The sequence below is a fragment of the Gobius niger genome (genome assembly GCF_951799975.1).
Source record: "Gobius niger genome assembly, chromosome: 12".
NCBI classification, from domain to species: domain Eukaryota; kingdom Metazoa; phylum Chordata; class Actinopteri; order Gobiiformes; family Gobiidae; genus Gobius; species Gobius niger.
This window is the reverse complement of record NC_136863.1, coordinates 21,864,743-22,122,924: the sequence shown is the minus strand read 5'-3', so window position 1 is coordinate 22,122,924 and position 258,182 is coordinate 21,864,743. Positions and strand designations below refer to the sequence as shown.

The 258,182-nt window shown below is 41.7% G+C and overlaps 7 protein-coding genes and 1 long non-coding RNA gene across 11 annotated transcripts; 1 reads left to right on the top strand and 7 right to left on the bottom strand.

The window, feature by feature from the left end:
• Positions 1-4,995: 4,995 nt before the first annotated feature.
• lmo2 (LIM domain only 2 (rhombotin-like 1)) lies at positions 4,996-8,002 on the top strand. The gene is made up of 3 exons (XM_079567217.1): positions 4,996-5,209; positions 6,080-6,295; positions 6,607-8,002. Exons 1-3 carry the CDS (start codon positions 5,169-5,171, stop codon positions 6,830-6,832), a joined length of 483 nt encoding a protein of 160 aa, XP_079423343.1. The 5' UTR covers positions 4,996-5,168; the 3' UTR covers positions 6,833-8,002.
• A 13,343-nt stretch (positions 8,003-21,345) lies between these two features.
• On the bottom strand, positions 21,346-34,088 carry LOC306971761 (homeobox protein aristaless-like 4; the record flags this gene model as incomplete). Of its 2 annotated transcripts, XM_079568133.1 has the most annotated exons (4): positions 21,346-21,694; positions 22,186-22,314; positions 26,150-26,460; positions 33,743-34,088. In XM_079568133.1, the coding sequence occupies 4 exons, from the start codon at positions 34,080-34,082 to the stop codon at positions 21,374-21,376; spliced, it is 1,101 nt and encodes a 366-aa protein (XP_079424259.1). In that variant the 3' UTR covers positions 21,346-21,373. The 2 variants fall into 2 exon arrangements, with proteins under 2 accessions (XP_079424259.1, XP_079424258.1); XM_079568132.1 differs by lacking the exon at positions 26,150-26,460 and having other exon boundaries at positions 22,186-22,292; positions 33,722-34,082.
• A 23,709-nt stretch (positions 34,089-57,797) lies between these two features.
• On the bottom strand, positions 57,798-217,339 carry LOC306971619. 2 transcript variants are annotated; one of them, XR_013793465.1, is made up of 2 exons: positions 217,311-217,339; positions 57,798-58,060 (listed from the first exon to the last, which is right to left on the bottom strand). It is a non-coding gene; the product is annotated as an uncharacterized lncRNA (long non-coding RNA). The 2 variants fall into 2 exon arrangements; XR_013793466.1 differs by having other exon boundaries at positions 217,303-217,338.
• Positions 58,420-103,223, bottom strand: tspan18b (tetraspanin 18b). Its single transcript, XM_079567949.1, has 9 exons — positions 102,944-103,223; positions 79,595-79,678; positions 68,158-68,253; positions 65,957-66,151; positions 65,474-65,548; positions 64,226-64,324; positions 62,595-62,771; positions 61,150-61,233; positions 58,420-58,609 (listed from the first exon to the last, which is right to left on the bottom strand). Exons 2-9 carry the CDS (start codon positions 79,595-79,597, stop codon positions 58,562-58,564), a joined length of 777 nt encoding a protein of 258 aa, XP_079424075.1. The 5' UTR covers positions 79,598-79,678; positions 102,944-103,223; the 3' UTR covers positions 58,420-58,561.
• cd82b (CD82 molecule b) lies at positions 152,735-175,250 on the bottom strand. The gene is made up of 9 exons (XM_079567952.1): positions 175,132-175,250; positions 169,193-169,265; positions 167,121-167,193; positions 160,655-160,779; positions 159,650-159,724; positions 156,625-156,723; positions 155,876-156,049; positions 155,023-155,106; positions 152,735-153,918 (listed from the first exon to the last, which is right to left on the bottom strand). The coding sequence occupies exons 2-9, from the start codon at positions 169,253-169,255 to the stop codon at positions 153,841-153,843; spliced, it is 771 nt and encodes a 256-aa protein (XP_079424078.1). The 5' UTR covers positions 169,256-169,265; positions 175,132-175,250; the 3' UTR covers positions 152,735-153,840.
• On the bottom strand, positions 179,713-208,593 carry tp53i11b (tumor protein p53 inducible protein 11b). Of its 2 annotated transcripts, XM_079567950.1 has the most exons (8): positions 208,473-208,593; positions 208,159-208,268; positions 191,871-192,010; positions 187,016-187,074; positions 186,788-186,836; positions 185,297-185,393; positions 181,748-181,849; positions 179,713-180,316 (listed from the first exon to the last, which is right to left on the bottom strand). In XM_079567950.1, the coding sequence occupies exons 2-8, from the start codon at positions 208,175-208,177 to the stop codon at positions 180,183-180,185; spliced, it is 600 nt and encodes a 199-aa protein (XP_079424076.1). In that variant the 5' UTR covers positions 208,178-208,268; positions 208,473-208,593; the 3' UTR covers positions 179,713-180,182. The 2 variants fall into 2 exon arrangements, with proteins under 2 accessions (XP_079424076.1, XP_079424077.1); XM_079567951.1 differs by lacking the exon at positions 208,159-208,268 and having other exon boundaries at positions 179,715-180,316.
• Positions 217,340-230,331: 12,992 nt separating the features above from the next.
• Positions 230,332-236,932, bottom strand: LOC306971475 (tripartite motif-containing protein 14). Its single transcript, XM_079567759.1, has 7 exons — positions 236,439-236,932; positions 234,078-234,976; positions 233,894-233,989; positions 233,061-233,309; positions 232,956-232,978; positions 231,766-231,920; positions 230,332-231,187 (listed from the first exon to the last, which is right to left on the bottom strand). The coding sequence occupies exons 1-7, from the start codon at positions 236,689-236,691 to the stop codon at positions 230,652-230,654; spliced, it is 2,211 nt and encodes a 736-aa protein (XP_079423885.1). The 5' UTR covers positions 236,692-236,932; the 3' UTR covers positions 230,332-230,651.
• A 2,144-nt stretch (positions 236,933-239,076) lies between these two features.
• On the bottom strand, positions 239,077-256,396 carry LOC306971830 (LHFPL tetraspan subfamily member 3 protein-like). Its single transcript, XM_079568228.1, has 4 exons — positions 255,314-256,396; positions 240,179-240,415; positions 239,649-239,678; positions 239,077-239,469 (listed from the first exon to the last, which is right to left on the bottom strand). The coding sequence occupies exons 1-3, from the start codon at positions 255,714-255,716 to the stop codon at positions 239,662-239,664; spliced, it is 657 nt and encodes a 218-aa protein (XP_079424354.1). The 5' UTR covers positions 255,717-256,396; the 3' UTR covers positions 239,077-239,469; positions 239,649-239,661.
• Positions 256,397-258,182: the final 1,786 nt, after the last annotated feature.

Genomic DNA, 258,182 nt, shown 5'->3' with positions numbered 1-258,182 from the left:
TGGTAATGGGCAATATTTTTGTGGTAGCTGTATTGGCTTGTAGTTTACAGGGTGTAAATAAATTGTCCTTTACAATTCTACATTGTATTCAGTAGATGGCAGTATTGAGTAGGCCTAACAATCTACTACTCAATATAGAAACTTACCATGATATTAGAGATGCAATGACTTTGCAAATAGGTGTTGTATTTTGCTTTATTCTATTACTATCAAATGTATTCATTCGCTTATTTCAACTACCGGTTACGAATACATTACATTAAGTCAGTAAGCTATAGTAGGTCTCCTTATATGCTTAGTGTGCAATAAGCTATTCCATTTTCTTTTATTTTTTTGTGTGCATTACCAGATGGCCTATCTAAAATCGCAAACTGAAGTGAAACAAAAGCTAGAGAATGTGAAACTCCTTTTCCCAAAACAGGAAGCAGTTAACATGGTTGCACAGTGTTTTGATTGCACTGTGCCCTGAAAGTGTTTCTTTCAGGGATAATACTGATTATGGGAGGGTCCCAGGGGCCAGTGAAGAACCCTTTTAACGAGTGACTAATTTCCGTGCTGTGGTTTGTTTTATCAAATCAGTGTCCATTTATAAAATGTTTCCAGGGTGGGTCCCTAAATCACGGTCAGTCTTTAAAACCCTGATAGTGTGCTGAAGAGGAAACCATATAGGCTTGTGCATGGTTCTCAACTCAGTCATCAACAGGGGAGCCACTGCCCAGAAGTGGTCCCGACAACTGACAGCCTTGATAACTGATAAATTGGTTTGATAGTTTTGATTGTCTTGATCGATGCCAGTATTCATTGTATATAAGACACCTATAGTTACTACTTGATTGGCCATTTTCCTTGTCGTCTTGAGAGCTGATGTAACAAGTGCATTTATCCATTGTGAGATCAATAAAGTCTCATCTTATCTTAGCCTGGATTAGACAATCTTGACATTCTGGAGTAGGCTACAAGTATAACAGAGTCAAAGTGTTACAATTAACATTCTTGACATGATAGATTGAGGGTCCTGAAACGACACTTAGTTGAGAACCACTGGGCTGGCAGACATTATTGTTGACCATTAGAAAGGTATTACTTTGATCAACCATATCCAGAGGCTTGCTTCAAGAAAAGGCTATCAGAGTCAAATCAGGCCTTTTTTTTGACAGAAAACTGATCATACAGTTGACAGCATTACGGCAAAGCCATTTCAATATTAACCTGATCGGTTCAAGCTATTCCCTTTAACTCTTCACTAGCTCTCATAACTAAAATGGCAAAACAAGGTCCAGAACATTCCCAAAGGCTCTTCTGGGTGCTTAACTATTTGTTTTCTGAACAGTAGTTAATGTGTTTACAGCAACTCAATCTAAACTTAATCTAAGTATCATGTGCCATGCAATTGCACAAGCTGAAAACATACATGTGACAAACAACCAGTGATGGGCAAGTAAAATTTATATATTCTATAACTATAGTTACAGTTTTAAAAATGTAATATGTGTGTTACTTAGCTACTTTCAGCTAAATATAAAGTGAAATTAGTAATAATGTCACCGAACAATGTGCAGTCAAAGATTTCCTTTTCCCTTGCTATCCCTATTCTCTTGTGTTTTGTTTTGACAACATTAACTATACGCAACTGCAAATCTTACACCAACTTCCAACTTTATTTGGCATGCTTCATTTTATTTGGGGGGAGTTTGGCATTTTTTCTTTCATACAATTGCACTTGTGACTCGAGTTACTTGAATTGTAATGACTAATATATTACTGTGTTGTGTGTAATAATAATAATAATAATGTTTTATTCCTTAGCTACAGTATAGTATAGTACTTAGCTATAGTAATATATTTTTGTGACTCGCTACTTTTGTAACACGTTGCCCCAACACTGCAAACAACAATGACTTTGTCGAACCTTTACATAATTTGTTTGATTGTGCTACATGATGATAAAGGCCGAAGATGGCACTTTGTTGGGATTAGCTGACCTCAGTGTCGTCGGTTTCAACAATATACTGAATGTTTCTCTCCATCCTCTTTCACACTGAATTGGCAAGTCATTCAGAATCACTGGTCATAAAAAAAAAATGTTACATCTGCATGTTGTTCATGATAAACCTATGTGTTCTAAGAAAAAGACAAATGGTGCGTGGTATTGCAGTTAAGCCATTGTCAGTAAAAAGTCCATAACGCAACACTGGTGACTCAATTTCACTCTTTCATTCATATTTTCCCTCACTTCTGCTCCTGCAGCAATGATACAACGGTGTTTAACAACTTCAACCACAGTTAGGAACCCTGACACGGAAACATGGAGATTTTGTCGCCTAATAACAACAGCCTGGGAGTTTATTGCTCTTTAACTGCTATCATTCTCAACCATCTGGAGGGGTCTAGTCTATCTGAGAAGCCCAGTGTCTTCTTCAGGGGATGAAGGAAGTTAATGCAATATTCACACTAGCTCTAACCCCCCAAAGAGAGCTTTGTGACAGCTGCACACATCCTTTGGGCTTTCTTCACAGGAAGTTCATGTCATGGTTGTTAGTAGGCCTATATTATCCTGTATTTGAGTGGGGACTGGTGTGGCATAGAATAGAGCACCGCTTTCTCTGTATAAATTCTTCACTTAAATTATAATAACCCTCTCTAATATAAGCGGGGCATTTATCAGCAATACCCCTAATTTTTGTCAATAGGCGCCATCATTTTCTTTCTCTTGTTTGCAACTGTTTGTTTTTGATAATTTGTAATACCAAGTGATTTTGGTTTAACTTCACGTTTGTCCTTGTAAATCTGTTGCCGGCTCCCCCCTGCTCCTCTCTCACCTTGCTCCTGGGCGCCTAGCCTGGTCTACGTCCAGCCTACAACGCAGTCCAAGTCCTGCGGTGTGTAGCCCCGGGAGGTGCACATTTTGAATTTGGTTCCTGCATCTGTCGGAGAGGCTGACTGGAGTGGAGCTGAGGAGCTTTATCTCACAGAGCTCAGGCCAACTGCTGTGAGGTCCCTCCCTCCAGAAACTGGCTCCGGCTCTGGCAGCAGATAACAGCAGCTAAGCTCCGCCGCGAGGACTCTGACAACGTAGAAACAAAGTGTATTTCTTTGTACATGAAAAAAGGCTTTACAAAACAATACATTCATCTTTATACTTGTCAGGGAAAATTTAGGAAAGCCTTTATAATGAAGGGATTACAAGGCTGCAGTAGTTAAGTGATTTCAGGGCCTATTACAGGAAACCTTGGTTGTTTTGATGCAGTTTATGATATAATTTATGAACAAATGCATTTTGTCGTAACCTTTTTGCAGTTTGTGTGGCAGGAAACTTTCATGCAATACTTTTAATTTACAATAACAAGCCTGCTACTTCATGACAGCACACATGAAGCAAAATCTTAAATATAATTGTGTTAACCTCTTACCCCACCTAAACAGAGCGCATTTTGTCCTGTTAGGCAATACCTAAATCTAGAAGCTTCTTGATTGGATAGTTTACAGCCTCATTTGAAAGCTAAGACCTACAGAACTGATCTAAACGGATCTTTTTCCTTGCATTTTTGCTACGTCCCTTTTATGACGTTATTTTTCATTGCTTTTTTGTCATTTTTTTGGTCACATTTTTGTTGTATATTCCTAATTTCTTTCACCTTTTTGTCATTTTTTTGTCACATTTTTGTTGTATTTTCATCACATTTTTGTTGTATTTTCGTCACATTTTTGTTGCATTTTCATCCATTTTTTTTGCTTTTTTTGTCATTTTTTTGTCACATTTTTGTTGCATTTTCATCCATTTTTTTTTGCTTTTTTGTCATTTTTTTGTCACATTTTTGTTGTATTTTCATCATATTTTTGTTGCATTTTCATCAATTTTTGTTGCTTTTTTGTCATTTTTTTTGTCACGTTTTTGTTGTATTTTCGTCACATTTTTGTTGTATTTTCATCCTTTTTTTTTGCTTTTTTGTCATTTTTTCATCACATTCTCATCACATTTTTGTCACTTTTTTTAAAATCACATTTGCATCACTTTTTCATCACATTTTTGTTGCGCTTCGGTCCTTTGTTTTCTTCTAGCTTTTGTCACCATTTTGACTTTTTCATTTTCAAGAAGCTTTTAGATTCAGGTAAAGCAAAGTAAAGAAAATATGCTCCATTCAGGTGGGGTTAACAGGTTACCACAACCATATTTAAGATTTTACTAAAGATTGTAACCAGCTTTCTTTAGTTTGACCATTTTTGAGATGTTTACAGACAGGAAGTGACATAGATGAAGGCAAACAATTTCTAAACTGTTGCCTTGCCAACCATGTTAAGTCAAATAGTCAAACTTTTCTGCCTAAAATCTCTTCATTGAAATTGCTGCTTCACTGAAATAAAATGATAATGAAGCAACTGATGTCATCCTTGTAAATAAGCCATATTTTACCTTTACTTTTATTTAATTTTCTCCAAGAGAGGGACCCTGGCCAAGGAGCACGACAAAATAACCTAAAAACAAACATGTCTCTTGCTACCCAACCATATCACAGTCTTTATCTTAGGTGAGGTCTGCATCTCGTCTCGCGGAGCCCGTAATTGAAGTCGTTTAGTCTGTGTCACGAGTCACGACCCACTGCACGCATCACGGCGCAGACGCACGAGCAGACAGGGCCGTTTAGCTGTCGCTTTAAGACCCATTTCCCCCCATTGTCAAACAGTCGTGAACAGGAAGAGGGAAACGAGAGAGAGGGAGAGAGAGAGAGAGAGGGGGGGGGGAGTGTATTTATACCCACGATGCCTTTCAATAACACAGGCTTTACGTGGAGGGGAATGAGCACTGGCAACACTCTGCCAGGCGGACGATGTAGTTTAGCCCCGGGTCGTGCGTCTTCAGGCGGCTTCATGAGTGGGTGACTCGAGGGTGTCACTATTCGGTCTGCCGCCCCAGGAAACGATGACAGTGCCCTCCATCAGCACTGAGCTCTTACACATCTGGTCTCGCAGCCATTTCGATTGACTGGCCGGAGCCGGTGTTCTGAGTGCGCGTATCGCTGTGCGTCTGCGGCTGCAAGTGTACGAAAGAGAGAGAGAGAGAGAGAGCGGGGAACAGGTGCAATCCACTTCCAGACACCTCAACCGTCTTCGCGGGCTCATTAGGCTGCGATTTTATCTAGGCTGCATCTAGATCGACGTCAGGTGCACAGATGTCGTCCACCATAGAGAGGAAGACTCTGGAAGCCAATGAGTAAGTAGCCTTTATTGACCTTCTCCTTGTTTACTGCTGTGTTTGGTTCAATAAGGCATCCAAGGACACATGACTGTAGACAATGGCTGCTTCCAGTATGTTTAAATGCATGTATGGCTGCCCAGCTTTTAGATTTTGAATCAATGATGAAAGGGCATTTTGGGTTAAGTTGTTGCTTTCACATTAGTCTTGTGTTTCAAAGTAAATAAGATAAGATGGGACTCTACACAGCCGAGGTGTTGTTCCATGTGCTTGTACTGGAATAACATTACCCTGTGCTTTTGCAGCATATTTTGTCCTGCTCTTTGTAAAGTACAGTCACAGCTGAGCCATGAAAGGCGCCAGTCCCTCGTTACTTCTATAACACTCATGCCTCACTGTCCATTTCCCTTTCCTCTTTCCTGTGCACCAAGAGATGACCCTGCAGTGCTGATCCTTTAAGTACGCCTAACACTACAGGCTTGCTCTATAAAAAAAAAGCGAATTATTAGAGATTGTATGTAGAAAGATGTTTGTTTTTGTGTTTGAAAAAAAAAAAACACACACCAACTTATAATGGAAATTTTGCAGGGCCTGTTGTTCTGCCTTTAGTGCCAAATATTGTCTGAAAATGTACAGTTATCTTTGCTTTTCACGGTAGTCCTACATAAGGTGTTTTATGCTCACGCATGCCACTTTGGGCTTGAATTTTACACTTACAAGAAGATGAACCTTTGCGGTACTTCTATGTGTTCCTAATATATACAAAATAAAATACATTGAGGGAGGATCAGCAGTACACTGTATAGGACTTGATTTCTCGACGTAAACATAGTCAATGTTTCCTTTCAAACCATGGGCAGTATATTTACCTTGTGTTTTTCCATTTAGGGAGCCAGTGGACGAGGTCCTGCAGATGCCCCCCTCCCTGCTGACCTGTGGGGGGTGCCAGCAGAGCATTGGGGACCGGTTCTTCCTGAAGGCCATAGAGCAGTATTGGCACGAGGACTGCCTCAGCTGTGACCTTTGTGGCTGCCGGCTCGGGGAAGTGGGCCGACGACTTTACTACAAACTGGGAAGAAAACTCTGCCGGAGAGATTACCTCAGGTTTGTACAATGAATGGCCATTGCCAATGCTTATGAGTACAGTGAAACAGCATTCAGTAAGTTAAGTATGAGTTGTTGTGTAGCATATAGGTTTAGGATTACCTTTGGAAAGGTTATTGCCAAACCTTTATATGGAGATTTATAGGGTGTGCGTTCTACAATTGAAATTGAAAGCTGATACTAAAATCCCCCCCCTCCTGGAACCGCCACCTTAGCGTGGTGGAGGGGTTTGAGATGGATGGATGGATGGATGGATGGATGGATGCTGAAATCAGAATCACTAAAGTTGTCTCTTTAATTTTGTCCTGCAGACTCTTTGGTCAGGACGGCCTGTGTGCTTCCTGTGAAAAGAGGATCCGAGCGTTTGAGATGACCATGAGAGTGCGGGACAAAGTGTACCACCTGGAGTGTTTCAAATGCGCCGCCTGCCAAAAGCACTTCTGCGTGGGCGACCGATACCTGCTCATCAACTCGGACATTGTGTGTGAACAGGACATCTTTGAATGGACTAAACTCAACGGAAACGGCCTGGTATAGGACGTCCTGCCCACTGTCACCACAGCCCAGTCCCACAGGTTTTAAGTGGGACACAAAAACAGTTCAAATCTTATACAGGCGATTTGTGAAGGGGAACAAGGGCAGCCACAGCTCAACGCCGCTCTCTGCTGGAGACCCATAAGAAGTGCACCAGCGTTTCCAGTAGGATTTATAAGACTTATCCTAACTCCAATGCAAAAATAGATTAATGCAATAACATTTTATATGTGTTTTGAAAAAATTGTTATGGAAAAAGAAAAAAAAGTGAATATGCAAGAACTGTGTTGTAGATTTTGAACCAACGTGGATCAATGGCAATTTAATATGAATATATTAATGGAAAAGTATTTTTAAATCTTGACTGGAATGGACTTTTGTATCCAAAGTACTATCTTCCTGGTTGGACTGAGTGTGCCCTCTAGTGCCAAGAAAACAGCAGTAGCTTTGCTTGTTGCTACAGGATGTGTACAGTATAGGATAAGCTACATACGCACACACACAAATAAATGACAGTTTGTTTTAAACTGGTAAGTGCTTCCTTTTGGGTATAAAATAAAGATGTAAAGATGAATTGTTTTGTTCCGTGTTTTGGTAGCTTGAATACTACAGCTTAAGCTTACAAAATACATCTGATGAGTAGCATTTAATGTTGCCTATACCCTATTAAGATGTCAGTTAATTTCCCTTTTCATAGTCACATAATGTCTTACTCATTTATAACCACAAGAGGTCACAGAAAATCCTGACTACAAGCGAATCTTGTTGTCACAAAAGATTTGCTAAACCATACCAGACCTGTTGGCTGTAGTTAATGCCGTCATGATGGCGTGCTCTGTGGCTCACTGTGTTCAAAGCTGCTGTCTGTCTGTAAGCTCTCCTCGTGTGTATTTATCTGTCAGCTCTGTCTGAGATGGCCATAAGGCGTGCTCCTGCTGAGCTGACCACAGCCTCCTGCCATCCCCAGTTTTCTTTACCGCCATAACTGCACTAAGTGAATTTGTCTATCAGGGGGTCTGACGTGTGAGGGCAGGAATGAGAGTCTGACCACAGTGACCACATTGACTCATAATGTGTGAGACTCTTTAAAACACATAGACACAGGAGCCTGATGTGAGTTCATTCACTGGATAGTAAGATTAAATGATTGGTATAGGGTCAACTTTGTTCCGCATTTGATGCCACTGGAGGAGCACAGTGCACTGTAGGAGCCCCTTGTGCTTTCTGAGCCAATTCTGGTCAGAAGTACCTATAGTTTTTGAAGCGGGGTCAATATAATTTCTGTTTTTCGAGATGTGAGAAATCCATCGATCTCTTTTAGCTGTTCATTAAGATGAGAATATATTACAAATGGGCAAACTTGAGAGATTCTTTTGGAAAATTTAATGAGGAGTTATTAATGTGGAGGAGCCAAGGACACTTATAGTTGGGTCATCTATGCCAATTCCGTGACCGTGAAGAGCGGAGGTTCGTTTCACTGTGGATTTGTCATCTATGAAGGGTGAAAGAACAGATTAGCCCCCATGTCCCTCTCAAAAAGGCGGGCAAAGGTTTTTAGAGCCCTAAACCCAAAATGGCCACCATCAACAATTTTAGAAATGATCTTAACCATGGTTTTGCCTATAATGACATGCAATAAGTGCATTCTGCAACTTCTTGGATTGAAAAATCCATCTTTGATGTCAGATTTATGATTTGACCTATTTTTTGTCCTTTAAATCCAAAATGATCAATTACCAAAACTATTTAAGCAATCACAAAATGTTGTCTTTTACTAACACCTAGGGTTACTTACAGATACTTTATCAATATGCCCTTTATTTGACTGTTAAAGACAGCCAGGCATCCTTAAGTCGTTTACATTAAATGACATGAATAGTTTGGGGGTTTGGAATTTTTTTCCAAATAGTATTTAATGCTTGATCTAATATTCTTAAACCTATGTATAACAAAATATAACATTTTATTTACTGGTTGTTTTAAGAGATTTGATCACTGTGTGTATTTTTGTGGAGTATGTTTTTTTATTTATACATTTATTATATATTTATTATATATTTTTTGTTTGTAATTAAGTAATTAAATTAAAAATAAATAAATAAAATGAAGTAGCACTTTTTTTTAGCAACATTTCAACATTAAGTTATTCTTTGAAGTTTCTCATTGTTTAAATTAGCTTTTTGGAATATAGGCTTTATGTTTCTATGTTTCTTTTAAAATCTTTAAAACGTGTTCTACAAATTAACGGTGGCCTGATATCATAGATTGAACATGTGTTTCTTTGGCATGTCCTGCATATTATTACTCACTTAAAACTAAAATAAATCTGATTAAGACACTTTACACAGGATTATTTATTTTGTTACACTTGTTTTTAGTTTATAGCCTTTGGTTTGATATTCCATTCCATGTCTGACAGCTCCTTCTGCACCGACAGCATCAGACACTCACACTACAGTTAGCTAACAGTCTGAACAGAATCATAGTAGTCCATTTTTCTTAACCAATTAACAGTGTCCCACTTTACCCATATTCTCCCTACTCTTTGGTCCACTTTCTCATTATCTTCTATTAATATCAACAATTCATTCGGTTTCTATCCTTGACTCTTCATCAGCGCTCTTCTCCAATTACATCTGTCGTCTCTATTAGCAAACGTGCCAAAGAAAAACATGCTTCATTCACTCGTGCTAGTTTGGCATAACAATGATTGCAGTGGTTCAGCTGTCATTGTTAATCAGGGGAAGCATTTGTTATGGATGTGTAGTGATCCGTAAACTGTAACGTTTCATAAAAGTCCATGTTGAGTCCAAAGAGGAATCTATGTGTTCAGTTCAGTTATGCCATAGTAATGCATATATATTTCTCTGCTTTAGACATGGTTTACATCCAGTTTAGCCATAATTGAATCCAAATGAAATCAATTTTGGACCCGGTTTTGATCTTGATCCAGATCTGGTGGAATAATAATAATAATAATTTATGGGGTGGTACTTGGTGTGGAAAAAAAATGGACAGACCATTTCTCCACTGCATTTTTTTGTTTTTAGTTCTTTGTACTCTCATAAGCAGTCATGTTTATTTTTGTACTGGCTGACCCTGTGCTGCTGGACCTGTGTCCTGCTCATCTTGGTGACGTACGTCTGTGTCCGGGTTGGTCTTTCAGCTTTTATGAGTTTATCTAAAAGGACTTGTGTTCCCCTCTGGAGACACTTGTTTGTCTCCTGCAAGTTCACGATAATTTTCACGCTTTCATTAAGATTGTCCGACAGTTCCTTCACCTGTTCACAGAGAGCGTGCGTTTCCTCCCTACATTTTTCTGGCTCCTCTCCAGCTCTGTCACATGCCGCCTTTATTTCTACTTTCTAGGTTTCGGTTTAGGTATATTAAAACATTGACATAGCATGAAAGAACAAAATGTTTAACCTGTAATGTGTGCATTACAACAGAATAAAAACAGCAACAGCGTTAAAACAACGTTAATGCTCGTGGGATAAAAGACATTTCTTGTTTTCTCCTCTTGGAGCTGCTTTAAAATCATGTCAGTTTTTGTTTTTAGGTGGAGCTGCTCTTGAAGACTCTGTGGATTTCTCCAGCTCCGTCTGGGTTTCCATGACCTCTGCTTCCAAGCATGAGATGGTCCCTGATGTTTGCATTTTATATTTCAAGATCTCGTCAGTCTTAAGTGATTGGTTTGTGTCCTCCAAGACACTGAATTGTTTGTCTTTATCCTGGAGAGATAGAAGTATCCTCTCAAAAATAAGATTAAATGTTTCTACAGTGTGAAGTTTGTCCCTAATACTCTCCTGCGTGTTGTCATCACATTTTCTCACTTTATTTTGGAGCTGCGGTGTTTTGTCGTCCAGTTGTTTTTGAAGCAATTGCATTTTCTGTTCATGTCCCTGCTCCATCTGTTCTTTCTGGATGCGCTGCTTCTCCAATTGTCCTTCCAGGCCTTTAATCTTAATCAGAAGAAGAATCAGAAGATTAGTGTTTACCACTTTGAGCTGGCCATGGTTGAACTTTAGTGCATCGATAACCATCTCAGCGCTCTCTTTCTGATCATCCATCTTTTGCTGCAGATGAGGAATTTTGGCGTCCCGCTCACAAATGGAGACTTGAAGTCTCAGATTCTCCTCCTGTAGACTCTGGTTTTGGCCGTGGAGAGCTTCGATCTCTGCTCTGCTGGCCCTCAGGCTCTCGTTTTTTATGTCCATAGTCTTCTGCAGATGTTCTGAGCGCAGGGTTTTGTTGTGGAGAGCCATCTCCAATGAGATTTTTGGCTGTCGCTCCATCTGCCTCTGGTCTTGTCAAGTGAGATTCATATGTTTTGTTGAGTTCAGAGCTAGCCATAGCTTCTGAACTAGTGCTGCATCAGAAGAAGGCTTCTTCTTGAAGAGTTTCATGTTTAAAGTCGTAAACTGTGAGATAAATGCTGCTAACCATTCAAAGATCTGGTTAAGTGTGATGGAAATGTGTTATTGACTTTGACTCACAAAGTTCCTTGTGATGTGATGAGGAACTCTACGGACGTTGCCATGATAATCCAGTGGAACATCTACAAGGGGAGTGGCCCCGCAGAGGGGGAAGGAAACTCATGGGAATCAGTACATTGGTTTAGAAATATTCGATCAAGCATTCAATTCTATTAGGAAATAAGTTCCAAACCCTCAAACTATTCATGTGTAGAATTGAATGTAAATGATTTTAAGGATGCCTGGCTGTCTTTAACAGTCAAATAAAGGGCATAAAGTATCTGTAAGTAAAAGGTTCTTCAAACCAAAGGTGTTAGTCAAAGCCTACATTTTTTGATTGTTTGAATAGTGGTGGTAATTGATCATTTTTCAATATGACTGACAGCTGCCATTTTGGATTTGAGGATACAAAAAATAGGTCAAATCATGAATCTGACATCAAAAATGGATTTCTCAATGAACAAGTTGCAGAGTGAACATGGCCTACTGTATATCATTATAGGCAAAACCATGGTAAAGATCATTTCTACTATTGTTGATGGTGGCCATTTTGGATTTAGGGCTCCAGAAAAGGTTGCCTGCATTTTTGAGAGGAGCATGGGGGCTAATCTGTTCATTCGCCCTCCATGGATGACAAATCCATAGAGAAACGAACCTCCACGATCACGGAATTGGCATAGATGACCCAACTATTAGGTGGTCTCAACTTGGCTGAGGATTAGTTCACAATGTTTACACTCAATGAATTTTATAGCCTGCTGTATCTGCTATATTAAACAGACTTGCACATGAGAGTTGTCCCAGTCCATCTCTCAACAAACCCCCCCCGCAGAGCTTCCAGTCTTGCCAAGATGCCTGCCTGTCTTCCATTGGGCCGCTTTCCTTCTCCTGGTTTGCCCCGGAGGCTGAGCTTTACCAGAGCACCACAACGGCCCCAGCACGACTCAATAAAGCCCTGTGCGCCTTGTGTCATCCCGAGCAGCTGCGCACAAGGCCGGGAGTGTAGTGGAGCAGTGTGGTGTTTGTGTGCCGAAGGGAGGTCTGTTTCATCTCCAGTGTGCCCATGCCACTGCGATCCTGTCCGGGTAACGCTAAAAACAACCAGCTGCGCTCATGGAAACTGAGAGAACTTTCTGAAGGGAGAAAATGCGGTTTACAGCTTGTTTTTGTCAAGATGCCCATTGCCACTAAAACAACCCGGCTCACACGCATCTCCCCTCGCTGTGGTGTCGGGTATCACCAGCAGATGGCGCATGTGGTCCAGGGTATATGAGACTGGAAGTGCAATCCCATTCACAGTGGCCAATGTAAGTGGGGGAATTAGTTTCAGGGGAAGCAACACAGGTATTCATGGGTTCCTTTCAAAATAATCTCTGAAGCATAAAAGAAAAACAAAAGCTGAATCTTGTTGCCTATAACCAATATAGGCAAATCGCATTATATATCATTCATCATTATTCTCTTCTAGACTTTAATCTGCCTTTGTCCTTCTTGACAGTATCCTTTTCCATGCGGCTTTGGACTGGCACAGCCTAAACCTAATGTCCCCTATCTTCACTACATCAAAAAGGTGCACCTTAAAAAGTTGAAATAAAACCAAATTTAGCCTCCCACACAGATTCTTTCAGATGAGTTTGGTTCTTGTTCCTTGCTCAGTGGATGCTGTATCGTGTACCTCTCTCAGACCTGAAGGCTCTCGTCTGTTCTTTCCTCATAAAAATTCCTGCCTCTCAGATCGTGGACGTGAGAGACAGATCGGTGCGCTCCGTGTGTTCAGTTTGTTTTAGCCGCGGTTGCACAGGAAACTTTCATTGCCTGATGATTTACAAGGGCTGTGCTCCGTCTCCCGGGGGAATTAGAGAAGCCTTTTCCTGCATGTAATAAGCCTGCACCGAACATAAAACTTGCATTTGGTCTTTGTGCGGCGCTTATCCAGTGCGAAGGGTGTTACGTCCGGTGAGATGATGATCCAGGGGCGCACGGGTGGACCGTGAAAACACCATAGCCAGAATATCTCCGTTTGCTACAGCGAGAAGTTACTTAAAGGTTAGGTTCTTAAGAGTGTGGAATGACTGAAAGAAGGTTGTGCATCATTTGGGAAATTGAACCCAAAAGAGCAGGTTTCTCAAGTGAAAATCTCAAAAGAAGCCAATTAAAAGCCACACTGCGGAGCATTCCAGGTTCTCTGTTGCTCATATCCTACGATCATTACTAAACTGTCCTGAAACTCAGAACAAACATGTCTGTGACACCGAACATGCTCAGACACTGACAAAATTAAGGTCTGAGGAGAGGCCGGCCCGCTCACAGTAGAGACGCTTGGGTGAAATGTTGCACACTGCTGCTTTAAACTAATAATCCCATATCTCAGGGGTGATCCAGACTGTCACGCTGAATAAATAACAACATAACTCTCCCTGCAGTGTGTGAACCCATGGCCGTATATATATATACTCTTGACCGGGACGTCCAATGTCACATTCGGTATGGTGCCCGCGAAGGGCCAGACAGGAAATAGCCGGAGGAGGGCAGGAAATGAATCTCATGGGACATCTCCTCTCCTGGAGCATCACCGCTGTCCTGTGAGCCACCGCTGGGAGCATGTGTTTTCTGTCCACAACTCGCATTTTAGTTGATGAATACAAATAAATGGCCTCGGCTATCCCGTGTGAGGAGACCACAGGGCGCTCTATGGTTACATGGGGGATAGGGGAATTTAAAGGGGGGGTTGCTGACAGTGAAGGATTGTGGCTTTGGAGTTATTTCCTTATTGGTTTTCTCTTTGTTTGAGTGCGGCCACATTTGTCACAGATTTCCCACGTATTTTGTTTTGTTTTCGTTGACTCTGGATCATTATTTCCCTTTGAACGCTCTGATAATGTGCTCAAAATGTGCTTCGGCAAAATATTGTAAAGCCAGCTGTTTACTTTACTTCCACTATGCCACAGTTTGAAATCACCTACTCTTTGCATTCGTATAGTTATCAAGAAAACCTTTCACAAAATATACACTATATAATACATCGATATTGAGCATCCAGTATGCAAAAGGTACTTAAAGTCATGAAAATGCTGCCCAACTGCAATAAAAGCAAGACAGTCTGTTCCTAATCACAAATTGCTGGTCCAAAACTGCTTGTAGACATCTAAAATTACTTAAAGCAGTGCTAAGTAACTCATGCCCCTAGAGGCCATAAGCGCCACTGCAGGTGTCATAGCATGCAGCGTTTTTCTACTCATTAATTGTCTGTGAGAGTAAATACTAGGGAGCGGGGGATATTGTACATCCAATTACACAATGGAGATTTTTTTTTTTCACTTAAACTTGGCTGTAAATACTGTTTGAGTGGTGCTAGCCCACAGTTAGCTTTGCCCGTTACTTCCATTAGTGTGTATTGGGGCCTCCGACCCGGTGGCAGCAAAGTTGCAATTGTGGTTTTCTGGCCAGAGATACCAGGTGGAGATGAAAGACCCCCCGATCATCCGATTAACACTTGTATTACCCGCAGAGGGACTACGAAAAGGATTTATTAAGGTAAACAAGTTGCTTAGTACTGCTTTAACATTAGCTCTTCATATTCACTCCATTGTGGCCTTATAGGATTTATACCATCAATCTGCCATTCACGCAGGTCCGGAGTGACCCCACGCACTCGAGTCAAGTGGCGTGTGTTTTTGACCCTCGCCCCCTGCAGCAGGAGGCCTTCTTCTTGTGCAAAGGCGTTGAACACAGTAAGACTTAAGCGTGCCATAAATCACAGGGATGATTCACGGCATGCCCCATATTCACAAGATTCATAATTGGAAGCACATTGGCCAGGGGAGAGAGACAAACGCTAGAGCGAAGAGGTTGAGTGGGTTGGAAACACAAGAAGATAAGAAAGCTGAAAGGCTCTGGGGGAGCGAAGGAGGGCAGCCACTAATTTGTGTTGACTTGAGCAATTTGAAATGGTTTTCATTTCAGTGTGGAAACATGCCAAAGGAGGCTTTTTGAAAAATGGAACCGCTTTATTTTTAGCTCTCCGTGTCAAATTGTACATGATTAATCGTACTCATCATTACTCTCAGTTGTCTTCATTTAAATAGTACAAGAAGTTTCCAAAGTCGTCAACTGGACCGGGTTGCCTCCTCATCACGAAGGCTCCATCTGATCCCAACCTTCAGCGCTCGCGAAGCCTTTGAGGAGAGCGGAAATGTCTTCAACTCAAACAACCCAGTTCGTTTGACAGCTTTGGCAAATTGTATTACAAAAATAATATCAAAAGTACAACAGTTTTATGTAGCAACAGCAGTTTATACCGATCAGACATGAGCCATTGCCGCCATCAACGCGAAACAGAAGATTACTTTTATTTTGAGCTTTGACGGTCATAAACATCAGACGGATACAGAATCTCAGATCAATTGTGCATCTGCAAAGGGAAATGGTGCCAAGTCTGAATCCTCTTATGTCATCTGGCCTTTCTGGAAAATGCCCAGAGCACCTGGAAGTCTATTTTATAAGAACTTTAACAAATTCTGCAGTGGATGCAATTTTACAGTAACAATGCAGCAGATGTGCGCCACAGTATGGGCTTTAAGGATGAACTGTATGAAGATAAACTGTATGGTAGAGCTGAGTGATAAAATCTGAGATGGGAAGATCAGGAGTCAAGGGAAAAGGGCCGAGCAAGCAAGTTTGAAATCACAGTGTAAACATCTAATAATCGTTTTGTTCTTCGAGATTAAAACAGACTCATGATTTAAGTTTTTTCTGCACCATAATCACTTAGATGGTTGCCAGTAATATAGCCTTTATAAAATCTTTTCCACGTGCTTATAGCCAACCTACAGTGCAGTGGGCTCGCAAAAAAAATCCTTGAAAAGCTAAAGCGCATTTGTGCCCGGTAACGCACTATTTCACCGGACATTATGGAGCAAATGCACTTAACACTGCAGCACTATGCAAAGTTTATGGCCATTCCTCTGCCCCTGAGAGTTTTACTGTAGTACAAAGTGATGTATGCTGTATTCTTTCCACCTCCTCTTCCTGGTGCGGAGGGGCTTCAGTTTTAACTTATGGAGTGAGCCGGAGTCCTCCCTGCTTTAAAAGTCCCTTGAGATGAGATCAATGCATCAACTCTTTTTCTGGCACATTTGATTCACAATCCCATGTCATTTGGACGTCGCAAGGCAGAAATTTCCTGGAGAAATATATGTGTAAGAATGCAATTCTTTACTGTATTGAGTAACATATTGTTATACAGAAAGATTGTACGAATTTTAAAGGGGCTTTACCCATTTTTATACCAGTGAAATCCATTTGGCCCCATTGTGTATTGTGTGCACTGATATTTGTGGTAGAATGACTGGCTGCGTGGCATTTGTGGCGTATTATGAGTGATTGTAAACCCGGACGTAATGCTAAAAATAATTAGCCTCGCACAGACTAATATTGTAATAATCACTTTGTCATCTGAAACCTGGGAAACATGCTTATAAACTCATCTAGGACTGTGTAAGGTCTCAGAAAGTCCACAATCATGGGTGTATGACATTTCTGCATCTTCTGTAAAAAGGAACTACTACCAAAAAAGGTGAACTTTGAAGTGCCCTAATGGTCTTCATGGTCCCGTTGCCAGACCGACCTCTATTAGGGGTGTCAGTGGAGCCTGGCTGGAGCGGCGTGACCCATAAGGTTTAACGAGAGCCGTGGTTGAGGGCACTCCGGACTGCCGCTCTTCCTCTCTCTGTTTATTTATGTGACGGAGACGAGAGAGGCACGGGCACCACCGGGGGATGTGACTTTAACTACGTTTGGTCCTTGAAGTTTCAGATTTCTATCAGCTTTCAAGACGGCTCGACCCCTGGAGGGTATGGAGCAACTGAGCACTCTGTTGGCAAAAGAAAAAGTTGGGACACTAAACCGTTTTCAATGTAATTCTAGCAACAGATTTCAAAAGTGATGGAAAAAACTGCTATAAACATGCTGTAATAAACTTCCATTTTACAACTTAGTCTTTTTTCCAAATTCAGTGAAAATGCTGAGATACAGTGTATATGATGTCCCATAGTGCTATTGAACTAAAGGCTAAATTTAAACAAATCTCTCTACTTGCCATGACGACACTTTTTAAAATCCTTTCTGCTTTTACAACACTCTTTTTTCATTTTTTATTACACAAATTTTAGGGGTTGCAAGGTTGACTCAACATGAACTTGAGCCATTTGTGACTAAGACCAACCAATTGTCATGCGAGCACATTAAACTCTTGCACAACTGTTGAAGCACCAAAACATCTCATGAGAAAAAGTAGAATGGCTTAAAAAGAAAGGAAAAAAAAATCCCTTTCTCTCTTGTTGGCACTTTTGCAGAGTTCCCCCGAACTCGTGTGCCACCGCTGAGGATCACGTTGTCCCTGCTGACATTTTGTTGATCTAAAGAGGATTTGGGACGTCTTATGAAAATGTTTTGATGCAGACCATTGTGCGTTGCATGACTGAACTCCAAAACAAAGAACATGTGTCTGAAACAAAGTTGCGCGCTGTGTTGCATGACAGGTTTCTTTCAGCCCGACCATGGCCAAGCAGTTACAGAGACCACCTGGAGGTATTTAAGGCCCATTCAAACCATTAGGCTTAACTCCGGCCCTAATGGTCGACAGGAGCATCTCATCTGAAAGCTGAGATGTGGGACAAAGACAAGACAGTTTATCTCCCGCATTTATGCATGTGATTAAATGGATCTCAAAATCTTTGTTATATAATTCTTTTACCATTACATATGAACGTCATTTATTATCTTAAAATGCAGATTGTTTGGCTAAGTTTCAGTAGAGTCAAAATCTGAAATTGACCATAACATTTTGATGCCTTGGTGGAGGTCTACTTGTGTTCTAGGCATTTGAGTAGGAGCTTTCAACTGGCTCCAGAAGATGTGAAGATTAATTTGCTTTATACCATGGTCTGGATGAACACTCAATTCTGATTGGCCGTGCGTTAAACAGTGCTAACGCCAGTTTTATGGTGCATTTATGTGGACTGGGGAGCTCTTTGTCCCGAGATGTGACATCATTGTCCCCAGTTGGTTTGTGTTCATGTGTTTTTTGTGTGGGAAAGTGGGGATTCCGATGTCATAAAAACGGTATTTTATCATTGATTAGCACTTAGCTGAGCTAATCATTTAAATGCATTGTTAGCGTCTCAAACGTTAGTTTTAAAAAATATCACGTAAATTCACTTTTTCCAAGCATTGTTGTCAGGCAATTTTGTTACTACGAGGATGACGACGGCTCACATTAAACTAAAAAAAGTAGCAGTGTTTAACTAAAAAGCTCACATTGGACGATAAAAGAACAGATCAGCTGATTTCCGCAGTCAGGTGCGGAAGTCGGGAAGCTCATCTTGACCCGAGTTCCGCAGTCGTTTTCCCCAGTTGAGCAAGCGTTCACTTGCAATTCCCAACTGGGGAAGTCGTTCACCCGAGTTCCCGAGCACCACATGAACGCACCATTGTACCATGGTCTGGGTGAATACTCAATTCTGATTATGTTAGTCTGTTAGTCTGGCTGCAGCTGTTTCCATTGTACATTTGAGTTGGAACTAGTCTCAGGTAAAACCACTTAAAACATACAATAACTCCTGCCACGGAGTTTAAAAAATGAACAGTTTCCGTTTGTGTGACCATGGTGTAAGCGGATTAAACAACTTGGAGCTGTGCATTAGACAGTTTTAATGTACTTCACGGAGGGACACGTCATTCTTGCCCCCACGTTGTGCATTAAAACTGTATACCTTACCATTAATACATTACAATGGGCTATTCAAGCTTATTGTTGAATGACATAGTGACAATATAAAGAATCATCATCATTGTATTGATGGTAAGGCATCAGTGATATTTAAGTTTTCTCCGTCAGTCATTTAACATCTGATTGTTTGATATTGTAGTTCAAATGAACAAAACAAGACGTCACACAGGAATCCATTTATTTGATATTCATTTCAAAAGCCACCGTTTACAGAAACAGGAATTTACTTCTGTACAATGTCTTTCACCTTGAATGCATCATAGTTCATCGTAGAGTAAATATGGACGGTCTTACAGGAGAGTGCATTGTCCCACTGGGAGCTCGACTCTCAATAACTTACAGCAAAGGCACTTCATGGAAAGGCACATTCTGGTTTAGAAAAAGATTAGAAACGTTAGTCCACAAGAAAGCTGCATAGAGGTGTTAGAAAAGCAATGTAACACTGTCAAAGTCAACATCATAATACTTCATTGGCTTGTTTTCCAAAAGTCCATTATTTGACAAATTAGCAAAAAAAAAGAAACAAAAACTATGTACAAGCAATATCAGCTATGGTTCATATTCACACAATACAATATAATTACTGTTTAATTTCAGTAGTATCAACATGGACAGAGCTGCACAAGAGCAACAGGCAGCTCCCCCAGTAAGAAAAAGTCACACAGACATACATCGATTTAGGCCACATCCGGTTGGTGTCTTGCATTGGGATGGCTATCTTTCAGTTTATAGTTATTGCTGCGACATATTTCATGAAAATATCTTGATAAAACGTCTGTACAATCTCATGCCATGAACAACCACAGTATAAATTCAACAATAAAGGCGAGGACGGACATCCCTGTTGACAATCTGTTTGTCACTAAGGCAACAATTGGTCTCTTGAGATTTGAGGCATCACATCGTATCTGAGCAATAACAATCAACATCTTGAATAAAATGGTTCTTAATTTCCAAAACAATTCAGATGCTTTTGGACAATTTGTCATCTCTGTACAGCCATCTCGTTTTTATCAAAGCCAAAAGACTGATAAATCCTATATCTCTCAGGCTGAAGTCCAGTTCTGGTGACAGGCCGATTTCTCAAGTCTACCACAGGCACTCCTGCAATCACTGGATAGCCTCTCCAAATTCCTGCCTTACCCCTACAGTCACCTCATTACCTCATTGTAGGCACACTGATTTAGGCGGCAGTCTCCGGCATTTGACAGGCTAAAACCATCTCGAGGAAAGTTGATGACTGCAGTATGTTCTCACCGTGTCCCTCTTGTTCATGCGTTCACGGGGCACGCGGTTCACTTTGAACTTAATTAAGTGTGTCTATTCCCGTTGGTGGCTGATTATGGCGACTGAGGTGAGCTGGCGCTGAAGGCTGCTGCTGTGCTTCATCTATTGGGGAGGACAGGTATTTCCTGTAACCTGATGCTTGGTCTAAAATGGGGGGGCTTTAGAGGGTATGTAGAGGAGGAAGTGACACAGTGGGCTGAAATCACAGCAATTTTAGACTTTTTTTTTTCATTTTAATTAGTGATAAATTCTTCTTTGCTTCAGTAATGCACATGTGTTGTTTCTGGTCTTGGCGTACACACCCAGTTTAGACACAATGTAGTCCAATTTATGTCTATCTTAGACCTTTTTAGATCCAGTTTAGTCCTGATTTAACCAGGTGGTTCTTGGTGTGAAAAGCTCGAACACCACTTCACTAGATGACACATTTGCAAAGGAAGGAGCTGATCATAAAAGTAAATAGTTGCTTGTAAATATAACACATTTTTAACCATGTTTAAGGGCTTGCCTAAACACTTAACCAAAACCCCAGAGAGCGGAAGAAATATTGGGGGCGAGACAAGCCAGGTCATCTCTGCGGTGACTGCTGACTCGGAGAATGGGCTTTTATTTACAGCAAAACTCCATGAATGGGTAAGTGCAACACAAAGTTACTACAAAGAGGCATTGCGTTTGTAGCATCTTGTAAAGCTGATGACATTTGGTAAGGGAGCACCGTCTTTGTTTTGTAAACTGGCAATATTGCTTATTTGACTGCATGTAACACTGTTGTCTTTAATCAGTTATGTAGGCACAAAAGTTCATCGAGACCTGAGAGATGAAGAATCAGAGACTCATCTGCTGAATGTCTCCAGGACAGTTGTTATCAATGGACTTGAAGTGGCCTCTTTTATCTCCCCAGCCTGCTTGTTTGACCTGTGTTATCGTTAGTGCTCTCCCCACAATGAGAGAAGGTTTGGAGGGAGGTGCGCTGTAGAGGATAGACCCGGGACATCATGTGGCCCAGGAGATGGCGGCACTATGCTCCTTCGCCTTCATCCTCAGCGCAGCTATACTGGACGACTTCCTGTCTGGGTCGACGTTGAGATCGTAACCGTTGATGCCTCCACTCATGGCGGGACCGCCGAAGAGGCTGCCCATGTGCGTCTGTCCCATGTGACTGCTACCGGGGCTCGGGACGCCCAAGAAGTCGGACACACTGCTGGGCGCGTGTGGGTGCTGGGGCATGCAGGACGTGACGGTGTCACAGGGCACCACACAGCCCGGGACAGGGGAGGCTGCACTGGTAGTGCTGATCCATGAGGGGTTCTGGATCTGAAGAGAGAAGAGCAATAAGATGAATGGGAAGATAAGATACATTAAACAAGTCCAGCACATTTCTTATTTACTGGATTTGTACTCAAACTCTGCAAAGCACAGACAAAGATGAAGCTAGGAAGAACGAGTGCCATTCATTTAAGATAATGGTTGTAGTGAAAAGGAGATGATGCAGTGGTTGAGGAGGCTGGAGGTTCTGCTGCTTCAAAAGGGAGAGAGAGAAATTGCAGTTGAAGAGTTTAAGGATGATTGTTTAAGTCCCTATATTTGACTTATTTTACTAGTCCTGATCTAAAATGAGTTATATCGCTTAGTATATTGTTAAAGCAGATATTTGCTTGAGAAAAAAAACGTTGTGCGCTAATTCAAGCAGCCTTCAATGGGAAGAGGCAAAAGTGATTATATGATTGGCTGACAGTGGCAGACAGGTGACAGAAGTTGGAAAGAGGACATCATTCAGAAATAGTGTTGCAGTGGTATGCCAATACCTGTGCATAGTTCTCAGGCCGGGCGAGTAGGGGCAGTTCGTAGGCTGTGGTGAAGTGTGTGCGGACCTGCTGCATTTGACCAAACCTCTCCCTCTTCCTCCATTTGGCTCTGCGGTTCTGAAACCACACCTGCAGAAAATAAAACAAGCACCCACTTAACCGACAAGAATCAATATGACAGTTATTTCATGACAAAAGTCCAGTAAATCTATGGTCCCAGGTACAGACATTCTGTAGCCCATAAACTGAAGAACAGGAGAATAAATAGTGGCACAGATGAAAGTCCAGGTTTAGGACTTGACGTGCCTTTAAAGTGCAGTCTCCCTGTGCTCCTCCCTTTGATTCTCAGCGTCTGCCTCCCTTCAGGCTGCCAGCGCCGACAGATCCACATCTGGGGCTGTAGCCGTCCATAAATCACTGCAGAGAGGTGTGCACTCCCCCACATTTCAGCACAGTGGGATCCAGGGGGGAATCCCTTCAAATAATCGATGATGCCAAAATTCTAAAGTTCAACGTTTGACCAACAACATGTCTCTGGCTTATTTTGTCATTGCTCTTATTATGTATTGCACCATATGAATAATATCAAGTCTGGTTAGGTTAATTTTCTGTCTGCAAATCGCTTTGGACACACTACTTCACAGTAAACGGGTGCACTCCACACCTGCTGACAGACCAAGTGCAGGCTACTGTGCTCACTTCTCTCTGACCAGCAGTTTGCAGCAAAATGCTACAAGCCCCTTCTTTTTTCCAGCTATTACATTGTTGATGTTGTGATGTAAAGCTAAAGGGGTAATGCCAATAATCTAATACCAAAATTTGGCCAAGATTTTGCCTGGGAGTGTAACTGCTTATTTATACGTACTTTATTTACAGCTAATTTGTCATTTATTTTTTCTGTAGAGCTGCCGTTTGTTTACCATGAGTCACGACAAGTTTATGTGGATCTGCTATTGTTTGTCTGATTCGCTCTGTCCCCAGAGAGCGAGAGGGAGCGACAGAGGGAGGGCAAAGAGACAAAGATTCCTCTTCAAAGCAGACGGCGCAGCCCTCCTCAATCTCAGAGTCTGAACTTGGATCAAGGGTTGATTCCCAGCCCCAATCAGCCTGTGGTTTTCTCAGTCCCTCACATGCAATTTTCCCTCAGTCAACCTCTTCCAACCCCCCGAGAGACTACAACATAAGATCTTTAATGGCCACAATGTAAAAAGTCAAATAAAGCCTCACAATCATGTCATTCCCATTAGATATATATAACAAATATCTTAGTCGTGTGACATAATCTCAATTGATAAAGCACTCAACTTGTTTTTTAAGTGATGGTTTAGCCTGATATATTCTCATGGCACTGGGGTGCATCGTGTCGTATTATTGTGAATACTATAATCAAACAGATAAGTCCCCTCTGAAACACTTCAGTTCCGAAATCGAGTCCTTATAAGGTCTTTTCTTGCATCATGTTTTTGGAAAGGCTGACGTAAAGAGATGTCTCATGATCCCTCTTCCAGCGGCGACAGAAGGACAGCCCCGAGTGTAAACTGATCCCAGTTTGTGGCTCAACCTCAGTGTCAAGGTGAGGGGTCGCCGCCTTGTGAATTATATCACGTTTTAAAGGGGTCCGGCCTGTGTAGTGCAGCCCCAAAGGATTTGAGCCTATTATTGTTCTAGGTTTAGCATGTCTCCCATCTGATCTTTCTCTGGTCGTCTGAATCATCACCCGTTTACAGATAGAATCCAAGAGGCCCAATCACAGGCAAAAAGAAGCACATTTTGAGTAAGTTCTGTCCAATGTAGGTTAAAGACAATGCCTTCAATCACTTTAATTATGATGGATAACCCTGATCTTCTCATTTCAATGCGTCTCCCTCCCTCTCTGACCCCAGCGCCATGTCTCCTGCCGCCTCCTCCTTTTAAGTCACTCGGGGGAAGTGGGGATATTGGAAAGTGAGATGGGAGAATGTTCAAACCGGAGCTTGTTTTCATTTCATGTTTAATTTCCTGACGCCTAAGCCCTTGGCTTTCCGCGGCTCACCCTCCTGACCTCTCAAAGGCGTGCAGACGAAAGCGACCGACCAGCCTCATACACATACCATGCGCTCAGAACACTGACATGTATAACGTCATGGCCTAACTGTAAGTTACTCATTGGCAAAGGGTTCTTTTCGCTGTCAAACACTTACTGGAGGTAATAAACAAACAATTAACCAGCATTAGGGCCACGGCACAAGCGTCAGTGTGAGTGCAGTGCCATGTCTCATTTTGCACAGCAGAGACTAAGCTGAATACTTTGGCATGCAGATCATTCAGGACCGTTATGAAGTCAGATGTGTCCTTTGTTGCACCGGGTCCCCAATTCCCAACTCTATAAACTTCTCAGCTTTACAAGTGGAAGCTTTGACCTCACTTACACTCTTTCCAATTAACACGGATTAATAAAAGTGACCTCAAATAAAAGATTCTACCCCCATAAAATATCGTTCTTTTGAGACTGCTGCGGGGAAACTGCCCTGATTTTCAGCATTTTGCCGGCGTTACAGTAATTGCTAAAGACGTTGACAGCAGAAGGCAGCTTACAGACCATTAAAGAGCTTTATTTATGCTTCAGAGCCGGCTGGCCAGGAGAGGAAGAGGGAAGCGAGGCAAGTTCAGAGTGCACCGCTCCAAAAGCCGCTTTTGAAGTCCCGCCATCTCACCTCATCGCTGTCATCCGGGACCGGCCCGATTGATAGACTGGCTCACGAGTCACTCACACACCGCGCGGCGCTCCATAAAAAAAAAAAACCCGACAGGCTCCAGGTTCACGTCTGAGGCAGAGGGCTAATAGAACTTAATAAACTAGTCACAGCACAAGTGATTACACCAAACTGCAGCGACTTTATGAAGGCATTTATCATCAAACTCACAGTCAAACTACGGGACCTTGACGTTGGCATTTGGGGAGAAAACATCTGTACCACAGGATCCAGTTGTTTGTGAGATGAAAAGACTTTTTTTTTTTTTTTACAATCGCTTGCCAAGCTTAGAGTGCCCCATCTACAATTGCATATCCCTGGACTTTGTCGTGATGGACCTTCAGATGAAATTGGGGGGTTTTAGACTTGATTGCGTGCATATTTTGGGGGTATGATTTTGAAAACGACGGGTCAAACCGCACAGTGACTCAACATAGCGGGGCTGCAGTGTGGCTGTCATATGAAGAAGGTAATTATATTCATCTGGGAACAGGCCTGTGTGAAGGCAACATGAATGCACTTATTTTACTGTATACCACCACAAAGCGCAGGCCCAGGTTCGCTGTCCCTGACTATGTCTCCGACTCGCCCTGGAAATTGGAGCTGGCATCTCAAAGTGTTTTTTATATCCTCGCCAAATAGCACTGAAGGCTTGTCTTCCCCCCAATGTGTTTTCCCCCTACGCAGAGCAGTTTAAACATGGCGGCACTGTAGCGAAACCCTTGATCCTTGACCTTTACATATAGAGCCTGCAGCATGTACAAGCTAAGAGCGGAGTATTCCCAACTTTCCCACTCTCATCCACAACTGGCGAACAGAGGGGATGCAGAACAATGGGATCTGTTATGTGCCGTTCCCAGAGATTACTGACAGTGTTCCAGACCAGCTCTCCCTCTGCGTCCGGACCCCAAGAGCTTACAAACATGCAACCAGGCTGCGCTCACACTGCAGGCAAAAGAGTTTCAGTTCTGCCTATCATTGTATTCAATCTTATTTTTCCAAAATAAAGTGTATGACCCAAAGCTTACAAACAACATGAACGTGGAACACTCACACAAACTGCTTTTAGAGGTTTGCAATGAATGAATGAACCTCATAATTTGGTGTCTGACGTCCAGAACAATACTTTCTCTTCAAAAGTTGAGATGAGAGCCAAAAAAATGAGTTGTCTTACTAAGCCTAAACATCCCCGTCGACACAGCTCTTGTAATAGAAAAAGGTCTGTCTCTTACCTGCACACGGGCCTCTGTCAGGTCCGTCCTGAGAGCCAGCTGTTCGCGTGCGTACACATCCGGGTAGTGCGTCTTCTGGAAAACCTTCTCCAGCTCCTCCAGCTGATAGCTGGTGAAGGTGGTGCGGTTGCGTCGCTTCTTGCCCTTGTTGCTCTCTGCTTCGCTCTTATCCAAAGGGCTGGACAGGTCTGAGCCGGGCCTCTCGCTGGGGCCCTTCACCGAATCCTTCAGGGTCAAGTAGCTGCTCTCCATCCCAGACGTCTCCACACTGGGGGGCAGGTCAGACTCGCTCAGGCCACTGCTGTCTTTGCCTGGAGGTCAGAGACATTGGGGAGGGTTACAGGGCATGCTGCTCAATGCAGTTTCATTGGGCTTCTTGCACTTTGATTAAGCAATAATGGAAACTATTGGGATGACAAAGAATCATGCATTTTGCAGCCCTATTTCCATAGTACTCCCGGTACTCCCAAGAAATAAAGTAAATACAAGTTTCCTTGTAATTGACAGTATTTCTACTTAGTTAGAGCTAAGATTATTGTGAAATGTCCTCTTTCCATCTTATTACCATGTTATTATTGTGCTGTAATAAAGTGCGACCTTATTATTTTAATGTAGGCACTAAAACCTGTTAACTGCACACTTTCATACTTTTCAAACTACATTACATGCCACAAACGTCTCCACAGCAGTATTACTGTTGGCCACCTCAGCCTCTAATTCAAATAATTATATTGGTGACTTCTCTTCAGTGCTTGAGTTCAAAAATACAATAATCCTGCCATTCTCAAAGTCCAGCGACTTACACATCATTTTATGATTAACAGTGACTAATGGCTAAATACCTTTTATAACTGAACAAGTAAAGTTCATTCTCAACATGTGTTTTTAAGTGATGGATGTGTGGACAACATAATGTGGCTTGTTTGTCTAAGCCTGTTAACATCGATACCGGTTAATATTTGTCTATTATTATGTGAAATATGTTAAACCCCTGCTCACCATCAACCTCCTCTGGCCTGACAGTCACGAGAAGCCCACAGCACCTGAATGTTTTGCTCACAGGTTCAAAGCCCTTGTCTTGTGGCTCAACTCTGTCTGTTTGACAGACGTGTCACTCCACATCGGCGTGACCTGTGCCACAACCCTCACTCAGCTGCCACTCTCACAGCCGCCTGCCCCGCCCCCTGCCTCGCTTTCAATCACACCGTCTGTAACCCTATCTGTCAGACCCGTATGTGCGCCTGTGTGTGTGTCTCTGCTCTCACGTGTAAACAACACCGGGATTGTCACCTTTAATTTGGGGTCGTTCGTTTTGCGACAAACCTCACTCTGTTTCTGTCAGCGCAGAGCCGGCTTTAAGCGAGACGATGCGAGCTGTCCCGTCTGCTTAGATAAACAAACCGTGGTGTGTGTAAATAAGCGTCCAGGGCCTAGAGAACAGAGCAGGAACATGGCACACGGGGCGCCCTTTACAGCACATGCACTCAGTGTGGGACCATTGAAACTCAGCGTGACGTCAAGGCATTCTGGAGTAGATGGACTCAATAGAAAATACTAACAACCCACACTGTAGTTATAAACTAGATTCATTCATTTAAATTAATTATAGCTACATGGATTACTAGTGACTAGTTGTAACTGGATGATCAGATCTCAGTCAATGAATAATCTCACCAGAACAAGGATGTGTTGTAATACTGGTACGACTATGTGAATGCCTCATCAGATCTCGGAAGCTACCCTTAAGAAAAGGCTGGAAATATCAGGAAGCCTGGGTGAGGTGAAAGGGGTGTGAGTGAGTTGTTGGTGGTAGTCGAAGGGTCCATTGGCACAGATGTGTCCAGCCACATTTCAGCTGGTCTACCCCAAAAGCAGCTGTGGCGATATACATAGCTTACTATGGTGTTTGTAGTGAAAGAAGAATTGTCCCTTGTGCCTGTGAAAGGTGTTGTACAAATAAATTCCCTTTCCCTAACTCTACTCGGGTCCTGTCAGTTTGAAACATTTGTAATTCTCACAGACACAAAGTAATGTGGGAGCTGACTCATAATGATGTGGTTAGAAATAGTTTTACAGTGATTTACCTTTGCAAGCCCAACACTGCAAAAAAGGGGGGGAAAGTTCACTCACAAAATGCCTTGACAACATTAGACTTCATTTCAGAAGTTGGATGGAAACGTTTTGACCCGGTTCATGTTAAATATTTCTATCATTAGTAATAAATATCCAAACAAAAACTGACACAGTTTAGTGTCTACGCTGTCACTGAAAATTAAGAGGACTGTAAACAACAAACGTAATATGGTTGAAAGAAATGACCAAACCGATTTCATGTTTAAATTAGCCCAAATAAAACTGACACAACAACATCGAACTAAATGCCTTGAATACACCTAACTGAACTAAATCATACTGTTTAAGTCATTTCTACAAAGGGATCTACATCTAAGTTAGACATATGTAGATACTCCATTTGTGCAGTGCATTTCCCCTGCTGGCGCCTGTCCCAAACCGAGACACTAATGGACCCACACAGATCAGCAGCTGGAGGTCGTGACCCCGTACCGCGGCGGCCCACCTGTCAGAGCCCCTTACAGTCTACTGGGACAGATGTTCTGACATCAGCCGCCCCCTCGTTTGCCCCCTCCGTCCTCCACCTCTGCTCAATATGTTTGGCCCTGGGCATAAGCGGCGCTGCAATGCAAAGCAGCGAGATGGGTCACTGCATTTGCATCTGTAAGGGAAAAAAAAAAGCTCTGCCCTTGAGTAAGGCATATTTCCTGTGAAGAAACGGCCACAGCTGGTTACTGATGAGTGATGGGAATAATACAATTTCATCTACAAAACCATATCATGAGCATTTAAACTATGGTTGACACTGATTAGTTCTGGTTAACCTTGATGCCTGTTTTTCAAAATTCCCCTTTCCCTGCCACGCTAACCGCTAGCTCCTGCACCACAAACATCTCCTCACATTGCCGCATGCTGAGCTGTCTTTTCTGCAGTCTTTCTCATGGCAGCCAAGATTCCACTACACAGGGTCCAACTCCAGCTTTTTGGCACAAAGAGGAATGTGTTTTTTTTTTGCGTTTGCTATTCTCCAGCCCTGTTCATTAGAGATGTTAAAAAAAAAGTACAGGAATATCCAGGGCTGATCCCAGCAATTTGCCAGGGTTACTTTTTGACAAGACGCAGCCCTCTTCAGTTAGCCGGGGTCAGATGTTTACTAGGGTCAGCAATTTAATTACCACTGAAAACAGAGAGAAAACATCAAAGTGTAATTTTACTGGTTGTAAAGCAACAGGGCACCCTCTCGGTTTTTATGGAAAAGGACGGGGAGGGTCAAGTGAAGCCAAATAAAAGGAACACTATAAATTAGTAACCTGGGGAAGGGTTAATGACCAAACGCTAAATATAGGGGACGGGAACGGTTTTAAATAGAGTGCTTTAAAACCTGCATTTGAAAATTGTTCTCCCGCAGCGCCAGACAACAACCTTCCTGAGACACGAGGACCAAATAAGGATGCGTGTTACTTTTATACTACTTTTGAGGGGAACAATTAACAAACGGGCAGAACAACAAGACTGACATCATTTGGTTCATGTTCTGTATCACAATATAGCCAAGCTTCTCCCAAAACCAAGCCGGACACTCGAAAATGCTTTACAATAAGTTCATTCACTGCAAAGCTACGCACGGCCACAGCTGCCCTATAGGGTAGACTAGGCTGCCAATCTGTGCCACACACTGCACACTACACAATCATACATTCAGGCAAAGTGGATGAGGGGTCTTGCCAAGTATACTGCTGAAAATGCAACTGCAAAAAAACTCATTCTCTACAAACCACAGACTGGACTTCTATAATGAGCCTCCCGGACAGTTGCTTTAACCTCCCTGTCCGTCCCCTTTGCACTGATTGCTGTTTACACATGTTTAGGTCTTGGCCCGTGCTCTTCCTCCTTGCTCCTAGCCCTCGAACCCGGTCCGGCCCGTTGCTTCCTCGTGTCGAAGCAAGGGATGCGCGGGAGGGTCCCAGATGTTTCGGGGGAGAGATCTATGCCAGCGGCTCGCACAGGAATGCACATTCTCTGGGAAAGCACACTCTGCCTGTTGAGCCTCTGGTCCTGATAAATGACCTCACTGCTGTCAGATGCCTGTCTCCTGTCAGCGAGCAGCGGAGAAGGCACGTAGAGCAGGGCGCGATCGCTGAACAGTGAACACGGACCAGTATTTACAAATTACTGACGAGTATCTGGTGTCACTATTATCCTCAAAAATAATCAACGTTTCTGATATATTTGTGTTTGGCGTCATGTTCTTGCACTGCATCTTGGTACATATGTGTTTTGTTTTTTTTGACACTTCTTTTTAATTTATCATTTGATTATAGAGAGGCATTGTGCATAGAAAAAAATGCACTAAAACTAGGCGGATGTTTATCAATTAATTTATCTATTTGTTTATGTACTAACTGGCACTTGAAGAGTGGTGTCACATAATAAAGCACACATGGGATATTTTGTGTCTAAATGTTTCATATCAAACTAATCTGACCCAAAAGAAATCACTCATATTTACTCATTTGACTCTTTGCATATTTCGATGTAACTGTCAACAATTATCTTTATATTTATTGCGTAATAAATGATTGCATTATTTATCGCATAATATTATTTAGCACTTATCATTATTTATTTATTTTATTTCTCATCATTATTTCACATTATATTTCATCTATAAAGAAAGTGCAAATGTTTCCAAATCAAGTTGTGACTTGATTTGTAAAGAAAAATGAGTGAAAGTATATTATAAATGTTATATCCACTCTTATTCTTCTCCTTCATTGCTCACAATTCCAGGTGTCACTGCAGCTCAGGCTCTGGATGTTCCTGATCAGAGCGTTCATATACGACTTCACCTTCGATGTGTACTTAATGGCTCTCTTATTATGACAGGAAGCTTTTAAAGTCCTGCCAGAGCTCTCCGAGCTCTTGTTTTGGTTTTCGTGCCCTGAGAAAAATGTTTTTACATATCACAGGATGCTTGACGTGCCTGTCGAGGGAGGAGTGTCTGTTTGAGTTTGAATTTATGACAAGCGCTCAGCTGCGTTTCATAAACGTGCTGAAGCCCACAGCAATATTTAGAGCAACAATCATCCGGGGCCAATCGACAGAAATGTTTGTTCGAACTCCAGATTTGAACTTAGACAATATAAAGCATTATCGACATTATCAACCACCGACTTTAATCCAAACGAATGCTATTTGACATTACATCGTGTTCCTATTTTAATGCGTGTCCAAGACCTCTACAATATGCAGCAGTAAAAAGAAAACAACTAATGATACTATTAAAATGGATTTCAGTTTGTTATTTGCCAGGCTAATAAAAAGACCTTTAACAAAATGCCTCACATGCGCAATTTACACTTAAAACTTTTGTGTCAACCATTTCCCCCCATTTCTAACCCCCGTCAAGCAACAACATTTAACTGATACATGGTGCCCCCATTTTAAATGTTTTATAACTTCAATAAGAGGTGAATGAATCATGGATTTTAATTTCATCCCAACTTACAACATCTTTACTCATCAGGCTTCATTACTCAATAATGTTCAGTCATCATTATCACCAGTTTTTACCTTTAACATATTGAAAGTGTAAATCACATGGAGTAAGTCTAGTTATGTCCTTCTAAGAGTATTTCCATCACATCACTACCCAATCCCCGACGTGCCGCTTATTTGTTCAGAGCGTGGTGGAGCGGAGGTTAAGCAAACCAGTCCTGTGCGTCCGTGGTGGATATGAGGGGTTAGAGGATGAATAATACCTATCGGAGTATGATGCACATCTGTGTTACATTAATGTCTGGTCTCCTGCGGCGCTGACTTGAATTCCTCTGCACTCCATCAGACCTAGGGCTTCCATTTGAGTGAACGTAGTGCGCGCAGGTCTTGCGGCCCCATCCCGCTTCTCTCAACGGGACGCTACGCGAACAGAGCGGAGCTGTGCTGCGCTGACAGAGGCAATAATGAGGATGGAAGAAAATAAATCTATGTCATGTGTTCAAGCGTTATTACTGAAATACAAAGCCTGAGCAGTTTTTTTTTATTTTAGATTTGGGTGTATGTATTTGTGAGCAGAGGGTATTGGCTTTTGTCAGATTTTATGGACAAAAAGTGACACCAAAAACACTCATTCTATGGGACAATTTTCAGTTCTGTGCAATAGTTTTTGGAGTCAGGTGGAGCCAGTAGTTTCAAGACTTTCAGCGAGCACTAAAAGCCTGTCTGACCTGAATTATAATCATCAGTAATTGACAAAATCATAGTGATGGCAAAACTCTTACCCAAGCTTTAATTGCAACGCTAAAGCAAACCCCATCTTCTTCTGCAGAATAATGCTAGCACCAAAAGAGTCTGCCATGTAAACAGTGCAGCTGAAGTTGCCACAGTGCACACTCCCATTGACTTTTGCCATCATTTATGAGTCGTATATCTGCCACAACGGACCACACAAAACAACACAAGCCTGTTGACGCCTGAGGCTTTGGCATCAGCGTCCTCCCCGGAGCCACGGTGCCTTCATCTGGCTGCAACATTGTCAATTAAAAGCAGTCCGGCGGTCCTTTGGGGACGCATGTGTTTAAACGGCGCTCGTCAAAGCAGCACAGTCAGCTCAATCAGTTCATTTCCAAACCCAAACGTTTGAAGGATTCAAAACGAGAAGACAGAAATATGTCACAGCGAGAGGCATTGCAGACACTCCCATTCATTTGAGATGTAAGTTTTGCAGCATGTTTTTGACAAGCTCTGATGAACAGTTTGTTACAGTAAATGCCCCGATAACAAAATTCAAACCTCACTGAATAATCATTACTGTGTCAAACATTTTAAAATGGATGACGTCTAAAATGAAAAGTTAATATTTTATTTATTTATTTAGTGGGCCAATAGAAACCCCACATTTAGGTTGCTTCGTCAACATCAGTCCAATTAGTGTTAGGGGAGTATTTGATATGAAATTCCTTGCACAAAATTAGCCTAAATTTGACATTTACCAGTGCAGTCCGCTTGGTCAAACGCTTTTATTTTTTGATTTTATATTGTGCACGGTTTTGTATTTGGCACACTGAACTCTGCTTTATTTAAACTACTTTATTCATTCATTTAGCCTACCTATTCATTTATTTTGCAGTTATTCCATTGTTTGCTTTAGACTTAAACTAAAGGTGTGTACATGGAAAAAAAGATTTTGTTTTAAATCTACTTTGCTTTTTTTTTTTTTTTTTTTTATAAATCAATGCTGTCAGTATTAGAAAGATGCTTCACTTAAGGCAAAACAATTGCACACTAATTTTGTTTGTAAATGTATGTGTGTGTGTGGGAGCTTTTAGTAAATAAAAGAACATTGTAAAGCTCTGTTTTAACTAAAATACCAACTTTATGAACGTCGCTGTTTACACAATATTTACACAATATTTGCGCGTAAATATGTTTTAACATGGAAGTCGTGGCATCTGTTTTCAGAACTCCCATCTGAGATCCATATAATGCTTAGTTTTTTACCAGTCCCGTGCGCAGACTCACCGTAGCAGCTCATGAGCGCGCCGTTGTGCGCACCGTCCGCGTGCAGCTTGCCTCCTTCTGGTGGAGTTTTGCAGCCAGGTCTCTGCATGAAGAGCTGGTACTTGAACGTGCCGTCCTCCGAGCCATCCAGTGCCGTGCACTCGGTTTGGAAAGGGCTGCGGGACTTCTCTCCGTACGCCGGGCCCTTGGCGCCGGAGAGGAACGTGGGGCTGTACTTCGTCTCGGTGCTTTGAAAAGTCCTGAACGGGTTGGTCTGGTGGTCCCTCGCTGGCGCAGACGGACTATAATATGAATCCATCGATGTCATATCGCAGTATGAGACGCACGTATCTGCGTTCATACCTAAGAATGATTTTGGAGGAAAAAAATCCACTGGGCTCGCTTCCCTCCCCTCAGAGAGCAGACTTCAAATCCACAAACCCTGCCGTTCTGACAGGCGCTCACTGACGCACTCCTCACGCACGCACGCTCTCACGGTTCAGCATCTGGAGATGGTTAAGAATGAATCAGATGTTTTCCAGAGACAGAACAAATGCTAAAAGCCCCCTGAAGGTTTGCCGGAGTAAAGATAGTCTCTGAGCGGTGCCCTGCTCAACACTGTCGTGCGCTCTGGACACTGTGTGACATTGGCTCAGTGCGACCTGCAAGCTCAGCGCGCGCTCTGGTGTAGGCCCACTCCAGGCTCCGCTCGCGCTAATATGCAGCCTGTTGGAATGGGAGGTCGAGCTCACAAGGAGGACACAACACATGACATTAATGTAATTAGATCTGAATACTGCGCCTTTGATTCGAGCTCTGTCCAAAAGCTCTCTCTTTACAGCGTTAACATTTAGAGCGTATTTCTAAATGGATTTCCAAATTGTAAGTCCAAGCTGAATCATAAAAAAAAAGACCCATGGCACCTTTTAATTAGGGCAGAAACGTCACTATTAGTTCATACAGGGCCCTGGTTCTATTCCCGATTAGTTTATACAGGGCCCTGGTTCTATTCCCGATTAGTTTATACAGGGCCCTGGTTCTATTCCCAGGCAGACGTCTTTTACGCTCGATCTTTGCAGAACAACTCGACCATATTTCTCTAAACAAATGCAATTTGAGAAAATGCCCTTTCAGTAATATAACATTAGAGTATTACACAATTAGATCCACGTTAACACGCGTCTGTAAATGTTGGGAGAGCCACACCAATAATCCGACACAGTCCAAGCAACAAAAAAGACATAGGGCCTAATGGTTGATTCACAGTTGACAAGATGCGCCTTACATTCTGCTCCGTTCGACCTAAATAGCTCCTATTAAATTATGCCCTGAAGTCATAATGACATTTGGGAGCCCTGAATCTATCAACAAACAATAACAATGAAATGCCTATGCGACCTCTGTTTGCAGCCTATTTCGAATTTAGCCAATATTTAGACATTTGAATTGGATTCATTTATTTCAAGTGCATTAATGTGCATTTACACACGCAATTTAGCCATATGATCGTTTGAATTGTGAATGGCTTTTCTTCTTCGTATAGCTACGATACACATTTTTGAGAAATGGCTTAATTTTGCCCAAGTTAAAGCAATAAAGATCTAAGTTCCAAAAGACACAGAATTATGAAGTGTTATTTCAGTTCATTTTTGCTTCGTTAAAAAAAAAAAAAGACGAGCTACTGCGCCTTTTTTTTTTCACCAACCTTTTCCAAACCTCAGGCCTGATCTTTCGAGGCAGCGCGTATTAATCCCATGCTGCGTTTAACTCGCTGCCGTAAACACCTCTCGTGAAGCGTCATAGCAGGCTATAGTTCTATTAGGATGACAGTCATTGTAGCGAACATTAAATAGAATCATTTTGCATACAGTACAGTGTGCACATGGCACAGGCCTAACTCTGGTTTTGCGCGTTGCCCATTTTGTATAACACCAGCGCGAACATAACGAGCTGCAGCAGCTCATGAAAACAAGCAGCCTCATCATTTGTATCCCGACACTAAACGGTTATACAATCACATGTGTTATTGGGCATCGCTTTAGATTAAGGTGTGCTCATTAAGTATTACTAAACATTAGTAATTATTTTAGGGTTAGCTATTAATGGCATATTAGTATGTTAACAGATAAAAGTATAATACGTAGTGTGTTAATAGAGTACAATCATATTATTAATGCTTGTTAATATGTTACCTGTTATTGTTTCAAATATAGGCATAGCTGTTGTTGTGTTCAATTCTACATAAAGGTTGTCAAAAAGGCCCCAAATGAAAGGGGCTTGACTTTAAAGGTAGAATCTAAATTTGAAGCTATAAGGCTACAACAGCTACAGGCTATTAGCAATTGTAAGTCTTGTCATTGTTTTACAAGACTGCATTTTCAAATTTCATATCTTAAACGTATAATTCAACTAGACTCGAAGGCATTTACCTTTAGATCTCTGAATGTACTTAAAAAGGGAACAAAAATCAGGGGTGAAAAGTGTCAAAAAGCAATATATGTGAGTACTGGTATTTTACTGTAGTAACGGTAATAAGACTGACAGGCCCCTGCTTTAAACTCAGGGCCTCCTTCATGTCTAATATAAACCACAGTGAGTGCTGCAGGCCGGGGCTCAGCTGTCACTGATACACATCACTCAGCCGTGGCGTGAGGGCGCCCTAAAAGCCTGCACTAAAAGGCCATGTCTGGGTGACTTCCAGCAGGTATCCAGTGGCTAGGGGGCGGGGGTGAAGTTTATGTTGGCACCGCGCTCCTGTCCATCTGCTCTTTTGGCCATCACTGTCCAATGACTTTTACGCACTGGAGAAATGCTTTGGGTTCAACTATGCTTCCTTGTGCAGCCTTAGTGATTTAGGCTCTGGGAAAGGTCTGACAGAACAGAAGATGGAGAGATATTCCATGTTGTTATGGAGACTTTAACTACTCGAGTGCCTTTGTGCAGAAGAATAGATGTGTATAAACCACATGCCTCATTGTATATAATTATTTACATATCTGTGACAATAAAACTTCAACACAGAATAATGCCCAATTCCGATTTTAGTGAAAGTTTTATAAAGGAATACTGGGAATTCTTACTCTCACTGAGTCTGTCCCATCCCCGCTTTTTATATCTTTACATGCATTTTGCCCTCAAACGCTTTTATAGCTTTTATATTTGGCCAATATGATCAATAGGATGAAGAGTCCCCTGCTGACATGTGCCTCCATCTCTGTCATGGTACAACCGCACCCTTTATCTAAAGAAAGACAAGATTTTTTTTTTATGTGTAGCACCAAATGAGTTTCACATGAGCGGGCACACACAGCATCAGCAGATTCTCTGATCAAATTAAGAGGAGATGAAAAAAGAGCCAGCGGTTGTACTGATGTGTAATTCAATAAACAGGACAGAGGAGAGCCAAAGACGGTCCCATCTCACAGCTCTATAAAGCTCCAACCGAGTTACCCCCTGAATGAATGGAGTATCCATCATCATAGGGGCCTCTGTCAGATACATTGTGCATGCATGTTATTAATAGCATGGCAATTTCTAAAAGGAGATAGAGATGTTATGGATTCTGCACAGGAATTTGTACATGTCTAATGCAGAAAAAAAGTGCCACAAACTGTGCAGTGTGACAGTTGCTTACAGTTATAGTCCAATGGTTTTTCATTTCCAACATTATTCACGTTATTCCTAACTCTAAATTGCCAATATGTAATTGTATGGTGACAATAAAGTTCTCTTTTATTTCTTCTAGACCCCAGCACACAGACCATGTCCTGCCTAAGGCCCAAAGTCCAACTTTGGAAAAGTCGAAGAGTCCCAGAGTGAATTAGCAGTTTATGAAACAACTCCGGTAGATTTCTGATTTGTTGCATCAGCCACTTTGGCCGGTTGGGTAATAATAATAATGCATTGGTTTATTATAATAATAATAATAATAATAATAATAATAATAATAATAACAATAATAATAATAATAATAATAATAATAATAATAATAATAATAATAATAATAATAATAATAATAATAATAATAATAATAATAATGCATTGGTTTTATACATCACTTTTCTGGACACTCAAAAACGCTTTACATTGCATTATTCATTCACTCCATACTTGGTGGTGGTAAGTTACTATTGTAGTCACAGCTGCCCTCGGGTTGAAAGAGAGCAGCAAGGCTGCCAATTTGCACCATCCCTCCCTCACAACATTCACCCAGGCTTCCTGGTGTTCCCAAACAGTCTCTGGTGCAAGTACCAACCAGGCCCTAGCTTCTGAGATCTGACGGGATCGAGCAGAGCTAAGGCGGTATGGCCATGTAGCAAATTGGCTTTCCCCCCATCATTGGTCGTTAGACACAGTCACCAGAGAACAAAAGTTACTGAAAAGTTGTGGCTGTATTAAAAAGTAAGTAAGTGCTTTATTTGTCATAGTACAAGTGTACAACGAAATAGTGTTCAGGTGTTAGTCCTGAGCCGCTACGACTGAGCTGCACTGCCACTGTGGGCTAACCTGACCAGCTTGTTTTTGGAGGTCAGGGAAACCGTACCACCCGGAGGAAACCTGGTTGGCTGCCTTCAGTCCTGCTCTGATCCTCTGAAATGGTGCAGCGCCTCCTGGGTTTGCCCCTGTTTCAGAGCGTGGTGTCCTGCACTGGTCAGCTCCACCTCCTACTTCCTCTTCCTCCTGCAGCTGCCTCTGCTCCACAACGGTCTTTCACCATCTTCTGGGAAGAGCTTAGCAGCATCTGTTTTATTTCCCAGTGACCGTCCAGTAGCCAAAACAAAAGAAGGGATGTGTGGTTTAGCTGTGAGTCTTGTCCGGATACCTCCTCGTTTGTCCCTTTTTTGTTTCCTGTAGCTCCTCCACTGTGCTGCAGCTGGGGGCGACTCATGGTGCCTCTTCAGTGTCTCAGAAGAAGAAATGTGTAGGTCTCAAATGTCTTTAGCTGATAAGCTAGCTGTTTGTTTACTTTTACAAAGCGTATGGACTCTCTGCAATAAAATCCACTGATCCCCACAAAGTATAAAAGCATCCAGTAAAACAATGTGGAAAATGCAGTTCACAGGAAATGGCAACAACAACAAAAACAAAGCTGTATCAAGAGAGAGGGAGGTTGCTGCTTGTTTTAAACTAAAATTGGAAGCAAAAAAACAGAATCCCAAACAAGATCTCTCAATGAACTCCTGTTGGATTGGAAGGTGTTCTATGATCCCTTTCTGGGCTGGAGACAGTGGTAAGGTGGAGACAGTTGCTTATTGGTACAAAAGAAAGCTAGAAATATGAGCTCAGAGATGTGATTTAGTATATGATAGTATGTAATAAAACTCCTGGCCTTGGATCGGAGCATGACACTATTCTAAATGAAAGTGGACAATTTAGTAGTTCATCTTTTTCTTTTATCTGTGTAATAAAGTGATATTGTTCATGGTTCTGGAGACCATCTGAGAAACTGCAGCATTCATTGTTTTGTCACATTTATTAAATATTTACGGCAGCCAATTAGTCTCAAGTCAGTCCACCACATTTGAATGTTGAAGGCAGGTAATCAATCATGCAACAATAAATTTGCAGTGGAAGCTAATTCATTTTATTTCTAGTTTCCCAAACCGTGCTGGGTTATTGGAAAACAACCACCGCTTTCGAGCAAATGTTCGCCTTAGACGTGCTTAGTTGTGCTCAGCGTGGGGTGGTAATGTATTCATGGAGGTGTCTCTCTTTAATATGATCAAAACTGAAGCAGCAGCAGCAGATTCCTCCCCCAGCTCTCGGCATGTGGACTTCAGAGAGTGATCTTTTGTGGACAGATGCCGCACACATCTCTTCTTTGGTGTGAATGGTCTTGAATTGTGCTCTGCGGTGATGTACCTTCACCCTGAGCGTGTGGATAATGAAGATAATGACGGTGTGTGTGTTAAAATCGACTGCAGACAGCAACGGTGCCATGTGCCAAACATTCATGATGGATTACGCTAATGTCCTGTAATTTTGACATTGGGCCATGAAAGGCAGATGTGCTTTTGATCCTGATCGTCAGAGATTGCAGGATGGCAACAGTGGGATTCACATTTAGAGACCTGAAAAAGTCATATTTTAAGTATTTTGTTTAGCAAATTGCACTTTCTAATCCCTGAAGAAAATAAGTGATACATTTTGAGCTTGTATTTTGTTTGTAAGAATAGCTCTTGTGTGCACTGACCCATCCTGATCTTCCCACAGCAGTGTCGAGGGCAGGCCAGTGCACATATAGATACAGACTCCAAATCCAAACACGCTGAAGTTGAGGGATCAGATCAGAGCGTCCCGGGACCCGAGTCGGCGTCTATCTCGATAAAGTCAGAGTCACATTCCCTTTAAATGAGCTTCTGTAGGATGAAAGCCTTGTGTGAGCTCCCTGTGTAACCTATGACCTGTCTGTATTTGTGCAGGGGGACGCGAGTGATCCGGGGCTCAGAGCCTCCCTGCAGAGGCCCGGGGAGTCGGGCTAAGGGGTGGTCAGGCTCGCCCCTCTGTCCAGCCCCGCGGCTGTTTGGGTTAGTGGATAAAGAGAGACCCACGGATGAGTCGGTACTTTCACAGCGCTGACCCTTCTCCCCAGGGGGTGCTCCATGGGACACTGTTCCTGTGATAGGTGACATCCCAAAAGAGGCTTTGTTGCAGAGGTTATGCGGGTGATGTCACAGCAGATAGCGTTCCATCATGGCAAGGACATGACAACAGAGCAAAGTGAGTGGCAAGTCTGCAGTGTTATGCTTTGATTTGCCACTCAATTTGCCAATGTTGAAGGTCCTATCTCTGTTTACAATTAAAATATGCAAACCCTATTTACTCGATTTTTTGATTCAACTAAAACTCTATGATTCTTTTCGTCTGTTTTTTCATGATTTGTAAGTGGTGCTGGTTACCCTTTAGTGGTTAGATTTGTGACCTAAAAGTAGAAGGCTGAAGTGAATCCCTGCCTGAGAAGTCCCATTGGGGGCTATAGATACTTTTTAAGGGTCTAATGGATTCAACTACAACTACTAATCATAGTAGTATATGAGTTTTTTCTCATTGTACATAAGAAACCTCTATTTACTATTTAACTGTTTACACATTTCCTGTCTATTTTGCACACCCTGAGTGTTTTTCTTGACAGCCGAATGTAACAAGTGAATTTCTTTCTCCATTGTGAGATCAATAAAGGATTATCTTATCTTATCTTAGTAGTAGTAGTAGTTGTAGTAGTAGTAGTAGTAGTAGTAGTAGTAGTTGTTACTCATAGTGCACATATATCAGTTGAACTTACATGAGTTTGCTAATGATGACAAACAAGGCCCTGGCTGTAGGAGCTGGCAACTCCTGCATTACTACAGCCTGTAGTAAAAATGCTTAGTAATTATAGTAATAAATAGTAATTATCAACTTTTTAAAAAAAAAGTGTGTATAGGGAGTATAGGATAGAGTAGCAACAGGTTCGCTAATCCTGCTTGGGACATCCCAAACCGTGAATTCACTTTTATTTTGCTGCTTTTCACTTTTATTTTTAAACAGACCTTTACTTTAATTTGAGCCAACATTACATAATTTATTCAATATTACAGCCAACACAATGCAAATGAGAATCTTTTCTCCCTGGGGCGTCCCGTATGAAGCTTTGCAGCAGTTGGAAACAATTCCCAGCGTTTTGCTTAAAAAAAAAAAAAACAGCTTGAGATTTTAATATTGGCTCAAAAGAACCGTTTTCATATCAGTGGTTCTTGCATATGTGACAGCAGCGTGATTCCTGTTTTGTCTTGCCAGTAGCGCTGAAGCTGCAGGCATCTCTGCGAATATCAGATGTGTGTGAGAAGGTGAGGAGAGGAGCTGTCAGCACACACTGTCCAACGCTTTTATCTCATTGCAGGATAGTGCGATGACATCACAGAACCCAAAGACGCCCGGAGGGTGTTCAAAGAAGAGAGGTGCAGTTTCACAGATCAATAGGGTTGCACAGCCTTAATACCAGCATTGTCATTTTGGACAGTAAAAGTGTTTTTTTCTCCATTCGGGGATGCCATAAGGATAATGTAATGTGTTTTTAAGTCTGTATGTATATTTTAAAAGGGTTATGTAATAATGCTAGTGTTAGTGAGAGTTAGTTATTAGTGTTTTTTGTGGCTCAATGCATGGACACTGCGCTCTCGAAATTGCTCAATTGAGGCCATGCAGCACATCAACATCTACTGTAGGATTGGTCAGAAGAATCTGCACAACGTTACAATACCATTTCAAGCCTGAGTGATTTAATGATTGGGTAAAATGATAAATTGTCACATTAATTTTGCTCTACCTCCAAAGAAAACTTCCACCTACAGTATGTTCCCAATAAGCACCATAACAAACTAAAATCAGTGCTTATCAATACATAATTCAACTGCTTCATTTTCAAACTAAAAGACAAAAGTGTTAGAAGAATGACCAGATCTTTCATTGACTTTGGTGGCCATTCTGTGAACTCTCGCAGCACAAGGCCTCGAATTAAGCACTCGTTTTAAAGCTACTATTGTGCTCCGTATTTGAAGCCGGGGTCAACATCAGTTCGATTTAGGTGCACACAGGGTCTACTCCGGCTCACCTCTGCCCTACCCCTTACCCCTACCCCTCAGGCAGCGCAGGATGTTGGCCATAGCCCCAAACAAGCCGATCACAAACAAACACAGATGCCCTGAATTCCACTTTCACTTGAAACAGCGTGTGACCCCCCTGTTCTCCTCTGTTCAGGTTACGGCAGCCCGTCTGTCCCCCAGGCCAACGCTAATCCAATCGAGGAGCTCTTACAAGGTGGTGCAACCGGGAGGCAGTGCTTACTCTATGATGCATTGGGAAATTGAAAGGTTATATTCCTGTGTTTAGCACTGGAAAAGTCTAGCCAGCAACTATAGGCCTCAGTGTGGTACATCCTGGACAGAGGGAAGTTGAAATGGAAAAATCAGACAACCTTTCACTCCAAACTCCATCCAGTGAGATATTTACTTCCCAGAGCGTGTTTTATGGTGGACAAGACTGCAGAACTCTTTGGCTGACAATAATTATACTTTACTTACTTTTTGGCATCACGTATTTATAAGTGAAAGGGACTCTATTGTTACACACAAGCCTTTGACACAAAACATATTCCTAAAATGTTTTGTAGGCCCTCAAAAAACTTTATATCAAGAAATCAACCTCTCATCTCTTCTCACACACATGTCTTGTACCCAAACAGAAGCAGACAGTAGAGCTGGAACCACTGATCTTTGGGTCAGTAGGAAATTGATCGACCAACGTCATTCAATTAAATGGTAAATGGTCTCAACTTATATAGCGCTTTTCCACCTACATTAGGCACTCAAAGCGCTTTACAGCAAGGATCCACTCACCCATTCATACTCTCATTCATACACCAATGTACGCAGACACTGGGGGCAATGTGGGTGAAGTGTCTTGCCCAAGGACACAATGACAATGTGCACTTTTTGGAGGTGGGATTCGAACCCCCGACCTTCCGATCATGACACGACCCTCTCTACCATCTGTGCCACTGTCGCCACACTTCTTTTTCTATCCATAATCATTATTTGCTTAATCTCTCTTTCTATCTTTTCCAAACCACGCAAAGCTCAATAATGGGTTTTTTTTATTGCTGGGGTCATATTTCCTCCGTCACTCTAGCATTTTGTTCTCACTTACAGTGCCATGGTTTGCCATCTCTGAAAATGCAGGCAATATCCGGCTGAGATTTTGTGGTTACACCGTTAGTTTTCCGGCCCGGGTGACGCTTGAGTTTGCATTGGGAGTAATATTAGACGATATTACTTCCAGGGACCAAGAGCCAGACGAAAGGCAAGAAGTGAAACTATTTTTCCTCTTAGGTCACCCCTTACCTGTCACTTTGAATGCAGTTTGAAGAGGTCACCTCGGAGGTTAGCCTGAGACAGTGGGGCCAGAATAACTGCTTTGAGTGCTGGTCATCAGTGGTCCACTTCTGATTTTAAATTTACCATTCGACCAGAAAACCAGCTGAGATATGTTCACCTTATTTGCAGCTCAGGAATGATGTTTGAATATGTTTATGAATGGATGAAATCGGAAGTAATTAAGCAATGCCATTTAGAATTGTTCACTACACACTGTATCTATATTTATTTGTCATGATGATTTCTTTGAATGAAACAATGTTTTAAATTACAAATAGTTTATACCAATGTTTAACTGACTTTAATAAAATCAAAAACCATGTCAAAAAGAAATGTGCGCAAAAAAGTTGTACAAAATACATAGAAGAAGTTTTATGAAATGACCCCCCCCCCCCCCTCTTCGGTCAGATGGTCTGTGTGCGTATGTCGCAGGTAAAACTGACCCAGGGGACAGGGTCATGGGTGGTGGCAGTAACAGAGATGTACTCTTCGTCCTAATGATCCGGAATGTCCTTTCTGAGACAAGAAAGACGCTCTTTCACATGCTCCATAATCAGAGTCATGCTCCTGCACTAAACACTTGCTCAACAACAGCCTTGTCCTGTTTCAAACGGATGCACAAACTCACTGTCCCCCACACACAGCGAGCGGGCAAGAAGTAACAAGACACAGTATTTACTCAGATACTTTGGGGAACAATACTTTTCCAGTAAATCCATGCGGCCAAGAAGTCAGAAAATGGGCTGCCTTTTGTGCCAGTCATCAGTAATGTTGGTAATTGTGGCAAATACTTGTAATACTCATTTACACATTTATGCCCCTTCTATGTCAAGGTTAGATAATGACTCCTCTCCATGTCCTCTCTCCAGATTGCCTCTTCAAACGTGAACTATGTACTCTATTTCTGTTGCTGTTTGATTACTTAATTTATTAGCCAATTGAAGATTTGGAAACGATTCAAGAGCCAAATTTCGTAGAAGAACAGAGACTGTGTATGAGTTGAAACACAGGGCATCAAGCTCACAAGGTCATTTGGGGAAACAGAGTGTCATACAAGTTAAATGACAAAACACATCATTTAGAAGATCATTGCAGTACACGTCAAAAAGACACTTTAATGTGAAATATGCAGCGCCAACTTGATTGTGACACTCATAAAAAGCCAAAAGCACCGTTGTCTTTACGCTTGGCTCAGTCACGTTGCCACTTACAGCTAGTCTGAAATTCTGCGGGGCGCCACTGCAGGTGTGGTAGCATGTTGCGTTTTTAACTCATTAATTGTCTGTGAGAGTAAATACTACGCTGACAGAAAAGACAAAGGCAGAGAGGGATATTGTACATCCAATTACACAATGGAGATCATTTTTTTCACTCAAACCTGGCTGTAAATACTGTTTAAGTGGTGCAAGCCCACAGTTAGCTTTGCCCGTTAGCCTGTAAGCTTCTTCTTTGTGATTCTATTAGTGTGTATTGCGCCTCCGACCTGTTGTGGTTTTCTGAGACACCAGGAGGAGATGAACCCCCCCCCCCCCCCCCCCCCCAATCATCCCATTAACACTTCTATTGCCCCAGAGGGACTACGAAAAGGATTTATTAAAGTAAACAAGTTACTTAGCACTGCTTTAACTGGGAGCAAGAAACACGAGATTTTAGCCTCGTGGCCCTAGCTCCCGGTCTGTTTTAGAGTGGAGTTCAAGATGGGTTTTGTGTTCAAAGCTTTGAATGGACAGGCCCCACAATACTGTCTATCACAAAGCGCATGCACTGAGGTCCGAGCTCCAGTTCGAGGTTTCATAGACGAACCGTAAAACCAGTGGGGACAGGGCCTCTCGTCTTGAAACCCACTTTTATTCTCAAGCTTTTGACGCCACGTGACTCGTGTGGCCCTCTGTGTCGTTTTTATTTATTTATTTATTTTTTACTTTCGGCTTTTTATTGTTTTTTTTATGGCGGGTCTTATATTTAGTTTGACCTGTTTTTATTGTTTTAAGGATGACATAAGCGTTGTTGATTGTTGTGTTGCTTGTTTGTGCAACGCTTTGGAAACTGTGTGACTTGTTGAAATCTGATGTAGGAATAAAGTTGGATTGGTTTGGATTAGATGGAGAAATTAGCAGTCATCTCACTCCTTGACAGGGATCGTCACGTTTCACAACTTTCAGGGAGCCATATTGTCATGGTAATGTAAACAACAACAACAACAACTCATCTGCCAGGAAGAAAAGGGCCTATACATTTACAAACTCTTACCAAACTCCATTCAGTATATGCTACTGGTTCATAAAGTGTAAAAAGTACAATAAGCTCTCTCTGTTACTTCGCTTAACTTTGTGCCCATGAGGCGTGAGTCATGCGTCAAAGTCCGCAACAATTCCTTCACCTAAAACCAGCGTCTAACATTAGCAAGCAGGTTATCTTTGACAGCTGGCTGACCAAGCATTTGAAGACACATGCTAAAATAATAAAGTTGACTAGACGTTCATTGGCAAAGATTGCTTCCACACGGGCGCTGCATGAATGGTGGCAGGATCTTTAGACAATCCTCCCCGTTCTTTTATTCTTTATTACCAGCCTTGACTTCGTAATCCCACTGAAGTCTTGTGTCCCTTCGGTTTAAAATGAACAGTGTTTCACAGACATAGGATTGTCTGGGGACTTTGATTTAGTTGGAGAATTAACAGACTTGAAGAAATTGATTTCAATGCATCAAGCAAGGGAGCGGAGATTTTGGTTTTCTTTTGTTCAATGCCAACCGGCTCCTGCCAAATTTGCATGAGACGCCTCAGATTGACAGTAAACATGTGTGTGAACAGAGGACTAATGGATCCAAAAGCCGGGGTAATGTTTCAAACAGGGATAAGCTCTGTCATAATTTAGAGCAATTTCACAACACGCCGTTACTAAAACGTTTTGAGTTTGGGGATTTTCTTCCGTCATGTCATCTTTTCTCTGACGATTTAAGACTCCTGATGACCGATCAGATTTAAGTGATGGAAGTCATTTCCAGTCTATTACAGTCAAGGGAATTGTGGATGTTACACTAACTTAAGTAACTTTAGCTCTGCCCTACAGTAGAGCAAATCCATATGAACACCCTGTGCTATATTCACAGACATTTGTGGGAAAAGAGAGACCGCTGTTTTCAGTGATTGCAAACCAAGAAGTAACACTACTGGATTCTTAGGTTTGTTGTAAGCAATACTGTGCTGGTACCACTATAACTCCCGTGAAGAATGCAAAGAAAGTAGTTCTGTAGGAGTCTTGACCACTACAATACAAACAGTTTAAGCTTTAAGCTGCTGTTTCTGTCACGGTTTCAAAATAGGAAAAAACAAGTAAGGAAAGGAAATTACTTTATTTGTGTAGCGTCTTTCACAGACAGGAAACAAAAAGGGGCAAACAAGGGGGTATCCGGGGCAAGACTCACAGCTAAGTCACACAAGAAGGAGGACAAAGATGAAGATGAGAAGGAGCTAGAGGAGGCAGTGCGGCGGGAGCGAAGGGAGCAGAGGGAGCTACGCAGGAAGAAGAGGAAGGAGGAGGTGGAGGAGCTGACCAGTGCAGGACACCATGCTCTGAAACAGGGACAAACCCAGGAGGCGGTGCACTGAGAGGAGCACTGAAGGCAGCCAGCCAGGTTTCCTCCAGGTGTTCCGGTCTGCTTTCATCTCACACAGATCATTATGAGACAGACCAATAGGAAGAGTGAGTGATGCAAAGTGTCTGTATTTGAGACTGCAGAATAGCGATGGACGAAGTGAGGGTGGCTTCCCCCATAGCGTTTACATAAAGAGGCAAGAAAGTTTCAATGATAAGTCCATTACAGCAAGGCACTTGTGGAGCCTGCCGCCATTTCCTATTAGGCTTCCAGCAGCTACGTCCATGTTTTTCATATTATATCATTTGAGCATAGACCTGCATTAATCTGCACTATTCACAATTCAGCTGGCTGCTCACTCCTCCTACCTAGCGGCATTGAGGATGAGTCAAATGCAGAGACAAATTTCTCTAGTTGATTAATAAAGTATAACTTAACTTTATATGGCCCAGCCCTAGTGCAAACCGCCATGTTTGTTTTGATACTGATAGATAAATAGAAGACTATTCCAAAAGTTGATGTTGGGATTTGTGAATGCTTGATCTGCGACAATAATAATAGAAATGTTTTTGAGTTTCCTGATCCTGGCCTAAAGATAGATCACATGGTGAACACAAGACTCGTCTGAATCAAGCACTAAACCTGAAAACTGGATAGAAGATGGACGTAAATTGGTGGCCCAGACCGTCAGAGCGGACGGGTGCCCTGGACAGGGGCCGATCTGCACATGTGATTCTTAGTAAAGGTAGCAGCGAGGCACAGAGCTCTGGGACAATGGGGGCACTCAGTGCTGCTCTTTTGCTTTACGCCTCAAACTCACGCGCACGGCCCTTCGCTACATGATTGAATTACATCTAATCATTCAATTAAAGTCACATGGAGCAGACGCGGTCGTCTCGGCCGCAGAGCCCCTGGACGCAGCATAACGGCCGCTGTGTTGTTGTTCGTGGGAAGTTTGAAAACAAGATGTCTGAGATGTTAGCGCACTGACGGGAGGCTGCAGATCGGACACAAAGGAGATGGGCATCAGTTTGGGAAAGAACCGAAATTTAGATCCTCAGTACGTTACAGGAACATGAGGGGTCAGTGTTGTGTATTGTTGACCCACTAGATCAGGGGTGGCCAACCAGTCAGAGACCAAGAGCCGAAATTTTCAACCTTGATCCTGTGAAGAGCCACAAAGGCACCGACCATTAGTGAGATTACGGGGCGGTCATTTATTGTGATTAAATAGAATGTGACCGTTTTATTTAATCACAATAAACTATAACTTTATGCCTTTTTCTTTTCTTTTTTTTTATAATTGTGTTAGATTTAATGGTTTTACTCCTCAACAAGATTGAAATACATGTATATTAAATGACATTTTGTGTTTCCTGTTCTGACTGAGACAGAATTAGATTATTATTATTTTTTTTATTTTTTTTATGCTGGGGTGTGTTTGTATGTGGGGCCCTGCCCACGGAGCCCCCTTCTCTGATTCGCCCCTGGCCTGTGCGCTCTGTGCCTGCAGCTTCGTCCTGACTGGACTGTGCAGAGAACGCACTCTAGGCTGCACAAAGTTCATGAACTTTAATCAGGAGCCTCTGGAGGATCTGAGAGTCTGTTTTAAGTTGCATCTGCTACAGTTGTAGCACGTGTGAAAGAAAAGTCACGACTTTGCGTATTTCCGCGTTACGATGTCGCGCTTCGCATCATATGCTACATAAAAGCTCCGCTTTTTTCCATTTCCTCATTTTGATCTTTTTCTGTGAATATGTGGCCAAATTACATCAAATAAAGAGTAGCTGATCAGAAATCTCAAAAGCACAGAAGCTGATCCCAGTGCCACGATCTGCCTGCCTGTTGTTTAACCTAGGCCTACATCCCGCTGTGACTGAGGCTGCACGGGCACCTTTTACACGCTGCCTCGAAAAGGAGAGAGATACAGACTCTCATTCATGTAGAGATGGAAACAGCGTCTGTAGGACGATGGTTGGATTTTTGGTCAAAGACTGTTACAGTTTATGGGAAATATTTACCAATTATTTTGCAAAGAGCCGCATTGTATTAAACATATCCAATCATGCAAAGAGCCGCACTCTGATTGGCCAAGAGCCGCATGCGGCTCGAGAGCCGCGGGTTGGCCACCCCTGCACTAGATGCCTTGACTTTAATGTGATATAGGCCAATAATGTTCTTTTTGTAGTTTTGGTAAAATTGTCAAAAGTTAGTGACAGTTTATGACTCAAACAACATAGTACATTAATGTCTGAAAGATGATATTTACATGCAGAATTACCAAGCGTGTTAACAACATTAACAACCAACCAAAATAAATCAACCATACTTACAATTCAAGTCACCTACTCTTGTATCTGAACCCTTTATATTATTGTCACTTTGTGCATTATATTGAAATAAAACCATTTCCTCTTGGGGATAAACGCAGTAATTTTGCTTTTATTAGTAAAGCTCCTGTTGTTTGTCCGAGGCCTTTTGCGTGTCACGGAGGTTTCTCGATGGAGGCTGCAGTGGATGTGGATCTCACTGGTGTTGAGAGCACCCGCCGTGAGCAGGAAATAGGCTCTGGCATGTTGACTCAGGACTAAATCCCCTCGGACTTCTGCAAAATGCTGCTATTAGACTTTAATCACACCGCGATCCACTTGAGGAGCGGAGAGAGCGGGACGGCCAGTGAGCATGAAGAGGCGCATCCAGAAGCAACAATCAGTGCATTCAATGGATGAGTGCCATAATTCAGTAATGGGACAAACGTAATAAGCTTTGATCATTTAGATTATGACACGCATTTTCTCCATTTAGCCATTCACATTTTAAAAAAAAAGGAAACGACCAATCTAAACATAGAAGTGCCTATTCCATTGCAATTTGTTTATTGATTGCCACTTAGAATATCAAGTGTCAAAAGCAGATGGTCAAACTCAGTATCTCTTTCTCTTTTGTAGGATAAGCTAACAATAATCTTATTATTATAATCTTACCACACATACTGCACTGACTTGCTGATGTTTGATCCAAACCTTGTTCAAACCTGCTTTAAAACAGTTGCTTTCTGAAAATTAAACTTGAGCACTCATTTAAAGGCACTCATTATGTTTCATTATTCTAAAATTCTCAAGGACTTCCCAATTTCACCGTGTCCCGTATACGTTTCATTACGCACGGCATGTTCTTTCACAGAGAACCGAAAGCGCGCAAGAGGCCGAGCAGCAGTGAGTTGTATCAGGGGAATTTGCATAATGCTTAGTGATCGGAGGCCTCTATTTTAAGGCTGAATATATTCCAGACATCGTGCTACTAAAAAGCAGAAGGGGGGGGGGGGGAGCAAGTGTGGTGAGAAATGCACTATCAAAGCGAGGACTTAGGCTTTCATGTTCGGAGACACTGATTGTGTTACAGATTGGTTCCAGGTGACGGGCGCCTAAACCGAGGATGGCACTGGTGAGACTGAAGCATCATGGGAAGCATTAGGGCAACAGGTGGAGCTAATAGATTACGCCTCGATGTTGTGTTAGAGTTGGGTGGTATCTCTGCGGGACACTCTTCTTTCAATTGAGTCTTCATAATAATAACGGTATACTTCACTGCAACACTTTTTAAGATTTCTGCATTTCTGCTTTGTGTTTTGACAGCCTATGTGAGAGTGTGGAAAATGCATTATCTCCAGGTTGTAGGTAAAACATTCCCTTCAAGACTATTGTTGCCATACTCCCATTTTCCCGACTTCAAGGGAGCGCACTATTTTGTACCTATGAATGTTTCAACAAAATCCGATTCAATTTTCATAACTTTCCCCCTCTAACTTTCACCTCACCCACCTCCCCACACGGCACCGCTATCGTCTGGAGTGATTGGAAGCAGGCATCGCGTGGGAAGTCCAATTACAAACGGAAATTGCGCTGAGCTGAGCACTGTGCAGCCTTGCATTAGCCGCATGGTCACTTACCTGCACATGTGCGTGGATCTTTTCAAAGCAGCAGTAGCCACCTTTTCCCCAGCACCTTAATGGTAGTTTCCATCGTTGATTGCTCCAAAAGTATAACGCAGTGCCACGGTCTAGTTCTCAGTAACGGTTGGAGCTTCCACTGATGAGAAGGGAAGCAAAGGTACGCTTTAGTTTTGTGCCAGGAGGTCATTACAACGCTCATCTGAAGCCTTTAATGTCGACATATGAAGCAGATCGCATGTTGTCAAGAAAATAAAAGGTGGCATTCAGCGATTTAATGGTAAAATGAAAGCAACCTCTTCAGGTCGGTGGGGAGTCCTTGCCTCAAGTGGAGGAGTTCAAGTATCTCGGGGTCTTGTTCACGAGTGGGGGACGGATGGAGCGTGGGATCGATAGACGGATCGGTGCGGCGTCAGCAGTGATGCGGTCGCTGTATCGGTCTGTCGTGGTGAAGAGGGAGCTGAGTCGGAGGGCAAAGCTCTCGATTTACCGATCGATCTACGTTCCCACCCTCACCTATGGTCATGAGATTTGGGTCATGACCGAAAGGACAAGATCGCGAATACAAGCGGCCGAAATGAGTTTCCTTCGCAGGGTGGCTGGGCGCACCCTCCGAGATCGGGTGAGGAACTCAGTTACCCGGGAGGAGCTCGGAGTAGAGTCGCTGCTCCTTCACGTCGAAAGGAGCCAGCTGAGGTGGCTCGGGCATCTGTTTCGGATGCCTCCTGGTCGCCTCCCGCGGGAGGTGTTCCAGGCATGTCCTAGTGGGACAAGGCCTCGTGGAAGGCCCAGGACACGGTGGTGGGACTATGTCTCCGAGCTGGCCTGGTGTCGCCTCGGGGTCCCCCCAGAACAGCTGGAGGAGGTGTGTGTGGATCGGGAAGTTTGGGCATCTCTGCTGAGACTGCTGCCCCCGCGACCCGGCCCCGGATAAAGCGGAAGAAAATGGATGGATGGATGAAAGCAAGTATCCGTAAACTTTTGCACGCACGCGCAAAACTTCGAAAATTATTTTTTGATCATATCAGCATTTTTGCAAATCTGCCGTCACCTAACCCCATTTTAGTTTGTTTTAATTTAGAGGCTTCATCAGCACTAACAATCTTGTAGTAGCAGGCTGAATGAATGTACAATCTAGATTAGGGATGTAACTCATTATCGGAACCACTAATTTAATCTCAACTCAAGGTATCGGCTCAGAGTGACTCATGAACATAAAAGTGCCCTTGACGTTGTGGTCTCGGACAGAGAAGACTACTGTAAATAGAAGACGTTGTATCTTAGCTGTAAGATGTGGCTAATTGAGAGCCATTACTAGTCCTTTCCCAACCCTTTTGTGGTCTATGGTAGTGTTGGAACATTCGCTTGCCTAGTTTTGTTTTTGCTTTAATGTAGTAGTTACTTACAGATGTTTACATACTGAGATATGTTCTTACCTTAGCTTAGACGAGTTGATTCGTAGCTGCCTGGTCATTGTGTGTGTGCTCAGTCACGCAAATGTTGTTAGCATTTAGCCTCTCCCAGCATAGGTTATATACAGTAGCTCCAAACTGGGGTGAACTTAGAAGCCACCAAGGCATTATTACGCCGTACCTTTTTATCAGCTTAGAAAATTGTCATGTTTAATTTTGTGTAACTAGACTTGGATCATGTAACCTTTCACGTAGAGCAATACCAAACAACTTGTTCGCCTTAATAAATCTTTTCCATATAGTCCCTCTGGGGGTAATACAAGTGTTAATGGGATGATTGGGGGGTCTTTCATCTCCCCCCTGGTGTCTCTGGCCAGAAAACCACATTTGCAACTTGACTGCCAGCAGACCGGAGCAACCAATACACACTAATAAAATCACAAAGAAGAAGCTAACAGGCTAACGGGCTAAGCTAACGGTGGGCTTGCACCACTTAAACAGTATTTACAGCCAAGTTTGAGTGATAGAAATATTTCCATTGTGTAACTGGATGTACAATATCCCTCTCTCCCTTCGCCTTTTCTCTCAGCGTAGTATTTACTCTCACGAACAATTAATACGTTAAAAAATCGCAACCTCCTACGACACCTGCAGTTGAGCTTATGGCCTCTAGGGGCAAGAGTTACTTAGTACTGCTTTAAATAGGGAAAACGTGGAACAGCTTGGTAGCTGGAGCTGTATATAATTCTATGCTGGAGCTATACCTATGCTAGGAGAGGCTAAATGCTAACAACATTTGCGACTGAGGCCAGACACAAATACACAGCGCCACCTTGTGTTCTGGAGTATGAAATGGGACAAAATGTGGCAGTTTTTGCTTTGGAGCTTTTATAGCTTATTAAGGATTATTTTTATCTTTCAAATGTAGTGGAGTAAAAGTAAGGTTCCCAACAAAAACACTACTCGCGTAAAGTACAGACCCCCTAAACACGACTTAAGTACAGCACTTGAATACATTTACTTTCTTACTGACCACCCCTGCTTTTGATGCCTGTCCCAAGCCTGGATACTATTTACAACACACTTGTTTTCAACCTACCCATGCATCGCCCTGCAAGATATTTGTTTTTGTCATTTTCTCAACCATACAACTTTAAACAGTCGACAACCTTTTAACAATTATTATTATTATTATTATTAACAAACAAACCAACCAACCATATTAGCGCTGAACATTCATCCGTGCCTGACTGAGATCTTTCTGGAAACACTGTATACTCTATGTACCCAGTTGTTGGTTTAAGACAGATCACACAGCGGAGCCTCCAGTCACAAGTGAAGCTGCTTTATCAGGAGCCAGGAACACACATGGGGATGGTTTGAAGAGAAATGGTCATAAGACAAGAAACATATGTAAAACCCAAAATAAATGTAGTCTTTTATCACACAGTTCATATTTCAGGAGAGTTATGGCTGCGCAGTGTGGGATGTCTTAATCAAAATACCACTGTTATGTTATTAAAATATGAAACATGTTTTGACTGTCTATTTTTGTTTTATTAAATTAGTGCAGATGATATTCAAACCTACATATCTGTTGTGAGTTATAGTTCATATTATAGTTTTATTTGACCATTGTGTTACTCCTAAGAAGTGTCAAAAGTTTCAGACACCTCAAATAAATCCGTGTTTTGGGGTACTAATCAAACCTTTGTACCGCAATCTTATACTAACAATGTTAATAAGGATTTTTCAAATTTCTTTACCAGTGATATTTCTTCCTTTTGTGGCTGTCTCATAGACCTTTACTTCTCGATCAGTCATTTACCACATCATTCTAGAACTCATCCTCCTGCCATATTTCTGCGTTTTAACTCCCTTTTGCCCCATCATCACACCAGCAGCAGAAACACCAGCCACCTCAGCCTCACAGAATCTTAACCACTGGCTCTATAGCGCTGCAATTTGACGTGCAGAGTTCAATTTTTCAAATCTGGACTTTGCACAAACTCAAGATGATTTGGTAGCTTTTTTGTTACAACAGTAGTGATTTAGCAAAAACAAATGTTGTTGAGAAGGTCATTGTTGTGCTTTCGCTGCTCAGTCTTGTCTGTCAGAGGCCGTGGGCTGCAGCAGTAAACTTTCCAAAGAGGCCAGAATCAATCACATCACACATGCGTACATATGGCGCACTGGGAGGACAATTGGGAGGGGAGTTTGAAAGGGCAAAAGATTCAGAAAACACTGTAAGAAAAAAAACCTAGACCTGAGTTAAAAATAGGCGACAGTATGGCGTGGAGAAAATATAAGGTGCAAGACAGACTGGAGGCAGCTCGGTTTTAGGGGCCTCTGAAGTGCGCAATAAATCCTCGGCACGTACGCTGCGAGCCAAAGGATGCACGCTTGTTACTCACCTCTCCACCTTTACGCTGTCACTCCCTCCCCTTAGCTCACTCCCCCTCTGCAGCCGCAGGGCCAGACTGGACTCTCGCGCTACGGGCTATCGGGAAATCGCGGTAGGAATGCGCTTCTTGACAGGCACTTCTCTCCGGACCGCAGGCTGAATGTGTTCCCAATTAGGCGCATCTGACAAAGTGCAAGTGAAACTCAAGGCGCCCGTGATCAATGGCACTTGACTCGCGCTGTCAGGCGAGGTGGACGTTGACACATGGCGTCGTGATTAATCGCGGTAGCGCCGCAGATAATTGTCTCGCCACATCTTCCTTTGTAGGTGTCGTTGAACTCCCCTGTCAAAAGCACGAGCGCTTTGAATACGGCGCGTCACATTCAGTCTACATTCAATTCATCTCTCTGCAGAGGGGGGACCGGGGAGGCGCCCCCCAAAAGCGAATCTACTCCATCTACCTGTCATTTTTACGCACTAAGGCGATCAGGGATAATATATGTAATTATGCTTTAAGGTGGATTAGCGCTTTGTTTTTGGGGGATAAAAGTCCCATTGTAAAATATCATAACTCTTTTTGTAAGTGTGAGATAGACTAGTGATATACAGAGGCGGGACGAGTAGCCAAAAATATTACTCAAGAAAGAGTAACAGTAATTGAGTACTCGAGTACAAGTAAAGACCCAAACAATTACTCAAGTACCCAGCCAGCAAACCCATGTGGGGCCCACATTGCTTTGCTGGCTGGGTAGAAGTAAAAAAAAAAAAAACTTACTGTTGAATAACTGAGAAACTGTTTGAGCGGAAAAAGTAAGACTTATTTTCAATGACGTCATAAATTGTGTGAAACAAATTGTGGAAATCGTGATATTCACAAAAATACACAAAATTTCAACTTCTACTTTTTTTTTTACTCAAGAAAGAGTACAGACACTTTATTATAATATTACTCAAGTAGAAAAATGAAAGAAAAAAGCTACTCGAGTACATGTACTTGAGTAAATGTAACTGAGTACTTCCCGATATAAAGCAAAAGAAGCGACAGGCCTCTTTGTTCTTTAGTTGAATTAATGACACTGCGCAACGTTGTAAATTATTCAGGAAAAAATAAAGAATTAGTTGTTGATTATGAACTTCTCATGCAACAACAGCAGTGACATTACTGCGTGCCATTAAACGGTAGGTTTATGCTTCTCATTTCTAGGTGTAACATTTAAAGCGGCCCTACTGCCCTCATGTGGTCAAATCGTGTAACAACAAGCCTGTGCTGATAACCTTGTGCTGACTTTGAACCATTTTAACCTCACTAAGGCATAAAAACTAATATACAATATGGGCTTGTCCCTACTGTAAGCTATAAAAATCACTTTATCTTCGCCTTTTCAGGTGAGTTTAATAACTCAGAATGTCCATTATTCGTATGCATTTTATTATCACCTTAAACTACAGTAAGCTTTTTATTATTTTGTCTCCTGAAAGGCACTTACGGCTAAAAGACGTGCCACATAAATAAACTTTACTATATGGCCATTACTAATTCATTGTGGTGTGTTGCTGTTGGCCCAGGGCATATCTAATACAGTAGCAGACTCAGTTCCCTTTCATTTGAACTGCCATAATGAGCTGTGTATTGTAATGGGGCAGCAGAGCTAACAGTAGTCAGATGGCTGTGGCTTGGTTCACATCACTGTAACAAGTATGTCATATATATTCAGGAAGTCCAAATGTGCGTCTTAATAAGGCTGTTAGGAAAATTGTATTCATGTGTGCTCTACCTCAGAAAGGTTTCTGTCGGGTTAAATCCATAAATGTCATTAATGAACCATTATGTACAGCTAGCACTTAAAACAAAATCACATATTTCAATTGTCAAACACTTTACTTTTCATCTTTTTATGACACGTTTTCATGTATAATTGTACTTTTTAGTGGTATACTTTTTTCTAAATTACACATTGGTGGTAATATATAGGCATACAAACAATGGTGTGGCGACACATTACCAGAAGTTTGGAGCCAGCTATTTCACACTGTTTTTGTAGCAAGTAATATTTTTGCTGTCTATTGATTTTCCTTATTAATGATGTTTTGTAGCATCTCACTACATCTGCACCCGTTGAATAATTTTCTGGTAAATGTGTTTGAGCTTGAAACAGCTGCCACTAGTTTGTTTTGCTGGTGTCAGCTCTTAACAAAAATAACTGCGGCATTAATGATTTGCACATTAGTGACTGCAGAGTTATCGGAATCACACACTTCAGTCTCCACATGGTCCATTTAATAAAACGGTGGAGCTGTTATTAACGTCCCATTAGCTGTATTTACTGCTGCGGCTCTGACACACTTCTATGAGGTTCATTACATATTCTCATCATTAATATTTATCATATTGTTGTGTCAGCGTGAGGGGAAGTCAATACAGTGATGCAGTGTCCATTTGTCAAGCACCATATCATAGTTGTCATTATCAGTGTGCATATAAGGCTACCCTGATCCTCTATCAAGTGGGACATTTATAGAGTAAATTGTCAGTTTTTGCACAATGGTATTGAGCGTCCAACAGTGTCAACTCAGTTCATTCAATTTGTCATAACATAAAGCGTCTGACCTTTCAAGATGTGAAGACAATATTTTATGAGCGGATAAATGTCATGATCAAGCAAAAACATCCACAGAAAATCTATAATTTCATCATGTATGGCCAAAGCAGAAGGTAGTTCATAGATTATATTTATACTACGGTTGGTTAGAAGCCTGGAAAGTTAGCTGAGGTATTTAAGAGAAAAGACTCAAAGACAGCTGTTTCAAATGCCATTTATGTCAATGACGTTTCTTTAGTCTAGTACAAATGCAAACACATACGTTTCACCACTTAAAACCACAGAGCATAACCACAATTGCAATAAACATCACCGAACAAATAGAAAAAGAGACTCAGCTCAAAGGGGATGGGGGGCTTACACAATCACATGCTCATTCATTACCGTAATACACATTCAGATAGAGCATTCAATATTTACACTCGGCATACATTCAGTTCCGCACTCTCTCTCACACACACACAGCTTATATATAATACAGCATTGAAGAGGAGTGGCTGTAAAAAGGCATGTAGAGGGCAGGTGTTACAGTAAGTAGTATGAAAAAGGGGAAACAGCCAAACAAAGTGTACATAGAACACATTTTTTTTTACACAATTAAGCCAACTTTACTTAATATAAATATTCTTCATCCAAAAGTCAGTGCAGTGCCTTCTGCTCAGGTCCTGGCCTGGTCCACACCCAGTCTGCTACAGACCTGGTCCTAATTACCCATTACACAATCTTTTATTACATCAGTTTCACTCGGGTCTACGCATTGGGTGTGTGGGACATGTTTATGTTCTTCTAGTACCTCAAAAGTCCAGCTGTGAAGTACTAGTGTGTTTCCGGTTTACCTTTTAGCCAATACAAAAAGAATGACAAATTTACAAATGTCCTCTTACTTTTTTTTTTTTTTTTACGTTTTGTTTTTACTCCTGAATTCCCTTTTAGAAAAGAAGTTCACAGACGCCGTAGCTTGTTGTTTTACTGGATTCCCCTGAAGAGACACATAGCGAAGACCATGGCGAAAAGCTGAAAAAAGGAAAGTCTACAATTAATACAGTATCATATTTTTTATAACTAATATAATAAGTAAAATTAAGGACTGAAAAATCATTGACATAATTAATTAAACACATTTTAATTCCAACTACTCATATGACTAATCCAATCTCGTCTAATCACTAACAGTTGAGTTGTAAATGTAGAGGTACATTATATATCCATTATGACCATCTTACTGAGAAATAAGAAGTAGATGCTGTGATCCAGTTTTCTGGAAGGACAAACTCACTCACCGAATGAGCCAGATATTTCACACCAGGCCAAATAATGGCTTCTTTTAAAACAAACCTGTTCCCATAATGCACTGTAATTGGTGTGTATGCAAGAGTGTGTTTGAAAATTAATGCTTAGGAATGAATGAAGTGTGTGTTCATTTTAATGCTGTTTTGGGGGAAATGTATTATTAACATGTGCATTTTTTTTTGTCTGTTGACATCAGCCTGCCCTGGGACTGAAGGTGGAAATTAGCACAAGTACTACAACCTGGTACAATGCATCTCTCCTTTTAAAGGTCAATGTATATTGTACACTGTCCTTGTTCAAATAAATAAATAAACTAAACTAAACTAAACTGAACATGCAGATCAATAGGTTCAGTCAGTGGTCATAATAGCACTAATAGTAGTGGGCGTATTGGTGTTCCTAGCCCTCTATAGCAACCACCCGTTTGGCATTGGCTTTTTAAATGTTTACTATTATCATTATTATTATTAATAATAATGTTCCCAGACATGTTTCTGACCAGCGAAATCAGGGGCTGATGTAGGCAAGAGCGTTTGTTTAGGGCAGGGGTGGCCAACCAGTCAGAGACCAAGAGCCGAAATTTTCAACCTTGATCCTGTGAAGAGCCACAAAGGCACCGACCATTAGTGAGATTACGGGGCGGTCATTTATTGTGATTAAATAGAATGTGACCGTTTTATTTAATCACAATAAACTATAACTTTATGCCTTTTTCTTTTCTTTTTTTTTATAATTGTGTTAGATTTAATGGTTTTACTCCTCAACAAGATTGAAATACATGTATATTAAATGACATTTTGTGTTTCCTGTTCTGACTGAGACAGAATTAGATTATTATTATTTTTTTTATTTTTTTTATGCTGGGGTGTGTTTGTATGTGGGGCCCTGCCCACGGAGCCCCCTTCTCTGATTCGCCCCTGGCCTGTGCGCTCTGTGCCTGCAGCTTCGTCCTGACTGGACTGTGCAGAGAACGCACTCTAGGCTGCACAAAGTTCATGAACTTTAATCAGGAGCCTCTGGAGGATCTGAGATTCTGTTTTAAGTTGCATCTGCTACAGTTGTAGCACGTGTGAAAGAAAAGTCACGACTTTGCGTATTTCCGCGTTACGATGTCGCGCTTCGCATCATATGCTACATAAAAGCTCCGCTTTTTTCCATTTCCTCATTTTGATCTTTTTCTGTGAATATGTGGCCAAATTACATCAAATAAAGAGTAGCTGATCAGAAATCTCAAAAGCACAGAAGCTGATCCCAGTGCCACGATCTGCCTGCCTGTTGTTTAACCTAGGCCTACATCCCGCTGTGACTGAGGCTGCACGGGCACCTTTTACACGCTGCCTCGAAAAGGAGAGAGATACAGACTCTCATTCATGTAGAGATGGAAACAGCGTCTGTAGGACGATGGTTGGATTTTTGGTCAAAGACTGTTACAGTTTATGGGAAATATTTACCAATTATTTTGCAAAGAGCCGCATTGTATTAAACATATCCAATCATGCAAAGAGCCGCACTCTGATTGGCCAAGAGCCGCATGCGGCTCGAGAGCCGCGGGTTGGCCACCCCTGGTTTAGGGGATGGAGCAGTCCTTTCAGGAAGAAAATTCACAGCTGACACAGGTGCCAGATAACGGTAACATATTTATCACTGTACTACAGGTTTGAATTGGAAGAAACTGATAAAAAAAATATGTGCATGTGTATGAATATGTCAAGAAGCATATTAGATTGTACATAGATATGTTTTTGGTTTGTATTTATTTACTAAAACTGTGCTTTTTCAGTTTGTTGCCTCAAGGCAACATCACACAGTTTTAGCAATTCAGAAAAACAAAATAAAAACTAAAATAATGTTCGAGATAGGGATGAGCTGCAATGGAAAAAAATCACTATACAAAATATTATTATTATTATTATTATTATTATTATTATTATTATTATTATTATTATTATTATTATTATTATTATTATTATTATTGCATTTCTACCTTCTATTCTGTTCTGTCAACCCAAAAGAGTGGGTTGGAATATATATTTTCCCCTCTAAAATAAAAAGTTATGCCATAGAGGGGTAGAGTTTCTGGGCGCAAAAATCGCTGTACTACGTTTGACCACTAGATGGAGAACTTGCCATATGTAATGCACAGAAAGCCCCTTCAATATCTGTCAGCATTACTTTTGACACCTTACACAGAATGAATAAAGATCACTTTAACAAACATATGAAAATTCCAGGTGATTTTGAAAGTAAGATTATTTTCTCAGTACCTCAATGGTCAGCACGACAATGGCCAGTGCTCCAGCCACGTAGATGTAGAGTTCGAAGTAGTCGACCACTGATGAGTAACAGCCCTGTGGACACAGAGGGGCAGCAGACAGACAGTGTGAACGAACGGGCCGTGAACAACAATAAACGCCGCGAACAACGGATGCAATTAAAGCAACATTGTGGCTTTAATCGAGTGAGGCAGAGAACAAAGAGATGATTGAGAGACTGTTTCCCAGTCATCCTCACTGCCTTTTAATGAGCCTCTTTGTGTGAATAAACACACAGGCACACGCAGCCCCGAGATCAGGCGGCCATTGTTTACAGGTTTGAACAACAACAGGTGGACGGCGTGGTGTACACCTCCGCCTATCACCTTTCACTGTCATTCACACCATCCTTGTTCATATGCAAAGCTGTAAGTCACTGAATTAAAAGTGTTATTTTCGTTTCACAATCGCTGCACTACATTAATTATCTTACAGACAGAATACTTGTAGTGGATTATTACCAGAAATAAGCTAAAGCAATGGGAGTGGGGGTCAAAATGTTATGAAATATTAAGAAGGAATGATTGACAGGCCATTTGACCAATCAGAATCTATCGGCTAGGGGACCCAATAAGACCACTATACATATGACATGTTTGTTTGAAGATCCACTTCTATATAGATGCTCCAAATTTCACAGATATAAATATTTGCTTCATTGCGGGATCGAGAGAAATGCAATTTTGTGATTTCTCTACATGTGGTAGAATAGACAATGAAGCTAACTCAAGTGAGCTGATTATGTGCTCAATTGACTCTGTGCATAACTTCAAATAACAACAACGCCGCCCAAGAAGTGACTTCCTGTTTCGATCCAGCACGCCAAAATAAAAGCACACAGCTCGTCTCATTGATTAGTTCAGCAGGTACCTGCAACATTACAAGAATATAATTAAATACACACATTTTAAGGGTTTTGTCTGTTAATAGTTAGGCAGAAATAAAGTTCAACTAATGAATAAGATGGTGCTTTTATTTTGGTGTGCTGGATTGAAACAGGAAGTCACTTCTTGGGCAGTGTTGTTATGATTTGAAGTTATGCACAGAGTCAATTATCCCCCAGAACCAATACTGTAAGCTGCCACCCCTCAAACCAAAAATCTCCAAGATAAGTCATTACCTCACAAATTCAACGTTTCCATTTTGCATGCCTAGGCTCGGCGCGTACCTACAATGAATACTTTACAAACTATGATAATCCGCACACCCTGTGCTGACGTCCGTGACACTAATCAGCCATGGAGAAGGCACAGCGGTCCCTGGGTGTCACCCCTCAACTGTCTTCAGCTCTAATTAAGCTGAAGTACGCTTTGAGAGGCGGGTAGAATGGATCGGGCGCACTGGGGGGAATGGGTAAAAAGGAACAGGTGCTGATAGGACGGTTGTCAAGGAGTTACCTTATTATTGCGGAACATCATATTTCCCGATAAGCATTGCTCCTGGCTGATGTAGGCCAGCTCTCCGGCCTGATTGGCGCGCTGGCAGCAGGCTTCTGGCACCGCATGATCCGGGTTGATGAGCCGGAAGAGACTGTCCTTAAAATCCTCCGGGCTGTTCACTCCACAGCAGTCAAACTACGGGCGGACAGAGGGACAATGAGGAGGCCATTAGAAAAGTGAGTGCTGCCTATATTTGTGCGGAGTGGTCATCCATGTGTACTTGTGGCAAAATAGCACGAAAATTGACCTATAAATGTCGGGACTTGAGTCTATATTACACAACAGCAAGGGAAAGACACTTCTCCCACCACCCAATGTGTAAATGTGGCATATGAATAAGGAATTGGAGGGGCTGTAGGTGCAGTTGAGCAACATACAGTCCAGCCCAGGGCAGATGTGGCTTACCATCACAAACTATGAAGTCAATGAATAATGTGTGAAACTGAAAAACGAGTGAAGGTCGAGATAAACATTGCATTATCCAAGACTTATGCATTCTTACTATCAAAACAATCTTCCCCAATAGATAAGATTGGCTTGTTAAAAGAGACTGAGGTGTTTTGACTGGTTTCAATGATTTATAAAGATTTTGATCATTTTCAATCATATTGTTGTTGTCTGTGTAACGAGGACATTTTCTCCGGTTTGGCATTACGCACATCTAAAAGTGTCTGGAAAAAAAGCGTCAAAATAACAACGATGAAACAACAAAAAGGTTACCAAAAAGTGACAAAAAGTGACAAAAGCAGCAACAAATTAGCAACAAAAGAGTGACAAAAGCCTGACAAAAAACAGCAATAACACAACAAACACTGAGAAAAGGGTGACAAGAGCAACAAAAACATGACGAAAATATGACAAAAAAGTGAAGAAAAACACTGTAAAAAAAACAAAAAAACAACAACCCAGAAACGGACAAAAACATGTTAAAAAATTCCCCCCTGAAAACACAATAGTCCAGTTCACAATGCAATTTTCGATTTTTGTGGAGAGTATCAAAACTATAAGTTTTTGAAAACGTTATGAAAGAAGCAATCAGAAAAACAATGTTTCCATTTCTCTGATATGTAAAAAGGGAGGTGCGATAATAACATTTATATGGGGAGTGAAAAACGTAGCTTGGCAAAAATTTAGGAAATTTGGTCATTTCAATCAAAAAAGTCATTGAAACCCTTGTCATATTTTTGATGGTGTTGCTATAGCGATGACCAGAACTCCCCATTTACTGTAATGGAAAAATTGCATAATTGTATAATTTTACCAACAAAAACGCCTCAAATATGTGATATAAAAAAAAAAGTTAGGATCTCAAAAGAGATATACAGTTTTGCTCTCCAGTCAAGAAGCGTTTAGATTGGGGTAAAGCCGAACTGGAGAAAATGTGCTTGGTTAAGGCGGTGGGTAAGAGGTTAATGTTTAATACACCTCTTCACTTGTGAGTACAACTGAGTGCTGTGGTCAGCTGTCGCACATGTGGCGAGCCTGCATGAACAGTGACCTAAATGTTTGGGTCTGTATCAATAAAACAGAGCAGGTCAGGTTGTCACACAGAGTTGGTAAAAGCTTTGGTGTGCGTTGGTGGCCTGTACCGTGGTCATGATGGCGTTCCATGTTGAGGTGAAGACGTCCGTGTTGTTGTAGCCCTGGTAATGCCTCTTCAGCTCCTTGGTGAAGTACTCTCTGGTCAGCTAAAGGGCCAGACGGAAAACAAGCAGTTTTATCACCAGGAGAATTTGTTGCAGTGCACTTTTGTATGCTGTGCCTCTGGCTTTAAAGTGGACAAAATAATGGACATTCGAAATTGCGACTAAAAAAATCTATTCTTGAGTACTGCAGAAAACAAGCTTTCACTTTCAGATAATAACATGCTAGATCCACAGAGATAAACTTCAAGCATGATTCTCCCTCTATGTCGCAACCAAAGCCAGGAAACACACATCAGAGTTCTTCAGGGGCAGAAGAAAAACAAAGTAAACAGGAATACTGACGCAAAATGGTACAAAAAGTAGAAGTAGAAGAAGAAGTAGGAGAAGTAGAAGTAGTAGAAGAAGAAGTAGAAGAAGTTGAAGTAGAAATAGAAGAAGAAGAAGAAGAAGAAGAAGAAGAAGAAGAAGAAGTAGTAGTAAAAGAAGAAGAAAAAGAATCCCGAGGCGCTGGGCGGGTGAAAAGTGTGTTCTGACACGTTCATCGATTTAAGCACCACGCGGTCGCGAGCTGTTCTATCTTCTCTAAAACTGGCGCAAATGCACACACGAGTGGACCTATATGTTTAGAAAGAATATGTATTTATATCTATCATTGTTTACAAATAGTGATAAGCGCTAACATTAGCCTGGATATGTTCTGATACCATTGTGCGTTTAGTAAATACATTGTTTGGCCATTCTTTGCGGGTTAAAGGAGTCAGATGAGTTGTTTTACTGCAGTGCGTTCTTGTTCTTTCGCCTTCCTGGTTTGCTGTGTTGTGTGTCAGTGGCTGAACTCTGGCTGGTCATAGACTGAAAGTAAACGCTGGGGCAGAGTGGCTTTGGTGATTATGTTGCTAAAACAGGCTTAGCTATACTCCAACATGCCAAAATAAAGTATTTTTCTTGCCAATTTGTTTGTAACGCAGTAATTATTTTGTGTTGTAACAAGCTACTTTTAACTCACTTACCAACGCGGTCGCTTTTGTGGAGAAGAAACAAGTAACTCTAACTAATTCATATTTTAAGTGATCTTCCCAACAGTGGTTGCAACATGGTTCACAGCAAAACAACTAAATATATTGCACGGCATGTCTCCTTTAAAACTTCAGAGGCACCATACAAATGCATCAAAAGGTTACAAACACTTACATGCTCCCGGAAAATGAAGGCCAAGATGGCAGCAGCCAGCTCTGCTAAGAAGATGAGGAGGATGAGCATGAAGAACTGCAATAAAAAACAACAAATATGTGAGAGTCAAGCAAGGTGTCGAGGTGTCAGAGTAAAGTGCATGTGAGTCACTAAATATCTCATTCTGGCAGTAGCCTCTTCACTCTGCATTAACTATTCATGAGACTCAAGGCATGAAAGCAAATCGAATGTAGCTTCTTCTTCTTTTTTGCCTTTTGGTTTAAAAACATCACACCACAAACTGACAGAAAGACTTATCGAGACATACCCAAACAGACAATATGCACTTTTATGACTTCAGCTCGGAAAAAAATATCTGCTGCAAAACAATCCGTTTATTTTCTAAGGCTTAAAGTGCAGGATGGTAAATCAGACATTTAGTATTCATTCATAATATTTGGCAAACAAGTCGTATTTTGTCATCATGTTTTTGTATCAACTTACAAAGAGCAGCAGACACTTGTTTTCTCTGATGGCTCCACAGCAGCCCAGGAAGCCCAGCAGAAAGAGCATGCCCCCCATGCCCAGGACGATGTAGACCCCGGTGAACAGTAGCGGGTTTGCTGCTACGATTTCCCTGAATCCTGTGGGGTCCACCAGCACCCACACCCCCACTCCCAGCAGGAACGATCCTCCGAGCTTACATGGAGAAGAGGAGAGGAGAGGGGATAATGCCGGTTAGACAAAACAGAAAAGCTTTTGAAAATTTAATGAGGAATCAGAGGATTACGAGGCATCCCCAGTGGCTGACAAAACATTCAACTAGATTTTATATAATGGGAAACGATAGGGTGCGTCTAGGCAGAGGTGGATTGACAAAGTCTCATTTTTATCATTTCATTTTGCAAAATATTAACACAAAATAACACCCAGACACAATCAAGATAATCAAGGGTAGCCTACTTGAGCTATATTCCCATTTGTATTGAAGACGTGCTGCTTTTGGCTTAAAAACAATCAGTGAGGAGGCTGGTAAAGTTTAAACTGTTACTCTCATTTCTACTATTTCTAGAATCCCATTTCTTCACACTGAGATGAGTTTATAATCTTATTTCACAACTTAATCGGAGCTTTACTGTAACGGTAATGCACAATTACAAGAAGCAAAGCACACAATGGTCTTTTTTTTTGTTTTAAATTAAGAGCAGTCCTGGTGGGGGTGGGATGAGAAAGACCCTGTTTTCTCAAAACCCCCCAACCTGCCAGGGATATCCACAGCACTGCAGGCTTATTTCTGAGCTATCACGCCTTTCACTAAAGCCCTACACATACAGGAGGTGCAGGGGCTCAAACTGACTCGCGTGATTAAGAAAGGAGAGTGCTGAGGTCGGGGGGAGAGAAGAGATCCCAGCCGTCTTTCTGTCACCTGCAAATACCTGGGTTTTCACAAATGAGCACCACCGAAGCAGAGCAGAGAGGTATAGCCATTTTGAGAGCTTATTTGGTCTATATATTGCTGTGTGTGGAATTGGGAAAGACAAACAGGGAACTGAAAGCCAATACTTTTGCGGTGAGTAGAAATCTGTAGTAGAAATATATAAGTTTGAGTTGTTGTAATGGCTTTAAGTGGGCAAACGGCTCAGAATTTGATCATATAAACGCAGAAAAAGGAGATGATAATATTGGTAGTTGAGCTTAAACTAGAGCTGAGCCCATCATCACTCTTCTGGTCGCATTATCACCCTTGCCTCCTACCACACCGTCTCGGAGCGGCAGAGTCTCTAAATGGTTTGGCGGCACCTAATAAAGCAGGAAAAGACAAACCCTTTCTCTGAACCCTCCCCCTATAGAGGCTGAGAATAACAGAATTACTGCTGATTGTCTGATCAGAGCTGATAAACCCAGGTGCCAGTCACAAACCGTGTGGCCTCAGATGTGTGTCAGCACACTCAACTCTAATCAAAGCTGAATTTGATACAATCAGGGCCAGAGATTGGCTCCACCTAATGAAATGCAAATGTGGCTCCATTAGTCAGACGGGCAGGGGGCGGCCACCAGACCATCTTAAATCGTTAGTCCAGACATGGGCAGATTTTGTGGACCTCCCAGCATCTCTTTCTTATAGCCCTAGTACCTACGAAGCTTTATCTAGTAGCTTTTGCTTTTTTTAACCATATGTTCCCTCACATAGTATTACTGTATTTGTAAAATTGTACAAAAGGTGGTAACAAAACATTTGATATATACAGTAATTGCATCTAACAACTGGTGCACACACAAATTCCGGCATTCATAATTTTCTAATTTGAAATCATGTCTGTAAGAAGTAAATGGTAGCAATAAAATAGAGGCGCTAGAGCTGGTGAAGACTTTGACTGGAGCTCCTCCTGTTGGCAGCTGTAGGAATAACTGATTAAAAAACAAACTTTCAGTTTAGATTTATGCCATGGTTTACAGCTTCAGCACGACACAATGTGTGCAAAGATCAGCTCAGAACCAATATAAAGTTGGAATATGGGCTTGTTTCCAGAAGAACAGAACAAAGCACTGACACCGTAGAAGAAGCAACAACTAAATTTAACAGCTTTGCCCAAGGGTTACTCAAAACTGAGTGAATGTGGTGAAATACTACTCCAGGTAAATCTTTGACAATGGAACAGTGGGTTGTGCATGTCCAGTTCACATAGGGATGCAGTAATACTTACAAAGATGAGGAAGTTGAAGACAAACATGAGGTACTTGATGCAGCTGAGACAGTCCCCCTCCATGGTGGTCCCCCTCGCTGAAGCCTCTCCCTGCCCCTGAAAAAAAAAACACACACACAAACCTTTTTGAATAGAGCCGAGTATTCGCTGCATCCCCCTATTCTCCACCTGCCAACAAAATAACATGCGCTGTAAAAAAAAAAGAAAGAAAAAGACTGCTCACATGTTTAATGAATTCTGCCAGTCAAGTACAAGCCCACACAGACACACAGCCTTGTCAGTTCATTTGGTCCAATTTCAACAGAAAATCCGAGCATTACTCCCCTGGGCGCTTTATAGCAGCTCCCTGGCAATCTCTAAGTGACTACAAGTTTGGCCTACGCAATGTCGGCCAACCTGACATGTCACATCTCTTATGCAATTTTTAAATGCACTTTCGCTGTCAGTTAACTTGACTTCCCTTTCACCGCCACGTCGGACAGATGGGGTCGCCAGCTTGCTCCATTTCAGGGCTTTTTAAGCATATGACTCTGCATTAACACCACACGTACGGCCCTGCCACTTTAATCTAATGGGAAGCGGAGGCCCTTTGCTCCCATAAGCCAGTCTTCTCTTTGACATAAACACACTTTACCTGATGAGGGCCCATTCAAGTAGAGCTGGGGCCTGTGATGAAGAATGTCGCTCTTGCATTAGGCCACTACGGAGTCTTTCTCTCTATAGAAATGATCCTATACACGTCTATAGCTGATCTGGAAAATAGCTCTCAGTAAATTTAACCATTAAAGATACAAATGAAAGAGATCTCCCTTATGGGCAGACTGTCTTATGGGTCATCTATTCTTCAAGCACCCCACATTAACCAGTGTAAAATGGAAATGCAGACCATCAGATCATTTGGCAAGCAGGAATTGAACCTGGTACCCCCGAACTGAGAGACAAGAGATCAAACCCACCAAATCCAAAGCCGGGTGAAAAAACTATTCTTGCCAAAACAGTACAAAATAATATAAAACAACATGCAAACTCCTCTTAGAAGTACAATTAATTAAAGTGAAGCAGCGTTGGTCGTTGCTTTTGTTGTGATTATCAAATTTGCACTCCCGTAATGATGATTCACGCTGAGTATCAAGCGGATTAAAACTCAATTTCTCTAAGGACTAGCATTTACACAATAAAGCAGCTATACACTTCCACGCCCAAAGTGAAAAGTCTAAATGCCTTCCTCTCAGTCTTTTATGAGCTCTTTGCAGCACGTCTGTCAGCGGTAATCTCATAATCTGGCGTCGGTTTTTCGTTCAGACGGCTGCAGTGTCAGTCCCATCCTCCGGTGATGTCTGGGAGCCGCGGATGGTGAAGCCGGGGTTAGCATCGACTCAGCCTTTGATTCCCCTTAGTCTTTGAAGGACTGGAGTTGCCTGCCAATGCACCTCCTTCACCCCAACTTTCACTCTATCGATCGAGGAATCAACATTCTCAGGTGGATAACCTCAACCTCAGCAAATCCTCTCAAGCAGAGCTGACTGGTGGCATTTCTTACAGAGAGTAGAGAATCGGGATTTGACCACATCAAAGTTGCAGAAGCATTTCTAAATTAGAATTGCTGTTACTTCTTCTCTTGTACACTCGTATTACTTACATCCTAGGACAACAAATGTGTTATAACTCCCTGGAGAGTGTCAATAACTCTGTGCAAGACGTAACACTTAATTATATTCGAAAGTCAGTCATATTAAAGTCCACTTATAGAGTGTAAAACAAAGAATGGACTGAGGATATGTGGCTTTCCCCATAGGGCACGGGCTAGCTGAAGCCTGTTCATGCAAGCAAATTTGGCAGGGTTTTTGGAGCTCGCTCCATTATTTAGAAGAAGAGGGCAAAAATAAAATATAGTGAAAGGACAAATTTAGAACGATGTGCATCTTAAGACAAACACGTGGAGATATGAATGACAATGTATTCATTAATGACTTAAAGAGGGGGTATTATGCTTTTTTCAGCCACATAGCACCAGTCTATAGCACACTACAATGATGACGAAACCTTCTGTTGGTCTGTAAATGCAGTAAATTAGAATAACTGCCTTGTATAAAATTGCTCTTTCAAAATGGTGGTAGCAAATGACTTGAAATAGGCTCCTGTCTCTTTAAGAACCTCTGACCCTTTCCGACACGCCCCCTCCACACGCTGTCTGTGGCATCACAACACTTTCTCCACAGTATTGAAACTACGATCGGTGCATTTTATTTTTTATTGTTGTAAAGGACCTACTGTTTATCACTTTGTGAACAATTGCCACACAGGATATTATTTGGAGACAAACCTTCCACACCGGACGCTTGGAAGGGGCTCTTGCCTGAAAAATAACTGCTATTTGGAGGCTCTCTCTTTGCATCTGCCATGCCCTATGGATCTCTAACTATACCCCCATGGACGACACCAGGATCTGCAGGAGCCCAAACGATTCAAAGACGGACATTATCTGTGCAGGTGGACAGTGGTTTTTCGAGGTTACCCGTTAGCTTGTTATAATCGACTACAGCTCATTGTTGATGAAAAGTCTGCAATAAACCACAAATGTGTAAAGCCAGGCTCATTGTGTGATCATCGTAAAGGCTGCTTCGAGTAGTTGCTGCTTTATTGACGTTATTTGTGCATAATATGCTGCCTGTTTTCAATGAATGTTGTGAAGGTGAAGGTTGTTAGCTTGTCGCGGCTAATAGTGCCTTAGCTCCGGGAGAAACCACTCGGCTACGACTCACTGTAGATGAAATGTGAGCAATAAACTACACAATCAACAAGCCAGGCTCCGTGTGTGATCATCATAAAGGCTGCTTCAAGCAGTTGCCTGTTTTAGTGACGTTTTCAATGCATAATATGCTGCTTGTATTCAGTGAATTTTCCCGTTAGCTTGTCGCGGCTAGCTTGTTAGCTCCGGGAGAAAGCCACTCGGCTATGACCCATTGTAGATGAAATGTGAGCAATAAACTTCCAAATCAACAAGCCTGGCTCCGTGTGTGATCATTCTTAAACGGTTCTTTATGTGTGTGGTGGTTTTATTGACTTTATGTGTGCATATTTCTCGTTTTCACGTGATGACTCGAGGTTTAGCTTAGCATTAGCTTTCTCCGGAGGCTCTGTGCATCATCAAGGCCCAGCGCAGAACCAGACACTGAAATAAGCGTTCTTGTCACCGGTTTGAATCCTGGGTGTTTCGGTAACAGAAACACTGATGTGTGTCTTTGTAAAAGTCTGCTGTGGCTCCGGTTCACAACACATGAAGCTAATCCTCCATGATGACTCTGTTTACATCTTAGGGCTAGACACTGCGGGGAGGGGGTTCTGCTGAGGAGCAGTGGTTGGTTACTCGGCTGGTGACGAAAGGTCGGAGGCGTATCCTGGAGGTCGGAGGCGTTTCCTGAAGGAATCAGGCGTTTTATCCCTAAAATGGCCGCCATCAGAGTTTTTACAGATTACTCGAAAATACGTGAATGTGCTAAGGCAACACTTCAGGCATGTTTTTAATGAGGGAATGACTTAATAACATGATGTAAAGCTTGAAAAAGTCGATTTTGCATAATGCCCCCCCTTTAAAGGTTTCAATAGAAAGTCCATAGGAGCCAGGAGCTTTCAGAGCCAGCCGCCCTTCCCTTACGGTTTCAGGAAGAAGAAGGCCACAGTAAGTCCGTTCTCAATTTTACAGTCTATATGGTTCCCCTTCAGTGTTTTTTTTACCCAGCACTGACACACTGCTCCCGTTTGGCTAGAACTGTTACTGCGTCCTGTGAACGCAATCCAGACCGATGATTGATGTGGACAAACCAAGTTGACCAAGTCTAGCAAACCAACAAATGTGAACAGGCCTTCAGTGTAGTTTTATCACTCAGTACCTTTAACATCTACTTACATTTTTTTTTACTTTGTTGGAAAGTATTTTTTTGGCAACTGTGAACGAGAGTGAATCAATTACTTTAATTAAAGTACAATTTGTCCCAGCTTTAAACTGAAACAGATATTTTGTATAATAAACTCATACTAGAAATCTGAGTATCCCATTGCGTTCATTCTCACACAAACCAATCTCTCATTTAGTTTCCATTATAGTTCCACTCTGCTTTAAGCATGGCTGAAAGTTTTCCTCATTACGCCAGTTGCAGTGGTATAGAACAATTGAACTATTCTCAAGCAGTCAGCCTTTGTCTTACTGTGAGAGCCAGCTAACACAAAATGAGAACATTTCTTCCCCTCGCTGTGCGGAGGGATTATTATTTCCCCCCACTCCTGGCTCAGGGAAAATTGATTTGGTGCTACAGTTAAACACCTCCTCTAAATCATAATGAGATGCTGAGGTATTGATCACAGCCATATAAGAGCGGCCCGAGAGCCTTGTAGCACGAGAAGGGCTTTAATTTACCCTTCCTTTATTCAGAGGCGCCCTGAAAGGCCTAATGAGGGCGCAGCAGGTCTTAATTGAGATTTGCATGTATTAGAGAGACAGAGCAACAGCCCGGCCATTATCCTCCTGCCTCCCTTTGTCAGGGTTTGGAGAGGAAGATTACAAACTGTTGGGTGCAGAAGCTGAAATACATTAAGATCTGAACTTGGCAAGGCTTGTGTAGACCAATACATATTTAGTCACATTAGTTAGGGAAGTCATTGAGCTACTAATAAGTAGCCTCCTGAGCAGTAAAAATGATACTCATTAGACATACTAGCTTCGGACTTCACCTTAATAAATCCTTTCTAGTCCCTCTGGGGGTAATACAAGTATTAATGGGATGATTTGGGGGGTCTTTTATCTCCGCCTGGTGTCTCTGGCCAGAGACACTTGCAGCTTTCCCTGCACCGGGCCGGAGACCCCCATACACACTCATGGAATCACAAAGAAGAAGCTAACAAGCTAACAGGCAAAGCTAACTGCAGGCTAGCGCCACTTAAACAGTATTTACAGCCAAGTTTCAGTGAAAAAAAGAATCTCCATTGTGTAATTGGATGTACAATATTCCTCTCGACCTTTGTCTTTTCTCTCAATGTAGTATTTACTCTCATGGACAATAAATGAGCAAAAAACCGTACCATGCTATGACACCTGCAGTTGCGCTTATGGCCTCTAGGGGCATGAGTTACTTTGTTCTGCTTTAATAAAAACAGGCCAAAATGTTCAAAAGAGAAAATAAGTAGGGGACTTTTTCTCATTTTCTCTCATGTTAAGGACCATCAAAAATATCTTCAGACGTCTTTTTTTAAACCCCACATTGCGCCGGACTCTTAAGGAAACGAAGTGGGCTGCACAGTTATAGTAAAGGCCTAAGAAGCGTATGGTCCACAGCAGCGCCGAATAAATCAACCTGCCACCGAGACCCCGGAGAAAGTGCAGCGTAAACAAACTGGTCGTTCCCATGACTCCCGAGAGAGCACCGGGTCCTCATCCATCACAAGCCGACCGCATACGCTTCAACGCGCTAAAGATGCGCTGAATATTCTGCAGGCAACGTTATCCATACACTAGGACGCTAACTTCACATCCCCCGAGCCATTGCAACGTCAACAAATTACAGCAAGGTTAAAGAAAGCGGGTTCTATATTTAGGTGCAGTGCAGTTGGTGAACACCAGGGGCACAGGGGACTCGATTTGGGGTTTACTGCCTGTTGGTGTTTGGGAGCAGACCTTTTTACCAGATGTGATGTGGGAAAGTTCTCATTTACTCAAAAACTGCCCCTGAGTACAGCACTTAATTTGAAATATTGGGTAAATCATTGCTGCTACTCTGGATTATCGAGCCATATTAAATACTTGCATATTGTAACACAGTAAACCCATCTGTCAGCCAAATGCAAGATGTTGACGGTATTTGCTTAGCTACTATTGCCATTGCTCATTGCACTAACGATGCAGAGATGATGTATCGCGCGGGCTGACTCCGCTCCTATTTTTGCGCGCTGTGCTTACGAGTGACGATTTTCGCTGTGCGTGTTCTCAATGTGACAGTGCAAATGGCAGTGTTTTCACCGAGATATCCGGTAAATGTCAACTTGTCGGCAGCGTCTTCGGATACTGACAACACGAGGAGGCTCTTGACGGCGCTACCCTATTGTTTACTCCTGGCAAACAGCAGAGTCCGGGCAGCGTGGCGGAGTTTGATAGTGGATTAATGAGAGGAGATGCTAAATCAACTTTGCAGTGCAGACAGAACCCACAGCTCTGTAATGAGGGCACATGTATCTGACCTACATTCTTCTTCTCTCAATGTGGAATTGTAAAACATGGCTACGGGCTGTCTTCATGTTCTGTGAGAAAGGCTGAATTTAGATTTTACTGCATTGGAATGAGGTAAATACTAAAGGAAAAAGACACACTAAGCTACAGTATATACAATGCCCAGCCCTTGTAGGTTGAGGTTCTCCTTGAGGATGACACTTGCAGCATGATTAATGAAGTGAGTGCATATTCCCCGCTCAGTGGCCATCGGCACAACAAGGACACGGTCTCCTCCTCCAACTCCCAAACCCCCTGCCAGACACCAGACCGGATCGTGAGGCCTAATAACAAATATTCATTAAAACGGCAGAGATGATGAGGGTCACAGCTTGACCTCCTTAATGTCATTGACCCTGTAAATGATCACCTGTAATTGAACCCTAAGGGGAGCTCACAGCGGCCCGGGGCGATGTGCAGCTGGGGCAGGTGAACATTTCCATTTACTGAACGCCACTCTAAAAGTCCCCAAGGAGCGGCTAATGCCCCCTGACAATGACTCTGAGCGGCCACACGCATGCAACATCACCCTTCATCTCAATTAAATCCCCATTTTCCTTTTGCTCAATTTCCTCTATCAGCCGATGAAGTAAACACCCCAAAATCCTGAGCGGAGGCGGCTCCTCTCGCAGAGCGGGCCTCTCTGGAGGCACACATGTCCCTTAATGAACCTCCAATTAGACAGAATGAGCCCTGGGCTGTTCTGCCTGCCACACTGAGCAGCTTTGAAGTGTGCTGAATGCAAAGCAGCTATAGCGCTGTACGCTGCTTTAGAGGGCATACAGCGCTCAGACAACAGCAACAACCACAGAGTGAAAGGTTCACACAGAAAGTGTACAAAAGTAGCTCAAAGGCAGCCGCCACAGTGTGTGGGTGTAGCTCACACTGAGAGCAAAGCTCAGCAGTGTTAGCATTTTTGCTCAATACTCTGCCAGAGCTGCGGTCCTAATGCTGGTTGAATCCAGGTGGAGACTGAAAAATATTCTACCCACAGGCAATGCTAGACTAATGAGCCACACTTAGAGAGAGTATAGAGGATATCAGCTTCATATGGGATTTACCGAAAAGTGAATCATGGTCAGTCCATGAGTTCTCTTTTCCTCATTAATCCATTTATCATTTGTCTCACTGTTGGTATATGTGCAGTGAATCTAAGCCAGCTCTTATCTGTGCTGCGAGGGCCTCTGTCTTTGGCTGCTCACTTTAAATGAGATTGTGTGGCTCCCCGGGGCATTAGTCCTCTGACCAGCAGCTGACACACTCCGAACAACAGGCTGATTAACAGGAGCTGGCGCAGAGCGAACAAATGCACAGTCAGACTCACACTGCCCATGTGTTGTCAACAGCACTGCAGGCCACATTCCTGACATCCCGCCTGGGCTCCCATCCAGCTGTTACTGCGGACCCGACAGTTGCTCATACCCCTACAGTGAAATCGATTCTCCGTCTCCTTAGATAAGAACAGCGGAGGAGGGGCACGGGGTCTCTGCCTGGTTAACTCTAGGACTGATGTGCGATTGAGATGAGGAGATTTGGGACAGCACAGACGCTCAGTTATACACCTCTATCTTAGTGAGTGAAGCTACTGCACAGAGCCAGATCAATACCAAGCTAAGGCATCGGCTCACAGAAGCATTGATCACCCGGAGCTGCGGATATCGAGTGCACTGGACGGTCACAGGTTGTCTCCCAGTGAGGGCGCGCAACAGGAAGACACAATGAACACATAAATGCCTGTTTAGACTCTGCCAGGATGTTCCCACGAGGAGTTAGGGGATGACACGCTGCTGTTGGGGCTTTCCCTCAAAATGAGAAATAATTCAATTTAAATGTTGGATTTTTACCATTATTGTTTCACAGAAAATTGTGCATTGATGCGGCAAAAAATATTTGTAAATTAAGTTTATGGATTTGTAATGGTCAGTCAGTTTCAACTAAACTTCAACTTAGGAATGTCCCTTTTTTTCAGTGATATTCAACAATGTGGCATTGTGGCGTCTCCCACAGTTAGTTTTATGTTTTCTAAACCAGATGTCGTTCGGCGAGCAGTGGGAGGTTTATGAGAAGACAATACTCGTAGCCTTGAGGCAGTGGACCCCCAGTGCGTAAACATACAAGGGTCAAAGATCGACTCTACTACAGCAGTGTCTGGACTGTGTATTGGAATAAAACTAATTTCCCTGTCGGCTTTTAAGGAGGCATCCGACTTTGCTAAAACTGTACGTAAAGTTATTTTCACCACCTCTTGGCGCCTGTTCAATATGGACAGTGGTCGTCATGGCAACCCGGACGTGCAGCGAGAGGAGCCTTTGCCGGCGGAGCGGCGTTTGGCATCTCCACTTAGCACTGGTTCCTGTGTGGCAAACAATAGAGTGCGCGGCCCGGCACTTTGGAGGACAGCTTGGCCGACCATTTGTCTAATGAGAGATCAGTCACAGTCTTTTGCAGAGGGCCATATGTTAATTCAAATACAGCCACAGACCCCCCCACCACCCCCACAACCCCCGGTGTTGACTGCCCTCAAGCTGTGTTCTCCCATTGAGGAGTGTGTAGTAGTTTGGCGCACATCTGAGACGCAGTTAAAAGTTCAGCTGATGAAAGAAAAAAACGGGGAAAGGAATGGAGTAACCTAGTTTATCTAACAAGCTGAGGTTTCGCGGGCAATGCAAAGATCAAAACAGAGCCTGGAGGAAAACACCGATCGTGGATGTTTGTGTTACTGGGGCAGATAAAAGGGAAACTCGCTCACTGAAGGTTTTTTCTTTGTGAATAACATGCTACAGCGGTGATGTGTGTTTGCATACGCAGTCAGTGCCGATGTGGTGCCCTATTCCTGCAACAGGGAATCAATACTGTTCGGCGGCATTACATAAGATGTTTCTTTGAGTCTAGCTTTGTCTACATCCATGTAAGCCTTTGTCTACCAAGGTTATAGCCTGAAAGATAGGAAGTGACTAGGACGTAGCTTAATTCATGTATCCACTGAAAGCTTTTACAACAGGTTTTCTTGTTGTGACAAAAGTAGCATATTGTGAAAAATTTTATTGTATTTAGTCTACAAAAACGATCACGCTCACAAAGACTGGTTGTGAGAAAGAAATGTGTTTAAAAAGTACATTATCGAAAACGTTTCATGTTCTTACAACCTCTGCAAATTGCTATAACAAGGACAGTAGAACCTGTTGTAAAGACATAATGTATTACTCTCATTATCCTATGTTATAGGGATCCCAGTAGCCCTTGCACTTAACTTCCACTTCAGGGCAACAATATGTTCAAGTAACAGGATTGCCATGGACAGATTGGCGGTGCTTATTTTTCCTGCCTCTGGTCCAAAAACCTTATTATGCTTTTAAGTTTTAACTAGCTGTGGTATTGAGGCTGTGGCTGTGCAGTGGGGGGGCAACCAGCATCAATATTTCATGTCCGAGACCAGACACAGTGCCTATTAATAATATACAGTAGTCTGCCAGTCCAATGTTAGTCTCACAGTATGGCCACTCGCTCTCTAATATTAGGTAACCCAAATAACGCCAACCCGTAACCTAAATACATGTATGCTGTTTGAGAGAGAAGTTATTATGCATAGTGAAAAAGCCGTAGTCCCCTCTAAGTGCCCCTTCTATACTATTTTATTCAGCAATATTAAATTAACAACGCATGCTGCCGATTAAAGCAAAGCTAATTACTTCCAGAATTATGATGTAAGTATTAACAGAATGTGGTCTCATGAAGGGAAATCCACAAAGGAAAAACTAAACAGCGGCGGTGAAGCCCAAAATATGTGAATATTAGGATTAACACCCCGTGTAAAAACACAAATAAATATGCAAATCTTGGCACAATAACGCCACATGATTTGGAAAAGCCCAAAAAAAAAGGAATGGAGTGACTGTTCGAAGCCGTCCGTCACCTGCATATGAAGCACATGTGTTTGTCTGGCCTCTTTCATGTCTGGGCTATGACTGATTACTTCTGATGGCGTCTGGGTCCGAAAGTCCCCTTTAACCCCTCGATGCATAGTGTCTGCCGCAGTTGTGACCGGAATACTAATATTATGAATGCCAATGCAAATGAGAGAGCAACAAAGGTCTAGTGCCGCCCCACTGCGATGGTTACGGACAAAAGCACTTGTCTGCTCTCTGCGCCAGGCCCTACAGTGCTCTGCCTCCTGTCGACACTAACAATGTTGTCAGCATCTTACTGAAAGGACTCTGTCAACAAGCACTTTCGCCTGTTTCGCTGCTGAATTAACAGGAAGCCACAAGAGAGGAATCAATGCACTGGAAATATGCGGTTTTATTCTCTTGCTGGAACTCATTTTTTTTCCAAGGCCGAATGCAGAAGTGAAAGAGGAGTTCAACTTTCTGTCAACTTTGCAAAAAGCATCTGTCGCTCCCTCTTTCATTATCATCATCACTAATCATCAAGTTTTTGCAATGGCAGCCAGAAATACATGATCAAACGTGTAAGAGCAGTTGAAAGATGGCAAAACTTCATATTTTGCAGGGTTGGATCTTAACAATCAATAAATAAACCTTTCATTGAAAACAAAAGTGTTTCCAGGAGGTGAGGGGGAACATTTCTCTATGTCCCGTGTTTGGAGCTCTCTTACAAAGTCCAAATAGGCAGTTTTGTGGCGCTCAAGGAGATGCAGCTTTTTCTGTTTACGAAGCCCTTCAGTCGCAGATGCCCCTGATGGTTATTGGGCTGCAGTCGGCTCCACTAATGGCCTTAATTTTGTTCCATAACCCTCAGAATCTTTTAAGAATGACTGTCTTACTGCGTCCGACCTCAGCAGTGATGGTGCGCTGCGAGAGGCCCTGAGATTTTTGCCATCAGGACGTCATTACAGTGTGAAAACCTGACAGACACTGAATCCACATTTTTGTCCTAAACTTCTGATTTCAGCTAAATTGTTGTTTCAATACTAAATTCAGTTGATTTTTTTTTTTTGGTCCCACTCCCATTTCTTATTTTTACATAATGAAGTTCTACTTGGAGCCTTGATAAGATCCAACCATGCAGAATGTGAGTTTTTGCCATCTTTCAGCTGGTCTTAAATTTTGATAGTGATGGACTGTACGTACATCAAAGAAATTACGTTTGCTATTATAAAGAGAGATATACCTTATATGCAACAATTCTATTCAAAACTGGTTTACTGCATGTTCCTCTTACCATGGGTATCCGTGAGTGCCACGTCTTGGTTCAGGTGAAGCGGACGACTCCTCTGGACTGGTGCAGCTCTCCTCTTCTCATGAGCTGCAAAGACACAGGGGAACAGCGGGTCAGGGCTATGTTAATGGGATGAATAAACAGCGAGAAGAAAAGAAAAGTGGCACATTTGTCATTGCTGGCTCTAATTCATTTAGGCCAAATACAGCTGCAGCTTGGGAAACCAAGAAAATAAGATTGTAGGACGCTTAAAATGACCGGCTTTGTATTTATTATGCATGAGGCTCTTGCTCCCAACAGCGGGAAAATCTAGCACAGGTTTTTTTCTTTTTTCATCTATGTTTCACTTCACAGCTTCAGGGTGAAATTATAAATGCTCTGCCTTCAGAAGTGGTGGTCTCCATGGCTTGTATTTGGGCAGGTGAAATTTGCATGCTCGTATCTCGTGGGAATTGGATCTGTACTCCCCTTCTTGGTAATTAACCTTTATTAGAAGAGTCAACACATGCAAGGCTTCGTACAGCTCCCAACGTGACCTTGAAGAGAATCAAGACCTCATGCATTATTCACTAAAAAGTACCACCTTCCTCTGTCTACACATCGCTGACTTTGGCTGTCAATGCACAATGCATCTCAAACCAAGTCTATAATGAGCAAGAATGCATTACCCTTGCATTTCTTAAGTGCGAGTATCTCCAGCAGAAAAATGTGTGGGCATGTTGCGCCTAAATTACCATTTGAAAATGCCTGTATTAGAGTATTAGGGACCCAAATCTCTTATGTAAATGAAAGAATGCTATATGGGCAAATAATGTGCAAATAACTCTGCTGCTGATCCACTTTTGCACTTGGTACTCATTTAGCACATCAGCAAAGGCTTGATAAATAACCCCTGTAATGTCTTGGATTTATACAGCACTTTACATAGTTCTTAAAATGATACAGACGCCCACTCAGGGCTCCAGAGTGAAGCCATTTGGGTGCACACTGCATATGCACCTAAAGATTAGATTGGGTGGGACTAGACAATTTATATAATTTAATACTTTAATATCTAGATAAGATATTTTGGGGCACTTCTAAAGTGGTTTGTGTTCAAGAATTTTCTGGCTCCTACACAGCCTACCAAGGGCACCTTTCATGCTTCCCGTTGTTGGCATTCCTTATTAATATGCCCGGTGTCATCTTAGAGTGCGATATGCCCCTGACAAACACTTGTCTGTTTTCCTTGGCATAACAAAGCCTTCCAGAAACCTTCTCGAACTAATCAATATGCCTTGGCCAAGTTGTCTCTTACAAGCCTAACTGCCATTCTTGGCTCTCTTTCGACACCACCTCTAGGACTATTTAAACCTTCATCTGTGGAAGTTTAGTTAGACTTGAATGACCAATAGCACCACAATGTGTTGAGGGTTCATGTCTCCGGGTCCCGTACTGATGGTAATAAACTTCTCCTGTGTCAGACATCCAGTGTCTCCTGCCTCTCTTTGCAGCTCTACATTAGGGCTTCTTTGAGGAACATGAAATATCTCCGACAGTTTGGCTAACTTTTGTCCTGGTGCACATCCAGGTGCATCAGAGCAACAACCAACAAAAATGGTAAGTCTAAAGCACTGTGATTCATTTAATCTCCACACTCAGTGGTGGCAACAGCTGCCCTAGGACTAACTGACAGAAATGTGGTTGCCAATCTGCGCCATTAGCCTTTATAGCCATGCGCAATTACTGACGCCACACTCATACATTCTACCACTACTATTTTTGCTACTCCTGTTCTTACTACTGACATAACTTCTTATATTACTGCATTTGAAAGTCACTAGGTCATTGGAAAAAATAACAAGGACCCAATTAAACCATCCGTATCGTAGTTTCATGGTGCAAAAATATTCAGCTGTGGCGCTGGGGCTTTGACTGACAACACTTTGGAGCAAGGTTCAAAGCTCTGGCACTGACAACTTCAAATCTGGAGAGAGTGAGAAAAAGTGAGAGAGAGAAAGAGTCTGCCTACAGAAGCATGAACAGGTCTTGCCACATTATAAATGGTGAAATCCAGACAGCCATCCTCTCATTTTGACAGGGCTTGGAGATGGGGGGGAATATCCCAGGAGTAAAACACACCGTATTGCCAACAGACATGAGCAGGACACTGAGCAGGACTGACAGTGGCAGGAGCAGCAGCGAGACAACCCCCCACCACTACCCCATCACACCAAGGAGCCCTGTCTGTCTGATTACGTCCAGGAAAAGCCAATCAAAACTGGTGTGCGGACAGGACAAGGCAGAAGAGGGAGCAGTGGTGGTGCATGCTCTACTAGGCGTATCTCGGAAGGTCTAAAACTCGAGTAGAACCACCTCTGTTAAGAATGAAACAGAAGATCTTTACAAGCAAGACAAATGAATGAATGTAGTTTTTAAGTGAGAAAGGGGTAAAATAAGTCACATGAGGTGCACTAGATTTGGCTCTACTGTGGCGTGGGCTATGTAACAGAAACGCCAAAAGGAAAGTACTCCAGTATTCCAGGTAAATACTAAATATTCATACTAATATCCATGTTGGCTAATACTTTTTGTGAGTTGACACTGCAGCCTGTTGCAGTTCCCTCCTCTCTACAAACCCAAGCTTGGAGAGCTATTAGCCGGCAAACTGCGAAACGCACGAGGGTCTGCATTATGTTTTCAGTTACTATGGAGACCATTTTTTCCCCACTCAAACAGAGTGGAGCGCCAATCGGATCACAGCGCCTCATTGAATCAGTTATGGGGGTGAAGAGAGGGGAGCAGAGGAGATAAGCGCAGACAGGCTGAGAATGAACAACAATAAGACTGAATCTCGGGGGACGCTCAAAAGGCCAGGGCCACTGAGGGTCCGACAAAGAGGGACCAACTCGAAACAGCATCTGCGTCAACGGCTTTTTAAATGAATGTCTCGCCGTCCACTCATGGTACAGATGAGATATTTCAAGCCTTGACAACATCATTGCATCACCGGCATCTATCCATTGTATGCGACAGAAGCGTGTTATAAATTATTAGCGGCTACACATCTGGACATTTATTGCGTCCACCATTGATTAGCAAAACGAAGGCTGTCGGAAGCAGAAGCGAGTAGGAGGAATAAATGCCTCTCAGATCCACAGACAGCTTCTTAACCGCCGCTGCTGCCCTTGAACCTGTCTATTACCACTTACTTGTGATTTAATTCTTTCGATTTGTTGATTTGCACACATAGGAAAGAGAGCGTAATGAATGCCTTTGAATAGGACCGAGACGGAGGATGCAATGTCTATACGTCAATATGTCTCGCCAGTGTTGTGCCTCCCAGTGGGCTTTACATTACTGCGTGAACAAGGTTAGACACTTATGCATTTAAATGAGGAAACCTGAGTTATTCTCTATTCTATAGGGGCTGCTTATAACCTAAAGTGCCAACAGACATTGACTTGAATTTGAAGATAAACAAGTATGACCTTTAAAGTGGACAAAAAGCGTATTTCCTCTTGGACTTAAGGTCGATATGAAGCTTTTTGAAGGACTTTAGGACACCTTAGCCTTGATTTTCGAGGCTAAGGTGGTACTATACAAAATAAAGTGTGCCGAGAAAATATCCCTCTTGAAGACCTCATAAATGTAGTTATATAAACAGCCAGTAGAGGGCAAACCACTGCTGCTTTGGTGAAAAAGGAACTGATTCAAATTGAAAGAATTATCAACTAGCAATCGGCAAACAAGCTAATCAGGATCAGAACAAGTTTGATGAAGGTGTCGTCTCTAAGAAGAGAGTTTATGGATTATCTTGTGTGATGTACTGTATAAGGTGTTGATGTTTTGAGACGAGCGCAAAATGTATCAATGTAGTCAACAATTCCGAGTCAGAGCATCCACTCAAGCAATGAATGCACTATTGTATTTCTTTTATGGCACCACAAAAACAGCTCATCCTCAGAGCAGCCCTGGCTAAGAGGTCACGGGTCAGTGAACAGCAGAGTTCCATCAGCACCACTTCCTCTGGAGACAGGAAATGAGTCCAAAAACAAGAGGAAGTCACCAGTCTTCCATCCGCACCGTCCCATCTGGGAGTGACCTCAATTTCTCAGCCATTTTTCAGCGCGGCCTCTTGAACTTTACATGGAGTCAAGCATAAAAGGACCTTAGAGCCTTTACATTAACTTTCAGCTTTCCCATCTTCAGATAACTTTTGAGTTTTTAGATATGAAGAACATTATAGAAAGTAAGTAATATATTTTATAATCTCTATTGGTTTACTAATGCACAATGTATACCCTTTTCCAAAAATAATGAGACATTTTGATTACGTAATCCCAAAATCTATATCATAGAGATAAATTATAATCCCATTTGTTTGTGTTTTTAATGCTTTTCCTACTACTGCTGCTGCTATAACTAGTACAACCATCAGTGACTATTAAAACTACTGCCACACTTCTACGACAACTGCTATGGCAACTGCACCTTGATGTGTTATTTAAGTGTAGGCTGTTGCGAATCTTATTTTCTGACAGTATGACATTTCATTATGTTCTTTACAAGATTTTATCCCTATGTGTTGTTATATATCACTAACAACATATGCTTGAGTCCAACTGGCAGTGGTCATACATCTTCTGAACATTGATTTTAATGAGGCCAATGCTGAGACGGAGTTATCCGCTTTACCCCATGGCGAGTTATCGATTTAAAAGTGCGAGTCAACCACTGGAGATACAGATAACGCAGCCCAGTACAGCCTCAAACCCCCATCCGGTCAGAGGGCATCGCACAACCAATCCTTCACCTTCTCCGTGGCCACTACCCGCTTTCTTTGTTCCCTGCTGTACAATAGAAGCGCTGGGATTTGCAAACATAGCAATAGTGTATCTACCGATTATTCCAGTTGAAAAGGTGCAGATTGAACTCATTACTTAGCGCACAGCTTTCTCAGCACTAATCGTTTCGGGCCCAAATGAGAAACTGATAGCACAAGTACGCGCCTTTGGAAAGTGGTTATTTTGATGGAAATGAAAGATGACACTGTGTCTTGGCGAGTAGGTGAGCTGAACATTAGCCAGGCCGGCTGACTTAGTCAAAAATCCCTTTCAAAGAACTGTGAAAACTCGCGTCTCCAATGACAAAACATCTCTAAGGCGAGGAAATGGGAAAAGATACTCAGACTACTTTGACCAACAGCAGCTCAGATCTGAAAATGCTGCGCAAAGTCTTAAAGCCCATGTGCAGCAGCTTCAAACAAAATAATTCCGTATCATAATTTGTCCTTCACCCATTACAGTGATCTTCTGAAATGTATCAAAGCACACATTTTACATATCCTTCTGAAACTTTGATGCGGTTTTAATCTATAATGGTTTAATACACTCTTGGTGCTCTTTCACCCCACATTTACGAGGCCCCTGAGGTATCTCATATGAACCAGGGGCCCAAAGTAGCATCACAACAGCAGCTTTGAAGTCAGCAGCGATTAAAGAGGAGAGACCTGTCGAATTGAGATGATGGGGGTTAAGGCTGGGCAGGGGGTGGGGTTCTGCACCAGGGACAGGAAAGGCTGTGAAGGCTGAGATCCAAGGGCCCATGGGACACAATTAGAAAGCAGGGATTTTTTTTTGTTTTAAGCCAGGGTAGGAACAACACAGAGAGGATCCAAGAGTCCTACGCCAAGGTAAGAGTTCATTACAGTCCGGTGGGGGTGACTCTCACACCCAAAAATGTAACTGTGTAAATCTGCACCGCGGCTACAACAACTCCTACAGCAACAACAATACATCGACAACTTCTGCCGCTGCTTTTGCTACGTCTATTCCAGTAATCCTTATATTCCCACAACTCCAGGATGACTATTATACCCACATTCTAACAAAATAGCAAAACATGTAGCGCTACAGTTGAGTAAAAGGTCCTGATGCTTCCCACTTCTGTGAACAGACTTCAGATATGCAGTCAGATCGAAAAGCCCAGTCAAGCTCCTAAATCACACTCCTTCCAGTTGGCAGCGGCTCCGACTTTGGAGAGGAATTGAGCTGAAGACCCAGGCTCCCAGTACAAAGAGGAAGTTTACACTGAGTCTCCCTGCAGGATATTTTCCATCATGGTAAACCTACAAGCATATGCAGCAGCAGACACATGTTACAGCACTTGACAAAAACAGCGAATGTATTTCTGCTCACTTCAGTGAAAGCGAAAAGTTAGAACGGTTGAGCTATGACTAATGTGGATCATTCTCATTATGATTTCACAAAGAAATTTCAAACACTGCTATCCTGTTGTGGCTACTCACATGGGTTCATGAGCCAGCATCCGTGAAAAAAAACTTTCAGGAAGGGTATGTGGCTTAAAAGTGGAGTACAGCAAAAGAGAAATATTGTATGTGTAGACATATGCATTGCAGATATGTCAATCCAGACACTTGGACATGTGCTGCTGAGATGAACACATCTGGTTGCCATTTGTAGCCTCATTTACAAACTCTGCAGGTTTGGCATATGCATTAAGACTTTTTGCAGAAGCACCAAAACAGATACGCGGAGGGGACTACCAAGGGAGCCATAGTTCACCGCTGAAATGTTGTGCTAGCTGCCAGGAATTTGCACTCTTTTGTGCCTTTGCGCCCTACCTTTGCTCTCTTGGCACTTAAACCACGCATAGATCAAGTTAAATATGTTACTACTGAGGGACAAATCACAAATGGAACTATCAATGCAGCTACCCAACTTCAAAACACAGCCAGGCAAATGTAGCAGCCTCAAGAGAACAGTGTTAAAAATACATCTGAAATCTCCTCTAAAAAGAACATTGGACCGCTGCCTGTACTTACAAGAGCAAAACACAGGGCCCTCGCGAGTCTGGCTTTCATTGGAGATGGGTCTCGCTGCAAATCTCCCTAAAAAAAGATATAGTTCTCTTTCTTCTCTCATGTCTTTCCAAATATGTACCAAAAGAATCCACCTTTGTAGTGTTTTATAAATAACATTTGCAGATACATTCAGGCAAATTCCTGTTCCAACCATTACGGCTGACACATGTGGACCCAGCCATGACAATCACAGCACCATTTTGACTTACAGAAAGTTACACCACTGTATTGTCACAAAGAGAAGCATTTTGGCAGAATTGCTTCACAGGAACAGTGCGTTTGGGGGGCTTTTTTGCAGGGGCTACGCATACACAGGGGGCTGTACGGGAGCGGCAGGGCAGGGCGTCCCACTGGGTTACGAGTGCCAGAAGCTTTGCATGTGGATCATTTCCTCAGCCTCGGGGGGGCTCCACACTGGGACCATGCCATAAAACAACACATGGGCCAAGGAAACACAAATCCTAAACCGATCACTGTAGCTGCGGCGTTGCATGTGGCGGTGACTAGGGAGAGAGCGTAACAAGCTGTGACAAAACCATAACACCACAGAGAGAGCGCTGGGAATGACAACATCAAAACTAGTGAGAACATGCACACAAAAAGTGCTTTAAAAAAATTCTTAAAGGGATATTTCAGGATTTTTGACATAGGGCCTCATTTCCTAGTTATCCAGAGTGTTGTTGATTTCTGTAGATTTTTTGTTTTTTAATTCATGCTGTCCTTATATTTGCAGGGTTTAGTGGCGCTAGGCTAGTGCTAGGCTAGTGCCAGGCTAGCGAATGTCTACGGTAATAGCTAGCTAACAGTCTGATCCAAGCACAGTGCATCTGAGGCAAATCACTTATAACACCAGACGACCGATATACATGTCTGTGTCAATAGAGTCATTTTTGATATATAACTGATATTTGCATCATATGAATTACCGTATTTTTAGGGACTATTTTCTGGCAGATCACTCTGCCACTGCGTAGCTTACAACCACGAAACAGATGCTGCTCAAATATAAGTTCTTAAAATGCAAAATGGTTAAAATTATTCTATCGACAAAGACATTTCTATATTAGTGATTTTCCTCAGGTGCACTGTAGAGTGGGCCAGACTGTTTTTAATGCAGGTTAGCTGCTACTGTAGAAATGTGCTAGCCTAGCACTAGCCTAGCACTAGCCTAGCACTAGCCTAGCACTAGCCTAGCACTAGCCTAGCACTAGCCTAGCACTAGCCTAGCACTAGCCTAGCACCACTAAACTCTTCAAATATAAGGACTGCATGAATTAAAAAAAAAAACATCTCGATAAATCAACATTAAAAACACTCTGGATAACTAAGAAATGAGGCCCTATGTCAAAAAATCCTGAAATATCCCTTTAAAAACTGATTTATTACATCTTATTTAGTATAATACCAATAAAGATGCTACACATGTACAAAACTCGTGACTGCCGTTTTCTTATTGTGATTGCATTTACATTTGCAATTCATGTTCTGCTTGGTTGTGACATAATTTGCCGTAAAGCCCCAGAGTAGCACACGTTTGTGGAGACTGGTGCGGGTAACAAGCTGTGACAAACTCATAACATCACACAGCGCTGGAAACGACTGGTGCTTTTTGTCTTTCGCACTGTCGAACGCTGTAACGGTCCAAAGGCTTTCTGCATCAGTGAGAGTGGGGAGTTTTTATCGCCTGTCCTCTCCAGATGAACAGCGCTGGGCTGATGGGAGCGGGATTACCGGCTCAGGACATGATGAAACCTGGATAAAGTAGAAGGCACTCAACCATGTCCTTAAAAGTTGTGCCTGTTCCTCCAAAAACCTGAAGTTGCACTGATTTCTACGCCAATGTTCCCAAAAGACAAGAAATGGGAGATATCCGAGGACTAAACCTACTTTTAACAATGTCCCGAGAGAAGATGGGGATTGAGCGGAGAGTGTAAGGCTAGACGATTTACTGGTATAGTCATTTGACAAAAAGGGTTCTACAAAGCCTATTCTGAAGCAATTACAAGAAACATTGGATATCGTATTGGAAGCAATTCATATTTTGGGCCATAAAATACAACTGTAAACAGCTCGAGTTACAGCCTGGCACAAAACCACAGGTGTTTTCTGCATAATACAATATGGGAAAAAAAGCTTATGGCAAAGAACTAATAAAAAAGTTAAATTGTTGTTATACTTTCCGTTTAGGATTACAACAAGCAGCAAAATGTCAGAAGAAATGACGCTTGGCTCTACACAAGAAGCACTCACAGAAATGAGATTAAATCTGCTGCGCTTCAAATGTATTAAGCTCTTGTAAAGAGTCGTTACAACTGTGAGAACGGCGGCTTTAACAACCTCAACTGTTCCGGGAAAAACAATGCATAAAACATCAAACCAAAGCGATGAAAAGAAGAAAAAAAACACACACAGATATTTAAAGGAGACGAGTAAAAGTTTGACGAGGCGAGGAGACGGAGGGTGTGGGAACACGGGGGGTGAAGGTTAACTGGCCACACTGCAGCGCTCTCTCTCTCTCTCTCTGGATACTCTGCCTCCGGGCCTCGGGCTGTGGGAAAGGGAGTTTATGCAATTACATCACATTGATTTATGGCAGACAGAGGAAAGATGGGGAGAGATGGAAACTAGAGCTGCTTGGAGCCAATCCAACAATAGGTCCCCGAAGAAACACAAGTCAATAGTTTTACACCGCAAAACATGATGGATCTGGGGCAATGGTGTGTGGACGATCGGAGTTAGCGCTGAAGTCGGTCAGATTAGAATAGAGTTTCTCAAACTGTGGTGAACATCCCAGACATAGAAATCACAGGTATGGCATCTATTTGAGCCTGTTGCTACAAATTCATACTTCTGTTCGCCAACGGCATCCAGCACTTCTTTGATGCGTTCTATCTAGAGATGCACCGATCCAGCTGTTTTGTTACCGATACCGATACTGGGGTTTGACTATCTGCCAATATCCGATATTCACCGATACCAAGAGACTTTCTTTAACGCGGCTTTCTCTGAGTGAAAAATTTAATTGACTCCATTTTAAGATCAATAAAGTCACAGTTTATTGTCATGATGCTACAGATGAATTATCAATTATATCTATTGATAAACAAATGGATGAACATTTTTTTCCAGTATCACCTCCTACCAATATCGGATCGGTGCATCCCTAGTTCTATCCCCATACAAATGAATGGTGAAGCCAGTCTCTATGTTAAAGTATGGTGTGGGATGTCCATGGCATTTATAGAATTTCATTTACATACTGTAGTATAGGATGACGTGAAGTTGTTACTGGATGCGTTTCCAACACCACAAAAAGCACGCAATACTTATCTAAAGCAAAATCTCAAAAGATCTGTACATTTATTAATGATTTCTAATTCTAACTAGGCTTAGATATCACCTAAATGTGGTCAGTGGGTTGTCAAAAGCTGAAAACATATGGATCATTAATAATGTGCAATGTGTGATGGCTAAATGCTGACGACTATCGGAAAAAATACAATGAAAAGGTAAACGAACTCTGAGAAGTTAGCTGGCTTGCTATATCCGCAAATGTTGTTGTTTTCCCTGGTCCCAGGTTTGGTTTCATTTCTGTATGCTTTATTTATGTTGAGTTCTGTTTTTCTCCATCTTTTTAATGCTACACCTTACAATTGTCAGTGAAAAAATACTGCGAAATTACGGTGCTAAAAGTTTGCCTCCCGATCAAAACGTTTAAAGGTATGAGCGCACGTCCCTCAACACAACGAGCGCTTATTACGATGCAGAGGCGCTCGAGCGAACCCGCTCATGAGGCAAATGCAGATCGCTGGTCGTGAATAGCAAATCGCAGCCAACGCTTTGAATTCGTCTCCTCCAGAGGACCCCGTGACAAGTGAGGTTTGTGGAGCAGATGCAGTTGATGCCGCCTTGAGTATTAATTGAGGCCAGTGATGAAACCGTGAGTAATGCGCCCGACCGTTCACAGCGGCATTAGCGGAGGCACCGTTTGATCTAAGTCACCGCTGAAGAGGAGAAGCCATAAATAAAATGTCCATTTAGCGGCCCTCGCCAGTGTAACAAGTGACCACAGCTGGGTACTTTATGTCGCTCAATGTTTGCGCCTGCCTGAGGAGCACTGTCCGGGAGCAAGAAGATAGATGGTTAGTAACTTAATAACAGAGTCGATGTTGACCGTACAGAGCAAGTGTAAGAAATGATTGACTGTGATACGCGCAAAGATTAATGTGCACATAAATATTCATTATGTCACTGTTTCACTTCTCTAGTATAGGTCCTTCTTCACACTAACTGCTAACCTGAGCTACTAATATCTTAAAAGTTTAGTCACATCTCTCATTCCTGCACATATATACGGCATGCATATTAAAAGACACAATTATCATGCTCATTAGTTTTCGCAGCATGCAGATAGCAGTCGGAGAAGGGCTAAGATATGAACAAAGCGCTTTGAGATAACAAAAGATACTGGCTACACTCGGCACTGGCGGAGCTGGGGATGTTAACTGTTTTTTCTCTCTCTTTTGCAGAATCTCGCAGCTGTCTGCAAGAGCCGCCTGGAAGCACAAGAGAGACCTTTTAGTTCGGGCCAAAGGCAACAGAATAAATACATACACAAGCGGAGATGCCTGACCAGTAGATGTGGGCGTTTTGAAAGCTTGCGGTATAGACTGGATTATCAAGAACAAGCGGGGGAGAGAGAGAGAATGTATGGAGAGGTGTTTTGAGAGGGGAAACGGCCCTACGTCTGTTCCTTATTAAATGAAAAGGGGCAGCTCAGCCAATTGGAAACCGCCTGCAGAGATAAGCGAAAGTGGTTTTGGGTAATTGCCGACAACATTGGCTTTCTCCTCTTCATTGTTTCGACTGTGAATCATATGTTAATGTGGTAGGGTCAAAAGACTACACTGTTCTCTCAAAATAAATGAGATAAATGCAGTGTCAAGCTTCATTTGCCTCTATTAGTATAAAGCTGTTCATGTAATCCAGTCATAAAGGGTCACAAGTCAGAATTCGCCAGTTCCAAGACCAGTGTACAAAAACAAACAGGGAGGGCGTCTGGGGTTAAAGCTATGCCAAATAAATATGCAAATCCCTGTGTGATAAGTAAGAAAACACAGTAAATTCAATCAGCAAAATAATTTGTGATAAAGGATCTTGACTAGTACAAAAACAAACAATAGGCTACAACTTCTAAAAAGTGGAGATGTGCACTAAAGGCGGCGAAAAACATGAGATTTAGATCCGTTAGGTCCTCATCCAACTGCAAAAGTTACATTATCTGTGTCTATCTTGTCATTAGGAGCATGTTTTATATTGCTAGCAACAGGATAATCCAAAATGTTACACAATGCGCTGTTCAAAATTGTTTTAGTCTCACTGGTAGCTCACATTTTAATGTTCAATATGTTCCCTTTGAACTGGATTTTAAAACATATATTGCAAAACTTATCGCAACAGTGCGGGATTTCAGAGGCAGTTGTGGTTATTAAGTCAGTCTACAACTTAGGACATTGCTGGAACATGTAGGAGGAGGAAAATACAAATTTTCTGTACAGTCCCTTTAAATGATAAATGCTAATTATATTTTACAGCAGGGGCTCCTGAGTTGTTGGTTGAGGGATTGTGGGGGTTGTGGGCTGAAAAGTTTGGGAACCCCTGCAATACAACACATATCCCCATACAGTGTCCATAACACTATACATATTCTGATAAATATTAAGAAAAACAATATCATAAGGGCACTAATGGAGATTCTATTAAGCTAAAATATGCTGATTATGCTCAGAAAGTAGAGCTTTAAATTGCAATAGTAATCGTTGTGACCCCAGGCTATTCTGAACATATTAAAGTGATTTTCTTTAATCATTTGCATGTCACGATACAGGTGATATTCTGAAGTAATGATATATATATATAGTCTCTTTGTAATAAATTGAGCACAGCCCAATTTTTTACCTTGTTATCAGTACAATGGTGCTGCTTGACTTTTTAACATTCACTTGAAACAACCTCTTTCGAGTATTCCCAATCCAACTGACCAATGCCCTCGCTGGATGTCTTAACTTCTGCCCTGCCGTATGGCGTAGGTAGAAAAAAATGACCGGGAAGCCCTCCAAGATCACCTTATGTTCCAACCTGGCACTGAAAATCCATCGCGGCATCAGCGCCCTGTCGTTTTTTCCACCCTCTCTTCCACTTAAATCAATGAAGACCGCGGCCAATTTAATTTCACTTGCTGGAGACACCTGCCGTGGCTGTGCTGCTATCTCGGCTCGCCACATTTGAAGGTGATCTGATTCCAGTGCCTTAAAGCTTATAGGTCTCCAATGAAAATATCACAATCCCTCAAATGGTTAAACACAGGCTATAGCTTTCCTATGGATTTGGCTTCCTATCTAAGCCTCAAAGAAAATGGTTACAGTGAGGTAAAGATGAGGAAAAAAGACATTATGTTTCACTGTATATGCACGACGATTAGCAACGCTGAGAAACTGCCTTCTTAAGTCCAAAAGATATATCTATTTTTGCTCCTCCCTGGTCTCCTAAGGATTGAGTGTTGCTTGAGTGAGTTTATTAAATGCAGTTCGCCCCCATCGCCGTAGTGTAATGCGGTTACGGCTTGTGGTTGTGAAGCTGCCGTTGCCATTGACCCACAGTTTGCCCAGAGGACAGAGGCTGTGTTTTAGTGCAGTGACCCATAAAGACTGTCTCCGCAAGAGCACATTGGAGGGGAAGAGAGGCGGAGTGGGGCTGAAAATTTCATAAGCCCACATCAAAAAACCATGAGCACCAGTTTGCTTAATTGTTTTTCTTTTCATTTCAGTGAAAAACGGTGGCAACATAAAACCCAGTATGAAAAGTACAGCAGTAGTTCAACTAAGAGTGAAATGTATTCATTACAATGATTATGTCTCCCCCCCCCCCCCCCCCCTTTTTTTTTTTCCTGAGCCACTACATTAAAACATCTGGAAGGCTCTCAGTCGTCCAAGATTATCCATTGTCAGATGTCGACTAGGCTGGGCTGGTTGAGTCAAATGAAGAATGAATGCTGCATCTATAGTTGCACCTGTCCAGTCTTTTTTTGATTGTGGGAGCCCAACCAAAGCCAAGCATCCTCCACTCAACGAGCCCAGTCCAGTCAACAACATTTGAACCTTACTTACAATACCTTGGCTTCAATTTGCGCATTGATATTTGCATATACCGCAAATATACTGAAGTGGTTGACTTTTAACTCTTACTTAATTGCACAGCCCTAACTAGTTAGTGTCGCAATAAAAAAGGTAAAAAGGCCAGTGTCTGCATTAATGCAGTACTAACTCATGCCCCTAGAGGCCATAAGCGCCACTGCAGGTGTGAAGCATGTTGCATTTTTTTTACTCAGTAATTGTCTGTGAGATTAAACACTACGCTGACGCAAAAGACAAAGGGAGAGAGGGATATTGTACATTGTGCCACAGCCCAATTACAAAATGGAGATTATTTTTTTCACTCAAACTTGGCTGTAAATAGTGCTAATGTGGCGCTAGCTCACAGTTAGCTTTGCCTGTTAGCCTGCTAGCTTCTTCTTCGTGATTCCATTAGTGTGTATTGGGGCCTCTGGGTTGGTGCAGGAAATTTGCAAGCATCATTTTCTGACCAGAGACACCAGAGATGGAAGACCCCCCAATCATCCCATTAACACTTGTATTACCCCGAGAGGGACTACAAAAATGATTTATTAAAGTAAACAAGTTACTTAGTACTGGTTTAATTCTCAATATGCAAATTGAAGCCACGGTAGTTAAATCTACCTGATTTGATTAAAGGAGAGTTTACACAAACATCAATAGATACAATTGCATCGAAAATGGAGAATGATATTTATGCTCTTTTTTTATCTGTCATTTCTCACTACTTGCGTATTTCATTTTATAATTTGACATGACAATCCACACAAAGGGGCATTCACAAAACCTGTCGGAAGGGCTTCTGGCAAAAACAAGAACAAATTAACTGATCTGTTTTCCATACAGACAGGTTTCATTAAATGCCTTTTAAACAGGAATCTGTTGCATCTCTACACCTGTCCAGACAAGCCATTGCTATTTCACACAGGAAAGTCAGAAGAAGCCATGGCCTTTATCAGTTTTGACCTGTTAACTGGCCCGGCAGCTTCACGGCAGTTTGAGACTTAACAGCTCAGTGCCTCTGTGTGCCTCTCCCCACTTGTTTTAATGGGGTGATTGCGGGCTATAACTGAGGATGACACACACACGGAGGAAGTGGGAAAAAAAAAGGCACACCTGTATTACCCAACAAACGATTTCGAGAAAACACAGACTGCAGAACAACACGTACATTATCATTACTTTGGAAATGGCGCAGGAGGGAATAACAACATTGATGTCACATAGGTGGGAGGCTGATCATTATCCAACCACTCCCACGCGCTAAAAAAGGTAGAAGTCGGTTGCCGCGGTGGGTTTTTCTGTTTAAACATCACACTGTAATGGCTTTGAGATGCTGCGGAGACCAGAGGAGCACATGTGTGTCATGAAAGTGTGGTCGCGCAGTGGGAGAGGCAGTATCCACGGGACACGCAGCAAGGTGTGTGGGCTTCAAAGACACTGAGAAAACTCAAAGCAGAAAGCCGTGCGCAAAAAATGTTGAATTTCAAACTGGCAGAGGACGGAAAAAAAAGAAAGAAAAAAAAAACTGCACTCAAGTAAAACTATTGCCTGTTTCCAATAACAAACTATTCACAGTGCAATTTGCTACGCCTGATAATAGGAAGTAAAGCCAGGTGAAACTTTGAACAAGTAGTCATGGATCAATACAGCATTTTGATGTGTTTGAAATAATTACCAATAATACCTGAAAAAGCTTTATATCTTTGTTGTAAACGTGTCAATCCCTTAGGCAAGCCTTACACAATGAACAATATATTATCTTTTCATCTTGAACGTTTAATAAGCGTATTCTTGTGTCACTTTTGAGGCATGTACAGTGCTATTTCTAGTTAGACCACACAAGTTTGCAGTGCCGAAGATAATAGATAACAGGATGGAGAAAAACATTTGCCCAATTACATCCACTGAAGTTTACACTCATTTCCAAGTTCAAATAAAGATCCTTTCGCTGAGCTAAGGCTTTTCCCTGCCATGTTTGCTCACAAAACACAAACCATTTAGCCCAGTTGCAGGGAGATACAGTAAATAAAACTGCGCTATATTTCCTACTCCTGACAGCTGCCAACGGCGCTTGCCTTCGCATTCGTATATGAGGTCTGCGCGGTTATCACCGACTGGAACTGCAAAGTGTTATTAACAGACTGGGACGCAAACCTCAGCGCGACGCTCAAAATAAATCTCCTAGAAGTACTCTGTAATTGCGCAGAGGATGGCCATGCAGAGAGGGGAGGGTGGGGGGGGGGGGGCAAAAAGGGCTATATCATACATGCCAACTAACCAGTGTGGCTCAAATCTCGCATTCAAATCTCAGGCTACAGTCGTGGGGAGGTCAGCTAATGAGGCGACATGCAGGGCCTGACGTGAGCTTCGTTCGTGTAAAATGATAATAGGCCAATTATCTGGGTTAGCCGTAACACGCCAGCGTCCACCCCGGTGATCGTTTGTACACTCTGAATTACTAAATCAATTGCGGTGTGGGCGCCCGTGCCACGATTATCTTATCATATTCTACTGTGTGTGCGTGTCTCATGATGGTAAATAAGCTACATATTTAGAGCTTATGCGGCCTTAAGGCAACATAAAGGCAAATGTGAATGTGAAATAAAATGAGAGACTGTTTCCCATATCGTTCTGTGGGGGTTAAGCATAACTGGTTGGTCCCACTTTTAATATAGCCTGGTTTAGTAGTTGGGGGATGTACTCAAATGATCAAAATCCTGTTTTGGGGCAGTCCTGTAGGTTTGCGCTGGCTACATGTTTGTCATAGTTCAGGATATTTACTTTTAAAGCAGTACTAAGTAACTCAAGCCCCTAGAGGCCATAAGCGCCACTACAGGTGTCGTAGCATGTTACGGTTTTTTACTCATTAAATTGTCCGTGGGAGTAAACACTACACTCACAGAAAAGACAAAGGGAGAGAGGGATATTGTACATCCACTTACACAACGGAGATTTTTTTTTTCACTCAAACTTGGTTGTAAATACTGTTTAAGTGGCGCTAGCTCGCAGTTAGCTTTGCCCGTTAGCCTGCTAGTTTCTTCTTCATGATTCCATTAGTGTGTATTGGGTCTCCGGGTCGGAGAAGGGAAAGCTGCAAGTGTGGTTTTCTGGCCAGAGACACCAGGGGAAGATGGAAGGCCCCCCAATCATCCCATTACCAGTTGCATTACCCCCAGCAGGACTACGAAAAGGATTTATTATGGTAAACAAGTTACTTAGTAGGTACTGCTTTACAGTCAATTGGTACATCGAAAACTATTATTTCCCCAGTGACAAATCTGAAAACAGTGAAATACTTATAAGAACCGTCCACAAAAATGGGTATCTCATTGTAAAGTAATCGCAATTCCCCCCAGAGTGTGGGAATGGAAAGCTGCAGTAGTGCTTCAGAGAGGATTGGTTTCGGGACACTTGTGGCTGCAAAAAGAGAAAGTCCAGAAGCTACAAATTAGCGAACGAGGGACTCCCATTTCATCAGAAAAATGCTTGAGTCAGGAGCCTAGAGAGACAGAGAGAGAGAGAGGGGCACTGGGGCTATGAGTCACCGGGAGAGGCAGTAAAAACACTTAACTCCATCCACAGTTCTATTAGGACTGCACAGTTTTTGAAAAGGAAAAACTAAAACAGTACACTGATAATGAATGAATAGTCTTATAGAATTTTCGCTTTCCAGCACCTTTCGCTTTTTAAACTTCTGAAATTAAATTGCACTCTCCAACAGTCCTGCAATCAATCAACTTTCCTCCATAAAGGCTGCATTTCCACAATTCTGCACATTCTGAAGCACAATCACTCAATCCAGCATTATTTACTCAGACTGAGGCAATCACATTCATTCTGGTTCCCTTTCCCACTAATTAAAGTGACACATGAATTAGAACAAATCAATAGCAGCGTAAATCAGTGCCACTGGTACATTATGCGCTTTGTCACAGCAATTACTTTAATAACTACAGCCATAGGATCTCAGAGTGGACAATGTGAGCAGCTCCTGTATGTCCAATTCAATTCGTAATGTCCATCCTAACAGCAGGAGACATCAGTTTAAGGTTGCTCTGCAGCCATAAAAATCTATTGCTATGCAGTGCAGTCGATATGCTACGGAGCAGGTCATTGTAGGATAGACAGTGACTATGTACAATATTGAATGATTGTATTTATGCATTTATCTCAACTTGTGACCGGCACAAAGTCTCAGATAGCTACTGGGCACGGATTCTATTTCCCAGCCGTCTTTTACGTGTCCACAATGAACAGAGCTCATGATCTTTATCTGTTAAACTAAGATTGGCACTGAGGCTTTCTATAGAGCCAGCTGAAAATGAACAATCGGGGTATCTTCCTGCTTGGTGCTTTTGCGTTGAGTATTCCGTTTCCTTTCGCCCAATGAGCCAACACAGAGTTCAGTCTGAGTCAACCCCGTCCCATTGTGCGGGCTTATCAAAGAGGTGTTTGTTCGCGAGACAAATGGGTCCCTATGTCCGTGATAGCCGGCAAATACGCCAGGACCTTCCTCTTGTCTTAGCCATGCAGGAAATGTTCTGGAGTTTCAGAGATCAAACTTTTGACTTGTAAAATAAAAAGCTCGCCAGGTAATCTCTGCCTTTGTCACGGTGCTATCAGCGGCAGACTCCTCGACATGGCAAAAAAGAAAAAATCCCCTCTTTGAGCTTTGCCTACATCTAGGGGATAAGAAGGTGGCGAAAAAGGCCCAGAGGCAAGTGCATATGAGATTTAGCGAGTGCGCTCTCTCCTTTATAATGGCCATCGGATCCTCAGCACCACTGCCTTTAATGGACACCTAGGCGACACGGTTTAATAGCTCTGGAAAAACATTATGAGCAGTTCAAAAAATGGCTAGCGGGGGTATTGAGATAAATGTGATTTGTACAACCCGAGTGTGAGGCTGAGTGTATCCTCGACTTAGCAAAACCCGCGCTATCTATGGAGACCAGCTTGTCAAATACATACCTTTTACCTCATTACCTGCGCTCTGTGGCTATTATAAAGGGAAATTGGGTGAATGCAAAGATAAGCGGGAAAAGAATTTCAAACAGGCCAGTCTGCTTCCTCCTGATAAAATGGAGTGTCCGGAGAAGAGAGGCTCCCAGCCCTTTTCCTGCCTGCTCTGCCAGCGCTACCCCGCCCCAAGCCTTGGTCACCCACAACATCCTGGTCTAGACTGACAAACAGTAATGGTGAGTAAGCTTTAATGGTTATTGGCGAGGAATGCGAAGGAGTTAGTGTTTGATTTGGATGGAAGCCACGATGATTTGTGAACAAAGTGAAATATCTATTCAGAAAAGCCTCTATTGATTGATGCACAACAGTTTTATAGCTCATTCTTTTAATTTCTGAAGAGCTACAAGACACCAGACTCGAGCACAGACTGGTTCATTATCCACATGCATGGCGTGGTCAGGAGTAGGATCAGCTGATTGTGCATGGTTGAGGTTGATGGGAAAGAGCCAGACACAGTCAAACCACTATGGCACACTGCCTGTTTCACAGCATTCAGAGTCCAAAACGGATATTGTTATGACGTTATATTTGATTTGGAGGAGTTTAACAGCATATTCATGCCCCAAGCCAAGAAAGCCCCTCAGTGGCCTGCGTCAAACCACAATGTCTCAACACCACGTCAATTCTGAAACAATATGTCAGTTACTGCAAGTGCACACACCTCTGTGTCGTCAAAATGTATTTTGAAAAATGCATCTTTTCAGAGAGTAAATTATTTTTGCTCGCTGCAAAGCGAAATTCATTTTCTCTGGTCTCTCCTGACAACAAAGATGCCGAACCCATTACTGGCAAAGGTCTCTGCATTGCACACGTTAAATGAAGGGTCCTCTTGCAATCGAAAAAAGCAATTTTCTCATTGAGCCAATAGATACTCCATTTAGTTCCAGCTCTCTGCGGACCACTGCTGCTGCTGTACTGGGCTTATGCATGAGTGGGAAGTGGAGACTGATGACCCGACCGCGTTTTCCTCCTGCCTCCGCTGCTCTGAACCTATCAATATGGATACAAATGTGGCCCAAAGGCTTGATGAGAATGGAAAAGTGGGGACATGAGGGAGAAGGAATAATGGATGAGGAAGTACACAGTAAGGCCACATTATATAAAAGAGACAATAAAATCTAATAAACTACATTTCTACAGTCTAGACACAGTTCTGCGGAAAAAAAAAAGTTGAAATAAAGAAGGAGTGGTGAAGAAGGCGCACCCTTCAAGAGCGGGTGAGGAGTTCAGTTATCCAGGAAGAGTTGTGTGCAGTGTCCTCCACGTCAAGAGAGGAGTCAGCTGAGGTGGCTTGGGCATTTTTTAAGGATGGCTCCTGGACACTTCCCTGCAGTATTCCGGACATGTCCCCGGAGAAAACCTTCGGCATGCTGGAGGGACTAGGTCTCTGAGCTAGCCAAAACCCGACCACGGATAAAGCGGAAGATAGATGGAGTTGGAAAGAAGTTAAGGGCAAGATGAAGGCACACTCTTGCATCCTTCAACGCTATTGAGACAAAATGATCGCAGCAAGCTTGAGTTCAGACATTCAGTCAGTCAGTTCAGTAAAAGCTTTTAAAAGCCCTGTCACTTTCAACGCTATTTATTGTTTATGCTCTATAAACATTTAATTTTGATGTGACGGCCGACAGTAGCAGCAAGGCCAAGGAAAATATCCAAGGAGTCACTGTTATTGCAGCAAACAAAAGCAAAATATATGTTTTTTTTCTTTGCATGTCAATGTGTCTAATCAGAAAAGGTCGCTTCCAATCAGTTGCGTAAAATTCCTCTTATTCAAGCTCTGTCGTAATTTCATTATTCACCAAAGAAACAGCAGGCTTCATGTTTGCATAATGTCGCTCAGCTCCACACAGAAAAACATGAGAAAATGTGGGAGTATCTGCAGTCAAAATGGCCAGCCAAAAATTCAGCCTGCCCTTGCCTCATTTGCAGTTTGATATGGAGAAATGAGAGTTTAGATGGAAAGAGGGTGGGGTGCTGTTATGGGAGGCTGGGATCAGGAGAAGCCAAGTGTAACCAAAAGATTGATTAATTTTAGGCTTTTAATGAGTGCCACTCTGCCAGGGCAAGTCACCCACTACTGCGCTCCTTGCAGCTTGGAGACACCACACATCCATTCACACCCATTTTTTTTTTCCTCAAACAAGAACAGCATGACAAAGACTGTAGGATTTTTGACTTCATTGTTAACACTTTAGCGCTGGCACCGCCAAAGTGTGATTAGCCTCAGCACATTATAGAGCTGCTATTCAAATGAGTGCACTGCGAGCGCCAGAAGCAAGCCTCATGCCAGGTGTTACAGGTTTGTAGGTGGAATAAATACTTGCTGTGCTCGATGGAGATTTGCAATTGCCATAAACATTCAATGGCTGCTTTCTAATTGCTACCCACAGTCAAAACACATAGAGGGTGCATTGTTTCGGCTAACCTTTATTCCCCCGTATTAATTATAGTGTAGGTCTGGAGAAAATCTCATGTTTGCAATCGCATCAAATCTCTCAGCAACAAAACGGTTAAAAAAAAGTGCTTGAGGGTAGGGTTTAGTCATTGGTATTTGCAAAGTAAAATGAAGGAATATCTCAGGCCATTGCTTGAAGAATTCATTAAGTCTTGGATTTAGTTCAGTCCTATGAAGAGTTGCTCAATGCTAATTCAAAGTTCTGGTTTAGGCGTCATCAAGTCCATGCTTTTAAAAAACAAATATGGCACTTGAATGCAAAAAGAAATATCTCTTTAGAAAATATTTCAAACTGTTAAACAATCAAGTTTGTATATCTTTGTAAATCCAAGGCAACAGATGAGAGAAAAAGAAAGAGCCGGCTTTGTGCATGTAGCAGCAGTGGCGCAGTGGTCCCCATTCATTAATCACAGACAGAAGAACAGATGCAGATTTGTCAGTGTGGCAGAGCTGCTGGGCGTGAGATGATGGTCTTCTGCTGCAGACATGAGGAGACTGAGAGCTGGACTGAGTGCTTTTGACTTTAACTCGGGGCAAAACAGTGGAAGACTGCACACTTGCCCGGACACCGACTTGTGTTAATGGGTCCCTGGGAGCCGATACCCCCCGGCAAAATTTCATTACGTTTTTTCTACTAGTCTGCAATACATCACTGGATTTGTCTATCTAGGCAAAAAGTTTCCACGCTGTCCAACTTAAGTTAACTTGCTGATGAATAATAAGCAGAACTTCAGTCCAATTAGCATCTGTCAATCTTTTCTTGTTCATAAAAAAAAGAATGCACACGCCTAGGACTTTTCAATTGTCGTAAAAGTTTTCAAACTTGTCACCTGGACTGGGTTGTTTGAATTGTGAACATTTCACCTCCCATCTGAAACAATCTCTTCACTCTCATCTGCTCAATCTTGGTGATCAAGCTTCAAAAAGTTAGGATGTCGGAACAGATCATATTATTGTTGTACGCGAATGCTTCATTTTCAAATTGGCAGCAGAAACATCCAAATACAAGTTGATACAGTCTGAACAGAATATTGGCAGATGGATTGTCAATTGAGAATTGTACCGGCAACAACTGAATAATAACACCAATAACACCTTTGTTGAAGAAATCATTGTTAAGTAGATGGAATTTGCTTAACATTACACTGGTCATAACTTTTTAGGAATTTGCACAGTCGTCCATTGACCTGCTCTGTCAAAGTCGTAAGTCATGCCTGCTTCACTGTTGATCAAACAGAGAGGATGGGGACGGGGTGGTTCTGGGTGATGCATCTCTCTGATTAATACGGTGTGACACTGAACTCGTGCCCTACAGCAAAGGTACCGCCGTCAGACGCGTCCATCTGCTGACCCCACGCACCCTCCTCCTCCTCCGTGAGGACGCACGGCTGGAGCCCCGTGGGAAGGCTGCCAGGTTCAGGACTGACACACATCCCTCACAAGCACCCCCGTTACATGCGCTCCGTGAACATCGCCTACAACACAATACCAGCGCTATACGGTCATAACAAAAGATGAAATCTACTCTACCAGACGAAAAAGCGTGGGGCTTAACACAACGCACAAAAGATACGCGACTTAACACAGCGCTTCAACAATGTATCATCATGCTTCATTTCGATGCAGTTTTCCCAAAGATAGAGTCAAGCCAAACTTGTAACAACAACAAAGTGAGCCGAGAACTAAACACAGCCTGAAGCTCAGCCCCCGAAGACACGATGTTTAAAGTTACGCCTCCGTTAAACAAGGTACCACCAACAATGAGCAACTGAGCTCAGACTTTCGAGTAAAACAATAAAGTTAGAGAAACTCAAATCAGTTTTCATTCTTACCTCACAGCTCAGCTCAGTGTTGAAAGCCGACTCACCGAGAAGCTGATACTACCAAATGTGCTGCGTAAAAGCTTAGAAAAAACAAAGTTGACTTTTGAGGATTAGGCGAAAATATCTTTCAGTCGGGATGTCCAATGAGGAGAAATGTGTGCCCGGCAGCGTCCAACTCATAAATTCCAGCGCTCCTCCGAGATCTGCGCTCCCAATTTGGACAAGCATGCGGTGTAAAGGGGAGACTGGTATGCAAACAGTTTGGTGAACTCACTGAGCGCAGAGCAGCGCAGCGCATCCACCAGAGCGGTGATGCTCCACAAAGGGGCGGGGCATAACATCTGACGCACACGCCTCCCGTTTACGTCCACACTCTCGCTCCTGGTTTGTTTTTACTGTGAGGACAGTAACTGCCTTCTGTTTTAGATGCCTGCCTCCCTATAGACTTAAATGGACACTGGACATTTTGTTCGTTAACAATGAAAGTAATATAGCCAACTCTACAAATAATGCAAAAAAAAGCCTGTAAAGTCAGATTTGGTTAATTCTACTGGGATGAATGACTATACTGTGGTTTTGGGAAGCAAAGTCAGAACAGACATTACATTATTACTTTTGCTTGGCTTTAATCAGCATTGTGCATTCTACCACTTGAGAGAATATTAGGCTACAGTGGTCCTAAAGCTTTTCAAAACATTTCACCCTCCAAGTACTACCAGATGAAGATGAAGTCACCAAATAATAAGCAAGTAAACCTAAATTGGACAAAGTTATGTCCATACCGGGTGTAAACCATGTCTAAATCAGCAAAAGAAACTTAAATGCATTTAATGTAAATGAAATGATCAATTATTGAAGAAGAAACTGAGGTACCAAAAGTGGCACGCTTTGAGAACCACTGGGGAAGTAAATAACACAATGTCTTTCATGTGTATGATTTAACTGCAGTAAGCTACTAGATTGCACACTCTCAAAGTTTGTTTTCACTGCTTGTTGGTGTGCACAATACTGACATCTTACCAGAAAGACTGACACATAACAGTCCCTTTTAAAATATTATAGCTTTTCAGTGACCTGTGTTTTCCTCCGCTGCATTTCTTTCCACTGCTGCTGATAACTACCAAAAAAAAAAAGTAGGATAGTAGTGACATTGCTTTTTGTTGGGATCTTGTTAATTATTCATGCTGTGTGCCTCTTTTGCCAGCCGGAGAACAAGAGAAGTCCCTTTGTTTGCTTTGGGGAGGGTGCGGGGGGGGGGCTGCAAGTGCTCAGGCTCCCTCTTGTGCACCTCGTGTCACCAAATCTACTACAGATGGGAGCTAGATAAGCGCGCAGAGCCTGATCCGTTTGGCTTCTCCCTTTGAGGTCGTGACACTGACATTCCCTTCAGCGTACGTGATACTTCCAACCCACACTTTTTTTCCCTTCCATCTTCATTGTTCAGGAGCTTTGAGATGTTTCTTCAACTTTTGGTGCATTTCAAACAGCGCTTCTGAAACTTTGGAGGCTGGCTCGGGCAGGCAATACACATCCAACTTTAGTCCCTATTTTAGCGCAGGTTGAGTCCGTTTTGTCATAGGTCAACAGGCTGGTTTAAATGCTAGCTTTAGTTCAGTTCTGTTTAGGTCCTGGTTTGTAATCTAAGAACTGGTTTAGTTGTAATACTTGGTGGTACTACTTGGGCCCCTGCCTGTGTTGGAGCTGCACCACTGGAATGGCTTGTTGGCTGAAGACAGAACAGCTGTGAGGTATTTTCCTTGTGGCTCTCGGGGCATTCACAGAGCAAGAAAGGACTGAGGTGAATCACTGAACCGCTCTCCCCTCCTCCCCATGTGTCTGCGTGATCAGTGAAGCTGTTGTTTGGACCATTAAAGACTGACACGCTTCAGCGGACGAGGCGGACATGTTGTTTAGTTTTGGGCTAATCAGTGATCGATCAACAAATGTGCTTATCTCTGACCCATGGGTGGTACTAGACAGGCCCTTCAATACACAGCATTGTCTGGGTGTAAAGTTTTGAAGAAGTTGTTCAAAGTAGGATTTTGGGGCGCATTTTATTCCAAGGAACTGCATTGTAGTCATGGTCATGGAAACTACACACACAAGGACTCTGAGTTAAGCTTCATCTTGTATAGTTGTATAGTTTCTGTCTCTTGCCATCACAACATTTCTACTGAAGGTGAACGTGAACTTCATAAGAACTTGTTTCTGCACAAGGCCTTCCTCAGGGATAGACTGTAGGATCACATAAAATACAAAAATGTGTGAATATGTCTTTGATTATCTTTCCGCAATGCAGAAACGAGGGATGACTCGAAAAATAGCAAGAAAAACAAACTTATTTTAGTGGAAGCCACAGACTGAACAACAGACATTAGGCCGTAGAGAATTTTTTATCCACAAACAACTTGAAACACATTTCCATTCTGGCAGGATTTGGTTTCTACTGCCAAATTGTCTCTCATCCATCCAAACTACCCGGGCTGTTGGCAGCGCAACGTGCCTTTGTGTCCATGTAGATCACGTAACGCACCAACACGGACAGGGAAGCCGACTAACTTACATACCGTTTCTCACTTCTCACATGCACTCTCTTATCGCACACAAACCCGTAATTCAATTTACACACACTGCGCCTCAATTTCACAGACAGAGCATCCGACCACGTGCTTGCTCATTAAACGCTAAGGCCACGCTTCAGCGGATCACCAGATACACATACATGAACGCTGGGACTCGGCTGGAGGAATTTTACCCACAGCTACACACCAGTAATTGAATACTGTGTTCGCTCGTAATGTGATGAACATTATTTTGTCTGGAACCGCTTCTTAATTTGGAAATATTAACAGGCAGTGTGTGTAGAATATAATTCTAAGTTCTACAACAGTGAAAAACAGTAGCCTCCGCATGGTGAAACATGCCGATAGGGGTTTGTGTGGGATTGCACATGTGTCATGGAAAGGTGACCAAGATTTTAATGTGGAGAACTTTTATATTTCAGATTGGACTTTTGTACATGCTTTTATTGGAAATATATTACAAAGATTTGTTTATTTAATGCAAACCCCAAATATGATTTCAAAAGGACTGTCAAGGCTCTTGTCTAGTCTTCCAGGTAAATGGTACTGACTATTGAGTAACAAATCCCTGTGCTCAATCTTTCCAGATTAAAAAGGAGTAGTGGTTTTAGTTAGTTTATTATGGTCCAAACTCATTCCTAACATTCCTATCAGATTCCTGACATCTCGATTCTTCACAGGGATGAGTTTATAAGCACATTTCACACCTTTCATTAAGTTGAGTGGCAGGCAGTGTGTAATGTTTACAACACTTACTGGGAATATTGCTTTTAGGCATCAAGGTATCACTTTTTTTTACACTACCATGATACATTGTACCTAACTTAATTTTGTACAATGTAATGTGCTCTGTTACAATCTGTAATAACTTGTACCTATGTAGTACGTACACAACTTGTATTAGTACTTTGTCAGTACATAATGTAATAGGACACGAGACCCTTAGGGTTAGGGCTTAAGGTTAGGGTTAGAGTTAGAATTATGTGTTATTACATTATGTACCTACAAACTACAAATACACAATATTCTATGGTGTATCTAACCCAACGTATTACACATTGTTACAAAGCCCAAACTCAAAAAACATGGCTGAGACTACACAGTGGTCTCGTCTGCAAATACAATATACTAATATATTAAAATTGTTGTTGGAGCAAAATAGGATATTGTATATTATGGATAGGGCCTTTAAAGTATGTACTAACGTGTACTAAAACCATTCTTCAGTTCCATTAGTGATTGCAGCAAGTATCTTTGTAGCAATACTTGTTGCCATCATGTCAATAATTGTAATGATAATGTATTGTCTTCTGCATCAGTGCATCCATTACACTTTCATTCAGAATCCCCTAAAGGCAGGAATCCACACAATGAGCTTTACAACCAGCACTTTAATCGTTCCTTTATAGCGGCACAAAAAAAACTCTGTGATTAATCAATTATTGTTCGAATTAGATTCACATGAGCAAAGGTGCTATTAAAAAGCCATTTGGTAAGTTAAAAAAAAATAAAACATGGGCGGAAATCACAGCAGGAAGACATGATCGAAAACACGATGAGATTTGATTTGATTAAACAAACAAACAACATTACGGTGGTCTCATTCCCCAAGTGTGCCGAGTTCCTGCCATTACTGTGAAAAAATGTAGCATCTCTAAAGATATTCAAATACAAGTGTCAACAGAGGGGCACATGCGAGCGGGTGTGGGGGGGTGGGTGGCAGGACACACCCCTCAGCCTCAATCTGTCAGGGGGCATCAGGGCGACCCGTCTCTCCCACAGTCGAACTGGGACAGGAATCCTCTCCAAAACCCCTGGAAAGGAACCGCACACTCTCACTGGATTTGGCTTGACTGCCTGCTGTTAACCTTCCATTTTATAGTCTGACTCATAATGTGTTTTCACTGAAAGAATTTGACTTGAGGCAATGTTTCTGTTAATTATCTCAGAACAAACCCTCTATGATTATAATGGTAGATCATTAAATTATTTCCTGCAGAACTAGCAAAATTGCACAGCCACAGAGTCCACTCAAACCCCTTCTCAACGGTTATAAAATGGACTTAAAATGATCAATTATAATGGAAAACAGAGAATATGAAGAACTGCCAAATTTGATTGACTTGGTGTAGTGTCAAAGGGGCCCCTAGAAAAACTTCACACCCATCGGAGTTAGCAGTAGTTGCTGCTGTGAGGTGAATTTCATGCGTTGCCATCTGGCTCCGACCATCTGCCTAATATAAAGGGGAAGAGAGGTGCAGAGTGGCAGCCTTACTTCTAAAGATAAGCGCTTAGGAAGGAGCCTTTTCCAGAATCACCTTCAACTTGGCGACTCCTACTTTGCAGTTTCCCATGGCAACAAGACCCATCCCTTTCTGGATCAGTAGCTGGATAAAGAAGAGTGAAAACAATTAGCGGGCTTTAATTGGCAACTGCTTAGCATTTGTGTGCATTTGTTTCTTGTCAGATATAATAGTGTTGAGCATAAAACAACAAAACAAATTCAATTTCTTTGAGTTGTAAGTGGCCTTTATGAACAGGTACAGAGATGTGTCACTCCATAATAGTTTACTGTGTGGGCAGGTTTAATCCATAGATGACCCCAGATAATACTTAAGGGCCTGGTACACGATTAGTTGCGAAAAAGGAAGAATGTTATGTTGAAATTCCAAGTCCAAATCTAATCCTATCTCTTTGACGCATTCCTTCCGATTCTTTGTGATGCTTCTTTCTTCTTTTTCGGGCGAAAAGAAGACCTGCTCTATCTCACAATGCTTACAACAACCAGCCAAATGTAAGCTTTAGTGTAAGGTTATATAGGCACATTGGAAAACTGAACGAATCTTGGATTGAATTTAAGGCACACCTAATTCTTATTTTGTGCTGCATAAGTTTTCTTTGCTATATTTTTCCATGTCTCTCTCTGCACTTGCACACCTGTAGGCGAGCTCGCATGGCTTCCCTCTTTCTTCCACCTTAATGATTACGGATGTGTACCTGCAGCAGCTCAGCTCTGTGACAGCCGCAGCCCCAGGATATGAGTGGGAGGAGAGGGGAGCGCGGGGGCAGGCACACTCTATGTCAGTCCACGGTGGAGGTTTTCATGACTTCTCTTTAAGGAATGTTCATCACACACAAACATCTGCAGGCCGGAGATATAACAGGTGAAGCAAATGCAAAGAAATGATACTGTAGGTAGAGGTTATGGCTGCGCGATAAGAGAAAACACGGTGATATTTACTAACCAGCTAAAATATTGCTATAATGATAATGGTTTCCTAAACCATTTCAACACACTTTTGATTTAGGCTGTGTTAACAAAAACGGTGTGAATCTCAGTCAGATGGAAGACCTCAGTGATTTTGGAATGTATTGTGGTTTCTTGTAATATGTTTGCCAGCCTTCTAGATGAATTGCCATGGTCATATTTTAAGGTTGAACGGAAACCGAGAAAACAGAAGATGTTTCTTTGCTTGTTTTTTTCTTCTGAAGACGTATGCATGCTGGCTAAAATGTGGATATTGCATAAACTAATATTGCAATATCAATAATTGTGATTGTGATTTTGTGTGCAGCAGAAGAAATGCTAGGAAAGATCTTTGTTTGTCATGATCGGTTGAAGGTGGTTTCCAAAGTTGCACTGGCTGAGAACCAGAGCTAGACCAAGTTTAAACCAAGACTAGAAGGGCTAAACACAAGCACTAATTTAGAACTAAAGGTCTAGACCAGGATTAAAGCAGAACTAAGTAACTTGTTTACCTTAATACATCCTTTCCGTAGTCCCTCTGGGGGTAATACTAGTGTTAAGGGGATGATTGGGGGGTCTTTCATTTCCCCCTGGTGTCTCTGGCCAGAAAACCACAATTGCAACTTAGCTGCCATCGGGTCAGAGTCGCAATACACACTAATGGAATCAGAAGTAGAAGCTAACAGGCTAACGGGCAAAGCTAACTGCGGGCTAGCGCCACTTAAACAGTATTTACAGCCACGTTTGAGTGAAAAAATATTATTATGATTATCTCCATTGTGTAATTGGATGTACAATATCCCTCTCTCCCTTTGTCTTTTCTGTCAGCATAGTATTTACTCTCACGGACAATAAAGGAGTAAAAAGCCACAACCTGCAGTGGCGCTTATGGCCCCTAGAGGCATGAGTTTCTTAGTACTGATGTAAGCAACTTTCTCCCATGTCAGAAAAGCAGCTATTTGTTAAAAAGGCTGCTTTATGTTATCTGCACTCGAAAATAAAACATATTTTTCCTCGATCGCTTACGAAAGATCATGCTCATGACCCAGGTGCAGTGTCAGTAGTTCCTAAAGTTATGAAACATGCATATCAATTCATGTGCGGAAGCTGCAAGCACTAGAAATGTGCTGAGAACACGGAATTCAACTTCCCTCTACTGAGAATTGAGCGCTTTAAACCAAGACCAGGAAATGCGGCTAATAATTAGCAAACAGAGCACCCAAAGCAAACGTGCTAATCTACACCACCACCACTGTATGCACCCTTTGTAGTGATTTGTACCCCTCCCACCCTCTAAGAACCACAGCACTGACACCATGATGGAGACAGATAAATGTATAGTGTAGGTGCAGTAATAGCAGTGGGCGGAGGAGGGGATCCAGCGGTCGCTCTGCTGGCCTACTTTCCTCCATCACACCGGTCCATTCTCCAGGGAGCAGCGGAGGTATGGAAGAGGTTCAGCCACGCTTGGCCTGTCACTGTAACATGGCCAACACGTTTCAGAGGGGGGGAGGGGGCTGTCAGCGCTCAAATGTGCAGAAACAACAACAAAAAATAGGTGACGCTTTCTGACTGTTTATGTGTGTCAATCAATTCTGCCTGTCCTATCCAGTCAAGTGTACCTTCAAGAGAGATTTTAAACTGATATAGATGATGAATTGATAAAGAAATAGAAACCAGATTTGAGAACAGTTCATTCATACCATTTTTAACTGAGCACCCCCCCCTCCGACCCCCCTCCGACCCTCAAAACTTCCATTCCAACGCCTTAAGTTTTAATTTTTCGCATTAAAACTGGATTGCATTTGTCTCTGATTGTTTTTTATAACCTGAACAATGGCCTCTCGCGTTTTCTCCACTGATTGCCAAATGTTCAATAGCCATTATGTTTTTTTTTTCTTATTCAGCAATTACATCTCCGAGCACTTTAGTTCATGCCGGTTTTCAACCTTAAAAACATTTTCCTTTTGATTATTTTTCCAGTGCCTTGACTGCAGTTTTGTTCAATATTTCTTCAGCTACAGTATGATGAAAACATGTTGCAGTTTTAGTAAATATATCAAAAACACATTAACCATCGACACAATTCATCAACATCCTCACGACTTACAGCAAATGATTTAAGCTGTGACCCACTGAAATTTGGCCTTAAGTATCAGATTCTCTTTTGAGTCCTGACCGCTGGTCTGGCCTCCGCTTACACTTACTGAACCGCAAAACCCTCTCCTAGTTTTGCTTTATATTCAATTTAGGTTTTTTTGTACCTGCTATTAGGTTTAATCTTAGGTCCTGCCAGAAATGTGCTCCAGTTAGGATGGTATAAAAGCCAAATATTTTTTTTGTCCGGGTCCCTGCCTTTGAGTGTTTTCCACAGACGTTTGCTTTAGGCGTCCTGGCGTTGTGGTGTAATTCTTCAGCTGAGCCACGTCCTCCATCAGGAGCTGTGGTTACTTTTACGACAGAAGAATGACGCTCTGCGGTTTCTCCAGCACAGACATGCTTTTTTTTTTTTTAGCTCAGATAGACTAGGCAGGTAAAATAGAGAGTGAAAACATTTAAACTAAATACGTGGCATTTTACTATTTGAGGATGTCCGTGCCCATGTGAACAATTGAAGCAAGCAGACTTTATATAAATGTGGGAATATTTTTGAAAGATTTTTCTTTTCGCCTTTTCTCCAGATGGTTGAACCATTTCTTACATCAAATTCTAATATTAGAGTAGTCACACTAATTGAAATGTGTAATATTTTGGCAAACTTGCACAAGGCAAAATTAAATTGGCTCCCATTCATAGGAAAACATGGCAGACTTAAGTTAATGATCATAACCAAAATGAATGAGGGGTCCTGGCTGAGTTTCAAAGTGGTGCATCTGCTGAAGTCTAGACGTCTGTTTAGTGAAGGGAATGTGTAAAAACAATGGTCACAGCTGCCGGGTTAAACAATATTAACATGAAAAGATGTCACAGACATCATTCAAAGCAAAATGAGGCTTTCAACGTTTCACGCCACTGTATAATAATATAATTCCAGATTTACAGTCAGTTTTAGCTTAATCGTTTGAGTTCCATCAAAACACCAGTCAACTCATTTTGGTGCCATAAGTCTGTGGTTAGACTGGGTACACATTTGGAGGGACTGGGAGATACACTCTCGAACAGGAGGTGCTGCCTTACAGCTAACTAACATGCAGCACACACACAGTCAATTCAGCTGACTCATTATGTGACCTCGGATCTCCATTCTCAATTCGGTTTGAACCTCTTCTTCCATATTTATGGGTGTCTCTTGCCAGACAAATCCAATCATACGGATTAAAAGTGGGTCTTTCAAGACAAAGAAAAGTTAAAAGACGTTAAAAAAATATTTGACATTAAGGTTGGCTACACCACACTTTAAACCATTGGGTTTTGAAGGACCATTCCAAAAAACATTGCACATTTGATTTTATTACTAACTGCGGTATTCCAAAAAACATCCACATTGTTTTATGACCCTTGACATGTACATACGACATCATAATAAAGAGACTAGCTCATTGTGTGGTCAGTCTTTACATAACCTGTCATCACATCGTTCTCTTTCTAACACAGCCTTTTCGCAAATTTCGAGGTAATCTCCCCCCTAGTCCCCTTGAGGCCAAGAACGCATACATGAAATATAGATGCATCTTGGAAATCAACTCCAGCAGCTTCCAATCTCCTGAATCAACTTTGGGGATGTTTCCGTGCCAACTCCTGCCTGGAAACCAGCACTTCCTTAGCAACTGCATGGCCGCTGGTTGTATGTGCGCATTTAAAGCTGACAGGAGCTGCGGGGCTCAGCTGTTGATGGAGCGCAGTTATCCCTGTTCTCATTACTGTCGGAGATTCGCACAGGCCTTAGGGGGGGCATCAGGGGCTTCCAAGTGTGTGCACAGTGCCGCCAATAAGGAATATAGCTCTGTTGCACTGGAACACCTGCGCAATATTGGGAATGCGATGGGAGCGTGCAAATAAAGGATCATCATCATGTCGTCAGTGTGATATTGATGTAAACAGCTTTGTGGGGGAGGAAAAAAAAAACATGCATAGTCCAAATACCAGAAAATTGCATGCGTAATTTCATTTTCCATCAGGAGTCAGGTGGTTGATGCCTATACTTGTGTCCACACGCACATTTCCCCTTTCGCACAAACAGACGTTAAAGCTGTAATAGCTGAAGAGCAGCATGCGAAACAAAACACTGCGTGCTGGATGTAGAGGCGATCCTCGGTTTTCACGCATAAATGGGCAAATATGTGCACCCACAGAAAAGGTGACGTCAGGCAGAACGCGTTTCATGTGGTCTAGGCCTCACCACCTGTTGGGAGTGTGTTATTTCTCAAAACAAAACCATCTCTCAACAAATTAGTCCATGGTACGATGAGTAAATCTGATTCTTGCTTTGAGTGTGATCCTTCGCTTAGTTGCCTCGATACGTGGTAGTAGAAAAAGCCATATATTAACCATGTATTATTATTTTGTGCCAGCTTGAGGCTTGGAAAAAACATGGGTTACATCAAAAACATCTGGTGCCAAAAGTTTTCAATCCGAATTGTTGCCAAAAAGTATCAACAAACTTAAGATGTGCATGTTTCACTTTGTTATCGCTCTCCCATTGTTTGCCGCAGCTATAATGACTGAACACCATGGAAACACAAGTCTTAAGTTTTTCTCAGACTTGCACTGTTTGTCGGACAGAAAGTGTGTGGGCAGAGAGCTACTGTACAATGTTGGATGAGCTAAACTGAAGCTGTCATTGTTCTGTAAAACAAAACAACTTGGATCATGTACATTCATTTAAAACTAATATACCTAAGTATGATGTAAAAAGAAATCATTATATGAGCCTCTTTGACAATGCAGCCACAAACCCCTTGGCTTCATACAGTACTAAACCCAACTTCCCACACCAATGGACTATTTGCTGTGGTGACCAAAGTGCTCTTGCAAAACACCAACAAATGACATCAAGTTCATAGCCTTAATCTCATTACCGATGGTCAGAATAAGAATCCTTTCATTTATATCAAGGGGATTTCCTTTTGCTTTAACAGAAATAAGAGTGTCCGCAGGCAGCAGCCATGTCTGAGCACCTGTTTACGTAGATAGTGTTGGACAATGCCCGTCCGTCTGTCTCAGTGAGTAGAGCCAACAGGAGGAAATGATAATTATTTGTTCGGTGGGGCACAGGTGATCCCCATCAAATCCTGGTCAGGTGACACCTTCATTTCTCAGCCTTGTCATGTGACGGGTGGGGGGCAGAGGTCTTCACAGGTGACGGATTCAGATGTTTAATCATGTCATAAATCACGGCCGCGGCAGAAAGCGCGGTGTAATTATTTTCAGACATAGGCATGATGGAGTGGCGAGTGGCGCGAGTCTGATCTTACAATTTAACCTTGAATAACTTAGGTAGAGTGCACCACGCAATGCTAATTTGTCCTCTCCTGGTTGCATGTGTAGCCGACCGAGGTTTTTAGCCTTAGCTTTAGGACACACAGGTAAGTTCCATTGACAAAGGGCACACATGTTCCATTAGTTAAAAGAACAAGGATTCATTTGTTACAAAAATATACTTTCTTTAATTTAGAGTTAATGAGTCCTGCAGAGAGTCCATAATGGTCCTGAAGAAATCAGCTTTTAAAAAGTAAACAGCTAGCTTCTCAGCTGAACCCAATTGAGACCGACAAATTTCTTCTTCTGAGACAATGAAGAGGCACCAAGAGGAGGTGTCACAGGAGGAGCTACAGGAAACAAAAAAGGGACAAACGAGGAGGTATCCAGACGAGACTCACAGCTAAGCCACACAAGCCTTCTATCCCTACAATTGTTCTGGCTAATGGGCGTTCACTGGAGAATAAAACAGATTAACTGCTAAGCTCTTCCCAGAAGATGGTGAAAGACTGTTGTGGAGCGGAGGGAGCTGTGCAGGAGGAAGAGGAAGGAGCTGACTAGTGCAGGACACCATGCTCTGAAACAGAGACAAACCCAGGAGGCACCGCACCATTTCAGAGGATCAGAGGAGACTGAAGGCAGCCAGCCAGGTTTCCTCCGGGTGCTACAGTTTCCCCAACCTCCAAAAACATGCTCGTCAGTTTGTGGCAGCAGCTCAGGACTAATACCTGAACACTATTTCGTTGTACGCTGCTTATACAATGACAAATAAAGCACTTACTTACTTGAGTATACTTTTAAAACCTTTACAGAGACGGATGTCGAGTCCATGAGATACAGAGTTAACATTTGGGCCGACAGTCCTCAAAGCCGCCGACCGTTGGACAAACCCATATCACAGACAGAGACGTAAGAAAGACAAGACAGCGATGGACAGTGCTGGTGCTACTGCCGTGGCGCCTATAAAAATTAATGAACAGTTACAGATATATTCTTCAGTGGCCGAAACTAACTGCTGCCACAGTTGGCAAACATACCGGTTAAAGCAAGGGTCTCCAACCTTTTTCACACGGTGAGCAGAGCTACTTTAACAAAAAAACATCAGAGCGCTACATTGGCTTCGAAGGCACTGTGTAACTATGACACACATGAGGAGTTCACCCTGGAGAGTTTGTATCCAACATATTTCAACAGAACGATTTCATTTTATTTCACCTTTCGTTAACCAGGAAAGTCCCACTGAGATCAGGAATCTCTTTTTCAGGGGAGTCCTGGCCCTAGAGGGAACCCTACTGTACATGTTTTAGTAGTAGGGGAAACCGGAGTACCCGGAGGAAACAGAGACATGGGTAGAACATGCAAACTCCACACAGAAAGGCCCGGTCCAGGTGAGAATCGAACCCAGGACCTCCTCACTGTGGGGCAGGAGCGCTAACCGTTACATCACCATGGGGCCCATTAAAGAATATGACTCAATTTTTTTACTGTATTTGCCTAATTGGTGCAGATTCTGTTCAAAATGTTCAAAAAGAAAAGCTACCAAGAAAGCCACCTTTCGTATGCTGCACTAAGGGAAGACACTGCAATGCTACAGCGTTGCACCATGACGCACTCCCGGGATGAGACCCAAAGCAGCACTAATACGGGGGAACACTCTAATCAGGGCGAGCATGAAGGATACATGTTAAGCAAATATTGCAACAATATCTACCTGTCGGACAGACCACCCAAGCGCCAGCACCGCATTCAACAGGATGCGGAAGTTACACAAGGTCAGAGGGCTGGCCCATCTCAAACCCCACCTGTACATCTTTGTGCTAGATTGTTTTACAGGGGGAAAAGGCGCCCAGATTCACTTGCAAAATTCTTCTGGTGGTTAATACACAGTATGCAAACCTTTTACCATATATTGCAAGATGTTATGTGCCACTTTTTGATTGAATAGTCTACAGGGAAAAAAATAGACTGCCATTTCCATTTTCTTGTGTCAGAACACAGTGGGAGGCTTTGTGGGAAACACCTGACAGTCAGTTTCTTGTGCAGAAGCTCATTTTTAAATCATAAATCCTCGAGCCAGGCGATCGCAGGAGATTGGCTGCCTTTGTCGGCTGGCAGTGTACACATCTTTAATAATGGAAAAAAAAGATTGTCTTGTTTGATGTGATATTTATATTCCCTTAGGTTGAATGTTCAATTTGCTTCGACGCTCCAATACTGACAGAAACATCAAACTTTCAAAGGTTGCGAATTGAGTGGATTCGGTGCATATACAGAACCCATCTCCAATCTGCTGTAAATTTACTCCAAGTGCTTGCACCTCGTGTCAGCTTCAACCATGTGCTATTAAACTGTTTATCTGGAAGGAAAGTGCATTGTTAATTACTGCTAACGATAGAGACGTGCGGCGCCACAGGGTCTTGCTTAATAATGAAAGCTGCTTCCTCCTTTCCTGGCGGGGATGTGACTGTGTGCAAGCTATTGGAAAAAAGTGCAGCAAATCATTTCAGCACACTGGGCTGAAGATACCACCCAAGAGTCCACGGCATCTTTAACTAGGCTATTTATAAAGTCATTTGAGTTATTAGAGGCTTAACCTGCAGCTTGTCCACAGCACTGTCATTAGCTCTGATATAAGAGAAAGGGTTTGGTAGATTGGGCTATTTGTGTGAGTGAATAATGCAGCTGCAGCAAAGGCCAACAATGAAAGCAAGATGTGGAATGCAATGATACACTAAAGGGAAGTTGTTCATTTGCAGATCAATTTGGCCTTCTGCTGGTGATCCAAACAAGACTCGACATGGAAAAATATTTTTCAACACAAACATTTTCTCAATGGATAAGTAAGCAACAACACTCTTTAGTGCAGCAACAAAGCCGACTGAAAATTCACTTTGCAATAGCAAAAGCATAACTTAAAACTATTCTAAATATGAAAAATGATGTCATCAAAAGAGTAAGAAGCAATGTCTTGTGATGTGTCATGATGTCAATGACCGTCTTTGATTGATACTGTATTATTTTATTACTACTTTTGATATTTTTTTGTATTTGTATTTGCGCTTTCTGTTCTCTTTGCAGCACTTTAGAAAGTGTTGGTAAAGTCTAAAGAGGGTCTATAATAAATATAAACTGGGTGGCAATCACATGTCTAAACCAGGAAGACACTCAACTGAAATGCATTATAGCACACATGGGATTATCTGTAATTAAAATGAAAAAATAATGAATGATCATATGACCGAGTACCACATGAAGAAGCCCAAGCATCTCCAGTGGTACATGTAGTCTATTTTACATTTCCTTTTGTCTATTGTGTTTGCTACAATTTCTTAAGCGTGTGCACGTCCTTGTTTTTGGCTCAGACTAGACATAAGCAGAACCGTAGTAACTCATGCCCCTAGAGGCCAAAAGCGCCACTGCAGGTGTCGTAGCATGTTGTGTTTTTTTTTTCACAAATTAATTGTCCATGAGAGTAAATACTACACTGACAGAAGAGACAAAGGGAGAGAGGGATATTGTACATTGTGCCCCACAATTCAATGACAAACTGGAGATAATTTTGGTTGAAGTGGTGCTAGCCCACAGTTAGCTTGTTCTTCGTGTTTCTACTCGTGTGTATTGCGCCTCCGACCCGGAGGCAGAGAAATTGCAAGGATGGTATTCTGGACAGAGACACAAGGGGGAGATGAAAGACCTGCCAATCATCCCATTAACACTTGTATTATCCCCAGAGGGACTATGAGTAGGATTTATTAAGGTAAAAAAGTACCTTAGTTCTTCTTTTAAACGTCAGGAGGGAGCTCTGGCGTACGTACCACAGTTAGAAAATCACTGTGCTGGACAAATAAAATGGACTAGATAATTGCCATGCTCCACAGAATCATTACATTACTACATCATTTTACTGGCGCGATGTTTATACGTTTCAGTAATGGATCAAGTGCTGTCCACAAACTAGAAACCTCACCATTTACTGTCTTATTATAGGTCAAAAACAGAAAGAGTGCACATGTGCAACTGAACTTCAAAATATTATACACAGGTGATAGAGTACTGAAAGATAGATGCATGTAAAGCATTAGCGGGAGTAGTAATAGTGAAGTAGACCTATGGGGCGATGAACAATGAAACAATGGAAAGTGATACATCCAGGGTTAACCTCTGAAAGCAATAAAGGTCTTAAAAGCTTAAATAACAGCATGCCATAAAACACAAAGCGAGGGCTCTCTTCTTCACCCCTCTCTCCTCTGAACCCTGCGCTAATGGCTACTTAATTCATAGTACTAACGGATTATCAGAGCCGTTTGAAAGAGTCATTATGTGAGGCGTTATCCAAAAGGCCCAGAGAATGGAGAGAGGAGCAATGCATGCAAATGAACTACAAAAAGACGAGATTCTCCACTTCCGTGCTTCTGATTGAATCTGCCATGGAGCCCAGTGCCCTCGGGGAGCCAAAGCTAGCCCTGTACTTCTAACAGGAATAATAGTTTCAGATTGGAGAGAAATGTTAAGAGAAAGAACAAAGACAAACGATGATGTGTCTGTTAGAGGAGAGGCATGAACCGTGAAATACTGTACAGGCGCAGCGCAGCAGCCGATAAAATATAGATCTCAGACATCAGCGGAGAATGACGGGGTGACCTTGTATCAGCTGAGTGCCGCTCACAGACAAGCCAAAGAGAACTCTCTATTTATTTAATGCAAGTCTGCATCCGCCACTTCCATTAAAGGAATGTTTCAGGGGCTTCCAGGAACACAATTTAAAAAATACATTACCAAGGCAAGATGTCTGAGATGTCAAATTTATAAGTTCTGCCAACCGTGGAAATGTAAGTGTGAAGTATTGGACATCCATACTGAGCGTTTCTATGGGTGCAAAATGGGTACTTTGTGAATCAATACGCCCATCTGATGACAAATTATACCTCCAAATCGCACTTGATTATTTCAGCAGCATTCAAACAAAACCAGAAAGGGTTGGAATAAGTCAGTTTCAAATTATACGACCAGAATGCTTAAAGAACCTTCCCTCCCCTTCCCATGATAATTTACTTAAGGCTAAGCATATATCAAGAAACAGTTATTATCTCCAATGGAAAATGACTGTCAAGAGCCACTGCTACAGTCTCTTGATTATGAATAACTCAATAATAACTATTTGCCATGGCACAGCTATGCAGGGGTAGTCAAAACACTGCCAAAACATGGGACTGCAGGGACTTTATTGTAATGTGCATTGATTTATTAAGTTATTGTTAAACTGCATGGTATATGATAGGTGTATGTTGTTCGTTCTTGTTCTTCAGCAATGAGCCAGTAAGAAATACAACTACCCAGATGCCTGAACAAGTACCTACGAGACACTTTGAGCTGTTGGTATTTTGTGTAATTTTAGGGCGGTGAATGTAACTCGTTCATAAGTAATAATGTTATAATTACACAAAATTATCCTTTTGTTTACTTACGTTTTGCCCATACCTGGCGTTTGATACACTGTGTGCAGACTTGGTCCTCCAGCCGCTTCTTCTATGTTTTTGTTTCTTCTTCGTGTGACCTTCGACCGCTGCCTCTTCCCTTTGCAAATACGATATCTGTTATAATCCAATGTTTTAAGAGTCCGTTTATAACTATTTTTGCATTTATTTTCTGCAAACATATTTTACTTCTATTTACCTTGATACTGAGCTTCGTCCTTGCCCCGATGTTTTTATTTATTCATCGGGTGAAGAAATGTGGGGAGATGCTGATATTGTCCATTGTCTTCTCCCCTTTAGTTTGGGTCTTGTTAGCGGCACTTGCTGATTGTATTTTTATGTTTATTTGCCAGAGTAAACGGAGACCGCCTCCAAAAGTTTCCGCTGTGTCTCATGGCTCTTTAATGCAACACAAACTACAAAACAACACAACAAGGAGGGTCACCACCGGTCACACAAGTACTGATGTATTGTCCCCCATCTCCGACATGCAGTGGAACGCCTTCACTAGCACCAGCAGCCTGTGATGAATGAAATATCATCATCTCCATCATCTTCCACACACCTATTATGGAGATGACAAAAGGGACAGGAGTTAATTTGAATAGTGGACAGTGTTATGACAAAATCTGTCAAGTTTTCTGTCCAAACTGTCGACATCTGCTTTGAAATACTACTGTGACAACACTAGTCCAAACCTACTAGTTTAGAACCACTGGCTAAATGGCTTGATATATAATCTATACTTTACATTAGACAAAGCTGTCACAATGATTATGAGAAATAAATGCATTGAAAATATGAAGCTCCTCTTTAATTTCAACATTATTATCCCCAGGGATTTGAATAGACTTGTTCGATACACAGACACAGACAGTTACAAATGTCTGACAGGCACCACTTCATCAGCTCATGTCTGGCGTCTCTACAGGACATGCTCTTCCCGCTACTGCACATAAATATTTATATGCATTAATAGTAAAGAGCCAGCGCCGCTAGATGCATAATGCGCGGCCGCCTTATTTTATTCTAAGGAGATGCACTTCCTACTAGCATAACAGATCAGTCGCTATGGCAACACGGCCGGGAAAAAAAAGAAAAGAAAAGAAAAACACATGCAGGATTTGGCCCTCGTCGTGATATATGCGGAAGAGACAAAGTGACATGATTCACAGTGAAAAGGGAAAAACAATATTGTCCTGGAAAGTGTCTCCTAGAAATGTGGGGTGTGCAAATACAGCAATTTAAAACAATGCTGTGGTAGAATTCAAAGTGATATTAATAGTTAATAAATTCAAAATAAAAGAAATGACAACGTCATACATAGATCATTTCAGCCTCTGCGATTGACCATTAAAATAGCTATTTCACTTTGATAGTGCATAACTTCAAACCATATTGCCGCCCAAGAAGTGACTTCCTGTTTCGATCCAGCATGCCAAAATAAAAGCACACAGCTCGTCTCATTGATTAGTTCAACAGCTACTTGCAACATTATAAGAAAGAATGTAATTAATTACACACATTTTAGTTTTGTCTGTTAATAGTTAGGCAGAGAGAAAGTTAAACTAATGAACTGCTTAACAAATGAATGGTGCTTTTATTTTGCCGTGCTAGATCGAAACAGGAAGTCACTTCTTGGACGGAGTTGTTATGATTTGAAGTTGTGCACAGTCAATTGTGCAGCCCTAATTTACACATCAGTTCTTTCATTTAAAATTCCTTATCGGCCCAGTAGCAACTAAGCTATTGCATTTACTATCTGTGCTGGTGTTCTGATTACATTGAAGTTTTACACCAGATGCCCTTCCAGTTTTAATCTTCTCTGTTTATCGCAGCTTGGAGGCAAACCTAGCTCACTGGTTTGCGGCTGCTACATGTGTGTAATTGTACTTAAAAAGGCACCAAAAAGATTCTAATATTTCAGAACAATCATACAAAATACATATATATATTTTGAATGTGCCACTGAATCACTGAAACTGAGAGACTGTCCAACAGCAAAAGCGAGAGCGCAGAGAAAATCATGGTTCATTGAGCTGAGCCTGAACAGCAGAATAGTTTGACCATATAAAGAAGTGCGCTCTTATGAGAGAAGCAGATGTGAGGAATTACCAGTGATCACATTCCCCCAAGACAATGTGAGGCCACAACTTAGCAACAAACTGTACATGTGATGAGTGAAATCATTGAAAATCTATCAGGTTTGCTTTGACGCCTGCTCAATCATTTCCTGCAAGAATGACAAAAATCAATGCGGTGTCCTACATTATACAGCAAGGTGTGGCTGATTATACAGGAGAGGAAAACAAAATCCAACCTACTGATTTTTCTGCCCGTGAGAGCTGTCATTGGGTCAAGACCCTATCACTATATTAATATGCATTTTGTTAATATGATATGATATGTATATAAGTTCATATATCTGCTTATAAATGTACAACACAAAAACTGCTTTACAGTACACAAAGCAAATATTCTCCCATTTAATGCCATCCTGGCGTCTCATTTTGTCTGGGCAAATCAGCTGTACATAACACAAACACATACACAGGCGTGCAGGAAAATACACAACGTAATTCCAAATCTTCTTTATCTCTCTTGCATGTTTTTCCCGCTGCTCTGGGTTATGTCAGAGCGAGTGCTTTTATGAACACGGACATGATACCTGTTTGCAAAGACATCTCCCCTGGAAGCACTGATGGTTCAGGAGAAGTCAAGATGAGGCAGGGATGCACGAGGGGGAGGGGCCAGAGCGACTGGATCTAAAGAAATAAAAGACAGGAAGCTTGTACATGTGTGTGCAGTACATGGATTATACAATATCAAAAGGCAGAGGTTTACTTACATGGTGCTTTTACTGTGGCATATTCACTCATGGTTCAAAGTCCCCTATGATTACAAGGATATGTGCCACATAATCTGAATAAAGTACTATTAGTATTCGTATCTACTCCTAATACTATTGGAATCATCAACATCCAGAAATACATAAAAAAATACTAAAGACGCTTGAATCATTTTGATGATGAAAGTATGTGGTCACTTACATAATCCCTTCCACTTGAAGAGGAGCAGTGAAACAAAGCGGAAATGCTGCGCTCTCCACAGAAAAAAACACTTGTGAGGTGTTGTTCTTTGACATCATTCAGAGTCATATTCTCCATAAGAGGAGAATTCCTCTGTAATGACACGAGTCTGTCGCCAAAACACTCCTGAAGTTCATTTTCCATTGACCTTATTAAAGAAATGGTCCAAAGGAGAGTATGACGAAAGTAAAACAAAGAGCTGTCAGGTCATGAAGATTACTCCACATTAGGGTTTAATTATGCCGTTTTAAACCATTTCCACGAGACACATACTTGGGCATAAAGGGATTATTATCATTTATGAGTGTAATCTACAACACTGTATGGCCAAACCACAAACATTGATTTAGTTATAAATTCATGAGTACAGTCCACACAGTTTCTATTGTAAACAGAAGCACGTTGTGGGTGAGGGACTGCCATCCCTGGGTAAACAGTAAAAATTCAGATTATCACTGTATGTATTGGTCATTTCATACCTTTAAACAACAACAAAACAACAAAAGTATATTGTTTCTGGTATAGCAATTTTTGTATATTGACAAGAGCTTGATTTGTTTTAGGTGATATTGATATTATTTCCTGTTTTGTGAACATTTATAGGCAAAACATTTTTTATTCAAAAGCAGTAGTTCCTTTACTTTTCAGGCCATAATCCTCAAAATAACCATGATGTGAACAATATGGGATGCACACTGTAAAAAGTAGTTGGTATAACAATATCAAGCTGCAACACTTTCAAATCTGGTTTTAATTATATTTATTTAAATGGTAAATGGTCTCAACTTATATAGCGCTTCTCTACCTTCATTAGGCCCAAAGCACTTTACAGCAAGGATCCACTCACCCATTCACACTCTCATTCATACACCAATACAAATTTACATCAGTTCACTTTGTTATTTGACCTATATTCACAAAGAATTATGTTGAGAATTGTGCTAGATTCAGATACTGTGTCTGTGTAATTTCATTTTTCACACTGTATCTTGATGATCTCGCTGGATCATCTCGGGACCCCACCTCAGTGCCCTGGAGGTCCGAACACCACTTTGGGAGCCACTGTTCAAAAGACATTGTAGAGCAACATATTCAACACATCAAAAGTACCAGCTAAATTATTGAAAACAAATCCTTTTTAAATACCAGTGGGGCTTTCAAACCCCTCGCCCCCTCTAGTGTTATTTTCGACCAGCGTCTCCCACATACATGTCAACCAGTCGACACCGCTTTGAACACTGTCCCATCGGAGAGGCTTTTATTTGTGCAGACCGCGACCCTCACGCCCCCCTCGGCCCATTTTAGGAGGGGCTGTAGGAGACCCCATGTGGAGAACAAATGCATGTGGTGTCTGTAGTGGGACAGTTCCATATCCAGACAGGAGAAGAGTCCCCTGGGGGAGTAAGGGGGGGTTGGGGGCTCACTCAGCTATGTCCCGGGACAGTGAGACAGCAGAATTCAGGACACACAACACTCACAGGTCGTCAATTAGTCCTGACCCAGAAAGCATGTCTGCACGAGGTCTAGGCACAACAAGCCAAAGCGGAGCGACAGCACTCAAATCCTCCATCGGCTCAATGTCTAAAAGCCCGGATTAACTTGGAAAACACAGAAAGCACGTGAGAGAAAAAATGCCACTTACACACACATGAAGCTGATCCAAACTCACTCACAGTGGCTTGACAATGACTTGAGCCAACCTTCAACATATGAATCGACTATTGCATGATTATATATCTTTTTTACAAGACAGTTACAGCCAATGATCTGTGACCCATAATGTAGAATTGTGCAAATGTGTCCCACTCACTCTGTAAATGAAGCTAAGCTAGGCCTTTCCACACTAGTTTATGCAGTAATGTGGCTTATAAACTTGATTATGGCCACGGCAACATTGACTTTTTACTTGTAATGATGAAAAAAAAAAAAAGAACATATGTGACATAACCCAAGTAACAAAATATATCGTGTGGAAAAGATGAATCATCAAAGAAGCAGTAAAAAGGAGATTTGTTTCAATTTGTGTGATGAATGTAAATCAAATGTGGCTAGTAACTTCTGAAGAATGTTCACATCATGCTGTGGTCCTCTCTGCTGTCACACGAGACCCCCTGCACTTACCTCTGACAAATACCAGGGCAAACACAAAGTGGAGTAGTTCAGCAGGCTGCTGTTCCCAAGCTGTGAGTGAGGTAGATATCCGCACAAGTGTCTGTTTTCTTTCCTCTGTACAGTCCAGGAAGTGTCTGTCAGTGTCCAGGGGCCGCGCAGCCGAGTGCATAAGCAGAGTTGTTGGGACTGTGGTGGAGAAGGGGTGTTTTCGGTGGTGAAAATGTTTGATAGCCACCACGTTTTTTTTTTCTTCTTTATCTTCTCGGTTTTCTCCAGAATTGTACAAGGATGCGCCGCGGGCTGTCCTCGTTTGTGCTCATGTCTTAAGCTCTTCTTCTTTCCCTCCATTCATTGTGGCACAAAAAGCCGACCGAAAGGGTTTATGCTTCTGACTCGTGTTCAGCGCTCGGGTGACAGTGCCAGCGCTCATTGCAAATCCTAAACCCTGCTGAAATGATTTGACTTCTTTTACAATACTGCCAGAGAGTGAGGGAGTAAAAGCACTATTGCTTCAAAATAATATTACTCAAGTAGACGCGAAAGTGAGCCTACTCAACAAGATTACTTTGTTTAGAGAGTAAAATGACTGTTGATTGTTCAGTACAAGTTATTTACATTCAGGAGAAAGCCCTTGAACAAAAAGTATTGCAGTTACAATTAGGGATGCACCGATCCGATACTGGTATTGGATATTGGAGCCGATACTGAAACCCCCCCCCCCAAAAAAAAAACGATGTCGGGTATTGGCTACAAATATCCGATACTGACCGATTTTGGCTCTCAATGCCTCTAAAATGTAGCTTTCACCACCTAAATCTAAGTGAATATGGGCATGGTGCATATCATTGGAAAGCTAAGAACCTGGGGAAAGCAATCGCTATACCATGCTAAAGCTAGTGTTAGCATGCTCATGCTAGCAAAAACTAATCAAGGCTGGGACAAAAACTAACATAGAAAAACCTGAAGGTGCCTAATAAAATAAAATCACCCACTGCTGAAGCCAAGTGTTTTTTGAATTTTAGTTTAAGGAATAACTGATGTACCCAAGGATATTTAGTGATGAAATGTCCAGTGATCCTTGTTAAATGTTTATCCAAGGGTTTGTCAGTAGGCCTAGATATAGCTAATTGATAATTGATCTGTGATATCATAACAATATAATATGACATTATTGTGTCATTTTTGTTCTTGTTTTGACTCTAATATCTAAAATCCTGCGTGATAGCCTAATGGTTAAGGGCTGGTTAAGGGCTGCAGGTTGAAACATATGCTGGGGCTGCAATACATACTGTAAACTGGGCCTCAGTGCAATGAGTTTGCCTCCATGCCATGATAATTTGATGAATGTCTCTCCCCGTTTATCAGCCCTTTCACAATAAACTGTTCTGTCTAAAGCTTTGGTCTCTAAAATGTCTAATATCTCAAATAAAAGTAAAAGTATGTTGTTAATGTACTCAGTAGCTCCTCCCATCTCACTTTCCTCATCTCCTAATGCCTCTGTCTCCACCGCACTCTCGCAGTGACAGCACTGTACAGGCGCTCGCTAATCTAACCCAGATGAGCTACAAAAACACAGCCTGCCTCCGATGCTTGCTTTCCCCATTAACCAAGAGGCCCATCACGTCTCCCCCTCCTTTGGAAGGAGAGGGCAGACTTCTGAGGTTTACCAGCAGCATGTCTGCATATGCACTAGAGCACGCCAGCCAGTAAAACTCCTCAGCCCTGATTTATAACGACATCCAATGACTGCCATCTTCTATCTTCTCTGCGCAGACCAGCGGGCCACAAGCCAAACCCGCAGCACCTGTTGAGAGGCTGCAGTGTCAGGGCCATTTTACATAAAGTGCTTTCTGATGCATGGATTAACCTCAGGAAAATATTTACTTCCTGGATGCAGCAACGATGGTGGCTCTCAATCTCAGAGAGTGTCTGGTCGCCATGAGGGCTGAAACTCTCGATCCATCCACTCTGTCAACACGAGTTTGCATTGGAGCGTTCATTTAGGGCCCTTGGACTGAGTCTCGCCCCTCAGCCCAAGGACGCAGCGACCCTCTGGAGACATCAAGCGTCCCAAACTGTCACACACAATCACCCGGCACATGCCAGGACGTCCAGACTGCGAGAGAGCACGAGAAAACTGGAGAGGGGGAAGGAAAGCTAGAGCTAAAGACAGATGGGCTTTGTTTTTGAACGATCAAAGGATTTCAAGACCATCTTTCCTTTTTCTTCCGATGGACATCTGTGCATATCCCATATCTATGGAGTCAAAAGTGTTTCCAAGTGCTAGCCAGCATCTTATCTTGGCTATCTAATCAAATGTTGACGTTCTGAAAGCAAAAACAAATGGAATGTACCATCTTGAGGAAAGAGATGGTTTAGACTAGAGATAGGTGGGCTGAAATCATACCTGCAGACACATGAGGTTTTTTCTTTTAGCCAAGAGTCAACTGCTGCAACCGTTCTTATTCATGGTACAATGAAGTGTATCAATATATTGGGAAAGTCTAAATTCATCCCAATCCCAAAGAGCATCCTCCTACCTTGGCAGTTGTTACTTAGGACCACTTCTGATTGATACTGAGCCCACACAAGAGCTGCAGTTTTGGAGTTGCTCCGACCAAGTCATCTAACCATCTTTTGTCAGTCTCTCACTTATGAATAAAAATATATATCTCACCCACTAGCAGATGCCACGATAAAAAAAGATAATCTGAGATAATAAATACATCTGTCAGTGATCATATGCTGTGCCAAGATACTATATAAAATATATTATTATTGGTCCTGAACTGCCAACTTTTCATATATCTGCAATGCAATCTATGAAATCCTGTATTCAAATCTCTCTGGGTTTAAGTGAGAGAAAACCTGTCTCTCTACATCAGAAACAGCGAGTTGAAAAAGAGGAGGCTATACCCACAGACGTGCTGGTGCAATGCGCCGCATGCTAAATCCAATCTTTTCAATACCCCCTTTTCTACCTTGCACACTTTTTTTTTTTATTTCCTCCTCCTCGCCGGTGCTCATCCTCCAACTCCTGTCTCTATAAGCACAAAAGGCGGCGGTGGAGAAAAATCAATCAAGGCAGCGAGGAACAAAGGAAACTTTAACAATTTATGCTTTTACCGAAGTTCCCGCTGTGCCTACTCATCTCACACCGGCACATCTAAGTTGCTAAGTTAATAACACCAGGAGGAGAAGGGAAAAGAGGGGTGTAGGGTTTCACAATAACACACGCTCACTAGCAGGCCCCTCATGAATCAAAATGACAAAACCAATCTAGCGACAAATTCTCCCTGGCTCGCTGTAAACTGCTCTGCTCCGGATGTGTGGATACAGGGAATAAGAAGGGGGAACCAGAGATGGAAGTTACATTTAAGGCGAGAGCGACTATACACTTAAGGCAAATAACACCATAACAGATATCCCATAATCTCTTTGTAACCATTTTTTATTTACAAAGGCAATGCATTGTTTGAAATACACGATTTTTTTTCCAATCCACAAAAGTAAAAACTGTTGTATCTTTGCGGCGTCCACATTGCTAGCCATGGCAATTCCCTCCAGAGACGCCTTGAGTTTGTGAGACTCTCGAGTGTGTCATGAACGCCGTGCACATCGCAAAGGTTAGTAAAAGTCATGAGAGTTCACTTCCCTGCCGCTGACTGGAGTGAAAAAAAAGCCGCTGCGAACCACATTCTAACCTCAAGTGGCCACACTATACTTCATATATAAACTATAAGCTGCTGAAATTCTCTTGAAGGAAAATATTAGGGAGGGACACGAGCACACTATCTCTCTTAGTGGTGTTTCATTATTTTTACTGAACCAAATGAAACCGCAGAATCCAAACATGACTGGGGAATTATGGGAAGGGAAAGTGATACGCTAAAGTGTATATTTTCTAGAAGGGCAATGGGTCAAAATCGTGTTCTTTATATAACAACAAGACAAGCGAGACAAACGTAACAGCCATCGTTATGCAGAAAGATGTTTGTGTAAGTTCTCAGTTGTCCTGGAGGTTTTCAAAGTCTTCCTCTCACTCGTCTGAAGACACGTGCCCCTCATTAAACTCAATCCAGTTGACGACTTTAGAAACCTTACAAAGATTAGTGGAACTTGGAACACTTTTTTTGTTGTTGCTAAATCTGGAAACCTTTTTTCTTCTGCACTTGATTGGAACTCACTCACACACACACACACACTCTCTCTTCCTGTTTCCCTTTGGACTTTCCGTTGTGATGTTGCCACAGCAAACCAACAGCCTGGGGTCTGCCTGGAACTGTTCACAAACTTTACTCAATAAACCTTTATTTAGGATTGCAATGTCGGAAACAAAACAGTACAAAAAGGGGTCTTCAGGTGGGAGCTCTCTAGAATAAGCTTTCAAGTGCGAGTTTTAGAACCAAACTAATGATGATAGGTTCAAACACACTGCCCCGGTAATTAAGATTTTTCTTGGTTACAATGATAAAGTTTCCAGGTCCTGAAAAGAAATGACACAACACATTTCTCACTTACATTTACATAGCCTATTAGAACCGGTCACCTTCAAAGTAATTTAGTAAAATAATAAGACATCTGCGTGTGGTCTCTTTGACAGGGAATTTCTAAAGCTGCCTTCAGGCATCGCTCAATTTAGTTCAAGCAGGCAGCCTTATTTGCTAATTGCCCTGAGGAGATAATGAGAAAAGCAGCGGCAAAAAGAGGAAGGGGTTATGTTTCCTCTCAGACAGGACCCAGGTGCAGCTTGTCCCACCTGAAGCCCGTCTTCGCACAGGGTAGACCTTTAATAGTGCTGGGATAGGAGCACATGTCCCGGCCGCTCCATAAAAGACAGTGTTCATGTGTCCAGCTCACACACACACACAAACCGTCTCAGTGGGATGGGCTCATAAAAGACTTAACAGGGCACACATGACCCCTCTCTGGCCACCGCTCGGAGCCCCTGGTGCATTCTGGGAAAAAGAAGGCTGCAGACCAGACGGCTTCACACGTTCATAAAGGGGTTTGTTTTTTTTACAGGAGAACAGATGAGCTCATGTGCGTGTCCACTCATACGCACAGGCTCCCGGGTCCAGCTGCGGCCGAGGGAGACGAGGCGAAGGTTGAATAAACATCGGATCAAGGCAACAGGCAGTTTGTACACGCTTTTGCCCAGCTAAAGAGCACAGGTGAAAGGTGTATAATTTATTTTACACCTTAATACTTTAAATTGATTTACCGGAGAAGAACATGTCTGCATGGGCTTTCAGGCATCTAGGCTTGCTCCATAGAAACAAGGGTCTTAAAAGTGGTCAGCAAGGTTATTTTTGTTGAATCCATCATTATCTGAGGTGGAGGGATTAACTAAAAGTGATTCACAGGTTCTTGAAAGAAATGTCCAGACCGAAATCCACAAATGGAATCTGACTTTTTTCAACTGAATTGTGTGATTGTATAATATAACTACTTCTCAATAGTTTTTTGTTGCTGACAGAGAAGATATTAAACTTTAAGCCAGTTCTTCACAAAAGTAGAAGAACCATTCGGCCAATCGAGAAAACAAGCTGAAAATCCTAAAATGACATGTCTAATCTAAAATGGGAAACAAAAATAAACAGGTGTTTAATTTAGCTTCGTCCGGCTGCCGTGTGGGCGGCTTTTCCTCACTGTTTGGACACTGTTGGGGAATTTGGATGTTTTCCTTGGCTTGAGTTTACTGTTGTTGCGGCTGCAGTGCAAACACAGCACCCCACGAGCCCTCAGTCCACTCGACCTCTGGTGACCTGTGGCTTTTTTGTCGTGACTCCGGGAGCACCGTCACTGATCTCACATGTCTAAGGAAGTGCTTGTCCCCGGGGAGGCGATTGGTGCGGGACTGGCCTGTTTTTAGGCTGAAATGGGATCACGTCCACAGTTGTGCCTAATAGGGGCCACTGAGTCTGGCTGTGAACACCCCCAGAACACCCCCTTCTTCCTGCTGCTCCGGTCTCCAGCATATCCCAGACCACATTTCTAGAGCAGGGTTTTATTCCAAACTTATTGAGGATATAGGTGGAACATATACAGTGACAAAATACTAAAATTCCCAAAATAAAAAGACAACTTTCCCATAAAAATTCAGTTAAAGGGACTATACAGAGTTTAAAAATGTAAAAACTAAGCATTTTCCTCCCCTACATGTTCCAGTAATGTCCTAAGGTGTAGAATGAGCCCAGACCTGTTCACCACAACTGCCTCTAAAATCCTGCACTGTCATTCAAAAAGTTTTACTTCTGGTCCGAAGTGCCGTCATGCACAAGCTTAATTTGAGATTGCAGTTACACGTAAGACCTGAGGTGGCAGTAGTGAGCATAAAATGACCAACCTGCATCTAGTCTCTTTAAGTGAAATGATTTATAATGAGATTATCGTCATGGCGACGTGCAAATAGGCAGCAACTTCCCTCTCTCTCGGTACAGCTGCATTGTTTTTTGACTTTTCTGCGAACTGCATTTGTGGTTCCTGTGATCCACATTGTTTTACTGGATCCTTTTGTACGTCCTTGCTGTGTTTTTATGGGGATCAGTGGATTTTTTTTACTGCAAAGAGTCCATAATGGTCCTGAAGAAAGCAGCTTTTTAAAAGGAACAGCTAGCTTATCAGCTAAACCCATTTGAGACCTACAAATTTCTTCTTCTGAGACACTGAAGAGGCACTAAGAGTCCCCTACACCTGCAGCACAGTGGAGGCATCACAAGAGGCGGTACAGGAAACAAGGAAGGGACAAACAAGGAGGTATCCGGGCAATACAGCTAAGCCACTTATGCCTTCTGTCACTACTATTGTTCTGGCTAACAGATTTTCACTGGAGAATAAAACGGATTAACTGCTAAGCTCTTCCTAGAAGATGGTGAAAGACTGTTATGGAGCGGAGGGAGCTGCGCAGGAGGGAGAGGAAGGAGGAGGTGGAGCTGACCAGTGCTGGACACCATGCTGTGAAACAGGGACAAACCCAGGAGGCGCTGTTTCAGAGAATCAGAGGAGATTGAAAGCAGCCAGCCAGGTTTCCTCCGTGTGCTACGGTTTCTTCTACCTACAAAAATATGCTGGTCACAGTGGTCAGGTTGACCCACAGTGGTGGCGCGGCTCAGGACTAACACCTGAACACTATTTCGTTGTACACTTGTACAATCACAAATAAAGCACTTATTGACACAAGTTACTTACTTGTGTACCCAATGACAACACAATATGAAAACTGGCAAGTGCATGAAAGCTTTATTCTTTAAGAACCAGGAATATATTAAGGGCGATCCATCCATATGATGTACTCATTCCTAATTCTATCCAACCTCATAGCACATTTTCCTGACTATTTGCACCCCCTGAGTGAATTTCTCCATTGTGAGATCAATGAAGGCTGGTCTGTAAAGTAGGACAGTGTAAAGTTCACCAAAGGCTGAAACTGACAGTGTAACAATGCAGCGCTCCTCTTTTCGGTCCAGAACTAAGTGTTTGTCTGTGTTTGTCAGTGTTTGCCAAGATATGTAATTAGGTCAGAGTTTATCTCCACAAAGACAGTTGCGCAATATCTTGTTTCATATGCTATAAAAAAAAATGCATGCGCGTGTCCTCAAAAGTGCAGGATTAGGAAGTGCTGGAGGGTTCACCGGTACCGAAGCGTCTTGAATGCTCTTGCCATGAACTCATCTTTGAGCTTTACTGAGCTAAAACATCTGGGTGCCTTACTTTCCCCACTGCAGCTCTAACCTAGATATGGATCTTCACACACTGGCTCTTAAACACACACCCACACGCCACCGCATACTGGCCTCAAGGCTGACGTCCCGGGGCGCCCCGTTGAGTGGCAGCACCTGAGAGGACTGTGATGCACCACTTATAGGCACCAAAAACCAACAGCAGCGTCCCATTTGTCAGAACTGGCTCTAATGTAGCACAGCTGCCACATGGCACCGGTACTGCACTCCTGAGGTGCGCTATGTGCCTGTCCCGCCTGGCTGCGTCTCAAAGCTGTTTGGTGACAGGAGGCAGAGAGGCTGGGATGGCAAAGGTAAAGCTTCACCACATGCTCACAGGAAATCTAAACACATAATCATTATGTATGCTGGTTTAAAAGAAGACACACTGGTCCTTGCACAGCTTTGTACAGTATATGAGCAAAGTGACAGCTGAATGATCTGCAACTAAATGCTGATTGTAGGATGTATCCAGTCCATAGCCCAAAGATGCTAAATGTGTACTAAGTAATTTGTTTACCTTAATAAATCCTTTTCGTAGTCCCTTTGAGGGTAATACATGCGTTAGTGGGATGATTGGGGGTCTTTCATCTCCCCCTGGTGTCTCTGGCCAGAAAACCACAATTGCAACTTTCCTGCCTCTGGGTAGGAGTCACCAATACACACAAATGGTGTGTAAATGATCTCCATTGTGTCACTGGATGTACAATACCCCTCTCTCCCTTTATCTTTTCTGTCAGCGTAGTATTTACTCTCACGGACAATAATGAAAGAAACGCAACATGCTACGACACCTGCAGTGGCGTTTATGGCTTCTCGGGGCATGAGATAATTAGTTCTGCTTTAAGTCAAGTATATTGATTAACATAGCTTTAACAATTAAATCAGTGCTTTCTTTTAAAACGGCAATGATAAAACGTTTACCACACAGCATCATATATGAACCCAGCAGCGTACACTTGACTTGTCTACTTATATATAATACTTGACACTGACCAGTTAGTCTGCCACAACTAAACAATAATCAATAACAGTTCCCATCATCAAAAGACACTTCAATAATTGTCCTGAATGAACATGGAGCTAAAATGTGGGCATTGATGACATCAAATAAAATGAATCTCCTGTGGGAAAGTAATGAGAGTCTTGGTCATGTCTGCCTTGGGTCTAATATAAATGAAATGAATTCAGCGTAATGCCTTGTCTGAGTAAAAGATAACAAGAAAGCGTCTAAAATGGGATCAAGCGTACAGGACAGAACAGACAGGCTCAGCGGGGGCCATGCTGTTCTCCATATTACGCTGTCAATGCATCTCATTAATACGGCTTCAGTAATCAGCATAGGAGCATATCCCACTGAAGGCCATCCGCTCTGCTCCCCACCTCCTCCTTCCTCTCACTTTGATTACGCCGATGCATAAATTACTTCTCTTTTTTCCTCAAAACTCCCCAAGAACGAGCAAGTCCTATAGGCAACGCTTCTGTTGTCCTTCGATCTTCATTAAATCGCGCGCTCTTACAAGTGAAATCAGCAGGCAGTCATGTTAAAAACGCAACCACTCTGTTCATATCAACAGAAGCATGGTTTCTTTCTGCTCTATCAGCCCCGGTCACTGAGCAGATGAAGTAAATGGGCACTCACGCTGACAGGCAGTCTGTTTCAAATGACAGTTCACAAGTTAATGCCAAGGAATCACGTCCAAATGTTGTTATGGGTGACAGACACTTCGGGCTTCCTTAAATGTGACAAACAGTAGTCGCTAAAGCAAATCTAGAATCTCCACAAAGTTGTTTCTTTTTCCCTATGAAAGAATCATACTCTCTCTCTCAACAGCTTTTCTCATCTGAGGTCGCAACCGCATGAATTATCTGTTCTTTCATCTGCAATGAAGTTTTTTCGGCGTAAATTTTACACCAAATAGCCTTTCAGATGCTACCAAACATTTGAGTCAGCTTAGCAGACACATGAAAGAACAAATATAGGAATTAATATGGTTGATTTGGAGAAGAAAGAAAAATGATTTGTATTTTGTATTGTAGCATCAGAATCAGAATTGTTTTTATTGTCATGGTTATGAACAGGTTCACAACTAGGAATTTTTTGTACATTTTTTTCCCAGTGAAAGAGGGGACTATGATGGTTCTAGTCTAATTGTCTTCCCCATAATTAACTACCTGCACAATACATTTGTACAGTAGTATATCAACGTATACCTTATTGTATTATAGAAATATATTTAAAGACTGTTCAAAACTGTGTTAAAAGATGAAATAGGAATAATAATGTAATAACAAGACAATATTTCCCAGACACTGCTGTAGCAGCATACTAGTAGAAAGTTTAGGGTTATATTTTTCCCAAGCAGTGTGGCCTTTCCACATAGACTGATAAAGTTCCATAAAAAACATGTTCTAATGTTAAGGTTCAGTGCACAGCCCTAAAGCATAGTCCTTGAGGAGACCATGTAGCTGGCAGCAGGATGTTTGCCCCTGCCACAGGATGGATGAACTCACATTAGCTAAAACCTGTCACCGCTAGGCCACACGACTCAGGAAACTTGTGGCTTGTTTAACGGGAAGTCTGAAACTTTAAAGCCAGTTCCTCTTTTTTATTTGCCCCTTCCTTAGTGACAGCAGCTGGCATCCAATAGAGAAAAAAAAAACCTACAAAACATACTAACAATAATGTGTGCTGGGAGGCATTTCTGTGGCATACGATGAGAAGAGGAGATTAGACACTGAAAGCAGAGCCAGAGCCGTTCCCAACACCACACATGCTCATTCTTAAAACATGATCCCATCTTGCCAAAATCATGGGATCTGAATTTTAAAAGGCAACTCAGCATCAAATGGGACCAAATCAGTCTTCTACTAAATATTTCTGATTGACTCGAGGACATGCTGAGATGAGAAACTACTGTCGTTTTTGATTAGCCGAAGAACGAGAGTGGGCTACTGAGTTATGTGCAGTTCACTAGTTCATACATTGTCTTTGTTTAGGTTAAAAGTACTCAACTAGTATTGAAGATCTGGAACCAATACAGAAAACAATTTGGGCTTTCGGGCCCTTCTACTCTAACCTCCATCTATAGGAATTGCACATTCGCACCATCCAGAACTGATCCAGCTTTCCGGGTCTGGTATAACAATGGGATAAAGTCAGTTTTTGATCTATATAAGGATAATGTATTTTCTTCATTTGAACAGCTTTCCACTACTTATAGCCTTCCAAATCACCATCTTTTTCGTTTTTTTCAGGTTAGGGACTTTGTCAAAAAACTTTTTCCTCACTTTCCAAATCGCCCCCCAGAAACTCTGTTAGACTCACTTCTCTCTGTGGATCCTATTGCTAAGGGATGCATCTCAATCCTGTATGGATCTATTTGGTTAGCCTCCTCAACCTCCCTCACAGCTATTAAGAATGTATGGGAGGAGAGCCTTAATGTTAAATTAACTGAACAACAGTGGACTTCTGCTTTATCTTTAGTTCATGCATCATCTATTTGTGCTCGACACCGACTCATACAATGTAAAGTTTTTTTTAGGGTTCATTACACTAATTCTAAGTTGTCTAAAATTTATCACTCTGTGAGCGATTCCTGTGGCAGATGTAATTTATCACCAGCAAATCATGTACATATGTTCTGGTCATGTCCCAAGTTAGGACCATTTTGGTCATACATTTTTGACCTACTGTCCAGAGCCTATGGTTGTACTATTGTTCCAAATTCCATATCTGCCATTTTTGGTATTCCTGCTGTTTTGGGCCTGCCAAAAGCATTTAAACGCGTATTAGCATTCACCACCTTGCTGGCCCGCAGGCTGATTTTGCTTAATTGGAAACTTCCCTGTCCCCCATCACATGTTCGTTGGATACGAGAGGTATTGTATAATCTGAAGCTTGAAAAGCTGAGGTTTTCGCTCAATGGAGCAGTAAAGTCATTCTACGACACATGGGATCCCTTTTTGCGACACATCGATTCTTTGAATATTCCTTTTGAGGATGATTAGAATGTTTGTACGTACCTACATATAGTTTTTCTTCTCTTTTTTTTTTTTTTCATTTTGGTATTTATTTTATTTTTATTTATTTACTTATTTTATTCCTTTGTTTTTATATATTTTTCTCCCTCTTTTTCTAGATTCAATTTACATTCTGTATTTTTAAGGAAGTGTGTTTTTGTTTTTGTTTGTGTGTGTGTGTGTGTGTGTATATGTTTTGTGTGATTGGTTTATTGGCCTTTGGTTGGGGAGGAGGGTGGGTGGAGTTTTTTACATGCAGTTAATTTCTAAGAAATGTGACACACTATATTTACAATCTTGCAACTGTATGTTGGGTTATATTAAAAAAAGTTCAATAAATAAAGTTTGAAAAAAAAAAAAAAAAAAAAGTACTCAACTAGTATTTGACTTGATTTTGAAAAAAATCATCAATGTCTGCTTGAGCAAGGCTACGGTTTCACTCCCGAGTCAAACCCTAAACATCCATAGACTCCAGAACCACTGCATTTACCATGAAAACATCAAGCAGGCCCTGGTTGATTTACAGTGTGTCCTCTTAAAAATATCTGCTCTCCCTCTTCCCGACAGCCTCCGGCCGCTCCAGGCATCGTTCCCATGGTCTCCCAACTACTCCGGGTGTGTTCCTGGCACCAAAATACAGAGATAGGATAAATAAATCACACGCGAGCCCTCCGGAGAGTAGGAATCTACACTGGAACAGGCCACAGGGAATACGCAAGACATCTGGCAAGGGCGATATGACATAGCAAAAGACATTCACGCAGAGAATACTAGTTGAAACAAAGCTCAACCTGCATTTTTGATTACAAGATGAAAGCACTGACCAGAAGGAGGGATCAAGTTTTTGTCAGCCAGCAGCGATTCAGCATGGAGGGCTTATGTGTGACAGCATGTGTGGTTGGCCATTTTTGGAGAAGCCACTCAATTTGGAGGCCACTGGACAAACATAGCCGCGGCCAGACCAATTTGTTAAAAAGGAAAATATAGTATATTATTTAGATAAATTAAATGGGCGATCTCAACAAGGTTATCTGATAATTAGATCCATGTTGGAAGCAAACAATGTTGTCTAAATAACTTTTGCCATTTGCCAATTCTGACCATAAGACTAGTGGTTTTGTTATGAATGTGACTAATCATGCAGCTCAGTTTAAACTCAAATAGATGGACAGACAAAGTAAGATGTTAAGTTATGCTCAAAATAAGGAAAGATGATAGTAAGGTTTGCGTTATTGGCTAGGTCAGTGGTAGGCAATATGGTGAACAAGGGAAAATTCATAAAAAATGCGAGAATAAGTGTAGACAGCAACAAAATGCCTGGTATCCAAGTCTAAATTAAAGTCATTTTGATCATTTGATAACACCAATGAAGATTGTTGTATGATTGTGATAAATTGGATTTCTTTTCATTGGCACTCTTTCAGTTAAAGTGGCAAATCAAGTACAACCTTTACACATTAATATAGAAACAAAAGAGAACAGTAAAAGAAGATTCGAACTAGAGATGGACCGATCCAGGTTTTTTGCTACCGATACCGATTCTGGGGTTTGAATATCTGCCAATATCCGATATTTACCGATACTAGGAGACTTTCTCCATTTTAAGAGCAATAAAAAGTCATATTTTATTGTTGTGATTTTACAGATCAAGAATCAATTATATCTATTGATAAACCCTTGAATAAATATTTAACAAGGATGACTTTTCTACGCAAAATATCCTTGGGTAAATGACAGGATTAAGGTTACATTAATATAAACAACTTACATGAATTGATCTGATCATTACAAATATGTGAGATCAGTTATTTCTTTTTTTTTATTGCATGAAGTGCATATTTTACAAATGTGCAGAGGGGGCACAATACATTTAAAAAAAGAAAAAAGAAAAAAAAGACAAAACAACACACATGAGGTATGACATAGGACAATAGACTAGTTTAAGCTACTATTCGTACCCTTAGTGCCGCCGTCACCACAAACACCACAACTACTACTACCACCACCGCCACCATCCGTACTACTAACGCCACTGCCGCACCACTACCACCACCACCATCACTATCAGCTATCACAGATCAGTTATTTCTAAAACTAAAATACAAACACTTGGCTTCAGCAGTGGTTATTTTATTGTATTAGGCTTCTTTAGGTATTTCTGACTCAGCCTCTATTAGTTTTTGTTAGCATTAGCATGCACACGCTAGCTTTAGCATGCTATTGCTAGCACAGCAATTTGCATGGCAATCAAAAGTTCTTTAAAATGACATACAGCATGTCCATATTCACTTAGATTTAGGTGGTAAAAGTTGTGTTTTATCTGAATCGGTTCAGTATCGGATATTAGTAGCCGATACCCGATATCTTATTTTTCCCGGTATCGGCTCATCGGTGCATCCCTAACTCAAACACAGCCATGCGATACAAATGTAGAGCTTTTAGTCTTTTCTCTTCTCGAGACGACAGGTGCATTATTATAGGTTAATAAGGGGACCATGGCGTCTCCTGTAGCCGCAATCAGGAGCGCCCCATCAACCTCCATCAATCAGATAAGACAAGGAGACCCCCATTCTCCAAAACTGTACAACACGCAACACAGCCTAAAGTATTCAATCCACCACAAAAAGATTATACTCCAATTATGAGGCATTTATAGACACAATGAAAGATAATTAGCACCTAAAGCTCAGCCTCAGGTGCGATCACAAGAGAGACCTAAACTACAGCAGTGACTCGAGCGCGGTTCATTTGCTCTAAATGGCTGGAAAGCTCTGGCAAAGATGACACCTGAGATTTGGATGTTGCCGCACCATTACTGGAGGAATTGGCACGGTGCATAAATGATTTGATCAGGCTGGAAACATCTGGGGTAAATAATATGGGCTTTCGAAAACAATGCAATGTGTTATGTGCAAATTACTGGATTAAACTGCTGTTGAACAGTGCTTGGCAACCGCTGTAAGAAGAAAATTAGTTTACAGGATTTGACAGATTATGACAGATGTTGTTGATGTGGTTTTTGTAAAGTAGTTGCTAATTATCTTTCTGTCTAGACACAATTGTATTGTTTTAATCAGTTCTTCTTATATACAGTAACAAGGTTTAAGAAACAGAGGCATGATAGGTAGGCTTTATATTTAGGGCGCCCACTGTGATCTATTGGATTTTAGTCTTCTGCATACTTAAAGGTAGGCTATCTAGGTTTTGGATTTTGTAAACAATTCATAATCATGTCCTCTCTTCGTCCACAGATAGAAGGCACCACATTTAAATCAATTGTTGATATTACTGATTATAACTTTAATGCCGATTTGTTCACAATTACAAGCAAAAAAGGAATCTTTTAATGTAGCATAAAAGTGGTTTATTCTTTACACTTTTGTAATTCTTGAGACAATTATCCAATTGGAAAGCAGATTGATACCCATACCTTGGGTTGCCAGTTCCTGTGAGTAAAACCAGTATGCAAAAAGTATAAAAAAGACTCTCTCAATCACAGGTCTATAATAAAATTGTCGCAATTGTGGGGGCCATCTTGTGATAGCTCTATTCTAACTGAAAGTAAAGTTAATAAACCTTTGTAGACATGATAGACTCTTCATAGCACAGCTAAGTCTATCTTTATCTGTCTGGACATATAGTATGTTTTACTGAATTAATAATAACCCCCAAAACACTGCACTGGGCTCTGATTTAGACAGAATTGCTTTGATCACACTAGTATGTATAGCCATCATTAATCATTTTTTCTCACCAGTAGTAAAAATGCAGACTTTAATGAGCTTATTTTTCAAGATATTTCTCCAGTAATGTGGTCAAACATGGATATCAGACTGAGAACATAAAGGATATCCTCAAACTTCTTCTTGTGTCCATACAGCTTAAGCCATCAAGGCTGAGTTTCCATTGTTGTAACTTTTTTATAAGCTATGACACTCATTATTCATTTATACCAACTTTTCGTAGTTAGCTATTTCTGTAGCCCAAGCAGCCCGTGGCAGGCTGCTGTAGACATGGTAGTCGCTCTGAATCTGTTGCCCAAATTCACCCAAAATCGAAAAGTTGGTTTCAAAATTTCTTGCCATCTCCACAACTGCTGCTGTACTGATAAAATATATAATCTTGCAATAAATGAATATTTTGCATTCAACATAACATCACATACCATCTGGTGCTTCTGTTTCTCGCCAATCCCTGTTGCCAACTTCTGCCTCCACTGTGCCTGCCATCGTTAAGGTGAAAAAAACTGTGCTTTTTTTTCTTTTACAAACTCTGTTGCTGTTCACTGATGTTTTGTCGCCAGTGGAGCTGTGCCCGAGTGATTTTCGAGGTCTTTGCTCTCAGCGGGACAAAGAGAGGGTCACATGGAGAGGAGAGCTGGGCCTTATCACAGCGGATTAGCTGGCGAGAGGACGGCGGGAACGGAGAGGCGTGAAGAGGTACAGTGGAAGAAAAAAAAAGCGGCGATGAGGTGGCTATGAGTGAGCGAGTGCATCATTCAGCGGCAGAGCTGGAGAGTATGAGCCGCTGGGCAGGAAATGAGGCGAGGGACACCTGCTGACCTGCACATTCTACAGTCTCACAGTCTGTTACAGAAACAATTTAAACAGCTAATACAAGTCCGCTCATCCTCTCTTCGTGTTACACAGCATAGAGGTGAGGCGGAGAGTGATGTTATGATTATACGGCTAGTCCACACCTGTTGGGAGGAGGGAAAGGCTGAAAATCATAGGTACTTTACTTAATGTGGGGCCCTTAAACACTAGATATTTTTTGCACACTTTCTTCAGTCTCTTTTTTCTTATCTATTGTAACATTGAGTCATTTATAACAGGGCTGCAAATTTCATGAAGTAAACTATTGCTTGGAAAGACAGGAACACCACCTAAAATGGGCACCCATAATGGATCGCCTCATCTTTCACCAACCACCAGAATAAAGAGTAAATAAATTTATACAATAAAAGATTATTATATATTATTATCCCATATGTGTTTACATAAATATGCAGCCACGAGGAGATCATGCAATCTGCCCAAACAAGGGCCCCGCCCAGTCTGGGAATTGAACCTGAGACCTTCTCACTGTGGGACAAGTTCTAATCACATGTATCTATCCATCCATCCATTTACTTCCGCTTTGTCCAGGGCCGGGTAGCAGACCCAGGACCCCTTTGAAATCTCCATGGGACTTTCCTGGTTAAATAAAGGTTAAATAAAAAATAAAAAAAGAGGCAGCAGTCTGAGCCCAGACTTCCCTATCCATGCAGACTTCCTCCCGTCCTGTTCTGGTAGATTCTGAGGCGACACCAGGCCAGCTTAGAGACATAGTCCCTCCAGCGTGTACTGGGCCTTCGGCAATGCCTCCTCCCAATGAGACATGCCAGTAACATTCCCCGAGGGAGGCGACCGAAACAGATGCCCGAGCACCTCAGCTGGCTTCTTTCGACGTGAAGAAGCAGCAGAGCACATCAACATTAGGTTATTCTACCAACGACATTTTGCTTATGTTCTAAGTTAGGGGTCATGAAACTTGCCAAGGCGCCCACAGACTGCGAGGTGATCTGGGAACTTCCCCAACTTCTATTCAGTGTATTAACTAGTGTTTTTACTAAAACTGAATTCTACACAATGTCTATGAAGTTTGTTTTTTTGTAGTTATATGACAAGGCCTTACCTCAGGCGGATGTGCAGGAGCCATAGGAAGCTGGTGTAGAGGGAGCAGGAGGAGGGGTCAGTCTGCAGGTGGAGCTGGGGTCCATCCTGGGGGTAAGGTCCCAACATGTCCCTGACACAATGCGAACAGGATGGAAGGAGGAAGAGCACAGCAGGCACAGGGTCTGTCCCATAGAGACCTCCTCTGTGCAGGATGAGCAATGGAGCGTAGAGTTAACAAAAGCTACAACACAACCATGTTGCAGCTTCTCAGCCCATGCTGCGCAAAGCGAGCCTTCCTACCAGACCTGCGCTCCTCCCAGACGGCGCTTCCAATGAGCCGCTCTGGGTGGAGTCCTTCTACCTTTAAAAGCATTTTTTATTCACTGTCTGTCTGTCTGTCTACAAGGATGTGTCCGCTAAAAGTATGTTAAAATAAAATAAAGTAAAAGACACTTTTGATTGTCCGTCCGTATTTGGGTTATACTGCAAAAAACCACAGGCAGAGGTGGAAGGATCTCTGTTTAATAGGGGTGACAGATCCATGACAATTCGTATGCATTTCAGAACATGCTTGTAGGTCTCAAAGTTACATGGTTCACACCAGTGGTTCTCACCTGAGATGCTGTCAGGTCCCACCATAATCCAAGCCGCGACCCATATAAGGATTAAAAGTTCTTACTGTATATATCCTGTAAAAATACTGTGTTTTGCCCACAAATGAATGATGAAGCAATAAATAAACATATACAGCTACATTTCTGTTCAAAACAACAGCTATGTTTACATATCCAGATGTTTCTCTACTTTCATAGGAGATGAATATTGAAATAAATGGACTCTGGAAAAGTCTCGTGACCCACTGAAAATGTTTCCACGAGCCGCTTTTGGGAACCACTGCCCTATACTACACTATTCCAATGTAAAAGCAGACGTTTGTGAAAAAATAACTGTGTGTGCTGTGCTTCTGAGCTAAACCCCTAGAACACTATTGCAGGGTGGATTTCACCGAGTAAATAAATGTAAGTGATTTTCATTATTATCAGCATCGTCTTTGACATCTTTGATGGCATGTGTGTTTTCCTAATCCAAAACACACTTTTTCCTACAGGCATATGTTTGGGTGATTTACACCCAGCAATAGTGATAGAAGGTAAAGTAGGTTTCAGGTGGATTCTAGCCAGGGTTAGGGTAGAGCCTTCACCAGGGAAGTCTCAAAGATCCCAGGAATGGGTGGACCAGGAACTAAGTTTCTATCTTCATTTTTTTTTTCTTTTTGTTCCCAAATTCCAGTAATTTTGGAGCATCTTCATATGGTCCCATCATGATGCTTTTCTTTAATTTTGTTAGACATGACACAGTTTAAAATAAGATAAAAAGCACTCCTCAAATTTGTCATGTATTGTCATGTTCTGATATATTTGGACAAGTACTTTTTATCTGGTGTATTATCTTATCTTAAAAATCACTCGGCGTTGGAGATGGTGTTTTGAATTTGAGCGGTAGTGTCCTAGGGTTAAATCGATATGAACCCGCAGACTAGTTGTTCCTCCCTGCTTGTTGTGAAGTTCAAAATTAGAAGTGCTACGCAGCATCTCTACCGTACCACCTACCACCTACCACACCTATCACCACTATAGTACCACCAAAATCACCTGTCTTCTGGATTGCTCTATATACCTATAGCCAAACTAGTGACCTGAGAAAGTAATGCGAGTTTGGTCCAGTGGCATTGTTATAAGTAGCATGCAGCATAAAATATCCAACAATATCTTCATTCTATATAACCTTGCCGTGGCCTGTATCAGACAGTTGCTGTAAATCTCCTCCATATTCAAACGTGCATGACTTTCTGTGGAAAAGTAGATGGTTTGAAGCCACAGTGCTGCTGCTGGAACCATTATGTAGCACTTGGATAAGCGTTGTGATGTAATTATACATCTCCACCGATAGGTGGCAGTCACGCCAAAAAGGGTTGGCCTATGAACTGCGTTATAGGCCAAGGGTGTGATTTTCAAATGATGCTTTTTTGAGTTGAGCTACCGAGCGACACACCGCTATGATGCTCTGTATGTTTGTGATCAAGGCAACTTAAATAAACTCGGTTTTCTACGCCCAGTCGTCGTGTGAGTGGTGTAACATTTTGGAGGTCCCACCGTGATTTGTTTATTTTTTGGATTACCTCACGGAGAGAGACTGAAAAAGACAACGAAGACGGTGAAGAAGTGTGCCAGAGTGAGAGGCTAACGCTAAGATACAGCTTGAGTCTAACTAATGCGACACGAACCGTATTGTTTTTTTTAAGTCAAACCCAGTGAAAAAGGCTATTTTGCAAGCATGTCGGAGCATCGCGAAGATTTTTTGTTGGAGATGGAACAGAAGCTATGCGGATTTTCTGCCAAAGAACTGTTAAGAGCATGCGAACTGTCTAATATTACCGGAGAAGACGGTGAAGATATGAAGAGCTTAACTCGCAGAGCTCTTGTGAAGCTCATTGTTGAGTTTTGTGAACGAGACGAGCTTGTGGAGAGTGAAGACGAAGGCATGTCTGTACTATTGGAGTTAAACGATGTGCTCGACTCGCTGATTCAGACACGGTCATCATCGGCTGTCGGCGCGGGAGCAGCGGCGGTCTGGTCTTCATCCATGGACGCGGCGGCAACTGGGGAGGCTACGCACCCGGAGCAACTCGCAGCATCGGGACGGGACCAGGCGCCGGGAGAAGACCTCGCAGCGGCGGACACATCGCTGGAGCTTCAGGCGGCCCCAAGGACGACGCTGGACAGTGGGACTCAGCGCAGAGGGAGAGACTCCACCAGCTACAGCTGCTGCAATGTTTCTTCAGGTGGATTCAGGAAAGATCTCAGAATTTTCGGTCATGTTGGTGAGTCAACAGCTAAAGACACCTTGAGCTTCAGTAGCTTGGAACATCAGATTGAAAGTGGCTTGAGAAAGGGCTACCCCGAATCTGAAATAGTGGAAGCGGTAGTTCGTGCCATAAGCCCTGGACTGAAACTACGGAGCTATTTAGAAGGAAAAGTAGATCTCACCTTGACCAACCTAAGGCAAATACTAAGAGCCCATTATGCTGAAACGGATGCAACTGTGTTGTATCAGCAGCTGACTAAGGCAACACAGGGAATAAATGAAACATCCCTTGATTTTCTGATTAGAGTACTAGATTTGCGTCAGAAAATCCTCTTTGCATCAGAGCGTACCCAGTCTAGCCTTAAGTACAACAAAGAGCTAGTCCAAAGTCAATGCTTCCAGTCAATTATGACCGGACTGTTAAATGACAATGTCAGAGCAGAAATGAGGATGTACCTACAAGATGAAAACAGCAGTGATGAGCTCCTGTTACTGAAAATGCAAACTGCTCAGTACAATGAAAGTGAAAGAGCTATTAAGACAAAAGCAAACAAGTCGTCCTTTAGGGCAGGACTAAATGTAGTTGAACGGACTGAAACACTGAATGACTCCGGCACAAGCCAACCTGTAGCTAAGGCGAATAAGCCAGCCAAAGACAACTCCCTATTCACCAAAATAGAGGAAAGTAATACGGCAATCAGAGAGCTTACAGGTCAAGTTGCTTCACTCATGCAGACTGTTCAACGTGACGTAAAACATGGTGGTGACAAGCAGGCTAAAGTCTACAAAAAGTCAGCTCAGAGACCAAAAAGACAATGTGCTGCGTGTCAACAAGAGAACAAGGACTGTGACCATTGCTTCAAATGTGGTAGTGACTCTCACTGGGCTAAGGGATGTAGAGTCGGGGGAAGTCAGAAGCAGGGAAACCAGAGGAGGCTGTGACTGAGGGACAGGCCACAGCTTCAAAACCAAAGTCCCAACGTGATCAAATCCCCAAAGCTGAAATCTCACCCCATGTCCAACCGACAGAGTGTAGCCAATACAAGCAAAATGTGTTACAAAGTAACGAGAGAATAAATGCCAAAACTAACCAACCACCCAATGTATGCAATCTTAGTGCAAAACGCAAAAGAGTAGCACAGCTGGTAGGCAAAAAGTGTCTAGTTTGGTGTAAGATGAACAAATGTAAAACTCAAGCACTGTGGGACACAGGTGCCCAAGTTTCAATAATGAGTGCACTGTGGAAATCAAATAACTTACCTAATTTGAAAATCCACCCAATCAGTGATTTACTAAGTAGTGATGAACTGTTAGACCTGAGAGCCGTAAATGGATCTGAAATCCCTTTTCAGGGCTGGGTAGAAGTTAGCCTTAGCCTTTGTGATCCAAAAGGGAAATCCACAGCTCAAGATGAAGTCTCAGTTCCAATCTTAGTGTGTCGTGACATCTTGCAAAAACCAATAATAGGGTTTAATGCCATTGAAGAACTGATTAAGCAGAACCCTACTCGGTCTAGTGACAGGGTGTCTTTACTAAGAAGTTCACTAAAAGTTGGAGCAGGTAAAGCAGAAGCGCTTTTAAGCCTTATCCATTCAGCTACTAGTGAGACTGTCACATACCCAGTCAGATCAGGACGTACAGCGGTTATAGTGCAAAGCGGAAAAATTCACTGCATTAGCTGTCCGATCAAAACAGATTTAAAACTAAAGACTGAAATGCTTTTTGAGCCAAATGAAAACTTATCTTTAGATGAAGGACTAAAGTTTAACTGCCAGTTAATAAGTGTATCAGGTAGTACCCGAAAAGCTAAGATCTATGTCACAAATACTACAAAACATAACATAGTTCTTCCAGCTAAGACCCTTATAGGCGGTATTGAGAGAGTGACGTCCTGCTACCAAGTGAATCTTGACCAAAGTCAGATTAGCTCAGTTGTAGCTGAAAACGGTCAAAACTCACCTAGCTCACCTGAACAGCCTTGGGACCCACCCGTCAATTTGGGTCATCTCAGCACAGAACAACAAGCTGCTGTCATGGAGATGCTTAAGGAGGAATCAAGCGCATTTGCCAAGAACAAAGATGAGATAGGCTACATCAAAAATCTGAAAATGGACATTAAACTGACTGATGAGGTTCCTGTAGCCAAAGCCTACAATGCAGTCCCTCGTGCTCTCTATGATGAAGTGAAAACTCACATCCAGGACTTGTTGAATAAGGGTTTCATTCGCAAATCAACTTCTCCTTATGCCTCTCCAGTGGTGTGTGTAAGGAAACGTGATGGAAGCCTAAGACTATGTATTGATTTTAGGGGGCTTAATAAAAAAACCATCCAGGACAGGCACCCTATACCACGAATCCAGGAGATACTTGATGGACTTGGCGGCAACATGTGGTTTAGTGTGCTTGACCAAGGCAAAGCGTACCATCAAGGTGAAATCAGCGAGGACTCAAAGAAATACACAGCTTTTACAACGCCTTGGGGGCTGTACGAATGGAACAGAATTCCGTTCGGTCTCACCAACGCACCCTCAGCGTTTCAGCGCAGTATGGAGGAGAGCCTGGAGGGCCTAAGGGACAAAATATGCACTCCATACTTGGACGATGTTTTAGTGTACAGTCGGACATTTGAACAACACATTGAGGACTTAAGATCTGTTCTCAAGCGTCAGCAAGCTTGGGGAATAAAACTGAGACCCGACAAATGTGACTTGTTCAAAAATGAGGTCCGCTATGTCGGAAAAATTGTTTCAGCGGACGGTTACAAGATGGACAATAAAGAGGTAAAAGCAGTACAAGCCCTTAAAAACACTCCTCCAACAAACATCAAAGAACTTCGCAAGCTGTTAGGGTTTCTCGGGTATTACAGGAGTTATGTGCAGGATTTTTCAAGACATGCAAAGTGCTTGTATGATTTGCTTTCTGCTGACCCCACTCAAAGCTCTAACTTACGGTCAGCTAAGGCGGGGCAGCCCGCTCCCACTCAGAAAATCATATGGACTGACATTCACAAAAAAGCACTGGATTACTTGGTCGATGTTTTGACTAATCCACCTGTGATAGCTTATCCTAGATTTGAGGACCCTTTTATACTGCATGTAGATGCATCGGAGGAAGGGCTTGGCGCGGTTTTGTACCAGAGACAGGAGAGTAAACTAAGAGTTATCGGATATGGATCAAGGACACTAACACCGGCTGAGAAAAACTATAGGCTGCATTCAGGGAAACTTGAGTTTCTGGCACTTAAGTGGGCCGTCACAGAGCGCTTCAGAGACTACTTGTTTTATGCCCCCTCAGTGACAGTTTATAGTGACAATAATCCTGTGACCTATGTTTTAAGCACAGCCAAACTAAACGCAACGGGACACAGATGGGTTTCCGAGTTGGCTGATTTTAACATAACACTGAAATACCGACCTGGGAAAAGTAATATTGATGCAGACTTTTTGTCCAGAACACCGGCCAGTATGGACTCGTACATGTTGGAGTGCACTGAGCAGTGTTCACCTGAAGTGTTAAGTGCAATGCTAAACGCCGTGGAGACACAGAAAGAACAAACCGTGGAATGGATCTCAGCTATAACATGCAATCCACAAGTAAATGAGATCATTACTGACAATCAACCGGACGTGAAAATCACAAAACAGGAACTGTTACAAGCTCAGTTGCAGGACCCAGCCATAGCTTATGTCCTCAACCTAAAGAAAACAGGAGAAAATTTTGACAAAGCATCAGTGAACAAAGACTCTAAGGTAAAACAACTACTACGTGAGTGGAAAAAACTTTTTGTTTCTGATGAAGGGTTGTTAATGCGCAAAACTGTAACGTATACTCAAATTGTGCTTCCAGAGTCATACAAAGATCTTGTGTACAAATACCTTCATTGTGAAATGGGTCACTTAGGGGTAGACCGTGTAATGAACTTGGCTAGAAGCAGATTTTATTGGCCGAACATGCAGAAAGATACTGAGTTTTTCATTACACAGGTGTGCAAATGTAATATTCAGAAGAAACCTACAGTTCAGCGTAGGGCCCCTATGTGTCATGTACCTGCTACTGCACCTTTTGCAATGGTATCCATAGACTATCTTCACCTTGAAAAAAGCAGGGGAGGGTATGAGTATATTTTGGTGTTAGTTGATAACTTCACTAAGTTTGCCCAAGCCTACCCTACTCGCAACAAATCTGGCAAAACTGCTGCAGATAAGATTTTTAATGACTTTGCTCTAAAATTTGGTTTTCCTGGTAAATTACACCATGACCAGGGCAGGGAATTTGAGAATCACTTATTCAAACAGCTGCAGAAGTACACAGGGGTTCTCAATTCGAAAACTACACCCTACCATCCACAGGGGAACCCAGCAGAAAGATTCAATCGTACCTTGCTTTCTATGCTGCGGACCCTGGATGAGGAAAAGAAGGGAAACTGGAGTGACTATGTCAACAAAGTTGTTAACGCTTATAATTGTACAACTAGTGAATCAACAGGTTACTCACCCTTTTACTTACTATTTGGTAGACACCCACGTCTTCCTATAGACTTAATCTTTGGACTGAATGAGACAAATGGATGTAAAACACATGAGGACTATGCTCGAAAATGGCAACAACAAATGAAAGAAGCATATGACATTGCATCCAAAAACATTCAAAAGACTCTTGCAAGAGGAAAGTCACATTATGACCAAAAGAGACAAAGTGCTGTACTCTCACCTGGGGACAGAGTTCTTGTCAGGAACATGTCAGAGAGGGGAGGTCCAGGAAAGTTACGCTCATATTGGGAGGATCAGGTTCATGTGGTGATCTCTCAAAAAGGGGACAACAGCCCTGTTTATGAGGTAAAGCCTGAGCGTGGCACAGGACGCAGTCGTATTCTCCATCGCAACATGCTAATGCCCTGTAATGCTTTGCCACTTCCCCAAGTAACCCGGAATGAGCCAAAAGGCACTAAACCAAAACACAGGCCAAAAGACAAAAACGTGACCAACTCGTCTGATTATGCAGAAAGCTCAGATGAGGATGAGGAACAATATTGGACTCAAAGAGTAAGGTGCCACCATCATCGGTCTCAAGAGGACTCTGTGGTACCTGCATCTTCAACCGGACTTGACCAAACCAATCAGTCAGACCATTCTGATGAAGTTCAGGAGCAGGCAATGGACACTCATGAGCTCAGAGCGGACGCTGAGGAGTTTCAAGTGGACATTGTAAACGGACAGGACAATACCGAAATGGACATTCTTGAACAGGCAGGGACTGTTTCCTCTCCAGCCCAGCCCAGTGGTGTGGACACAGAACTGTCAGACACTGTGCTGAGGAGGTCTCAGAGAGAGAGACGTCCAAGAGAAACATTATCTTATGATGCACTTGGTCAACCAGTTCAGAGAGTTATTGGTATCAATGCCAATCCACTGTATGCTAGTGCAGCGATGACCCCATTCTATGGACAGTTTGGAGTACCTTGGATAGCTCCACAGATGCCTTATTATCCAGCATATGTGCCTGTGGGTTATTATTGAACTGTGACGTTGACATCTTTTTTTTTATTTACATTTTCAGACTCACTTGTTTGATATTGTGAGAAATGTACTTACATGGTTAAACCGTTAGTGTGACTTGAGTATTTGATACTTTTGATATGGTACATAACAAGATGGATTTAAGTGACATTTAGTAAATTTGATATTTCCAAATAGGGTTACTGTTAAAGTGAAAAGACTCCGGAGTAGTACAATAGTGAAGTAATGGTAACATGTTTTTAGAGTAAATGAACAATACTTATACTTTTGAAAATCAACTCAACTGGTTATGAGCTTTATGCTTATTTGAGTGAAAGTACTATGTGATTGTATCACGTAAAATTTCAATAATATAGTATGGTAAAAGTGATCTTAATGCACTGTACAACATTTGCTCTATATTCCAAAGTTATGCCATTTCGATAACGTCACATGTAACATACAATCCTGTTTTATATTTAGCCAATGTTGGGGACAACCTTAATTTAGCAGGGGAGGATTGTAGCACTTGGATAAGCGTTGTGATGTAATTATACATCTCCACCGATAGGTGGCAGTCACGCCAAAAAGGGTTGGCCTATGAACTGCGTTATAGGCCAAGGGTGTGATTTTCAAATGATGCTTTTTTGAGTTGAGCTACCGAGCGACACACCGCTATGATGCTCTGTATGTTTGTGATCAAGGCAACTTAAATAAACTCGGTTTTCTACGCCCAGTCGTCGTGTGAGTGGTGTAACAATTACACTCACACTGACTTCTCTAAAGAGGAAAGAGTGCTTCCTATGTTTTGTTTCCACATTAACTGTCAGTCAGAGCGTCCCAGGCCGAGGAAGTGGGACAGATGATGATCCCAGTGCGACTAAATGAAATAAAAGCATGAATAATGAAGATGTCGGGGCTATGTGTCGTCGAGTGTAGGGCCCGAGCAAACCGAGGAGATTTAAAAGCATATGCTGATTTTGAGAGACACTCATCTCTGGAGACAGTGTTTGTGTGGGAGAACATAAATGGAGCCTTGTCTGTAGGTGGATTTGCATTCACACCACTGCTCCAGCAATACAATGAGATGCATATTTAACAATGCCATGTACAAGATGGCTGCCAATCACAGTAGCTCATAACTACTTTCACTCAAGTAAATTGTGGAAGTTATGTGGCTGTAGCCTGTGTTCTGATTTGTAGGTGGAGTCTAGACCAACTAAGCCATGTGAGCGTGAGCTTCTCCTTGATCCCGTCCCAAGCCCAGATAAATGGGAACAAAGGGTACCAGGGGATCTATGCTGAACTATTTGACTGGTACATTGCTTCCTTATACAATATACAGGTAATACAGAACTTACCTTTTATTATACTTTGTAGATCACTCTCTCGTCAACGGAACATTGGCCTATTGTCCTGTGGTATCATGAAAGAAAAAATATGGTCACCCAAAAATCAAAAAAAGTGTTCTGGTTTGAAAACACTGGTATAGTCTTATGGTCTTTAACTTGAAAGTGGCACTTAAAACTTAACTATGACCATGATTAAACCTTTTTGAAGCTTTCATGCGAAGGAAATCTCTAGGTTTAAAATGCAACATGGATGTCTTCAATACGGCCAGAGGGTGAGTCAAATTAAATGTAAAATTACAGAATCTAAATGTGTGAAATGCATGGCTTATCAGCCATAGCCTGAAGGTCTTAGATTCAAGGGGACATGGCTAAATTAGAAGAAAGGAGCTCATTTAAGTAGAGACAGAGGGACACATGTGTCTTAATTCATGCAGGGAGAACAAGTTAAAAGATAGACATTTTAATTCCACATTTAAACATCAGTCAGACTCACATTTCTTTATCTCCTCTCTCCACGTTGCCTCGCGCACACGTGTTTTGTTGAAGCTGTACAGCCATCTAGTGGACGTCTGTGGAATAACATCAACTACATGGGACTACAAGGTTAAATTAAGTCTTTATTTATTTAGTTATATTTAAAAAAGAAAGAAAAAATGAAATGCACCGTTTTAACATGTATTAGGTCCAAATTTCTAACAATACAATTTGTGGACAGGTAAAATCCAAATTATCATACAATAAAAAACAATCAAATAAGAAAAACCTTCATGTATTTTAGTCATGAGTCACGTGGCTCCCATTATGGTTTTTTGAAATGTATCAATATAGTAACCACATGAAAGCAATGCAATCTCCCATCAATATTATTTGTCGCATTTAGTTCATGTTTTTCCTGCAATATGCTGTTTTAATAATGGGAGTGTACACTAAGTGTTGAAATGGAAAGTGTGACAAACTTTTACTAGTTTCCCAGTTATTTAACCCTGAATATATAAAACTATTTTACAAATTAATACATTTTTAAATATTCTTCAAATTCAGATAAATTGCTGTGCAACCGTACACTTCATCGGACCACTTCCCCAAAAACATCAGTCCAAGCACAGACGCGTCATGATCCCTATCCAAAACCATTATGTACATTTATAAAAAGACAGATGACATGTATATATATAATAAGCACAAATACATGAAATTTTCACTCAACACATCACACACACTCGTTCTCTGCGCTAAACTTTTAGAAAACTATTGGAACAAATAGAAAGATGTGATTTACAGAAATTGATATATGGCAGTTGGGAAGAGCTAGTTGTAAACAGGTTAATAACTGGGCTACGACTGGTCACAGTTCGCCCAGGCCTGGATGAGCTCAAGAGCCTTGCACCTTTGGGACCCACATGCACCAAAAAATAGCTGCAATTCAAAGGTAAAGCCAATGTTTTTTTTTTCTTCTCCATCCAGCCTAAAGTCTCCCAGAAGATGCCCCTGCTTTGCACTCACATAACGTTACGGAAGTGCTATCGTTACCACACTATGTTAAGGGCTTCATCGAGGTCAACCAAAACAAAAGACAATTTCTTTTCTGACATAAACACTTACTTCTTATGAAATATCAGACATGATCTGGATTGCATTTTTAACAATTAGTCTTTCAATGGCAGAATTATTAATCAGAGGTCGTAACTTGAGAACACTTGTGTCCAGCAAGTGTGTCCAACTGGTGAGGCGGTGTGAGAAATCGGCGCAGCTGTAAAAAGCAGTCACAATACTGAGGACAGCTGTCTTCATTTGTGTGAGTGGACAAAGTGGGGTAGACAGAAGGGGAGAGAGGAAGAAGACATCCATCTTTGTGGGGCTTGTACTCCAGATCAGTACTTTGGGACTTTGGTGTAATCCTCCTGCACCACGCTTTTACAGAGGCACATGGAGAGGATCATCCCCAAGAGCTGCGGGACAAAGCGAGAGAGAGAGAGAGAGAGAGTTTTGTTAAGAACGTTTGACCCATGGGGGACGTATTAATGCCAAACATTTCTGGTATGGGGTTGCTAATCCATGAGTGACATAATGGTGGGATGGAATAGAAGCTATATATATATATATTACTGTGAGAATTAGTCATGTTGTACATGACTAATTCCTGTTAAATTACTGCAAGGTAACTTCAATGAAGGTTCATAAGGTCCTTCAGACATTTTAACATATATAGTTGCAAAAAGCAAGAAAGATACATTTAAACGGATATATCAGGATGTTTGACACAGGGCTTCATTTCCTTGTTATCCATAATGTTTTTTTGTTTTTTTTAATTCATGCAGTCCTTATATTTGAAGAGTTTAGTGGTGCTAGACTAGTGCTAGGCTAGTGCATGTCAATGGTAACTAGTAGCCTGCATTAAAAGTGCACCTGAGGCAAATCACTTATAACACCAGACTACCGATAGAAATGTCTGTGTTGACTGAATCATTTTTTAAATATAACCATTTTGTATTTAAAATAACTTATATTTGAGCAGCATCAGCTTCCTGGTTGTAAGCTACGCAGCGGCGAAGTGATTGGCATTACTACACGTGGAATTCACAAAGGAGCTTACTACAAATCAGATATGGCAACGTTTGGAGGATTCCCCGATGATTTTGAAAAGGATTTTTAGCTACCATAGACATGCACTAGCCTAGCACTAGCCTAGCACCACTAAACTCTTCAAATATAAGGACTGCATGAATAAAAAAAGAAATTCCTCCAGAAATCCACAACACTCTGGATAACTAGGAAATGAGGCTCTATGTCAAAAATCCTGAAATATCCCTTTAAGGATGAACATTTCTGGAAAATAACCAACTTTGAGGACTACTGTTTTAAAACAATCACATACATTTTGCACTATTTCTCAAACACAGACTACAACACTGATTCACAACTCCATCAGTGTTAAGAAATGTGATGATGCTCAAATCTGAATATTCATTGAAGCAACTGACAGCCAAATGAAGATCTCGTCACAGTGATGAACTGAAAAAGTGCACGATATTGAGATGAACTTGGTGACATACCTCTATTACTGCCACTCCAACACAGATTCCCAGAATAACTCCACAGTTTTCAAACAGCCACTTCTCCACATTGGTTATGCAGCCCTAGAGGAGAGAACAAGAGAGACACAATGTAAGTACATCTCAAATAACATAATAATTGTTATTTTATTACAGACGGGAGAAGTGGATTACACCATTACTCTCTTCATTGGGCCCCCTGAATTCAAAGTACCACTAAACTATATCTAAACTGGGCGTAAACCATGTCTAAACAATTGAAAGCACTTGAATACATTACTAAATCCTTGATATAATCATCTCATAATCAGAATGCGTCAGGCAAATGAATGTGTACGTGACCCGAGCCGGACAGGAACCAAGTCTTTAAAAGAAAAAACACTGTCGACTTTGGGGCGATTTGAACGGAGGAAGAATAACAAAGCTTAGCGTGGCAAAGGAGAGCAGGAGGGAGAGAAAGAGAGAGAGCAGTTCAACCCAAACAACCACCGAGTCGGGCCCTTCCTCCTGTTTGAACAAATCACAGCGCACAAACACACGCCCAGATGTTGGTATGCGACGTGCTGATGTACCACTATCACACTGGCACTGCGCTGGCACCACAGGATCCGAGCCGGGTTACGTAACACGGAGAGGTGCAGGTTTTATCTGAAAGATGCAGGCAATTTGAGCGTGACTTTGGTCTAGACTTAAATCAGTTAACACCTACAAACGACTAAGTGTGAAGCACTAGACCATTCTACTCTGGCAATCCTTTCTCCAGCACAGCATAAAGTATATGATGTTTATTTCATTTTTTTCATCCATTCCACTTGAAAATACCTTAGTAGAAGATAGTAGCTACAGTATGTACCGTTTCATAGATGGGAAGGGCAGGGGACAGGCTATCACACAGCCCCACTTCCTTGATCTCTGTCCCGGGAATCGTCTCGTTTCGGCAGGAACACGGGTACAGGTTCTGACTGCTGTTCTTGATTATCAGGTTCTCCGACCAGTTCCCTGGGCCGGTCCATCCGCAGCACTTCATCTGAGCACAAGATAAGAAAGAGACAATCGTCAAAACAGCAGGACACACTTCAGAAGCTTAAGCATCACTGGGTGAGGAGAATTTATGGTCATGTGTTGGAATGGTAAAATGAAGTAAGCCCTTGCCGATCAACAGTGAAGAAAACCAAACCCAATTTCCTGTGGTTAGATTATTTCAATTCAATAATCATCTGTCGTTTACTTCTTGTAGGCAAATGATTTTAATTTGACCTAGAATTACAATTATCTTGGACAAAGGCATTGAGGCAAGTAAGAACAATCTTAAAGGAAATCCCACAGAATTGCTTTACATTAACTCCAGTGTAAACAATTAGATTTACTTTTGGAAAATAGGTGTCATTTGTAATAACAGCCAAGAACCTGTGTCATGTGTTGTTGTAGCCTGACCCAGACTCTGAGGTGTGTATTTTGAAATAGTGTCATCATGACTTCATGCGCAAGTTTGGTTTATTTTGATTACTCATCGTTATTACTGGTCTATTTTGAATGCTCGTCACCACGGGACGTTTGTATTTTCTGATAATAAAGTCTGCGCAGTGATGTGGGTGATCTCACCGATCTCTGGATGTAGTCCCAGGTGTGCTCTGTGGTCCTGTTTTGACCGGTGTAGTTGACGATCATGCCTTTGATGATGTTGGACATCTCAGTTTTCAGCTAGAAACACAAACATATTATTACATTAAAACCATGTTAGTGACAAGAGGCCACAAAAAGTCTGATTTTTTGGGGTCCATTTTAATGTGTCAGGTTTTCAAGTTCAACAACCGCTTAAAGGGATATTTCAGGATTTTTGACATAGGGCCTAGGTCATCCAGAGTGTTGATGATTTCTGGAGATGTATATATATTTTTTAATTCATGCAGTCCTTATATTTGAAGAGTTTAGTGGTGCAAGGCTAGTGCTAGGCTAGCGCATGTCTATGGTAACTAGTAGCCTGCATTAAACACCTCTTCAAAATCATCGGGTAGTCCTCCAAACGTTGCCATATCTGATTTGTAGAAAGCTCCTTTGTGAATTCCACGTGTAGTAATGCCGGCCGCAGGTAAAGAAACTACGGTAGATTCGGTAACCTAGCAGATCACTCCGCCGCTGCGTAGCTAACAACCAGGAAGCTGATGCTGCTCATATATAAGTTATTATAAATGGCAAAATGGTTATATTTAAAACACTATTCAGTCAAAGCAGACGTTTATATCGATAGTCTGGTGTTATAAGTGATTTGCCTCAGGTGCATTGTGCTTGGGTCAGACTGTTTGTAATGCAGGCTACTAGTTACCATAGACATGCGCTAGCCTAGCACTAGCACTAGCCTAGCACCACTAAACTCTTCAAAGGACTGCATGAATTAAAATATATATATATCTCCAGAAATCAACAACACTCTGGGTAACTAGGAAATGAGGCCCTATGTCAAAATCCTGAAATATCCCTTTAAGTCAAAAGTACATTCGGCTAAGATCTTGTATAACCTGTTTTAGCTTCACTTTAACCCAAAGCTAAAGTCCCGTGACACAGAAAGCCTGTGCAGAGACCCTGGTCCTATCCTATACAATGAAACACTGACGAAGTAGTGCCAACTGCCCAGACAAAACCTCGAACTCCAAAAGCTTCTCTGTAAGATCAATGCTAAATGCTGAGCTATAAAATATAATGTGATCTAAACAGATCCCTTTATAGCATTTTTCCATCCTCCAACATGCTTGATATTTCTGTATTAAATGAAGTGCTTGACCAACAATGAATACTCTTTTTTAACATATCTGCCTAACATCCACAGCAGAGAGAAAGTGATTCTCCAACAACAAATCTTTCTGCGCAATAAAACACTTTCAGCAGCATGTGTGAACATTGTCTCGGAGGCCGGCAACTCCGGTGGTACTCCCTGTGGTGTCTCCTGCTGGGTTTAAACAAATTACACAAACGCAGCTAAGAACATCCACGACTCTGTGTCTATGTGAGCGAAACCACGAAAGCAATGGCACCGGGTGCATCTTCAGAGCTGCGAACTCACCCTATTCCGGGAAGGAGCACCACCCTGCCCTTGTGGTCGGCCCTAAACACAGGGAGCAGCGCTACAGCTACAGACGCACACATTCACACGAGCTAACGGATAACCTCCACCTACCGAACCTGACATGGGCAATCGAGGGAAAGTCTTTTTAAATCCTGGGAGGGGAAGGGGGGAATATATATGAAACCGGTCCTGGGAGTTGGCCTTGACTTGTTCATAGCACTCCCTGCAGTACAAATAGAAGGCCAAAGTCATTAGTGGTTTAATAACAGTTTGTTTACATGTCAGGTTTCATTATTGTTGTGCAGCATATTTCATCCACTTACAGTATGTATTGTTTGTTTGCACTTAATTACTGGATACAGCAAGATTTTGTCTTTTGTTCTCTTTTGAGACCATTAGCTTCAGTAGTTCAAATCAAAGATACTATATTATTATGATTATACTTTCTCCTTTTCGGCTTTGCTCAAATCTAAAAGTTTACAGTTTATTGGCCAGCCTAACAGCTCATTTGAAAGCCTACAAAAGACCTACAAAACTCATCTCAATGGATCTTTTTCATTGCGTTGGGTTGTCATTGGATTATTGCCACTTTTTGTTGATTTTTTTGGGGCTCTTTTTATTGCGTTTTCGACCCATTTTTGTCACTTTTTCATTTTTTTCGTTACTTTTTTGTTGTGTTTTTTTCCATTTTTTCCATTGTTTTTGTCACTTTTTGGTTCTGTTTTCATTTTCATTTTCTTTTCGTTTTGTCATGATTTTGACACATTTTTCAAGAAGCTTTAAGATTTGGGTAAGGCCAAACTGGACAAAATGTGCTCGGTTCAGGTGGGGGTGAACACACACACCCACAAATTGTACTTCTATCTTAGTGAGGACACTCATAGACATAATGTACTACCCAAATCCTAACCCTAACCTTAATCCTAACCCTAAAACCACATCTTGACCCTGAAACAGCCCTTCAAATAAGTGACCACCCAAAATGTCCTTACCTTACAAAAATGTCCTCACACTGTTGGATAAAAAACTCAAACTGGTGCTCACAATGTCGTAAGTACAAGAACACACACACACACACACACCCTACATTCTTTTAACATTTTGTTCAAGTGAGGATGGTTTATCAAGGAAGTTGCAATAGGAGCGAAGAACATATTTTGTACGACAGTCCTGGGGTTTGTAAGTTTGTTGTCACAGAAAACTTCAAATGAGGTATTGTTACTGCAGATACATGACACCGCCTGCAGGAGGCACTGCACCACCTGATACGTCTGTAGAGCAGATTATTGCTTCCACTGCTGTAATTTCCCTGCTTACATGAAGTTAAAAATACCAATATGGCCGTCTGTGTGCGACAGAAATAGCTGAATTTAGACCACAAAACTCCCACTCAGAGAAGTGAGAAGTGCGTCCCTTGCCTAACACAAACGGAGTCCACCTGCTTCTTATTATCACATGTTGCATCAAACAGCGTGTCTCTCTTTTCGCCTGCTCTTTACACTTCAGACGCTTTCCTCACAGTGCGTCAACTTATGCAAAAAGGTACTTGTGTAACAAGTGTCTTACCGGCTCCCGCTGGAGGTAGATAAGAACTCCAGCCGTGACTTGAGCAATGAGAATGAGCAGGAGGCAGGTGAAGTACTGCGGACAAATCCCAAAAATAGCACAAAAATCAATATATCTTCTAATAATAACGAACTAAATTAAAGATAGTGTAGGATACTCTTTTAGTTGTTGAAATGGTTCAGTCTCATTCATATTCATTCATATTCATTTTACTTTTCCATCAGTTTCAATGGTAGATCTATTGTTTACAGCCTTTGGTGAATAAATTATAACAAGTTCATTGCTTTATTCTGATTTTGCAGGGGAAATGGTCAAACACGAACCATCAGAAAAAGAGAAAACTGCTTCTCCTGTAGTAAATCAGTATTTACAGGCACATTCTAATCTGTTGAAGTCTTAAAGTGACTGTCCTGCTTTGTCCTGTATGACCTCCTTAAGTATTGTACAGCATATTATGTGTTTCTATGGGGGTGCACACAGGCAGCTGGTCATTGTCACTGTGTGAAGTAGGTCAGAGCAGCTCTTCAGTTAAAGGTTTAACGCTCGAGAGGTCACACCCCCTGTCGTACCCCTCTCTCATCTTATCTGTCAAATCCACCAACCACGAACAGGGCTAATGTAAAAGTGTTTCATTTAAAGTAACCTAATATTAAGATTCCCTATTCCTTTTTAGTTAAAGTTACAGACATTGGGGCAGTGTTAAGTAAATTAAATGTAATTGTGTTTGTTTCAATCCAAATCTCAGAAGAAAATGACTTTCCTGTCATCCGGACTAAATCTAAACTGACACACTGCACTGGCGTGTGACACTATGCTCTTATTGCTGCACTTCTGCTCTGTGTTTGCATAAGAAAATTCCCGCGCTGAAAGCACAGCACTGAAAGCAGAGCCGGAGATGCTTTTCTAAATAAATTCTGGAAGAGCACTTCATCATGGTCACCACCATCATGGACAAATCATTTCTAAGAATCATTGTTTAGAAAGTGAAATGCTAGTTTTACTTACCAGACCCAGGAGGCAGCGGATTTCATAAATTGCCCCTATGCAGCCGAAAAATCCCATTGCCATAGACAGGGAGCCCACTCCAATGAAGATATAGGAAGCCACTTTCACCGTGTCGGAGGATTCTTCTGCAGATATAAGAAACAACATCCAAATAAATCATTTATTTTCTGCAGATTTTTCTTTTCTGTTGTCCTCATGCGTTTCAGGTCTTTATTGCTTTATTGCCCGTGCATATGAAAACTGAAAGTATTTTCCCTGCACTCTTGGCTTTTACTGTAAATAATTGATTTTTATGTTGATGTTTTATTGATTTTATCTTTTCATGCAACTGTAAAGCACTTTGAATGGCCCTGTGTATGAATTGTGCTCTACCAATAAACTTGCTTCAATGCGTGTTCCATCAGACCATAAAAGAGGCTTAAACCACGACATGCTAGCTGATGACACTGATATTCTCTCTTTAGGGTGTGGAGAAAGGGAGAACCAAAACGGGTCGAAGAGAGAAGAGGCAGGAGAGAAGATAAACCAGAGCCATTTTGGTTTGTGCGTCTGCGTTATCTGTTTTGGCCGAGCTCCAGAGCAGGGCCCAGTGTGCAGATGAAGCCTGAAATGAAGCGCACTCCAACTGAACACCGCTCAGCCAAAAATACGTTGTTATCTGGAAACATCACGTAGCACTGTCGGCCATTTGGGGGTGGGGAGCCGCCATGTGTCCCACTTAATGAAATGATCATTGTTAACAGTGGCACAAATGTCAATATTTTTAAGAAATGTTGTATGACTGATTAAGATTTGGCCTAATAGTTTGTGTTCGTATGACGTTCCAAAGAGCCTATATGAGTAAATATAAGGATCATTGAAACCTTACAAACCTCGGTGGAGATATCTCGATATCTTAGAAACAAAAACTGCCATAAAGTTTAATGTCCTCTTTGTCTGCACAATAGATGGTTGCTTGGCTTTATTTAACCACACAAACGTGATTGTTGTCAGTGGAAGGGACTTCAAACCCCCGTAAATATGGCAATCCCTAACAAATAAAACAGGTTCAACACCCACATAGTTACTGTATATAGGCCCCTTCCTGCCATACAATCTACTCAGTCCTCTTATTATACATGTCTGTTTAGTTTACAGTCCTGCCATTCTGAACAGTGAGCAGACGGTCATGTATCGCTTCAGTGATTGTTTACAATGTCTACGGCTTGATAAATTGTTCTTTTGTGAACACGGGATTTGAGTATGGCAAATCAAATAATGGTGACATTCAAAATAGTGCTCACACATTTTTATCTGTGCATGCGTCTCTATTCTATGCTTTATTTTTGTACAGTGCGGGTGACTTGGGTCCTTCACGTAGTCCCACTTTATCAGAGGAAGCAGATTGTGTTTCTATCCCAAAGAAAACAAAACAGCCTTTCAGCAGCTCAGCACTTTCTTGCACACATCCACACATTTCTTAAGTCTTGGAAAATTCAATACACCATTAATGAGATTGTATCATTGCAACAGGAAGATGCCGCAAACCAGTGTTTACTTAAAGCTGGAGGTAAGAACAACGGCCTTTAATCACATAATTGCATTATGTTTAATGAAGCTCTCATTCATTTGGTCTGTGTTTAAATGGTCATTTTATTTTGCACAACTTACTCAACTTACTTCCAGAGAGAACAGGCCTAGATACTTTTACATAAAAAAGGAACTCAGTCTAATCCATAAACTACGCTGCCTTCTATGTAATTCAGGAAACACATTTACACATTAAAGGTTATACGACACCTGCAGAGAAAGTATGACATTTCCAAAATATCATGCACTTAATGTGTAGAGAGAGAATACACTTTCTCACAGCTGCGTTCAAAATAAGGTCATTGGAGTTTGGGTACATATTTAGCATGCGATCTGACTAGTTTTCTAACTTTAAAGCATCCGTCACCGGCAGAAAGAGATTATGTTATGAACTAGGACAAAAATGTAGAGTAAAATAAGGCGATATGTGACAAAACTTAATGCTGTCCATGTCAGATGAAAAAAAAAATCACAAATAATGTTATGATTTATTGACCTCAGATTTGCCAAAGGAAAAAAAAGGCTGCTTTGCAATGACACTTGATAGTGCGTTAACTATGGGAACTGTTATAGATGGTGTGGTAGTAGTGTTTTCCCTGAAGCTGAGAGTTTAAATCAAATGTCCACAATTGTTCCAGTAAAAACATATAGGAGTGTTTCTCAAGCAGTATGCCTTAGTGCCTGGTGTAAGATGACTCTAGGTCTCATCTGCGGCTCTTAAAACATGATATTTTGAGAGCAAATGATGCATTTTCATAAAGGATAGGCCTACTCGGTATAGAGTAGCAACTAATAGGACTTTCCAACCAGTGCATCTGAGCTCGCCCTACACAATCTACCCGCGTGTGATCTAAACGACGTGACTCTCCCAAAGTGAGCAAAAGTCGCTCTGATACTGCGCACCCCTGTCGTGTAACATGGCAGTTTTCCATTTCGGCCTTTGCTCCAAAATAGTTTTCCCTGTGAGTTTCCAAGAAGCTTTCCATTCTGAGAGCCAACAATTATGGCGCTCTCGAAAAAGCTGGCGTGGGAGGAGTGGCGACTCGTTGGCTTTAAACATGGACACAGGGTCAGCTTGCATACCGATGGACCAATGTAAATATTATGATGACGTAAGTTTTAGAGGTACATATAAGCTGATTCATTTCATTTTATATCATGGAGACTAGACTAAAGCAATCTACTTGTTCTTGGTTCTTGAGGAAGCAGACTATGTTATGGAGAAATGTGTCCTGTGCAAATTTAAGACAGCTTTGAGTATGAGGGCCATGAAAGAAGTAAAAGTAGTAGTACTGAAGTGAGCTGAGCGGGCATGAAAAGTTTTGTCTTGGGTACAGCTTTGGAAACTAATCGCTGATTCTTCCAAGCTGCAGTGACGCACACACAGAGACCATTCGAAGGCTGTCTTTTGTTTAAACACAAGGAAGCTGTGTTTTGGCGAGTGGCAGAACGATAAACTCAAGGATCATCGGCGTTAACTATTAACAGTGCTCGAGTCCAGTGGTTCCCAACCTTTTTTTGTCTGGCGTACCCCTCGAGTAGTTCATTTATAGTCCGACTACCCCTTACCTCAAGGATCTGGCCAATATTATAACAAAGTGACCAACTACACTAAGATTGTGGATGAATATATAATTTGAAAACCTGAGCATCTTACTCTACACAAAGTAAATATCAAGCATTGGTTTAAATGACTTGAATTAAGGAAATGTACCTTGTTTTGAGCAGTTTTCAGTCATTTAGACGTTTTTCCTGATCTGACCAAGTTTGCTTTGCTTGTTGGGGGACATTTTAGACTAGATTTAAGGTGATCTCACTTAAAATAAAAAAGTTATTTTTTGTGTGTTTTTTTACCCCATTGGTAAAGAAAATAACCTGAGATAGAGACAAAATGTATTGAAACAAGTCAGAAATATCTCAGAACAAGTGATATAATCAAGGTCAAATGCCCAACTAGGCATTTGACCAAGTAGTCAAAACAACTCAAATTTGTATTTTTATATAAACACTTAAACTAACCTCTTTTCCCCCTTGCATTAACCAAGCACATTATCTCCAGTTCCTCTTTACCCAAACTTAAAAGCTCAATGTAACGCATCATTTGAAAGCTAAGACCTACAAAACTCATCTTAGATTTTTCCTCGTGTTGTCGCCACATTGTCATCACTTTTTCGTTGTATTTTTCACATTTTTTGTTGCTGTTTTATTTCATTTTTTTGCAATTCTTTTCTCGCTTTTTTGCCTCTTTTTGTACTTTTTTTTGTTGATTTTTTAAATAATTTTTGCACGTTTTTGTTGCGTTTTCATCCTCATTTATGCATTGAGTTGCCTTGTGTATGTGTATGCTTTTAGATTTGGGTAGAGCCGAACTGGAGAAATTGTGTTCGGTTCAGATGGGGGTTAAGAGGTTAATGTGCAAAGCTCAATGTCCGGTCATTAGAGTAAAACAAATTATGTCTTCGTTCACTCTACTTCATAAATCCTCCTGAGAGCCTCCAGATCTAAAGTAAACAGGACTAAACAACAAAGTTTACAAAACTTTTACAAAAAGTAAGAGATTGCTGTGATTTAACAGAGCAACTATCTTAGATTATTGCCCATGGTTCACACATTGAAAACGCATTGAAGGGAGGTCAGTGAGCCCAGGATAGACGGGGATGTCCTCGGGTACCGGTGGAACAGTGGACTTTCCCAACAATAGGAACAGGGAGGAAGATAAATATTGTGTATGCTAAAGTGGCTGCAGATAAGACACAGCACGACCTTCCAATGACACAGAGGGAAAATATGACCGCAGCCTTTAGCCAAAAATCCAGGCTTCATAGTATGGGGCCGAAATAAAGGTTATATGTATTCGACATGACTTCAAAGCGCCAGAAGATGTACAGCACATAGTACAGACACAAATTCGGTTTCCATGTCCGAGTTCTTCCCATAGAACCGAGTCGCTGAAGTCAGAATTGTGAGAACGCTTGAACTGCGTCTGCAAAGCTCCATCTGGGACACATACTCTGAGCCTTCACAGAGATTTATTGCAGCTAGGAGTTTCCATCTCGGTTCTCCGCACTTTTCAGAAAGACTCAAACTGGTTTTCATTTACACGTTGTACTCACAGTAAAAGAAAATAAATAGCTTTTACTGTGCAAAACTTTTAGAAAGCTGTGGGAAACTTTTAAACTGTGTTGACAATATCTTTACTGTTGCGATTCTGAGGAGTTTAAGAGATTTGGTGAAATGTATTATCGTTGGAACAAGTTACTGACTCCTGAACTATCCATGTGCTACAGTAGATACAGTTTTTAATCGTCATGATTCATCACACTACAAAGACGGTTTCTTTGATCACGTGCTATTTGAAGTCCTGGTTTCTTCTTTACTGCATTTTAAATAGGTTTTGTGGAAACATCTGTGAAGGTGAGATGGTTCCACCCTGAGTCTGTGGAGATTGGAGGGCTGCTGCTTTCCAACATGTGGCAAAGCAGCTCAGCTCAATAATTTACTTCGCAGCATGAGCTTGTCATCTCCACAGACAAGCAAATCCATGTGTTTCTCCAGGACTACCGCATAGGGTTAGAAAAATGTCATATGAATAGCTGTCAATTGTTTATATTCTTGAATGAGATGGATAACGAATCTCTCAAATAATTGTTAGATTATTGTTGAGTTAGGAAATGTATTTCTTATTACCGTATTATTTATGTAAGTCACACTTTTTTCATAGTTTGGCTGGGGGTGCAACTTCTACTCAGGTGTGACTTTAATGACTTATATATCAAAATGTATAATTTCACATTATTGTTATTTTCATGCTGACAGCTGCGAGACGACGCTCTAGGCTTGTGTACCAGTATCTGCTACTCCTGTACCACTGAGAATTTAAAAACAGTAAACGAGCAGCAGAAAAAAAGTGTGGAGTGAGCGAGAAACTTGTGAGGGACTGGCTAAACGCCAAGGTTACTCTTACTGCAATGAAAAAAACAAAAAAAAGCTAATCGCGGGCTAAAAGCTAGATTTTTAAATTCAAATATCTCATTTCATGCCACTAGAGGGCACTGCGGGCTAATTGAGCAGCAGAAAGAAAATTTCGAGTGAGCGAGAAACGGAGGTTACTCTTAGAAGAAAACAAAACAAAGCTAATCACGGGCTAAAAGCTAGATGGCCACAGCTAGAGGAATGAGTTCGCAAATGAGAGCTTGAAAAACGTGCTGCCGGGAGAGGCTTGTCAGTGGTTTAGTTACGCCTCAGAAGTGACAGAGGATTTGGAGTGAGATCGAGGGTTTGGAATGTTCTTTATGCTATAGTTATCTGAACTGTTTATGTGGCGTTAACATACCAGACACCTATTTAGTCCGTTGTTTATGCTTCATGTAGCTAACCATCAATGTTACGTTAGCATACCGTACGCCTATTCAGCCTGTTGTTTTTTCTTCATTAGGCATTTTTTTGGCTGGTGCGTCTTATACTTCGGAGCGACTTACAGTCCGGAAAATACGGTAATGATCAATTTGTAATAGAGTGAGAAGTGCTGCCATCAGAGTTTCCTTTGCTTTTTGGAGACTCATTCCAAAAAGGTGTCAGTTTTCTAATACTTTTACAAATGAGGCAAACCATTCAGCCTTAGTGGGTGTCCCAAGAGGCTGCGGGGCACTACACATTTGAAAAAGCCAGTTGATTGCTTGTAACGACTCAGTATGCCTCCCATTTTGTCAAAGCGCTCTCCCCTTTACTGTGACCCGCTTTTGGTTGTTACAAGAGTCTTGGCCAAATGGGATGCATTCCACTGAAACTGTGCAAACCATTCCGCAGCTCCAGCCTATCTGTATTTCCTTGCTCGCAGCTCGCATGGGCTTTTTTACAGCTCAGAGTCTGAAAAGGCGAAACGTGAATGAAGACTTACGCAAGACGGCAATGAAGCTCTGGTTGTCAAGAAGCACCCACAAACCGAAGCCCATGATGAGAGCCCCAAAGACCTGCAAAGTAAAGTAGATAAACTGTTAAACTCTGTGACACATTGGTCTAAAGGGAGTTATTGGAGGGTTACATCTGGGATTCATCAAAAGAGTTTATTTCTGCGGCTGCCTGAGTCTTACTGCCTCTTACAAAACAATGTGCAGAAAAACAAAATAGGATGTGGCGAGAAGCATGTTTTCTTAACACTTATAGAAAGCCCAGCTGTGAACATAGTGTAGCTACAACCCTTTCTATACTATTACAATCTGCTACCACAAATCCAGAATAGAAATGATAATTACGAGAGACTGTGTTTCGGGGTGACTTGGCTTATTGATTGATTTACAACAATAATCTTGGCTCTTTGAGAGAATTAGGAGATTAAGATCTTTTCACACTGCACTGCAAGGAAAAATGTAATTGAGCGGAAAGAGTCTCAAGAAAATCAAAAACGGGTCCCAAGCAGCTGTGATTCAGAGAAAAGCCCAGAATACATGATCGAGAAATCTCTCAAGAATTCAGCGAAGAATGTGTTCAATGGTTCTCCTGATACAATGTTAATGGGCCAATAGTCTCTTACTTGAACCAGCACTGTACAGAGTAAGATAGAATTCAGGCAAGGTAGGCAATCTCACTCAAATCTTTTAGTAGTGTGTTTATGTGACTGGTAGTTTGCTAGAGCCTGTAGATGCAGGATGTCAGCTACATCTCTGTCAGTCTGCTCCATGCAAGTGTGGAAATAGAGTCGACCACTTCGGGTGGATGATATGCCAAAAGAAACCACGGTTTCCTTAGAGCTGTTATCATGATTCGTGCGCACTTAATGTTGTTATATTGCCTTTAAGAGGTAAAGCCATCTGCTGCGTCTGTGTGTTCACACTTTACACACACCCAGAGCAAGGAGTGATTCATGATGAATAATGCATAAAAATAACTGGCCACTTTATAATTTATTGTTAAAATAACAGTACACTCCAGCTTTGTAAGTCAGACCAAGATCCTGGTCAAGATCTACATGCATCACAGAGGCACTTGATGGATGGATATAATGTAGTGGACTATTTTCACTGCAGGGAATAAAAGCCAACAAATATTAAAAAGAAATCCATTTGCAAATCGAGCCAATAAATGGCCGCAATGCCTTCTACTTTATAAAGAGGTTCTAAGTCTCTTGAGCTCGAACAGTGTAATTAAGAGGCTGTTGTTTGAAGCTGTGGGGAGCCCAAATGGGGCTCAAACCCCAGATGAGAGACTGTGTTTGGACACACAGCCTCCTCCTGCTGCAGCCTACAACAATAATTAGGACCCTGCTCCAGACCTGTTCATTTGGAGCCGACGGCAGCCATCGTTAGCCCACCACTTCCTGCCTCCTCAAGCCTCCACAGTGTAAAGTGTCCACAAGGACGCACACGCTTCCTATTAGCCACCGCTGGAGCGTGCACTTCAAAGCTCTGCGCAGGTTTACAGACACAGCCAAACGGTCTGGACATCCTCGCGCGGTGGGCTTCAGGAGTCTGGGCCCTGATTCACCTCTGACTTTATGTTGTGAGAGAGGAGGTGACAAATACAAAACATCTGCTACTGCTGAGAGGCGGAGCCAACTCTGTGTCCACATCCTTCTAGGTCCAATAGTAAAGTGCTAATTCAAGTGTAACTAATGTAGTAGCTCAACTCAAGTATCATAGCGCTGTGCAAATAAATCTGTCTCAGATCACAAATTATCAGGCATTGGCTTTTTATTGACAGCTCTACAGCCAATCCAGTAGCAGCACGTGGTCTGTAGTGGAGTTTGGACTTTGGAGGAATAATAAGGACATCTGAGTGTGTTAAATGCTACAGAGGTGGAAACTCTTATTTTGTGTTTATTTAAAAGGTAATTATTCTCACTTTTTCATACACCATGTTAGTAAAAGCCATATCTTAGTTATTGTGCAGCTGTTAGTTCAAAACCGCTAAGCTGTGCCACAGACATGACTATCAAACTGTTTGTAACTGAGAAAGGAATTTGACTATACTTACAAAAAAGAGGAGGTTGAAGAGAAAAAGAAAGTACTTGGTGACAGTGATGCATCCTTTTCCCATGGTGCCGGTTCTGGAAGAAATCAGGACACAACGTTCACATCTCAGATCACAGCCTTTAAAAATAAAATAACACTTCACAGCGGACACAGGAAACGTCCGATAAGAGAATGATAAACATATCCCACTTTACCCACGGCCTATCAAACTAGTGGCCACCCCATTATAAAGAAATGTGAGTACGATTAAGATAGCAGCATTGTATGATAGGTATTTAAGGCAAACTTAATGGATGGCCTTGCTAGCCTAGCCTTCAGAGAGTCACTTCACTCCAAGCAGGATACAGGGATTTCTGCACAGTCGGGTCCACAATAAAACACATCTTTCAACTTCAAAGCTGCAGCAAGCGTGTTTCTCACTCGTAACCATCCCAGCATGCTTTAAATACTCCTTTTACAAGACAACAACAGGCCCATTCATACGTTACAGACGCATTAAAGGCTATATTGTGATCTTTGTGACTCTGCCGTTAACCAGTTTTGTTTTGTCCTCGAGGAACCGCCCCGTGGAGATACAGTAGAGCACACAAGAGAGTAACATCGTGGTTAAGTGGTGATGGAGATGTGGTGACCATATAACAGCTGACATGTTTCAGAGTGAGATTGTCAGTACAGAATGGAAAGAAACACTGCCAATCCACAGCAGTGTTTACTAGTGGCAATAATGTTGATACAATCGAGAGTTTTATAAAGGAGTAAAAGTCTAAGTTAAGAAATAAGACTTTCCAGGCAAAAGGGAGAGTGGGCTAGATTTTACAGTGTCATGAACAATTCTTTAGCAGACATTAAGCCGGCAGAATTGTTTCTTATTGCAATTTTGTTCGAACTAGCAGAACTAAGTAACTCATGCCCCTAGAGGCCACAAGCGCCACTGCAGGTGTCGTAGCATGTTGCGTTTTTTTACTCATTAATTGTCCGTGAAAGTAAATACTACGCTGACAGAAAAGACAAAGGGAGAGAGGGATATTGCACATCCAATTACACAAGCCCGCAGTTAGCTTTGCCCGTTAGCCTGTTAACTTCTTCTTCGTGATTCCATTAGTGTGTATTGGTGGCTCCGACCCGTAGGCGGGAAAGCTGCAAGTGTGGTTTTCTGGCCAGAGACACCAGGGGGAGATGAAAGACTGCCCAATCATCCCACTAACGCTTGTATTACCCCCAGAGGGACTACGAAAAGGATTTATTAAGGTAAACAAGTTATTTAGTACTGCTTTAAAGCTTCGCTGCAGTGCACTGGGCGCATGTTGTTACGTCACAAGAGTAACCAAACTATGGTAACACTGAAAACATAAGTGACTGTTCTACTCAAACGATAGACATTGACAACACTATTTTTGCAATGTTTGTTCAAAATAAAGCCTTTGGATGAGGACCTTATTTAACCTCCTATTTGGCTATCTGTAGTTAATGCAAAACATCTTCATGACGAGCTGGTAATGTAATGTTGTTAAGTTAATAAAATTAACACTTGTATATTATTACATGTGCTGGCATGGGAGAATTGTTCCGCAATATGGCTTTAATAGCTTTTAGGTCCAGGTTTTATCAATAAAAGACCACATGAGTCACATCACAAATAAATCTGATCAAGTCTCTTCAGAATTTCCTGTATTGTTGTATATTATAAACTGAACAGCACTCCTGCGGCTCTTGTGTAAAAGAATATGACACACAGTGTTTTGCCCCGACTTTCCTCTGACTAACATTTTCCTTTGAGAGACACCTGTATACAGGCCAGCGCCGCACACACAAGCTGCTGCAGGGGGAACCTCACCAAAGCAGAACTACTTTGCCTAACCCAGAGCGCTACAGATCCAAAGATAATATTTACCACACTGAACCAGGCCTTTGCTACGCTGCATGTGCTGGAAATACACCCGGCCATTGTGGTTATTGCTGAAAATATCTTCTTAAGACAACTCCCTGTGTACGAGATGAGAGGCCTTGTCATTTCAACGGCGTGTTCCCTTACAATCACAGGCTAAGGGTGTTTCTTATACTATTTAAAAGGTTATAGTCATCAAGGACAAAAAAACACAATAAGCAAACTTCTCGGATTACATCACTTCAAGGGATCAAACTTGATGATTACGTTTAAACAGCAACATGTATGTCAGCTACCAGGACATGAGCTTTTTTATTTTATTTTGTTCCTGCACTCTACTGCAGATGACTGTGTGGTATTAGTGGCGGCGAAAACACCATGAAGAACAAGGCTATGTACGACAACATATGCTGCTAAGTAAGAGCTGACACATCTCAACGGTGACTAAGGCAGACAACATAAAACATCATTTACTGCAGGGCCTAATTTCCCTGGCAAATGTGGAAGGTACAAATGAGGCATAGTCTCTAATCTTGCCAGCCCTGCATACTGTATTGCTTAAATCTAACTGAGAAACTGTAACCAGCAGGAACAAATGAGGCCCTATAGCAATGGCAATCAGATTTGAGAATAATGTTTTAAATTTAACACAGTACATTTCCATATGTCTAGGGGCATTAACTTGTCAGATAGGAAAAAATGAAACTAATTCAAAAACCACAAAGGATTTAAAAGTTTAAAAAAAGTGTTAAACAACATTAAACAACTGAATAGTGTTTCAATACAGTTTTCAAAGGAAAGTTAATTTTAATGATGTTTAGAAGTAAAAGGTTTGGATTTTTAGAGTTGTTCAGCTTCATTTTGAACACAACACACTACTAAATGCGCGTCACTGTCCAAATAATTGGCAGCACCCTCGAGGTAAGGGCCACTCTATCAAATCAAAACCTAAATAGTCACAAAAACCGAAGCATTTGCAAAGACCACCTCCCAGCAGATAGCCCTGAGACCATAATCCTTAAAGTAGATTTATGCTCTTTATGTCTAGATGGTGAGCAGCAGTACGGATTAAGAAGCGGATTAGTAATGGCTACTACTGTTTGTGTGCTATGAACACAGAGGGCATAGGTCCATAACATTAACACGCTCAATTGTACTTATCGTAGTACCAATAGTAATGGTACTGACAGCTCAAGTGGTTCAAGAATTGCTGTGTTCAAAAGATACAAACATTTTGAGAAAACTTGAACCTACCACTGTGCAAATATGTGAAATAATAAGAAAAGTGGCACAATGCAAGCTGATAACCACAAGATACTAAAAGAAAAGTCCATGTTGAGTCAACCCAACTTTCCCAACTCAGTTCATGCTGCTCCCCCAACAGTAGGTCACACACTGACACATGGTGCTTTCCAAAATACGGTTAGGAGGATGCATTCACGTTTGGGGAACAATATTTGGAGAATGGTTGAGCACAGCGGGAGGAGCAGATGGCCTGAATGTGGACTAGTCATTGTTGATAAAAGTGGTAATAGCTAGTGAGAATCATAGTTTTAAGATTTTAAGCCCTTTTTCCATTTCCCATTCACCCCCTCACCCAACAACAAACCGCCTAAAGCCCTTAATGCGAGACCCGAATCCTACTAAAACATCTGTACCGCCGAGGTCTACCCATCTGTACGCACAGGATATGGTTTACTGTCACAGTGGCATCATGAGGGAGTCTCTCAATGACGGAAAACTCGAGGGAAATAGAAAAACGTCATCACATGTTGTCAAGAAACAGACACTGGCTTAACTTTAAGCTTTAAGTGGCACGGGCAAGGACCGAACCGACATTTAAGCACTAATTGTTAAGTAAGTCTTGGATATCTATAAACAAGACAGTGTTTAGTCTGGATTCAGCAAAGTGTGTAAGCAGAAGGGATCTTCCCATGCAACACTGGTGGCCCTGGTTTGAGATAGTAGCGGAGAAACTGGGGTGAAATAGGTGATTATAACTTGAAATGCAATAATTAAGCTTTACTAAGGCACCAAACAGCACTACATCATTCATCCTTTCTCCTGCTACTGTCTACTTTATCCCACAGCAATTTGGGCACTGAATGTACCAGGAAAATAGAAAAATACATATAAATGTAAACTAGAGTGACTATTTTGGGAGGGAAAAGTGTCAATGTTATCACTGAAAGCAGCCCAACTTATCGATCACAATAGAACACCCCAATAGTTTTATAAAGGAGGGTCATTTATAACTAATCATTTATAACTAATTTGATAACTGCAAATTAAATAAAGATTGGCGTCGTTTACGATCTCTGTGATATCGATTTTCTTAAAGGGGGGGTATTATGCAAAATCGACTTTTTCAAGCTTTACATCATGTTATTAAGTCATTCCCTCATTAAAAACATGCCTGAAGTGTTGCCTTGGCACATTCACGTATTTTCGAGTAATCTGTAAAAACTCCGATGGCAGCCATTTTAGGGATAAAACGCCTGATTCCTTCAGGAAACGCCTCCGACCTCCAGGATACGCCTCCAACCTTTCGTCACCAGCCGAGTAACCAACCACTGCTCCTCAGCAGAACCCCCTCCCCGCAGTGTCTAGCCCTAAGATGTAAACAGAGTCATCATGGAGGATTAGCTTCATGTGTTGTGAACCGGAGCCACAGCAGACTTTTACAAAGACACACATCAGTGTTTCTGTTACCGAAACACCCAGGATTAAAACCGGTGACAAGAACGCTTATTTCAGTGTCTGGTTCTGCGCTGGGCCTTGATGATGCACAGAGCCTCCGGAGAAAGCTAATGCTAAGCTAAACCTCGAGTCATCACGTGAAAACGAGAAATATGCACACATAAAGTCAATAAAACCACCACACACATAAAGAACCGTTTAACAATGATCACACACGGAGCCTGGCTTGTTGATTTGGAAGTTTATTGCTCACATTTCATCTACAATGGGTCATAGCCGAGTGGCTTTCTCCCGGAGCTAACAAGCTAGCCGCGACAAGCTAACGGGAAAATTCACTGAATACAAGCAGCATATTATGCATTGAAAACGTCACTAAAACAGGCAACTGCTTGAAGCAGCCTTTATGATGATCACACACGGAGCCTGGCTTGTTGATTTTGTAGTTTACTGCAGACTTTTCATCAACAATGAGCTGTAGTCGATTATAACAAGCTAACGGGTAACCTCGAAAAACCACTGTCCACCTGCACAGATAATGTCCGTCTTTTGAATCGTATGGGCTCCTGCAGATCCTGGTGTAGTCCATGGGGGTATAGTTAGAGATCCATAGGGCATGGCAGATGCAAAGAGAGAGCCTCCAAACAGCAGTTATTTTTCAGGCAAGAGCCCCTTCCAAGCGTCCGGTGTGGAAGGTTCGTCTCCAAATAATATCCTGTGTGGCCATTGTTCACAAAGTGATAAACAGTAGCTCCTTTCCAACAATAAAAATTAAAATGCACCGATCGTAGTTTCAATACAGTTGAGACAACGAGCGCAGTGTTGTTGTGATGCCACAGACAGCGTGTGGAGGGGGCGTGTCGGAAAGGGTCAGAGGTTCTTAAAGAGACAGGGGCCTATTTCAAGTCATTTGCTATCGCCATTTTGAAAGAGCAATTTTATACAAGGCAGTTATTCTAATTTACTGCATTTACAGACCAACAGAAGGTTTCGTCATCATTGTAGTGTGCTATAGACTGGTGCTATGTGGCTGAAAAAAGCATAATACCCCCTCTTTAAATGGATCTTTGGAGGTGAATGAGATAAGGCATGAACAAAAACCAAAACGAGGAGTTAATCATTTATCGCTGGTTATTTCGCCATTTTCAACTTGACGTTCACTCCCTTATACATGTTGAGCTGGAAACATAGTTAGCTTTTAACACACTTTTAATGCGTTGTCTCGATCTGTCTCACCAGGAGCTGGATCATAATCGCAAACCTGTCCACGCGTTTAACATATGGGTTAAGCTAGGCTACTTTGCCAACTTCAGTCTAGAAAGATCAAACTTTTACAGAGTTACATCAAATCGACTTACGTTTTGGTCTTGTTTCGCGGAGTTACTGGAGAGGTCGGAGGTCCGATGCGTGTCCTGATCGTGTGTGACAGACTGTAGTGCAGTAGTAGTGAGAAAAAGCCGTACAGGCTCGTGTGTGTGTGTGGGGAAAGTCCTCACACCCCCTCGTGCGGCAGACGAGAGACCTGTTAACCCTGAGCTGCCCAGCATAGGCCCATGAGACTCCTTTATGTAGTTACAGGCTGCACAGTTGTTGTTGTTGTTAATAATAATAATAATAATAATAATAATAATAATAATAATAATAATAATAATAATAATAATAATAATAATAATAATAATAATAGTCATAGTCATAGTCATAGTCATAGTCATAGTCATAGTCATAGTCATAGTCATCGTCATCGTCATCGTCATCGTCATCGTCATCGTCATCGTCATCGTCATCGTCATCGTCATCGTCATAGTCATAGTCATAGTCATAGTCATAGTCATAGTCATCGTCATCGTCATCGCCATCGCCATCGCCATCGCCATCGCCATCGCCATCGCCATCGTCATCGTCATCGTCATCGTCATAGTCATAGTCATAGTCATAGTCATAGTCATAGTCATAGTCATAGTCATCGTCATCGTCATCGCCATCGCCATCGTCATCGTCATCGTCATCGTCATCGTCATAGTCATAGTCATAGTCATAGTCATAGTCATAGTCATAATAATAATAATAATAATAATAATAATAAGAAGAAGAAGAAGAATAAGAAGAAGAAGAAGAAGAAGAAGAAGAAGAAGAAGAAGAAGAAGAAGAAGAAGAAGAAGAAGAAGAAGAAGAAGAAGAAGAAGAAGAAGAAGAAGAAGAAGAAGAAGAAGAAGAAGAAGAAGAAGAAGAAGAAGAAGAAGAAGAAGAAGAAGAAGAAGAAGAAGAAGAAGAAGAAGAAGAAGAAGAAGAAGAAGAAGTGCTCGTCATATAATTAGAATATCATGAAAAAGTGTATTTACTGCTGTAATTCAACTTAAAATGTGAAACCGATATATGATATAGACTCATTACATGCAAAGTGACACATTATGTCAAGCCTTTGTTTGTTATAATTTTGATGACAGTCCATTTTTATAATATTCTAATCTTCTGAGATTTTTATTTTGGGGGGTTTAAAAGATGAGCCATAATAATCAAAATGGTAATGGTAAAGGCTACATATCACGTTTCATGTACTGAGTCTATCATACATTAGTTTCACAGTTTAAGCTGAATAACAGAAGTGAATGCACTTTCTCATGATATTCTAATTATATAACGAGCACCTGTCTGTAACGCTTTTCCAGACGCTCAGTCGAGTAATAAATGCGTACGTTATTCATTCACTACATACTCTGTGATGCCCTGGGGTAGACTGATAGAAGCAAGGCAGTCAAACTGCGCCATTGGCCTCTTTGACCATCACCAACCACTCACTCACATTTAAAAAAAGGATTTCATTTCAAAAAGTTTAGGTTTGGAGACGTGTTTAAAAAGCAAGTGAAACATTTTTTTTAAACACTAAAGGGTAAAAGTGAATGCGAAATGGTTGCAGCGGATAAGTGGACAATACTTGTCTTGTGATCGGAATGTCGGGGGCAGGCCATAGGGCAGGCCCACCTTAATGTGCCCATACGCCCCAGGGCTTAAACCCTAACTCTAACCTATAACCCCGAGCCCTAAATCCCACAAAAACCCTAACCCTGCTACTCCTACATGTATCCCTCTGGGCCAGTTAGGATGGGCCTACTCCAGGTACACACATAGGAGCACAGCACAATCCTCGCATACAGTTAGTCTTGCCCAAAATGGCCTTTGACTATGGTAGGCCCCTTGCCTCCAGCCCCTGCTAGCCCGTTGCATAAAGTGGCTCTGGTCGGGGGTTCGAATCCCAGCTCCCACAGATGCACATTGTTGTTGTGTCCTTGGGCAAGACACTTCACCCTCCAGTGTCTCTGTACATTGGTGTATGAATGCGTGAATGGATGACTGTCTTTTCGTCCTGATGAAAGTAGAAAAGCGCTATACAAGTTGAGACCCTTTACATTCATGCAGGCCATCCTAAGTAACCTTAAAGAAATACAACAAACCTGGACTAGATTGGGCTTTTGTGAGTCTAAATGATGACCCTATCTAAAGCAGATGTGCAGCCTCATCTCTGTCAGTCAGCCCCAGGGCAGCTGTGGCTACAAAATCAGCTGATCACCACCGACGCCAATAAATAATGCAATGTAATGTGTCCGCAACAATAATGCATACTCCATACAGGAAAACATAACATTTTAAATAGTATAATCAATATTCAATACAAAATACCCAGGTTAATGTTTGCAGTATTACCATACTGTACATAAAGATGGGCTGCATAAATTTATAAAATCTTACATAATTTGGTTTTACCACTATAAAGCTGTTTAAAATATACCAGGCATTTTTGTATAGAGCCTTTCTATTTCCTTTCATACTTTGTCATTTGAGAGGTAATGGTCATGGTAGATGATGAACCCCATTTCACACATTGACATTAACACACAGCTCTGCCCCAAACCATAGTAATTCAACTCCTCAAACGTGGAAAGCACGACGGGAATGCATATACACTGGGAATCACAGATGGCTTGTTGCCTGTAAACACCGTTGACCACACACAAGTTTCCTGACGCACACAATCTGTCTTTTCACCTCGAGTGTGTTTGAGAGAGGAGCGGCCGAGCGCAGTTTAAACATGCAGGCGCACACCACGGCTGCAACTAAACTACTTTCACAAGAAAAAGGGTTGCGTGAAGATGGCGCGCGTGTTGTGACATGTTTTACGCACAATCCAAACAGAAAACACAGCTCTAAACAAAATGCCATATTGCACAACATGTCTTTTGTCAGAAAGGATTCGGTGACTTTGTGGCTTCCTCTCTCAGTTACCTGGTGGATGGTAGCCTTAAGGAATTGACAGCTGGCATACAGTTGTGTGTGGCTGTTTAAAATACTGTTGGGGAAAGACAATGCAGATGGGTCCTGAATTTATCTTCCTGCCTTGAGCTGTCTAGATTAGAACGTGGAGATAATGTCACACTGGTATATACAGTAACTGAGTAACACAGGAATGACCAAGCTTGTAAGAGAAAAGCCTTAATAAACAATAGTGTTCTTTATTTTACTAAATGGTGGAAATCACAATTCATTGAGGTACAATATTGCACATATATACACAACACACAATGCTACAACTTTAAAAGAGTTCACCTGCATTTCTATCAGTACAAATCTCAACATAGATAACAATGAATAAATACCTCAATTCACCATTGGTCTACATTTTAAAGATACAAGTCGCAAAGCAATATTTATTTACTATATACGTCAGAAGGCCAAGTGAATAAAAGCGCCATTGGTCGGCCCCACTAGAACGGCCCACCTCTCCGAAAATAACCCAGAGCTTTGAACAGTTCACATGGCTGATATTGGAAACCTAGTATTGACAGAAATGAGGACATTTTTCTTGAGCTCCATAATTACGACGCGAGTCAGCGCAGAGGATCGGGCTGGTAGTATCACTCAGATGTAATTAAACACTGTAAAAAGGATAATGACTATGCTTTTGGAGACCTCACCCATGTTTCATGTGCCCCATCTTAAGTCAGAGCGCACCCATGCAACAAGTACATCGGCTGCAGCGCTGGACGGTATAGGAACCCACAATCAGCCCGACCTCAGGACTACTCCCTTCTTGGGCAGGGCACTATATGGTGATTTGGTTCAACCGGGACCACCTTTAAACAGAGGCTGCTCTAGCGTGTATGTATGTCAAGTTGTTGAAAAGAAATGGCGATCTATTGCCTCAGCTAGCGAGGGCTAAAACCCAAAAAATAAAGCCAAAAGTGTGCTCAAATGGAGGTAGGAAATGCCCCTAAATGAACGCAGGACAAGCTTTGATGGGTAGTCTATAGTTTTAACGCTCCATTCACATAAAAGTTAAATAACTGTCATGTTAATTTTATCAAGAAACTATAAGCTATACGTTTGGTGCATTACGTTGCATGCATCAGAAACACAATATTCCACCTAAATACAAACACAAAGAGAAAGACTCATTTCTGCCAAAGTCTGCCTAATACTGGAGTTTCCCCATTTGGTTCACGTCAATGCCACATGATGTTTGTGTTATTTACATATTTACAGAGGAAAGATGCAGTGTTAGTGACTGGTCCGTTAATTAGTTTTAAGGCAAGCCAAAGGATATGAGAAGTACAAAACTGTGCTACATTTCTAACTAGGAACCAGTTCAGCTCTGCTCTACACATGATCACAATAAGGTCCCTGGTTTTTGGCCCCTGATACTACTGCGCTATACTCTATGGATCCAATGCTTTACATATAGTTACTCTGATAGTGTATAATTTTTTTACAAAGCAGTCTTCACTTTGGTACTTTTTTCTTTTTTTGGATCAAATAATAAATACCTTCTTTCATAATACTATTCGTCTTTAAATGTAAATAAAAACAGCTCATCATATGGTTGTAGTTACAATTATTAGAGCAGGTATTGCGGTACCCTGTGCATGTGGTGTATTTCCATTTAATTTGCGCAACTGCAAACGCGACAAACAGGAAACTTCATAGTTGTCAGTGTCGTAACAACACTTTACGAAGATGGACTATCTGTAAAATAGATTTAAATGAATGATAAAAAAATAATATCCAGTGGAAGTCAGTCTTCTGTATACATTTCATATAGATGGCACAAATATAACAATGCACGACAAACTACTAGCTCTTTTTTTTTGAAGATAACAGCACTTGAAACTGTACAGAGAGGGAATGTGTGTGAAAAGATTGAACCTCAAAGCTCGGGAAAAATTCTCTTGTTCTAGAGCTCAAATACAGCGAGTTGTATCAGGTGGATTTCAGGTCCTTCGAACGGAGCGGGGCGGCGCATCCTCCAGCCAAAGTAATGCTCCTGGTCCCAATGAAAACGCACTCCGAAACCCTTCTAAGATCCAGTGTTTGTTGTCTGTGCTCAAACAGTCTCCGCTCTCTTTCCCTCGAGGTATGCTCAGATTTTCTTTACCCGGCGGCCAAGGTGGTAGTAGTAGGCCATGGTCACTGACAGGAAGAGCACTCGGCTAAGGAGCAGCAAAATGGCAGCATTTGGTAGCATGCCCAACTCTAACAGGGTAACAGATGTGACTAGGGGGAAAAAAAGAAGAAAAGAATTACACTTCAATGCAACATAAGTCAACATTGTCGATAAACAGTAGTAATATATCCACTTTACTGTGCGGACGTCCAATTTTGTGTGACTATACTTGGATCGAGTAACTAACTATACGTAACCATATTTAAATAGGGGAAACGTGGAAGAGCTTGGTCGCTTCTAACTTCACCCCCATTATGCCACCCCCATTAGAGGAGGAGAGGCTAAATGCTAACAACATGTTTGATGTTTTGGCGTGACTGAGCGCACGCGTGAAGACCAGACAGGTACGCATCAACTCGTCTAAGCTCAGGTAAGAACATATCTCAGTATGGAAAAACGGTGGCCTGTTCCTTTAAAGCAGTACTAAGTAACTTGTTTCCCTTAATAAATCTTTTTCGTAGTCCCTCTGGTGGTAATACAAGTGTTGATGAGATGTTGGGGGGTCTTTCATCTGTCTGGCCAGAAAACCACAATTGTAACTTTGCTGCCTCCGGGTCGGAGTCAGCAATACACACTAATGGAATCAGGAAGAAGAAGCTAGCAGGCTAATGGGCAAAGCTAACTGTGGGCTAGCGCAATTTAAACAGTATTTACAGCCAAGTTTGAGTATTTTGTAATTGGATGTATGATATCCCTCTCTCCCTTTGTCTTTTCTGTCAGCGTAGTATTTACTCTCATGGACAATGAATGAGTAAAAAAAAGCAACATGCTATGACACCTGCAGTGGTGCTTATGGCCTCTAGGGGTATGAGTTACTTAGTTCTGCTTTAAGGCTGTGTATTTTTAATAAAATATTGAACTGATCTTTTTTTCTCATTAGTGCGATTAGATTTGCCATTTGTGATTTAAAAATCAAGATTTAGCTAACTTAAACATTTTCAGGCGCATTAACAAATGAGAGACTGAAATATGAATAGCCAAACTAGTGCAAGATTCGCATGCATTTCAGAAAATGTATTGCATTGTTGGAGTCCCTAAACTACAGGTTTAGCTGATTTTAAACATATCAAGATTAAATTGTTTTGTCAGTCACATTTATCAATTAATAAAACACGCCATGCCTATTTTGGGGATTCTAAACTATAGCAAAACTTGAAAATATCATTATCTATATCAATTACTTTAACTTTTTTTGGGGGGACATTTTGGGAGTGAAGCTGTTATAGTTCATTCAAAAAAAAAAGTAAAGAAGAAGAAGAAGAGAAAAAAAAAAAAGAAGTACCCAAACCACTATGGCAACAACTTGTGGCAAAAGGCTGCGAAACAACTCCCTCACCACAAGAGGGCACTCCATCCTCACACAACGAGCAGTAGAAGTGACCCCCTTTAAGAAAACCCTATTGAGCCTAGTGCATTTATATACAAACTTACAAGGACATTTATATGGTTTAATAAAAACTCTGTTCGAGAGGCTTAGTCACCTAAAAACTGGATGGCAAAGTAGCAAGCTTCACTGAGCAGGGTCCACTGAATGACGATTTTTTCAGCAGTGTAGAGCCCGTTCCACAAGATGAGGGATAAGCCTAGAGAGAGTGGAGATAAAAAGGGAGGAAAAAAATTAGGCTTAGGGGCTTGGGAAGAAAAACAACATAACATGGAGTTCTACATTAAAGACTCCTACATGACTCCTACATGCCGAAACTCGCATGAGAAGAAGTTTTACGCGGCTCAAACGGCTGTGTACAATCCCATGTACTCTCAGGGATAATTGGCTCATTGATTGTGTTAAAGGCCTTTGTGACATTGATTGCAATAAAAGCCAGCGCTCAATCATTCCCTGCTATTTTCCGGTTCATTTTGCTGCATTACTCTGGGATTTTGGAATGGAAACAGAGCTTTTGACCGGCCAAGACTTCTTTGTGTGGATGACCAGACGCCTCCCCTCCTCACTACGGCACCGTGTGTTGTAAACCCTCAAACCTTTGTGATTGCTAATCCCCACAGCTTTGTTGACATTTCATATAAAGTCATCCATCCCTTGCTGGCTTTGCTGTGTTGATCAGATTTGTGCATAAAGCGTTTATGAACCGTACCTTTTTCCCATTTGATCAAATAACCTACTGTTTAACAACTTGGTCTCAAGCAAACAAGACAACACTACACTACAACCCATAGAGTCACTTTACAAACGAACTAAACAAATTCTGGGCCAAAAAACATCACTGCAACATCCTTCAAAAGCACAAACTTTTAAGCTGGGAAAATCTCAGTAAGTATTCAAACCTCTGCCTCACACATAAAATAGTCCACAACCCATCATCCCCTCCACTCAGTCAGTTTGTCAGCATCAGAAACCCCACATCGTCACAGCGGGTGACCAGAGTGGCAGCTCGAGGAGACTGCATAGTCCCATTTAGTAAAAGTGACTTTAGTCAGAGCCTTTTCTAGAACTGCGGCCAAAGACTGGAACTCCATCCCAGCAAACAGAGAGCTGTCCACATACATACTGTTTCAAAAACATCTGAAGAACTGGTTCATTACATAACACTCATGCAGTCATTAATGCCTGTATATGTATCATATGACACTTTTATTGTTTGCACTGTTTTGTATTTGTATCTACTTGTATTGTGAGTGACCTGTGTCCTACTTTGTATTTTATTGACCTTGAATGTTTTTATTGACTTAGGGAGACTATTAACATATGTCCAGGGACTACTGATGAAAAAAAGGATTTTGGCTAATTCCGGTGCATTTACAGAAATGTTAATTTATATACAGTGTCCCTGTCAAATAAACAAATAAATAGGCAAAATAATATACAGGGTGCCTAATGTGTATATTGCCATTGTCAGATAATCATCGGGACACTTTCCTATCCACTTATCTCGACTGTCGACAAAGAGCATAGTACGTCTAAAAACACATAAATAAATGTGCTGATTATGTAATCCTATCAAGTACTAACATGTCGCCTTTAACCGATAAATTAACCATCATAATTAGAAGCAGACGTTAATGTTTCACTGTGCCCACATCAAATCTGCAGTGAAAAAAATGCACACAAAAAAAAAAAATGCACAAAAAAAAAAAAGGATATTATGCCCAAAAATTACTCAAAGGCAAGGCAAGGCAACTTTATTTATACTGCGCATTTCATACACAAGGCAACTCAATGCGCCATGGACTAACGTTTGCATTTTCACTTTCCGGACTTTCAAAATCTCAACATATACTTGCAATACACTGCAATACTAATACATAGAATATTCCAAGGCACTCATAACCACTTGAAAATGCATGCACAGAGCATACATTTACATACAGAGTACATCATTACTACAACACAGGTTTGAATAAAAATATGTACACCAGCACCTCTTTAAGCCTTCTTAAACAGATCTCAAATGGCATCTCGTCCATAAAGTGGCAACCTGCCTCTCACTGCCACCATGTAGTGCCTCTTCACAGCGCCGTCACCAGCCCTATAATCACTATCCAGACGACTGACTCACCACCTTGACGGACAGCCCTGTCTTAAACCAAAGCCATTAAAACGAACGCGCTCATCTTCCAAAGTCATTTCTCCACAAAGCACAAGGGCCCTAATGAACCACCTACCCCTGTCTACCCATTTATGAGCAGCTGTAGGACAGTGACCTTGGCAAAGGAGCAGAAAAGCGCAATTTAATGGGAGATTAACTAAGTAACAGAAGAAATGATATGTAGCGTTACACAGCCCACACAGTCAAGACACATGCATGATCGGTACAGTGTCATGCCATCCCCCACTGCGCCCCATGGGGTTTGCAGAGATAAAAAAGGACAGAGAAATGAGAGGGAAATGCTCTGGTATTCCCTGTATTTGTGCCCTCAGAGTGAACCGTCTTGTCAGGCGACCAAATCAAATCTTAAAACTTGCATTTGTAGCCCTGAGGGAACTTTTTGGGACAAGAATGTACGTGACGCGGAGCCTAATGACAGAATAAGAGGATGATCACAGACAAAGTGTTGAAAGAGCCGGGTAATTTCATTTACATCTGTTCTCTCAAACGAAGGTTAGTGAGACGCTGTACCTATTGGTAAGCACCATCTAACCTGCTGCGAGTTAGTACATCTATTACTGTAATCACTACTGCATCGCACAATATGAGAATAATGAATAATAATGTGGTATTTGACTATTTGTCTTGAAAATGTTAATACAATTAGTGCACAATGATATGAAATCATTGAAACAGTACGGTCTATAAAATATATATCATAACTAGGGTAGGGCGATATGGCCTAAAAATCGATATCACGACATAAAAAAAGACATATTACGATAACGATATGTTGGACGATATAATTGACAAGACAAAATACTTAAAAATCTCAGCCTTACGCCTACGCCTAATTAATGTTGCAATATTAGTTGATTCAATATCCAGGAATCTACAGTATATCGCAGAGTCACTTCTGTCTGACAGAGATTTACACATTTTTGGCTGAATTGGTCTAAATCAAAAGTGCCTGGTGATGATTTTAGCGTAATTTTGGCCCTGATTGAATACATTTTAAGACTTGTTTTGAAAAATAATTTGGTTTTGATTAGGGGTGGGCAATATCATATCACATATCATGATCACATATCATTATTGCATATCGCATATCTTTGAATTAGTCTTCCCAAAAGGGAAGAATAATTCAAAGATATTTTATTCTTTCTTTTATTCAAGATCATTTCCTCGCAAATAATATCCACTCAATCATTCGATGTCAACAATATCAAAAAATTATATCGGTTTAACAATATGCGATACACTATGGCCCACCCCTAATCATAACCTAAACGTCACCGAGCACTTTTGTTTTTGGCAAAATCAATCAATGACCAACCAATTTGATTCCAACAACTCCTTCACTGTGAACACATTAACGTAAGAGATCATTCACTGTTGGCATTGGTGCTGAGTATGTTTTTTCTTTACTTTTCTCCTCCCATTCAGAGCTTTTCTGCTCGATCTGTAACAAGAAAAATGACTCACTCAGCAGTGCTCCTCCATAAAGCCGAACAGAGAGGCTGGTCGTGGAAAGCTCCTCTTCAAACACCAGTTCATAGAGCTGGTTGGGAAACACCAGTGCCTGTGTACGACAACAACAAAACCACTCTGTCAAATCAAAAACAGAAGTGTCCTGTCCCCCGTCCCAAAAAATGGTCATACAGAACGGACAAAGTCTTCCTGTTTATTGGTGCGAGTCTGTGTGCCATAAACACTGGGGATATTCAGCTTTTTGGTCGTAAGTACTACAAAGAGAGGATTGTATCTATATTTTCCATTTAATACTGAGGCAATGACACACGGCTGTATTGTATTGTAAGAGTATAATGAACCATTCAACTTGCAAGACCTATCCAAAGTGCAGGCTGAGCCATTGTAGAAGCATGGATAGGATAGGATAGACTAAAACTAGAAAATATACTGTGGAGAAATCAACATGTTTCAGCAAAGACAAATATTTTAAGCAAGTGCACATATTTGCAGAGACTTTCCTTTTTTCTCCCCTCTCCTTTGTGAGGTATAAAAGGCGATATTTGATCATCTGTTTAATATTGTGACACTGTATTTTCAGTGTTTGCGTCTCTTTTTACGCTTTCATATAAAAAGAAGGCATTTCATGCATAAAAATGGACCAAATTGTCTGTATTTTCAGCGACAAAATCTAAATAATGGATTGAGCCAGGTTTATAGTTATGGTTTTATCTTAAAGATTACGCACGGGAAAGATGAGTGAGCACCGTGTTATTGTAGTTATTGCCTGTGAATCGGCTCGCTAGGGGACAAACATCACTAAATAAGCATCGCAAAGGGTGAGTTTGGCATATATTTTACATTCAAACTAAGATGTTAAAGAGAAAACACTAATACCTTAAAACACTAATGATGTCGATATAACATTGGCTAATATGGCACTATATTCAGCCGCTCTCTGAAATTGGAATTAATCATCGCCTGGTGACCCAAGGGTTGGTGGCTTGCTCAGTGCCATCATGATGGTATTCGGTGTAGTAGAGACGTCCTTGAGCAAGATGCTTCAGAGCTTGCCTCCATTTGTGAACATGGATATAAGTACTGTATTTTCCGGACTATAAGTCACCCTTTTTTTTTCATAGTTTGGCTGGGTATGCGACTTATAGGCTTGTGTACCAGTATCTGCTACTCCTGTACCACTGAAGAAGTAGAGGAACGAGTTTGCAAATGGATGCTTGAACAACGCACTGCCGGGAGAGGCTTGTCAACGTTGCACCAGGGCGGCTGGTGCGACTTAAACTCCGGAGCGACTTATGGTCCGGAAAATACAGTATGTGTGTGAATGGTTTTGTGATGTAATGTAAAGGTCTCTGTACTCAATCCAGGGATGGAAAAAAGTTTCCACAATATTTAGGTTTGAGCCTCTACCATGACACACGCCACATTTGTCTTAAGCGAACATTCATTGACATTTTGCGCAGCAGACGGGCAGGATGCAGTACTTACCATCAGGGCCATAACCGTAAAGCCCACAGCCGAGATAAGGATCCACGCCCTGTGAGCAAAACACACACATTCAAACATCTTTCCTGCTCCTCCTCATCACTCCTGATCTGTTTGCACAGCGCCCACAAGATGTTGATCTCTACTGGAAGTGCTACACAGATGACCTTAGCCAGTCTGTTAATTACATGAGCTGTCGGATGCTGAATAAACCAGCGGCTGAAATCTCACCTCAGCCCAACAGGCTCCCGGACTGCAAACTTGGTCTCGTTCCCGAGCATCTGACTGATCTGTGGATGACAAAAAAGACGGGGGGAATAAATTGCAACAGCATTTCATTTTAACTGTGATGCACGGTGACAGCTGAGACCACAGTGGCACGTAACCCAGAATGAAGCACTCTCGGTGGAGGAGTAATGTTTTCAGCACTGAGCGACTGAAAGGAGCGCATTAGAAAAGCAGCAGGGCAAATGGGTACAGAGAGTAGCGGATCTATTAAAATGCTAATTGCACGCTATAAACATTGAGACACCTTATTATTTAGTTGCGAGTGAGAGCAACAAGTGTATGGAGAAAAAAATTGCTGGGAAACTAAAAGGCAAAATAGGCTACTGAAAATTGCAACGACAATATTATGGGTGCTTTTTGAACAGACACTTACAATGTCATAATAGATGGTGGTCAATTTTTACCATAAACTGCAATCAAGAGACCGTTGATACAGGACCTGATTGTTCATACATTTTTATGAACTTAAAGCAGTGCTGCCTAAGTATCTCATGCCCCTAGAGGCCATAAGCGCCACTGCAGGTGTGTGGGACTACGGAAAGGATTAATTAAGTTAACAAAGTTACTTAGTACTGCTTTAAAGATGTCAGCCACAGTAGGGATTGCTTCATCTTTTAAAATGACTAAATGAAAACAATAACATCCACAAGCGGCCCGTCAGAAGTTACGCTTGCTTTAATCATGTGCACAGCTGATGGAAACTTCAGGTCCCGTCAAACCACAGCATCAGTGCTTTCTTTTCAAGTCTTTTGTAGCTGCAGAAAGTCGTACAACACAGTTAATCTAAAAATACAATTTTGGCATAAAAAAAAAAAATCACACACAAAGTGCAAACAAGATCAGTCATTCCCGTCTAGCACTGTTTACAAAGAGCAGACTGTCAGGTGTAAAACAGATTTCTGCATGAGCAAGTTCCGCCTGAGTCAACGGAGACAAACCGCTACATGATAAATGTTACACCAATCAATATCTGCAGAGACTTGGCATTTTACCATTTCCAATGACTAACACACATCGTAAAAAAAAAAAAAGGGAGCTTTGACGTTGTGGACAAAAATGGGTGGGAAAAAAGATGTAAACATCAACTCTATAAGTTTATGAACATCTGACAGACTTCATTGCCATAAGAAAAAAGGTTATTTTTAAGACAAAATGTATATATGTGAGATTTCTTCTGCATTGTTCAGGGAGATTACTCCCCCCAAATAATGCATAAAAAAAGCAGCTGCTGAAGTATATGAAGGTGAATGAGTTGATGCCCGATGTGATCACATGACCAGGTGAATCAGACTCCCTCAGGGTTGTTTTTGACAGAATACATAAATATTCATGAACGGCATGAGGAGTACTCAGGAGAGCAAGGCCTCGTCTGACGACGCATTGGAGGAACTGAGTGGAGAGAGATTTGCGGAGAGGGAGCGAGAGAGGGTGAGTGAGTGAAGAAAGAAAGAAAACAGGAAAAGGAAGAATTACACAATGGAAGAGTGTGGAGAGATGCTTAATCACATCTGCTGCGGCTGGGCCCGTCATCAATCAGTCAGTCAGTCAGCTCGACGGAGTAAAACAACTCAACAAACCATGACAAATGAGAAAGGAAATCAATCTATCACAAAGGCAGCCCAATAGTATAATTCATGCCTGTCATTTGACAAATAGAGGATATAATTTCATAACAGAAGACCCAGGCAATACAGCGAAACGGCAGAATTACAGAAATTATATTCATTCGTTCATCTTCTTTTATTTGAGCAGCTCAGTTTCACAATATTCAGCAGATGATATAACAAAGCAAAAGAACTGATATGAAGCCCAAAAGGAGTAGGCAGAAACAAGAAGCTTGTAAGCGCCTACCCCCTTTCAAATTCAACAGCCACAACACCATTACTACTATCAGTCCATATCATCTTTACTAAAGCTGCAGAGTGCATTGTAAATGTGTGACTGGAAAGGTACAGAATAGCAGCCACGTCATCCAAGTTGTTTACTACATCCTGTGATTCGTTTGTCTTTTTTTAAATGCATGTAACAGAGAGGAATGAATATCCCCATGTCATCACCATCAAGACATCCAATCAAACAGCATGTTGCATTTCTCTATTATTGTGTTGCTGTATAACTACATGACTCGATTATGACTTGTTATTGAGCCCAAATGTCTATCACTAATCACTAGTCATCTGCTCTGTGTGTGAGAGCCCTCAGTTGGCCATGATTTTTCATTGTAGCAGAGGCTCTAAAAGTCGTCAGCTGGACAGCTTTGCAAATCTCTACTACAAGAACCACCTAAGAAAATATTTGACATTGTTCATACCACCAGATATTATCCAGGTCTATAAAAAGCACTCGGGCCTAATCTAGAACTGAACAAAGTCTATAATGGAAGCTTTAAAAAAGGAGTAATCCAAAGGAAGACCAAAACCTCTATAAATGCACAGTCAAGCAGGGGAGCTTGAGTGCAACACGAAGAACCTCACATACTGGAGAGTGAGAAACATTGCTCTACTTCACCAGCCAACTTGAGACCAAAAGAAATTGTAACCAATTTAAAACACAGACGTGGACTGGAAGAGGGACAAGTTTGCTCCTCTTGAACTCAGTCTCTCATGGCGGCCGTGAAAACAGAAAGCCACCGACTCTTCACTGACGTATTTCTGCTGGAAAGCGCCTTATCTGTGAACAGTCAACTGGGCAGGAAGACCCCGTCAGAGCTGCGTATCCTTCCTGTGTTTACTGGGAGCACAGAGACCGCACCAACTGCTTCCCCTCCTTCCGAGTCTTTACAAACGGCAACATGTTTGAGTACCTCCTTTTCACAAAGGCCTGTGCCAAGGACGACGAAAGCGACTCAAGTATGTCTCATTGTGAAAGAATAGGTGAACAATTACTGTTTTGAGTCAGCGATTCTTAAAGTCAGGGTCAGTCGATATGACTACACAATGTGTCCAAGGAGAGTCTTTGAGAGATCCCTGCTTGCACTTAAAAATACTGGCTTTAAATTTAGTATCTTGAGCAAGTTTGAGCAACTGCAAGTTCATAAACTAAAGACAATTCAGATTTTACACACAAATTCAAATTTACTTTCACCTCTACTGACGAAGGTTTGCAAAGTAAATGGCATCCAGCATGAACCTTAAGTAAAGATTCAGCAATCTCTTTTCAAATTTACCAGCTGATCGAATGTAAAGAACCCAAAGCAGGACAGACTGAATAATTCTTGTTCATATTAAAAATGCAGTTGATGTTTGTCGAAGCTGCATGTCCCCCTGCTTTGAACAGGGCAACTGGGGTGATGCGCCCTCATTTGGATTTGCTCATACAAAGTCTGTGTGTTCTAAAAGCAAACAAAGTCAGCGAAGAGAGAGAAGGGAGTTGTCTTCTCATCACAAACTATCAGCCACCAGCGTCTGTCTCACTCTTTCTGTTCGAGCTCCTTTCTCCCACTTGTCTGATTAATATTTCATTGCAGAACTGTCTTCTCTGTCTAAGCCCTTCCTAATGCAATCTTATATAAAAAAAAAAAGAAAAAAAATTGTAAAATGGGGCACGCTGCAGTCAAATGACGCAGAGGATTGTCTTCCCTTGTTGGGCAGCTTGTGGTCGCAGATTTTTACCATCTTTGAGTACAATCCATTACACACACACACACACGCAACACTTATGAATAACAATTACAGAATTCTATTTACAAGAGATGCAGGAGGGGTCCCAGGGGGGTCAGTCACACCTCAGTGGAGCAGCAAAAGCTCAAGAGATTAGCTGATCCAGATTCAGCGATGCATAAGCACAACGCAACGGCACAGTGTCTAGGTAATGAGCCAATTAACAGTCCATTGTAGCTTTTAGACAAAATCTATATCGCTTTTTGAGGCTAATGAATCCCTCAGTGGAGTATCACAGAGGAACAGCCTGAATGACAAAAGCGGTGTACTGCACAGAGTTTAGAGCTGTGCATGATTAACATATGACTTTCAGGAGTATAGTGTAATAATCCCATAAGCGTCTTGCCATGAACATTTATGCTTTTGACCAGGTAGTAGCGATGCACTATATAGCGCAAAACACTTTCAGAACAGTCTAATCATTTGGAACAGAGAGGGAAGAGGAGGAAGCACCTTGAGCAGCGGCGACAGAAGTCCTTTATATCCGGTTTTGCAGGACTTAGCTTTCAAATGAGGCGTTACACTGGCCTCTGGGCTGTAAACTTTTAGATTTGGTTGAAGTCGAATTGGAGAAAATGTGCTCGGGTACGGTGGGGGTTTGAGAGATTAACATATGTGAACATTCTCTTATGTGCTCCTTGGTTTGATTTTGATATACAGATGAACTGTGTCTGAGTCTCGTCCGTGATTGGCCACTTGGCGCCGACTTCTCCTGTTTCACATGAAAGTGCTCGCAAATCCCCAAAGAAACCCAGGGTTAACTTAACCGACTGATAACGCACTTTGTAGTACCACTTATCCAAAAGCTCCATGTCTGGGTTTGTCGACCCGGGTTAGAGGAACAGGTTCAATCAGCTTTGTAGTAAACCCCTCAGGTCTTAAGTGGTCTTTGTAGGTACACGTACACCTTTGCTTTCCTCCCCCAAAAAGTAAAAAAACAAAAATACTACAACCGTATTCACCATAGTTACCATTCATTTTCCCTGTAATCCAATTTGCTTGGTGTATGAATGTACAGCACCTCTGGGTCTCTGCATCAGCGCTGACCGTTGTATCTTGGGTACAATCTGGGACAGGCCCTCAACCCACCACAGAAATAAGCAGAAGAAGATGAAAGGAGGTTTAATATGTGCTCAAACCTTTGATCGGTGCACTTCCCCATCGTCATCCTCCCCGCCGACTCCCAGGATCTTTCGACTTTTCAGGCGGCTGATCAGATCCGTCTGACTGTGCTTCTTCATCAGAGGAGGGTGAGGTTTGGATGCCATTGTGCACACACCTAAAACAACAAGAGAGGAGCGCAACAGATGAGAGAGGGGAACAGACCAACAGCGGCACGGAATCTAGGGCTGCGTGGCACAAGGAGGTATTTTTATCACAAGATCGACGGGGGGAATATAGTTTGCATTGTGTTAAAACTCTTGGATAGTTGCGTTGCCAGGCTGTCGAGCTTTGAGCCAATCACACACAGCAAATCAAAAGCCAAAAATAGATAAAAGAGTTTAACTAAGGTTTAGAATCATTGTAGCTGTTGTGTGATCTTTCCTGAAACGTCCATTTGAATGACGATTTTCTGGTCGTCCGTCCACTCTACGGTTCTCAAGGTCTACACGCCACTCATGTTGTACATCTTGCAATACCACAAGACTCTTATGAAATACTAGGACATATAGTTCCATCAAACATGTCCGTCTCTCGTGACTCAAGGCTAAAAGTTCACCCTTCAGCCCCTGAGGTCAACAAGGCAGGTGACTATCAACAGACTCCTGCTCAAGCTGACGGATGTCTACTGTAGGGTGCATATTGATCTAGTTACAGTGGAAATGAGGTGGTGTTGATGTCGCCTCGTACTGCAGTCTGCCCTCACCTTGGTAACACAGTGCACACACTTTCATGTGACCTTCTCAACTATGTCCATCAGATCACCATCTCTTCTTCATTTTTATCCCTTCCTCTTTTTCTTACCACTAAAAACAGAGCCTTCTCTGATGGTTGAATCGGTTGATTTGTGATGAAGATAGCAGGAAGGAAAGCAAGTGTAATCTTGATGATATCTTTCAGTAAGGCTCACGTGCTGATAAAATGACTTATTTCCTGCGTGAGTAGAAGCATTGTTTAGATCTAGGCGATAGAGTGCACCTTCAATAAGGTTCAAAGTTACAGACTCCAGAACACACACAAGCATTACAGGAGATTTATTGAGCACAGGGAATTTCCTGAATATCTGAGGATATCAATAATTCATTAATTTATTCATTACTTTTTTCCAAGTATAATATATAGTCCAGCGTTTTAGTGTTGTGTCTAAAAAGTGAGTGAATGCTGCTAGTACGGTTATAAAAAGGGACTGGCTGCATTGTATTGGTTGTTTGCGGTCACTTGTTGACAAAGATGGCCGCCCTGTGTGGCTCTATTGATCAGCCTTAATGAATAGAGCCTGTGGATTCAGTGGGAGTAAGTAACGATGAACGAAAAGCAAGCCATCATCATTGACCTAACAGCGAAGCCTCCACAGACAAACTGTACCCGCAAACAAAGATACAGTGTGCTCCAAAATTGATGTTTTTCTTCTCACAGGGCAAATCGGCATCGTGTAGTACAGCAACAATTATTGAGCTGTTCGGAAGAGGAGGATGACATCACTCAGAGAACGCATACCGCAGGGGGAAAGGCACACATAGTTTAGTAAGCTACATCCTATCTGAAAACAAACATCCGGCAAAAGGCATCAAAAGGGTGCTGCAGCTTTGGGCAAAAATGCAGGTCAAAGTACACCCACTGCACTCTCATTATTGATGCCCTTTACAATCATCTGGATTGTATTTTATAGTCATGGGAGCTTGAAATGCCCACTCACTCATTCGATTTGGTCTCGACACCTCAGACATTGGAGGGTCAATGAAAAAAAAATGAATATTGTATTGATTTATGTATTTCTCGGTCTTTCGAACACAACTTTTTCCTTTAAGACGGTTTATGTCCATTGTTTATGTCCATAAATTAGGACATTTTCCATTTTCAATGTCCATAAACTAGGACATTTTTCTTCTTAATGTTCCATGAGGATGGAAAATGAAGACACTTAGTATTTTTTGACAGACAAATTGTTGGAGCTGGAATTCAAACCCACGGGGCTGAAGCTACGCCAAATGACAATGAATTATGTTTATCTTTTCTTTGCCTGTGCAACTAGAGTGGCTGGTTGACAGCGAGTTCTTTCACTGACAAAGGGTTTCAGGGAGCATGAATGTAGTCAGTATTCAGGCTCATGCAGTCAATTGTTGCACTTTCGCAGGGGTTGTAACTTATAACAATGCTTGTCCCGGGCAATGGCTCGAATTATGAAGCCATTGGAGCCTAATGAATGCTGACCAAAAGCAATAACATTACGAAGGATATTGGCCTGCCCCACTGTGTGCCCATCAGCCCAGCAATAAGCCAGTAAATACAACAGACAGCGTTTCTATTCATAGGCATCGTCATTTTCTTTTCGCATCCCACATCCTCACATACCCCTGCATGTCGCTCCCTATGCATCTTCCCACTAGAGCTTCTTGACTGCCAGAGTGATGCTGAGGCAGTTACCTAGCAACCACCAATAGGCCAATCGGCACTTTCTTATTGAGAGCACCTTTGATGATTGTAAGCACCTCTGATGACCAAGAGTATGCTGGAAGTCAAGAGCTGGTTCAAGGCATCTTACCGCAGCCTAGCAGGTGACATTTTGGAGGATACTGAGAAACTTTATGAGTTTCCAAAGCTGTGGCTGTGGGGGCTTGGCGATGCGGCGAGGAAACAAGATTATAGCAGTGTTGCAGATGGGGCGACAGTGGTGCAGATGGTAAAGTGAGTCGTCTTGTTACCGGAGGGTTGGTGGTTCAAATCCCCAGGTACACACCGTCGTTGTGTCCTTGGGCAAGACACTTCACCCATCTTGCCTCCAGTGTGAATGAGTGAGTGGTCCCATGATGTAAAGTGTTTTGAGTGCCTAAAGCAGGTAGAAAGGAGCTATGTAAATGTGACTATTTCAATTTTATACGTCTCTTCATGTTCATCAGTCTTGATTTGGGATTACATTTAAAGTGTCTTGAATACAAAATAAATATAGCTTTTGGTAACATTCATAAAATGCACAGACATTAAAAACAACAACAAAATAATCTGAACCTAACGCGCATTACGCGACGCCTCACACTGCACTCCCCTTCAACACACAAAGGTTCCAAGGAGCAGAATCACATCTGAGATAGATTTGACTGGCTTCAAATTTGATGAAATGCCTCAGTAATAATATGGGATGACACTAGACAGACTCATTGCTATTACGCATGAATCAAATGCAGTACAGTAATGTACATCGGAAAGTGGCACAAACATGCTTCTAATTTGATGCTGAAACAAAAGTGCCGCCTGTCTTTTGGTAAAGTAGGACCTGATGCCAGGTCATAATCTTCCAATTACACTTTTTCACATCTTCAGCAAAGCAAATTGCCAGGCAATAAGAGTTTCTTCCAGCTTGGAAAATATTTGACCAAGGAGTTTACGATGTTGCCAGAAAAAAGTCCACCATAAAACTTGAAACTGTAGTGTTAAACTTCAGAATCCTGATATACTGTATATGTCCATTGTTTGTTCATTTAATTCAATTGTTTTTTTCAATGCTTTAAACTTAAGGACCAAAGACTTCCTCCTTCTAATAACAAGCCATGTGCTCTTACAAACACAGGATTGACAATAGACGTGGTGATTGAGATTGTGATTGATCTTTAATTTTCATTATTGCACAGTCCTACTTGAGACCAAAGGCTGGAGCAAATTGAGACCCCTTGAGGATAAAAGAAAACATATGGCTGTAAAAGAAGCGATGTAGTTGGCACATCTACAATCAAACATGACAATTTATATTCCGTGTCCCTTTCCAAAACAGAACCTTTTGTAGCTCTAACTAGTTCACTCTTGTACAACACACTTACATCATACTGATCCTTAGACATTTCATTACATACCAGTTCAAACATCCTTAAAATGTTACTTTGACACAGTGTTCCTCCGAACACTGCCAATGTTTTTGCATCTCTGTATGTGTGGTAAACAGAAAATCAAAGCCCATCCAAGAGTGTGGGTGAGGACAGGTTGTTCTACCTGAAGGCAAGAATCACAAAGCTAAAAACAAGCTAACGGCACCATGAGACGGCAGCAAACACACCACGCTGTCTCTGCTCCTTGGCTTGGTGATAAAACATGTGCTGGTGAAAGGAAAAGCTGCTAAAAAGAGGAGAATGATATTATTATTGGAGAAGTGTGAACTTCGTGTGAGAAATCTAGACTCCGAATGTTCCATAAAAAACAAAAAAAAAGGTATCAAATGAACAAAGCGCTTGCTTGGCTGTCGACAAGCAACTGTGAATAAAACGTGTTACTCGAAATAAAAAAAGCGCAGCTCATCTCCTCCTCTTCTCCATAAATAACAGAACACAGATGTCCAATCACGCCTTAATCCCCCTGTCGGCACTATGTTTAGGCGCCGGGAGCAGATAGCATACAATAACACCTCTGCGCGCCAAGCTGTACAGTCCAGCGTGTATCCGTCCTCAATGAAAAGCCCCTCTCCGCTGCCCACTCGCTACGATTGACTGACTGAACCAGTACTATATCCTCACCGGCTAATGCAATGGTATGGATTTGTCACTCCTTTGGGAACAATGAGGCTTTTAGAAGCGATTCTTAGACCTGAACACACAAAGATAAAGTCTCCCCTCTCAGATGCTCACAAGGGGGAAATTCCAAGCACTAATTGGGTCTGGTGGTAGCATTGTTAGGCCTGGCTGTCGAGGAATAAGATATGTAATTACTACTTTGATGAACATTGCCAGTGCCAACAATAAACTGTACTGCCGGGACATTGAAGCAGAAATGTTTTCATTCGTTCACATCATTTCAGGCCCCAATACGAAAGTTGATTACGCCCCATCTCTGACAAACTGAGAACCGCAGTGACCTTTTTGCCAAAAGAAATAACAAGCGATCAAGAAACTGAAAACAATGAATGAAGTGTGACCACAGCGGAATAGACCGACATGGGTTTGTGCGTCATGTCACCTCCTCTCCCCTGCGCTCATCGTAAAACTGTAAACAATATTAAAACAGAAATCAGTATTTCAAAACAAATGCATGTCACACTGTGCAAGCACAGAAAAGAAGTATTTATCTTCATGTCACGTAAGGTAATGGTTTATGCTCTGGTGCTCATGCTGCAGGGCAAATTAAAAATGTCTGTCAGTCACAACAAGGGGAAAAAATGGGAACGTGGCAAACTCAGACAGCAAAACAAGGCTGCATACCATATATAATCAGGCAAAAACACACACTGGTCTTCAGTAGGCCTAAGAACCTAAAAACGTTGCAGGCGTTGCACTGCAGACTGCAGGGCTTAATGCTCAATTCCAATTTTTTTTATATACATTTTTTGCATGGTCTTTCACGGGATGTGGCTCAAATGTGTCGATCATGAGCAGTAGGCGGCACAGCGCTGTTTGAGGAAGTGAACAGAAAAAAGCGCTGCGGATCTGGCAATGGAAAACTTTTGGAAACTAACAGAGGGAGTACATCAATAACCGAATCATTTTGAGAAGGAAGAGTGAGTTTTTAGGACTATGGAGCTTTGTGGAGCAGAGGCAGCGATGTCTTTAACGTAAAGAGGGAGAGGGGAGAGGTCAGGAGCTTCACTCATGAGTTCATCATAACAAGTGCACGTATGCTTTTCCCTCTACTCCTCTCTACTTTACAGCAAAATGATTCAATGAATGGTATTTGTAGCGCATCAATGACATAAAGGTCAGATAAATGTGTCCTGGCTGTTCAGATTGATTGAAAAGCCTGCAGTCTGAACACATGTATGCTAGTTTAAAGGAATAGGCCACCGTTTTTACATACTAAGATATGTTCTTACCTCACTTTAGACGTGTTAATATATCCCCGTCTGGTCTTTGTCCGTGCGCTCTGTCACGCAAACGGAGCACATACGCAGCCTCTCCCACATGTCCTATAGCTCCAAAAAAGCTCACGATAGAAGCTACCAAGCTCTTCCACGTGTTCCCTATTTAAATAAAGTTACGTGAAGTGTTTTCATGCGAAGTATATTTACACAGAAATGTAACGTGTCGATTTTATAAGCAAATAAAAAGGGGGACTATATTGTGAGGCGTAATGATACGAGGAGTAAAACGTCCGCGCAGTAACTCCTAAAGACTTCCCCCCGCTCACTTCCGTCAATAACCTTTAGGAGTTACTGCGCGGACGTTTTACTCCTCGTATCATTACGCCTCACAATATAGTTCCCCTTTTTATTTGCTTATAAAATCGACATGTTACATTTCTGTGTAAATATACTTCGCATGAAAACACTTCACGTAACTTTATTTAAATAGGGAACACGTGGAAGAGCTTGGTAGCTTCTATCGTGAGCTTTTTCGGAGCTATATGACATGTGGGAGAGGCTGCGTATGTGCTCCGTTTGCGTGACAGAGCGCGCGGACAAAGACCAGATGGGGATATATTAACTCGACAAAAGTGAGGTAAGAACATATTTTAGTATGTAAAAACGGTGGCCTATTCCTTTAAGTAGCCTGTCAAGAGACACAACGTGTGAAAGTCTGTGAAAATACCATTATTTCTCAGCACACACGCCCCAATCCCCCCACCCCCAATATCACCGTCCATCACGACTCACTGTAAACATCGTCAACTGACAATTATGGGAACATCGCCCAACCCTATTGGGTGGGATGATTAAGTTTTTCAGAAAGAGACTTACTGAATTGGCAGGACTACACAAACATAGCAGAATATGGGAACTATAAGTCTAAAACTATAAACTATAAGTTTGTCTGTAGAAAGAATGACACGGCAGTGCCTGTCAAAAGGATTATGTGCCAAGTGTCTGAGATTAATACTGTAAAACCATCTGGGGATAGAGCAGTGGCCGAGGCAGTGGAGTTTCCCTGACTAATGCTCCCTCATTACATCACAAGGCAGCGAGCACCAAGGGAATTTACTCTGTTGGCCGACTTTCTCCAACTCAGTTATATAACGTGAGCTTTACTGCAGTTACTTCTTACAACAACCTCGGGAGACTTGCAATTATGTTGAAAGGAAGCTCAATCTCAGCAGTGACGGTGGCAAATTCCAGAGCATCATATCACAAAAGTCACTTGTTCAATTCAGGAAGTCGGTATATTCAAATGGCTCACATAAAACAAAATATTGCATTGGAAAGTCAGCCTTATATTCTAATGGTTATGGTTATTGTCTATGTGAATGCCTAATTTAGCAGAGTTTTATATGAGATTCCGTGCCAGATATCAAGGCTTGGGACTTATTTTGTGGGGCAACGGAAGAGCAGGAAGTCAAGCACATGATCTTTCGGCAATACAACATAATCAATAGCTAGTATGAATGGCATGCAGCATAACAATACCCCAGGCATACGATAAATTGGGCTGTTATAATCATAGAACTGAATTAAAGCTTTCATTGAAAATTCAGTGATTCATTGCTTGAAATATTTCAGTTTGAACCCATTCATAAGAAGACACAACATCTCTTTATTATGATGTCTTGCTGTAGGCTTTTTTTGTTCAAGACACAATTCTGAGGCCTATTACCACATCCTTGTTGTGGAGTCTATAATGGCCGGTCGGTTGTTTTGCTTCAGTGCTCCGCTGTGGGCACTATGGATAATGACTGATTCGACAGCACTGCGGTCCAGCTGGGTCTCCACAGACACCCCGCTGACACTTCATTTCAGAGGAGGCACCCCTCGCGTTCACTAAAAATAGGGTGTCATAAAGGAAAACTGCATATCTTGACATAAAACAAAATACAAAAGGCCTTGGCTGTGATGACTTGTGGTCATTTCGTGAAACCTATGAGGCGCAGGAGGATAATTTCACAGCGTTTGAACGACAGGTGGCTGATTACACCATCTGTTACTTAGGGCTCAAGCGGGGCACAGGAAGACGGCGCAAAGAAGGAACTGGCACAAGGGCTAAGCAGTGTATCACAAAGTACTTCTTCATAACATCAGGGAAAGAAGCTATGCAATCTCGCGTTCTTAATGACAGCCTAAATGTGTCACAATCAAAATTTAACAAAAGTGGACCTTAAAAAAAGCATGTCACGGCATAGTAGTTTTACATTTTTGATCTATTATAACAAAGCTATTGATGTGTTGGTGCACTGAAACGAAAGCCAGGGAAGTACCACAAGCCGAACACTTTAAACAAATCGGCCACAGCTGGGAGTTTATGAAATTATTCAGAAGTGCCTCTGCCAAAGAAAGCGAAAAGAAGCGGCTTAAAGGCGAACAATGAAGGCAGGTTAACGGTGGCTAATGCTAGCAGTCAGCAGTGAGTGAAAATCCCCACTTGCAATTGTGTTATGTCGTGAAACATGCTTGTTTCATAGGACTGTCATGTCTCTCCTCTGGAAAATCTGCAACCAACTGTCTGTTTGCATCATGTTTATTACCCACTCAGCTCACTTTGGCCGAGGGGGAAAAGAGTGCCTGGTGGTATGATATGAGCTGTTACTTGGGGGCTCGAACGGGCCTGGGGGAGGCCGACTCTGTGGGAGGCACAGGCTGCCAGTGTCTGTTTGGTTTTTCCACTTAGGGAGCCATCTCGACGCGGCGTGTTCCGTGTGAATTCTATGCAGAATCTACAGAGATGTGGTGAGATAAAGCCAAGCAGAGACACGATGAACACATACCGCTATGAGAGAATTATCTCCTCCACAATCAGAGCTGAGCGGGGAGCGGCACAGGACAAGAGCATGGCTTCAGGTCAACAAAACATAAAAAAAAAATGTTTTTTTAGGCAGGCAGAATAGCCTGTTCCACTGTATTAACACAGTAATCAGGCACCGACCTATGACAATCTGGCTCATTTTAGTGAGCTTTTGGCTAATTGGCTGGATAGATTTTAGTCATATTTTCAGTAAGAACACGAGACAGCCTAATCACCACATGCATCACAAAAGCTGCAATATTGGATATTCTCTGACCCCTTGACAATACTTTGAACTCAGACCCCTTGTCTACTCTCTTAACTACTCTCTTGTCCATTTTATTTTGGAACAAAAAGTAAATTTTCAGTCTAATACCCAATAACAGGTGTCATAATGAAAAAGTTACTCCACGTGTTATGAAGATGTTTGTTGTCGTATCCATTACAATTACAAACACAGCGTATTCATTTTCATGCATTATTCATGTTCTCATTATGCCTGAATGAAAATATGTCGAGTTGAATACAATGCAGGCTAAAATGCCAGGCACATGTTGTCTGGGGAAACTGTGATCCATGAGAAATGGAATGACGTGACACACAGCTTATAGTTATTAAGAGATGCATCTCTGTCTGCACCCAATTACCCTCCACGGGAATTTAAAACTGTTACCACAGGCAACCGCTAATGAGATGGGGTGACGACATGACCAACGGCTTAAAGTGCTTTGCAATATAAATGATGATAAAAAGACATGGTCAAAATGAAGCTTTCCATATTTGGGGTAAAAAAATAAATCCTAATCACACGTGTTTAAAAGCTAAATTTATATGACATAGGTTCAACTGGGATCTGTGTGGCAAACATTGTGTGGCCGCCTAATACAAGTGGATTATAATGTGTAATGAACAGTCATATTGGCACGTTGAGGCCGCAGAGGGGATTAGGCGCTGCAGATGAATGTCTGTATTTGAGTTGTGTACTTTCTCTCCTGCCGCGAGGGAAAGTCAATATAACCTCAGCTCAACTCATTTTGTGCTTCTGTGGTTTGTAATATTTCAAATATGTTGTTTCATTTGCAAGGGGTATCTGGGACTTCGATCAATATGAAATTAGATTATGTATGTTACGAAGTGTAATGAAGAGAAAAGAAACTCTGGGAAATGCAAAAAGTGAACATAACTAAAATGAATTGCAGTTAATGAGTTTTGAAACTAAAAAGACAACAAAACATAGGGTGAAAGAAAATATTGATTCTGAAAAATGCCAATTCACTTTTTAAAATCAAAATATTCAAGAAATAAATTGCTGAGATAATTGATTTGATATTGCACCTAAATATAAAAAGAGTTTTATAAACAAAGCCTAATGTGCTTTTCTTTTACCCAGAGAAAAGCACATTTTTCTGGCGCAACCTTGAAAACCAACAGAGTTCTGGCCCTGTAAAGGTGGCATCATTTTTTACATTTTTATGTTATTAAGAGGCTGCATTGTGTTCTCTGCAGCACTTTTCCAAAACCACACCACCTTTGCTCTGCCCGATCCCGTCAGACCTCGGAAACTAAGCAGGGCCTGGTCGGTTCTTGGATGGGAGACCGTTAGGAAACACCCGGAAGCCTGGGAGAATATAGTGTGAGTGAGTGGTTGGTGGTGGTCGGAGGGGCCGATGGCACAGATTAACAGCCTCGCTTCCATCAGTCTACCCAAGGGCAGCTGCGGCTAATAGAAGCTCATCACCATTAAGTATGGAGTGAATAAATAATGCACTGTAAAGTGTCTTTGAGTGTCCAGAAAAACGATATATAAAACCAATGCGTTTTTATTATTAAGAACATGTAGGCTGCAAAAGCTGTCAACACTTTTGTAATGAGGGTGATTTTCCTCATACTTTGCTACTCGAAACTTATCTGATCTCTGATTTACCTGTGGCTGCTCTGCCTGACCACATCACACTGTCCTGTACTGACTATTGAAGAAGACTGGGAGCAAGTGCAGGACTTTTGTTGTTTGTTTTCTGTTCCATCCAACAAACAAAAATATATTGTTATGATGATCAGCTACATTTTCTAAAAGTTTCTAAAGACACCTACACAGAGAGATGGACTATATTTTAATGTGATGAAGTTTTGAAGTCTTTAACGTGATATTTACAATCGGTAAAACTTACTGTATGTCAATAAAAACATATTGAAATTACAAGAACTAAAAATACTGAACCAGGTGACAATGATTTTAACTAACCCTATACTGATCTTAAACTAGAGTATGGGTATTTGAAGGCTTGAACTTGGTGCCTCCTTGTCCCTCCTCCTGACTGTGGCACCTGGTTGCTAGGCAGCCGTGCTCTGACGACCAGTGCTGATCCGTGCTCGATCTGCGTCACAGAGGATCTCTCATGCGGAATTAATTGCTTGGTAAAGGTCAAAAAGAGACCCTTGAAAACACAACTTGCCATGTACACGCGGGGCAGGTAACAGAACACACCTTCAACCTGCACTACCAGAGCACATTCAAGAGAGTGTGTCTGATAATCCTGTCCTGAGTATTCCTGGCAGGAGAACAGAGGTAATGCATGCACCCACATGGACACATCATTGGGCAGTAAGCAGTAAGTCAATTACCATTCAACACAGAGTGAAGAATTAAAGGGATATTGAGGATTTTTTTGTAATTCATGTAGTTCTTACGTTTGAAGAGTTTCGTGGTGCTAGGCTAGTGCAAGGCTAGCGCATTTCTACGATATCAGCTTGTCTGCATTAAAAACAGTCTGACACTCTCCACAGTGCACCTGAGGCAAATCACTTATAACGCCAGACTAACAATATAAATGTCTGTGTCGATTGTAGTTATTTTAAATGCAAAATGGTTAAAATTATTCTATTTGAGCAGCATCAAATTATCATTGAGATCTACAAATATCTTCTTCTGAGACACTGAAGAGGCACCAAAAGCCCCCCACACCTGCAGCACAGAGAAGGCGTCACAAGAGGAGCTACAGGAAACAAAAAAAGGGACAAACAAGGAGATGGTGAAAGACTGCGGAGGGAGCTGTGCAGGAGGAGGAGGAAGGAGGAGGTGGAGCTGACCAGTGCAGGACACCACGCTCTGAGACGGGGACAAGCCCAGGAGGCGGTGCACCGTTTCAGATGATCAGAGGAGACAGAGGGCAGCTACAGTTTCTCCGTCCTCCAAGGTCATGGTCCAGTTGACTAACAGTGGCAGCGCGGCTCAGCCGCAGCAGCAGCTCAGGACTGACACCTGAACACTATTTTGTTGTACGCTTGTACAATGACTACAAAACACTTACTTACTTATCAGCTTTGTGGTTGTATAAGCTACACGGCAGCTGAGTGATCTGCTAGAAAATAGTCCCTCAAAATGCGATCATTCATGTGATGCAAGGTCAGTTATATTCCAAAAATTATTCTATTGACACAGACATTTATATGGTTAGTCTGGCGTTATAAGTGATTTGCCTCAGGTGCACTGTGCTGATACCGTAGAAATGCGCTAGCCTTGCACCAACCTAGCACCACGAAACTCTTCAAATATAAGAACTGCATGAATTACAAAAAAAAATATCTCCAGAAATCAGCAACACTCTGGATAACTAGGAAATGAGGCCCTATGTCAAAAATCCTGAAATATCCCTTTAAGGCTGGAAACACCACCAGCATTAAGGCAATGGACAAGGACTTTATACACACATTGTATTTTTGTACTAGAGTACTTACAGCATGTACAGTAAATTATGGAACATTTGTAGGGTAAAAGCATCCTGTCCATTTGGGGAAGAGACATCTTGTATGTATAATATCTTGTGCATTGCCTCATCCCGTCACTATATCACAGCACCTAATTTCCTGTTTGTATGGTGCAGCCCAATTGGCATGAGCCATTGCAGATGCAATGACAGAAACGCTCAAATCGATCTTTCTCATCAGTACTGAAGACTCTTCCCACTAAGACCTCTTTGCACTACAGCAGTGCATGCACAAACTGCTCCTGTTACTATTCAGACTGATTACTTTGTCCATCACACAGACACACAGCCAATGATAAACACTCACCATGTCAGAAAATCTATACAAGTATTGCATTTTCTATTCTCTTCAGCCTTGCTGCTGTCTGCACATGAGACACATTGACCCTAAAATGGACCTGGTAATTACAGCAGGAGCAGGCCTGTCATCAGTGGACTGGACACGCACACTGGTCTATAAGAAAAGGATATTTGTTTCAGAGAAAGATGACACATGCAACAACTTTTGCTTTGCTTTCTTTTGGAAGTTCACTATTGCCTGCAGCATCGGTTGCTTCTCCTGCAAAGAGGCCTAATAAAAGGCTTGTTTGTCTCCAGTGAATCGGGAGCTTATAGGGTTTTTAATAACTTCAGAGTTTTGAATTTCCTAGATCTCTGACTGAGGCTGTGTGTTGTTTATCGTACATGCTGTTTAGGCCTCTGAAGTGGGATAATAATAATCATAAGTAAGACTTGTAATCAAGTCTCAACAGCCACAAAGTTCAAAAGAGGGCACATACTGTACGCTTCACTTCACTGCAGTTTCAAATCATTAAGAAGCTCAAGCCGACAACATTTTACTTATCTTCATGAAGATATAATTTAGGTCACACAGTTGACTGAAATTCTATTCATATATTTTGTATATTTAAAAAAAAAATACTGTGTCTGCCAGTGTCATCCTAGAAGTTTCCTATTCTGAACAGATCCAACTGCATGAATCAATACTCATTTTGGGATATGAGAATGTCGCCTCTTGGAGGACGCAAGTTCACCCACGCAACTTGCTAATCAGGTTTCCAGTGAGCGCCACAAATGCCATGAGGGCTCAGCTGAGTTTACACAGAAACAAATGAGACTCAACCTTGGCCAGAGGCAAATCAATCCCTGCGCAGGGCACAGGGTGGCTGACGTCCAAACACCACAGGCCACAACACTAATCAGCAAAAGGTTCTTTTGTTGTGTCCGAGCCCAATTAGATTCGGTTTGTGTCCTTCCTGGCACTAAATTGACAATGTGATTTCTAAACTGATTTTCAAGAAAATCAGTATAAACCCCCCAAAAATATAGTCACCAAAGTCAGTTTGATTTTTTAATATTGTTTTATCTGTCTGTGAAGCACTTTGGTCTTCCTTGTGTTGTTGTAAGGTGCTATATAAGTAAACTTTGATTGATTGATTGATTTAATTCAGGACCAAGACATGCTGTGCTACTAATGGTGCAACTGCCAAAATAACTAATAAAAAAGGTTTTTCACTCAAAAAAGCACATTTCATTTTATTGATATAGGAAAAGGGAAAGGAATAAAAATGTATTTGGGGCATATTAAAATGCTAATTGGTCCAATAGGAGTCTGGTGTTAAGTCATTGAATACCAGACTCAGACTTGCAGCTTTACAAAGAAAACCTTTGTAAAGCTGTAGAAGCTTTGGAAAAAGAGGCCAAATACAAGTCTGCTCCTCAAAGGCTCCCATTACAATATGAAGGTCCGTCAGTCTGTCTACAGCACGCAGCTAACTGCATCAGGACTGCACATGTTATTATGAGATTATAGTGATGTTGCTTTACACTCTATGTCGAGAGCATTTTCAAGTATTCAAATGGATTCTGCCAAAGCTGCCAATCATTTGCACAAACTGCAGAGTATTTAATTGGCAAACATTTACATTAAAGTGCATATGACAAGTTATACTATGTTATACGGTATATATTTTAAGGAAGGAGTTGCCCTATTTTCAACGGTTTGATTTTTTTAGTGTATCATTACAAGAAGAGGTAAACATTCCTAACCTTCACTATACAACCATACTGTACAAAACCCATGAGCAAGTCCCAGTTGTTCTATAGAATACTCTTCCTGTGTCATTGGTGTGTCAGGAGGAATTTTTTGCTGGTGATAAGCAACAATAATTATCCCATGAAGAAGAAAGCCACGAACACCTGTCATACTTACAATAAAAAATGATTGGCCTCTGAATTAAGCAGAAGCAAGTACTTTATGAAATTAATTGTGACAGATTGTGTTGTTCAGTGATATTTTCTTTCACCGCTGTTTGTGACAAGCTGGTATCATCGTTGCCTTTGTATTATCTGAATCCAGCTCTGCATATTTTCTGAAGCGCATGAATGATTTTGTGTTTCGTTGAAAAGGTTCAGAGTGGCCAATGTCATGTCCTCGTTCGTTTCTATGATGTTGAATGGTTTGTGTTTTACCTCGTCTCAGTGTAGCTGGCTTGTGATTGGCATTTAAGAAAGCGTTCACAGAATATGTACGATTATGTCCCAGAAAGTGCTTTAGTAAGTCTGTGCAAAGCTCTGCGCAATAATGAGTGTAACATGCAAAACGGGGAGGGGAGGGGGGACAATAGAACAAGTGGTTCTTTGACCAGGTGTCATCGGGAGCCTGTTGTTTGGGCTCCCACATCTGCTTTGTGTTCTCTCACAGTTAGATTGTCCCGGTTATGAATTACAAGCCTCTTCCCAACTGCATACTTCAACTTATTTTTGAGAGCATCAAAATAGACGCTCTCGCTCACTCCTTCAGTCTTAACCACCCCAACAGGAAATCACTTAAGGGTCATTGTTCCAGCAAGAGCAAAGAGGCTGTAACGCTTCCTATAATCGCATCTCTGGACATGTTTAATGAATTGAACGAGAAAAAAAGCGTAGAGGTTGATGTATAGCTACTTTGCTGCACTGTTAAGCATTTATCACATTGCACCAGCCCCTATGGCTCCTCAGAAGGACAGCCTCACAATTGTAACTGGGCCTGTCTGTTGGTCTCTCATAAGGGGCGTCAGAACCGCCGACCTCTTTGTCTGACCCGTCACCTAGGACCTGTTTGCCATGGGAGACCCGACCAGGGGCACGAAACCCATGACAACATAGCTCTCAGGATCATTCAGACACTCAAACACCTCCACCACATTAAGGTGGCGGTTTGAAGTGGGGCCTTGTATTTATAACAAGGATTCATTTATTCAACCGAGACTTCCAATATATTTTTCACGTCACACTTCATAATGGTGTAGCACAATTTAAAAACCATGACTGTGAGCATGAGCAGTGTGACAGTATTATACTTAAAATCCCGCTGCTATAGTCAAATGTTAACTCTGTGGGATTCTTTTATAATATTAATGTGTGTTGATGTGTGGAGTCAGTCATGTGGAATTGCTATTTCTCTAATGGGACAACTAGAGCCTTTTTTATTCTGCATTCAGTTGCATTACAGGTCAAATTGAAATAATAGCTAGTACTGTATTATAGGTTTGATAACAGTCTTGAAAAATACAGTTGCAATATTTAGCAAAACCATGTTTACAAAAATGTGTAAATCCGAGACGACAGAAGACTTGATTTTGCGATACATTGTGGCTTTGTGTGTGAGCTAATATCAAGGATTTAGCATAATATTGGAAAATATATTCTATTGAAATACAGTACATGGTGTAATCATTAGCATTAGACGCAATATTACAATATTGCGACTGTGACAAAGCTAAGCCTTCATGCCCCATTAGTTACTGCAACAAACTAACTCAGAGGTAATAATTGTGCAATAAAAAGAGACAGAAATGTGATTTTTAGTCTTTTTTGAGTGAATAGGGTGTACCTACTGGGAGATAATGCTTCCATCTCTGTCAGGGCTTTCAGGTTCAGGTTTTCTTCTCTTTATGAACTGTTTCCCTCTGCTGAAAGGTTACCCGGAGGTCAGCTAACCTGAGGACTGCAAATGTTATATGTGGTTTAGGAGCTGCTGCTCACTGGAGGATGTTTCAAGTCCATGTAGCAGCAAAATAATGCTAAACCTGATACAATATTAGAAACACTGCACCATTGCTTACCAAATGTAAAACTATATAGAGAATACTTGATAATAGACGTCACTTCGTTTTCTTTCTGTCAACTCAAATAAAACAAAAATACTTACAAAGTGCTGAGGTTAGATGTGAAGTTCACTTCTTTCTCGTAACCGCTGGTGACCAAAGATAAGGAGTGTCCAATAAGCAATATTCACTATTTTTCCCAAACGTCTCCCGTCCAAAGTTAAACTGCAAAACAGAACAAATAAAATACACTTTTAGTCAACAAGTCAATAAATCATGAGACATATTAGCGCTCAGTGATGTTCTGCATGCTGTGTTGATTTGCTGTCAGTGTTATTTTTACTGAAGGAATGGGCAGAGAATGCATTAAGCGAGTCAAGCACACAGACTCACACGAGATGCGATGCAACATTACTATAAAACAGAGAGGATCATCAAACATTTATGTCATGAGGCCAGCTCTGAGCATCAGGGGAAATGACTAGCCAAAAATACACATGAAACACCCAGTCTTTTCCAATAATAAATAGAAGAGATAAATGAACCAATAATAGCATGCCATTTGTTTGTTTTTTTGGACATACTGTAGTAGTATTCAACTGTACCAAAAACAGTAAACATGAAACAGGCCATTGCGTTTAATAACAATACAATCAATAGACTGTAATTATCTAGTGACTGTATTGTAATGTCCGCTCTCTTCTTATGCATTATGTTTACCTTAGACCTCTGCAAACACATTATAAAATGCCCTTCATATGTCTTTTTTTGTTGTTGCTGTTTTTCTTTAACATATAGCCCACACAATGGCAATACTCTTCAGAAAAAATGAAATTAGATACTTTTATTTAACAATAAATGTAGATGCTTTATTGAAAACTATTCATCCAAGCCTGAAAAGCAACACATGGTGGAAGCTTTGCAAAACTAGTCCTTTAGACCAACAGAAGCACATCTGCTCTGGCTTCATTACACATTCAGTGACCCTTTATGCAACGTAAAAGGAAATTAAAAGTCAGGATGCCAGGAAGATGCATCCTTATTGGCAAAACCAGTATTGCTATAGTTCACCGTGGTCCCTGGAGACAGAAGGTAATACAGGAAGATGATGATGCTCGCTGTATTTGATGCTATTTTAAGACGACGTTGCAGCCGCTAATCCCTCACACTATCAACAAAAACAAAACATGACACACATTTAGTCCAATGCTGTAAGAAGATTCATGTGCTTTTTCAACATAGGCTGAGATTCTGATGATCATTATAATGGCTTGCACTTGTATTGCGCTTTACAAACCTGTATAAGCCAGTTTCTCAAAGCGCTACACTGTCATCATTATTCATTAATTCACGCCACACTCGGTGGGTAAGCTACTGTTGTAGCCATAGCTGCCCTGTGGCTGACTGATGGAAGCGAGGCCTTCCCTGATTTGCTACCGAGATCGGACGGGATCAGGCAGAGCAAAGGTATGGCCCTCAGAAGATATGATTTGCTTTAGTAGTTTAATCCTGGTCTTGCCCAAGATTTCTTTGATCCAAATAGTTGAGTTCCTGTTGATTTTCTCATTAAAAAAAACAATTATGACACAAAGGGGCCTGAATTGGGTTTCTAAATACAGGTCGTTTGCAATCTTCAGCTTCACAACTGGTGCAGTAAGTGGGTTGGATACACACATGGCGAGCAGTGGCCCCTCCCCAAGCTTTTCCTCCTACAGACTGTACCAGACTGGAATATTTTTCCGCAACTGTGGGTGGCGGTGTTTAATCACGTTTCTGTAGCATAGAGTTTGCCTCGCACTCTTTAATACTAGCGCTAGAGTGGGACCAATCAATTCATTCTCTCTTTCTCTCAGGAAATGGGCAGTGTTTAACTCACAGTAGTATAAATAATGTGTAGCTTGTCCGGCAAAAGCTTAATAATATGCACAAGACTACCCACGATGTTAATGTAAGAGGAGAGGGGGAAGCAGCGAGCACTTGTCATGGTCCACGCTGCTTGTAGCTCACTAACCCTCTCCGCCGAGGAGAGGCGTAGTGAGCTAGCTTTAGGCTACTTGTTAAAGATCTAGCGCACCGTTGTTTGTACACAAGATACCAACTTTGTCTTGAGCAGCCCTGTTGTTGCGCCAGGTGGAAAGTCAGGCCCAGAGCGTTAATCTCTAATTAACCATGGTAGGCTGCAAGTTTCCAATTATGTGCTCTGCGGGACTTCTCTCCTCCACCAGCAGAAATGCTAACAGTCAGCAATTCGCGCAATGCTGTAAATAACCCTTAACCATGCTGCGTCATCTATGTACAGAACAACACCACTATTTAATCAGAGAAAGGTTAAAAACTAAGAAAGAAGTAGGCCACCATCTGTTTTGGATTCCTGACCAAGAGCTCTCCAACATGATCAGTGATAACCAGTGACTACATGTGTCAAAGTTGGTCTCAATGGATATCAAAGAGACCAGCTTAACTCAAAAGCTTGTCTTGGACCACTTTTAAATGGCGAACATTACCCCATTGAGAATAGCCATCAAAACATAACATGATATCTTAGATAGGGGCATTAAATATAGATGTGTGATGAAACAACTAGTCTCTGTTGGCACGTGCTTGGTCACACACACACACACACTGTTGTTCTGTCAGGGAGCTTTTAGTAAGAGGAGCCATGGCTGAAAGAGGTTGGGGGGAGGTTTCTAGCGGGTTGTACAGTATCTTGCAGTCAAGATGGTCAAAGTGGGAAATAAATAAATAAAAGAAACAAGTCGAAAAAGGTCATCGCCGCGAAACGAGATCTTATTCATTTACCGAAACCAGGTGTGGATTGAAAAGGCGGAGTGATACAGCCCAGAGTGAAAACATCTCTGATTCAAAGGTCTGCATTTCAATCCAGTTTTATTTACCTTTTTTTCTAGAGCTTTGGATGATTCCTTAGTGTTGACACAAATCCATCTCATGCCTATCACACCATAAAAAGAACAAAATCATCTTTCTCCAGCGCCACTGTCCTTAACCCATGTCTCCTACACCTCTCTCTCATTGCCTTTCATCCCACAACAGCGTGAACAAAATGAGCACAGCATCGCACTGAGCCGCAGGACTGACATGTCTCCCATGTTGCTACCATACACATGCCTTTGACTCAAAAAGATGGAAACTCACTGTCACTGTAGTATAGGCACAAACAAAGCGAAGAGCTCGTTTCATGTTTTCATCTTTGGCCAATTACGATCCTCCGCCTGCCCACACCGCCTGGATGCAACTCCTGATCACAAGGCAATTATAGAAGAAAAATGAATAAAGATAAACACTGTAACTGCAGCAAGAGAATAAAGATGCATTCAGGGTGATGCCAACAACTCGTTATTTCTGTTTTGCTATTGCTCCAAAGCAACAAAGTAGACACTCACTTTTTCAAACATTTCAAAAACAATGTGAGAGACCATGAATCTCCTGACCTTCCTTGACTGACGCAGTTATTGCAGGGCATGCCCAGACACAGCAAGAACTTAACAGCTCTCTGGGGGGAGAAATACTTTTACCCCCCAAAAAAAGGATCTAATTTAACACCTTGGCATTAGCATATTTGATTACAGTGTCTAAAAATCCTTTGGTGGGAGAGACCTTGCTTTTTCATAAGGGAAAATCATTTTCTCCACTTAAATTACCTTGTCAGATTATAACTAAAAAGTGAGCAGCAGAAGGGGCATATTTTAGACTTAAACTACCACCTCATATAGTCTTCAAATTAAGCAGACAGTGACAGTGCATTAAAAAAAAAAGAAGGCTACAGAGAGACGCGTTTCAACCTGTAAGTCAGATTTTTTTTCTTGAGTCTGGTAACTTCCCAGTCAGTGCGTAGAGGGTGCCATCTCAGGAACGAAAGGTAGTGGAAAAAACAGCAAACCTGCAAAACAGCGACGGGAAAAACTGAAGAATAAGTTGCCACTTTCCCCCCCTCTAACTATGTTCGGAGCTAGAAACTACTTTTTTACTTTTGCGCCAATAATCTGACCATTTCAGAGGCAGATGTGTGTGTGTGGGGGGGAAACGCATTTTAACAAAGGAGACAGAAGTATGATCGTCCTCAGCGCTTGTCAAGACGCGTGGAGTGTGGTGCATCTTCGCGCACAGCAGCTCACGGTTCGGTTTTGGCCAACTCTCCAAAACCCCAACAAGCGCCACAGAAAGCTCGAAAAGACACACAGAAAAAGGCGAAACAAGGAGAGAAGTTCTCCTCCCAAACTTACAGAGAGATGCAGTCCAGGTTGTCGCGGTTTCCTAGTGGTCAGAGAGCAGTGGATAGAGTACAGAGGCACATCGCAGGCAGCGCTACGAGCTTCTTTCACAAAGCTCGCAGCAGCAGCACAAGAGGAGCTGCGGCCGTAATGCCCGCTGAGCACGCTGGAGCGCACCGTGCCGTAAACCGCGAAGTAGAGGCGCAGGGAAAGGAGGCCACAATCATCAAGATCACTGGTGACGGTGAGGCTTTCGGTTCGCTTTTGTGGTACACGCCAGTTGCAGTGTTGTACTTTAGTTGCATCTCATCGTCACGCATTGTTTTTTGTTGGATTCCCTTCATTTTTGCTCAAAGCCGAGACCTGCTTTTGAACCAGATTAAAGCAGTAGGCTACTAAGTAACTTGTTTACCTTATTAATTTCTTTCCGTAGTCCCTCTGGGGGTAATACAAGTCTTGATGAGGGTTGATGAGGGTCTTTCATCTCCACATGGTGTCTCTGGCCAGAAAACCACTATTGCAACTTTGCCTGCACCGGGTCGGAGCCACCATACACACTAATGGAATCACAAAGAAGAAGCTAACAGGCTAACGGGAAGCTAACAGCGGGTTTGCGCCACTTAAACAGTATTTACACTATCCCTCTCTCCCTTTGTCTTTTTTGTCAGCGTAGTATTTACTCTCATGGACAATTAAGGAGTAAAAAAAAAACGTAACATGCAACGACACCTGCAGTGGCTCTTCTGGCCTCTAGGGGCATGAGTTGCTTAGTTCTGCTTCAAACTGCATAATTGCTCTGTGTGTCTTTGTGCTGGCCTGTATAGAAAGTTCAAGCTGGTATAAAAGAACATTGAAAGATGCCCTGATGAACCGGTGCACAGTGTACTTCTCAACAATGGGTGATTTACCCCAACCATTACAGAATAATACCTGCGTAATTTAGCCAAGTGGTTCACAGAGCATGTAACTTGAAACATGCAGCTGTCCATTCCAACAGCAAAACTGTGCAGACCTTTAGCCTACACAATATTCAGGAATGCACGAGTAATTATCCAGAGAACCTTTTATCCCCTTCCTTAAACTAGTGCATTTCTCCAGTTCAGCTTTAAGACCTACACAACTGATATAAGCTGATCTTTTTCCTCACGTTGTTGCCACGTTGTCATCACTTTTTTGACCTCTTCCTTCATTACTTCAATACTTTTTTTGTTGTGTTTACGTCGCATTTTCGTCACATTTTTATCACATTTTTATCACATTTTTATCACATTTTTGCGTCACTTTTTTGTCGCTCTTTTGTTGCATTTTCCTCCTCGTTTTCATCTCATTTTCTTCTTATCTTATTTTTGTCGTAATTTTGACACTTTTTTTTAAAGGGGGGGTATTATGCAAAATCAACTTTTTCAAGCTTTACATCATGTTATTATGTCATTCCCTGCTACAGCCATTTTGAGAGAGCAATTTTACACGGCAGTTATTCTAATTTACTGCATTTACAGACCAACAGAAGGTTTCGTCATCATTGTAGTGTGCTATAGACTGGTGCTATGTGATTGAAAAAAGCATAATACCCCCTCTTTAAGAACCTTTTAGATTTGGGTTAAACCAAAATGGGGGAAATGTGGGGGTTAAGAGGTTGAAAAGTATTTATCATGCATTATCACATTATGCAAATGCTTCATGTTCCCTTTTGCCTGTTCCTACAATAATTCTCGCTCAAAGTTGCACCGTCACAATCCCCTCTTTTCCACTTTTAGAATCAGGGGCAGAGAATGGGAGCCGGGGTTATTTGTCTTTAATTGCTTTTCTGGAGGAGTAAGTGTGTCCACGTAGGTGCTAATAATTTCACCTCTGCAGATCGGTGTAGAGGTGTTTGCAGAGGGACCTGGGAGGATTTGCTGGCACAGGCAGAATGAAATATGTGGGAGGGGGTTGGCAGCAGGAAAAAGTAGCACGACTCAAAAATACCCTCATGCTTTCATCCTCACTTCTGACTAATAATAGCAGCGTATCCTACTACATTGCATTATTATGGATATTAAGGCGTCATCTGAATCAGTATCTTAATCAGTTTGAACTCCGGTATATAATCTATTCTGCTGATTATTGCATAGATTTTGGTTCATGGGAGAAACAGAAAACCAATCCGTATATTTGTTCAGATGCTCTTATTGATTCTTGCATTGAATGGGGAGGGAAAAGTCACCACAAATGGTACATATAGTCTGCATAGAGACATTTATTTACGTTTAACATACCTCTGTTTCTCCATCACACAGGAAAAAAAGTCGCCTATTTCTCCTGTGTGATGTTTTGAGCTTATACTTGGTCTTATCTTCCGTCTGTCAGCTCCCTGCAGGTCCCAGGTACCACGGTCTGATAGCTGTCATCTTTCGAGGCATTTTCAGATAATGTGACCGAAGTAGGGTGTCGTTCACGATCAGCGCCCCTTTTTCTAAAAACGGCACAGCTCTGGGTCACAGGCAAGGAACTGCATTCACGTCAGGAGCTGCCGGATGCTTTAAGGTGTTGCTAAGTGACCATATATCATAATTACGTAGAATAATTGTCTGTCACTCAATTGCAGCCCTTTCAGTGACCCCCTTTCACTCGAAAATAGATTGCATTAAGACCGGCCGGTGGAAGAAATCTCTAATGCCTCAATGTACAGGCGGCGAGCTCAGAAGGAATGAATGGAAATTAATCTGAGGGTTGGATTCCATGCAGTTTTATTCATGATCATAAAAGTGCTGTGTTAATAATTCCATTTTAGTCACAATCCGCTGTTCAAAATTGGTCATATGATGTGCTGCCCAGGCTGGTTTGTGTGGAGGTTTTGTCTTGATTGTGTCTCCGTGGCTCACATTTGACAAGATGCAAATGTGCCCACAATATCGTCTTTTTTTATTCATGGAGAGGGTTACGTTTAAGGGGCTATTCAGGTGATGTGTGTGTTGTAGTTGCTTCGACAGGTGTGGCAGCGGGAGATAAGAAAACATGAGCTGCCGACGGAATAAACTTGGACATGCATTGGAGTTCGGGGCGTTCATTTTGTCACATTTGTTTCGTTTATGAAAAAGCTTTTCCAATTTTAGCCTGCGTGCATAACGACATGGGAGGAGTGTGTGCGTGTGTGTGTATGAAACCTGAACGATGAGGAGGAAAAACAGGGATGGGGCTGTTGGTGTGTGTGTGTGTGTATGTGTGTGTGTGTGTGTGTGTGTGTGTGTGTGTGTGTGTGTGTGTGTGTGTGTGTGTGTGTGTGTGTGTGTGTGTGTGTGTGTGTGTGTGTGTGTGTGTGTGTGTGTGTGTGTGTGTGTGTGTGTGTGTGTGAAAAAGTGGCATGTGCTTTATCTTCACCCACACTCGGAGCTGTCAAACAAACAACACCCTGATTTCACCAGCAGCACCAAGCAATCACTTTTTTTTTCTTTCTTTTTTTTTTTTACCACAAAGATACATGTTTCTCTTCAAATCCTCGGGCCAATCAATATCGCCTTGCAACACATGGAATATTTGACAAGGAACATAACCCACACCACACACACACATTTCTCTGCAGGCGACAAGGCTTTGACAAATGAATAAATATACAGTATAAGTGTGACTGTGAAGGTTTACTTTTTGTATGAGCATGCACTCTTACTCTCAGGCTTACTTAAGATAATCAGTGCAATCACAGCTCAACCGGGGTTGCCTTTAATGGTAGGTGTGGACTTGCCACCTCATCTGAAAGCTTATTATACCCTCCAGAAGTCAGTCACTGATCTGGAGGCCTGCATTAGCACTAATTAGGACTTCATTGACTTTATGGTAGCAAGAATTTACATCAGAAAAGGACCTTTTGTGTCTATTACAAGCTGGTTTTAGCCAAAAGATCTGGCAACCCAAAATCTAACAAGGACTTGATGACAATAACCTATGGCCTACTGTTCCCTATAGGGTTACTAGCTGAGACCCGGCCTTCGGCCGGGCCTCGCTAGTCTCCACATTTGATATTCTGAGATTATGAGTGATTACAAAGAAATGTCCAACCCGTCACACAGTTCAGCTGTAGACCAGTGGTTCCCAACCCATTCCAAAAACTATGGCCACTACAAATGAGTAAAAGAAAATGTCAAACAAACTGCAAATGGAGTGTTTGATGCACCCGTGCTCCTTTCTTATAAACTACAACGACAACATTGTCGCTAAACTCAGGGAATAGAATTCAAGAGACAGTGGAATAATTATGGATAAATATTAGGGGTTCAGTTCTAACGCTTTGGTTCAAAGTGCAGGACCCGTGGTTTGGTGCATCACGGTAGTTTACAATCCAAAAAATAATGAGTAGGTTTTGAAATGAAATAGCCTAATTATCGTTGTTAGACAGTATTTATAACCTTACAATAAAATTGGCAATGCGTTCAAAGCTGCTTTAGAATCAAATGTACCTCTGGGCTCAATACGTGAAAGCAAAATAGAAAACAAATGGTCCAGCAGCAAAGTAAAAAAAAAGATAAAAAGAAAAAAAACTACGCAGTGCAGGCCATGCGCTCGTTAAGTTGTAGTGTCATTTTCGCTTTTACGCACACGGAGGATAAATCAGTCGGAGCAGCGCGTGTGATTAGAGGCTCGTGTTTGAGGAGGTTTTGGGCACGTACGCACACGCGCACACATACACACACGCACACACACGCACACATGGCCCTGTTTGGATGCGCACGCGCACACATACATACACACACACACGCACACACACATCGCCCTGTTTGTACGCGCGCACACGCACGGCAGTCAGATCTCGTGCACTCGCGGTTTTGTGACAGCGGGTTGTCCTCGGACAGCAGCACCGCGGTCCATATGGACCCGTGGCCAATGCCCGCGGCCGGTGGGACTCGTCACGTGGGGGCCGGCCGCGGATGTAATAACACCAACCACGCACACACTCAGTACTGTCGCCAGGCTTCCTGGTGTTCCCAAACGGTCTCCCATCCCAGTCCTAACCAGGCCTTTCCCTGCTTAGCATCGGAGGAACGGTCTCCCATCCCAGTTCTAACCAGGCACTGTCCTGCATAGCTTCAAAGTCGGTATGGGAAATAAACATGGCGGCGCCCAGGCGGCGGCCATTGAGATAGCGTTTTCTATAATAGATTTAGTTTTATTTAGTTTCATGTAATGAACATAGATGGGACTCCTGCATGTAAACACGCCCCGCCTTGAGTAGCCATTGTCCCACACTCGCTTTCTCTCTCAAACACACTTTCATGCATCCTGACCTATTGTACATGTTTTTAGTGGTAGGGGAAACCGGAGTACCCGGAGCAAACCTACACGGACACGGGGAGAACATGCAAACGCCACACAGAAAGGCCCCGGCCAGGTGGGAATCGAACCTGGGACCTTCTAGCTGTGAAGCACAAGCACTAACTTTTGTAAGTAATTGGGGTTTTACCTGCCTTTATCTCAACGTGAATGCAAAAACAAAACACAATATCTAGATATGTTTACTGAAGGCAGGATGGATGTGAAAGTGTGGGTGCTTTGCTATCAGCACACTTCCAGACATCTTTGGTTAATCGTTTTCGACACATCGTTCCAGGAATTAGTCTTAATTTGCCATGCTGTGTGCGCTTCCTCGCCCAAACACTACATCACTTTGGGACAGTCAGGCTATAACATCCATATTATGTTAGATAATGTGAAATGTTAATCTTGAATTTGTGAGCCCGTGTTCCCCCGAGGATGCTTCTGTCTGTGGCCAGTAAAAAGGACAAAATTGTAAGATAGCAGAATCAAAGTGGAATTCATTTCGCACAGACATTGCAATAACCCAAACAAAAAGGAAGAAAGTTCAAATTAGAATGAAACAGAAATATGAGCTTTTTGTAAACCAAAACCGGTGCCTCATTATTATTGATCTATAATGTTCAGGAAGAATGGGGGAGATCGATTGGGGGTATTTCCAGGAAATAAACAGAAGCAAACATGTCATCAACAATGTGCAGTGCAGGTACATGAAGTAAAAGTAAAAGACTGAAATTATTGTTGTTATTATTATTATTAGACACACATTTAGGCCTCCTTTTTGAAGAAAGTGAAAGTGTTTTAAAGGTCATCACACACTTGGACAACTTCTCATCTATTGGTTAAAAGTATTTTAGGTGAAAAATACAAAGGTCGGGTAATGTAGGATATGTTGACCTGGGCAGAGCAGATACACTGGTTAATCATTTTCCTCTTTTCAGAGTCATGAAAACAGTTTAATCAATAGGGGAAAGTATAAATATCTAGAGCGGTGCTATGGTTACTGTTCAGGATCAAGCAAATGTTGTAAAATTACTCATCATTTCAATAGAGGCATTTTTATGGTATGTCAGAAAGTAGAAATATAGACAATAAAAGTTTTTTGTAAAGTTCCCTGTATGAATGGACCACCAATGATGCCAGCTCTTTGGGAAATATTTGACATAAGGCTATAATTGCAGAAAGAAGAGAATGTAGCATGGGATTTTGATTTGGCATTGGGTATACTGTACATTGCATTGCAGGAGATTTTCCGATGTCATTTGAAGCGCTAAAATAACAACAACTTGATTGACATCAGTCACCTATGTACAGACCGGTGCTTATGTATCAAAGCAGGAGGCTTGGATGTAAGGCGCCAACAGGTCCCAGTCTGATGAATTGCAAATGACTTCATTAAAACCAGATTAATTCTAATGAATTCTTTGAACCACGGAGAATGCTGACAGCAGGATCAGCTGGTTCTCCTGAAGCTGCAGCACTCTCCTGATCTCACAAACCCAGGTGTAATGCATCCTCCTTCACTCCCACGTCCACTGCAGTGTAAATAAATACTCATGGATGCAACATACATTTCCTATAGGTTCAGCCTGAAGAGTGAATATGCTGGATATTTTATATGCCTGACGCTTCATCATTAAAAAGAAAAATGACCAGGGATGAATTTTATTTTCATTGTGTGTTGAGCTTTGCAGAGCAGACCAAACACATAAGCACTAAAAGTTTTTAAATAATGTATAAGATGCTTCTAAAGGGAAAGATGCTCTATATGTATTGGAAAATGGTCAAAGAGAAACATCAGTGTATGCAACTTTTAAGCTTGCATCATTTATCAAACATGAACAGAGGATGCACTAGTTTTCAAAACAACGTGAGCACTGACCAAGAAAGTGAATCACACGATCTTCACTTGGCACAAAGTGAAGAGTTATTTCTCTAAACTGATGAATTAGAAGCTGGATAATTGCTGATTAAAAACTTTAAGGTTGGCCAAATGTGGCAGCTTACTGACCTGACCAAAGCCAGGCTCCTTTGACGCTGTTGCCTTCACTGGTTTTGTGGATAATAAACAAGTGACAGGTTATAAATGCTGGAATGCTGCTTTGTTGTACTGTCAATTCTCTTTTTAAGCAATTAGCCAAAACTATATTTGCATGTGGCAGAGCATGCTATGCACATCTCTGTCTCATATTTGTCCAATGAGATAGCTAGCTGTCTTGTTTTGATATAAAGTAGGTCAGTTTTTACACACATACCAACCTTTTTATGTGAACTGTCCTAAAATATTTTCTGTCCTGTCCAGTTCAGATTGAAAGGCCAAAACATGGACATTGTGTTGTATGCAGAAAACACACTAGACCAGTGGTTCTCAACGTCTGCAGCTTCAGGACCCACTGTCAAACTGACCCAAATAAAAAAGTTGTTTTCAACTAATAATCAGAAAGAATTGCAATTTGATGCTGTTTTACTATATAGAAAATGTATTATTTCCTTGCAGTTATTATAGTATAGTATGTTATATTAGGTATTTATCAATATCGCAAACTATAAAAAGTAAAACTGTGCAGTGATCTACTTTTGGGTCCCGAACCACCAGTTTAGAACCACTGCATTAGACTATAACTTTACAACAAACAAACCAAAGCCTGCCATTTTCTTAGAATGAATGAATAGCATGTTTAATTCATTTTCACTGAGGGATATACAGTCTGGCCAGTGCGCTGCAGTTAAGGCTGATCTGAGGTTGTTGTGCTGAAGCTGCAGCTTAAGAAAGGAGCACAGCGGAGTGCAGTGGTGCATTCACCGAGGGACTGCTCTGACAGGGAAACACCTCGCAACACGAACAAACAATCACTGAGATGGGTGCTGCCTTCAGTCAAATGTTTGCCTCACTAAAATAACTCATTCTCCAGGGGCAAAGATAACAGCTGGACTGCGCTTCAGCTTGAGCTGTGACATTTCAAAATATTAAGTTTGTTTCAAAGTGTGTAGAACATACGAAGTAACATTATTCGAAAGAACAGTGGAAGTAGCACTAAAGAATCAGTTAGGGCATCGTCCTATAAGTAGCCCTGGCACAGTTCGCTTCAGGAAAGAGTGGTCAATCAATGGTCAATTTGGACATTCACTCAGGCAACTTCATTTAGCAAACATGTACGTACATTTTGAAAAGACAATCCAAACAACTTCTTGTTATAGTTTAACTTGAGAGAAATGCGGCCAGTCACACTAGACTGACAGGTTTCTCCCAGAGTCTAAAACTGCTCATCTTACATTGATTCGTACCACCGCCCGCCGACATGAGCCGACTGTTGCATTGACTGCAGACAGGACTCTGAGCACAGTAAGGTCTTTTTCCGCAGGGGGTCTCACCGTGTCTGAGCTGCAGCTGATGTGGAAGGACGGACATCACACCACTTATATTTCTCTCTCTCTCTCTCTGTGTGTGTACCTCTCTCTTAAGCCAAATACACACACTCTCCTCTGCAGCACAAGAGACGCTTACGGCGAGAGAAAACTTTATTCCGGCATTTTTCTCCCACTGGGTCGTGCCGAGTTTTTACTGCTACAGTGGAGGAAAAAATCACTCAAAATGTACTGATGCAAAGGGATTGTGTGGACTGATCCACGACAACTGTTTTTCAGATACGGTCTGGTGATGACGCAACACCATGAAACAGCCATTTTCCAGCCACACCATGACACCTCAGTCACATCAGGCCAGAATAACCCTTTGTGTCAGTTTGTGTAATGTTTCACTTTCACAATACTGGAACTTTTGCCCCGTACATTAAGCCTTAAAGGAATAGGCCACCGTTTTTACATACTGAGATATGCTCTTACCTCACTTTAGCCGAGTTAATATATCCCCGTCTGGTCTTTGTCCGTGCGCTCTGCCAGGCAAACGGAGCACATACGCAGCCTCTCCCACATGTCACATAGCTCCAAAAAAGCTCACGATAGAAGCTACCAAGCTCTTCCACGTGTTCCCTATTTAAATAAAGTTACGTGAAGTGTTTTCATGCGAAGTATATTTACACAGAAATGTAGCATGTCGATTTTATAAGCAAATAAAAAGGGGGACTATATTGTGAGGCGTAATGATACATTAACAGTTACAGTAACTCCGCTCACTTCCATCAATAACCTTTAGGAGTTACTGCGCGGACGTTTTGCTCCTCGTATCATTACGCCTCACAATATAGTCCCCCTTTTTATCTGCCTATGAAATCGACATGCTACATTTCTGTGTAAATATACTTTGCATGAAAACACTTCACGTAACTTTATTTAAATAGGGAACACGTGGAAGAGCTTGGTAGCTTCTATCGTGAGCTTTTTTGGAGCTATGTGACATGTGGGAGAGCGCACGGACAAAGACCAGACGGGGATATATTAACTCGGCTAAAGTGAGGTAAGAGCATATCTCAGTATGTAAAAACGGTGGCCTATTCCTTTAAAGGGGAGTATTGTTCCAAATTGAGTTTTTACCATATGTTACAATGTTGTCCTCTCATCAGAAACACACCTGCAGATGTTTCTCGAGCCACTCGCGCATCTTTTTGCTATCTTTGGATCTTCACCAGTGGCTGTTCTTTGCACCGCGGTGACAACTCCCAAAAAGCTCCTCCTGAGGTTCTGTTGAGACAGCAGGGGAGCAAGAGGAACAAAGTGTAAGATAGTGATGAAGAAGTGTTTACATTATTACCAAATACCTGCAAAAAGAATATTAACTGTTTGTATTTTTTTCTACCCCTACTTGAATTATTATAGGCAGGCCACCCCTGGACACAGTAATGGATATCTCAGGTAAGCTTCAACGCACTCCATAAGCAATCAAGTCAGATTATGTTGCATCACAGTATTATGATGTCTTCATTGTAGCTAAATGCTTATCTCCCGCACACACACACACACACACACACACACCACCCAAATGTCAGGCTGGAAAGCATTTTGACCCCCTGATTATGTGCGCCGAAACTGCTTGGCATTTCCAGCCTGGCTCTCTCTCACGCTCTGAATACAAGATGAAGCCAAAGCAGGGCTGAGACCGGCTGGTCCGGCCCAGCGCAATCATGGCCGAGGCACCGGGAAAAGTATTGCATCTTCAATATAATCATCGCCCGCCATTTTCATTCCCAGCAGCCTCCCCCGTCGGGCTTCCTTTCAGCTGTCTGGAATGTTTTCTCTGCTGTGAGATAGAAACCATTACTGTTTAGAGACCTGGAGGAGCGATACACAATATGAATCTCACCGTTATTACTTTAGGAGAATGTGTGCGCGCTTACGTACCTACCTCTCCCTTTGTTAAAAATGAAAACAAATTATTATAATAGGTGAGGAGAAAGTCTGGAGAATTGGAGTTTTGTAAGAGGACTAATAATATCCCTTTCCACCGCTCGTGTAACTCGAGCCAATCTGAGGCCCACAATATAAATTCCCGGTGTTCACAGGTTTTCGTCTTGCACTTGTTTGCCTGGGCGCTTTTTGCAAACATTTCAGAGCTTGCCCGATTGTGACATGAGAATACTAAAGGGATTCTGGTTAATTACATCTGAGCACATTTTCTTGCTTCAAGTTAAAAGGCCATGGGAGGCACAATCTTTCCTTGAAATAGTTTGCACTGGTGGAATAGTCTTCAAGGAGTGTCATTTTTGATTTATGAAACAGCAATTTCACACACATCACAGTAAAGAGTTTCCCTTTTCTGTTAACATTCATACTGGGTTGAATTCATGTTCATGCACAAATTTTATCTAGCGCAAAATTATCATTATTCGGTATTTTTAGTCTCACTTCCTTTTACCTCGGGGCATTTTGTAGGAAATTAAGTGCAGTGAAAGGAGCAGTTGTGGTTTCTGTGTTCCACATTGTTTTACTGGACACTTTTGTCAGTCTTTGCCATGTTTTTGTGGGGTTCGGTGGATTTTTTTCACCGCAGAGATTCCATAATGGTCCTGAAGAAAGCAGCTTTTTAAAAGTAAACAGCTAGTTTATCAGCTAAACCCATTTGAGACCAAAAAATGTCTTCTTCTGAGACACTGAAGAGGCACCAAGAGCCCCCTCAACTGCAGCACAGGGGAGGCGTCACAAGAGGAGCTACATGAAACAAGGAAGGGACAAACGAGGAGGTATCCGGGCGAGACTCACAGCTAAGCCACACATGCCTTCTATTGTTCTGGCTAATGGACGTTCACTGGAGAATAAAACCGATTATTGTCTTTAAAGAAGATGGTGAAAGACTATTGTGGCGCGGAGGGAGCTGCGCAGAAGGAGGTGGAGGTGACCAGTGCAGTTATATTTTTAATCCTGTGTTCAGTATAGTCTGAAATGGACTCTTTAGCTTTGTTTAATATCCAAAGGCAACCGTCAGATTTTGCAGAACTGATTGTCCCATATGGAGTTCAAGATAGTATATGCAATATGAGATAAATAACTGCACTTCTCTCTTATGGATGGAACCACAGACTACAGCAGATAGCCAATATTTACACAGGATTAGTTCACACAATATCAGCAAATGCAGCAACACTTGCTGTCTCTGCTGTCACGTTAATGCCTTATCAATAACCTTTTAGTTCGGTTTGTTTGGACAGAGCTCAGAGGAACAAAAATCAATAGACGCCACCAGTGCAATTAAGTTAATGATATACATTGTTTTTGCAAGGAAAATGGGTATAGTTTGGTAACAACAGCTTGTAGAGAAGGCAAAGCTAAAGCAAAGATGAAAGTAGAAAAGATCAAGGACAACATGGAAATTACATTTACTGGTAATTCTACTGGCTTGGTTTATCTGCGAAGGCAAGATGATTGTACTTTCGTAAAACAATTCATGACAAGTCTCAAGTATATTTGTAATTAAGACAGTGTGCATGTTAATCAAACAAAGGAAATTGCAAGAAGGAGCTCTTTGCATAATTATTTTTTTCCAAAACAGAACAAAACAACAAAGACAGGACAAAATGAGACAATTATAATGAGTTCAGAAGATCACAAGACGTGATTAAAATACATCATCTTCCTCCTAGAGCTTTGGCTGCGGCGTATGGCACTACTATTGCAACGCATACAATTAGCCATGAGAAAAGGAGCTAATTTTACATCTTCTGAATAAGAGAGCCACGCCGTGTTGTGCAGCTGGTGATTGCCGTTGTCTTTCATCATTGGTAAGAAGGATGGTGTAACTAAGAAAACCATATGAAGCACCATATGCTTCTGCTCAGGCGCTAACACCACCCAATCTGTGAACATGCTATTAAAGAGGATCTTTGCCAAACAGGGACTGCTCTCTAAAGCCACATTGTGGAACATTCCTGGTTATTGTTGCTCAGTCACCAGACAGAGCAACTAAACTCAAAACATAAACAAACATGCCAGCAACATGTTCCTGACGGGCTAGAAGAAGAAGAAGAAGAAGAAGAAGATCTTTATTTATATTGCGCCTTTCACAGACATATAGTCACAAAGCGCTTTACATGGGCTAAACACAGTCACAATGCTAATGTTGCAGAGTGTGATCGTAGTCAGATATTTAGCAGAGGTCAAGGACTGGGAGTGTTTAGACATGTTTAAAAACCTAGAGTCAAAGCAACAGGTAGTGAAGAGAGACAGACTGGCTTTTCAGAACAGACACGTGGTTTCAGTTTTAAAAGACTCAAGAGATCACAAGAATCGTTTCCTCTAAAAGAAGTTTGTCTGAGTTTGAGAACAACACTTAGTATTAGAGAACCACAAATAGTTTAATGTTATTAACTGATGTGCTGTTTGATGTGATTTGCCTTCATTTGTCTAAGCCGATGGGAGACTCTAAGATGGACGTGTGCATCTGGCCTGTGGCCTTTTGAGACCACTCTGAATCGATTTACAGTGAGAGAGGTGGCGGCCAAAGAATGGACCTGTCACTCCACAATAGCCCCGTGGCAGCGGCTGTCTCTCATTTCCATGGACCGTGCCAGGTCTGTCAGGTGTCTGATCACCTGAGCACCCGGTTTCCATGACAACGGAGGATGGGGCCACAAGGCGTCCTGGGTCGATGGGCTGGAAGATGCTAGCATGAATATGATTGAAGAACATTTATATAAACTACTGTTGTTTTTTAACTCGCATTTCAGAAATTGACAGACCAAATACTGTATGTGTGAGCTTAATATAATAAGTTAGAAATCGCATTTTTATGTGAATGTGAGATTCTTGTCAGGAAGGCCCTTCCTGTTAGCTCAGTAATGTCAAATGCATAGGAAATGATATGCTGTAGCATATCCAGACAGTTGTGACGATTAAGTTATACTCTTTTTTCATGAGACAATATATTTAATTAACTTTGCATTTAGGAAAGAGGAAGAAAAAAAAGGCATCACAAATTGTGTGACTAATGTTCGTATCTTATGTCGACAGTGGTTCAGTGGATGAATCCAAAGGTAAGCAGTTTGAATCAGCTCCAACCAGTGTAAAATTTCATAGACTAAAATATTTAGTCATCATTTTTGTCAAAGTAATATTTTTGTCGACTAAAATTGGACTAAAACTAAATTAAAAGTTTTGCATGAGACTAAAACTATGACTAAAATGTTCAGATATTTTTGTCAACAAAAAAAAGAAAATAAATGAAAATGAAAAGAAGAGACTAAAATCATCCAAACTTCCACTGACAGTCTGAAAGAGCCTCTTTCTTCTCTTTGTGCAAAGCACAATATACAAATAACCCCTAATCATTACTATCTTTCAGCTAAATGAAATCCCGTGACTCTTCTATAATAACACAGGAAGCCCCGTCTAAATGTCAAAACAGAACCTATTCTAGTGTTTTAAGTAAAAATAGTTATGAAGTTATGACATACTTGTGATCATTGATGAAACAGGGACATGTGATGGAAACATGGGCTTGTGCTTATGTGACAGTGAAGATAACATATTAATTATACACAATTGTCATGTCTGTGGCATCTCTGACACACTGGTGAAGTGGATGGCACAATCATTTGTTCGCTTTGAGCAAACACACATTTGCATATATCCAATTAGCTCGTACAAGTTCAGAACCAAATATGACTGGCATTCTTTATTGTGCTGTGCGAATGGAAACTCATGGGCAAGTGCATAATGATTTGTGAAGTGGTTGAATTCAACTTATTCCTCCAAATGTGCACTACAGCATTTCTCAGTGCTGGTGTTCACAACCCTATATTAAAGACGTCAGCAATTTACTCTCCACTTTGGCGCCTGGCAACAAAGATCAGCCTTAAAAGCTTTCAATCTGAAGAGGTGCCATGTTCAAGGCTTTCCAAATGAGACCTACTTTAAAGAGGTTTCCACTCTGCAGCTGTATAGAGAGGAGAGCACTTCCTGAGCACATCTGCCTTAATGCACGGATCAGGTGTGTGACGTGTTTTAATTAAATATTGACTTGCAAAGCGCTCATTGACGGTTAATCTATGCACATCTTATTTATCTTCCCCACCTTCTGATTACAACAAATCAACACACAGTTAGTCCTTCTGACAGAGAGGCTGGATTAAAGCTATGGCTCATCTCTGCTTCAAATAGTGACGTGTCAATTTCAGGTGCTCTACATAGTCCACAGAGACAAGTGGGAATCTTATTATGTTGGACGTTTTTGACAAGGAGACACATCAAGTGTTACCTTTAAAGACGCTGAGGGCTCATGTAGTAGTAACGGAGGAGCATTCTGCTGATGTAGACGCTCAATTAGAAAACAAAACCCAAAATATGTCCATGGGGTAAGTCGGCACTGCAGATAAAGATAAGTCATAACTGACAAAACTATCGTGTTGAGATGAGATTCAAAGCAATATAGACAGAAGGATGAGGTTCATTCAAATTTAGCTATGCCCTGATAATAGAAATATTGTTTATTACACTTCACAAGCTTCTCTTGCATTTTACCATTTATAGGATACACCCAAAACTGTTGCATTATTGTCTTTATGGATATTTTTCTTGACAGTTTTGGCAAATGAGTTCAGTGCAGGATTTTCCATATTGTGTAAAAAGTGTAGAGTGTTAACATAGTGCAGTCCTTTAAACTAATAGACACACCATCCACCATACGTCTTGTAAGCTCATCAGTTTTAGTAGAAACTATAGGCGACTGAGGGATCAGCGGACCAACAGAGGAGAGGCCAGTTTAATTACCATGACGACTCCTGCCTCCTCCTCATATCCTGTAGGCTACAGTCAGGCAGCTGGGACTGGTGAAAAAGAGTGCAAACCAAAATATTACATATTACGTTATACTCTGTAAGGTTAGACAAGAAAGGATTAGCATTAACAAAGATGGAAGTAACAAATTAACAAATACTCAGCTTTTGATTGATGAACTCTGGGTATTTTCTTGACATCTACTCTCTATAAAAGCTTGTATTTGTTTTAGCCCCATACAAAAGTTTAAAGGGTTCCTTTCAAACCTTCAATATTATCGAATCTTGAGAAATGCTTAACTCCTTGCTTAAATGTATTCACGATTTGTTCATTAGTTTATGATTAGTTAATGATAACTTATGTTTTATAGCCTTATTACTGCCATCGTTTTCAGGACCACTTGCTTAAATGCGTTAAAGGGATATTTCAGGATTTTTGACATAGGGCCTCATTTCCTAGTTACCGGTATCCAGAGTGTTTGTTGATTTCTGAAGATCCTTTTTTTTTTTTTTTTAATTCATGCAGACTCTATGATGCAGACCTTGTATTTGAAGAGTTTGGTGGCGCTAGGCTAATGCTAGGCTAGCGCATGTCTATGGTATCTAGTCTTTAAAAACAGTCTGACCCAAGCACAGTGCACCTGAGGCAAATCACTTATAACACCAGACTACCCATATAAATGTCTGTGTTGACTGAATAATTTTTTAAATATAACCATTTTGCATTTAAAGGAACCCATATTTGAGCAGCATCAGCTTCCTGGTAAGATACTCAGCGGCAGAGGGACCTGCTAGGTTACCGGATCTAGTTTGTTTACCTGTGGCCGGCTTTACTACACGTGGAATTCACAAAGAAGCTTTCTACAAATCAGATATGGCAACGTTTGGAGGACTGTAGAGAAAAATCTGGCCCCAGACGATGAAGGGCCAGATTTAGAGGATAGCCCAATGATTTTGAAGAGGCTTTTAATGCAGGCTACTAGTTACCATAGACATGCACTAGCCTAGCATCAGTAAAGTCCTGAAATATAAGGACTGCATGAATTAAAATGAAAAATATCTCCAGATATCAACAACACTATAGGAAATGAGGCTCTATGTCAAAAATCCTGAAATATCTCTTTTGTACTTCATGGCAAAAACACAAATCGATCTACATCTAGAACCAGCTGCCTTTAGCGTTCTGGCACCCTCCAGCCGACCATCAGCCTGTCCAAACATTACTTTGATCTCTCAGTGACGTTGAGCGCGCAGCCTCCTCAGTCAGAATTAATGACACTGAATTTTGCAAGGAGGAGGGTAATTTAGAGAAGCTCGACGCCAGAGGGACATTATGACAAAAGCAGTATGTGTGTTGTCAGTAAATTCTGCGTGTTGTTGTGGGGGCAGGAGGAGTTCAAAGTTAGCACACACCAACTGTCACTGATTGAGAGCAAACAGAAGCCAGTGCAGCACCTGCGTCGCTGTTGAAGAAGAAAATACCACAGATGAGAGATATGTAGGCTTTATTTTTTGGAACATTCTTGTTTGTTGCACGAAAGACATTGTATATCCGAGTATGCCCAACATTAACATCCTATATTACACATTATTTTAGTTAGAACTGTGGAAACCTTACTGTTATGTGTTGCAACTTGAAGAAGAAAGCAGAACAGGTAAAAGAAATTCAATCCAAGTCAACAAAACACCTAGACTCAGTCTGTCACAGAGGGGTGATGTGAAGCATTTTAAACTAGGCCCAACACAATAATTACCAGCTATTAGTAAGCATCTCTTTGTAGTGGAAGCAATTTAAGAGCTGGAATGATCAAAAGAAGTTTGGTGAACACGCCCTCATGTGGGCGGAACATTTTAATGAGATGCGAGATTACCCCAGGTATGTTTTTATATTTCCACTTAGAAGAACAGCATACAGGTTAAAAGAGAGAGAAATGGGGCATTTTAAGACATAGCAAGTAATTAAAATATTTATCTCTGAATGCAATTAACACTGATTTAAATCTATTGCACAAAAGTACACTAAAACAGGTAATCTCAAATTTACTCATATCCATAGTGAGCTGAGTGCAACATAAAACACAAAGCCCAGAGGTAAACGGTTGGAATTTGAAAAATAGGATCAAATATTATGAAACGGCAAAGAATGACTTCAAAAATAGTGCAGCAAAAATCAAAGCAAATGTGGAAAAACTTGACAATTGTGACAATTATACCTCTAAAATGATATACACAGTATGCTTAACCAGTGTTTATGAAAATTGCAGATTTATGCACAATGAAACTAAAATCATTAGTGAAAATAATAATAATCATAATTCTGAAGAAAATGTAAATTACTGAAAATCCACCAAGAGTGGGATAATATTTGGACTCAACTGTAGATCATAAAATATACTTCTGTGATTAAACATCGATAATGTATTAAAAAAACCAACAAACATTAAAATATCTTTGTCATTTGAAGACAATAATGATTCCAGTGAACCAGGAATGTCATAATTGTAGTGCAAACAATAAAACATGAGATGAGATAAAAGGCACAGCTGTAGCTTCGATTAATTCTCTACATTTCCATGTCTACCATTTGCTCTCCCTATTTATACGTGAATTACAAATCGGTGATAGTGACATTTGTTTTAGAAACGGAGAGCGCTGGGAAAACAGGGTTGGTAAACTGCTGCTTGAAGGAATGCATCAACACAACACTGCCCCCTGGTGTTGCATTAAAGAACGACAAAGTGCCCTCTTCGAAATCAATGAAGATCCCCACTCTCTCCAGCCTCTCGGCGCCGACAGGAGTGGCCACTTTGTTATGCAGCGCCTCCACCTTCTTCCTATCGCACGCCAGGCACCAGGAGTAAGAGTTGAACCCCAAACGAGAGCTGTCCTTCTGTCCTTTCCTCTCGATCTGCCCCTCGCTCACCCCTACCTTCCAGCGGCCGTCGTCTACAGACACTTCGACCTCCCAGTACCAGCGCCCGGAGTCCAGGCTGGCTGAGGCGAGGACTTGAGGGAAAGATGTGAAGCGAGACTCGTGGTCCCTGTAGGCCTGCTGAGATTCGCTGTAGGTCACGGCACGTTTGTCTTCAGATAAACGCAACTTGGGATGAGCAGAATCTTCATCCAGGACTGGAGAGGTGCCATCTGTTCACAGCGAAACACAGTCATTTGCTAGAAAGTCGCTACTAGGAACAGAAGGTTGAAAGACGGCATGTTTAAAAAGCTGTGATCTTTAATCAAACTGGATTTTTTTCTTTATAAATGATTGAGAATTTCAGTAAATCTCCAAATATAGCAAAAGCAATCAGTGACAAATTGGTCACAGCCGACTGTTAAATAAGGGATAGATGAAATAATTAAAGCTATACTGCGTAACATTACACCCAATTAATAATAATGAAGATAAAGAAGAGCATTTATGCCACTATGTCATATGCTTTCATTGGTAAAAATTACCCCAGCAACAAATAATCTTTCACACTGTGCCTTATTTAGCACAAGACATATCGTACTTTGCTACACAGAGCAGTGAAAGTGCAAATAGAAAAAAAAAATAGAGCAAGGCCTTTTAGATAATAGCTGGTTTGTGTTGACCAAAGGCTTTACTTAGCTAGCAATTAGGATTAGCCCCAAATTGCACCTTATCTTCATGTAGGGTCATGGTAAGAACGAAACAGTAAAAAGCAAAACCATCCAATGCAGTCCAGCTTTGAAAAACTTACAGAGAAGCCTGTACAGGTCCCGGTCTTTGCCTGGCATCGTAATAACCACGTTGTCCAGACGATTCTCCGTCCACTTCTGCAAACACTGAAGCCTCCCCTGGTTTATCTCGTCTGGAGCTTCAAACTGGTCCACAAAGCTGCCCTTAGCACTCGTCCTGTGGAAACGAGTCAGAGGAAGTATTAGCAATGTCCAATCCCTCTCTTAATGAAAACAGTCTATGTAGTAGTAGTAGTTTATTCGGTCAGTTCATTCCTTTAAACGTTATAAAAACATTTCCAATTCTTTGTGTGTACAACATGACCGAAAGGGTTTAGGCTGAAGTGAAAACTTATTACGCCTAACCCCGCTTACAGAATTCCACGAGAGAAAAAACAAAACAAAAACATTAATAATGAACAATATCAAGTGTCAAACAGAAGAGAAATAATCATGTATCTGGAGTTAGTAACATAAATTTCAATATTCCAACAAATATGTATACAGTACATACATTTGTTTTATGTTAATTTAGTTGAAACTAAATCATGTCATCATTATTATTTTTTATTTATTTTATTTTATTTTTTTCTTACTTTATTCATCCTGAGCTTATATATTCTTGAATTTTAGTAGCTTTAAACAACTTTCTTTTTATTCTTTTTCGCTTTTGCTTTTTGGAAAATAGCAGTTCCTCGGAGGTTATACTGACTTTTCCTGTTTTGCTTTGTACACTATTACTAATGTATTTAGATCAACAAGATCATGGATTTTCAGTAGGCTTAGCTCTACAAAGATAGGGTTCGTTGGTGCATAGAAATCTGCTTTAGTGACAATTCTTATTGCCTTTTTTTGGAGTAGGAAAATAGGATGAGTATTGGATTTATAATTGTTTCCCCATATTTCCAAGCCATAATTTAGGTAAGATTTTAGGAAGTATGAGGGAGTTATACAGTAATAGAAGAGATTTTTTATCGAGTTCAGTTTTCAATTTGCCAATTACAGCAATATAATGTTCACAAAGGGAGAAAAACAACTCCAATGTCCTGTTGCCACTGAGATACTGTATGTTACAGTTTCATAATCTAACATTGTCATACTGCTGCCGTCATGCAATGACAATAATTTTCCCTGAAATGTTGCTTATTCCCTTAATTATGGGTTCACTGGGTTTTAAAAGATAAAATAAGTACAAAAGGCAAGAAATACTTACACTTGTGCCACTTTGCCATATTCCTAAACAAAGAAAACACTTAATTAATACATATATTCTAAATTATTACTAAACAAAATGCTAATTCAGTGCAGTGGTACTCGCCATAATGAAAGCCTGGTCCTGAATGCGTTTGTCTCCTTTAGCGTCAGCCAGTGCCTCCAGGGTGTGCAGGCCTTGCTGGATGGACTGGAGGGAGCTCTGGAGTTGACAAAGTTTGGTTTCTAACCCCCCCAGGACCTTCTTCTCCTCCTGGGCCACGCACTGCTGGGCCATCTGTTCCTCATGCTCCAGGGCTTCTCTGATCGCCCCGTACTGCTGTTTCACTCCGGAGAGGGCCTCGCTGAAAATCATCTGAGGACACAGGGGGGTAATTCAACATTTAGAGAGAGAAGGATTCAACATCTGAAGACGTTATTGTCTTAAAGGAGCAGGCCACCATTTTTCCATACACACAAAATTATATCTTCAGAATACTTTTAAGTGAAGATATTACTGCGCGGACGTCGAAGTGCTCTATGGTATTATTACGCCTTACAATATAGTTCCCCTTTTTATCTGCTTAGAAAATCGCCATGTTTAATTTTGTGTGACTATACTACTACTACTACTACTATACTTTTCACATAACCGTATTTAAATAGGGAAAACATGGAAAAGCTTGGTCGCTTCTAACATCACTCCCGTTTGGGTCCATAGAGGAGCGGAGGAGAGGCTAAATGCTAACAACATCTATGGTCATTAGTTTTATTACTATGTCCAGCTGAATCTATAACTCTTCTACTTGTTCCTCTCATTGAGACAAAAAGAGATGATCTATTACAAAGAAACGGAGGAAGCCTGTTCATCAGGGTACGCAGGATGTTGTTAAAGCGGAAACAATATTTTTCCAAGTCAAGTTTGCATTTCTATTTGAATATGAATAGACAAACACTTACTTCACAGCACTCCTTCTTATGTGTGAGTTCATCAACTCTGTGCTTGGCTTGTTGTTCGGCTTCCTGCAGTTGTCTAATGTCTTCTTTAAGATTTCCCTGAAAAGAAATGTATCAATAACCATAGAAATCATCTCTCCTTTTATATAGGTATTACAGTAAGTAAAAAAATAAAAAGTCCATTTACCCTGAGTTCTCTCTCAGCCTCTCTGATACTGATGCAAACGTGCTCTTTGTGGGATCCTATGACGGTACAGACGGTGCACACGCAAACCGCACACTGCCGACAGTAGATGCGGTTCATCTCCTGGTGCTCCTGACACCTCCAGAGAGAAGTGTCCTCTACGGGGGGAACCAACGTGTGATTCTGAAACACAGGCTGATCCAGATGTGGCCGCAGGTGCTCCGAGCACATGGACGCCCCGCACACCAAACACGTCTTCACTGCAAACTGATATGCTAATTTGGGACAGTAATTGCAGGGAATTTGTTTATTTTTGGGAGAGGAGATGCCGGTGTAATTAGTGGAGTCAGAGGGAGCGACTCGGTGTGCGCTAAAGACTGATGGCCGTTGACTGGAATCATTCTGTTTGGGCGAGGAGATCACAGGGGGTGAGCTAGAGGTGGCAGCCGGTTTCTTTGGTGATGTATGATTCTGAGTGACCGCTTTGGGACTTGGAGGAAGAGGAGCATCACATATGTCAACCTCGTTGTCAGACTGATCCAAAATGATGACTTCTTTTGGCTTCCGCTCAATTATAAGAATTGAAGGGTCTTCCTGAACAGGGTTAGCGGGCTCACTTCTGCTGTCAGAGGCCTCACTGCACTCGGCAGTTGATGTGGATGGGAGAGGATGTTGGCAAGGTGCCTCGGGGACGGTCTCCACACCAGATTCATCAGACGAGGTTGTGCTGGGAGTCTCCTTGTCATTTGACTTCTCTTTAGGAGACAAGTTGGACCTTTTGGTGTCCGGTACATCTATAACTGGAGCACTGGCCTTTCTTTTACCGAGCAGGCGACTGGAGAGGGACGGCCGACCCAGGCCAGAGTCAGACGTGGTGGCTTGGTCATTGTTTCTAGAAGGCCCTGGACAGATAACAAAACTGGCTGATTATTTTATGAATGTGAACACTTATTTGTCCAGCACAGGTCCATAATAATTGTATTACAGACAAAGATACATTTGTATAATTTAGAATTACAAATGTATCCTTCAACAGTAGATACGGTCAAAAGTTAGAACTAAGCTTACAGTATGTTATAAAGTGTGTATTAGGGCTGGGCAATTCATCAAAGTTTAATCTAATCGTGATTATAATAAAGGTGCGTTTTAATCGAGGAGAATTCCTGTCGCATTCTGGAAAAAAATATGGACGGCGCAATGCTGCAGGCCTGTCGGGTCAATCCCAGGGAAAGATTTGCCCAAACAAATAGGAAGCACAGGATGGCACATGCGGCACAAAGAGGAGTGATTTTATGTGTAAAATCAGCAACAAAGTTACGCTATAACTCATTTGAAGAGCAAAACAGAAACACACCGGGACCTCAGAGGAACAGGGGATGAAGAGTTTATGCCTTTGAGGAAAACTAGCGACCCCATTTGGACCATGTGGATTTGTTTTCAGGCTACAGCGGTGGATTAGCTGGACTTCTAACAGTGAATTGTAAGTTTGATCGTCGTTTTTTACTAATAAATGCACGGTTTACTCATGTTTTTAGGTACATAATAAGTTGTTAGCGCTTCACTCCGTGACGTCATGGAGTGACGGCATTTGAGCTTTGCACACAAACATGCGCTCGTTGTGCTTCTGACATTCTTCAAACATTCACATTTTTTGCGTCTTCTTTGCAGATGTTTGTGAGTGGCTTGGCCAGGTGAAAGGGTGACATGGGGAGGCTGTTCTGTGACTAGAAGTGTGGAGTTTGTTTTTGCTCCTGAGTCAGCTGCAGTTTTCAGTTTGGCTGCAGCATCTGTTTACATGCTCGTCCAGGAATTCGACCAAATGTATTGGTTTTTTATCTTTTAAACAAAAAAATCGAATGGAAAATCGAGATCGATCAATATGGGGGAAATAGTGATTATTTCCCCCCCAAAATTGCCCAGCCCTAGACTTACAAATTTACAAAGTAGTCTTTGTGAATAATCAACACGTTTCATGGGAATACAGTATGTCTGTATAGGCTATAGAGGAAATTACTCCATATATTTTTAGAGTGAGGACAAAAACTTCTCCTATATCATTCAGCTTTAATAATTAAATCTTTACGACACGATTAGCTCAGACAGACCTATAGACATGAGTAGTTTTACAATCTATTTTTTCTTTTTTCTATTTTTTGTACAGTACAAATATGTAACGAGACATTGGAAAGAGATGTCTAAGTCTAGTATCTTACCCAAAATCTGTAAACAAACCTAAAGAATGAGTCGTAAAGGGCGACATCCTCCGGTGACCGACATAATGTACAGGACTTTGTTTTTCTTTCTTTTTTAATACAACATTTACAGCTACCAAAACAATCGTAAGCTTTTATAACACATAACTACCTGCACTGCTGCGTGGGGAAGGCCGCGGGAGCAAGTTGGGCTTCCTCCGGATCAGGCTGTTGTCAAACGGGAGCGTATGGTACACTGTTTTACACCTCCACTCGGGACAGTGGTACGGCCCGTTTGGGACAATACTCCACAAGTCCCCGATGCAGCGCTGGCAGAAGCGGTGGTTGCACTTCAGGATGACGGGCTCCCGGGTCTCCTCGTTGCACAGTGGACAGGTCGCTGGGGTGTCTAACGATGCTCCCATTTTGATTTGTCTGATGTGTGTTTAGTTTCGGTTTCCGCATTGGAGGATGTGGGCGGGGCTAGAGTTTGAATCTCGCTCGGTTTCTTAAAGGGACAGTGAGTGCGGCAATTGCTTAGAGACACCCTGCACAACATTTCAACCAATTAATAGAAAACTAGGTTATGATTGGTGAAAATACATAAATGAATAAAATAAACCATGCATCTTTCCAGTGAGCAGCAGGATTGCCTCTCCTCAGACCTCTTTGCTGGGAGCGGGACGTCAACATCAGCTTGTCTTCATGGAGATGTCGCTGCTTTGCTCAAATATAGTAGGTCCACTTCTAAATGCTTTGATGATAACCCACTTCAAAGTTAGGTATGACTGGCATGTTTGTTTATGCTTTCAGTTTTATGACAGTTTCTCAATGTTATTTATATAATTTCTGGTATATTGCGCATTATGCCTTTAAAGGCGCATCATGCAACTTTTTATGTGAAAAAAAAAGAGTTGATATTTGTGCATATTTCCCCTTTAGTGAGCCTGTGGTTGTGTGAGTGGTCAGCATGGCACCTTTATCTCCATCACAGTGGTTTCTAGAACTCTCCAAGAGCAATTGTTTTTAAGGTTTTTACTGCTGACTCACCAATAAACCTATAAAACAATTGATATTGGAGCATTGTAAAGACCACCCTTTTCTCACATAAAGAGTTGCACAAGGCAATTATGCGCTCAAATGCTGAGTTGTAGTTTATAGTAATACTGAGTTGTAGTTTATAGTAATTCAAGCCTCAGTTGTGCTAAATGTCCTGTCTGTTTTACTTCCATTTGAATTTAAAACAGGGCATATCAGCTGGCTGAAGTTTACTTTGCCAATTAACCATTTCAAAATTCCTTATCATCTCCACTCATTTGGAAATTCGGGGCTATAATTAAGTCTAGTGCCTGACCAGCAACTAGATTATCCCACCACTTGTGTGAATGCTATTTGCCTGGAGAGCAATTAAACTGAATATACCCAATCTCTCAGATAAGGCATCAAGGTAATTTTGTAAAAGCTCCTCTCCAAACTATAAGTTGTCACAACTTGTGACTGACTTCAATTACATTGAAAGCATGTGCTTCAAACCAAATAACTTTTACCCTTTTCTGCCTCTTCCTCCCATTCACTTTAGACTGGGATCAAAAGCATGTGACTTGGATAACAATAAGAAAAGCCAGCCCTATTGTGTGAAGTGAATGGGCAACTAAATCTGGTTAATCTCACAGACATTCTTTCAAGCAGTGAGTGGCTGTCTAAAACCAAAACGTTTGATATAAAAAAACAAAAACCTTTACATTGAAAACTTTATTTTAAATGTTTCAATAGATATAGCAATGTTTAATTTTTTGCTTACACTTTATAATTAACATATAATGCAATTCTATCTATGTATTTATTTACACATATCCACATGAGAACCCGGGACAATCTTTCTTATCAGACACAGCTTAAACACACATATCGGCCATTTTTACCCTGTTTGTCCCAAATGCAAAGAAGAAAGAGAAAGAGATGCACAAAAATACGATATATAGCTACATGGCAGGACAACTTTGTGATGCTGGCATTTAGGCTTATTGCCCCAGCAAACTATTAACAACTGGATACACTCCAACATGCACTCACCCATTCATACAGCAGTTTATATTCTGCAACTGTCTTCCCCTATCACAGTGTAGATATCCTCATATATTTATCTCATAGCTTTATACCACAGACTATAAAATGTGTGTGTGTTTTTTTTTTGTTTTTTTTTAGTGCCTCCGAAAATTTTGCAAGCAAGTCTGGCTTTGAGTATCTTAAAGTCATTATTGTTTCACATAATCTATGTACAATTAATTTTCTTTAATGTTATCTATATAAAACAGTCTTTTTAAGCAATGGATAGTGTTGTATGAGCAAAATATTTTAGCCCTCTATACAATGCAACACAACTGGTTAATATTGGTGTTTGACAAAAAATGATATATATATATTTTTTTTTTCCTCAACAAAAACGAGACACACATTCAGATGAAGGTGCACAGAGAAGTGACGTGAGAGTTTAGGTTCAATATTTATATCACAAAGTTTGAATGAGTATTGTGTGTGGCCTAGTCGACTTTAAACTAGGTCTAATACTAAACTAAATTAGATTCAAACCAAGAGTGAAAAGACCTGAACAGGCACTATTCACAAAATATAGTCTGAACAAGAAATTAGGATTAAACGTGTCCAATTTACTAAACGTAAATTAGGACAATTCTAGGTCTAAACAACCAGAGCAGAGCAAACGCAAATTAAAATAAAGTATATCTGAACCACAGACAGAATGTTTATCAAGTACCACAAGAAGAAATCAATGATTCACCACTGGCCTAGTGTTTTTTTCTTTTTCTTTTTTTAATCTCTGTACTCAGGTTGCAGGTCGGTGGCAAGTTTAAACCCTGTTCCAACTCACTTTAGGTATCGAGTAGTCCTTACATCTGATTCGCACAGATAACAGTCTTTGCCCCCCTCCCGCCATCGTCTATGCAGGACTGGGACATTAGACATACATGTTTACAGTCAAAATGCTCAAAAGGAATCTCTGTACAGGATGTGGGCAGACACTGATGACATCTTCTTGTAGTTTTTGGCAGATACTTGTACAAGGCAGGCTGCTGGCTGGTCCAAAATATCCTTCTTCCTTCGTGACAGACAGAGGCAGGCTTTGCTAATAGATGATGATATGGGACTTTTGTAAACGGACCCTCGGACCCGAAAGAACTCCCGACCTAAATAGAGACAGATCATAACAACTATTCTTGTCTTACCAAGCTGGCATATTTCATTTGTTTGATAAGGTTCATGAGGTCTTATAGCCAGCAGTGCGTGTATACCTTTACATGTTTTTTGGTCACACGCAGGTTTGGCTATAAGAATCACATATTATATTGTTTCCAACTATACTTACCGCTCCATTCATTTTAGGCATTTCCTCCCTCTGCAAAAAAAATGATTAAACACTGTTATTAAAGTGCAGTCAAGGTCAAGATATTAATAGACTGGCACCTGAACACATTGTCAAACACTTTCCACGCGAGTCTCTTAATTAAATAGGCAGATTGTACTGCAAATACTGAACAGCAGATGGCACTACACATACATAGTGTCTATAGCTTGGTTTAATCGCCCATATTACATAGCATCCACTCTCCAGAAAAACAAACCTCCAACATACAGACTCCACTGTGAAGCTAATCTTTGGTTATTTCAGTGTCCGTATTAGCTTAAAGACTATTTTAATGCTTTCCTGGCCATGTCAACTGCTTCAGACGGACATGTGGTTGCATATGATTAAGCTTTAATGATGTGTGTACTTTGATGTACACAGCCTGAAACTAGTTTACTATTTAAAAATGGTAAAAGTAAAATAAAACTGCAGTTAGACAAGCTTTCAAATGAGATTGCTATGAGAATATTAGCTTGTTCAGACGCTCTCACCCTTGCTCTCGGCCAGCAGCTCCTCCGACATGAGCCCGTCCTGTCTGTTCCCCAGGACGAAGGCGAGGAAGGAGAGGATGAGGGCGTCCAGGATGCCCATGATTGCCAGGATGTAGGCCCAGCGCACAGAACACGCCCCGATGCTGTACTTGTCCGTCTGCTCGCCGCACATCTTCCTCACCGTGTCACTGTCCCAGCCGTCAGGGTAGATCATACAGCCCAGCACCAGACACACCCCTGAAGGAGAAGACAATTCAAACCAATGAAATGACATGACTTTGTTGACAAAATTTGAATTGATGCCTCCCCCCCATTGGCGAATTTTGGATCGAAAAGAGGGACGCGATGTCCCGGACTTTGGGGAATGGCTGCTGGATCTATAAATGGGTCACATATAAAGGAAGTGTGATGCATTGGGATAAACAGTGTGTCTATGGTTCATTACGGCACAAACAAACTCCTCTGCTCCTCTTGGTGACGTTAGACCTCCTGCCCTTCCCTGCCTGTTTCTGTCCAAGGGCTAATTTCTCTCTTCATTTGAATCTCTCTCATCTCGACTTTGAACGGCGTCTTCTCTGAGGTGGTGCTGCGGCAAAACACAAGAGCGAGCAGCACCATGCGGCCTCTCTCACCCCTGCACCGCTCAGAGTTTAAGAAATTGCTCTTACGTAGTGCAGTTTCGCTCTAGGGACTGGAGTAACTTTTCTCTTCTCATCTTTATTTTGAAGTGGTTCCGCTCCGAGGTGATGCTGCAGTAAAGAGGCAGTCAAGTGCCTGGGGGGAAAAAAATGCTGACTTTACAATTATCTAAAACACCAATAATATATTATACTATACTTTCTACATTAGTGTGCAAGAATACCCAGTTGTGTAGGTTCGTAAAAGGGAGATTGAGTCAATGACGCTGCTTTGAGTTAACGCATACACTAATACACTCACGTTACATAAGCGCTAACTATGGTGCTGTTTATCAGTGGGAAATTAGTGTATCTTTCTCGTTTGCAGTTAGTTTGTCGCGCTCTCATGCCTCGCAAGAAGAGAATGTCCTGTTTGCTTCCTTGATGCAGTGGCCCTCAGGTGCAGAGTTTGCATGGTTTCTGGTTAACCCCATGAACCCATCGATGGCATTGACTAATCGAGGTCCTGACCAGAATAATAGATGCGGTATGAGAAAAGGGTCCTCAGTTGTTTCTGAAAGTTTGCTCCAGCGGCAGTGGTAAAAGGATGGGGCAAAAACCGAGATGTATTTCCATATTAATTGACGTCAGTTTGTATGCCTATATATGGCATCAAAGAACGGTTAAAAGAACAAAAATGTGCCAACAATCTTTCAATGGATATTTATTGCAAAGCAGGCATTTGCACATAAACATCTTAGAGGGATGTACTGTCCAGGCTTAAACCAACAGAGGGTTTTGCCTGCAGTGTGCCAAATCTGTCCCAGAAACAGCTTGTGGAGAGAAGAGGAGCACATGTTCTCTCATACCCGGTAACCGTAATCCTGATGGCAACTAATCCATAACTGCACAACCGCCAAACCGAGAAACAACACTCCCTCTCTGAACACATTTCAGTCCAAAGAAGTTTAGTTTCAGCCTGGTTTAGTCAATGGAGTCAAAATGATTGATTAGGCAATTAAAAAAATCATGCAGGTCTTTATACTGTTGGAGCTGTGAAAAGGTCAGAGTAAACGTGCTCTAATTTTTAAAATTTATTTACTTTATTTAGGCTTACAGCACATTCGAAGTGGTATTGTTTAAATAAGCTTCAGCATTGTCAAAAGATCCAGTGTTGTGTCTATTTTTCCACCAAGATCTTGTATTGAGGATGGGAGAGTATGAGCCCAGTAAATCCTGGCATTGTCATCTTGGAATATGCCTGTGAATCAGGGAAGACAAAATCCAGGGATGGATTAATCAGGTCTTTCAGGGTGTTGAAGTGAGTCGCCTGTTTTCATTCTTTGGGCACATTATGTTGCTGAACCTAGACCTGTCCAGCAACCCCCGAATCAGAACAGTTTGTTGAATCAGTTGTTATTTTGACAACATACTTTAATTTAATTAGTCTTTTGAAAATGTCTTTTAATTTTAGTCAAGATTCAGTCCAATTATTTTCTTCAATTTAAGTCTGGCTTTAGTCGACGAGAATTGCATGTAAATTTAGTCGACTGTGCATTTAGAATCTATAATCTATAATAGAAACCGCAATCTCAATGGCCGCCGCAACGATCATTAGGCTATTTCATTTCAAAACCAACTTATTACTTTTTTGATTGTGCACTACCGGGATGCACCAAACCACCGGTCCTGCACCGTGAACCGAACCGTTAGAGCTGAACCCCTAATATTTATCCATACTTATTCCACTGTCTCTTGATTTCTATTCCCTGAGTTTAGCCAACATATTGTCGATGTAGTTTATAAGAAAGGAGTGCGGGTGCATCAAACACTCCAATTGCAGATTGTTTGAAATTATTTTTAGCCTTCATTATTTTACACATTTGTAGTGGCCATAGTTTTTGGACTGGGTTGGGAACCACTGGTCTACAGCTGAACTGTGTGACGGGTTGGACATTTCTTTGTAATCACTCATAATCTCACAATATCAAATGTGGAGACTAGCGAGGCCCGGCCAAAGGCCGTGTCTCAGCTAGTATTTATTATAATCATTTTTAATCGCGGTCCTCTGCTTCATGGAGCTTCTCCACATGAACAAAGCTCAGACCTGTTCCTTTGGCAGTGGATTTCAATGATATGAGCCAAACTGTCAGTATAAGTTTGGATATAGTCTCGACTTTTCACTTAGTTAATCCAGGTGGCAACAATTTTTGTCTTGTCTGGCTGTGTATATTTGTACAGAGAATGTACAGAGTTACGGGTAAAGTGAAGTGAAACGAGAATTTAGAATTTGAATCATTGTCAGCCTTAACATGCTTGGAATATTGCCAATGGTGCATTGAGATGCCTTGAGTACGAAATGCGTGGTATAAATAAACATGCCTTGCTTTGTGGTGCCTGATTCCGTAGGCCTATATTACGCAATATAGTTTTGCTATCTCAATAAGCCAATCAAATTGATTGATGAACTTTTCCACAATGCCATAATAGTTTGGATACACTTCCATGCTAGAACAAAACAGCAAACACATTAAGACTATAAGAACCATGACATTTAGATCCATTATTGATATCAAGAAGTTCATTTCGCACACTGACTTGGATTGATGGGCATAGGTCCAGTGGCTTTTTGTGTAGTGAAAGCAGCCCAATATGTGTGAGCTTTTTTCACTGTTCTCTGCAGCAGAAGACGGAAAACATAGACAAATGTCAGTTACTTAGAGCGATGCAAAGTTCATTCAGCTATGCACAAGACTGTGCAAAACAATAAAATCCACAACCTCCAGGCTAATAGGTATAAGCTCCAACCACTTTGCGCCCCATGTTGTACTATATCGATTTCACAGTTGAATAAAAGCAGATGCTCAACAAGGTGAAAATCTGTTCATGGTGTGAGCTCAAATGACCAATAAATGAGTGCATATTACTTTCTGTTATCCTGTTTCCCGTCTCTGTCTCCCTGCACCTGACCGCGGCTCCCTGCTGCATCAGTTTTATAGCCCAAACTCCCAGTCCCAGAAATAGCAGCACACCTGAGTCCAGCTGTCAGTCAAGGCAGAGATGACATTTTAGCTGACGGCATTATCCTGGCTGTTCTGCTGATGCCCTCATACCTGTCTTCTTACTGCTCTCATGAGAACAGAAATACTAACTATATAGGCTAAAAAAGATGAGGCATGGATTGAGAGGTAGGAATATACAGGGCTTTACACAATTACCAACTAAATGCAGGTACATTTCTGTTTGGGCAATGAAAGCTTTACTACATTACAACATATAAATTGAATAAAAGACAAGAGTTTATATAACAGGGTGTTTTTGTTGGTGAAAAATATCTCAAAAAATAAGGTGGTAGTCTCTGCAAAAGTCTACCCTCTGGACGTCTTTACTGTGAGGACATTCGTCCCGCATCTAACCTGACTCAAACCTTGGCTGGGAGCAGGACATCACCACCAGCCTGTCTCCATGGAGATATGTGGCAGTGCTTTGACCGCAGGTAGCCAAAAATGAAGTTTAAATAGGTCGACTTCTAAGAGATTTGAGATCGCTGGGATGTTTGTCTCAGACTTTTACGACAGATACGCTGCTTCCCAACATTGCAACAAATAATAGAATGACCTATAGTGTAACTTGTTTACCTTAATACATCCTTTTCATAGTCCCTCTGGGGGTACTTACAAGTGTTGATGGGATGATTGGGGGGGTCTTTCATCTCCTCCTGGTGTCTCTGGCCAGAAAACCACCCTTGCAAAAGGGATGGGCGGATCGATACCACAGTATCGATGTATCGATACCAAATGGCTACTTGTTAAGTATCGATATTGGGCAAAAAGTATTGATACTAATTTGCATATGTAAAGAGAAGGCGTGGCAGCAGTTTTAAACACAAAAGGACCATTTGTATCTTTGTTCTGAGCCAAAACAGTCCACAGCAGCAGAGGATTGAACTGAGCCGGCCATATCATTCTGATTCTGATTGTCATTAGATTGTTAATTTTAAACTTTATGTATTTAATTTCACATTAACATTGTTTAAAGGGACTACATGGAGTTTAAAAATGTGAAAACCAAGGATTTTCTACCCCCTACATGTTCCAGCCACGTCCTAATGTGTAGAATGAGCCCAGACCTGTTCACCAAAACTGTCTCTAAAATCCTGCACTGTCACTCAAAAAGGTGTCACTTCGGGTCTGAAGTGCCGTCATGCACGAGCTTAATATAGAAGGTGCAGTTACGATTATATGGCCTGAGTTGGCAGTAGTGAGTATAAAATGGCAAACTTGCATCCAGCTCCTTCAACCCTTGTGTGCCCCATAATGCAGAGTTACACTCGTTGTCACCTGGGGTCATTATTGACCCCAAGGGTTAAGTAACCAGTTAAAGTAACATAATTTTAATGTACCTATTAATTCTGTGTGGAGTTTGCAGGTCCCCCCCGTGTCTGCGTAGCTTTCCTCCGGGTACTCCGGTTTCCCCTACCACTAAAAACATGTACAATAGGCGAGGATGAATGAGAGTGTGTTGGAGAGGGCGCATGTGGGACGACGGTTGGAAATTAGCCTAAGGCTACAATCCGGTGTAGCTTGTTCATTAACTTGCACTATCCCTACCAAATAAACCAATAAACTAAACTTAAGTGTGGGCTTGCAGTATTTATAGCCAAGTTTGAGTGAAAAAAAAAAAAATCTCCATTGTGTAGTTGGGTTGTGGCACAATATACAATATCTCTCTTGCACTTTGTCTTTTCTATCAGCGTAGTATTTACTCTCACGGACAATTAATAAGTAAAAAAAACGCAACATGCTACGACACCTGCAGTGGCGCTTATGGCGTCTAGGGGCATGAGAACTTAGTTCTGCTTTAAAGGGGGGGTATTATGCAAAATTGACTTTTTCAAGCTTTACATCATGTTATTATGTCATTCCCTCATTAAAAACATGCCTGAAGTGTTGCCTTGGCACATTCACGTATTTTTGAGTAATCTGTAAAAACTCTGATGGCAGCCATTTTAGGGATAGGTTTGCCTGAGTCCTCCTAGGAACGCCCCCACCTCCTGGAGACGCCTCCGAGCTTTCGTCACCAGCCGAGTAACCAACCACTGCTCCTCAGCAGAACCCCCTCCCCACTGATGCCACAGACAGCGTGTGGAGGGGGTGTGTCAGAAAGGGTCAGAGATTCTTAAAGAGACAGAGGCCTATTTCAAGACATTCGCTACAGCCATTTTGAGAGAGCAATTTTATACAAGGCAGTTATTCTAATTTACTGCATTTACAGACCAACAGAAGGTTTGGTCATCATTGTAGTGTGCTATAGACTGGTGCTATGTGATTGAAAAAAGCATAATACCCCCTCTTTAAGAAAACTGCTACTACTGTCCATTCATTTGTGAGAAGGACGAGACAGTAGCTTAGAGCTCTTTTGATAGACTGACAGCTGCAAACCAGGAATACGCCACTAGAAATGCAGCTAAGTCTGGGGTAATACTCAAATCAAGTTGTCTTTGCCTTGTCCCTCGTCAAACTATTATATTGTCAAGTTTTCAACACATTTAACTTTGTGGACAGTCAGGTCTAAAATGATAATGTTTACTAGAAGAAACTTCATGATTAGTTTAAAATGCAGACCCAATAATTAGAGAGCTATAGCAAAGCTTGTATCAGCCTCATCAGGACCAGCAGACCGCCAAATGCTGAAAGCCCCTTGGCACAGCTCTCCCAAGCATTTTAGTCTTTCTTTTCACATACACATGCACACACCGCCTCTTAGTCTACCACTCTTCCTCGGAACAGTGGGATCATGCAAGCAGAGAGAGAGAGAAAAAAAACATAGACCAGGGAAAGAAATGCAGCTTATATAATAGACGGAACATAGGACAGATTATGCAGAGTCCAGGGGGTATGCAGGCAGATGGTAGAAAAGTGATTTGTTGGAAGCTTGTTGGCTAATTTCCCAAAGAGACTACTAAATCCCGTTGGTATTGAAAGAACCCATTTTTAATCTGTTTTGTGGCTTTTCCAAGTCATGCAGGTGGCGGCCGCAGGTCCAGTTTGGCCACCAGAGCATGATTGGATTTATCTGCGACAAAGACAATAGTTTGCAGCCAAAATGCGTGTGGTAGCAGGTGGTAAAATGGCTTCCACTTAACAAATCAGCTATCTTCTTTTAGAGAAGCTTTCTCATCAGTTTTACCTAATGTAGGCAATAGGTTATCTGTATAATAGTGATATTGATGAAACAAGTTTTGTTGGGAAAAGCTAAATCAAGTCACAAAAAGCTGTGTGGCGGATGTGTTTAGTGGGCCAAGGTCGGACTTCGACGATGATAGTTTTTAAAAAATATTGTTGACTGGCCTAGTAAGAATAAAACTTGATTATTATTATCATTAAGTAAGTTTCCACAAAATATTGAGATATTATTTTTTTTGTTAATGTGGCCCATCCGTATAGCTCGAGGTTCCTTAGCGATTGCACTATAGGCTCTTATCATTCAAACACATGCTTTCAGTGTATGTCATAACATGGCCCCCGCCTCGGTGGTATAACTGTATAACTACTCCCAAGCTTCTCATTTAAACAGCGATGACAATCTAAATTATTGCTACCCACTTTGCAGAGCAAGCCATCTCACAATATGGGCCGCAATTACCGTAATGGCTGCCACACAAATCTGTAAACATGACGCGCTTTGTACTTGCAGCTTATGCACATACAGTATGGTTGAATGGAATGAGAGAAAATCACTTGTGAATTATGAAAGTTAGGGCGTTGAACGAAAAGTCAACTCAGGAAACAGAACAACAAAAAAAAGCAGCTATTTGAATTGTGAGCAGATAGTGTTTATCCCACTGCGGCTGTCTATAAATATGCATGGCTAGGTTTGCTTTAAAGCCTTGAGTTTACTCCCAAAGGTGAAACACTGACCTCAATGTGGACTTAAAACAAGAAGCGTGAAAAAAACATCACTTTTATTTCAAAGTTTTGAGCAGGTCACGCAAAGGACAGCATTGTGAACTTTGAAACTCGTGCAGTTGTTTAGTTGTAGGACATTCAACAGTCAGTTTCTACAGTAGCTACAGTGAGAAAGTACTGTGTCAAATGCAAAACCTAGACATCACACTAACGTTTGCTAAAGAAGAAAAACCCTTTAACTATAGTGTAAGATATTTTTGGAAAAGTGCATTGGTTAGCGAATGGCAGTAGCGTAATGGAATTTTCTCTATTTTATTTTGTCGAATGCTTGAGTCACTCGACAGTATATGCTCTCCCTTTTATTCACCCAGTCCTGTCTCCATTATCACTGATAAGAATACACAAATGAATCCAATCAGTGCTGCGGCCGCTCACGCCTTAATGAACTGACAGCATTAACCAGCTCTTCGATGGCTGAACAATTAGCAGTTCTATCTCACTTCAAAGACGCAGTGAATGACTAGCTAATAGAGATTACCTACAATACCAAGACAATGATGAAGATAATTGCTTTACAGATAAATTCTTTTTTTGGGCTAATTGTGAGTTTTGATGAATAAATGGAGCGTGATGCGAACCGATCAGCTACATCTTTGAATGCAAAAAGGAGACAAACTATTCATCTTTGGTTTGCGATGTCCTCCAACGTCATGTGTGGAGGGAAAATGGAACAGCACACCGACGTCAAAACCTTATCCCCACTGTGAAGTCTGGTGCAGGGAGAATCGTGGTGTGGGGGTGTTTTGTTGCCTTAGGACCTGGACAACGTGATATCATCAATGGAAAAAATGAATTTACCAGTTTATCAAGATAATTTGCAGAAAAACCTGAGACGTTCACAACAGCGTGGAATAAGTGAGTACACCCCTGTATTAAAGAGCTGACTGATCCTTCTCTTGCAGCAATAACTGCTTTTCTGTAGTCGCAGATTAGACACAATGATCAGGATGAATCTTGGACAATTCCTCTTTACAAAACTGCTGCAGCTCAGTGAGATTCCTGAGTTCACATACTTTTTCCTCCCTGTCCTGTGAATATTTACATGTTGTGGCCAGTAAAAAAAATGATAAACTGTAAATGTTTGGGTGTTAGTTATTAGTGTAAGCAGACACTGTGCATTCATTCTTATGATTTTGATGAAGATCAGACCACATTTTATGAGAGAAATTCCCAACGGTGTACTTCCTTTTTCCTCCCACTGTGGGTGTATGTAAATACATATTTACCAAATTATGTACTGTATGCAGGCCGTGTATTATGTTTGGGCGGCACGGTGGCGCATCGATTAGCGCTCATGCCTCACAGCAAGAAGGTCCCGGCTTCGGTTCCCACATGGACAGGGCCTTTCTGTGGAGTTTGCCTGTTCTCCCCGTGTCTGTAGGTTTCCTCCGGGTACTCCGGTTTCCCCTACTAAAAAAAAACATGTACAATAGGTTCCCCTTTCTGGGACTTGTGGAAACACTTTATAATAAGGGTGCATGAATTAATGCATAATTCATGATAAATTAAGGTGTTAATTATTCGTGACTTTATGTGTCACTTCATCATGTATCAAACTGGATTCATGAGTTTTCATGAATAAATACAATCAACTCATGCATGATCATGAGTTATTAAACATGATTATTTTTTTGTGTTGAAGAAACAGATGGAGACAAGGACTAAACTTTGTATAAACTTACAACAAAATCAAACTTGTCAATTGTTTGTGAATTCATTATGAATTAAACTGAAGCATTGCATCTCTGATAACTTAAAAAATATCATGAAGCTATGTTTTAAGAGAGCAATTACAAACAGTAGAGAGCTAAAAACAACATTAAGGATCACATATACCACAGCTGAAAAACTTTAGAAAGGCAGAATAATGCAGAGCAGTAGGAGTGTGAATCATGCACAAAGTCATGTGCCCTCATCATAAAGCTTTGCCAAAGTTTTACTATTGATTGATAATAAAATGTATTGCTGTTCATTGTCTATTGAGTGCAACTTTTTCTTTTTTCGCTAATAGGGATCCTGGTAATACAGACTTAATGCTGACTACCCACTTTGGACCGGGGCTGAAATAATGAGGAAACGATTATTGGAACAAATTGTGAAGAGGTATTTAGACTGCTGGCTGGACAGAAATCCATGACAGCTTGGTAAAACCGAAAAAAAGAAAAGAAAAAAAAATCCAGTAAGTGTCAAAAATGCGGTGAAAATTGGAGCAACTTTCCAACTTCCCTGAACTCCTATGAGAGCTGAGGAGCTCGTGGAAATGAGCCGTTTCCAGTCCAAATCTATTTCTGCCTCAGTGACTGTCTTAAAACGCTGGTGGCTCCAGGCAGAATCTGTGTGTCAACATCTTTACTGGTTTTCTGCACAATGAGCACATCATTTCAACTATTCACTGGAGGGTTGGAAGCAAAAACAATTACAATTTACCAGATAATATCATATTAGTACGAATTTAGTAAAAAAGTAAATAATTGTCAAAGATTGGGTATTAACAACAGCAATGGTTCAAACTGTGGAACATGGGGAGTCATAGCAACTTTAGACTTTATTCATTTATGCTTTAGCATCTAAATCAGCCTGTTTTATGGTTTCCACATAATTTAGCCAACTCCAGTGCCAGTTCTTACTTTTATTCCAGTTACTTTTTTCCTGATACCACAGAAGTGCTATGTATAATTAATCCCCAAATGCAGAATACATGTTTGTAGGCCAGTCCGCAGGTCAGTCACTGTGCTCCTCCTTGAAGCTAAGGATTGTCTTCTGCAGCCGATACTTCTTTAGTCTGCAGCCTCAAGTGTTTTGTATGCAGACTGTGTATGAGCTCTGGCTGCCCATTATTGCAACACATAGATTGCAGTGAAAGCAAGCAAACGGAGACTTTCAAAGCACAGGTGAAGGAGTACATGAGCATTGACTTATTCAGTGATGCATGACTATACAGTGCCGAGAAAAAGTAAGTACACCTTCTGGCATTTCTCATATTTCTGCCTAAATTGGTCGCGAAATGTGGTCCGATCTTCATCAGAATCACAGGAATGAATCATGGTGTGGGGCTAATTTTTTGCCTCAGGGCCTGGACAACGTGATATCATCGATAGAAAAATTAATTCACAAGTTTATCAAGATATGTTTCAGACAAACCTGAGACATTCATAACATGTATGGAATGAGTAAGTACACCCCTGTATTAAATAGCTGCTGACCCTGCTTTTGCAGCAATAACTTGTTTCCTGTAGTTGCAGATTAGACGCTCACAACAATCAAGATGAATCTTGGACCATTCCTCTTTACAAAACTGCTGCAGTTCAGCAAGATTCAGGCGGTGTACTTACTTATTCCATCCTCTCCTGTGAATGTTTACATGTTGGGCCAATAAAAACAGACACAGTTTATTCATTCTTATGATTTTGATGAAGATCAGACCACATTTAGTGACCAATATAGACAGAAATGTGAGAAATTCCAGACGATGTACTTACTTTTTCTCGGCACTGTATATGTTCAAGGAAGCAGACTGATGAATGTAGACCTCAGCAAAGATGGTGACCCCGTGAAGATATAACGCCCAAACTTGGACCCAGGTCAGGAGTCAATGCTCTTTTAAAAACCTATCACTTTGCAAGGAAAACGGCTGTACGAACATAGTGTGCCCTAACTACACTCTGGGGCTAGTGCACTTGACATGAGCTTGTTCCTCCATAATGGATGCGACACTTTGGGTGAAGACATTAGGTGTGTGTGTGTGTGCGCGTAGAGGTGAGGTGCATGCTGGGAGATCAAGAGAAAGGCTGGTGTGTGCACAATGCAGCCAGCAGAGCAGCAGGGACTCGGCAGCCCGCGGTGGAGGGGGGCTTATGTAACAGGTCCAGATGCGGCCGCTGTGTCCACAGAGGATAAAGATTGGCAAGGGCAAATCGGTATCTAGTCATTTGAATTTGAGCAGCGACACATGGACAGGGTCACCGGTTCAGGGGCAAACAGACAGGGCTTAGGCAGGACTCACTGTGAAGAATGGATATTGGTCACATAAGATCAGAAACAAAGCAGGACGTCAAGTGTACATATGAGAAAAGTTGTTTGATCAATTATTTGTGCAGGCTCATTACACTGTATTAATATAGACCCTGTAAATGTCCCACTGCATGATGATGATTGGAGCAGTACTCTTTAAGTAAATGCAAAACGCCGTTACAAATCCAAATATCCACAGTACCCTGCACACATTCATACTAACAACCTAAAAGCCCAGTCATATCATTGTAAGTAGGTCATCCTCTGTCTGCGTTTGTCCGTCAGTGTGTGATTTCGTGCTTACTCACATTATATGACTCAACTATTTCCTGCACTGAGACACGGAGATACAATATGACATACTAAAGTTGTTTTTTTTTTCTGTGATAATGTAAGTTATTTAGTATTACGGTAACACTGACGGTCCATGCATTACTAAATCAATAGTGCTCACTGGTGCAGCATAAATCAAAGAAGACAGCATAGAAGCTCTTCTGTAGTGAGCACGGGCGATAAAAAGGGGTCAAATGGTCAGAAATAGATAAGATATAGGAAGTTAGACATTTTCTGCGGTGCTCAGCGAAGTGCAGCAGACTCTCATTCTTACATCTGCATGGACTTGAGCAGATGCATGGACAGAAATAGCTCGTGCGAGTAAAGAAAGAGAAGGATGAGAGTCCATCTAGGGCAGTGGGGAGCAAGGAGCACTCAGCATATTAAGGCTCTTCCACGTTGGCCCAAAGTGTTCCTCCGCTCTCATTAAACTTTCAACCTTTTATCTTAGTCTTCTGGGCCTGTGCACACACAAGTGCAAAATACTATGGCAGCCTCCTGTGTTGTGACACTTCAGCGATGAAAAAACTTATATATCTTGTTTTTTTCTTGCCAAGTAACAATTTAAGCCATTTAAGGTTAGAATTGTATTTGTGACGTTCAGTGTCTATTTGAACTCACTTTAATTTACTATAGAAATTATCCCCATTTAAAGAAAGCTATAAATCCTAAAAACTCAAAATAAATCAATATGCAGCAAACATTTTTCTACTATTCCGAATGTCAATGTGAAGATGCATAAACCGTACAGAAAATAAATTCAATTCCAAATACTCCCGAGACCGCTAATGCATCCTCTTGGTTTGGAAACACTGTGGACCTCTGACGGGAGCCAGCGTTGTGAATGTGTGATATTGTTAAGTGAGAGTAACCTTTTGTCCAGCCCGAGGGGATTTGTGAAAGCCAGCGCGAGAGACGATTGTATCTCCAGAGTTTTATGTACAGTGGACTTGGCCAGTGCGTATACAGTCTGACCTTGTCTTCAGAACAGCCTTCAAACTAAATGAGCCATGGCACATATCTACGCTCCTGTATCATGTAAGTCTCCTATATAAGATAAGGAAAGGCATACCATGTTGGCTGACGGGCGAAAGCCCAAAAAAAACTGTGATTGATGGAGCGGAGGCAAAGATTGGTGTGGCGGAGAAGAGGAAGCTGCTTTGAATACAAAAAGTGTCTCTCTTGCCCTTGGGCCAGTGAAGCATCATGGGAGATAGAGCACTGGAGCTGACCCGCTGCACAATCTGATGGAATGTGGCTTGTTTAAAAACGGACATTTACAGCTCTGGAAATATAATCACGGAAGGAATCAGTTTTCAAATGTAAAAATGTTTACAGATTAGCACATGTAGGGGTTTCCAAACCATTAAACAAAAGATTCTATGGCCATCAGGAGAGTATAGCTTGAAAGGGACTGATTGGAAAAACAACAGCACCGACAATTCAGCAACTTTATAAGGCTCGAACTCATGATGCTGAGAAAAACATGTAGTCCAGTGCACTTTCCCTTTGGCCAATGCGCAGTAGTTGTCATGTGCAATTGGAGACATGTAATTAATATGAAGGTTAAATATGCTTTATCTGTGCATGATTGGGAAAAAGACACCTCCCAAAGAGTTGGGTTGCTAGCTTAGTAAAGACATTTGCCCGCAAACCTATATTAGTGGGACAAATTGAAATGTTTAGGTGGAATAGCCAATGATTTTTTCCCTTCTAGCTGCGCCTTCACATCCGTTAAAGCAGCCTGGAAAGGAGGATTTAGGAATAAAACTGTAAATGATTTTGAGCAGTATGTCCTTTCCTGCAAACACACCGCTGCCCTAATAATGAGTTGTCTTTTCAAAACAAAACAAGCCTGACAGTGAGTGGCCTGTTGCAGATGTCACACTGGCACCTGTCCTCTGCGGGGAGAGCGGTGAAGACGCGTGAGTTTAACCTTGAGCTAAGTGTAATGGAGTTTGACAGTGTTAAGCAGCCAGGCGTGCTCATTAAGCCTCCCTATGCCAGTGTGCCATGGTCAGGGTCTTTCCTGTTGGCTCTCCCTTTCATCTCAGCGCGGCACAAGCACAAAGCCCAGCAGTCTCCTCATTAAACTGGCTTATTGCATTAATTCAACGCCAGCATAACACACTGAGCTGGGCCTGTGCCAAATAATCTGCCTCATTTGACAAACAGTATTCCTGCTCAACACTGGTGCAGCTGAGGGAAGCCATGTTCCACACCAGGGTTCAGGTGATGGAGAGCTGCCCTTATGCTGAGAGACATGAGGGCACTGAGACCAACGCACACATGTGCTGCATAGTGCTCTTATCACAACACTACATTATTATTAGCAGGTTAGTGTATGTTTGTTTGTTTGTTTGTGTGTTGGGGCACGCATGTTGTTTCACACACATGAGACACATGCAGCTAAACATGCAACGGCCAGATTAGAAATCAGCCAATTTGTCCAGTTGTCCTGCATTCGCATTCACAAGCACACACTCAATCATGCACCAGCGCACACAGACACTGCGGGGAAGACGGGAGAAGTGCCTTGCCCAACGATACAGCGACAATAGGCTATGCACCTGGGTTGGGATCGAGCCTCCAATGCTATGGATTGGTGGCGATTGTTGTACCACAGAGAGCAGTGAGCAATAAACAATTCCTAGAAACTTTTATCTTCAGCAAAGTTGAAGTGTTGGATTTATATTTATTTTTTATTCATTGTATTTACTTATGGTAATGAATCTTTTATAAACTTGTGGACCGTTGCCTTAGCACTTAAGAATTCAGAGCAAATATTTTATCTTTTGAATCACGAGTCTTCAAAATGGCTCCTTACATGTAAAAATGTTGTGAATGAAAATCATGCATAGCCAAAACAGCCTCTGTCATCGTTAACTATTCTTACATAAAGGTTTGCTGGTGCACATTCTCCAATATCATAAATGCTTTAGTATTTCTGCCCTTTTCACTTGCATCAGTATGAGGTTTCTCAGTGTTCTCAGTGTGAGGTTTATCAGAAGTGCCAGGTTCAGCACCATGGACAGCACAGTACATGCATCCAGGGTCTGATCGAACACAATGCAAATATAATGCGCTGGATGCTAATGATGACTGAGTCTGCCTTGCAGGCCTATGTGTGCGTGTTTTATTCTAAGTCATATTTACATCCATGTCTCATGATTCACAGTGTTTCATCTGTGTTCATTGTGACTTACCGGAGGCAGCTTGCATCCAGCCGCAGATCTTATAGACAGTAGAGGTGCTGAGAAGGAAGAACAGACTGAAGCAGCCGATGCAGGTGACCACAAGCATCATGGACATGCCGATGAAGAAAGAGGCGGCCTTGAACGCACTGGAGGGGATCTCCGAGAACTCAGTGAAGCTTCCCTGACACACCAGGTCCCTGGAGTGTCCGTCTCCGACGCAGTAGTGAAACAGGCCGAAGTAGCCAACCTGTGGCGTGTCCATGCCATCTCCAATCCAGTACGGCTGAGAGAATATAGTCACATTCACAATGCCAAACAAAATGGTGAAGATGGCCCACAAAAGTCCAATGACACGAGAGTTGCGCACGTAATTAGTCTGATATAATTTCGCGGCTTCTGCAGATGGTAGCATTGATGCGGGAGAACAAGGCTAAGAGCTGATAAGAAATCCAGAAATTGCACCAACACAGTACGTCCAAACGCACCTCAAGGATCGGACATTTAGCAGCCGGAGTTTCAGTTCTCTGGGATCAGCTGTGAGCGTGCGCCACGAAACCGCAACACAGCAACAACTGTGCGACTGTGGAGACAGATCATCTCATGACGTCGCAGCGCACACCCAGGCAGCAACTGCAGCTCGAGCAGGGCGCTTACACAGCCAATATACTCACAAAACCACAAACAGCAATACGGCAAGCTGGCGTCCTCCCACTGATTCCGTCCTGCCGTGGGGTTCAGGCTTGCTCATCTCTGCCGCACGACACTCAGCGGTGTCCTTGGAAAAGACACGAGTAAACTCGCTTACTGGGCTCTCAGCTTCAAGATGCACGTAGGCTGTAGCTATTGTCACGCAAAAATGCAGTCAGTCACTGACAGTCGAGCAAAGACTTCAAACCCACCGAAGACTAGGACAGTCTGATGGCTGTTTTCAGGTCATGCCTTGTCGGTATCGTTAAACGGAGGTACCGCGGTCTGCTCAGACTGATGCTGAGCAGAGGGAGGGAGGGAGGGGCGCAGACAAGGCGCAGAGGAAGCTGTGATGTACACACTCCTCACCAGCACCCCTGCGTCAACTTCCAATTCACGCACACGGTCACGTATTAAACAGCCTTGGCTACGCAAAAAATGGATTAACACTCTCTTTTCACAACTAGACTGTGGACTGCATGGCAGGGACAGAGAGCTGTGAGATCGCTCGCTGAACAGTGGCTATGCTGCAATGGCTGCTTATGTAACATCTCACTTTGAATAAACCCGATCAAACAATAATGAATGGCCCAACTTGAAAATTAGCTTGGCAATTTTAGAAACTCAAACCATAAAGATGTCATGATCTTATTCTGACTTTTAGCAAATAATATAAAAAAGAAAGAAATATAACCTTTGCTTTAGATAAACTACTTTTTGCTTTAAATTAATGGAGTCTACCATTTTGCACACCCCAAAGAGCAACATCTCACACACAACACAGGATAAGCGGATGTCCCAACGACCTAAGTTCATTCGCTTTAAACTGTAGGCTTTTATTTACACCTGCCTTTGCGACAATCGTATCCTTCTTTTCAGAGATGAACGATGCAAATCATCTTTGCATTCAAAAGGCGTCTTTAATCGGACCCAATTCTTGAGACATTTGAATGTGGTAACATACGGATAAGGTTAAAAAATATCTATATATTTTTTTGTGGTTGTTTTTTTTAAGAGAGAAGTAAAACGGGAGAACTAAGAAATAAAAAGCATGTTTTTCCCCACCTTGTCTTTCATCCTGCACTTCTTAATTTGACCAACAGGGTTCAGTATTGCCACACAGAAGGATTTGTTGAAACAAATACATCATCCTGTTGTAATTTACATTTCTTGATGGCCTGACATAAGACAGAGCAGTAATCTGTTTGATGTTACAACAAGTTGATCATTTCAAATTTGAATTCTTGTTTGTGCAGATCATAATAGTAGCTTTGCATGACGTTTGGCCGTGAAGTCCATTAATCTCTAATCTGTGTATCCTATGATGACCTAGATCTAAAGGGCATTGTTGTTTGTATGATCTATGACCCCACAGGCCAACTTTCATTAAACCTGTGTTCTGTGTGGATAAAGGCAAACAACTAAATAGCTGTGTGCAATCTACAATCTACTTTCTCTCTTACCACTGTACTGTCCTCTTTTTTGTTAAATAAAGTTATGAAATGTAAAGAAGAGTATAGCACTTAGAAGCAGAGGTTATGGTGTAGAGCAGGAGGAACAGTGTTTTTAAAAGAAAAGCATTGGAAAGAATAATTGCTGTGGAATAGAATGTATTTAGTATTTTGGCCTAAAGTGCATGTGTGTGTTTGTATGTTCAGAGAGTCCGTTCTCTGCCAGTGAGAGCAGGCTGTGTGCTGCGATAAGAATGGCTTGTTGTTTCCACACAGCTCTGTGGGGCAATGTGGCTGTCAGCAGGTCTGCACACAGCAGCTGGACCAGTTGTTGATGGGTGATTTGGGACTAGACTGAGCCCAAATGCAGATTATTGGTGGCGCCACTTTCAGTGTCAGCAGAAAGCACACTTTATCTTTAGTTTTGCTCTCAGTCTTTATTTCTCTTCCTGGGAGAGCTACTTCTGCACTTAAGCATTTCTTAGGACAGATTCTTTTCACTTGTGGTGTGCATCTATCTATCTTGAGTAAATGGTACCCTCAATGACTTTTAGTGCTTATTTTCTAAACTTACATTTTTAGTATATTGTGCACACTACAAAATGTACAGTAAACTATCCTTATATTTTGCAACAAACCCATCTGTTGTGTGTACCATGCCCAGTACAGCACTCATATATAGATACATTGTTTATGGCATGAGTGTAGTTGAATGAAATACATGCACATGTGAGTAAAAC

Coding starts and splice junctions, on each gene's coding strand:
- lmo2 (XM_079567217.1), top strand. CDS start 5,169: ATGTCGTCCACCATAGAGAGGAAGACTCTGGAAGCCAATGA. Junction 5,210..6,079: donor AAGACTCTGGAAGCCAATGA/GTAAGTAGCCTT, acceptor TTTTCCATTTAG/GGAGCCAGTGGACGAGGTCC. Junction 6,296..6,606: donor TGCCGGAGAGATTACCTCAG/GTTTGTACAATG, acceptor TTTGTCCTGCAG/ACTCTTTGGTCAGGACGGCC.
- tspan18b (XM_079567949.1), bottom strand. Junction 64,325..65,473: donor CCTTCATTTTCCGGGAGCAT/GTAAGTGTTTGT, acceptor CTGGCCCTTTAG/CTGACCAGAGAGTACTTCAC. Junction 61,234..62,594: donor TGATGTTCCGCAATAATAAG/GTAACTCCTTGA, acceptor CTGTGTCCACAG/GGCTGTTACTCATCAGTGGT.
- cd82b (XM_079567952.1), bottom strand. CDS start 169,255: ATGGGAAAAGGATGCATCACTGTCACCAAGTACTTTCTTTTTCTCTTC. Junction 159,725..160,654: donor TCCGCTGCCTCCTGGGTCTG/GTAAGTAAAACT, acceptor ATTTGTCCGCAG/TACTTCACCTGCCTCCTGCT. Junction 155,107..155,875: donor CCCTTCCCATCTATGAAACG/GTACATACTGTA, acceptor TCTCTCCTCTAG/GGCTGCATAACCAATGTGGA.
- tp53i11b (XM_079567950.1), bottom strand. Junction 187,075..191,870: donor GGGAAGTGCACCGATCAAAG/GTTTGAGCACAT, acceptor TGTCATCCACAG/ATCAGTCAGATGCTCGGGAA. Junction 181,850..185,296: donor TTATGGAGGAGCACTGCTGA/GTGAGTCATTTT, acceptor CACTCTCTCTAG/GCTTATCCCTCATCTTGTGG.
- LOC306971475 (XM_079567759.1), bottom strand. CDS start 236,691: ATGGGAGCATCGTTAGACACCCCAGCGACCTGTCCACTGTGCAACGAG. Junction 233,310..233,893: donor ATAAGAAGGAGTGCTGTGAA/GTAAGTGTTTGT, acceptor CTGTGTCCTCAG/ATGATTTTCAGCGAGGCCCT. Junction 231,921..232,955: donor TATGGCAAAGTGGCACAAGT/GTAAGTATTTCT, acceptor TCGTTTCCACAG/GACGAGTGCTAAGGGCAGCT.
- LOC306971830 (XM_079568228.1), bottom strand. CDS start 255,716: ATGCTACCATCTGCAGAAGCCGCGAAATTATATCAGACTAATTACGTG. Junction 240,416..255,313: donor CTGGATGCAAGCTGCCTCCG/GTAAGTCACAAT, acceptor CTTCTCCTTCAG/GGGTGTGTCTGGTGCTGGGC.